This window comes from Epinephelus fuscoguttatus, linkage group LG20 (assembly GCF_011397635.1).
Source record: "Epinephelus fuscoguttatus linkage group LG20, E.fuscoguttatus.final_Chr_v1".
NCBI classification, from domain to species: Eukaryota; Metazoa; Chordata; class Actinopteri; order Perciformes; family Serranidae; genus Epinephelus; species Epinephelus fuscoguttatus.
In genome coordinates, this window is record NC_064771.1 from 28,606,458 (window position 1) to 28,894,815 (window position 288,358).

Consider the following 288,358-nt stretch of genomic DNA (forward strand, 5'->3'; position numbering starts at 1 on the left):
GACGTTAAAGGACACCTTTTTATGGAGGTTTCTGATGCCATAAGTCACTGCCCAAGCGACACCGGGCTCCCTCAAGAACTGGACTCAAGTTTGGTTTTGAAGTACTTGTACTTTACTTGAGTATTTACATTAACCTTTTTTTTTTTCGTCAGTGTCTGATGTCACAAGTCACTGCCCATGACTTTGGAGTGAGACCAGGTTGGCCTATTAAGTACAGAGTATATATACGTTTTTGAAAGTGGGGGGACACAAACAAGATTTTGAGAAGAGGCAGGACTTGGATTACAACACACACATCAAGGTAGCATGACTTCATCCCCTGCTCAGGACACCATTACTCCTCAACTGTATATCTTTACATAACATACAGTTGTTTGCTGCTATGTTTTTTAAGATATTTTTTGGACATTTTTAAGCCTTTAATTAATAGGACAGGTGAGCGTGAAGGAGGGAGAGAGAGAGGGAGTGACATGCAGCAAGGGGCCATAGGCTGGAGTCGAACCCGGGCTGCTGTGGCAACAGCCTTGTACATGGGGCGCCTGCTCTACCACTAAGTCACCGACGCCCCAGCTGCTATGTTAATGTTCTGAATGTTCTATAGAGCTCAAATCCTAAATCTGACGCTGTAAAGTAACTTCAGCTGTCACAAAGTGTGGTGAATTTAAAAAGGTGACCAACAATATTTCTCCTGAGATGTAGTGGAGTAGAGGTAACTTCTGATGGAAATATGAGCACCTCAAAATTGTACCGAAGTACAGCATTTGAGTAAATGTGGAACCAAAGAATGTTTTGCTTGATGAATGACATAAACTACTTATCAATTATTAAAGTTATTGTTGATTTACTTTCTGTTTATTGACTACCGCAGCAACCTGCAACTCCTGAGCCGAATGCAACTTTTTAGAGCCCAGTCTCACACTGAAGTCATCGAAATCCAGCATTTGGGCAGTGACTTGCAGCGTCAGAAACAAATGACAAAAGGCGTCCTTTAACGTCAGCATGATACGCGTCCTGTTGCTGTTATAGTTTAACAGTGCCTGGCCAGCGTCAGAGGGAAACGTGGCGGGACAAGAACGAAGATAGGCAATGAAAATCCAAGTGAGGCTGGCAGGAGGGGTGGTGGTTGGGTCCAACAAACACCGACTTTCACCTGAGAGAGCGGTGTTCGTATCGTTCGTAAGATAATAAAGCCAAACCATGTTGTTTTTTCCTAAAAAGAGAAGGACTTTAATACAATGAAACGACATTAAAGAGACAAAATGATGGTTATCCAACCTGGTAACACTCCGAAGTGGTCAAAATCTGGCGCTTGGGCAGTGACTTGCGGCGTCAGAAACAAACGAAAAAAAGGTGTCCTTTAACGTCGGAGTGATACGTGGGTGGTTGTCGTTATAGTTTAACAGTGCCTGGCCAGTATCAGAGGGAAACATGGTGGGACAAGAACGAAGACAGGCAATGAAAATCCAAGTGAGGCTGGCAGGAGGGGTGGTGGATGGGCCAAACAAACACCGACTTTCACTCGAGAGAGCAGTGTTTGCGTCTCGTAAGATTCTAAAGCCAAACCCTGTTCTTCTTTCCTAAACCTAACCATATGCTTTTGTAACATCAACTAGCTAGCTAATTAGCTAATTAGCCATCATACTGGCATACTGGCAATTTCGTTTGTTAAAGAAAAGGACTTTAATACATTGAAATGACATTAAACTAAGACAAAATGATAGTTATCAAACCCGGTCTCACTCCAAAGTCGTAACTTGTGGCGTCGGACACTGACGAAAAAAGCTGTCTTTTCATGTCTGCATGATTTGTGGCCGTTGGCCATCATAGTTTAAGGTGTGAAGGGGAAACACAGTGGTACAAGTGCAAACGTTAAGGCAATGAAAGTCTGACTGGGGCAGACGGGAGGGGTGGTGGATTGGTCCAACAAACACTGACCTTCACTCAGGTTCACGTCCTGTGAGATTCTAAAGCCAAGCCCTGTTCTTCTTTCCTAAACCTAACCATGTGTGTTTGTTGCTGAAAGAAAAAAAAAGTATATTCTTAGTGTTGTACTGATTTAGTGTGTTTATTTTGAAAGAGACTGTAAACGTTAAAATTCCTGTAAAAACTGAAGTATATTTTGAAAGAAGACAATGCATGTAACAGGCAGAACTTGACACAGCATCCCAGAACGTTAACAACCAATGCACCCAGGGTACCTTGCCTGTCAAATATCGACGTGGAAAGTTCATGACTAACCGCTGATCTGTGTTGAGGTCAGAGTGAGAATGTGTTCATCACCTTTACTTTAGGTTAAAGATGCAGGGCTTGCACCTGTGACAAAGTATTTTTACAGCGTGGTTTTGCTACTTTGACTTAAATAGACGATCTGAGTACTTCCTCCACGGCTGCCTCTCTTTGCCACTCACACAACATGAAGCGTCCCCTCTGCTGTTCACACCCTGCACTTTGAGGATGTTTGTCAGGGATCCTGAAATAATAAGAAGGTGTGATGTGTGTGTTGCTCCTCTCTGGGTGGCTGGAGTAGAAATGTTATTGCTGAAGGAACAGATAGGTGCTAGTGGCTAAACTTAACTCGCTGTAAATCACACACGTGCACACACACAAACACACACACAGACAGGCGAGACAATATGTGTGCCCATGCATGTCTTGACTTAAGCCTTTTGTGAGGCGCTGCTGGCCTCCCACCTGGTTTCTCTCCCCCGACCACTAGTATACACCGAGTGTGTTTCTGCCCTGTAAGACTAAACTTATGATTGGGGCTGGGTGGGATGCAATGTGTGTGTGTGGTTGTGTGTGTGTGTGTGTGGAAAGGGAGCAGCAGGAATTGTAATGGGGCAGCAGCAGTGTTGGTAATGGCTGGTCAGCTGGTATGGCGAGTATTCAGGGCGGGGGCAGTGCATTGTCCTCTCATAGCTCCAACAATGCCCCTCTGAGCAGGCAGGCCACACATCTACCAGTCACGGGCCTCTCTCTCTGCCTCTGCCTCTGCCTCTGCTTTTCTTTCTGTCTGCCATATTTATTCAGCCCATAGTGAAGTGTGGAGTGAGATGTGATACGCAGCACCGTCCCTGACCTTTGGCTGAAACGTCAAGGTCAACCAGTAACCCCGGTTAATATTAGAGCACACGTCCCTGTGAAAACATGACACCTGACGTGTTCGTTAACACTTTAAATGATTTCAAAATGCTTCAGATGTTGCAAATATTCACCACTGCAGCTGTTTTAATAGTTTACATTCATTTATTGGTCACATTATGAATGCACACGATCGCCTACATGATCTAATGGCTGCCATTCATGTATCTGTTGACCATTATATCATTAAATCATTCTAGTTCTGAAACATTTCATCTTTGAATTGATTGTCAGCAGACAATATATATTCACTGACAACTATTCTGACAATTGATTAATTAGTTTGAGTCATTAATCCATGGGTGGACTCTCAGACAATGGGTCCCTGGGCACAGACACGCAAAAGGCCCCACCATCTCTCAATTATGGTCTCACTCTGAAGTCATTGAAATCTGGTGCTTGGGCAGTGACTTGTGGCGTCAGAAACCAACGAAGAAAGGCATCCCTTAATGCTGGCATTATACGGGGCCAGTTGCCATTATAGTTAAACGGCACCCTACGGCGTCAGGGGGAAACAAGGCAGGACAAGGATGAAAGTTAAGGTGGCAAAAGTTCGACTGGGGCGGGCCAGAGCGGCGGTGGATGGGTCCAACAAACATCGACTTTCACCTGTAAGAGTGGTGCTCCCGTCCCGTAAGATTCTAAAGCCAAATCCTGTTCTTATTTTCTAAACCCAACCACGTGCTTTTGTTATTGAAGGGAAAAAAAACAACATAGTGCTCTTATTTTGAAAGAGACTGTATGTAAAGTTAAATTTCCTGTGAAAAGAAAGAAGACAATGCATGTAACAGGCAAAACTTGACACAGTGTCCTAGAACGTCAACAACCAACGCACCCAGGGTACCTTGCACACTGTATGTGGACGTGCAAAGTCCATGACCAAGCGTCAATATGTGACGAGGTCGGAGTGAGAATGTGTTGTCCTCTCCTACAGAAGTAAGACACACAATTTGGCCCACTCCCCAATTGTATTTCAACACCTATCCGTTGTTCTTGAGTGCCACATTGCCCCACAGAACAGCACAAGGGGTAATATGTGATCATATTTCTTCAGGGAGAGCAGTTAGTTACAGTGTGGGCTCCATGTTTACTCTTATGTATTACAAATTCCCCTCAGGCATGAATAAAGATTCCTGATTTTGATTCTGACATTCGCAACGTCCAGCAACACTCATCGAGTCTGTTTACTAAACACCAGTGTACCAGTCTTGGCAGATTGTCCCATTTCTTAGGGGAAGTTTAAACGATCATATTTTTGGGAACAATGAAAGCGTGATTCCAGAGAGAAGCAGACAGAGGGGTCTACAGTCTGTGTTTGAAGGATATATCCAGGATGTCAAACTGACTCAGCAGCAACAACAGGTTAAAAAGACAAAGATAGTTAGAAGCTAAAGCCGAACTATAGGCTACAGATCACAGTGGAAAAGTGAACCACCACATCACTGCTGATTGCCACACAAGACAATGAATATAAAGGGAAACTTTGCTGATATTGAACCAGCTGTGTGGCATCGCAGTGTGTGCAGATGAACAGTGTTTGGCTTCCCCGTGCTGCTGCCAGCACCTGGACGGGCAGGGATCTCCAGTGGAAGTCAAACGACATTCATGTGATGCCACAGAGCTGGTTGAATATCAGCAGAGTTTTCCTGCTTCCCTTCACTGGTTCCTGTACAGCAGGGTCGGTCTTTGTTTCACTGTTATAATCATTAAAAAGCAAAAGCAGCATGTGTATACATTCAGTAGGCTATATCTTCAGTAGCTAGCTAGCTAACCCCAGAACAAAAACTCATGGCGAGGCATCATTTCATAACTATGGTCCACGTCTGTGGAAAAATGCAAACTGAAGACGTACCTGGCTTTTAACTGAACTATCTTTTTATTTTATTCAATTATTATCAATTTAATTTTATTTAATTTTATTTTAGTTATTTAATATTTATGATTATTGTGCATGTGTCACGTTCAAAGCAAAAATGGCGAACACTCACCAGATCCAGCTTCTCAGATGTGATGATTAGCCGCTATTATCTGCTTTAAATCATTTTAAATTAAATACTTTGAGGTTTTGGAGTGCTGACTGGACAAAATAAGACATTTAAAAATGCTACTTTTTCTGGGGAACTGGAATAGACATGTTTCACTGTTGTCCGATATTTTAGGAACCGAACATGAAATAACTGGCAGATAAATGGATCGTAAAGATGATTGTTAGCTCATTTTTCACTACTTTCTGACATCTTTTATAATAAACAGGTATCAAAAAAATAATAAAAACATTGATAAATAAGAAAAAAATAATTGCTTGTCGCAGTCTTAATGTTAATATAATGTTTCAGCCAACCAAATTCAAGCATTTATATTGTTGTACACATGGTTTAAATCACAGTGAATTGAATTTCTTTGGGTTTTGGCTTGCTGGTCACACAAATCTAAAGATGTCTGGAAGTGTGGTGGTCATGTTTTTACTCTTTTCTGACATTTTATACTCAAAACAATTAATTGATTAATCAGAAATGTAATACATCCATTAATCTATGGTGAAAATAATATTTAACTCCAGTCTGAATCCATTTTGTTTTCTCTCAAAATGTGTGGAGACGTGTGAGGTTTTGTACCTCTGTCATCAGTGTCAGTAAAATGGGTCTTATTAAGGTGTTAACAACATTACATATTAAGGGAATGAAATAGATTTTCTTCACCTTTAAGGTTTTCCAGCAGTGGAAATTATCATCCCTGATGGAAAGACGCCCTCTTGTGGACTTTTCCTGTATCTGAAACTTTTCAGAGAGAGAACTCCAAAGCGTTGATGCGTGCCAGCAGATTTGTCAGTGACAGGGAGGAAGTTTGGAGGACATTTTGTGGCAAAAATAAACCACATCTGAACACAAGTTTGGGGTAACTGTTGGCTGCAGGCAATGACCAAAACAGTGGGAGTGTAGGTGAAACCACAGATTAGACTGTGACAGAGAAGAAAGTGAGTCAGCTGGAAACCTGACTACATGTGAGATTACTGTTGGAGATGTTTAACGGATCAGATTCACTGTCAGTCAGGAGGATCTGATCTCAGTTTGTTACCTGCAGTCACCAACAGAGAGCAGCAGAAGACAGGAAGCACACACGATGATTTGCAGCTTGTTCAGAGCTGCAGGAGAAGATTGAGTCAGAGGCAAAGTTTAATTTGGTTAATTATGTTTCTGAAAGTTAATTTCTTCCATAAATGTATTATCATCGAACAGAAGCAGCTCTGATGGCAGTCAAGAAGCTGTTTTTTGTTCTGCAATCACATAAAAACAAGTGTTTGTCACGAAAACTGTGACTCCCAGAAGCAAAACTGACATTGAAACCAGAAGTGGAAAGTGAATACATACTCTCACCGGCCACTTTATTACGTACACCTTGCTAGTACCAGGTTGGACCCCGTTTTTAATCCTTTGTGTCACAGATTCATCAAGGTGCTGGAAACATTCTTCAGAGATGTTGGTCCATATTGACATGATGACATCACACAGTTGCTGCAGATCTGTCGGCTGCACATCCATGATGTGAATCTCCCGTTCCACCACATCCCAAAGGTGCTCTATTGGACTGAGATCTGGTGACTGTGGAGGCCATTGGAGTACAGTGAACTCATTGTCATGTTCAAGAAACCAGTTTGAGATGATGTGAGCTTTGTGACATGGTGCGTTATCCTGCTGGAAGTAGCCATCAGAAGATGGGTACACTGTGGTCATAAAGGGATGGACACGGTCAGCAACAATACTCAGGTAGGCTGTGGTGTTTAAACCATGCTCAGTTGGTGCTAAGAAAATATCCCCCACACCATTACACCACCACCAGCAGCAGCCATCTCAGAAGGAAGAATTGCACTTTAAAATTCACAGCATTTTTTGGACATTCATTCATTTTCTGTAACCACTTATCCTCTTGAGGGTCATGGGGGGCTGGAGCCTATCCCAGCTGACACCGGGTGAGAGGCGGGGTACACCCTGGACAGGTCACCAGACTATCACAGGGCTGACACATAGAGACAGACGACCATTCACACTCACATTCACACCTACGGACAATTTAGAGTCACCAATTAACCTGCATGTCTTTGGACTGTGGGAGGAAGCTGGAGTACCTCGAGAAAACCCACGCTGACATGGGGAGAACATGCAAACTCTGCACAGAAGGGCCCCCCGCCCTGGGTTTTGAACAAGGCCACAGACAACCATTCACACCTATGGACAATTTAGAGTCACCAATTAACCTGCATGTCTTTGGAGGAAACCAGAGTACCTGGAGAGGCTCCCCTTCCCCAGGGTTCAAACCAGGAACCCTCTTGCTGTGAGGCAACAATGCTAACCACTGCACTACCGTGCCGCCCCATTTCACAAATAATGTAGCTATATTATAAGATTGGATTATAATCACTGATGTGCATCACTTTAATGTTGTAACTGGTAAAGGTGGGGAGCGTTTTACTCTGCTGGGTAGCTTGTAAATTTCACTTAAGGATCAATAAAGTCTCATCTTTATCTGTAATAATACAGGATACAATCTGTAATACAGTCTGAATCTGTAAAGTAACTAAAGCTGTCAAATAAATGTAGCACAGATAGTGTAATATTTCCCTCTGTAAAGTGGAGCATATATAAATATTGGTATATAAAATAGACACAATAAGCTCCTTCTCAACCAGTTACTACATTAAAATGCTGTTCACATGTCATATAACACTGTCAGGAACCTTTCTGCTGCATAATGAATACTTTTACTTTTGATACTTTAAATATATTTTCCTGAAAATACTTAACTTTTACTTTTTTAATGCAGAACTTTTACTTAAGTAAAGCATCTGATTACTTCTTCCATCCAGCTTGAGTTTTGTCCCTCAACATTCATTTTCATCCCACTCAGGTCAGCACACTTTCTCCTGTTTGTCTCTCTGTCTCTGTGTGTCTCTGTCTCCGTGACGTGAGTCCTGCAGCAGGACATCACCTGCTCACCTGGCTGAGGGGCTCATGCTAATCTAAAGCCGATTAGGCTTCTTATCTGCTCAGCGCTGGTTATGTGCTTTGGGTCCAACAAAAATACCACGCAGAGTTGGCCTCTTTACCGTTCCTGCTGACTCTTCACAGCCCCCCATCTGCTCTCACTGAGCCACGCTGGCTTTGGTGTCCTCGTTCCTCATGAATAGGTGGATCTCAGTTTTGTGGTGGATTGTGTTTCCAGAGAATGGTTGCTGTTTATTGATACATGAGGCTGAAGGGATGAAAGGATTTGTTTTGTGCATCTTTAGAAGTCAAAGCTCATTCAGAGCTGGTTTAAGGCAAAGAAATACCAATAATTTCACCAATAAGTCACTTGCAAACACATGTGCACGCACTACAGTGTTTGTAAATGCATCTGGTGCAACCCCTCCCCCCCGCCCTTACACTGGACATGTGAAGAGTCATCCGATGTCCATGTGAAAGCAGTAATGCCATAATTGCCCTCATCCTATTGACTTAATCAGGAACCCTGCGGCACTCACAGCATGCCTCGCCTCTTGATCTCAGGTTTGTGTGACTGAAGGTCGAGACGTCCTCATTTCACTGTCGAATCACATCTCTAAAATCCTTTATTTCTTTTTTGTACAGTCGTCATAATCTCCTCTTCTACACAGACTCACAAAGCCAAAAAAGCAAAAAAATTGGAAAAAACTTTACATGTATTTTAAAATAAAAGATTTAGCTTAATTACATTGTTTTTTTTAAAAAAGTTAAATTTTTTTTGTCATCGTTTTCTACACTATGTACAAAGACAGCAACCCAGTTGGTTAGAATATACATACATGTGTGTCAATATACAGGTACTGAATGCTTGAGGGAAACACCACAGAGGACCTGAGATTACAGTACAGGGGTCACGAGCCAAGATTTAGCTGCCAATTTCAGTCGTCCTCCACGGGGTTGGAGTCGGCCCTGCCTCTCTCCAGGGCTCACATCCCAGTTCCCGCGCCTCACTCTCCGACCACGTGCCTCAACGTTCATGCATGATTCAAACCGACTCATTCAATTGATGATTTTACTCCATCTCAGGAGCTTATCCCGTCGTCAGTGGGGACAAAGGTGGACTGGAGTATAAAAACAGCTGAGTGTGGGGGTTAAATTTGTTTGCTTTGTCTATGTAAAGAATCAGCTACGAGCCAAAGTGCTATAGACAGGTTAACAAAAATAAAACACTGCATTTCATGGGCTGTAAATATCTTCCATCTGCACCTCCAACAATACAACGGAAAAATTACATATTTACTTGTGATTGCAAAGCATCCGACATTTATCAATACATATCACATTTACTTAAAATGTTGACAAGATCCAAACCCCACCGAGTGCTGGAAACCAAAATTCTCTTTTGAAGAAAGCTGTGGAGCAAAAGTTTTAGATTTGTTTGGTTGGGGGAGAACCAAAAATGAAAAATGAAAAACATAACTCACCCTACACATTATCTTTCTCTATGTTTGAATACACAGTTTAGAATTATTAATGTAAGAAGTCCATTCGAAAGGAGTCCGTTTAAAAGGCGTTCATAGCCTAATATGTGTGTGTTTGTGTGTGTGTGTGTGTGTGTGTGTGTGTCTACATTATGAATGTTGGTAGAAAAACGTAGTAATCACACAGGTCCCCTTCCTCTCCTCCTCAGGTGTGGGAGTGGTGTCAGTTTTTGCAGAGGGGGACAGCTCAGCTCACCGTGGCGACCGCTGCCTCGCCCCCCTCCTCCACCTTGCTGCCTTTGCCCATGGCCTTCATTTTGTCCATGATGTCGGTGAACGTCTCCTTCACTGTCTTCTCCAGGATCCAGCCCTCGCTCTCGCTCTCCGGGTCGTCGGGGTTAGCCAGGGTGGACAGGGAGCTGTTGACGTACTGCAGGCCGATGGTCACAGCAACCTGTGACAGACAGGAACATGTATCAGTCACTACAGACATGTTTTAAAGGCCTGTTTGTAACACAGAAGATCAGAAGATGAAGAAAACTCAAAAGGACAAATAACTTCATACAATCTGCAAGTCAGAAATGCAGTTTATCGATGTTTCACTAACTAGGATACAATAATGTAATATTGAGGAAAATAAGAGACACAAGTATTTAGATTTGGAGATGGAAAAATGAAATTTCCTAAAAATGCAATTCAAAAGCTCAATTTGAATATATTTTTTTGTCAATGTTCAGATCATTCTAAAAACAAAAGTTAAGGTTGCTCAAATTCAAATTCAGATCCAAAAATCTAATAAAATAAAATAAAACAAAATAAAAATTAAATAAGATAAAATAAAATAAAAATAAGGTTGTTCAAATTTAATCAAATTTAGATCCAAAAATTCAAGACTCAGAATCTCAAAAAATAAAATAAAATAAAAAATATTAAGTTTTCTCAAATTTAATCAAATTCAGATAAAAAAAAATTCAAGTCTTAGAATTTAAAATAGATAAAATAAAACAAAAATAATAAGGTTGCTCAAATCTAATCAAATTTAGATCCAAAAATTCAAGACTCAGAATGTCCAAGAATAAAATAAAATAAAATAAAATAAAAATAAGGTTGCTCAAATTTCATCAAATTTAGATCCAAAAAATTCAACTCTTAGAATCTAAAATAGATAAAATAAAATAAGATAAAATAAAAATAATAAGGTTGCTCAAATTTAATCAAATTTAGATCCAAAAATTCAAGTCTTTAAAATAGCAGTTCCAGCCAACAGCCCCTCCCTGCATACCGTCCCTTCACACTTGAAACCGTCCACCCATCAAAGGCAAAAAGCCCCCCCAAAAAATCTTAAATTAAAAAAAAAAAAAAAAAAAATTATTTTAGAAGCAATCTACAGGCTAAAAATGTTGACTCTATGATTGGAAATGTTAAGAAGTAATTAAGACTGACTGAGAGCTCAGGCTCCAGGAAGTGGGTCTATCCTCATCACCTCCCTGATAGATTAACCCATTACTCCATCTCTGAGCCCACTATCTGTGTCAGCATGAAGACGCTTGCATAACTGCCCTAAAATCAGGGATTCCTCTGACTGTGGGTCAGATCAGCTTCAACGGTGTTGCCAAGTTTTTAGAGCAACTCTTTGTCTGCTGGATTTCTGGGAGAAGTTATCTAAATGACGCCGTCCTCTCGAGGTGACGCAGGGACACACTGACTATGACAGACTTCGAGGAATTATCTGAACGCTGTTCTGTGTAGTGGTGCTCAGATTCTTGGACCTTAACAACAACAACAACAACAACAACAGATGTTGGCAGTGGAAGCTCAGGGGAGAGTTGACGGGAGGCGAGATGCCATTTGGCTGCTATAGGATTAACATTCAGGTAGAAAGTAGCAGGTGAGATGCTGCAGGTAAGCTGCACTGGGGTCCATGCCAAAGGTGCTGCAGGGTAACCCCAAAGTAGACAAAGAGGATCGAGTTGTTTGGGAAGAGGATGCAGCAGTGGAAAGGAGGGCGGCGATGGACGTGCCAACTGGGTCAAGGCTTTGCAAGTTTATACACGAGCTCTTCACCTCACTGCTGCTACCGGGTGGTCAGAGTCCTCACCTGACACAACAGCTTCACTGAGCCCTCTCTGAATTCATCAGAAGATAGCTGAACATATTACGGTATCATCAGACTCCTCCTCGACTCATACATGAGTTTCCTTAATGTGACTTCACTGTGCAGAAGTTTGACACTAGCAGGTTGGTCTTTCTTTCATCAATGAACGTTTCTTTTGAATTCAAGATCACTTTGTCACATCATAGTTTGGTAAGCCAATCATGGTCCAATCAGGCCCCCGGGAAAGCAGCTCAACCTTACGTGGAATTTATATTTCTGCGTTGAATCAACACCGTACACTACACTGTAGCCTGATGTGCACCTCCCCAGAAATGTAACCACAAGTTTCTGTAAGCTGAAAGCATTTCCCTCATTTCCTTTACTTTAATTTCACAGATAAGAAACAATAAATTGTGAAGACAATAAAGCCTCCACAAAAATCTCCGCTTGTCGCTAGGCTAATTTATACAATGTAAAATACCACAGGCTTGTGCTAATAACGTTAGCATGTTATATTTGTTTGGAAAAACGTGTTTAGTATAAGACAGTTGTTTTGTCAGTGAACCTTGTGAGTTGTAATGGAGCCGCATTATGTAACATTACTTTTGTTAAATGTTGCTGTTGTCCCTGGCTTCATATGAGACTAGGAAATGTTTGCTAGCTGCTAGGCTAATTTATACAACGTAAAATGCCATAGGCTTGTGCTAAAAACATTAGCATGTTGTATTTGTGGGGAAAATGTGTCCAGATAAAGACAAGTGTTTGTCTGTGAATGCTGCGAGTTATAGTGAAGCTGATTTGTGTACTTGTGTTTGACATTGTCTCTATTAAGCCATGTTTAATGTGTGTTTAATGTGTGTTTTGAATCAACTAAACTTTACAGCACTTCACAGAAACCTCTGACCGACTAGTGTTTTGGAGGTGTAACTGCAGAGTGACACAGACGCACCACCGCACAAATATAACTGCTCACAATGGTGTAGGCAACGTGCGTAGGCTATGGCGTAGGGTTTGCATACAAGTATAAATCCCACTTTACTGACAATTTTTCCCAGTGGCCACTCATGGTATTGCAGTGAATAAATCCTGTAAAAAATCTGTAAAACTGTTGAGTTACGAAGCTTTTTATCATAAATGTTTGATCCATGAAGGTTTAATATTCCTCAAGCTTTCCTCAAGCTTTCCTCGAGCCGAGAACAGCAACATAAAAACCTGTGACGTCATCGCAATGTCAAGTCCATAAGCTAAATGGGAACTCACAGGTGAGGGCAGCGGGAGACATACTTCTGAGCATATTCAGTGGGCTGAATACCCCAGAAGTAAACCCAGACGCTAGAAACTTCCTCTGGCATATGCACCAGGCTAGCAGCTCCATTGGAATGAACAGGTGCCATCTTGGCGTCCTGTATCTAGATATTATTATAAATCTATCGTTATGACTGAATGACTTTGAAATAACAGAGTAACATTTGTCATAGTACCATTAAGTTCTGTGTGAAACCGCTCAGTGAACTACTACTACTATTACTGTCTCACAAGTTATATGTCACAAACACTAGCTAACTAGCTGGAACATTGCTAAGTTACCTAGCTAGGTCCACGCACAAATGTCATGTTATCTTACCTAGAAACTGTTTTTGGCGTATGCACCAGGTGAGCAATTCTATGGGACTGAATAGGCCCACGTTTGGGTTCGGTATCTAGTTATTGTTATACATCTATGAGTCCAATATGTAACTGACACAAGAGGAAACTTGTGTATGATCCTCGCATAAGGAAGCAAGTGAGCTTCCTTATGCAAAAAGTATTTCTATGTGTATTACATGTCTTAACACAAATTCTGTAAGGGTCACGTTTCATTGTAAAGTGATGGTTAGCCCTGTTTTAGTGGGAGACAGTCCTGGAGGGTTCCACGGAAAAGCTCAAGGAAGCGGCTGTGCACTGTTTTTAGTGAAGGTGGGGAAGTTAACCAAACATGCTTTTTGCCAAACCAACCTGTTAGTCTTCATCCCCAAAGTCTTTTGTCTTGGAAAGTCAAAAATATTGCTTTAAATTGCATCTACAGAAGTGTGATGTATTCACTTGGGAAGAAAAATTCTGCTCTGTATTTCTATATTAACACAGTTATTATCCAGATTATTCAGAACAACAAGAACAGATTTTTGTTTCCCAGACAAATGCATTACACTTCCAAAAATTTTACCTTTGTTTTCAGATGTAATATGGGCCCATTTTTGCCCTTTTTGGACACTGTGAAAAAAACAACTACAACTCAAGCTTAACTTAAGTACCAATGTTTCTGCCTTCAGGCCTCTGAGCATAATGAGCCCATTACAGCTTTGCAAGCCATATGAGGCACAAAAGACTTTGACTAGAAAAGTTACATACTCGAACAAATGACACACATGTGATATTTATACTTCATCTGAAGTGTTTTAAAACACTTCATTTTCACAAGAAAAAATACTTCAACTAACTGGTTGGTTTGGCAAATGTACATCTGGTTCCCCACCCCCATTATAGTGCAGCAGGACCGTGGGCTCAGTTGCCTATTTCGATTGTTATCACTCGATTGAATGGGCATTATCAGTCAGCCTCATAGAAATGGATTAGAAGGGGCCTGCTACACCTACTGGAACATTCCCAAAGCTGTTATCAGCACATTAAACACCCATTGCCATTGGGAGCAGATTATTTAGGTCTCATCGCTGATACTGCGTGATTAGATTTAGAAAAAACATCACGGTGTGGGTTATAATAAGCATGTTTGTTATGTAACGTGAGCAACGTGATGTGACATAATGTGACTTGCTTGCTTACGTCAGTTAAAATAAGTCAGTGCTGATTTTTGGTTTCACAATGGACACAAACCCCGGTCTCCTGGGTGAAAGTCCTGTTTTGTTTATCGCTGTTATAACGAAATCTGACTTCCTCCTTTGCTCCCCTCATAATAACAACGACTGCGACCTTATTGTAGGTGCAGCAGGCCCCTTTAAACCTCTTTAAATCTGTGAGGCCGATAACCGGTGATCATGCCCATTCGATCAAGTCATAACATGGAAACCAGTTAAATGATGGTGTCGGTATTCTACTGAAATTTGACATAATTGAGTTAACATTACTGTTTAACCAAACTCTTCAACATAAGATGGAAAATGATCACATTTGCGTGAATATTTGTGTTGATGTATTGGCGGCCCTGACCTCCAGCATAGTGACCAGCACCACCAGCGCTCCGATGGTGTTCATCATGCCTCCGTAGTAGGACAGCATGGCGTCGCGGCAGCCGCGCTTCCACACGTTGAGCTCCTCCGTGTAGTGGTCGTAGCTGTAGTGGGCAGTGTTGTTGGTCATCTGGTGCTGGATGCAGGGTCTGGGGGAGCTGGGGTTACAGCAGCTGAACGGGACTCCGTCCATCAGATACTGGCCGTCCACGTTGCTCCCGATGCGGCTGAGATAAGAGGATGAGGCAGAGTGACACGTTATGATGGGTGGGAGGTGAAAGTGAGCTAAGCTTAAAGGTCATGGACTATATTTGCAGCCTGTGTGAGCTAAAATTACTTAAAGTATAATTAGTGGTTGTTACAGTTTATTGTTGGATTTTATCTTTTCAGTTAGCGAATACAATCAAATTGAACCACACTCTGCTAATAAGCACAGGACGAGGAAGTTTTAGAGGCTCTACTTAAGGATATTATGCACTCCAATACAACAGGACACATTGTTGCCTCAACACTAAGCAGTAAATCAACATCTCTCCAACAGATATTAAGCATAAATCAAACACTTGATGCTTGACACAGGTCACATTATTGCAGAGCAGATGAAGTGGTTTATATTGCTTCTATCGTCCTACTTGTTTATTACTCTTTTTATACTGCGTAAACCCTGAGCAACACTGACACTGATGTACAACCATCAGTCAAGAACCACCATTAAAACATAACTGACTGTGCTCACTGATACCACCTCTACACGTCAAACAAGTACAATAAAAGTCAGATTTCACTTTAAAGGGCTTGACCCAGATCTCGACCGCTGTGATTGATGGATGGTAGCAGGTCAGTGGAAAGACACGATAGGATCAGTAAGACCTGAGCAGGTCCGATATGGATCAGTGATTTCGGGAAACATCAACATCTCATTAAGCCCAAAATAACCACCCAGTTCAGACTTTGATCAACGCTACAGAACATACTGGAAATATGACACTAAATAGGAAAGTACTTACTGAGACATCAGTTAGAACGATGGTTGTAGGTCTAAACCAAAAGTCGACAGGATATTTCATGTGGACAATGAACTCAAACACTTGATCTAACATCATTAAATCTTGTGGTATCTTAATGTTGTAATTGTATTGTTGTTGCTGTTGTTATTGTTGCGATGACTTGTTGTTGTGTTGTCTTGCTATTGTTGAAAATTGAGATGAAATTATTCTCTGTTTCTTGTCCAGGGACGACAGATGAAAATGAACTTATAGCTAACTCTGGTGCAGCTAAGTGGCTGTGCACTGTCACTGTTAAATAAATAATAAGTAAATATGTTCTGGAGTTGCCTGAGGATATCACATTATTGGAGCAATATTTTTCAGGCCTTATCAAGAATGATAGAAAGACCTTTCATGGCAGTTCCAGAAACTATGGAAATAGTAAAAACACAATATGGTATCGTGTGTCTGCCCACCAGCGGGAGGGAGGGTTGTTTTTACTTAACTGGAAACAAAGAACTGAACAAACACACCAGCTGAATTTTTTGTGTCATTTTTGCCCGGAAATAAAGACAAAACAAGGAAATCAGAGATGGTGATACTGACAATTTAGTCAGGCCAAGTAATTTACTGCCCCCTACAAAACAAGCACTTCCATGATGCTATGGTAAATAAATAAATAAATAAAATACAATAAAACATTCACATCTGATAGTTCAGTTCAGTTCAAATGCATTTATCTCAAATGGGCAATTTGGTTTCACAGCCTCCTCAAGTTAACGCAATAAAATAGAGACAAAGATGTTCAGAATAGCAGCAGCACTCGAACGTCAACGTGTCAGAGACAACAGATGAGCACGAGTCATAAAGGATGTCAAAATTCGGCAACCTTTTATAGACCACCTCAATTATATCATCTATTTTTTTTTCCTTTTTTTAAACTTTATTTTAACCCGTCTTTTTTAAAGTTCATTTTATGCTGTCCACTATCAGTATGTGTGTGCTTGTATATAGATGTGCATATGTGTACGGTTTTATTGTAAGACAATGAACGCAGCTCCAGAGAAAGACAGAAAGATGGCTGTACTGATATTTAAAATTTGGGTTAAAAGAGAAGCCTCTTTGAAACTGAAAATGTGACATCAAAAGATGTCCCACAAGGACACCACATCAGTTTTACTGTCCAGTGTTATTGTAATGGGATAGCTGGTGTTTATACTGAGTTCAAAATCCTGTCTACAAATTGTTCTATTGTGCAGTGCCGTCCTTGAAGTGTTGCCAGCTCCTCAGCTGATTGGACTGGACACTGATTCTTGAAGGATGTGGATGCTGTAATCCTTGAGATTAAACACTAACGACGACGGTTTGCCGACGATCTAAACTGTCCCCTTCACAATTGTCCTCACAAACCTAACTGGAGCCTGTCGCTGAAAAATCAGTGCAGATATGAGCAGGTTGACACAAAGAGGCCACACATCAATGGACATGAACTTCTAATCCCGTACGGGTCTTTTGACCTTTTGTTTCTTTTTCTGTTTCTAATCACCTCCTCAGGTCCCTCCTCCTCAGCGTTATCCATAAAACTGCCTGGTAACCTCCTCCACCCTCACAGCCCCCTGTGCCACATCCCCATTGCTGTCACCATTTCTGTGATGCTAATCCTTAGTGGATGAAAGTGAATAATGCACCTGCTGACCTACCTTCACCTCAAATCCACTTATACTGAACTGTAACTTTGTATGGACGACCCCTAAAGGACCCCACCTTGATACCTTCAGGTTCAATGACAACCTCTTTAAGCCGTCACACATTCATCTCTCTCTTTTTTTTTAAAGATATTTTTTGGGGCTTTTTAGCCTTTAATTGACAGGACAGACAAGTGTGAAAGGGGGAGAGAGAGAGGGAGTGACATGCAGCAAAAGGCCACAGGCTGGAGTCGAACCTGGGCCGCTGTGGCAACAGCCTTGTACATGGGGCGCCTGCTCTACCACTAAGCCACCGACGCCTCACACATTCATCTCTAAGTCTTCTACCTTTTAAGAGATTATCATACTTTTTTTTTTGTCACTTACTCTTTGACTTCCTTTGCGCTGAAGTCCAGGTAGCGGTTGCTAACCCACTGAATCTCAAACCAATCTCTGAAGTTGTCATTTCCGCAGCAACGAAACTCCATCTGCATCAGGTCCAGGGTCCTCTTCATGTAGCAGCGTCCCGGTGTGTCCGTGTCCTTGTAGAACTTCATGCCGTTCCTCAGCCCCTCGGCCAGTGTGAACTGCAGGGGGATCCTCATCAGGAAACACAGCAGGGCCGTGACGAGCAGCAGGGCGTTGAAGCCCACACAGAACATCAGGAAGCCCTTCAACATGGGCTTCCACTTTACGAACTTGGTAGGGTCCAGGGAGTCGTAGCACACTTTGCCTCCGAAGGCATTGATGCCACAGGCTATTAGGCCCATGAATATGAGCAGGTTGGGCAAGAAGTGGCTCTCGTTGTTGTCCATAAGTTCCGAGCGCTTTCGCAGCTCGATCTTAAAGAAAAGGCCCATGCTGAAGACCAGCACGCCAGCCATCACGGCAAACCAGTACATGAACCAGACTGTCTGAGCGAGCTTTACCCGCTTCTTCAGGTCAAACTTGACCAACATTAACACCATGGTTCAACCTGTGATGTGTCCTCGCCTGTGAAGAAGGGAGTCAAATGATGATCGGCAGGAGCTCCAAGGGGTTCTTTGCGATCACGGTCTCCTGTGGCTGGTCCGTCAGCTCAACCTGTAATCCATCCCACAGCGAAACAGCAGAGGTGAAGAACCCAGGAGGACCCGGGAGCAGTGCAGGAGTGTTATTTCTTCAAAGTTAACTCCTCTCCCATTGTGACAGAAACCTTAAATTTCACAAGGCGTTATCTCCCCCAACTTTTTACCGGTTTTTCCCTCGTTAACACACAGGTGAGGCTAATCGTGATGTTCCACTCTCCTGGAGAGGTGGAGGATTGCCGAGGATCCTCATGATTAAACTCAAAGTTGCAGTACGTCATGCTAAGCCCCTGTAAGCAGCCTGATCCAATTTGCCGAAATCCCTCTACACAAGATGAGCCTGATCGTAAGCCGCTGCCAGGGGCCATAATTGGTTTGAGCGTTCACGTGGTCATCATGGTCGCCGTGATCGAACACGCCGGGGGAGCGGTAATGGCATCAGCTGAAGCCTGACAGAGACCATCTATGTGCTCATTCACAGGTGGGGTCCACAAGTTCAACACACACCGGATGTCTTCACAGTGGAGCTAATCAAGCCCCATTAACCCATTCATAGAAACAACAGAGCTCTCAGGCTCACACAACAACCCCTCTAATATCACTGAATACGGGATCGATCATTTATAACACCACTAACTAACTAACAATAAATATAAACATACAACAAACTTCATCTTACAAGCTAATAAGTGCATTTAAGTGCTCTAATTGCAGAGCCAGCTCTACACATAAACAGATATAAGCAGTTGGGATGGGCCCTTGGTCTAGAAAAGATTTTTTTTTAATGAACGAGAGACAAAAAAACAAATTAAAAGTGATTTTTTTGTCATATTTGCCAACAAACAGAGACAAAACAAGGCGCTCAATGATGATATTGACAATTTAGTCAGGCCAAGTAATTTCGTGTCCCCTACAAAATAAGCACTTCCTTGATGCTGTGGTGATAAAATAAAATAAAATAAAACAATTAAAGCTACAGTTCCCTACAAAACAAGCATACTCATGATGCTATGGTGATAAAAAATAAATGAAATAAATTAAAATAAAATATCATAAAAATAATTAAAGCTACAGTCTCCTACAAAACAAGCATTCCCATGATGCTATGGTAATAAAATAAAATAAAACAAATAAATAAATAATGATAATAATTAAAGCTACTGTCCCCTACAAAACAAGCATTCCCATGATGCTATGGTAATAAGAAATAAATTAATTAATTAAAATAAAATAAAATAAAATAAAATAGTATAATATAATATAATATAATATAATACAGTGGTGGAAAAAAGTTTTCGGACACCCTTAAAATTTTACACAATCTCAAATATTATCATGAAATATTTGTGGAAAAATCTTTTTTGTGTTTCAAAAGGTGTGGCTGCATTAGACAGATACAAACAAATACAAATTATATTTTTTTGTTTATTGTTTACAAGAAAAACTAACAAAACTAAATTCTTGACAGTTTCAATATGTCAGTTCTCAACATTGTCGGTATCAAAGTCAACAAATAACAGAGAATGTGTTCAAAACTGAACAAAAAATAAATAAACCATCACATCATCAAATTAATATTTAGTAGTCCTGCCATTGGCACGTAGTAGAGCTCTAATCCTGGCTGGCATGTTCCCACGAGCCTTTCACACTGTTGAGGGGTAATCTTGTCCCATTCTTCTTGAATTACTGCTTTTAATTCTTCTAAATTCTTTGGTTTATGCTTTGAAACAGACCTTTTGATAATCCACCACAGATTTTCAATGGGGCTCACGTCCGGGGATTGAGCTGGCCACTCTAAGACCTGGATACTGTGCTCCTGCAGCCAAGTTCTACTGGCCTTGGATGTGTGGCAAGGGGCATTATCTTGTTGAAACATCCAGTTTTTACCTCGACGGAACAGTGCACGCGCAGAAGGGAGCATGTGGGTTTCGAGAATGGTACAATACTTGGTAGAGTTCAATGTGCCATCACAGACAGTGAGATGACCAACACCAGCAGCACTCATGCATCCCCAAACCATGATACTGCCTCCACCATGCTTGACAGTAGGTACTGTACATGCTGGAGATAATGCTTCGCCTGGCCTTCTGCGGACCCTCACATTAGTAGGAGGAAGATAAAGCTGGAAACTGGACTCATCTGACCACAAAATCTTCTTCCAATTCCTGGCTGTCCAGTTCTTGTGTGCCTGGGCCCAACGACGCCGGGCTAACCTCTGTCTCTCATTGATCAGGGGCTTCTTGATAGCCTTGTCGGACCTTAAGCCATGATCTAAAAGCTCGGCCACGTACTGTGCGGGTGGAACACTGGACACCAGTTTGGTTTGACCACTGCTGCTGAAGCTCCTGTGATGTCATTCGGCGGTTTGCCTGCACATGCGGATCAGGATGCGGTCATTTCTTGCTGAAGAAACCCTTGGACGCCCAGATCTTGGTTTGTCTTCCAAGCTGTTGGTTCGTCTGTATTTCTGCAGAGTGTATCCAACTGCTGAAGGACTGCATCTGCACTTCCTGGCTATCTGGCGGCAGCTGTACCCTTCCTGGCTGAGAATCTTTATCTTCAGGCGTGTTTCCTGCGTTAGGTTCCTTGTTTTAGCCATTTTTGTGTCTGAAGAACTTTCAGATGTGCTGGCTTTATGTAGACACGAAGCTTGGCAACAAAAATTGTGTCTTTTAATAAAAAGAACGATCTTCATCACTGGTACCAAAATGACCCAATACTCAAAATTTCTTATGTATTTTTATGGAACCAATCAATTTTAAGTTTTTAATGGCTTTTTTAGGATTTATTTAGTATTTTGGCTGTGACTGTACTAAAAGAAATTGCACTTGAAGACCTAAGAGTGATTCTTAATGCAATATTTCACAAATGCATGGGGTGTCCAAAAACTTCTTTCCACCACTGTATAATATAATTAAAGCTACAGTACCCTACAAAACAAGCATCCCCATAATGCTATGGTAAATAAAATAAAATAAAATAAAAACGATAATAAAAGCTGCAAGCTGACAGAGCCGTCCTTTTCTATGACAGTCAGACCGTGCACACAGGAGTGAGATGATGTATCCGTCATAGAGTGTGGGTGCTGGAATGACCCATTTCACATTTTGTACCACTTCCTGTGTCCACTATCACTATCACTATATTACATCATGTTGCTGTGAATCGATTGTCGACCCCATCATGCAAATTCAGGTAAATGAAAAGATAATTGTCTGACATGTCTTGTGTTTAGTTGTACTGTTGTGTTGGCTAAATCACTATTTTGGATCTCGAATGTGTAGCTACGAGGTGTCTGTGGATATATTGAGTTGGGTTGAGTTGAGGATAATGTTTGCTTTATTTACAACACACACATTGGTTTAGTGTCATGCGAATAGGTTACAACAACCCCCCCCCCCCAAACCAAATCCTGTTCAGGGCCCCCAGAGGTCTAGGGCCAGCCCTGTATTATTGTCTTGTTGTTGCGTGCTGTGTTGGCAGTGAGAATCAACACTGTGTTCGTCACAATCACGAGCCAGATACTTATGCTGACCACAGCCAGGTCCTTCCCTGACCTGCCTCCTCTGACTCCCTCAGACTTCACTGTGGACGACATGAGAGCTGCAGCATTGTTTACAGCAGCAGCTAAGCTCAGGGCTTGTTGTTTCTGCAAAATGCTATTAGAGCATTAAAGGCACAGTCCCCTCTTTTATTACATCATTCATCCAGCCACTTTTTAAAAACTTTTTTGTTGTTTTAGTTTAGTTTTACTGTTTTCAGTGGGTCTCATTCGTGAAAAGTGAGTAAATCTGTGTGTAGATTTGCACATAAAAGCCTACGCTATTAAAAACCTACTGCGGATTCAGGAACGCCGCGGGAAACTCAGATTTGATCGTAAACACATATGTATGATCATGAATGCCAATCCATCGTAAAGTGACAGCGCACTCTCGGTAATCAGCAATTAGCATAAACCAGAGATGGGGACTCGAGTCATTGTGACTTGTGACTTGACAAAAAATAAAAGACTTGAGACTTGACTCAGACTTGGAAGTTAAAGACTCGGGACTTGACTTGACTTGAGACATGATGACTTGAATGACTTGAGTGTTATTCACATCATGTTTTCGGTTAGAATATAAAATTAATAAATTAATTTAAAAACTAATGTCGATTACCTGGTAGGAGCGCAGGCTGAGAATGGCGTTGTCATGATTGGATCACTACCCTGTCAATCAGTCATGCCCTCTCTACGTACCTTACGTGTTTATTGGAGAAACAGGCCCTCTTATATCAGATAGGCATCAACATGTCAGCGGGAGGGGTACCGAGAGTCATCGTCTTCGGCTTTCAGAATTACCATTATTACGGCAAAAGATGAACAGCACAGTGCAAGACATGTGGCATAAACATCTCGGACAGCCAGGCGACAACTTCAAACTTTGTTCGTCATTTGAAGAGCCATTCTGCCCAGTTAGCGCTTGTTAATTAGCTAATATTATCTGGTTAGTCGGTAGTCAGCTAACGTTAGCTTATACCATACGGGGGTGGGGTGGGGAGGTGGGTCGGTTTGGTGGAACTTGTTTTTTAATTTATTTGCTAACATTAACACAAGAAAACGTGAGCGAACATTCCAACCGGTTCATCACAAGACCGGCTGTACATTTTATGAACGAGCAACACAGAGTTTAATGAGCTAAATGGGTGATTTTGGCCGCTGCCTTGGTTAGTGTATGTGTGTGTGTGTGTGTGTGTGTGTGTGTGTGTGCGCGCGCTCACGCATGGGGGTCGTTCCTGCAAAGTAAACACTGCAGCGAGGAAGTCAATGTTTACTGACAGTTACTTAAATCTTGTCTTTTCACTTTATTAAGATCAGATTCTGCAGGTAAAATTACAATAATAAGGTGACTTGACTTGACTTGACATAACCTGTGACTTTACTTGCCCAAGAAAAAATGACTTGGGACTTACTTGAGACTTGAAGGTTAAGACTTGAGACTTAAGACTTGCACATGTGTGACTTGGTCCCATCTCTGGCATAAACCCCTGCCCATGAATATCCAATGACCACCATATAAGGAGGTGTAGGTGCATCCAGTCGACCTGTCAGTCATGGCGCAAAGAAAGAAAGAGAGAGAAAGAAAAAAGAATTTTTCCGAAGCGGAGATCGAAATAATTTTGAAGTGGACTTAAGAAAAAACATTTTATTTTCTTCAGTTAGTAGTGGAGTGACAGGGACAGGCAAAGCGGAGGCCTGGAGGGAGGTAACAGATGCTGTTAATGTTGTCTCCGTAGTACAAAGAACCATGTCAGAGGTGAAGCGTAAATGGTTTGAATTGAAACTGGAGGCAGAAGTGCATTAGCACACACAAAAAATACAGCGGTCACCAAACAAACAGAAGATTCATTTGTGGGAACAGGAAACCAGAAATGTTCTGTGCGTAACGGATAAACTCGAAATCAGTGATGGCTGTCAGAATGTAGAGCTATTTAACATTTATTTTAACAAATGATATGGATAACATATAGCCTACAGCAGTTTTGTATGCATCGTCTTCAAATTATTTGAATCTTAATAGCCTAAAGCTCTGTTTAATACAACGTAAATTAAACATTTTTCAAATCAGATTTATTCATTCAAATGATCAAAAAGCCACAAAAAAACAAAACAAAACAAAAAACGTGTTGTCTCAAATAATTCTTTCAGCTGGCGCATGCTCCTTCGTAACTCCCCCACCTGCTGCTCCTGCTGCTCCTGCTGAACCCAGGCACCAAGGCCGAAGAGGCTGTGATCCGGCTGTCCTTATGGATATTTTTATTATCATCATTCAACATGTAGAAAGAGCGTGTAATCTATTGAGTCGATTTACATAGATAATTCATAATCATGAATCTAATCTGGATCTTAAACCTGCTAACTGCCAACTAATTTAACTAAATGTGTTATATTTTTAATATTTTTGTCATGTTTAGATGACGTGTTTCAAAGGCATCTGTGTGTTGTGTACATAACAGAGTGCAATATGAATTAAAATTGTAATTTCCAGTAGTGACAAGCAATATTTATGTGCTTTACTAAATTTACACAAGCACTACGAGTGGTCAGGACCAGGAGTAGATTTTGTTAGTAGCTACGAAAAGATCGGAGCTACTAAAATATTGATGAATGCGAACATGCACGTAAATTTCCATCTGCGAACAGTTTACACACAAATTCCTTCTGCTCACGTTTCATGAATGAGACCCAGTATGTTTTGTTTTAAAACTTATTTTTTTTAACTTTTTTTGTTGTTTTAGTTTAGTTTTATTAGCGTTAGTATGTTGTTTTATTTTATTTACTTTTTTTGTTTTAGTTTTGTTCTACTAGTTTGTGTTTTTATTTTTTACTTTGTTTTAGTTTAGTTTTTCTAGTTTTAGTATGTATTTGTTTTGTTTTATTTACTTTTTTGTTTTAGTTTTGTTCTGCTAGTTTTAGTGTTTTTATTTTTTACTTTTTTGTTGTTTTAGTTTCGCTTTTCTAGTTTTACTGTTTTTATTTTTTGTTGTTTTAGTTTAGTTTTACTAGTTTCAGTAATTTTTTTAATTCTATTTTATTTACTTATTTTGTTTTAGCTTTGTTTTTATTAGTTTTAGTGTTTTTTTTTTTACTTTTTTGTTGTTTTAGTTCAGTTTTTCTAGTTTTAGTACGTTTTTATTTTTTGTTTTAGTTTCACTAGTTTCAGTATGTTTTTATTTATTTATTTTATTTTACTAGTTTCAGTATGTTTTTATTTGTTATTTTCAACTTTTTGGTGTCTTACTTTAGTTTTACTGGTTTTAGTATGTTTTGTACTTTTACTGTTTTTGTTGTTTGGATCTGCTTTATATTAATTTGTCTTGTTTTGTAAATGGGCTGGTTATATTTAACAAGAAAATTAAAAACGAATCATGATCATTGATATAAAACACCAGATACAAACATGTTGTTGAGCAGGAAGACTCTTTATTTGCACCTCATTTCAACCGCAGTCACTTTTAAATGTCCCTGTTTACAAAGTACAGACTAGATTTAGTTACATACTGGAGGATCAGAGCACCACTGAAGACTTTGAGTGCTGTTCAGGGTTGGAGGTCTTCAGCTGCATAAAGGCACGTAATTTCAGCACGCGGCTCATCATCTGTCCTTTGTTCAAGTATTCAGATCCAGTATAATGAAGACTGATTGTGTAACTGGTTTAAAGCTGTTGAATGTAATAATGATCTGAACAATGCTTTTAATGATACTAATTATTATACCATGGGTTTCAGGGTTATTATCAATAACAAAAGGAAACAGGAAGCAGAAAAATACCAGCGTTTGTTAGTGAAAAGAACTTTTAAATGTTCTTACAGTGAGTCACATTCTCTTCTTTTAATAGACAGACAGCTCTGAGGTCCAGGTGGTTGAGTTACTGTGTTCAGATGCAGATTAATGATCATGTACTTTTTGTGAATATAACACAATGGCTAAGCCGTTAGCAGAACAGTTTCACCCTCTGACCTTAAAATATTCGATTCCAACCAGAAGTGAATTTGTTTTTGACACTGGAATATGTAAGAATGAATCAGCAGGAGCTTAACAGTATGTAAAACTCTGTATAATCACTACATACTGCAACCTCCAAAATGACCATGTCCTCCTGAGACCCGAACTTTCGTTAGTCCGTATTTTTAATTTCTCCTAGTTATTTGGGATCAGTAGGACCTGATACGTATAAAAAACAAAATATTGTCAATGATAATAAAGTCCCAATGTCCTCAAACGAGACGATAATAAAGTCTCAATGTCCTCCAATGAGACGATAATAAAGTCCCAATGTCCTCCAATGAGACGATAATAAAGTCCCAATGTCCTCAAACGAGACGATAATAAAGTCCCAATGTCCTCAAATGAGACGATAATAAAGTCCCAATGTCCTCAAATGAGACGATAATAAAGTCCCAATGTCCTCAAACGAGGTAACAATAAAGTCCTCAAACGGGACGATAACGAAGTCCCAATGTCCTCAAACGAGACAACAATAAAGTCCCAGTGTCCTCAAACGAGACAATAATAAAGTCCCAATATCCTCAAACAAGACAACAAGAAAGTCCCAATGTCCTCAAACGAGACAATAATAAAGTCCCAATATCCTCAAACGAGACAACAAGAAAGTCCCAATGTCCTCAAACGAGACGATAATAAAGTCCCAATGTCCTCAAACGAGACAACAATAAAGTCCCAATGTCCTCAAACCAGACGATAATAAAGTCCCAATGTCCTCAAACGAGACAACAATAAAGTCCCAATGTCCTCAAACCAGACGATAATAAAGTCCCAATGTCCTCAAACGAGACAATAATAAAGTCCCAATGTCTTCAAACGAGACAACAATAAAGTCCCAATGTCCTCAAACGAGACGATAATAAAGTCCCAATGTCCTCAAACGAGATGACAATAAAGTCCCAATGTCCTCAAATGAGACGACAATAAAGTCCCAATGTCCTCAAACAAGACGATAATAAAGTCCCAATGTCCTCAAACAAGACGACAATAAAGTCCCAATGTCCTCAAACAAGACGATAATAAAGTCTCAATGTCCTCAAACGAGACGACAATAAAGTCCCAACGTCCTCAAACGAGATGACAATAAAGTCCCAATGTCCTCAAATGAGACGATAATAAAGTCCCAATGTCCTCAAACAAGACGACAACAAAGTCCCAGTGTCCTCAAACAAGACAATAATAAAGTCCCAATGTCCTCAAACAAGACGATAATAAAGTCCCAATGTCCTCAAACAAGACAAAAACAAAGTCCCAGTGTCCTCAAACAAGACAATAATAAAGTCCCAATGTCCTCAAACAAGACAACAATAAAGTCCCAATGTCCTCAAACAAGACAATAATAAAGTCCCAATGTCCTCAAACGAGACAACAATAAAGTCCCTATGTCCTCAAACGAGACGACAATAAAGTCCTAATGTCCTCAGATGAATACTTCCTAATTGACAATGTCTTAGCTTGTTACTGTTGCTAAAATTGGTCAAATTTGTTGCCATATCAAACTACAAACATTATGAATCATAAATAAACAATTTTTAACCATAAACTGTGATCAGGTTTTGGACCATGTCCACTTTTGTGTCGGGATCAGCTGCAGACTGACTTGGCAGAGATGGCTGCCATCTTATTTTTACATGGATCAGTGTATTGTGCTCTGACTACCAATAGATGGCACAAAGAAGTGTCCGCAAACAAGGACAACAGGTCTAAGTTAAACAGAATGAAGTATAAGGTGCAGGAAACCCATAATATGATGTCCTTAAGAGGACACAGGGTCTCAGGAGGATAAAGCTGAATCGCCATCAAATTACCATCAAAACCGTCATGACTTCTGGCTAGGTGTACCTAATAAACCGGCAACTGAGTGTATATGTAGGGCAAACACACAGGTTCAACTAAGAGTTTTGATGAGAATGCCTTACATTTGATTTTTAAATAATTGTGAGCAAGATATGTTCCGTACAAGACGTTTCACAGTTTTATTTAACATTTCTGAACTGAAAATACAATACCAATATATCTGTGATAAACTAATACTGGCTGAACATATGTACCAATTTTGAGATACCACAGGAACAAATAGGCATTAGTGTTAATTTGGAGAGTCCAGTTTTCTCTGTGTGCAATCATCACTCAGTTTTGCATTTTGCTTTTTAGTTTCAACTGTTTGCTCAGTGTAAGCAATGACATATGAGCTGCGATAATCAAAACTAGAGTTTAAATTTGGCAAACAGGTGGATACACCGTCTCAGCCGAGTCCCACTGTGATTTTGGCTGATACAACAGGTGGATTTTTAACCTCATCATACAAACTGCTCATTTGCCCTGCTTTGAGTTACATCTGCCAACAACTGCTGCACTAAAAATTAATGTAAGTGCTGTTCATGGACGCAAATGATGATTGTGAACTAACATGAACAAGACTACATGAGTGTATCTGGGCTAACACATGCTCCTTTGGAAAATGAATAAGAAGTTTGATTCTAGGGGTCCCACTTGGTTCTCCTGTCTGCTTCTGGAATAACAGTCCAGTTTGGGGACGGCGTCCCCGCAGCGAGCCAGTTGAAGTCATCCACCTGGCTCCAGTTGTTCCGCTCCTGGTCTAAGCCAGACACGGCGAAGTCCTCCTCCAGGGTGGGATAAGACCAGGAGAAAGGGGCGAAGCTCACCCCGCTACAGTCCTCTATGATGGCCCGGCTGGTGACGTGCAGATACACCTGTGTGTCCGCGGTGTTGTGGGTCCGTAGTTGCTGACAGGGGATGGCCAGGGTGCTGTTCCTACAGTGATCCAGGAACACTGAGCTGGACACAGGTCCGCACAGGATCTCGCAGCTGTCGATGTGTTTCAGGTGCAGCGTGCTGGGGGAGCCGAACAGACGCACCTTGCAGTTGGTCAGGTGAGTCAGCAGCACGTCTCGTTGCTGGATCTCCTCAGCTGTCTTTGTCAGAGACATGTTGTCCATGTTGGAGAAGCCGCACTGCTCTGGGGCTGCGGCTCCGTCCACCTCGGTGCCACCAGCATCTGCAGGTACGCCTGCATCAGGTGTGTCTGACACAGGTGCAGGAGCTTTATCTGCTGCCTTGGTTCGAGCCCGGAAGGTGAACTTCTTCTTGGGCAGAGCCTCCTCTCTGATCTCAGTGAGGGAGGTCTGGAGTTTCTGCAGAGCAGCCTGGGCTTTGCTCAGCTCGTACTGCGTCAGAAACAACAAGCTGTCGTTCAGGAACTTCTGCAGCTGGAGCGTTCTGGCCGTCGCCTCCTCCAGTTTCTGAGTCACCACAGCCCGCTCGGCTCCGGAGCAGCCGGACAGCAGCTCCTCGATGGACGCCCGCTCCGTGTTGAAGGTGCTGGAGAAATACTCGCCCTTCTCCTCCGCCACAGACCGGCTCTCTTTAGCCTCCCTCCTCCGCTCGGCGTCCTCTGCTCTCGCCTGGTGCCGCTTCTGGAGCCGCTCTTGGATCCTGGCTGCACCGCTTTCACCGGCAAAACCGTTCTCCTGACTCACTTCGGCCATAGCATCCATGTTATTGCACTGTCAGATGTTGCGGAAGTGATAACGGAACACTTTCTTCTTCGTGGCTATTGCGAGCCAAAGTTAAAGCTGCTTACCGCCACCTGCTGTATCGGACATGTCAGGGCAGTTAAAAAATGAATTAAAAATCAAATATAATCAATCTATTTAGGTTTTATTAACATTTAACCCACCAAAATGAAAATATTTAATTAAAATTGTTGGTAATAGTTGAAGTGTTTGTCCCAAATATTTGAATACACTGCCTAATTTTAACTCATTTTTATCTTTGCACCTTTTGCTTTTTTTTTTAAAATCAAAACTTGTAAAACAAATTAAAAAATATATATATATTTTTTTATAAAATATTTAAAAAAAAAATTAAATAATGTAGGAATTCATGTTCCTTATTTTCCTTTACTCCTTTCTGTATCCTTTATCATGTTTTATATTTTATTGCTCTGTAAAGCACTTTGAATTATGTATAAAATGTGCTATAAAAATAAAGCTGCCTTGCCTAATACAAACGGGTTTTTTTTTATTGTTAGTAGATATAAATGTACATTAAAGAGTTGGGTTGAGTCTGTCGCATGCATTTTTAGCTCTCCATAAGCATTAAAGCTGTTTACATATTGTACAAAATATATTTTTAAATGTAAAATATTTTCATTTCCTTAATTCCCATTTAAGTGTAGAATATTACTAAGTAATTGTAGGCCTATGTATGTGCATAAATGGCGAGGTACCAGAATATTTACAGGTGTTATAGATAAACTAAGCATAGTCAAAATTTATTGATATTGCTCCTTTGGATCTTATTTTTTTTTAGTGTGTAGAAGCCAAGATGTGGAACAGCTTTTAAGATGTGTACAAAAATAAATAAATGAATAAATAAATAGATAATAATTAAAAATAGTCTATTGGTATTTTAAAAATATTTGGCCTACAATTCGAACTATGATAAGCATGATTTTATGATTTCATGATTTTATGTTAACTTGTTTTTATTTTTATACTCAATTTAATACACAATTTTTGTGTCAGGTACTATTTATATATATATTTTTTTGTTTATTTCTAATTTTCCCTGATGTTACTACGTATTCATGAGAGTGTTATGTAGCCTATATTTTCGTTTATGGCAGAAGCAAAAATAAAATAAAATAAAAATGTACATTGAAATGAAAAATTAAAAAAAAAACAGAATGTGCATTACGCTAATGTATAAATAATAATAATAAGTAGAGAAGAAGAATTAATTTTAAAAAAATCCCCACCCTGAAATTAACATTTCGTGTCATCCTTGACCCTTGACATGCACTCAGTAACCTTTTAAATCTCCAACTCTCTCTTGAATAACACTTAAAACCTGCCATTTTATGTATTATGGTATTACATAATGTCACATTTAATATTTATAATATATTTATATACAGTGTGGGGTGGAATATCACAGGAAAAAATGATATAAAAATATTAATATCATTTTTAAAAACTAAATAAAAAATGCAATGTCAGTGGGATCTCTTCAAAACACAACAACAAATTCATTTCCGTACAATAATAATTATCACCTGAGTGTAAGATCTGTGTATTAGCAGGTAACCAGGCAGCACTTATATCTACAGTAACTATGATCATACCTGAGCAACAGCAAGGTGTGGCACTGTCACCAGAGGCCCGCCCTCTACCGTTGGTAATGATTAAGTCTAATAACATTTATCTGCTATTCATTAGGACAGTGAAACACGTCGTCATAATTCATATTAATATAAAAAAAAAATGTGTATATTAATTACACGCGGTTGTTCTTGCATTTCCTACTCATATTTGGAGAGTCGTATTGTACCGTTGTGGACTGGTGATTTGGGCTGCCTTGTTTCTGTGCACTACCCCAACAACCCGTGCGGTGATGGCGAGGAAACCCCGTTGACAAGGCACTGCTTTTTCATGACGGTGAGTTTCCCTTTGAGTGTATTATAATTTTGTGATAAAAATTTCAAGGAAAAAACACACACAACCTCCTTCCTCCCTTCCTTCAGGGAGGGAAGAGAGTTTGAGCGGAGAGAAAAATCTATCCGAGACAGAACAGGGACAGTGAGAAAAATATATGAGTGGGAGAGGGAGAAGGAGGAGGAGGAGAAGGAGGGGGGAGCAAATTAAAAGTTGCCAAATGGAGATATTGGGTTTCAAGAGGAGTGAGACAGGAGTAAAGGGTTTGCCTCTTTGAGTCGTCTTTATGTTGTGCTAATCGGGATAAATATGTATGGCGCGGCACGGCTTTAGTCCTCCGGCATTTTCGACGAATTCCACCCGACATTTGCAAAACAAGGCGTCGTCGACACCGCGGCTAGCTAACCAGAACAGGCCGGGGTTTATCGTTAAAATGTCGCGGAGCGTCCTGCCCGGAGAGCTACCCGACCAGAACACGGGCTGCCGCAGAATCCCCCCGGTTGAAACGCGTCGGTTCGGGTATATGGAGACAAATGTGACGTTTTTCATGCTGGCAGATGAGCCACATAGAGGACAAATGAAAGCCTCCCCAACAGAGAAAGAAAGATCACGTCAGCGACGACCAGCCACAGGCAGGCTGGAGCTGGACGACGGGCGTTTTGTGCTGCTTGAATGCGATTATCATTCTGTCGATTCAGTCTATTTTTGGAAATAAAACTTGCAAGCTGTACATTAGCTGGCTTACTAAACCAACCGGCGGTAGCACACACGGCACCAGTAGCAGGACGACAGCGGGGACTAGCTTGGTCTGCGTGGAAGCACGTATGCTAGGGCGGACTGCGGAGACTACGAAATAGCTTTAAAATACACAAAAATGGCCAAACTCCTCGGATAAGATGGTTTTAATCCGACGGCCGTGGTTAAAGCTGACAACAGAGCCGCAAACTTAGTTGCTTTGAGCTACTTTAAACGGCCATTTTTAACAGCAAAGGCACTTTAGCTCTGTTGTCTTTTTTTTTTTTTTTTTCAAATGTAGCTAACGTTTTAAATTGACAGTTAAATTTTGAACGTTGGTAACGCGTTCGAACTAACGATTGCTTTCGTTGGTGTCGTTCGACTATTAAATAATTTACTGTTTTGTGTTTTATTCGACACATAAACAGCATTTTAAGCTTTTTATTGTGAAATAAAACGTTCCTAAGTTAATAGTTTGGTTTCCATTTTTTTGTTCGTAATGGCCTACGCTGCTTCCTTACATTTTTTACAGCATTGTGTCCACTTCTAAATGACAAAGGAGCCTCACTGCCTGTGTTAGCATTCCCCCTCATGACGAGAAAATGTCGTCGTTTTTATTATAGATGTTAAATAAAAGACAATACTCTGTAACATGCTTAACTCAATCAGGTTTCTTGGTGTTTAAAAGTCACGTCACAGTCAGTTTACAGAGCCTGTTTTGTACGGCAGCCCTGTCGTTCTTTGTTCTCCCTGCACTAAAGATGGAGGCTGAACGTGGCTCTGTTGTGAAGACAGCCTATGGCATGGTAACAGCCATTTTGTAGCACTGCAGTTGAGACGTTTTGCACTTACCCAGGAACACAGCTTACATTTCTCCAACACTGTACAACACAACCTAACATTTAAATACCAAATACTTAAGTCAAAACTGCTTTAGTCATTAACAGCTCATATATTCCCTCACCATATGCTCCACATAAATTAAATAGACAACTTGATAGATATCCAAACACTCAAAACCCATAACTGCTGGATCAGATTAGTGCTCATGGGCTTGGTTTTGTCACCCTTTTATAATGTATCACAAAGATAGCTGCATACTTAAGCTGGCTGACACAACATAAAGCCAATAGCTCTTTCTGTGTAAAACTCCAACAGCCATTCAAGGTATAAATGGAGCAGGGTGGAGTTATTTCCACTGTAATGGCCATTTTCAGTCTGTGCAGACAACCAGTGTGGGACAGCAGAGGAGGGCAATGGGTGGGAGTTTATGTGTCACAGACAAACATCTGTAGGAGGGGATGAAGGCCATCCGGCCCTATACAGATCTCCCATAGCACTCAATAACATATCTGTCCCCCCCTTTCTTCTTCCTCTCCACCCCTCATTTCACATCCATCTTTTTCTTTTTTATCTCACCATCCTCTGCAACACTCCCACACCTTGTATTTTTCACACGTTTAATTTTGTGTCATTACTGAATGTAGTTTCTCACCCTGCAGCCCACGAAGCCAAGGGTGTTAAATGACTGAATTCATGCTTCCTGCTGGAAAATCTGTGAGTGAGACGTCCTTAATATGATGATACATATGCTAAGCCTTCACAGCTCATACACCACCACCTCAGAGTAACAACAAAATGATCCACTGAGGTTTATTGTCATGATTAATGAAGCTACTAGTCACTGATTCATGCATATTAAAACATGGATTACATAATGTTAAATTCATACTAGCCATCTGATCACCTGCTTCATTCTGTCCCAATATCCTGATATTCTTTCAGGTGTCATGGATGATGAGGACGATCGCCATCTTCTGGATATTTTAGGGTAAAAGCCCCGTTTATAAAGCTGGTATTTACATTATAGACATACCTTCACTTTCAATCACAGTGTGGACACACATTTTTACATTTGTCCTGAAGTTTTGCTTTAGTAATTAGGTAATATTACAAGGGTTCCTCTTAAAAATCAATGCCAAAGCTTCTGCAAACTTTTTATTTATTGTTTTGTTGAATTAGGGAAGTTAATAATCTTATTCACAAGAGATTTATTACAAAGCATATTCTGTTATTCTACTCTGGACCAGTTGAGCCATTTTTAAATGTGAAAAATCTCTTTTTCAGAGATGTGGATGCATTGAATGACTATCTCCATGGTAGCAACAGCAAGTCTGTGAGTGACTCTTTCAGCATGTATCTACAGTCATTCCTTACCAAGTGTGTCCGAATTGTTATTTTCATTTTAATGCATAAAGACTACTGATTATCTGTTAAACTCTGTTTTGTTTCTACAGATTGAGGAGGATGATGTAAACAATGCAGCTTATGGGTCGGATGGATCCTTCTTTTCTAGTGACACCGTGAGTAAAGCTTGATTCACCATAACAGACTTGATAACAAAATTTGACCATCGTACTATTGTTATGATTCACTTTTTATGGAGATAATCTATTCAACACTCGTAAAGAAGTAGTGTGTAGGATTTAGTTGCATCTAGTGTTGAGGATTGCAGATTGCAGCCAGCGTAACTTCTCCTGTGTGCCAAGCATGAACTCCCGGTTAGGATTTCTTCGGTGTTCAGCGTTCAGGAGGTTTTTACTGGAAGCCGAATTATCTGCAGAGATGTCCTTTTCTCTAGAACAAACAGACACAGTGATTTAAACCGGTAAAACCATTGAATAAAGCAGTTTCAAATTAAAAATCAGTGTTTTTACAATGCTGTTCGGCTTGTCACAGACAGCCTGCTAGCCCAGCGCCTGTTAATGTGTGCTCACCTTTTTTCTCTGATAATGCACGATTCTGACGATAAGGAGGTTTTTACTGGGAGCTGAATTATCCGTAGAGTTCTCTTCCTCTTTGAAACAAACACGCCCAGTGATTAAAACTGGTAAAAACACAGAATAAAGCAGTTTCACGGTAAAAATCAGTGTCTTTCCAATGCTGTTTGGCTTGTAACAGACAGCGGCACCTGCTAATGTGTGCTCACCTCCTTTGTCTGATAATGCATGATCCACCACACTCAGGAGGTTTTTACCAGGAGCCGAATTATCCGCAGAGTTCTCTTCCTCTCCAGAACAAACAGAAAGGACAACATAGTTGTTATATTCCATTTCTGCAAGTATATCTCCATAAATCCTACACACTGGACCTTAAACAGCAAAGGAAGTTTGTTAGTGTAGGAATATTTGAATAAGGGGAAGTGTCATTTTGTGAGAAGATAAAAGTTATATTATTAAAGGTTAATGGTGTAATTTCCTTTTTTGCACAGGTTGTAAAAAGCCTCACTGTTGTATAAGACGGACCTACAGGGAAGTCTGTCTAATATGCTGTTCACATGCAAACACTGTTGTTTTCCACGCTCATTTTCTCTAAATGCTTCTTTCAGGCTGGCTCCAACGCTGGCCTCAAGGATGGCTCCTCTACAATGGGTGAATTCGGCGAGGATTCAGCAGGGGCAGGCCTCCAGCTCTCCAGCAGCCTTTCATTTATCGAGGATGAATTGGGGTCTGGGAACTCCCCTGGAGGGGTGGATCTTGGGGGAGAGGACCAGCCCTTTGACATCCTCCAGAAGTCTCTCATGGAGGCTGACATCACGGAACAGACGCTGGCCCAGGAGGCCTTACTAGACTCCCAGCCTGCTCCCACTCTGGTGCAGGCTCCTGTTCCCTTCCCCTCCCAGCTGGTTTCTGGGGGTTATGGCGGAGGAGTGGGTGTGGTGACCACGGCGACAGCTGCTTTCCCCACAGGCCAGTTCCTGCAAGGGGTGTCCCAGCTGCCCAATGGTTCTGCCCAGCACATACAGGTGTTGGGCTCGTTTGGGGCCGGTGGTGGCGTGATGACTCTGAGCAGCTTGGAGAGAACTCCTCAGCTTGTGCTGAGGGCGGGGGCGCCTGTAACTGCAGCGGGGACAGCAGCAGGGGGGCAGGTGTTTGCCCCTACCCAAGGCCAAGTTGGTTTGCCTTTCAAAAACATCCCCCTTCAAAACATCATCATCCAGAGAGGCCCGGGAGGGACCCAGACTCTTGTCAGACCCATTCAGCCTAAACCTCTTCAAGCTGGGGCTCAGACTGTCTACAGCCTTGGTCTTCAGCCCACTCCCACCACCCTTGCAAATGTAGTTAACGCTAACACGGCTTCTCCTGGGGGACAGTACACAGCCAATGGCTCCATTGTAGTGCAGCCGCCCCTGGAGCAGCAACAAGCACAGGCCCAGACAAATATACCACCTGGGCAGTACTTGCTGCCCAGCTCTTTGGCACTCACTCCGGCCAGCTCCATCCACAACGGCCCCGCCGACCCCAACTCAAACACCCTCATTACCAGTCAGAATGCGGTGCAGATTGTTGCAGGGCAGAACTTCACCGCACAACCAGGAGGCCAGCTAATATTGAATCAGGGAGTAGTCAACAGGAGTCAGGTGGGAGGGGGTGTAACTCAAACATGGACCGGAGTTTCATGTGCGAACCCCGCCCCCGTACAGACATCATGCGCTCCGGGGCGGCTGACTCTGGTTGGCCCAGCGACGGCGGGGATCGGTGGTCAAGGCCAAGTGTCGGCTAGCCCTGTTCAGCGCCTTCTAGTGACTCAAACTCAGAATTGCACTTCTCTGTCCCCTTTAGCTGGTACTGTGACGCAGGAACAAGACTACAGACAGGTACCATCGCAAGTTTCACTTTGTTTTCGCCTGTTTTCTCTCTCCTGAAAGCTGCCATCTGACTGATATCACTTTCATTTTAATTTTTCAGAATTCTTCATCACCTGCCCTCAAACAGGTGCAGCTCAGCAGCATCCATGGTAACACAGGCTGATTCATTTTTTTTTCGGTGTATGATGTATTTAAATTTAAAGTCAGCAGCACTTAATGAGGTTGCCTTGTTGTTTGTATGATCTCTTTTTAGCCATGACAACCATGACTCAAGATTCAAAGCTGAACTCACAGGTATATCACTCATCCTGCACCCTATTTGTTTTGCACTCATGTATATGGTGTATATTTAAAGGTATAGTTTGGAATATTTGAATTCAGGTTGTATGATGTACTTATCCATAGATAGGGACGACATTGGTGGTATTATGACAACTGTATTATGCACACTTTCTCTTTATAGGTCAGTGCTCAGAAGAGACCGGCCCTTCCGCCACTTACAAGAGGAGAAATGTGAGAATTTGTGTTTTTGACTCTATTATTTCACCTTTTTTTTCACTTGTTGTCAGCCATTGACGGAGCTTGTCTCTTTTTCCTGTCATCTCTTTAGGATTTTACAACAGCTGAGGAAGGATCACGCTGGAGTTCAGACCCCGGATCAGCGTCGATTCAATTCAATCAATGATGCACTGCAAAGACTCCTCCCTTACCACGTGTTCCAGGGGGCTCCACCCAGCCAGGAGGAGTTCTCACAGGGTACAGCCATGAATTTATTTGCTTTACTCTAAATCTGCAGCAAAGGCAGAAAACTGCAGACCTGAAGTATAGTGTGTTTATGCATATATTTGCCAAAGTAAAATTGTGTTTGCAGGATTTAAGTACCTGAATCCAAATAGAGTTTTGTGTTTTTACAGTGGATGAAGAATTTGAGGTAGTTGCAGCCCAAGTGCTGATGAGGACCCACGCCATGGTCAACAAATACAGACGGCTACTAATGGTGGAAGCTGAGGTAGGCTCGCACACCCACAGATACCTGCATGCAAACATGTTTTCGTGTTATGACAAGCACAGGGCCAACTGGTTGTCTCTCCCTTCCTTGCAGCGTTCCAGTCCGTCGTCAGAAATGGTGATGATCGACAGGACCTTCAACCAAGAGGAGCGCAGCAATCTGACACAAGACAAACGCATGGTACTTGTGGATCCAGGTAAAAAGAAAAAAAGACAGTTAAGGACTTTGCAACCAAGTTGTTGTTTTTTTTTTTTAAAATCCATCATCAGATGACAATTTTTACGCACAGAAACCTTGCATCATTCTTGGTTTATACTTAATGCAAGTGTCTGCACAGCCAAAGTGATGTCACATTATCAGACAGGGCCCTTAGGATGGGTGGGGAACCATGCTTTAGACTTTTGATCTACAGTTTGGGAAAATATCGGTTTGCCGTGAGAAGAGACCACAGCTTATAAAAATTCAAAGGTTTTTTTGAGCTTGTATAATAAAAAAACTCCTGGAGATATTAATCCAAATAAGTGACATATTTATCTAAATCCTGCCAAGCTCACTTCCAGCAAATCGTGCACGAAGAATTGTGGGTACTTTATACCTGCTGAGGATACACAAATGCATCCTTGAAAATTCTCTGAAAGAAGGACTCTGTCATCAGTAGAATGTGAAGGATCCTCGACATTGGAACAGTCTATAAGTGGGATTTGATGATTTAACATCCTTAAAATTCAGCCATTTAAGGATCCTTCCTTGACTCTGAGAAACACCTAGAGACTGGGTCCTTATCCATGGAGTCCGCCATGTTGCACTGCCATGTTTCCACAGTAGCCCAGAATAGACAGACCAAACACTGGCTCCAGATAGGGACATTTGCATTTTCGCTTTGGCGACTGCAGTTACTAGCCCCACTGCAAAGAGCCAGCACCAGTGTTTTTACCGGTTTTTATCACCTGGTTTGTTTCCTGAGAGGGAGAAGCCTCTGCGGATAATTCAGCTCCCAGTAAAAACCTCCTGACCAATTAACACTGAAGGAATTCTAATCGGGAGAAGTTTAAGCTGGTCACAATTTGCAGTCTTCATGTTAGGGGGCGATCACACAGAGATGAAACGCTAGAAGCGCGGCGCCAGTAAAACAGTTGTTTTCCTGTGATGCAGCGCGTCTGACCGGTGTTCAGGTGCTTTCGAACTTCTTTTTAGACGCGCGTTTCTAGATGCGCGGAGACGCTGAAAAGTTAAAATATTTTCAACTTTTCAAGAGCATCAGACACCAGTAGCTAGCGCACATTGAATAAGCGCTTCCAGCGTTTCAAGCGCTTTGAAGCGTCCGCGTCTCTAGCGTCTCATTTCTGTGTGATCACCCCCTTAGATGTTAAGGGGGATAAATCCTACATATAGCCCCTGTAAAGCAAATAATAATCTCACTGAATGATTTGTTTAACTCTTCCTCTCATCTTCTGTCTTACAGACACCTTCATGGAGGACTTCTGTTGTGGGATGAAATCTAAACTTTTCCAAGAACCCCTCCCCTCTCAGTCGTCGTCCAGCTGTAGCTGGAATCATTCATCTGACAGAGGCTCTACAGAGCCGCCATACAGGACAGACTCTCAGCCCGGGTACGGAGACCCGGGAGGAGGTGGAGCTGCAGTACCAGTTGCGGCAGATAGACTCCACCCTCCACTCTTAGAAAACAAGAGTGTCCTGGAACTCAAGAGATCCCAGCAACACTATGGGCCCAGCAGCGCCAGCAACAACAGCCTCACCGCTGCCAACAGTTATCCCCAAGGTAACCCCTCAGCTTTCGCAGCATCGACAAGAGGACAGACGCAGTACCAGGTGTCTCACCACCTGTCCTCCCCCCCGATCCAGCCCCAACAGCCCCCGCAGCTTGCCTCACCCCCTCACCCCGACACAGACTCTGCTCTGGAGGCGGCAGTCAACAGCATCTTGGAATGTTAAGACTGATATCATCCCTAATGTATGGTTTCAACTTCTTTTTTTTTGTTGTAAAACTCTCCTGTTGTAATATTTGTCGCATTCCCCCACAACCCAGTGTGAAGAGAGGCTAACTCTTCTTTCAGGTCTGTTATCTTTGTGAAACCATCTCCGGCCATGTAGCATGTATTTAGTTTGTTTTGTTTTAGTTTTTTTTTTTGGGGGGGGGGGGGTTGAGGCACTTAAACTTACCTATAAAGATCCGGGAATGTGTGCAATGCAGCGGACTCACAGATGGAAAATGTTCTTTTCAATTTAAAGTTATTTTAAGGGGTAGGGTCCGCAATTTCAGTAGCTCGAATATAAGAGTGTCCCTCTCTTCACACACAGGAATTATTAAAGGGATAGTTTGGATCTTTTGAAGTGGGATTGGATGACATCCTTATTCATAGTCAGTGTAGCACAAACAGTAGATGTTGGTGGGCACGCCCCCAGTTTAGAGAAGCAGGCTGGAGTCTGACATGGAAACTAAGCAATGTACTTCTGTGGATGGGAGCAGAAGCAAAACGTACTTTAGTACGTACATTTAAATTCTGGAAGTATTTTTTAGATGGCTAAAATACATTATGCTGCTGCCCTCGTCCAAAGTACTTTGCTTAGCTTCTGTCGATACTCCAGGCTGCTTCTCCAAACTGGGTGCGTGTAATACACTGACTGTGCATTAGTGCCTCATACAACCCGACCTCAGAAAATCCAAACTGTCCTTTAATATTTAGTGCCAGTTAATTTCCCCCACTACCTATGCTGAAGAACAGGGAGGAGAGACAAAACGACGACTCTGTGCCTAATTCTAGGTTTTTATTTTGAAGTGTTTACATGAAGGAGCTCTATTCAAAAATATCCACTGACTTAAATTACAAACATGCACAGTGTGCACACACACACACGCTTTAGTACAACGTGTTAAGTAGATTCCAAGGCGTAGAGACACATTCACATAGACGAATTGCACTAAACGTACTGTCGCTCATTTCAGGAACTATCCGAACACGTGGCTCTTGTTGACATGCAGTGTACGCTAGGCTAAACCGAATGTGAATATTTGGAACAGAACTAAAATCTATTCGCCTGCTTTCAGCTGCCTGCAACAAGGATAACCTCTTACTCACACTAGAAACCAGTCAGACTAGTCACACAGACATACAGTAGTGTTACCGTACTCTGCAATGCTTTTTTTTTCTTGTGCTCAAGTCACATTTCCTTTGGCGTTTTTTCTTTTGTACCTTAAAGGTATGCAAGCCCCGACACACACAGACACAGGACGAATACTCAACCACTTCTATCATTTCACAGTGTGTTTGTGTCAAGGGGAGCTTAGTCCTCAGATTGAGGAAGATATGTTACAGTATGATCCTTTTTTTAATTTAGATTTTTATTTCCTCATTTATTTTTTAGAAATGACATTAAAAAAGACGACTGTTTTTGTTTGTTGTAACGTGTTCCCCAGCTCTGTGAAGATTACAATATCGTCTATAGTTTAAATGATCCTGGAGGGTCGCTGATTGTACGTATGTTGGTCTGCCTTCTGCATATATAATTATATATTGATCATATCAGGCTGTCTATGCTTTACCACCTCGACATTTCGACCAGTGTGTGTGTTAATCTGCATACATGCACACTGCTCTATATTTTATGTAGTTTGGTTGTTTGGTCGCCATACTCTGTGTCCTCAAGTGTTCGCTCACTTCAGTCCCCCGGGATGTTTTTCTCACTTTGCAGTGTTTCTGTTCACACGTTTCCTCTTTTTCCCTCTCAGCAGCGCAACCAAAACTCAAAATAGGAGAGAGTGTGGCTTTGTCCAGAATCAGCGTCAGATCTTTATGTCTTTGTGCTGGTGACAACAGCTCTGCAGTGCTTCCTCTGAAGCTGTTTCCCCTGAAGCTCCCACTGTGTTCTGGTTGTATCGGAGTATTGTTGGGGTTGCTTTTAGTCTTTTAGAGACAAAACTTACTGTGATATTTCACCATGATAAAAAATTAGGGCTGGGCAGTATGGAGAAAATGTAATATCGCGATATTTTGTACAAAATACCCCAATATCGAGATTTTTGATGAACTGTTGATCAGTAATGTGGATTTAATGACTGTTGCTGCAATCACGTGAGACAGCAAATCAAATATCAGTTTAGTGGATAAGAGCAGGACACTAAAAATTAAGTGAGGCAATGTAAAGGTACACAGCTTTGCCTTTAAAAAATAAAATATTTCAACTTTTTGCTGTCCTCCACGACAGAATTACAACTAGCTCCCTCACACACGGCCAAACACGGGCAACCATTATAATTATTGGACTTTACTAGAAAATTGAGATAAATAATAAACCTGAAATGATTTTATTTAATATATTCAAAAACATCCGGAGGGAGCTCGGAGTAGAGCCGCTGCTTCTTCGCGTCGAAAGGGTCCTGTTGAGGTGGTTCGGGCATCTGATCAGGATGCCTCCTGGGCGCCTCCTGTTAGAGGTGTTCTGGGCACGTTCCACTGGTAGGAGGCCCCGGGGCAGACCCAGAACATGCTAGAGGGACTACATATCTCGTCTGGCCTGGGAACACCTTGGGCTCCCCCAGGAGGAGCTGGAAAGCGTTGCTGTGGAGAGGGACGTCTGGAATACTTTGCTCGGCCTGTTAACCCCGCGACCCAGCTTCGGATAAGCGGATGAAAACAGATGAAGGGATGGACTTTTAATTAGATTATTTGAAACAATACGGCATCAGAATCACAAAATATCGTCATGCAACTGTCCTGCTATTTGTCTGGACTGTTGGTTTGTTTTCTTGTGCCATTTCGAAGGTGTTTTCCATCTCCCATTTACAGTCCGTCTGATTACATCGTGAATGCAGCATAGGGGCTCATTTATGCTCAAAAAACCCCCCCAAAAAACGTTAGAGTCTTATATGGAATCCTCTGTTTGTATTCATGCAAGTTTTCTGAAAGCTTCCGAACATGGACAAAACGAAGCAGTACCATCAAAGATTGGGGGGCAGTGTAGCGTAGTTCAAGCAAGATACCATTGTAGAAGATGACAAAGTGGTAGAACCGAATGAATTGGTTATACAGAGAAAAGAATTCTCTGTCCGCATGTTGCGATGTATTTAAAGGCTACGAAGACCACTGCCGTCTACACCTCCATTAAAAGGTACATTATTAAGACCTCTACCACCGTCGCCTTGTTTGTTGTTAGATATTTTTGACCCTACAGCCATCTGTCGTCTGTAGGACGATATCTTGTCTCATATCAACATACCAGTATACTATGAATGTATTGCCCAGCCCTGTAAAGGGTTATCCCGCAACATTGGCCATGTACGTGTTTTAAATCTGCCGATTTCTGCCAAATCCAACACAGGACCAAAGCTTAGATTAAACACTGCTGATTCTAGACAGCGTCACCTTCCTCCTGTACACGTCTGTGAAACATGCTACAGTGGCAGACTGAAGGCCTTTAATGTGGGGGTGATAGAGAACACATCTGTCTTCTTTTGTGTTTGAGTGCCAGTGGCCACTGCAGCCCGCCTGTATCTCTGCCTCGCTACCAGTGCACACTGAGGAAACTCTAATGACATGTAAGGGTCCTTCGAGTGGTCGCTGCAAGACTTTGTGCCTCTATAGCACTTATATCCACGAGAACATTCGCTTCAGACTCGCACAAAGTGGGGACGTGTTCAGTGGTGGCGAAACGTTGTGTTATCTGGATGCATATCAGTGTCTGAGGGCCTGGTAGGAACATACTGTGCTTTTTCTCCCGTTTCCAGTGCAGAGATGTTTTTCTTTTTTCTTTCTGCCTCTATTTTCACTGTTGTTTTGTCTCACTTGATTTGTATAGTTTGTTGTTTTGTACAAAAAATGAAAAGTGAAACACAAAATATTTATAATTTTTGTATGGAGAAAAAAAAAGAATGTTAAAAAAAAAAACGAGAAAATGGAAATTATTTTTTATTGTGTTGGCTACAAGGCGGCATCAGGAAAAAAGTCATTACAAAAATACTGTCATTTCTTCATTTGTAGCTAATGTGTGTTCACTACAGCAGCGAGGAGAAGTCAACAATAAATTCATTTTGAATACAATGACAAACTGGTCCAGTCCGGATGAGAAAGCTCCTTCAGCGTCCCTCCATTGCTATTCTGTGAGTGTTCACATACTGGCACTGACAGACTAGGCATGCATAATAACATCATGTGACAGGGAGAAAGCATTTGCAGAAGAAAAATAGATCTGTAACCCTCTGCTGCACAGATACGATCTTGTCATGGAGACTGGAGTCAGGATATTTTGGATTTCATGTTTCTCTGTGTCTGGGCTGCCAGAGTAATCAAGTATTTTAATCAAGTTAAAAATCTGTTGGTTCCCTTTAATCCCCTCATGGACCCCAGCACCAATGCCTCTGCACAAAGGAGCTCAGAAAACTCTGCATAGCAAACATTTGACTGCCCAGCCCCTCTGGATTTGGTAGCACAACACAACAGTGACACCTAGTGGAGCCCTTTGGAAACACACAGTGGGACTCCACATAGAAACTCATTTTCCCTTCTTAATCTAAAATAAAATACAAAGCAAACTACAAAATATAAACATAGATATGTGAATAAATAATATGCTTCAGTGTACTGCTCACAGGCTTTCACTTCAGATGCTCTACGCAGGAGCAAGTCAGTTGAGAATAAAACTGCTGGTATCAGATCCACAACTTTTCCATTTGTTAAAGGAATAGTTTGACATTTTGAAAAATTCACTTATTCACCTTCAGGCAAAGAGTTAAACACACCACACTACGATAACTGCCCATTTAATATAAGGCCACTGTCAGCAGCTGGTTGGCTGAGCTCAGCATAAAGACTGGAAACAGGAGCAAACCGCAAATCTGGTTTATCCAAAGGTAAGAAAATCCAACTACCAGCAACTTTACAGCTCACTGATTAACATATTATGTCTCTTTTCTTTAATCCAGACTAAAAAGGTGAAAAAAAAGTGACACTTTACCATGTGTTGAGGCCACTTCTTCAGCACAAAAATATTCGTTTTAAAAGGTATTTAAACACATGCCACCTTTTAAAAATATTGTGCCTGCCATTTGAAAATTGCAGTAGGCAATACTGGCAGCACATTTGTGCAGTGGTTAGCATTGTCGCCTCACAGCAAGAGATTTCCTGGGAGTGCCCTTCTGTGTGGAGTTTGCATGTTCTCCCCATGTCAGCGTGGGTTTTCTCCAGGTGCTCCAGCTTCCTCCCACAGTCCAAAGACATGCAGGTTAACTGGTGACTCTAAATTGTCCGTAGGTGTGAATGTGAGTGTGAATGGTTGTCTGTCTCTATGTGTCAGCCCTGTGATAGTCTGGTGACCTGTCCAGGGTGAACCCTGCCTCTCACCCAGTGTCAGCTGGGATAGGCTCCAGCACACCCGTGACCCCAACAGGATAAGCTGTTACGGAAAATGAATGAACCAGTACAACTATTGACACATTTTACTAGGCTGACACTCGTACAAAGTACATCATTTGTTTCAGATACTCTTTTCTCTGGGTACTCGGCTCAACCCTATCAATTATGGCTCTTTCTATTATGAATTTCTGATTCATGGAGGTTTTATTTATTATTTGTTTATAAAACTTTGCTCGAGCTGAAAAAAGCCATTTAAAAATCCTTGACTTCATCACAATGTGAAGCCCATGAGCCAAGCAGGAACTTGTGGGCGGGGCCAGTGGGAGAAACACAACTGCGCATATTCAGCAGGCAGTGTACCGCAAAACTAAACCTGGAATCTAGAAACTTCTTTCTAGTTCTCGCCAGGCGAGTTACTCCATTAGAATGAACAGGCGCCATCTTGGCATCTGGTATCTAGGAATTATTATAAATCTATGGTTATGACGTGATGTCTGTAAAATAATAGAGAAGCAAAGGCCCTCCCCCTCCAGTGTCCCCCATAGGACCAAGAAATTTTGGAAAAAATATGTACTTAATGGCGAGACAAAGAATAGTTTGATCCCATTGTATTATGCTGAATTGCACATCTGAAGTTTGCCAATTTAAAAAGTAATTTTGCAAGTCAGGAAAGTCGCAGTTTGTCGTAGGTGTGTCAGTGAACTACATCCCGCATCTCATAAGTTACATGTCACGAACACTGGCTATCTGGCTGGAATATGGCTAAGTTACCTAGTTAGCTAACTAGCAAGCTAGGTAACTTAGCAATGTTCCAGCTAGCTTACTAACTAGCTAGGTAACTTAACTAACTTAACTTAGTTACCCAAGTTAGCCTAGGTAAAGAAGATAAATTAGCCTAAGTTAGCTAGCTAGGTAACTTAGCAATGTTCCACCTACAAATTTAACATTATCTTACCTGGTGTCTTCTATCCAGTGACTCCTGGTATTTTATCAGCCGGGAAGTGAAGCAAGACCTTTTGCCATGTGAGTACATCCCGGTACGAAACACACATGCATCATAGCTGCAGCGAGAGAGAAAGCCATGACGTCACCTAACCACCTTCTGTACGTGTTTTACAACACGTACAGAAACTGCGATTTTCTTGACTTGCAAAATGATCTTTTAAATTGATGAACACAATAATTCAAATGGGATCAAAAATCTGTCTCTGTGTTGGGTTGACATTTTTAATTTCTCCAAGCTATTTGGGATCAGTAGGAGCTGATAAGTATAAAACACTAAATACTGTCACTGACAATAAGGTCCCAATGTCCTCAAACGAGACAACAATAAAGTCTCAATGTCCTCAAACGAGACGATAATAAAGTCTCAATGTCCTCAAACGAGACAACAATAAAGTCCCAATGTCCTCAAATGAGATGATAATAGAGTCCCAGTGTCCTCAAACCAGACGATTATAAAGTCCCAATGTCCTCAAACGAGACGATAATAAAGTCTCAATGTCCTCAAACGAGACAACAATAAAGTCCCAATGTCCTCAAACGAGACGATAATAAAGTCCCAATGTCCTCAAACGAGACAACAATAAAGTCCCAATATCCTCAAATGAGACGATAATAGAGTCCCAGTGTCCTCAAACCAGACGATTCTAAAGTCCCAATGTCCTCAAACGAGACAACAATAAAGTCCCAATGTACTCAAATGAGACGATAATAGAGTCTCAATGTCCTCAAACGAGACAACAATAAAGTCCCAATGTCCTCAAACGAGACGATAATAAAGTCCCAATGTCCTCAAACGAGACAACAATAAAGTCACAATGTCCTCAAATGAGACGATAATAGAGTCCCAGTGTCCTCAAACCAGACGATTCTAAAGTCCCAATGTCCTCAAACGAGACAACAATAAAGTCCCAATGTCCTCAAATGAGACGATAATAGAGTCCCAGTGTCCTCAAACCAGACGATTATAAAGTCCCAATGTCCTCAAATGGGACAACAATAAAGTCCTAATGTCTTCAAACGAGACAACAATAAAGTCACAATGTCCTCAAACCAGACGATTATAAAGTCCCAATATCTTCAAACGAGACAACAATAAAGTCCCAATGTCCTCAAACGAGACAACAATAAAGTCACAATGTCTTCAAACGAGACAACAATAAAGTCCCAATGTCCTCAAACGAGACAACAATAAAGTCACAATGTCTTCAAACGAGACAACAATAAAGTCCCAATGTCCTCAAACGAGACAACAATAAAGTCCCAATGTCCTCAAATAAACAAGTGTCAAACATAAAAAGTGATCAGGTTATGGACCTTGTCCACTTTTGTGTCAGGATCGGCTGCAGACTGACTTGGCAGAGATGGCTGCCATCTTGTTTTTACATGGATCAGTGTATTGTGTTCTTACTACCACTAGATGGCACAAAGAAGTTTCCACAAATGAGGACAGCAGGTCTAAGTTAAGTAGAATGAAGTATAAGGTGCAGTAAACCCAAAATGTGATGTCCTCATATGAGGACACAGGGTCTCAGGAGGATATATAATTTTTTAAAATGGTAATCTGACACACATGCTGCCTTTAATAAATATGAGGCCTCCTGCTATTTGAAAACAGCAGTGGGCCATATTGTCATTTCAATTTAATTTAAATAAACTGTTTAACCTCAGTTGCTGTATCACCTTAAAAAGACAAACTGTCTTTTTTAACCTTATTTCTATACAAATAAACATGATATAAGGCTTTAAAAGGTGCTGGTTGATGGATTTAGTCTGCATTTAAACAGAGCCAAGCTAGCTGTTTCCCCCTGTTTCCAGTCTTTATGCTAAGCTAAGCTAACCAGCTGCTTGCTGTGGTTTCATTTTTAACGGACAGATATGATCGTCATAGACAGAAACCAAATGGGCTGACAGGAAGCGCCACCATGATGATGAGAAACCAGTACCAACTTGTCAGACACAAATCCTGTGTAAACCTTTGGATCTGGATTAATTATATATTATTAACAAAACAGATGCTTCGAGCTGCTGTTTCCCTCACACACAGTTACGCTTGTCCCAGCGTCTTCACCTTCACATTAGTGGTACTTCCTCCATCGATCATGCTCTGGAAAGAATACAGACATGATCAGTTATCTCTGCAGCCCGTTACACAAAGCAACACTGAGAATAACACACACACTTACTGAGGTGAGGGTATCTCCAGATGTAGCTGAGCACACAGTATCCTGCTAACAACATGCCCACTCCACCAACACCACCTTTCTTCACATCAATGTACCTCCTGTAATACCACTGCCAGCCTGATGGAAAAGGAAAAACATACATGTTAAACTTCAGAAATACTTAAAGGAAGCCAGCAGTCTGATGTGTTTCCTGAGTGATACAGGATATATTTGCATGTGTGAGAGGTGAGTGTGTTACTCACCTCTTTGCACCATTTCCACCACATCTCTTGGATGGCTGGGGGTTTTACAGGCCAGCCACTCCGGCAGCTCCCTCAGTCTCACCTGGCCAAGACTCCGCTGCGTCAGAGCTCCTACAAGTCATGACAACAATAAGGAATCAAAGCACTGACACAGATTAATACGCACATTAAAGACTCAGAAATGTAACTACACATCGTGGCGATGCAGACCTCCTGTCTATTTCTGTTAGCTGAAACCATTTCCCTCAGTGGAAGCAAAGCTTTTATTTACTTTAATTTCACAGATAAGAAACAATAAATTGTGAAAACAGTAAAGCCTCCACAAAAATAGCATTTTAAGTCTTGTGTGTGATTTATCCTGGCTTCATATGAGCAGAGGAAATCTCTGTTAGTTTCTAGGCTAATTTATACAATGTAAAATGCCATAGGCTTGTGCTAATAACATTAGCATGTTAAATTTTTTTATAAAAGTTGTTTCCTTTAAGACAGTTGTTTTTTCAGTGAACCTTGTGAGTTGTTATGGAGCCAAATACTATAACGTTACCTTTGTTAAATGTTGCTGTTGTCCCTGGCTTCATATGAGAAGAGGAAAAGTTCGCTAGCTGCTAGGCTAATTTATACAACGTAAAATGCCATAGGCTTGTGCTAAAAACATTAGCATGTTGTATTTGTGGGGAAAATGTGTCCAGATAAAGACAAGTGTTTGTCTGTGAATGCTGCGAGTTATAGTGAAGCCAATTAGCGTACTTGTGTTTGAAATTGTCTCTATTAAGCCATGTTTAATGTGTGTTTAATGTGTGTTTTGAATCAACTAAACTTTACAGCACTTCACAGAAACCTCCGCCGCCAACTAGTGTTTTGGAGGTGTAACTGCAGAGCGACACAGACACACCACCGCACAGGTATAAATGCTCACAACGGCGTAGGCTACGTGGGTAGACTACAGAGTAGGGTCTGCCACACAAGTATAAATCCCCCTTTAAAAGGGACAGTTCACCCCAAAAGCATCAATCAATCCACAGTAGTTTGTTGTCTCTGTTAAGTATCTGTCTGCTATTCACTCACTCTACAGCAGGAACAAAAGCTCTGTGCCGGATATTCACTACACTTCAAAATAAAGTATGTTTTAACGCTGCTAAGCATTCAGCCCAGCCCTATAGCTCATGTAGAAATGCTGAGCTGCATTTTTCGACTGGGGGGAAAGACAAATAAAGAAGTGTCCAATGAGTAAAATGGCCATCTAAAGCAAAAACGTAAGTCGAAGAATAAGTTAACAAAATTACTTAAGTCACTTGAGAAACATTTCATTCTGTACCAAAATGTTCTTGAGTTTTGACGACCACATTCTACTGTCAGGTACTGACCTTTAGTTCCCTCATCAGCAGTTTTTTGCTTCCTGCCCTTCAGTTGCGACTTCAACCCATCATCGGCTCTCAACATCTCCTCCCTCGCTGCCGGTAGAGGGCTGGAAAACGCAGTGAGTGATGGCGATATAGTGAGAAGTCCTGTCATCTTCAGCCCCTCATTTGCGCTGACTGTACTTTGAGGGAGCGTGGCTTTGCTCACCTGAGATGACAGATGGCCAGAAAGGAGGGGAGCGGCAGGGGAGGTTAGTTCATGCTGCTGCATGGGGACTAAAGACGCTGGTTTAGACTTTCTCTTGACTAACTGTAGCTCAGTGTGTTGTAAACTGGTGCTGGGCAGCTGGTCTGACAGGGTTCTAGATGTTTCCAAGGTCCCTGTCGGGGGAGGAACTGGACTGAGACTAGTACCAAGTCCGATTTTGCTGTTTAAATCATCAGCAGTTTCAATTCGGCTCAGGATGCTTGGTCTGCTGGATTTACGGGTGGCATTACCTCTGCCTAACATGGCTTTAACATCCTGGATGGTAACCCTGGCCTGGTGGCTGCTTCCTGATTTTAAAAGCATCTTATTCACAGATAAATCCTCAACTTCCCCCTTGTTGCTCATCCAGATGTCGTCTCTTACACTGGATCTTGCACTACTTTGATTTACTTCAGAGTCCAGAGAGGTTGAAGTGTGTTTGGTCATTTGTGCAGCCTTCTTCGTCTTTGACGCCTTCGTTTTAGATACAGCTTTGGGTTTAGTGTCCACAGACAGAAACCAAGGATGGGCGTTGTCTTTTATTGTGCCTTGGTTGGGATTAGTTTTGGTCTGAGCTGTGGGTCTAGAGCTTAGAGTTTGGTCCTCTGAGGCCGATGTGCTTCCCTCCTGTGATCCCTTAGAAACCTGTGTGGACTTGGCAGCTTCTATCAGAGAATGGAGACTTTGCTTTTTGGGCTTAGAGACGGTGGAAGACAGAGACGGTGATGAGGAGGAGGTGAGGGAAGTGGTAGAGGAGGGCATGTTGGCTGCCTTGATTTGCTCAGACAGCTTCTGTTTCTTCTTCTTAGTTGTTGATGGAGGTGATGCAGAACTCGGGGGCAATGAAGGTGTTTCTGATGATACAACAGACGCCTTTTTACTCTTCTTTGATTGCGGACTTGCTGTTATCGACAGTGTCTGTGTGGACTTCACTGTTGATTCTGACAAGGCTGCGGCCTGCTGAGAGGACGATGATGTCTGGTTTGTTGTGACATCATGTTTGGTTGGAGGTGTTTTGGAGCTCACTGCTGCCTTACAGTGTGGCAGGTGACTCTTCAACCTTTTGTAGGTTTTCCCACAGAATGGGCACACCTCTGGGGGGGAAAACAGTGACAGAGTGTGTGGTTATACCAACAACAACCTGGCAGGAAAACTTATGTGTTTAGATCTGGTCAATATAAACAAATATCGACGTTATTAATTAATCTGCTTGATATTTTCCTGCTTAATCAACTTAATGTTTCCCTGTACATAGTTAGAAAATAGTTAAAAAAAAAAAAAAAAAAGCCTATTAATATTTCCAAGAGCCTAAAATGGTGTTTTCTAATTGTCTAAAGTGTCTGGCCAACAGTCTAAAGCTCAAAATTATTAATTATTTAATGTATTTTTATTTGCACATTCAAAATGGCTTTAAATCCAGATAATAAAAACAATTAAGTAAGAGTAAGTAAGTAAGTCAGGAGAGGTTAAGAGGCCACAGGCTTATATACCCCCTTAAGAAAGAAACAACAAAACAACAACAAAAAAAGGAGAAAAAGAAACATTTAATGAGAGCTTATTGAGTTAAAACCACTTTCCTCATTTGTTAGAGTTTAATTTATTAGAGTGTGTAAGTCAGGTTGTAATAAAACCATGTTGGCATCATCAGCAAACAAAATGGGCAAAGAAAATTTACTAACAAATACAGAAATCACTAATGTAAATAAGAAATAATAAGGGTCTTGGAATAGATCCCTGTGGCACACCATATGGTATATGAACTGTGTTTGAAGCACAACTACTTAGTGTCTGAACTTACTGTAAAATACTACTAAATATCGACCAATGTGTGCTTAAAAGGAAATGTACACTATGTTTTATTTATTGCATGATGCACATTTTCTCTACTTTAAGGGCTGACCTTGTCATCGAAGGAAAAGTACACTGCTCAAAAAAATTAAGGGAACCCTTAAATCACGCATCAGATCTTTGTGAACAAATAATTCAAGTTGAAAATCTTGAATCCAAAATCATCAACCCACGGAGGGCTGGATTCAAAATCACACCAAAAATGAAAGCAACAAATTGAAATCACAGGCTGATCCAACTCATAATGTGACTCAGTAATGTGTATGGCCCCTACATGCCTATATACACTCCCGACAATGTGTGGGCATGCTCCTGATGAGTCAGCAGATGGTGTCCTGGGGGATCTCCTCCCAGACCTGGATCAGGGCATCTGTGAGCTCCTGGATAGTCTGTGACAGTGCTTGGTAGCGTCAGATGCATTAATACATAACGTCCTATAGGTGCTCAGTTGGATTTAGGTCAGGGGAATGAGAGGGCCAGTCAATGACTTCAATGCCTTCATCACCCAGGAACTGCCTACACAATCTGGCCACATGAGGCTGGGCATTGTCCTGCACCAGGAGGAACCCAGGGCCCACTGCATCAGTGTAAGGTCTGACAGTCGCTCTGAGGATTTCATCCTGGTAGTCAGGGTACTGTTGGCTATGACGGAGGTCTGTGCGACCCTCCAAGGATATGCCTCCCCGGACCATCACTGACCCGCCGCCAAACTGGTCATGCTGGATGATGTTACAGGCAGCATAACGTTAACCACGGCGTCTCCAGACTCTTTCACGCCTGTCACATGTGAAGGTTCACTCAGTGTGAACCTGCTCTCATCTGTGAAGAGAACAGGGCACTGATAGCAAATGTGCCAATGCTGGTGTTCTCTGGTGAATCGAGCTGCACAGTAGCCTGTTGGAGGTCATTCTGTAGGGCTCTGGCAGTGCTCCTCCTGTCCCTCCTCACACAAAGGAGCAGATACCGTTCCTGCTGCTGGGTTGATGCCCTGCTACTGCCCTGTCCAGCTCTCCTCATGTAACAGCCGGTCTCTTGAGACTGTGCTGGGAGACACGGCAAACCTTCTTGCGACGGCACGTATGGATGTGCCATCCTGGAGGAGCTGGACTACCTGTACAACCTGATTGGGCTGCAGATACTGCCTCATGCTGCCAGTAGTGACGAGGACACTTGCAGAACACAAAACTAGAGAAGAATCAGTCAGGAAGGATAAGGAGAGAGCAGCTGTCTGTGGACACCACATGTAAAGCCATTTCCTTTTTGGAGGTTGTCTTGCTTTTGCCTCCTCGTTGCACCTGTTGTCACTTTCATTTGCATCAAGCAGCTGAAACTGATTCACAATCACTTGTGCTTCCTAAATGGACAGATTGATATCCCTGAAGTTTAACTGACTTGGTGTTAGACTGTGACCATACAGTGTTCCTTTAATTTTGAGCAGTGAACTTGGAGTGGAGTCTATTCCACTGCAGACTCTACTGTATTGCATCAGCAGGGCGGTAAGTCCCAATAAAGCCACATATAATAGCAGTGGTGATGAGGTCACGTGGTGGTTCTGCTTTTGTGAATGACAAAACAATACTGTGACACTTACCAGAGCTCATTGTGCACGCGTCTGTCCAAACAGCCAATCAGGTTGAAGCATGTTCCAAAAACGTGCAACAGGGAAGTTACAACAGCGTCAAACTATGAAATAAAGTGACATAAATGATTATATTAAGTCACAGAAGTGTCGACATTTAAACACTTTCAGCTTCGCAAACAAGTTTTTACATTCAGGGTCATGACTGTTGATGTTTCCGGTGAGGACCCTTTAGGTGGCGCGTTAGAAGCCTGAGTGTAAAGTGCTAACACGTCGCTAAATTAGCTTAAAATTACCGCGTTTATTTAGTTTTAAAACTGTACTTATTAGTGATGGATTATAACGGGGCTGTGTGGCGCATAGTAGCAGTTAATTAAATACCTGTATGGTCATGTAGAGATCTGTTCAGTGGGTGTGGTGCGCACACTGGCGTCTCTGCTACGTCGTAAACTGAGATGATTCACTCCTGCCTACTTCCGGTTTCGCGTAAATCCCCGAACAAACCAAAAACACTTCATCAAAATTCCGACTAAAGCCTTTGATATTACGGTCAGACGGTATTTGAGTTGTCCTCAGAGCTGTTGACGGTATTATGTAGCAGAACAAGACGTTTAATTAACCACAAAAACAGTTTCTTGGCAGTTATTTCCCATAACAGAAGCTGAATGGGTTTTTTTTTAATGTTCAATAATGATTAATTTATGGTTATTTGAAGTTTATTTTACTAAATTTATTCTATTTTAATTTAATTCTTTCTATACCTATTCACATGATTAAATAAATAAAAAAGAAAAAAGATTTATTGAAGAAAAAAAATCTCCAAACAACATACTTGACTTTCTTAAAGCTTTCGGCCACACCTCATGGTCATCCTCAGCATGAGTTGCTCTGTTATCCTAAAAAAATTTTTATTATCAAACTGTATTGTGTTATTTGAAAAGAATAAGTTAAGAATGACTATCTTTGTGTGTCAAATAAAGCATTTTTAAATTTTATTTTTATTTTATTTATTTATTTATTTATTTATTTTTTTTGAGGAAACAGATTTTAGGGATGATATGGTTCAAAATATACAAAAACAAGCCTTACATTCATTTGTATAATTTTAATAGGCTTCCCACACATTTTCATGGACAAAATTTCAAAACTTGTTATGGATCCATTATATTAGATTCAATTTAATTCTATTTAATTTTTCTTTTTTTTTAATTTAATTTTATCTGTTTTTGTTTTGTTTAATTTAATTTAATTTAATTTATTTTTGGCCCAGCTTGGCTGAAATTGTAATTGTTCCCAGCTGGCGTACTTTGTGGGAGAGATGGAACGCAGGGGGAAAATGAAGCAACCTACGTGATAGTAAACAAATGTCACACAGACGCACTCTGGAGCTACATTACGTCAGTAGCTTTAGAAAATAAATTTACCATTGTGTTGCAGTACATAAAAGGTCATCCACAGAAGACTACTGTACCAGTTTTATTACACACAACAAAATTCCATGACTTCCCCCTTTCTTCCCCCTTCACACTCATCCTGTCCTATCTAATGTACTTCTAGTGTAGAAATACAAAATGGCCAATGGTATTTCATTCGCTCATTTTCTGTAACACCTTATCCTGTTAGGGGTCGCGGGGGGCTGGAGCCTATCCCAGCTGACACTGGGTGAGAGGCAGGGTACACCCTGGACAGGTCACCAGACTATCACAGGGCTGACACATAGAGACAGACAACCATTCACACTCACATTCACACCTACGGACAATTTAGAGTCACCAGTTAACCTGTATGTCTTTGGACTGTGGGAGGAAGCTGGAGTACCTGGAGAAAACCCACACTGACACGGGGAGAACATGCAAACTCCGCCCAAAAAGGCTTCCCCACCTTGGGTTCAAACCCCCCACCCTGGATTCAAATCAGGAACCCTCTTGCTGTGAGGCGACAAAGCTTACCATTGCAACACCATGCTGCTTATCCAATTTCCATGACTTTTCCTAGACTACCAGTGTTTTTTATGACTTCTATGACTTTTAAAGGCCTGGAAAATGTGCTGGGAAATCCATGACTTGTCCAGGTTTCCCATGACCCCTAATTTAAAGAACATCAATTTAAAACATATTTTGAACTCTGTATATTTGACTTTGAACTTTCATTTCAAATTCTGTCTAAAGAATGTTAACATCCATCCATTTTCATCCTCTTATCCAAGGCCGGGTCCCGGGGGCAGCAGGCCGAGCAAAGCACCCCAGACGTCCCTCTCCCCAGCAACGCTCTCCAGCTCCTCCTGGGGGACCCCAAGGCGTTCCCAGGCCAGATGAGATATGTAATCCCTCCAGTGTGTTCTGGGTCTGCCCCGTGGCCTCCTACCAGTGGGACGTACCCAGAACACTTCTAACAGGAGGCGTCCAGGAGGCATCCTGATCAGATACCTGAGCCACCTCAACTGACCCCTTTGAACACGAAGGAGCAGCAGCTCTACTTGCAGCTCCCTCCGGATGTCTGAGCCCCTTACCCTATCTCTAAGGCTGAGCCCAGACACCCCACGGAGGAAACTCATTTCGGCTGCTTGTATCAGCAATCTCATTCTTTCGGTCACTACCCAGAGCTCATGACCATAGGTGAGGGTTGGGACGTAGATGGACCAGTAAATTGAAAGCTTTGCCTTCTGGCTCAGCTCCTTCTTCACCATGATATTCTGGTGCAGCGCCTGCACCAAACCATAGATCCATCTCACGCTCCATTCTCCCCTCACTCGTGAACAAGACCCCGAGATACTTGAACTCCCTTGCCTAAAGCAGTAACTCCCTCCCAACCCAGAGGGGGAAATCCACCGGTTTCAGGCAGAAAACCATGGTCTCATGGTTCCCAGATTTGAAATACAAAATTTGGTAATTAATTTTGTTCCATATCTCAGCATATCCACATAAATGTGTCTCTTTTGGGCCAGTGTTCATCATGAAGCAGCTAAATATTTGACGATATGTAAAATGAAGAAATAAAAAGGAGCCTTATTTCATTAGAAAAGTGTATTTTATTGATAGGGTTAGAGTGGCATGAGACTTGGCACAGGAATGAATTTCAAAAAGGTGATGAAAAAAAAATTAAACAAAAATACATCTAAATCAAAAAAAATGGTCATCTTCATTGGAAAAGCAGTGATTTTTGGAACACATTCAGAATGGAGGAAAAAAAACAAAACGCCATTTCTACAACCATTTACATATACGGAGATAAACCTGAATATTATTTACATGGCAACAGATTACAGTATGTACAAAGCCAGAACTGGAAGCAAACTGAAGCTCACGGGAGCTTTTTATTTTGGGAGGAAAAAATAACTGGAGACTGGTCGATGTGAAAATTCCCAAGAAAGCACGTGGTGATTTGGCAAAGAAACAGATTTTAACAGTGCCTGGAAGTTGTCCTCAAACAAAGATTGGCCCCCTTCAGAATACAGTCGCTGACACAAGTATTCAACTCCAGCAGCTTTTTTTGTCTACTTTTTTTCAACAAATCCAAAATGTTTTTTAAAGGGAACTCCTAAACAGCACGGGACGGCGTGTAAACCTTCGAGGGGTTTTCAGAGACGCCTAACACAGTAAGTTACAGCTTACAATGTTGGTTACAGTATATTCAGACAATTTAGAGCAAATCTCTGTACATCTATTAACAGACATTCATCATCAGGCACACAGGGGAAACAGTCTGTCCCTTTACAAGGCATCTAATCAGAGATGAAAACAGAGAGAAACAGAGGGGGATTCTGGGTTTAGGGGTCAAAGCCAGGAGGATACAGTACCAACCACCACCCAGCTAACTGTACTGAGGCCTGGCTGAGTCTCACCGCTCTGCCACCCAGAGAAAGATTATTCAGTTAGTTCACCACCACCAACATCAGCATCAACGCTGGTTTGGATTCAACCCTGAGAAAACAGTGGACTGCATGTTCACGTGCTGGCACACCTGCCTCATGTGCCAATTAAGGTCATTTTGTCCTCTAAAACACCCAAAAACAAAAGGACAACTTCTTAATTACGTGTTGAAGGCAGCTAAGATTGGCTTTAATTCTACAAAGGCACAAATGCAGGATTCAAACAGTGATTAGGTCTACAGAAGACATTACATGGAAAGGCAGTGGAGGTTCAGTCTCGCCGTTGTGCCCTTTTCTAGCATTTTTTTCCACAGACAAGGTGCCGGTGCTGGAGCCGTTTTCAACATCACATACTGAACCGTTGGGAGCGCTGTCGCCATCAGTGAACTGGTCCTTGTCCCGGCAGAAATGACTCTCTGCCCTGCTAATGTCGAGGCCAAGAGAAAGTGGCGACTAGGACGGGAAGACGGAGGAGCGGTGCTGCAATATGAGGAAAATAAAGGACAATCGTGCAGTCTCCAGATCATCAGAGAGTTGTCAAACCCTTCCTTTAAACTACATAAACCACGTTCACAGAGCAGCACTGGAGAGTGCAGCGGAAATAATGGACTGATTTTGGACTAGATGAATTCAGTGCTAAATCAACTTTGGCACAGCTGATTTTGTTGCATCTTGACCATCTGTCGTTTGCTTACATGTTGGTAAAACAGCTGTATTTGTTGCTTGGCCAGTTGTGTATCTGCTTTGGAGACCATGAGGCTGGTTTGTGAAAAGTTTAACTGGTTTCCACAGCCAGGCGCGGGCGTTGGCGCCAGCACCGGCACCTTGTGAGTCGAAAAACTGCAGCGAGTGTTTGCGCTCAGGCCAGAGGAGAGAGTCTTGAGACGAAGCAGCAAAGATCAGATGTTGTCCAACATCCAAACCGCCTGCTCATCGCTAACCACGGACAGTCTGTCCTGCTGACTCGTCCCCCTACCAAACCCTGAACTAACAAGAAGGCCAAACTCTTCAAAGAGGAGAGTAAAAACTAACATAAAAACGGCTGAAGAAGAACGCTGACGTCTATCGGATTCTTCTGAGGCTGGTCTCTCCCGAGTCCTTGTCAGGAGCGAGGGGGTGGTTTGTCCCCATTCAGGTCCTCTACTTTCACAGGTCGACAGGGGTCATTGGAGCATGAGCTGTTTGAGGTTGTCGTGGAGGATGGTGTCCTTGACGTCCCGGAACACCAGCCTGATGTTCTCCGTGTTGATGGCTGTGGTGAAGTGGTGGTACAGGGGCTTCTGGGTGGGGTCGCGTCTCTTGGCCCGGAAGCACTCCACCATGAACGCCTGGACGTCCGGCAGGTTGTGCTCTTGCCCAGTGTACTCGGGAAAGTAGTCCTTGAGCGGAACACTCTTCACCTTCTCCTCCAGCAGATCCGTCTTGTTGAGGAAGAGGATGATCGAAACTTTGACGAAGACGCGGTTGTTGACGATGGTCTCGAAGATGTCGAGCGATTCACGCAGCCGGTTGGTCTGCCTGTCCTCCATCAGCACCTGATGGAGACAATGGAGCGATTTAGTACAATTATTACTGCGAGTATTAGTACTGTTCTTCGACCAACAGGGCTCTCATTTTAGTGCAGAGCTTCAGACTGGATTTACGAACACACCATGTCAGGTCACTCACTCTCTGGGACCGCAAGCGTTACTTGAATAAGTAAACACTGACCAAAGGGACCAGACTGACCCAACCGTATGATCTCACTCAGTGGATGGATGATGTCACAGGACGCTTTGTGGTTGATTACTATGCCAATCTTACAAACTTTCCACGTCAAAACAATATGTAACATACTGAATCAGACTGATGACCAAAGAGAACAAAGAACTTATTAATGGTATCACAGAGCACAACCTGCACATGTACAAATTAAGAGACTGGTTTATTAGTCCACACACACTGTGGGATATATCACAACACCTCCACAGTGTGTATAGACACAGCAATGACGACTTATCAAAAGTCACCAAACATTATCTGCTAGAACAAACCTATTAACGAGCCACTTATCAGCCTATCACAAGTGTGTGTACTTGCTTGTGTGTGAGAGGAAATTAGATGCCTTGGCCAGCGTGTTTGGCGGCGTGCTCTCACCTGGTCATATTCAGAGGAGGAGACGAGGAAGAGGATGGAGGTGACGGAGTCGAAACATTCGAACCAGCGCTTCCGCTCCGACCGCTGCCCTCCCACGTCCACCATCTTGAAGGGAACGCTCTTGATCTCAAAGTCATACTCGTGGATGCCCTTGGTGGGTTTACGAGCCAGCAGGATGTCCTGTTGAGTGGGAAGATAGTCCTGGAGGAGAGACGGGAAAACACAGTGAAGGAATATCTACATGTAGAGAGGATGAATCAGAAGATGAAGGCAGGGGTTGAGCTTTTAGACGAAGAGGAAACAAACCAACAAAACATATTTGAGCTGAAAGTATGGAGTTTGTTTGGGACTGAATTATTAGGCCAATAATCAGATCTGTCTTTACCAAAACATTATCTTGGGTCCTTGCGTAGTCTCTTGTGCACACTTTATTGATACTATAAAGGTGGATACTAACATTTTACCCCATTTCCATAACTTGAGTGGTTTGAAATGTGTAGGCCTATGTAGCGATAAAACCATACATTATTCGCGGATTAGCAAACTGCTAGCGCTTGCTAACTTTAATCACTCATTAGACCAGGGGTGTCAAACGTACAGCACCAGGGCCAGAACCGGCCCACCAAAGGGTCCAATCCTGACCACTCGGCGACTTTGCACACCTAATATTAAAGAAGTTGTAGAGGCTAGGGCCATGATCACACAGAGAGCGCTTTAGCAGCTGGAGACGCCTTTTTGTAACTGTTGCTAATGAGAATGAAGCTTTTTGCGCACAGATTTTGCGTTGCGATGTGCTTTGCGTTTCTGCACTCTAGGCCCCTGGCATTTTTGCCGTAGCGCCCTGAACTCCTTCAGTTGAAAAAACTTCAACTCAAAGCGGAAAACGCCCTACGTCATGTCTTTTTTCATCATCTTACATTATAGATAAACAGTGCACTAAAATATGTTTCTGAAAACATTCTAGGTGAGAAACAGACAACGCAGTGACAGATTCTTGGTTTATGTTTGATCAGCACTGCCTTGTTTTACAGTTTGATCAGAGTTTGGTCTCTCTCGATCTCCTTCCATACTTACTAATATAATAAGTATGTTTTCTTTACTGTAAATTCACCTGAAAATGAGAATCATTGTTTTCACTAGCTTAGAATGAGCTGTTCATATCTACACAGGGAGCAGGTCCTTGCCTACGAAGATCGCCATGTTGCACCGCCATGTTTCTATGGTAGTCCAGAACGGACAAGGCCAACACTGGCTCTTTACTTGGACATTTGTGTTAGCAGCCCCTCCATGACAAAAGCAATGGAAAAACACTGAATTTTTAACATCAAACTGCTTTATTCAGTGTTTGACCAGTTTAAATCACCGGGTCAGTTTGTTTTGGAGAGGAACAGACTGCTGCCGACAACTGACCCTTCGCTAAGTCCCGCCCGCAAATGCAGACGGGCCAGTCATAACGTAGCATCAGGCCGGCTCAGACCAGGGTCCGACAACAACACAGCTGTGCTCCATTGACTCTAATGCAGTCATTTCAGATTTCCTTCATTTTCAGGCTGGTTTTGTGGATTTGGAGCTAAATGTTGTGCCTGGGGCACGTCGTGTATTAATGACACTCGTTACCTGGAGAGGTTGGAAAAAGATCTACGTTTCTTCCCTGTTCCAAAACCAAAATCAGACCCTGAAAAGTGTAGGGTTAGCTAGCTAGCTACTGAAGATATAGCCTACTGAATGTATACACATGCTGCTTCTGCTTTTTAATGATTATAACAGTGAAACAAAGACCGACCCTGCTGTACAGGAACCAGTGAAGGGAAACAGGGAAACTTTGCTGATATTCAACCAGCTGTGTGTCATCACACTGAATGTTGTTTGACTTCCCCTGGAGATCCCTGCCCGTCCTGTAGCCTATAGTTCGGCTTTAGTTTCTAACTATCTTTGTCTTTTTAACCTGTTGTTGCTGCTGAGTCAGTTTGACATCCTGGATATATCCTTCAAACACAGACTGTAGACCCCTCTGTCTGCTTCTCTCTGGAATCACTCTTTAATTTCTCCAAAAATACGATAATATTTCTTCAGGGAGTGCAGTTAGTTACAGTGTGTGCTCCATGCTTACTGCAACAGCTTGTCAGACCACCACAAAGGGGCGGGGCTTAGCGAAAGGTCAATTCAGCTCCTGGTAAAAACCTCCTGAACAATGAACACTGAAGGAATTCTAACTGGGAGAAGTTTCAGCTGGTTACAATCTGCACTCCTCACAGCTAGATGCCACTGTATTACCCCAAATCCTACAAACTGGACCTTTATGACTTGAAATTAAACTTGAATTCAGTGTTTTTTAAGACTTTCCCAGACCTACAGGTTAAACATCTACTGAGCTGTTATGTCCTGTCAAATGTCCCAGTTTTCTCATGGCAAAGCGGTCCAGCTAACAGGAGCTTCTTCGCCAAAACGCTTACCCTTAAATTGTCTAGACATGTTGCAATATGAACTATAACATGTAAACGTCTGATTATAACAATCAGTGCAGGCAGAAACAACTTACCGGCTCGCCAAGCTTATCCAGATTATCCAAGAAATACTTCACTGACTCACCCTGCGACAGGACAGAGGAGGGATTTCTGTTAATTCTGCACAATTTATTACATCAATCATAAACAGTACAGTTTGTAATGCACGTTTACCAAACTGCTATTATTGCGTTCAGTACAATACATGTGTTGCTGTTGGGGAGGCAGGACAAAATCTCTCTTTCGCTGCCACACACACACACACACACACACACACACACACGCAGGTAATCTGTTTGTTTTCCATTCCAAAACTGCGTGTCCGCCTGAGAGCTGAGTCTGCTCTGAGTAGCTGAAGCAGGATGCAAAGTATTTGGTACTGCAGTAGACACGTGTTTGTAAGTGTGTCTTTGATGTATACAGAAGTGTGACTCAGTCTGTGTGCGTGTGTGTGTGTGCTGGCGTGTTTTTTCTAGACCGTTCTGACGCTGTTCATGCGCCATTAGTGCAAGCCCAGACATGAGGCTGCCAAGACTGAGATGCATTCCTTTATCTCTCTGCGTGTGTGTGTGTGTGTGTCCTGTGCTCAACATAAACCAAAAAAGCAAAACAGATTTTCTTCTCCTTCCTGTGATCCACAGCGTCTCTACAACACCACGCCACAGCTTTTTAGATGATTGTTTTGCATGTATTTTGCATCCTGAATACAGTAAACCAACACCCGTGCTATCAAAGTCAAATTTCATCAGATGCAGTGCATGTTTGGGTTTGAGTGTAAACACCATCCATTTCCCCCGCTGCAAGCTTCTGTGCTCACCTTTGATCTTTTAAAAACTAACCTGACCTGAAAAACCTGTGTGTGTGTGTGTGTGTGTGTGTGTGTGCACATGGGAAGTGTGTGCAGGGCTAAGATTACAGTAGGGAGGAGCAGAGTGGCGTGGCACTGCGCTAACAGACAAAAGAACTACCTTTCTGTGAAGCTAATTTTAATGCTTCGTCTGGGTGAAAGAGCTCAAATCTGAGGTTTTGAAATCAGAAAAAATCAGTCCAATAAAAAAAAGGAGAAGAGAAACAAGAAGAGGAATCACTCTGAGCTGCCCCAGCTCGTTATGAGGCATGACAAGTTTATATGAGCATGCTGTAAAAGCAAAACTGAAACATAAGATTACATAACAATGTCAGTGTGTCATTTGGATTGTGCACCGGACGCCTCGTACACAGCCCCTGGCTTTTATCCTCTTATCATCAGGATGTGCTGCTGTGTTAATGACGAATACATCTCAGGTGAGAAGACAGACAGAAAATGTTCGTGGGTGACTTTTAGACAGCAGCTCTGTGAACTTTGTTCCACAGAGAGCGAGGGGATCCATGTGTGGTTTCAGCCTGTGCATGTGTTTTTAATGATAATTAACAAGCAGGCCTGAGGGCACGTGTGATTTGTGATGCAAATACTTGCAAAGGGCATGGTCAAAACACAATGGGGTGGTATCTGCTGGCAGGAAAACAAATTAGGCCTCGCAAACAAGAAGAGTGGGGAACGTTTAAGCAGCTCTCGACAGGGCGACTCTTCAGCTGCAGCAGCTGGGTTGCATGTCTGGGCGGGAGAGCTCTTGATTTGGAGTGAAGATGATGATAATGCCCTCTGGTTTTAGATTTAATTCATATTTAGACTTAAAATCATTGTTTTAAACACTACAAAGGGCTGCAGCTGTTATCGCTTTATGTGGTGGTTTTTTTGTTTTTTTTTTCAGTTAATCTTCAATCGTTTGATCTGTAAAAAGTCTGAAAATATATGGAAATGTCCCATCTTCAAATTACATGTTCTGTCCAATAGGGGTGTAACGGTACACAAAAATCTCGGTTCGGTACGTACCTCGGTACACAAGTCAGGGTTCGGTTTTTTTCGGTACAGTAATGAAAAAAATAGACAACTTTTAAATATCTTTTACTTATTGGTAACCTTATTAAAACATACCAACACAGCAGTTAACTCTTTTTACACAATTTTTGAATGAAACAAATATATATAAAATCCTGCTTTTTCACATTGTTTGAATGAAAATAGAAATATAAAAGTGAAAAATAAAATCCTGCTGTTTTTTTAACACATTTTTTGAATGAAAAATATAAATATACATTTCTGCTTTAACAGCTTTACTCAATTAAAATAAAAAGTATAGTGCAGCTGGTCAGCTTTAAAGCCTGCTCAGATTCAGTTTTACTCGGAACTTACTTAGCTTTCCCGCTTTGTTAAAGTGCAGTAAACAAAGCATGCTTATATCTAAAGTGCAGCTTAAACAATTTTACTCAGCTCCAGTGGCGTTGGTTATTTCTTTAGCTCGATGGTCAGGGAAACGCTCTTTCTTTTTAAACGACGACGATATCGTAGTTTGCACCAGATTGCTTTTTCTAGTCGTGCCGGTTAACGTTCAAACTCGGGTGGTGTCGCTTTAGATGCGTTAGCATGTTAGACGTGTTTCCAAGTACATACCTGACTGCTGTTCTGCAGTGTCGGCACACTGCTTTTGTCTTGTCCACTTGTTTATTACCATCTTCGTATTTTACCCTGAAACCAAAGTGTTCCCGAACGGAGGACTTAAGGTTTGTGGGTGGGTCTTCAGGTTCATCAGGCTCACTTGCCATGGGGTCCATGTCATTGGTTCGACATCCCATTAGTCCGACTGTTGGCTCGCGGCGGGCATATGGTGCGCCGCGACCGGCTTGAGGCGGAGCAGGCTCACGGCTTATGTGTCTGTCACTTTCTTTTTCATTTTAACCCACACCGTGCACAAAGTGAAAGCGGAGATTTACGGGACTCGGTGCGTCACTCAATTATGTCCGTCAGGGAACTAGATATTTTAAATGGTTCGGCTCGCAAAAACGGAATTAAAATAAAATAAAATAAAATAATATCCTGCGCCCAATAATTCAGTACAGGGTCGTGCTGAACCGAAAGTCGCGTACTGAACGGTTTGACAAAAATACATGTACCGTTACGGCCCTACTGTCCAAACATAAAATATTTGGCATTTTTGTTCTATAAATAGCAAACGATTACGAAAATAGTCACAGATAATTTTCTGTTATTTCACAAACTAATTAAAGGTCCAGTGTTGAGGAGTTATCGGTAAGGACGCAGAAGTGAAACTCCTCCTGTGTGCCAAGCAAGTAGCAAAACTACGGTGGACAAAGCGAATGGTCCTATCTAGAGCCAGAGTCTGATTTGTCCTTTCTGGGCTACTGTAGAAACAAAATGGATGACTCAGTGGAAGGGGACCTGCTCTGTGTGTAGATATAAACGGCTCATTTTAAAGTACACAAAAACACAACGATTCTTATTTTCAGGTGATTATACACTAAAGAAAACATTAGCGGTGTGAATCACCAGAGGATCCACGATACGATATTATCGCGATACTTCACGCTGAGTATCGTGATAAAATATGTTTTGATTTATTACCTTTTTTCAACTGTAAATTATGTCCCCTAAAGGAAAACTTTGTCAACATCTGTTTTATCTAATAAGATAAAGTCTTCAGTCTGTTCATCTTTATTCAGCCATTTTTTGTAGCAATAAATTGTATCTAGTGGACGATTGATTATATTACTCTGGCAGGTTACCTAAAATTTAATTTGTGTTTGTCATATTAATAATAATACATAATAAAAAAATCTATATTTGGCACTGTGTGATGATACGATATTGCCACACAAAAATATCACGATAGTATGCTGTATCGATTTTTTCCCACCCATAGAAAACTTATTACTGATTTATTATCACTATATTAAATTTCTGTGGATGGACTAGTTGATAAACTATAAATTCTCTAACATTCCTCATGACAGATCTAAAGGGGACAGGACATGTTTACTGACCTAAGACTGTTAAAAAATCCTGTAAGAATTAAAAAAGAATATGATTATCAGGGTGTCTGCAGGTATCAGACACTTAAATTGCTGCTTTTTAAGACCTTTCAAGATGATTTTAAACCAAATTTAAGACGAATTATTGGACCAATCACCTTATTTAAGCATTGCAGAGAAGTATAAAAGTATTTATATGTGGTCCTGTGCAGAGGAATATTTGTATTGCAGTGACTTATGTTAAGCTACATTTTGCCAACAGGTAAGAGTAAGTTTAAAATAAAAAGACAATATTAGGGTCAGTGGGAGGTTTAAAGTTTTATATTTATTGACTTTTAGGGTTTAATATTTATAATATTGAATGTAGGCATTTTAAGACTTCTTAAGGAGCTGCACCCTGTTTATGATTTGCAACTTTTTTGTTCTCTATGAAAGTGATTTAACTATTTTCTTTGTTTTGTGTTGTTGGTCTGACAAGAAGCAATCTTAAGATGTCAGTCTGCGCAGTAGGAAAGTGTACAGGGCAGAGCTGCAATGACTAATAGATTAGTTGTCAAGTATTAAATCAGTCACCGCTAATTTGATAACGGATTCATTGGTTTGAGTAATTTTTAAGGTAAAAAAAGTTGAAACTCTGATCGCACTTCTTACATGTGAATATGTTCTGGTTTTCTTAACTTAAAGTCTTTGGGTTGTGGACAAAACAAGACATTTGATGACGCCATCTTGAGACATTTTTCACCATTTTCTGACATTTATAAACCAAGCAGCTAATCAATTAATCGACAATGACAATAATCGTTATATAATCATTAAACACCAAAATAAAAGAACAACAATTGTTAGTTTAAGCCCCACATGCACACTGTGTGTGTGTGTGTGTGTGTGTGTGTGTGTGTGTGTGTACACACTTGTGTAACTCAAGGTGTGACACTCTTAGTGTTTGTGCACCAATATCGCTGAGTGTGAGAGCCAGAGCTGTTTGTAAGTGTAAAGCTGTTTAACTACAGATCAACATTCCAGCTCTGATCACTCTTATTCCCCTCTCTGTCTGCACAGCCAGCTCAAACCAACAAGCTGTGTGAGGCCGTTAACAAAACGCCATTGAGCACGGTTCGGCCTTATGCAACTGACAGGAAAATGTAAATTTTCTGGTTGTGTCTCATTACTGAAAGCAGCTCGAAGACGTGTGTCCTCTGTGCCCTCCTCAACCGCTGGAATACTGAACAAAGGTCATCACAGGACCCGGCAGCTCACATAAACAAATTTAGTTTTAAAAAGAAAATGGCAGCAGGTTGTGAAAGTAGAACCACGCAAAAAAAAAAAGGGCACAGGCAGGTCTCAGTGGGGACACGTGAGCGCACATGCCGGCACCCACAGCCGTTATTCTGGGGTAAAACGTCAAGTGTTAAAACAGGCATGCTGACAGCCAAGACATAAGGAGCGGGGAGAGGTGTAAACAGGAAGCTGAGTCAATCACATGTCTGACCGCTCAACAGAGCGAGAGAGAACCAGGGTAAGAATCACAGGGAGAGAGGAAAGGGAGGATGAATTCAGAAGAAGTTTCACTTTCTATTTCCACTGCCCTGTCCCCGCCCTTCCACTCTCTCACTCTGACTTCTTGAAAAAACCCAGAAAACTTTTACTGGTGAAACAAAGTCGTGTACTTGAGCCAAAAACTGGGCCACCACTATCTACCAGTATGTGTGTGTATATCCACCTACCAGCTGAAACTCCCTACGACGATCATACGCATTCTGTATACCCGAGTCGGCCCACAGAGCTCTGATGGCAGGTAGGTACTGCAAGAAGACAGACGTCTCCAGCTGCCCACTCGCCATCTTAGCCGACCGGGTGTCGAACGCCATCAGGCTGTCCCCATGTGGCTGGTTGTCCGGGTCACCCCACGGGATGTGCAGCTTCTCCCGGGCATCCACCAACACACGTACACCTGGAGGGGGAAGTGAAGATAATCGCCATAAGAGAGGCCCACAGATTGTGTGTTAAAACCTAGCAGGGCCACGTGTGAATGAAACCTAAAGTGGAAGAGAGACGAGAAGAGCAGCATGCCAACCGAAAAAAACAGGTGGCTTAGAAACCTGTTTTGTCTGACGAGAGGTGTGAAGCACAATTTCAAAAATGCTTATTTTAAAAGGACAGTTTAGATTTTTTGAAATGGGGTTGCACTTACCCACAGACGTTATATTACATACTGTAGGTGTCAGTTGGCACGCCCCCAGTGTGGAGAAGCAGGCTGCAGTCTGAAATGGAAGCTAAGCAATCTACTAAATGTGTTTTAGCTGCCTTAAAAAAACACCCACCTAAAACAGTAAGTGTATGCTTTGTTGAGAGTATTTCCACTGTTTCACCTCAATGTCACACACTGATTTCAAACTATAAAATCAAGCCGTTAAATTACTCTCTTCGAAGCCAAACTCCACTGAGAAAACCAGCGATTTAACATAGCTGAACACAGGAGCTGCTGGTCTACCACTGCCTCGATCAGTTAGTCGATTTGTCTTATAATGTGACTTTGGTGTTTAAAAAGGTTAGTCCCGATTCACTTAAGTCACATAACAACACAACCTAACTAACTGATCAAAGCAGCATTGGACCAGCAGCTCCTGTACTCTGCAACTAAAATTGCCGTTTTTCTCAATGGAGTCTGGTGCCTTTAACAGGAGCACAGACGGGGAACTGAAGCCGTTTGGAACAGGCTGTCGGACAGTGAGGCATAGCTGTGAAAATACTCTCAATATAGCGTACACTTAAACTGATACTGATTTTTATAGGTGGTTAAAAAACATGTTTTGTCGTCCACCCTTCCACAGCAGTACATTCCTTAGCTTCCATGTCAGACTCCGGCCTGCTTCTCCACACAGGGGGCGTGCCGACTGACACCTACTGTAACCAAATGATCCCTTTAAGGCATCATAACCACAAGAGAAATTTAAGGTTACATAAAGGTTACACGATATGCAAATTAAAGTCATATTGCAATTTTTTTGACAGATATTGCGACTGTGATATGAGTCACAATTTTAGCAGGAATGGTAATTTTAGCATTTCATTTTCACACAAAAATTTTTTTTGTCTGGGGTCTGTGCCAAACAAACACGTTCCCCTACATCTGGAATATGATTTGTAGGCTGTGGCGTCTCTAAATTCATCATTTATAATGGTATGTTGTGACACATTTTACCTTTGTCGAAGAACTGTAGGTCCTGCTATTTGAATACTGCACTTAGCCGTATTACAATTTTGATAATATGTCGATTAAATGTGCAGCCCTGAGTCCCATATCACTATCATTTGTGCATTTTCCAATGATTTACAGTAAGTTGAAACTACGTCTGTATAGCAACAGACCTCAGAAACATGTGAAATGAGTGGACTAGTGGTGGAAAGTAACTAAGTACATTTACTTAAGCACTGCTCTTTATACTTTACTTGAGTATTTCTATTTTATGCTACGTTATACTTCTAATCCACAACATTATGGACTTTTTACTCCACTACATTTATCAGATAGCTTTAGTTTTGAGTAACTTTGTAGATTTATATTATTAATACAAAATATAATCAACTGATAAATAATGATATATTATCCATGGTTAAGGTACCCAGCAGTATATGAAGTCATTTAACTTGGCTTGTCTTAACCTGATACAAAATTAGAGTGATAAAAACATTGCTTTAAATAACTCATTCATGCTTTTAGGAACCCTAATCCGACGCTTAAATCTCCTAAATGCCAACTAATTCAGCTAAACATGTTATATTTCTAATATATCATCATGTTTAACTTACATGTTTCAAAGGCCTCTGCATGTTGTGAGCTCAATACGAATAAAAACTGTGATTTCTTATGATGACAAGCAATATTTATGCGCAATATCTCATTTACACAAACACTACGAAAAGATCTATGAAAATATCGGAGCTACTATCATATTGATGAATGCCCAAATACACTTAAATTTCCCTCTGCTAACAGTTTACACATAAATTCGTTCTGGTAACGTTCCATGAATGCGACACATTTATCAGGGATACTCAGCTTGCTTTGCCCAGGGGCCACTTTGGTAAAGTGACATTAGGCCAGGGGTCACTTAATAAATAAACACTGATAATTAATATATAAATAATTGACCCAACCTCTGCCCTGGGGTCCGAGGGATCCACCCCTGGCACTTGTTTAAAACACACACGCTCTGGCACCTTATTAACATTAAATGTGCAAAACAATTTACAGTGTGAATCAATTTATTTTCATTGTGAGTTAGAAAATGGTCAGGGGGCCACCCGGCACACTATCGCAGCCCAGAGGTCTCATTTATAAAACAATGCGTAGGATCTATTCTAAAAATGCACGTACAGACGAAAGCCAAAAATAGTGTGCGCCAAAATATATCTGACTAATTTCTACAATCAGGTTTCCACCTCTGGGTCGCCAATTTCCTGTCTCCAAATTGTTTGTAAGCATAGGTCAAAGTTTCTCCAATCAAGTCTGTTTTTAGAGATCACAGCTGATGCGTGGGAAGTGGTGTCGTTTTGTGCATATGCAGTGTTCATAAATTAGACCCCAGATTTGGCACGCTGGCCACAAGTTGAGTATCACTGTATTAATGCATTAATAATTAAAATTCAGCAGTATAATATACATTCAACATACAATGCATTTAACTGCATATATTTCTGATGGTTACTCTAATTAATTGTTGTTTATTCTACTGAATTATTATTTATTCTATTTTTTTTATTTTTAAAATAGTTTTTATTTATATTTTATTTATAATTTTTACATTTATATTTTCTGTTATTTATTATTTATTCCACTAAGTAAATTTTCACACTTACAGCCTCAGCACAGTGACGATATATATTTTAATATTTATATTTTAAATACTGGTGTTAACCAAGGAAGCATAATGCATGTTTAATTTTTATTTTAATGCACATTTTATTTCTACTTTATTTTATTTATTGATCTATATTTACACACTTTATTTATAGTTAAATATTTTTAGTTGTATTTTATTTGTATATTTTTTTGTATTTTTATTTAGATAAAGTTTAAATACAGGACTTTTTCTTGTGATATATTCCACTACTTACATTTTCACACGTACAGCCTCAACACAGTGACCATATATTTTAATATTTTACTTTTATATTTTATTTCTATTTTTATTCGTATTTTAGTTACATTTTTTAATTTATATTTTTCTATTATTTATTCTACCGCTTAAATGTTTACTTTTTAGAACTTTAAGTGTATTGTGATGCTAACAGTTTTTAACTTTTACCTAAGTAAAGTTTTGAATGCAGGACTTTTACTTGTAACAGAGTATTTCTAAACATTAGTATAACTATTTTTACTTAAATATAGGGTCTCAGTACTTCTTCTGGAAACAGAAATCAACACTTGATGTTGCACATATTTAAGATAATAGCATTTATATTACATTTGATAAAGTTAGAGAGTTATTAACTTATGTGACTTTACTTTGGGTGGTTATCATACACTACTTTATACAGGATAATAAGTTGCCCATGATATATAGAGTACTCCCTGTACATACATACAAAGAGTGGACAAACAGGAACACCTTACAACACAGTGGTGGTGGTGGGGTTGCCCTCCATTAGCTACATCCCTGTGTTAGTTATTGAGCAACTAAACTAGCCGATGGCTACTCGAAGCTGCCAACTTGAGTGTGGCTGTGAAATAAATTTAATATGTTGGATGTTTTATGGCTTCGCGGGTATGAACTCTTAAATACAGCAGATTTCGGTAGGACCCTGGTTGATATGGGTGTGCCGACAGCAGATGTAGACTGTTTATGTATGTCCTCTCACTCAGCCCAGCGCTGCTACACAGATGTGGAAACTTTCCCATCCATTTTAAGCGCCTTTCTGTCGCAGCTACGCGGCTTATCTGCCCCGGTACAGCACCTGCCGTCCGCGGCGGAGCTCACCTTTGATAACGTTGCTGTAAATCGTGGCTCTGAAGTCCTCTCGGGCTTGCTGGTCGAAGTCCTGTCCGTGGATGATCCGCATTTGTTTGAGGAAAGTCGACTTGCCGCTCTCGCCAGCGCCGAGCAGCAGGATCTTCACCAGCCGTTTCACGTACGTTTTCTCCCGGGAAATACATCTGTCGATCTCCTTGGACTTTCGGAGCTGTTCCACCTCGCCGCTGTTGAGCAGGCAGACGGGTAGACAAACTTTTAACACGGACCTGGTCGGCAGGAAATCCGCCATGTTCGCACAAACTTCATCGATGCTAATTTGATGCGCGTTCGCGGGGCGCAGGCACGGGACCAAGCCCCTTCCCTAAACTCAGGAAGTAGTGCCGCAGACTGTTTACCATCAATCTGCAGTCATTTTCAGCTTCGCTATTTACGTCGTGTTAACTCGCACAAACAAACATTTTAACTTCAGCTGCGTACGTCTCGACACACATATTATTATTGTACGTTAAATGAGGTTTCAGTTGACTGTAAATATCTGTCTCAACCGCCTTAACGACGCAGTTCCACCATTTACAACTAAAGTACAGCTTCGTGGACACATTCAACTGAATTCAAACACTGTACTGTGTTTAACTGTCAAGTTAATGTAATATTTCTGAGTTCACTTTGTCAAATAAATCGCAAGCGTGGACTGGCGTTAGTCCCCCCTACTTTCTTTAGGGACTGTTCGTTACTTGTAATGGCAGAGGAAGTGGTGCTAAAAGTATTGATGTAGTAAAAAACCTGGACACAGTGCTGGCAATAAACCACGTTAATTCCTATAACAGCTGCTCATGAAGCCAAAAAAGAGCTTTATTTCCACTGTATAAAATTTAGATAGAATTTAGATAAAATCCAGATGCACAAGAGACTTATGCGGGATTTATACTTCTGCGAATCAACATCGCACCCTACGCCGCAGTCTGGCGTGCACCTCCCCAGAAAAGTCACGATGCAGTGACGCATTTCCCTCAGTAGAAATGAAACTTTTATTTACTTTAATTTCACAGATAGAAACAATAAATAAAGCCCCCACAAAATAGCATTTTAAGTCCTGTGTGTGATTTATCCTGGCTTCATATGAGAAGAGGAAATCTCCGCTTGTCGCTAGGCTAATTTATACAATGTAAAATGCCATAGGCTTGTGCTAATAAAGGTAGCATGTGTTATTTGTTTGGAAAACGTGTTTAGTATAAGACAGTTGTTTTGTCAGTGAACCTTGTGAGTTGTAATGGAGCTGAATTTTGTAACATTACCTTTGTTAAGTGTTGCTGTTGTCCCTGGCTTCATATGAGTAGAGGAAAAGTCTGCTAGCTGCTAGGCTAATATATACAATGTAAAATACCATAGGCTTGTGCTAACAACATTAGCATGTTGTATTTGTGGGGAAAATGTGTCCAGATAAAGACAAGTGTTTGTCTGTGAATGCTGCGAGTTATAGTGAAGCTGATTTGTGTACTTGTGTTTGAAATTGTCTCTATTAAGCCATGTTTAATGTGTGTTTTGAGTCAACTAAACTTTACAGCACTTCACAGAAACCTCCGCCGCCAACTAGTGTTTCGGAGGTTTAACTGCAGAGTGACATAGAACACTGCACAAGTATAAATGCTCACAACGGCGTAGATCATGTGTAAATGCCACAAGTATAAACCTTGCTTTAGTACGGCCAAGCCATAGACTGTATAAAAAGATGGACGACATGACAGCTTCCCAAAAGTGAAGCTAAAATTTCTCGACTGCCCCCTGGTGGCTGGCTGCAGTACAGTTCATAAGGCCCGCCCTATGTTAGTTGATGGAACACAGGTCGAACTAAAAACCCAAAGTACATATCAAATCAAGTTTTTCCCAAAGATGGTGTCTGTCATTTTTATTCAAACTGCTGTTTGTTCAAGAGTTTGTTTTTCTTTTAAATTTGGTTTTAATTAGCTATTTAATGCTATAAAATGATTGACAACTGTGTGAGCCAATCTGTGGGGTGACATTCAGTGGTGCTGTTCACAATTGGTCAGATGGGTGTATGGGCAGGAAACTTGATACCACCGAAATCAGACTCTTGCTCAGAATGAACAAGATGGCAGGGGCTGTATCTGAGATATTTTAGCTTCACTTCTGTACAGTAGGGGTAATTGCAGATGCGTCGTCCATCTTTATATACAGTCTGTGGGCTGAGTGGCCAACTTTCAATTTGGCTCTTCGCTAACTTGAATGGGGATAAAGTAATTTAATGTTGTGACTCTTTCAGACTTCCCAAATGATATTGGATTGAATGGATTAACTGTTGATTGTGGTGCGAGCAAATAAGTACAACAGATGATGAACAATTTCAACAATATGTCTCAGTCTTTCCACATTCAGTCAGTCAACTACTCACTGTCATTACATTTTTCCATGCACTTCCACTGTTTTGCAGCAAACTAAAGTGGAGGCTATTGAAGAAGCAGTTTAAGTTATCCACACCTCACAGTTTGCATATCTTAAGTTTCGGCCGTACTGTATCTGCAGGGTTCCACCTAACGTGTTTTAAAATATAAGTCTAACACAGATTATTTTGTACTGAAGCTGGCAATATCTTACAAGGCAATATGTTACAATTAACATCCCACCCATTGTAACTTTTGACTTCCACCACTTCTCAGTGCAATTGTAGAAGAAAGATAAGTTCTATAAAACAACAATAACTGATTATTTGAAGCAGGGATGTTCAAGTTGTTAGAATAAAACACACAAATAATTCATCTCAAGCAGTTTTAATAACATTCAGCCCAAACTCTCCTTGCACTGAAAACAACAGCATACTCCTTTGGTTTGAAATGTATTTTGAATTCATTTTGTAGGTCAATAATTAACTATTTTATTACGCAGTTGGCCAACTTTCAGTGTCCTGTTATTAAAGCATGCGCGATAGAAGCATCTAGTATCCTAATAAACTCATAAACTGTCAGTCAGCCAGTTTAATAGGGACGTTATCGACAGATCAGTCCGCACTGGTGGTACCATGTCGCCCTCTGCTGATTTACTTCCGTATTGGCGAAACTGATAGAAAAAAGCGCGCTGATTGGTTGATTCGCCTTTCTCTTTAGGTATGCTGCGTTCTAATGCTGTTGGAAATATGAAAACTTCTACATGAACGCACTTCAAACAGTCAAAAAAACGGGAAGTGCAGACCGGAAGTCCGTGATTTAATATTAGTGGTGAGTTAGCAGAGTCTTGAAGTGAATATCTTAAAACATTTCTCAATATTTGACAGATTAAGATTTACTTTTATTATTTTTGCGCTTTTCTTTGTATTTTTTTTATGTCATTAATTGATATCGTGCATGCTCATGGATGTTTTTTGTTACATACTTCACTTCGCTGAAATCTAATCTAACTATGGCGTCCACGTCAGCGCGAGAAATGAGAGTGTACAATCATATTCGCAATTTCCCACCACCCAAGCCGGAGCTTATTGGGGACACCTGAAGGCAGCATCGGTATCTATCAGTCCACTTCCCCTCCAGCATCCCCACACGACACAGGGCTCACAGGCGACAGCAGTATTGTGTATGTTTGTGTGTGAGTGGGGGGATCACCAGACACCATGACCATCAGGAACACCCTGCGGGATCATGGGCAGAGGTACCGACCTCGGATGGCTTGTCTCAAGAAGGTAGGTTATCCTTGTGCATCAGGGATGATGATGGTGATCACAGCCCTGCTCAGGCTTGTAGACTACACCTGCAGACGCACCTATAGATAGGTCACTTATGTGGCTGCTCCAACGCAATACCTGGGCTGTAGTGGTCTGCTTTATCCTCACAAACCCTGGATGTACAGGCATTTGCTCTTATAAACTGCATCAGCCAGTGTATGTAAGAGATCCTCAGTGGTGGGTTTCCTGATGCTTTTAGTGTGTACATTTATCTAGATTAGATAATTTTGAAAAGCAGCAAAGCTCACAGGTGCTATTTGGATTGCAGAATACTTTGAGGAGATGCAAAAAAAAAAAGAAGAAAAGAAATGTGAAATGTTTAAATTATGCATGCAAATCTGGATTTCTGATCAGAATTAGTGCTGAAAAATAACATTTCATAAGAGCCAAGTGTTCAGAAATACAGAAGGATGACAAGACGTCAAAACAAACACGCTATCTTGGGTTCAGTGTCTGTCACACTAAATGTGAGACTGTGTTTTATTGCAACCTTTTCACAGTGATAAGGTCATTCAGTTTAATAAGCATTAAGCCTGGATCAGTATCTTCCATCTACAACAACCAGACGCTGCAGAGAAGTTAATCCAGGCGCTGTGTGCTGGTCAACAACAGCCTGGTGCTGTGGACAGAGTCAGGCTCCATTCTTTTCTCCACTGCTGGATATTTATCACTGTGAAGTAAATAAAAATGTGCAGGAAATAATTAAGGTAGAGCTCTTTAATTAGCAAAATGTTCCTATTGTACCCTAATGCAGCACTCACAGTGCCCTGCTCCCCGGGGGGAACCCTCACAGATAAGTCATTTTCCAGGACAACTTTGTGTTTTGGTCCATGAAAGCCCACTTTGGTCGGGCTCAGCCTGGAGGCTTATAGCCTCTCCAGGATGACTTCAAAGCACAAAGCCACTTCAAACAGGCCCGCGAGTCATCGCACACACTCTCAAACTCTCCCCCTCTCACACACACTTTCACACAGACTGAATTAACGTACTGCATGATTTCTTGCTTTCAGTTCACACCTGAGCTGCGGGATCAGTGAGAGCCGCAGCATTAGATGATATGATAAGTAAAAAAAGAAACCTGTTTAGAGGGCAGTGACTCACCGCAAAACCTCCCACACAAGCCAAATAAAAGCCATGACATCAGGGCATGAAATAAACCTCTTAGCTCACCTCTCCCCTCTGTAAATGCAGCATTTAAGGTCCAGTGTGAATGATTCAGGAGGATATATTGGCAGCAATGGAATATGATATAATAATATAATGTGTTTTCTTTAGTGTATAATCACCTGAAAATAAGAATCATTTTGTTTTCGTTACCTTGGAATGAGCCATTTACTCTCACCGGCCACTTTATTAGGTACAGCTTGCTAGTACCAGGTTGGAACCCTTTTTTTAAAATTCTTGGTGGCACAGATTCAACAAGGTGCTGGAAACATTCCTCAGAGATGTTGGTCCATATTGACATGATGACATCACACAGTTGCTGCAGATTTGTCGGCTGCACATCCATGATGAGAATCTCCCGTTCCACCACATCCCAAAGGTGCTCTATTGGACTGAGATCTGGTGACTGTGGAGGCCACTGGAGTACAGTGAACTCATTGTCATGTTTGAACTTTAGCAGGTCGTCTTGACCATGTCTACATGTCTAAATACACTGAGTTGCTGCCATGTGATTGACTGATTAGCTATTTGCTTTAACGACCAGTTGAACAGTTGTGCCTAATAAAGTGGCCATTGAGTGTCTATCTACATAGGGAGAGGGTCCTTGTTGAAGGAGAATTTAATGTTGTGCTGCCATGGTTCTACAGAAGTCCAGAAGCGACCAACCAAATGGTTGGTATTTCTCAAAGAATGTGAAGTATCCTTGACATTGGAACAGTCCTTAGGCAGGATTCAGTGACGTAGCATCCTCAATTCAGCCATTTAAGGATCCTTCCTTGATTTTGAGAAACACCCACTGGCTCTAGATAGGGCCAGTCCATGTTTGCAGCCTCTTCATGATGAGCGATGACAAGCAGCGTCACGTAAACGCAAACTGTTTTTTTTTAGGGTGGAACTGCTTTCTTCAGTGTTTTTACTGGTGTAAATCACTGGATCCGTTTGTTACAGAGAAGTAGCGACAGCATCTGTCAATGTTGCTCACCTTTTTTCTCTGGTAACTTAAGATCCAGACGTTTAGGAGTTTTCCACCAGGAGCCAAATTATCTGCAGCAGTCTCTTCCACTCCAGAAACAACCGAACTAGATGATTTAAACTGGTAAAAACACTGAATAAAGCAGTTTCACATTACAAAATCTATGTCAGTGTTTTGTTTGTCCATTCTGGGCTACTGTAGAAACAGGGCTGTGGACATGGTGGTCTCCATAAACAAGGACCCACTCTCTATGTAGATATTAACTGCTGATTCTAAAGGGGGTTGTGCTAATAACATTAGCATGTTCTCCTTGTTTGGAAAACGTGTTTAGTATAAGACAGTTGTTTTGTCAGTGAAGCTTGTGAGTTGTAATGGAGCCAAATTATGTAGCGTTACCTTTGTTAAATGTTGCTGTTGTCCCTGGTTTTATATGAGAAGAGGAAAAAGTCCACTAGCTGTTAGGTTAATTTTTACAATGTAAAATGCCATAGACTTGTGCTAATAACGTTAGCATGTTGTATTTGTGGGGAAAATGTGTCCAGATAAAGACAAGTGTTTGTCTGTGAATGCTGCGAGTTATAGTGAAGCTGAATTGTCGACTTGTGTTTGAAATTGTCTCTATTAAGCCATGTTTAATGTGTGTTTAATGTGTGTTTTGAATCAACTAAACTTTACAGCACTTCACAGAAACCTCGCCACCGACTGCTGTTTTGTGTAACTGGACTTTAACCACAGATGACATAATGTGCTGCCCTGATTTTCCCTCCATAACAGCTGCCCCCAAGCGACTGGTTGGCATGGTGACCTGCTGCCTCTGACCCCCTCACAATCAGTTGTCGTGGTAACCTCTTCTCACCCCCTCATAATATTCCTCTGCAGGCGGAGAAGGTGCTGCTGGAGATGCAGGACCCCAAAACAGGAGTGAAGTCACAGCCTCAGAGACTGGTTATCACAACAATACCACACGCTATCACAGGTAGAGAGAGCACACACACACACACACACACTGCACATATACAGTACAGTACACACTTGATGTTATTCAGCAGCTGTTTGACTGATTGCTCCTGCATAGTCTCACTGGAGGATACCAGAGCTGCGGGCGCAAACTGGAGAGCTACAGATTTAATCTCCATGACAACCCCCGCGGTCTCCGAGTCAGGGAGAGGGAAAAAAGTAGGAGGTGAAGGAGGAGGAGGATGATGATTGAGTGTGCGAGAGGAAAAGAGCAAGTAACAGAGACAGGAACAAGAGAAAAACAGAGCGGTAGTGAGGAGGTGGAGGAGAAAGGAAACCTCGGCTGTTACGTCACTGTTGAGCTTTTGAATCCAGGCAGGTTAAATCAGCTGAATGAAGGAAACCAAGCAAACATGGAGACTGCTGCTGCTCTCCTTTTTAATCTCTCTTTAATTTCTGTATCTCCTCTCCTCTTTCTCCCCTCCTTTCTTTTCCTCCTCTCTTTCCCTCTTCTCTCATTTCCTTTCCTGTTCACTCTTTTCCTCCCCTTTCTTCCCTGTCTCCTGTCTTCTATTTTCTCCTTTCCTTTCCTTTCCTTTCCTTTCCTTTAATTTTCAGTCCTTTTCTGTCCTGTCTCTCCTCTTACCTCTCCTCATTCCTTTCCTCCTCTCCTTTTCCTTTCTTTCCTGTCCCTCTCTTCTTTTCTCCCTCCACCTCCTTCACTTTCATCCTCCCTTCTTTCCTTTCCACCATTAATTTCTTGTCTTTCCTCTCCCTTTATCTCGTCTTCTTTCCTTTCCTTTCCTTTCCTTTCCTTTCCTTTCCTTTCCTTTCCTTTCCTTTCCTTCTTGTCTCTGCTCTCCTCTCTCCCCTCCTTTCCTTTCCTCCTCTCTTCTGTCCTTTCTTTTCCATTCCTCTCCCCTCCTTTCCTGTCTCTCCACTACTCATTTCTCTCCTCCTTACTGTTCCTCCTCTTCTTCCTCTCCCTCTCCTTTATCTCTTCTTCTTTCCTTTCCTTTCCTGTCTCTCTCCTCCTCTTATCTCTTCCCATTTTCTTCCTCTCCTCTCCTCTTCTCTCCTCTCCCTTTGCTCTCTTGTCCTTCCCATCCCTCTCCTTTCCTTTCCTTTCCTTTCCATCCTTCCTTTCCTGTCTCTCCCCTCCTCTTATCTCTTCCCATTTTCTTCCTCTCCTCTCCTCTCCTCTCCTCTCCTCTCCTCTCTCTTTGCTCTCTTGTCCTTCCCATTCTCTCCTTCCCTTTCCTCTCCTTTCCCTACTCATCCTGTTTCCTTTCCATACCTTTCTTTTCCTCTCTCCTTCATCTCTTTCTTCCATTTTTATCTCTCCTCTCTTCCTATCTTCCCTACTTTCCTTTCCCTCTCACCTCAACTCATCTCTCCTATTCCTTCCTTCTCTTCTCGTTTTCTTTTCTATGTTATGTTTTCCCCATCTTTCCTTTCCTTTCCTTTCCTTTCCTTTCCTTTCCTTTCCTCATCTCTTCTCATTTGTAAAACTGATGGTTAGCGTTTAAAATATTTTGTCATCATTTCCATCTTCCCTCCTCAGGTGAAGACATCATCGCGTGGTTAGTGGACAGATTTAAAATAGACACACAAGGTGAGCGATGAGCTGAAGCTGTTATATATACATATATGTGTACATGAAACACAGCGTCAGTCAGCTTTTCCTTTAACTCCTGCTCGTCTCTGTCGTCCTCAGAGGCGAGGAGTCTGGGCTCTATGCTGGTGGCGTTAGGATACGTCTACCCTCTACAAGACCACAAACGCTTACTGCTCAAACCAGATGCGTCTCTCTACCGCTTCCAGGTGAACACACCACATTTTAAGATGTCTAATGAGTCTGTTGTTCTGTTCCTTGACAATAAAACTTCTGCCTTTTGTCCTCTCCAGACACCGTACTTCTGGCCCACACAGCAGTGGCCTGTTGAGGATACAGATTACGGTGAGTGTAACTAAAGTCGTGCATGTTATCACAGGTGCTGTTACCAACACTCACACTTTCTGTTTGGTCACTGAAGCAATCTACCTGGCGAAAAGAAACATCCGTAAGAAAGGTGTCCTGGAGCTGCACGAGCAGGTGAGACCAAGAGTGAGTGGAGAGTCAGTCACTTTGTCTGCTGGCATTTACTGAGGTGTTATTTAACGTCCTCAGGAGCAGTATAACCGTCTTCACAAGTGGATGAATCATAAATGGGACTTCATAGTGATGCAAGCTAAAGAGCAGTACAGGTAGGAGTGTGAGACACTCAGAGGCATCACTCAGGTTTACGATCAGGGCGGCGTTATGATGCTCCGGGGTGTGTGTGTGATTCTCAGGGCTGCGAAGGAGAGGAAGAAACCGGACCGTGTGGTGTTTGACTGCCAGGAGAGAGCGTACTGGGTGGTTCACAGACCTCCGGTGAGAGCACACACACACACACACACACACACACACACACAGGATACAGCTTCATGTAGATACCAGTGGATTGCCAGCAGACAGAGACGTCTGAAAATAAATTGCACTCCACCTAATTACTTCCCAGGATATCTCATTAGCTCTACCCATGATGCCTCATTACCATTACATGTCCAGTCAGAGGGAAAGGGCACTGCTGATTAATATTTCACACTGCGTAGGAGAAGGTGGTGCAGAGGTTTGCAACTTGTTCTTGCGACATTGTGAGTTTCACTCTGTTTCATGAGGCCGTGTCACTGACCAGACTTGCTGCTCCCCAGACCTCCAGAGTCCCCGACAGACCCAGGGTCACTGTGTGTTGTTTTGCTTTGCGGTAATTTAATTGCCCTCTGAGGCAAATATCAACAGACAAGCTCAGGGCCGTCTTGGAGGTCCTGCTTTGTTACATCATCTGGAGGACCAGATGTTTATTGTTTCAGGTCAAACTGTGTTAATATGTTGCTAGTCTGAGTGGGCGGAAGTTTAATGCATAGATCAGCCTCTCATTGGGCGGAACGAGCCACCCGCTGAAGTCCTGCCCTAACACCTCCGGTTGTGTAGCAGTTTTCAACACGTCCTTTACTAACTTTTGCGGTGTTTGATCTTGCGGGGATGTAGCCATTTTTCTGCCATGGTTCACGTCCTGTAGGCGATATTTTTGTGGGCGTGTTACACCAAAACCTGTTTCCCCCCCGGCAATATTTTTGCAAACGCACCGTTGCTGTGGCACCCCCCAGAACAATTGTGATTGGTTGAAAGAAATACAAGCAGCCGGGGCGTTTTTTTCTCCAATCTCAAAGTGAGAGTCGGCCCAGCCAGACCTTTCTTTTCTTGATAAAGGTCTGGTGAGCGAGACTAATATGTCGCATATTCCTTAATTATCTCAAACTGATTGACCCACAGGAAACTCGCAGCCTGTCGTTTAGCCAGTTCTTGTTGGTTTCTACTTCTGTAGGCAATTAATTAATCCATTCATTTTCTGTAACCGCTTATCCTGTAAGGGGTTGCGGGGGGTGCTGGAAGCCCAGCTGTGATTGGGTGAAAGGCGGAGTACACCCTGGACAGGTCACCAGACTATCACATACAGACAAACAATCATTCATGCTCACATTCACACCTACAGACAATTTAGAGTCTTTGGACTGTGGGAGGAAGCCGGAGTACCCAGAGAAAACCCACATTCAGTACGTTAACATGCACGCAGTAGTCGAGCTAAGCTCATAGCTCAGGTGATCAGTCAAATCGGACTTCTTGTCTTGTCTGAATATACATGCAGAAGAGAAAATTGAATTTCTGACCAAGTACGTCTGACTCCGCCTTGATAGGCGGTGCTGTGTCCTTTTTAATATAGTGCGTATTGAACTACTTCCGGTTGACCCAAAGAGGAAGCTAACGACGAATGAAGATGGCGGAGATGGATGTATTTGCCTCGTCTGTCCAGAAGTGCGTCTTGTTCTTCTTGGTCGCCATGGTGTTTGTTTGTTTGTTTTTACGGGAGTTACTGCGCTGCTGTATGCTGAACTGCTGCTACGTCATCTTCTTCTTCTTCTGGGTGAAAGCCCGCGAAAGAAAAAGTGGTGCATGTACAGAACGCCGTGTCCGACTCCAGTTGGACTAAGTGGATACATGCAGCAATAGTTTGATTTTCAATTGAATTATCTAAGTGTGTTAGTCGAGTATTTCAGTCGGACTAAGCTGTTTACATGCATTTAAAAGTCTGGTTTCAGTCAGACTAAGCCAATAATTTGATTTTCTCAGGCTGCATGTAAACGTACTGACTGACACAGGGAGGACATGCAAATTCTGCACAGAAGAGCTCCCCAACCAAACCAGGAACCCTCTTGCTGTGAGGCGACAATGCTAACCACTGCACCACTGTGCCGACCAAATTGATTAGTTGTCAACTGCTGGGTTCCAAAAGTTGAACCCGGCCTATCTCAAGGCGCAGCCATCAAGCCCTGAAAAATAGGCACTCGGGAACGCGTGCACACTGCAACAGCGTTGCTTCGGCGTTTGAGAACGCCTGCCACATGTCCGCATTGAAAACAATGAATTTGAGCAAGCAAAAACATGGCATGTGTACGACCCTAACTTTTGTTGAACGCCGACCAGCAAAAGTTCAAGACAACAAGTGACAGTTACTAAAAACATAGTGTAACAATTGTGTAAGTAGAGAACAGTCATATTATCAGTGAGCCGACTCAGATATGTTTATACAGCAACATCTTTATTAAGTGTGCTAACTTCAAGCAAACTGGTCAAACCAGACCAATAAAACTCTATATGTGTGAGACAGTCTGCATAAAGGTCAGGTGGTGAGGGTGGTGAATGGGTCAAACACAGGACTTTCACTCAGGAGACGATGTAAAACCAATGCTTCTGTCCAACCTTGATCTTTCCTAATCACATCGTTTTGGCACCTAAACCTAAGGAAAGTGAAACCTGACAAACTGGTAGCAACTAGGGGTGGGTGATATGGCCCTAGAATAATATCACGATATTATGCATATGTCTCACTTGTTTTCCCAGCTGACAGTTACAAACTGCAACACACTCATCCTTTTGTAGTCACAGTCAGCTTTGTATCTCAGATAATATTATAATCCAGGGACAGAATCATCCTGATGGTAAATGTGGTTCAAGTCAAAACGTGTCAGCTGGAGACAAACGAATTACCTTAAGTTGTATCTGTAAAGTCAAACAGTAGATTCACAAAATCACATTTTACGTGTGTCTGTGCTCTTGATGTCTCAGATGGTTGGGATTCAGGAGCAGTGTGACACATTAGCAGCCTGTGATTAGCATCATCAAACAGCCATCTGCTTTAATTAATGAGTCCTCTGGTAAACACATTGTGAAAGTGTTTTTTGTTGTCATCGTGTGTGTGTGTGTGTGTGTGTGTAGCCAGGGACAGTGAGCGCTATGGACTACGGACTGGATCGACTAACAGATCCCAACGCAGACGAGGTAACAGGTGAGTCTGTGTGTGACCTGTATGAAGATAATTCCTGCCGATCAGCTTATATTCAGTAAGAGGCTTTAATGCATGGAGCCAGGTGCTGTATAAAGGATACCTGATGCTTGTCTGTCTTTTCCTCTCCCTCTCTGCTGATTTAATCATTAATCTTGTACTAAAATTAACTTGTCTGTCTCTCTTTCTTTTCCTCTCTTCTGCAGATATTTCCCATGGCTGTCCTTTTGTATTTGGACCTTTAAACTGGTTACAAACACCTACATGCACACAACCCCCATATTTGTACTTGACAAACAGTAAAGCATTTCCTAAGTTCTGTCATAACCTTGGCCATCACAACTACATGCTTAATCCTTAATATAGCCTGGACCTAATCTGAATTCTGACCGTAAAGGGAAACTCCACTGATTTTACACATCAAAGTTTACAGGTCTTAGGAAGTACTACAGCATCCCTGGGCATCTTAATATTTCTTTAGGCCCCAGGGGCTAGGGATGAACAACAGTAACTCAGAGTGAGCTTCAGATTCTGTATACAATATTAATAGCTCAACAAAATAAAATCTAAGACAAATTACACATTTAAACAGCTCCTAAATACAAAAAAATGTCCCCTGGGATCTGTAAATATAAATCAATAGGTGATTTCCTACTTTTAGTAAAATCCTAAATGATTGTTTTTTTTCCACGTGGACCGTCGACTAATGGATGACTAATCAACTATTAAAATAATCAGCGACTATTTTAGTAGTCGACTAATCAGTTTTAGCCATTTTTCATAGAAAAGTACTGTAAAAGTACCCCAAATACTCTTACTATGTACAAATATTGGCAGCTTTACACACTCTCCCATGACGGTGAACTAAAACCCTTTGGCGTGAGTACAAAACAAGAAACTAGATGACATAATTTGGGGGTTTGGGAGAGACAGACCGACATTTTTCAACATTTTAACACATTTTTCAATACAACAATTCGTCGACTAATCGAAGAAATAAATAAGAAATAATTATTAGTTGCAGCCCTACTCAACAGAATCACATGAGCACTCACAGGTGTACTAAATATACATGGGTCATGTGACTAACATCAGTCTACGGTGGTTAGTGTTTATGATTTTACCTGAGATGTTCCTGCGGCCGACCAGCACCTGCTCCTTGAGACTGACTGTGCAGTCGGAGTTCTGTTTACTTATGTGTAACTTTGGGCCTTAATAAAATGTGAAAGAATGAGTTATATAAAAAAATCACCCCCCCATACAGCTGTCATAAATGTGTAAATTAGCTATAAAGATCAAAACCTTTTTAGTACCACGCTGTAAACATGAGTCTGTGGGGATTGACTCGCTTCTGGAGCCAGCCTCAAGTGGCCATTAGAGGAACTGCAGTTCTTGGGTTTGATTTTCAGCCCCGGAGGTTGCTGACTGGTCCGACCTCAATGCTTCATCATGACAATTGCTGGCCAACCACAGCACAGTAGGGCGAGGTGAAACACTCTTGGGGTCAAAAAATAGGCACACAAATCTCTGACTGAACCATCAGTGGTTGAGTTGCACTGTGGGTTGTGTAAGCGTGAAGTTCAACAAGGAAAAAAGAAAATATCTGTAGTTCTGCAGTGTCAGTTTTGATCCTTTGTTTCAACTTCCCATCATGAATCCGATAATATCGAGTACTCGTTTAAGCCTCAAACAGTTAGGATTGACCAAAATGTCCTTGCTTGTTGGGTCCAAACCTCACAGTGGTCCTTAAAAAAAGAACAAGAGCATGAACACAGAAACACCAAGAGCACAACATCCCTCTGTGTCTGCGTCAGAACCAGAAATACTTTATTGATCCCTGGGGAAATTAGGTCACATTACAGCTGCTCTTATAAGCACAGAGAAACTATTAGAGAAAATAAGAAGTATATAAAAAATATTTGCATTATGTTACCATATATAATATGTGATAAAAATATAGAAGATATAAATATAAGAAATATATAAAAATATGTGCAATTTAACAGCAGTGTAGATAAAAAATAACAATGCTGTGTTAAATATAAATGTGAGAACAGTATACATAAGAATGTAGGTCAGAGTATATAGATTTTTTTTGTGATATGACATAAAATCTGTAATTTTTTTCCCGCAGGCCAAAACACCCGACTTCTACGACAGAATCGTGAGTGAGATATATATTTTTTTTCCAGCATTTTTCCCCTCGTCCTGTTTGATCTAAACCAACAGCTGTGTTAACCATTAGTGATCCACAGAGACAGATCTGTTTCCCTGACATCTTCATAGCTGTCATGTCTCTTCCGCCTCCCTGCAGATGATCTTCACGCAGCAGTCCATCATGAGGCCCCGAGTGAAGTCGTCTGTGTCCATTGGCGCGTAAGATTGTCCATCATATTCCCAGTCTGCTTCTATCGGTGGCAAACCAGTCACTGTCATGCACAGGAGATATAGATAGGGTAACTGAAGGTGCAGTGACTTGTGAAGAGAATGCATACCTACTCCAATTTACGACATGCAGCAGGGGACTGTAGGTTGGAATTGAACCCACAGCCACTTTGGCAAGGTCAAAGCCTTTGAACATGGGATGCCTCCTCTACCAGGTGAGCTAATGGGCGCTCCCATGTTTTAGTGTTTAACTGAATATTGGAGACAACCATTTCTTTAATTGGTCCAGTATTGAAAGAGAGCGCTGCAGCGGTGGAATAGGCTGCAATGTGATCCATCCATCCATTTTCAACTGCTTTGCTGTGACCGGGTCGTGGGGGCAGCAGGCTAAGGAAAGCACCCCAGACGTCCCTCTCCCCAGCAATGCTTTCCAGCTCCTCCTGGGGGACCCCAAGGCATTCCCAGACCAGATATATAATTCCTCCAGCGTGTTCTGAGTCTGCCCCGGGGCCTCCTACCAGTGGGACGTGCCCAGAACACTTCAAACAGGAGGTGCCCAGGAGGCATCCTGATCAGGTCCCGAACCACCTCAACTGACCCCTTTAGACGCGAAGGAGCAGCGACTCTACTCCGAGCTCCCTCCGGATGTCCGAGCCCCTTACCCTATCTCTAAGGCTGAGCCCAGACACCCCACGGAGGAAACTCATTTTGGCCGCTTGTATCTGGGATCTCATTCTTTTGGTGACTAACCAGAGCTCATGACCATAGGTGAGGGTTGGGATGTAGATGGACCAGTAAATTGAAAGCTTTGCTTTCTGGCTCAGCTCTGTCTTTAGCACGACAGTCCAGCGCAGCGCCCACATCACTGCACAAGCCACACCAAACCGCCGATCCATGTCACGCTCCATTCTACCCTCACTCGTGAACAAGACCCCCAGATACTTGAATTCCCTCTCTTGAGGCCGTAACTCTCCCAACCCAAAATATAATCCCAACCGGCAATTGTTCAGCATCAGTTTAGTATGTTCACTAAAAGTGCTTGTTTTCAGAATGTTATTTTATATGCTGACAACATTGTTTGTTTGTAACTGGCCCAGTTGTTTTGGTGCGCACACAAGTGTGATTGCTGTGTTCATACCTGGCTAAACGAACTGCACTTGAAAAACAACCAAAAACAACAGTGCAGGTGTGAAACCACTCTTAGACACAAAAATATGGTAAAATGGGGTCCAGGTTGAAAAACATCAAATTTACTCTGTAAGCCATGGGTCAGAAAATACGTGATACTTTTTGTGGTGTCAGTCCAGGAGTTATTGACGGGATTTCTTTGCTTTCGCCAAGTCAAAGAGATTGTCGATCTCTTTGTATTTTGATGCAGAAAGTTCCCTTTAATTTTCTGCTAAATTTGAATAGAATATGCCAAGAACATTTTAAGATATCCTATATCTTATACCTATAACATTTAGTGATGTAATAAACACAACTGCTAACTCCTTTTGTAAGGGAAAAAATATTGATTATTAATTATTAAATTATTTCTCCTTGTTCTATAGATTGGTGAAGTACTGCTCCACCTATCACAGTCACGACCCTTTCCTCTCCAAGTGTCTTCCCAGCAACCCCTGGCTCACTGATGATGTCACGTACTGGACCTTGAACATGCCCAGGTGAGTCAGCAGTGGACGACACAAAATCTGTACTGTATTCAGAGAGTAATTTAAAATAAATCGTTCCTCATGTTCATTTTATTTGTGTGTGCGTGACAGTGTGGAAATACCAACGAAGATGCGTGTGGAGAGGTGGACGTTTAGCTTCTCAGAGCTGCTCTCTGATCCTCGAGGACGAGACGATTTCAGACTCTTCCTGAAGAAAGAATTCAGCGGTATGATGGTCGTTATTTTAATCGGCTTAAAAATAAGTGCAACACCACTGATTACAGAAGTATTGTTGTTGCAGAATTGTTGTTCTGCAGATTTATTTTTGGTCATACATGTTAATTTTTTTCAGCCATTAGAAGAGGCTAAGAATAGTTTTCTAATATTTTCTATTCTGATCCATCTTAGGTGAGAACCTGGCGTTCTGGGAGGGTTGTGAAGATCTGAAGTGGGGCGAAGCTGCGACGATGAGAGAGAAAGCAGAGCATATATACAAGTAATGTCCTCATTTATTCTCTATGTGAAGGCAATGTTGTTTTATATTACTGTAAACTGAATATCTTTGTGTTTTGGACTGCTACTCAGACAAAACAAGACATTTTGGAAGTTGAGATGCTCATTTCTTAATGTTTTTTTCAATATTTTATTGACAATGAACTGGTATTATAGCTATGAGATATTTGTAGTGTAGTTAAAAGTACAGAATTTTCCTCTGAAATGTGTTTTAGTGGCAGGAAAAGATCATTAATGAGTAAAGTACAAGTACCTCAGTTTGTTCATCCCAAAAATCAAAAATACTGTACATATTCTTCCTCTTACCTGTAGTGCTGTTTATCAGTCTAATTTGTTTTGGTGTGAGTTGCCGAATGTTGGAGATATCGGCCGTAGAGATGTCTGCCTTCGCTCCAATATAATGGAACTAGATGGCACACGACTTGTGGTGCTCAAAGCGCCAAAATAATACATTTGAAAAACAGCAATGTCTCTTTACAGAAATCAGGACCCAGTTACTCAAGATAATCCACAGACCCTATTGTGAGCAGTTTCATGTTGGAACTATTTTCTTTCTATTGAACTACACCCACCAACCTTATTATTGCGCAGAAGGAAGCGTGCATCTACTGCTAGCTCACCTAGCACCACTGAACTAGCTAACATTACAGCTCAACCAAGGTGGACGCCATTAATATTTACATCTGGTGCTGTCAGACAGACCTTGGGGCGGCTAAGGCTCAGAGGTAGAGTGGGTCGTCCACCAATTAGATGATCGGCAGTTCAATCCCCGGCTCCTCCAGTCTGCATGTCGAAGCATCAGTGTGTGAATGCTTACTGAATAGAACGTGGCACCATTCATGGTAGCCTCAGCTAGCAGTATGTGAATGGGCGAATATGACGTAGTGTAAAAGCAGTGTGGTAGTTGGAAGACCAAAAAAGCGCTGTACAAGTGCAGCCCATTTACCTTGTTGTGAGCAGTTTCATGCAGGAACAACACCCACCAACTGCACCACCAGGAGGAAGTGTGCATCTACTGACAGCTCACCTAGCACCACTGAGCTAGCTAACGTTATAGCTCAGCTAAAGGCGCCTTACAGCTCACATCTTGCACTGTCACGAGCCTCTCACTTCCCTCTGGGCGTTGGTGCAGTTGGCGGGTGTAGTTCGGAAGAACGAAAATAGTTCCTACATGAAACTGCTCACGACAGTCACATTCACCCATTCACACAATGGTGGCTGAGGCTACCATGAACAGTGTCATCTGCTGCCCAGCAAGCGTGCATCTACTCATTGACAAGAGGTTCGTACTAGTGACAGCGTGAGATGTAAACATCATTGGCGTCCGCCTTGGTTGAGCGGTAATGTCAGCTAGCTTAGTGGTGCTGGGTGAGCTAGTAGTAGATGCACGCTTCCTTCTGCGCAATAATAAGGTTGGTGGGTGTAGTTTGGTAGAAAGAAAATAGATCCTACATGAAACTGCTCACAACAAGGTCTGTGGATTATCTTGAGTAACTGGGTCATGATTCCTGGAAAGAGACATTGATGTTGAGTTTTTCAAAGGTACGTTTTTTGGCACTTTGAGCACCACAAGCTGAGTGCCATCTAGTTCCATTGTACTGGAGAGAAGGCAGACATCTCTACGGCCGATATCTCCAACACTCGGTGACTCACACCAAAACAAATTAGACTGATAAACAGCACTACAGGTAAGAGGAAAAATTTCTATTCTTGTTTTTTTGGGGTGAACTTTGCCTTTAAATGCAGGAGATGTACTTAGTTGTATTCCACCACTGGTGCTAGTCTTACAGCATTTTGTCTGTCTTTCAGGACATTCCTGGCACGTGGTGCACCGCGGTGGATCAACATCGATGGAAAGACGATGGAAATCACAGTGAAAGGCCTGAAACACCCACACAGATACGTCCTGGACGCTGCCCAAACTCACATCTACATGCTCATGAAGAAGGTCAGTAAACACACCAGTGTGTGGGTTTTCAAGACAAGCTAACGGATGTGTTGTAGTTCCCTCAACCTTGTGCTCACCATCACCAAACACTGATTCATGAGGAGTTTGTGTGTTTGCAGGACTCGTACGGCCGGTACCAGAAATCTCCCGTGTTTAAGGAGACGATGAAGAAGGCCATCTGTCCTGAGGAGCACAATTTCACGTATGTGGCAGCTTTTGTTTCACACATTTTTGTATTTAATTAAAGGAACTTTTTTACATTTGAACTTTAATCTGCTGCTTTAATTAGGGGATAAACTTTATTCCTCAACCAGCCTGATAAAGAACAAATGTATCAAATGAGGAAAAGAAAGCATCGACTCATCGCTGCAGAGGATGACTTAGGGGTGACATTGGCCTGAAAAACCAAAGTTTATATCTCTCATCTCTCTGGCTGATATTAGCGGCCCTGCAGCTCCCTTAAACGACCACATCCATCACTCTCCAAAACTTAATTTTCACCTTGTCTTTCCCTCCGTCCTCTTCTCTTTTCTCATTTTCATCTCTCTCCCTCCTTTCCTCACCGTCTCTCTTTTCTCTCTGTCCCAGTGATGCCCAGTTGGAGCAGAATGCAAAGAAGAGACGGCCCAGTCTCAGTCCCATCATCCTCCGGCAGATGGAGCAGGAGCAGAAGGCCAAGATGGCCGCCAACGTTGACATCACACAGGTCATGAGCAAACTCAGCAAGCAGGGCAAGGAGGCGCCCCCTCCTCCTCCTCCTAAGAAATAAACGCAAACACATAATGTTCAATTATTTTATTGAATAATTTATTGGAATCATTTAAGTAGACACTGCAGGTTATTTCTTAATGATAATGTTTACATTTTAATGCCATTTTACGTTAAGTTTAAAGCTGCTTTAATTAATATTTCTATGATAACAATGGATCAAATGACTTTGTCATCTTGTTGTGATGAACTTAGAAATTATCACCCTGCTGAAGTTCTCCTAAACTTTAGGGAGCTTTGAAGCATCTATTGGCTCATTTTGGTTTTACTTTCACTGCATGTTTATACTTGTGCGTCAGCTCAATGCAGAGCCTACGCTGTTGTGAGCATTTATACTTGTGCAGTGTTCTATGTCACTCTGCAGTTACACCTCCAGAACACTAGTTGGCGGCGGAGGTTTCTGTGAAGTGCTGTAAAATTTAGTTGATTCAAAACACACATTAAACACACATTAAACATGGCTTAAAAGAGACAGTTTCAAACACAAGTACACAAACAGCTTCACTATAACTTGCAGCATTCACAGACAAACCACTTGTCTTTATCTGGACGCATTTTCCCCACAAATACAACATGCTAACGTTATTAGCACAAGCCTATGGCATTTTACATTGTATAAATTAGCCTAGCAGCTAGCAGATGTCTCTCTTGAAACCAGGGGCAACAGGAACATTTAACCAGAGGTGGGTAGAGTAGCCAAATATTGTACTCAAGTAAGAGTACTGATACTTTAGAACAATATTACTCAAGTAAAAGTAAAAAGTAGTCATCCAAATAATTACCTGAGTAAGAGTAAAAGAGTATTTGGTGAAAGAACTACTCAAGTACTGAGTAACTGTTGAATAACGTCTGATTTATTTGTAAAATAAGAACATGAACGTAATCAATCAATCAAAAATAATAATCTGCAAATTCATGTATTTTAAATGATACCCCTTTAACTAAAACTATGTAATTATGTATATATGTATAGTAAATAAAAGTTTGTTTCCACTGAGGGAAATGGTTTCAGCTTACAGAAATAGACAGGACGTCTGAGTCGCTGCGACGTGTGGTTACATTTCTGGAGCTGCACGTCACATCATGGTGTAGGCTTTACCTAAATTGTTGTTGACATCAGTATCTTTGATCAATTTATACTGAGAAATAGAGTCCAGATTGAAAAATGCTTAAGTTATCCTTTAAAGCCAGTGCTCAGTATGCACATTAGACAGCACAGGTATAAATAGTTAATTAATATGAGGCTATTTTAAAAGGTAAACTCACCTAAAATCAATCTAGTCCTGCACATTTGAGACTTTTTGAGTTTTTTCCACCACAAATAAAATATATTTACTGAGCAAATGCCTCACTTTAAGAGGTTAGGTGCTATGATTGGGTGAACTGAGCCTTTGAACACAAACTAAATTACTCACATGTCTGTACATGAGTCGTGTGCAGAAGAGACGACAGGCAAAAGACAAATGGGCATGTTGAGACATCTGTTACCATCTGTTACATTTCTGTCCATACAAGCTGTAACTGTTGTCCGTCAAGTTGTTTCTCATGATGTATGTGTTGTTCTGTTCGTCTTTGCTCATATAGTGTTCTGCATTGTACTGTTTTTCTTTGTCATCACTCATAAACGAATAAAACACCCACAATTAAACCATCTCATGTTTGTCTGTCTCTCCTGAGTTCTCATTCATTCACTGTTTTCATGTAGTCTGACTGTCATGTAGCTCATTCCTTAGAGAAATATAGTTCAACTATAGATATGATGTTTATGGAAGCTGAAAGAGGCCATACTTGTAGTTTTTTTATTGCCATTATCTCAAGATCACAGGTTAATTATTTGGTTCTGTCAAGATAACAGAGCTCATTTTATCATGATAACAGGTTAATCTAAAACAAAAGGCAGATCACTTGAGACTGCGAGAACACAACATTTTTGCTTTCTCGACATCACATCATTTTCAAAAACGATGGCTCACTTGACTGCAGTGTAATTATCCTGTGATCTTGAGGGCACAATCTTATTTTACTATATAATGACGAAAACTCTGGGTGCGAATGAAGCAATATTACATCAATTGGCCAAAGGGGGCGCTATAGCAACTGATTGAAATTGCAAACTTTGAATGGGCATATCTCATGTCCCGTATGTCGTAGAGACATGAAACTTTGCACAGAGATGCCTCTCCTAATGAGGAACAAATTTGCCTCAAGAACCCATAACTTCCGGTTATATGGATTTTCCGCCATTTTGAATTTTTTGAAAAACACTTAAAATTGATCTCTTCCTAGGAAGTTTGAGTGATCTGCATGAAACTGGGTGAACATAATCTAGGGACCAATATCTAAAGTTCCCTCTTGGCAAAAGTTGGAAAACTTACTAAAACTGAGCTTCTATAAGGCAATGAATATTGCGGAGGGCGTGGCTCATCACATAAAGGTGTAGAACATCTCAAGGGTTTCACCGATCACCATGCAACTTTGTAGGCATATGACCACACATAATCTGAGGGGACCCCTCCATTATTGACCCCATCAAACAAAATGGGGGCGCTAGAGAGCTCATTTCTTATCTAGGCCTAACCGCCATATGGATTTTTACTAAACTTGGTAGATATGTAAAACAGGACGCCTCAAGGTGACTGGAGAAATTGAACTCTAATTGGCAACTGGGTGGCGCTATAACAATAGAAAAATGCTTAAAAATGGCTAAAATGCGACTGATCACTGTGGCTCCCCCTGTGGACCAATGTTGTTGTTGTTTCTAATTTTTGGTATGACTAAGTCATGGTATGGTATGCTGTACATAATCACGGAAACTGTCAGTGTGTCATTCTGTCAGTGTGTCATTCTGTCTGTCCCACGTTTTTCTACTCACTGACGTGGTCAATCTATGTGAAACTGCACATAGGCATTGAGGATTGGCATAGGTAGAAGGTGACAAAGCTACCAATGGGTATGGACTAGTATATATTAACAATATTTTCAACTTATAATTTCTCTCATTATCTCAAGATATCAGCTTTCTGTTTTCTGGAGGTCCTGGAATAATCGACATGAAAAGGTTAATTTAAATAACATAGGAGGTTAATTTAATAATTTTTCGAGAAAACAAACAGCAGATTACTTGAGATTACGAGATAATATTTTATGAGAAAACAACCTTTTTGCTTTTTTATTATCATCAGATTTTTGCAAATGTGTGATCTCAAGAAAACAGAAGTTGTTTTCAGGTGATAAATGATCTTGTTTTGTTGAGAAATCGTCCTTCTGTCCTCTTGAAATCACAGAATAATCATTCCGCAGTCAAGTGAGCTGTCATGTACGTAAATCCGATGATCTCAAGAAAACAAAAAGTTGTGTTCTGGTGATACATTTTTTGGTTATCTTGAGAAACTGGCCTTTTGTTTTATTGAGAAACCACATAAATTAACCCTCAAAATAAGTAAAATTTGAATAAAAACAATGCAGACATGGCCGTTCTTGGCTTCCATACACTGTAATATCAGGTTACCTCTTGCTTATAATTGCTGTCTTGTTTGTATGGACGTGTTCTGAGCCTCGTGGAGTTATAGTAAGTAAAACATCATGAATGAACTGTCTGCACATGTATTTTCTCTCTCCATGCCCTCTGACTTTCTGTGTCTGTTGCCCTTTGACCTCACAGCTGTGCCGCTTCACCACCCCTGTCCCCCACCTCGCCGTCTACTCTGGCATCTCTGACTTCCCCACTGCCAACGCCTCGCCCTCTCTCCCCTTCCCGGCCCACACTCCTGCCTGCCCGTCCCCCATCAGCGTGGCCTTGGACAGCACCTCGGTGTCTGAACGGCGAGTGGAGGCCAGTGACGGAGAAGGCGAGGGGAACCCTGCTGCTCGGGCCCCCGTAGGTGGGAATGTGTCCAAATCTCGCATGGCTCTGTCGCTGCGTCGTCTGCTGAGGCGTGGCTGCACACCTGCCACCATGTTCGCCAGCTTGTCGCCCAAATGCCACTCAGCTGCCGGGACAAGTAGCCGCATTCAGCCCATCAGCCCGGATCAGCCCAGTCAGGCTCCACCAAGACGGATTGGCAAGTGAGTGGGAGACGATAACACACACAGAAACAATCCATGCAAAACCCTACAACATGATCCTCTCACTTACTGTGCAGATACTCTAATCTGTTTACTGTACTCTGAGGGAAACACAATATTGGATGTTTAGTCGATATCCAATATGCCGATATGTAACATCGTGCATCCTTAGCGCTCTTTGAATGTGATCACTTTATCAGCGCAGTCGTGTTGGCGCTGTACATGTCTGCAAACCACAGATACGCTACATTTGTACATCATTACGTAGCTGATACCTGGATCAAAATACCCAGCTTTTGTGGCTAAAAAGCCGCTGGAAACACAGCCATGTTTCACCAAAAAACATTCACTTTTGGTGTCACTGTCCCGGCTAAAATGCAGCTATGTCCTGATAAAAGACAACTGTTTCTCGTGGCACAGTCCCGGTAGGAAACACACCCATTTCTCTGTAAATAACAATCGTTTTGTGTTGCATTATCATGGCAGAAACACAGGGATGCTCCAGAAAAAGACAACTGGTTTTCGTGGTACTAACCCAGCTGGAAACACAGTGATGTCTTAGTAAAAACAACTGCTTTTCATGGCTCTATCCCAGCAGGAAATGCAGCAATTTCTCTGTAAAAAAACAACCGCTTTTTGTGACATTATCCTAGTAGTAAGGCAATGATGTCCCAGTAAAAGACAACTGGTTTTTGTGGCTCTAATCCGGCAGGAAACACTGTGATGTCTTGGTAAAAACAACTGCTTTTCATGGACATTTTTCTGGTGGAAAAGCAGTGATGTCTCAGTAAAAAAAAAACAAACAGTTTTTCATGGCACTATCTTGGCAGGAAACACAATCACTTCTCTGTAAAAAAAACCAATCACTTTATGTGCCACTATCCTAGCAGGAAATGCCATGATGTCTTGGTAAAAACAGCTGATTTTCATGGCACTATCCCAGCAGGAAACACAGCCACTTCTTTGTAAAAAACCAACTGCTTTTAGTGGCATTATCCTGGCAGAAAAGCAGCGATGTCCTGATAAAAGACAACTGGTTTACATGGCACTAACCCAGCTAGAAAAGCCATTAAGTACTGGTAAAAAACAACCACTCTTGCTGACACTATCCCGGCAGAATGTAGTGATGTCTCGGTAAAAAACGCCCACTTTTTGTGGCACTATCTGGGATGGAAACACAGTGACGGGTTGCTTAAGAACACCCACATTTGATGGGTAAAATGCTGCTGAAAGATACAGCACCATCCACCCTCCCTCCTGATAATGAAGTCAGCTCATATACTACGTCACTTTAGAAATGCTGATATGATACATATGAAACACATACATGTAATTTATCCGTGGTTTGCAGAAACATACAATGCCAACATTTTCTTTTGACGACTGGTGTTTTATTTAAGTTTATATGTTAACTTGTTCAGTGACTTTTGAGTTTCATTAAAATGGGGGAGTATGTATAATAGTTATTTAATGTGAATGGAAACACCCTCAAACTAAATCTTAAAGTTGGCACTTCAAGGTCATCCTCATTTTTACAATTCAAATCCAGTGTTCTGGACTTTGAGTTAATTCTCTCTGCCTGCGCTGTATTTGAACAGAACATGAATATCAGACGTGTCTTACTAAATCCTCTCTGCAACACTCCACAGTTTCTTCCAGATTAAAGTGGATATCCCTCCAGAGTGTCGTATCTACCCCATAGAGTCTGAGGACGAGGAGGAGGAGAGCAGGGCTGCCTCTCGGGGAGGAGTGGGAGCCAAAGAGATCATCTGCCCCTGGGAGAGCCTCACTCCACACAACGGGACCGGCTAATCGGCTGCCTTCACACAGGTATAAAAAAAATGGGGTTTTTAAATCTGCGTCTGTCTGAACAGGCAGATTTTCCCATGTTCTGGCAGAGATAAAAGATCCCATACGGAGCATAAAGGGGTAAAATCTCTGTGTAAGTGTGGCCACATTCTCACCACCAGGCCGCAAACCACGACATAAATACCAAACACGACACAAACAGTCACTCTGGGACACTCTGGAGACTCTGTTTACACTGAGCATCAACTTACTGTGTCCAAGTTTAAACTCCTTAAAGGAAAACTACTGTATGTTAAGAGTGTCAAACACACGCTGCCTGTGGGCCTGAAAGGACCCAGTTTCATGTCTAATCCTCTTCTCCACTGTCCACACTCAGTGTTTTATAAAACAGTCAGTTTCTCCAAAATATGGCTGAATACACAGTTTATTCCTGCTGTTTATCACTGAGTCCCAGTTCCTCCAGTGCAGCTCATCCCTTTTAAGAAATATTTGACCAGCCACCAAAAAAGACTGTAAAAGGTTTTTTTTGTATTTTATTCTTTTTTTGTTTAACTGTTCAGTGATAATTTCTTTAAAGGGAGACTTTGATATTTTTCAGCCTGGACCATATTTTCCCATATTTTTGTGTCTAACGCCACCCTTCTGGGACAGCGCCCAGAGATTTAAAGAAGGCCGGATACTTTGCGGTGCTGTTCGTGCGTACATACAAACAACAGTCAGAGAACTCCTCTTAGCGACCCGCAGTCGCGACCCTCTCGTTTTCCACAGAGAACTCCAACACAAGCCACGAGTTTGTTTCCACACCCAGTGCTGCATGTGGAGGTGAGCCCAGCTACATCTAGTTGGTACCACTCCACCTCCCGCACCAGCTCCAGTTCCTTCCCCACCAGAGTGGTGACATTCCATGTCCCTGGAGCCAGTCTGCGCCGCCGGGGATCAGCACGCCTCGGTGCCCTACCCCTGTCTGCCACCCAGCACACAATGCACCAAACCCTTATCCCTGTCCCTGTAGGTAGTGAGCCCACAGGGCGATGGCTCCTTATTTATTTGGACTGAGCCCACTCGGGCTCCGTGGCCACCAGACGCTCACTGGTGAGCGGCTTATGTGTTTGCCACTTTCTTTTTTCATTTTAACCCACACCATGATCTTTTCCTGACCCTAACCAAATGGTTTTTGTGTGTAAACCTAACCAGACCTTAACCACAGGGCATCATGATGATTTTGGAACAACGGGACTTCGGAGCAATGGGTTTAATATGGTCGGAACAATGGGATGTCGGACCAATGGGCAGTTCCCGAAAGTGCGCTCTGCCAGTCCAAGAGCGCGGTGCTCTGGATAAACGAACAGTACATTCAGACAGCGCAAATTTATGAATGGTCCAGTTTGTGCCAGAGTCGCTCCGAAACTCAGAATGAGTCTTTCTGAATGCACCACTCACATCATCTTCCTCCATTGTCTAAAACAAGCCAACAGAACTTGCTGGCTAGCACTAGCTAATGTCTGTGGAGAATTGTTTTGCCTCCAGCTAAGCCCCGCCCACTGAAAAACATCATACCGTTTTCTCACAGTAAAAGGGTCTATACACCTCCTTTTGGACGCTGAAATCTTGACCTGTATTACAACAATGTCTGCCAACAATCAAACTACAGCTGAGATATGGAGGTTTTTATCCAGTGTTCATCCATTCTACTTTAACGACTCCCTGGGGATCAACCACATCACTACAATGTACACTGACAACACGTGTTGCCCAGAGTGGTGACATTGCAGCCTGTTTTGCAGCTGTTGCCAGCAGCGCTGTTGCTCAGTACTGAGTTGCTTTCATAAATTGTTTCTATTCATCAATTTGACACAAAAGCATGGAACAATAGGGCCCAGGTTGATAAAAACTATGGTTTCCTTTAAAGTTGTGTTTGTGTCTGGATGTTTGGGGGTGGCAGAGCTTTCATCACACAGCCAGAAATATAAATCTGTTAGAATAAAAACACCATGAGTAATCTTCTGTACATAGTTTTATAGTGCAAACTCCTCCTCAGGTTGTTAAAACCCTAAACAAAACACTGTTGGTGTCCTGTGATACTGCACCAGAAGCCGTTTTCAACCACATTTTGGCACAAACACATCTAACAGGCACTTAAATGTTTGATTCTCTGTGTCTTTGGTGGAGCGTTCCTTTAACTCACAGCCTTATTGACACTAACCCTTACTGATGTGAGCACCACCTGAGCCAGCTGTTTAGGTTGGATGTTTAGTTTTGTGAGGCGCAGCTCCGCCAGAGGACGACAGGGTGTACGAACATCCACAAGCTTTGGGAACTTGAGCTGCAGCTTTCAAACCTCATTCTGTATTCATTAACAAACAGTAGCCTGACAGCAGCCTTATCCAACGTCACACACCTGAAATGTTTTGTTTATTTGGCCTCAGATGTTTCTACGGAGCAGGCGTGTGCGCAGACGTTCAGGGCCACGAGATCAGAAAAAAACAAATGAAGAAATTGTCTAAATTATTTTTGTGATCGCTAACAAGCGAGATATATAAAAACACATTAATGTTTACATCCTAAAAAGTGAAGCCAAAGCAGATGACATATTTGGACTCTGCCTGTGCACACGCCTGCTGAAACTAAAATGTATTTATATATTTATTGAATAAAGATTTCTGAAGTAGAGAAGTGTTCTTGTGCTGCTAAATAGATTTAGATGCCTCATCCGCAGTGTACTTACCTCTCACACACGTTATGTGAAATGACCGAATAGATGCAGTTCAGGTAAAACGAGAGCACATGAGCAGCTTGTCTACGTGTCACTTTTTTTGCTCATCCTCTGCCGACAGACTTCATGAATGAGGAGTTGCTGTACCGGGGGGTCAGGTGATAGTTTTGTAATTGACTCCACTGCTGTTTTTGTAGCTGTCGTGTACTGTGCACTACTCTCAGCGAGGTGTTGATATCTTTCTCACGCGTCTCTCCGTCTGGGGAACAGTACAATGTGAATTAACTGTCTGAATGTATTATCTTTACCATGTTTACAGATGCAAGAATGTGAAAAATACCTTAAACTTGTTGTATTTGATTTGTACATTCCATGGCTTGTGTCAAGTGCCTCAATAAATGACTGTCTTAACAAAAAAAGGTTCACCTTCTTGATGACATGTTCCCAGAACATGTTAAGGGTCAGCTCATCCAAATTATAATGCAAATAGCTAATCAGCCAATCACGTGGCAGCAACTCATTGCATTTAGGCATGTAGACATGCTGAAGACGACCTGCTGAAGTTCAAACTGAGCATCAGAATGGATAAGAAAGGTGATTTAAGTGACTTTGAACGTGGCATGGTTGTTGGTGCCAGATGGGCTGGTCTGAGTATTTACTGGGATTTTCACACACAACCATCTCTAGGGTTTACAGAGGATGGTCCCAAAAAGAGAAAATATCCAGTGAGCCAAAATGCCTTGTTGATGCCAGAGGTCAGAGGAGAATGGCCAGACTGGTTCAAGATGATAGAAAGGCAACAGGAACTCAAATAACCACTGGTTCTAACCAAGGTCTGCAGAAGACCATCTCTGAAGCAACAACACGTCCAACCTTGAAGCAGATGGGCTACAGCAGCAGAAGACCACACCAGGTGCCACTCCTGTCAGCTAACAACAGGAAACTGAGGCTACAGTTCACACAGGCTCACCAAAACTGGACAATAGAAGATTGGAAAAACGTTGCCTGGTCTGATGAGTCTGGATTTCTGCTGCCACATTCAGATGGTAGGGTCAGAATTTGGTGTAAACAACATGAAAGCATGGATCCATCCTGCCTTGTATCAACGGTTCAGGCTGCTGCTGGTGGTGTAATGGTGTGGGGGAGATTTTCTAGCCACACTTTGGGCCCCTTAGTACCAACTGAGCATGGTTTAAACCCCACAGCCTACCTGAGTATTGATCCTGACCATGTCCATCCCAAGAGGCTTCTTCAGTTCACACCAGTCCTTTACGACTGACGAAGCTTCTTGGATGAGAGGTGAAACGTCTTCAAGAAACTCAAGCAAGTCTAGCTGCTTTCACTATAGCATTTAGGATCACCCTGACCTGGATGACTGAGAATCCTCACCAACATGTGGCCATGCCAGTTGTTCCCTCTTCAAATTTCAGCCTAAATTTGGAGCTTTATTTTGTCCCCTTCCCAGCAAGCTATAACAATATGGTTGGTATCAGCGGATGCCTTAGGTTGTCTGGTTTCACAAGGTATCACTACCTTTGCACTCACTTATAAAACCAGTGCACCACAGCATTGTAAATATAGTAATATAGCCCCCCTTGGGAATGGCACTGTGTGTGACCCACAAAAACACTCATGTGTCCACGAGTAGGTATGCATGATATTGGATTTTTTTGCCAGTAACCGATATGCCTATGCGTAACTACTCATTTGACTGATAACCAATATCGATATAGATAAGTCCACTTTTTTCCAAACCTAATGTTAGTGATCATCAAGTCTCTTCTGTAGTGGAGTTAACATCATATTATGCATGCATACTCTTATCTTGATGGCCCACCAGCAGATGGAGACATTTAGAACAATACTTTCTAAGGTACGTTCATTGTGCAAATTACGAAAAAAAGCATGTTGGCCGGTTCTGATAGTTCATTTTAAAGCTGATACTAGCCGATACTGCTGATGTGCTGATATTATCGTGCATCTCTATTCACAAGTAATATATATATATGTACAGTACTCAAAGCAGGCCATACATAAAGACAATACAGCCGTTTTTCTCCCACAATACGATGCACAAAGAAATGGAGAAGCTGCTTCAAGCTTAAATAAATTAAAATAAATTGTGGTTTGTGGTGAAATGGCTCCTAAAAAACCTTAGAAAAGAAACACAAAAGTAATAAAATTAACAAAAAATAACCAGCATCACATATACTGTATCATTTCCTGTTGGTTTGTTGATTTCTTTTATATACTTTCAGCTAAAACAGTACACTATGATGATTAGTTTGTTGTAATACTGTATAGAATTAGTATGTAGTCCGTCTTTGGGATGCCACGGACAGTTTAACCTCCACAAAGAGAAGATTTTCTGAAGATTCAGTATTCCATATTCCATATTTTGCATCAACAGCACAGTAAAATCAAGCTTTTGTTAGTGTGACATTCATGAGTGTCACTCCTTGCATACTCAACATACTCAAACCAGAATCAGTGTGTGGTACAGAAGTGGCACGCAGATATTTGCCTTTTAATTCGCCTGCTGAACTGATCAATGAATAACCATCTCATTCAAACTGGAAGGACTGACCCTTTAAATTATTTCCCATTCAACTGAACTAGCTTCTCCAATGTGCAGAAACATTCCTCTTACCTCAGTAAGTGGTGATGACAGTGTGTGGCCACTAGGTGGAGATACAGCAATGACAATGAGATCAAGGCTGCATTTACGTAGTGTAGCACAAGCTGGTGGACGAGAGTCAAAGACCCAGGTGCATTAGATCACTGAAACCTGAAATATTAAAAGAAACAATCCACATTTAACATTTATCAAAATATTTTTATCAAGCTTCTCCTCATTTTTATTTATAATATGTGTAATATTGATAAGCAGAGGCTCTGATGCTAGAGAGAAAACTGTTTGCTCAGCTCCCCTGATATCTTATTTCCACATACATAAAGGTATGAGCAGGATCATACTACAGTCCTACGTTCACTCAGATATTACACCAGGGTACATAAAAACAAGTAGCTCATAGTCAACATCATTTGTGCCATCGCTGAGGTTACTGAGCTGAGGCCGGAGCACAGCTTTGATCTGTGTGTGTGTTTTTAGTGTCTCTGTGCAGAGCCGTCCAATCGCTATCTCACAACACTCACACAGGGACGTCCACACTCAGTCCATTCATACATTAGCTTAGCGAGGCAGAGGGAATTTATGCAACACATTTAACATTCATCTGAGGTGTGCATATATTAAAATACATTTGTGTGGAAGCTTCTTTTAATGAAGCCCTTGGTGTTTGGTGTTACACCTAAGTGAGTTTTTCAAAAGCCGTATACACACATATCCTGGTTTTAATGCAGGTTTTACCTTAGAATTAAATGTGTTTCTGTCACACTGCCTCAGTTTGATTTGTACATGTTGTCCATTATCTGTTTTCTGCCTTCGACTCTTGAAATAGAAAAGAAATTAGCATTTTAAGCAGGAAAATGAAGCCAAAACATTTTGAAAAAAAAAAAAAATCATTCTTTGACCTAAATTGCTGCTTAAACACTAAAAAAACCAAAAGTAGCATCATATTGGTCAAGTTCAAGTGATTGTTTTGATTCTGATTACACTTAGGCTCTGATCACACCGAGATGAGCCTGTGGAGCGGGGCTGCGTGCACAAGCGTGCAATCACATGTGCTTAACGGAAAAACATACACATAGCCCCCCACCACCCCCAGACAGTAGCTTACATAAGATATAAATTCCCCTAACCTCTCACTTCAAAGTAGCTCTTTCACTTTCCAACGCTAACTTGCTAGCCGTTTATCAATATAGTAAACGGCTTACCGGAGAGATTCACCTGGAAACATAGGACCCTTTTTCCAAAAAACGATGCTATGTTTCCCGTTCCCTATATTTTGGGGGGGGGGGGGTACGGTATATGCTGCTGTATAGGTACGGTCCCTGACAAGCGATGCGACTCTGTGCTGAAAAGTTGAGAGTACGTTAACTTTTATGTGCATCATCAAACCATCCATCCACCAGAGTTCATTCACTTGTATGTATGTTTGGAAGAGGTGACGACCTCTAGTGGCTGTTGCAATTATTACAGGAGCACAGGAGGAAGTCAGGTGACGTAGTTTAAAGAGCAACAAAGTTTGCATAGGGAGGAGGTCTGGACGGACTTAAGTCATGTATGTAATGTAGGTTAACTTATATATGTAACTTGACTCTCGTAACAACTTCATATAGATTGTATAAAATACTGGATGAAGCCGCTGTGACATCACCCACTGGTTTGTGGACTCCTGTTTTAAAGCCTTGAGTTTATATACTTTGAGATTTATCCTGGATTGATATGAGAAGAGGAAAATTTTGCTGGCCGCTAGGCTAATTTATACAATGTAAAATGCCACAGGCTTGTGCTAATAATGTTAGCATGTTACATTTGTTTGGAAAATGTGTTTAGTATAAGACAGTTGTTTTGTCAGTGAACCCTGTGAGTTATAATGGAGCCAACTTATGTACCGTTACCTTTGTTAAATGTTGCTGTTGTCCCTGGCTTCATATGAGAAGAGGAAAAAGTCCGCTAGCTGCTTGGCTAATTTATACAATGTAAAATGCCACAGGCTTGTGCTAATAACGTTAGCATGTTGTATTTGTGAGGAAAATGTGTCCAGATAAAGACAAGTGTTTGTCTGTGAATGCTGCGAGTTATAGTGAAGCTGATTTGTGTACTTGTGTTTGAAGTTGTCTCTATTAAGCCATGTTTAATGTGTGTTTAATGTGTGTTTTGAATCAACTAAACTTTACAGCACTTCACAGAAACCTCCACCGCTGACTAGTGTTTTGGAGGTGTCACTGCAGAGTGACACAGACACACCACCGCACAAGTATAAATGCTCACAACAGCGTAGGCTACGGTGTAAATGTAAATCCCTCTTAATTGTAGAGGTGTAATTTGTGTTAATAAAGCAACTAAGCTTCACATTTACCAAACTGTAGAATAAACATCCTAAACCCCCCCACCTGCTCCTCTTTGATTTGAGTCGGACAATTGTCAAGCCACTTCCTCTTTGTCTGGCTACAATGAGTAACCGGAGCAGGATAAACAGGAAAACAAAGCTCCCTTTCATACCAACACAAACACATGCACACACAAAGACATCTACAGACACACACACACCTGCAGGCACACACATAGTCTCCGCAGACATAAACATGTGTCGGCCGCTGCGTGTGACCTCGCTGTGACATGATGAATGACCAAATCAGAAGCGTAATGAAACGCCTCACATTTGCCTGCTGCTGCTTCCCTATGTATGCATCTGCGTGTGTGTGTGTGTGAGTGCCCAGGACCTCAATCAGAATCACAGGTGACCGAGTGTCTCGCTGAGCCTCCCAGGTTTGACAAGAGCAGATAATTACCAGTGACCCCCCACCTCGTAAAATCACCCAAGGAGAGAAAGCGAGTGGCGATGAAGAGGAAGAGGAGGAATTACCTTCAAACTTCAACGATATTTAGGTCACCTTTTATGGCCTCCTCTTCACACCTCCCTCTGTGTTAGCCTTTAACCTCCTTCACACCTTCTTGACCTCCTTTAATTCTGCGTCCCTTCCTTCATACCTGCAGGACTCTGATCGTTATCTGAGCCACATTCTGCTCATTGGACTCAACCATAAACCTGCCAGCATACTGAGCCAACACACATGACGGTATTACTCTTAAAGTAATATGATATTATCAGTCTTCATGTACAGTATTTAGAAAGTATTCTCCCCTTAAAAAAACCCTCATATGTCATTTGTACAAGCAGCTTTTTGCAACATTTACATTTATTGAAAACAAGCGAATGTGCCAAAATCTGATTGTTTCCTGTTTTTTTTCCAATGAAGGTGTCCTAATCTGCTCCGTGCGTCAGCGAGCAAGAGAATCGTTGCTTGTTTGAAGAACTGTTCACCATGGCTATGTTTTGGCGAAGTATGGAACACCTTCCGCTTAATTTTAGAGCAACAGCAAACTGTTGCTGAAGCTCGATTAGGGCTCGATAGGCTCCATGAATGTCTTTGTCCCTTGTAGTATGGACAATCCGTTGAGTTCGTTCACTCCCAGTGTATTTGGAAGACGTGTCAGGTGACGACCTCTAGTGGCTGTGGCAGTTGTGACAGGAGCAAAGAAGGAAGTCAGGTGGTTTAAAGAGCGACAAAGTTTGCGTAGGGAGGAGGTCGGAGAGAATGGATGGATTGGTCAAACAAACACAGGATGTAACATACTTAACTTAAGTCATGTACGTAATGTAAGTTAACTTACGTTCGTGACTTAGCCTACACAACAAATTTATTCATATAGACTGTATAAAATAATGGACATAGCCGCCAGGACCCCCATTGGTTTGTGAACTCCTGTTTTGAAGCCTCGAGTTCAGCATCTCGGCCGTTGCCATCTTGGATTTTGGAGCCAGAAGTGACCATATTTGGACAAGTGGGTGGAGCTGTGAAGGAGCGATGGGTGGATCTGACTTAGAGACTGTAGCGACGCCTCACAGACAGCCTGTCACTGTGTTCATGCCCTTAATTTTGCGCAACTTTAAACCTTAATCAATGTAAATGTGTGAGTTATGTAAAAAAATTCAACCCCCGTACAGTTGTCATGAATGTTAAAATTAGCTATAGAGACCAAAAATGTTTTTGTACCAGGCTATAAACATGTTTATTTCTGATGTAAAGCTCAGCATTTTAACATGGGGGTCTATGGGGATTGATTTGCTTCTGAAATCAGCCTCAAGTGGCACTCTATTTTGGCTTCATTTTATTTTTATTATAATATTTTTTAATTTTTAATTTCAATTTTAATTTTAATTTTGATTTTTGTATTACCCCTTCTATTCTCTCTGACCTCCTTACTCACACATAACCTTTTGCACTGTGCACCACGGGTCAATTCAGAGTGAAACCTTGTTTCATTTCTCTGTACGTCTGTTACGTAACTGTAGAATTGACAATAAAGCCCTTTTAATCTTAAAATCTCCAGTCCCATGAGGTTGCTGCTTGATTTTAGCCCAAAACATGATCTTTTCCTAAACCTAACCATGTAGTTTTGTTGTCTGAACATAACAAAACCAAGATAATTTCACAGCACTAACCACATGTTTAAAACTGCGACCGTTAACGTCATGTATGAGTCATTGGCAAAAGACCTATTCTGGCATTTAGGAATGAGGACGTGTGAATGATCTCCTGCCACCGCTAAGGGACGCTAATTTAGGAAAAGCTCCTGTGGGTTGAGGGTAGGAACAATTGACATATGGGGTCATATGAGTTGTAGGACTTGTTGTTAATAAGGTTTAATTTGGTAGTGAGAGTAAAATCTAATTTTCCAGGGAATCCTGAGGCCATAAATATATAGATTTTATGTATTTTAAAGGGACAGTTCACCCCAATATCAATAAAACATATTTTTCCACTTGTCTGTAGCACTATTTATCAATCTAGATTGTGCTGTCTAGCCATCCATTATACTAGAGAGAAGGCAGACATCTCTACAGCTGATATCTCCAACATTCAGCAACTCACACCAAAACAATCTAGATAATTAAATAATACTAAAGAAAAGAGGAGAAGTATGTATTTTTGATTTGGGGCGAACTGTCCCTTTAATGCCTTTTTCATGGGGATATGTACATATCGAGCAATGTTTCATGACACAGTCAACGCACACTGTTACAGCTGTGTATGTTTCTTGGTGTGTTGTCCCTTCTCCCTTTGCTGTAGCTCTTCCCAGGTGTGCTGCGTTACCTAACGAGGTGCACTGCTCAGCGAGGTGCACCTGGCCTCAGAGCAGAGGAGAGAGGCCTCTGGTGTGGGGACGGCTGGTCTCAGGCTTGGATTTTATGGGCCTCTTACACAGCAGACATTTTGACGTGTCACAGTAGGAGAAGCACAGGTGAAACTGGTCACATTAACAACGGCACAGTGGGCCAGCATGGGCAGGGCCTTCCCTCTCACATTAATGATATTGGATACACCTGCGCTTCTCCTACTACGACATGTCTGCTGTGAAAGAGGTCTACTGCCTTGTTTGCATGTCTTATAATAATAAACCCCATTGATTTGACTGTGTTAAAGGTGTTGATGTCGAAGGCCGATGTCACAGTGACATCATTTTATTAGATGGAAGCAAAACAGGACTCTCCACCACAGGGCTGTAGGCTACATAGTCTCAGTCTTAAAATATTGTCTTGTTGTGTTATTGGGAGCCAGAGTAGAAGGAGTCATGGCTCAAAACTTAAATTTTATCACATACCAACAAAAGCAAAGACAACGATGGTTAAATGTGATAAGACGAAAGAACTGGACGGAGATGATCATCTAAAATGCTCATGTATGCAGCGCACACTTCATTAGGGAAAAAGTATTTCCTGTTGTAGGGATGAATAACGTTATGTGTATTAAGGGTTATCGTGTCCACCTCATCAGAAACTGGGGAGGTACTAAGAGGAATGTTGGATTTCTCTGTAACTTTTTAGCGCTTTAGCTAACGTTAGCTTCGTTAGCAAAACAAACTGGAGGAAACTGTTCAAGTGTCGTCCTCCTTTGTAAGATTGGCATAGTAACCAACAATTTACAAACAGTCCAGTTTGTGCCAGAGTGTGCTCCGACACTCGGAATGAGTATTTCCGAACACACCACTAATATAAACTTCCTCCATTGTCTAAAATAAACCAACAGAACTTGCTAGCTAGTGCTGGCTAATGTCTGTGGAGAATTGTTTTGCCTCCAGCTAAGCCCCGCCCACCAAAAAACATCATACTGTTTACAGTAAAAGGGTCTATACACCTGTGCTTCTCCTTTTGTACCGAGTCAAAATGTCTTCCATTATCTGGTCATGAGCATTTCAGGATATCAGGTGAATTTCAGCCGGTATAAAACAATAAAATTTCTGTCAGGTGTGCTGCAGGGTGAAATTCACAAGAACAACAAAGCAACCAAACATTGTCTCTCTCTCCGTCACACACACATAACCGTGCCCACCAAAATATGCACAGACATGCACATGCATTGTACACACATGCACACACACACACACACACACACACACACACACTTATGCACGCTCACGCATACAATCTTTGTCTCATGAGAAATGGTATTAATACCTGGCAGCCTTTAAAATGTCAGCCACTCTGAAACAAGGTGCACAAAGAAGCAATTTATTTATGGATCTGACACTTCTCATGTCTCTCTGTTCTCGAGCTATTTTTGTTTTCAAAGTGTGTCTTTAGAAGGAAGAGGAGGAGGAGGAGGAGGAGGGATGGAGATGAAGATGCAGACAGACAAACTGACCTAGGGCTGGGGAAGGTGTGCGGGCCGGCGGCCAACAAGATCAGCCAGTGAAGCCCTGAGGAGTTGGTATTTTAACCCACACTTGGGGTAAAATGTCCCTCAGGATGATTCCTCCGGTTCTGACACGAGGCTGTGATCAAAGAGTTGCATCGGGTGATAAAAATACCACAAATGTGGGCTAATCACAAATCTGCATTCAGCCCTGATGGCTGCTTTCTAACACGAGCTGATGGAGTTTATTTACTCTCCCTTCTGTCTACTTCCTTTGTCTTTTCATCCTCTCGCTCTCTGTCCTCCTCTCTCTTAGTATTCACCTCCACAGTCACACACATATTACTCCAATCTCCAGACCTGTTTACTCACTGAGTGATGATTGCCTGTTTAAACATCTATCCACACCAGTGTACATAGCTACACACACACAAACACTCACACAGTGTGATGTCTGATTGTATCCCAGGGAGCCACTAACATCCATGTCTACCTGACTTTAAGATTTAAAGATCTACTCATGCAGCAGTTTACCAGAAGGCCAAACTGCAGACCATTGTTCAAGACCAACAATTAACAAGAGACATCTTGAGACATCAGCGTAAGTTCAAGTCATGATTGTGGCACCAAAAGCAGCTGATTTTGACAAAACATTGACAGTGTTTCCAGCAGCTGTTATGCCTCAGACGTAGAGCACCGGGTCGTCTACGTATTGGAAGATCAGCGGTTTGAACCGTGGCTCCTCCTCCGCAAGTATCCTTGAGCAAGATACTGATGCATGTGAAAGCATGTGAATGGTCTTAGTAGCAAGTGGCACCTTGTTTAGTAGCCTCGGCCACCAGTGTGTGATGTGTGTGTATCAGCAGGATTTCAAGCCATGATTTTGCCACCAAAAGTAAATGTTTATTAGTAGGACATTGGCGCGAATTTTGGTTGCAAATTTGTGAAAATCTGTGTTGGTGAGCACTTTTCCACTTTTTCAAGATAATCCATCCACCTGACAGGTGTGGTGTATGAAGATGCTGATTAAACAGCATGATTACTACACAGGTGTGCCTTGGGATTGTCACAATAAAAGGTTCCAAGGTTCTTTGCTCTAAAATGTGCAGTTTCACCTTGAAAAAAAGACATTTGGGATTTAACATTTAGGATTTCACGTGACCATCCCGACAGAAATGCATTTTTTTGGTCACAGACTCCTCACAGAATCAGTCCATGTCACCATTTGCCCACGCAGTGTGACATCACCTTCACACTGGGTGAGTAATTAATATACAAGTATTCTTTTTAATTCCATATGGAATACTTCGCTTGCAAATCATTTTGTGGGTGAAATGTTTCTTTCAAAGGAGTAAAAAAACTGAAGAAACCTCAGGAAGAGCAACAGAGGGGAGATGCCTCCTACTGAACAGACATGCAACAGATGTTGTGTTACAGAACAGACCAAAATAGTAAAATTGCAGTCAGGAAAGTCAGGATGGCAAAAATTGTCTAAATGACTGTGTAATTTAAAAGGGGTTGCTCATAGTGACTAACCAACAGAGATTTATCCCCCTGACTCTGTAGTTCCCCTCAGCTCTACAGAGCTTTTTAGTGTCTGTCTGCATATTGTTCACACATTTCAACGCTACAAGACCAAAGCTCTGCCTTCAACACAGCTGACCTTACACTCCTAATCAACTGTCTGATAAAAGGGTTGGCAACACGGACTGTGACTTGTAGTGAATATATTCCTGTAAGGAAGAGTCAGAGTTTGGGAAACGCTGGTTCATCTCTGCATGGCTCACTTTGCTTGACTCTGTTGCCCAGGGCTGAATTTTGGGATGAATTGTTTTAAATTTGCATTCGTCCTTTCGGGCACATCATTTGTAAGCATGATCATTTGTAAGGTAATTGTTATGCAGATGACACAACTTTGTGTCTCGCTGAAACACAGTGATACTGGCTTGTTATTTGTCAGATATTACTGGGTGTCTCAGAACTTCCCCCAGCTCAGTGACATTAAAGGCTATTATGCTTTTCTGGATTTTGTGTTGTTACAGTGAAGGATGTTTATGTTAAACGTGGCCAAAGTTTAAAATGATGAGGTGAATAAAAAACTTTTTTCTTCAAAAACAGTTTTTTTCTACCCTGGTTACTGCATGGTCTCATAGTGTGCCAGATTTCTTTATGGGGTCATCTGCTCCAGGCATGCCACTGCAAGTATTCACACTATGTAGCTTATAATGCTAAATGAAGCTACATGCTAACATCAGGGAAACATGTAAACTTGGTTGCGCGTATAATGAATTTCTCTCCAATTTTAGATCATATTCCTGCTGAAACATGTCCAGTTGCGTTCAGTAGCTTTTATTGGTGATTTGTCATGGTAGAAGGTGCTGCTATTCTCTTTATACATCAGGGAAACATAAACTTGTTCGCTGATGTTGTGAATTTCTCCCAAATTTTGTATAATATTTCTGCTGGAACATGTCCAGTTGTGTTTACAAGCTTTTATTGGTTATTTATCGTGGTAGAAAGTGCTGCTAGTCTCTCTTATGAGCATTCGCCAGCTGCAAATACACTGCTAATGTACATGTAGCTACATGCTAATGTCAGGGAAGCATGTAAAATTGGTTGCTCATGTAATTAATCTCCCCCTAATTTCGGATCATATTCCTCCTGTAACATGTCCGATTGTGTTTAGATGGTTTTATTGGTGATTTTCACAGTCGAAACTGCTGCTTTTTTCCGTTACAGTCGTTTCCTGGCTGCAAGTACACTGCTAACATACATGTAGCTACATGCTAACATCAGGGAAACATGTAAACTTAGTTGCCAATGTTGGGGCGTTGGTAGTGTAGTGGATAGTGCTGGCGCTCCATGTACAGAGGCATTGCCTCGCTGCAGCAGTCGCGGGTTCAAATCCGGCCTGCGACCCTTTGCTGCATGTCAGTCCCCGCTCTCTCTCTGCCTCCCCATTCCACACACTGTCCTATCCATTACAGGCAAAAGCCCACAAAAATAATCTTTAACAAAAAAAAAAAAGCCCACAAAAATAATCTTTAACAAAAAAAAAAAAAAAAATGCCAATGTTGTGAATTTCTCCCCAGTTTCAGATCATATTCCTGCTGAAAAAAATCAGGTTGTGTTTACAAGCTTTTATTGGTGATTTTTCACATAAGAAAGTGCTGCTATTCTATTTTATTATCATTCCCCAATGCAAGTACACTGCTAAAGTGCATGTAGCTACATGCTGATGTCAAGGAAACATGTGATCTTGGTCGCTAATGTTGTGAATTTCTCTCCAGTTTTGGATAATATTCCTGCTGGAACATGTCTGGTTGTGTTTACACTTTAATTTAATTTTCATGTTAGAAAGCAAAGCTTTTCTCTTTTACTACCATTCCTCGGCTATAAGCACACACCTAACGTACATAGCTACATGCTAACATGAGGAAAACATAAACTTGATCGCTGATGTTGTGAATTTCTCCCCAGTTTTGGATTATATTCCCACTGTAACATGTCCAGCTGTGTTTAGGAGCTTTTATTGGTGATTTTTCCACAGTAGAAAGTGCTGCCATTTTCCATTACAGTCATTCCCCAGCTTCAATCACACTGCTAATGCACATGTAGCAACATGCTAACATCAGGCAAACATTTTTTCTCATGTAATCAATTTCTTTCTATTTTGGATAAGATTCCTACTGAAACATGTCTGGTTGTGTTAAGAAGTTTTTATTGGTGATTTTTGCACAGTAGAAAGTGCTGTCATTTTCCGTTACAGCCATTACCAGGCTACATATAGCTGCATGCTAACATCAGGGAAACATGTAAACTTGGTTGCTGATGTTGGGAAAATAAAAGTATTTTTTTCAGCATTAAAGCATAAACATGTTCTAGTAGAAACCTTAAGTATAAATGGAAAAATGAGCAGCGTATGTCCTCCTTAAAATTTTGCCACTATTTTTTGACCACCATTATGACTAAAAACGTCTGCTATGGCCTCAATGGTTAAGAGTGTTGTTGTTCTCAGCTCGGAGCTGTGTTTTATTTGTCAGATGGAGATGGTTGTTTAGTCTTCTTTTAGCTGTAGAACATCTCTAAAATTAGGGGTTTCATTCTTAGGCTGCACTTCAGAAGCTTTTTCTCCTCTTTTATCTTTTAGGCTTTTAATCATAGACGATTCTAACTCCCTGCACTCCATACTATCAAGGACATTTCATCCCTGCGAGGCTTTTATCTAACTCATAGATGGATCACATTATCTGTATCATTGCCTGTCTTTACTGGTTGTCTGTCAGTTTTAGAGCCTCTGCGGCTTAAAGCCCAAGAGGAACCAGGCTTTAGCAGTCAGGGTATTATAGTATTTCCCTTTCAGTCTTGCCAAGTCAGTGTTTTCTTTAAAATTCTTTAAAAAGCATATTTTTCTATTTAACCTGAAGTACAATTTATCCCTCATCTTCTAGTTCTCTTGTTGTATTCCGTTTCATCACTTCTGTTTTACACGATTCTTCATTTATTTTTGTTTTAGTCCTTTATATCAGTGATGTTGTGTGATCATCCACTTTGCACCACTTCACTGGGTTTACAGTTACAGTCTTTCATTGTGAAAAATTGTGGTTCTTTGGCTCCCACGCTTGAGGCTGAACTCAATTAGTAAGGTTATTTCTGTCCGTCTGTTTATTCACTGTTCAGTCAGAAAAGTTTATTGATGTGAGAACACAGCACAGCAGTACTGTTAATGTTGGTCTTCTTGGTTCTGACCTCATCGCTCCCTGCAGCCTACAGAGAGAGATTGGGGAGTGATGATAGCAGACATCTCACCCCCCAGAAGACGAGAGTCAGAGCATACAGGTGGATGCTGGGTGGAGGTGGGGCTGATTAAAAGCTAAGCGGTAGAGATACTTGCAGAGAGCAATGAAGAAGTGGCAGCACTATAGAGCAGAATGAGATTGGAACATTTTGGAGACTGCCGTCCAAAGAAAAACAGCTGCATCAGTTGTTTGTTCAAATGACCTGTGTTTTGGGAAAAAAGCCCTGTTTCCACAGAGCAGTATGTAGCTATGGTTCAGTTCAGTTCAGTTTTTTTCTGTTTCCACTGTGAAAAGTTGTGGATGGTACCAATAGAACCGTTCTGTACCGTCCCCATTTTTGGTCCCCCCTCTGTTGGGGTACTGAGCACACAGATCTGGTACTAAAAGGTGGAGCTGTGAACACTGCAGTCTGTTGACTGGTCAATAAAGGACGGTCACTCTGCTCAGGGCTCATGAGTTGACGACATGAATCCATCAACACACCTTAAGGGGAAATTTCGGTTTATTTCAACCCATCTCCTATCGTGCTAAATTTGTTTCAAGTGACTAGTGACATAAAAATAACAGTTAGCATGTTAGCCGTTAGCCTAGATACAGCCGGGGCGCATAGTAGCGTCAGACCTGTTAAAACGTAAGTGAACAGGCATCCCTTCAAGTGCAAAGTTAGTCCACTAAACAAGCTTTTTTTCCACAAAGACCGCCTCATATCGTTAGGATAAATGTCAGAGAACATATAGAAAACGACCTGTAAACGTGTTGTCTTGCCTTACCAGTGTGCTGCCATGTTTGTTTACCATCTAGCTCTGCTTTCCAAAGCGCGGCCGAAATATCGCAAGAACAAGCAGCGATCTCATACCGTGCCTGAAATGTCGCGAGAACAAGCAGCAACAGCTGGAAGGCAGAACCGGACAGTAGCCTGAAAAGTTCATTCATTTATTTTATGAAAGATTTATAGAATAATGGCTGACTTTTGCCAGATTTTGACTTTGTGGAGGAGGAATTTGATTTTGCAGAGTTTGATGGCCCTAGTCACTTGAAACAAATTTAGGACGATAGGAGACAGGTTGAAATAAACCGAAATTTCCCTTTAAATTTCACTGTGACAAATTTGACCATCACTTTAGTTTTTATATGACATATATTTTAAGTAATGAGTCTTCAAGCGTCTGAAGGGTTACTGTTGGTTCCAAAGGTACCATACTGAAAGTGTTTGGTGGAAACTGGGCTATAGAAAAACACCTGTATCAGTCGATTGTTCAAATGCATAAAATGACCTGTGTTCTGGGAAAAAAGTTTTTTTGGGTCCCATGGCATCAGGTGATGGACCCAGTTGTGGTTTGGCCACAATGTGAAAGTGGTGTCAAGGTCCTGTGTTGTTCCTAAGGGTTTGGCTGTAGCTTTATATTTACACGTGTTGCTTTAAATGGACCACCAGATGGTGAAGTGTGTGTTGTTTATGTCTCAGTATGAACGTAGCAGCTCAGCTTGAGTATCCTGATCTGGCTGGCTCGCAGGCTTGGCTCTATTAACTAAATGTGCCTTCTGAAAAATGAGTTGCACAACTAACCCTAAAGACATCCTGACCTCTGGCTCAATAACAGAATTGTCAGTCAAGAGGATGATTCACCAAACATGCCAAGACCTCGAGGAATGTTGTTTTGTCTGAAGTTTGATTGGCCACAATGTGAAGCTCTGTCCATGGTGCTGAACCCATGCCAGGTTGTTCTACACACATTTAGGCCTGCAGCTTAACATTAACTTCATGATGGAATAATCTGTTGATGCTTTTTCTGATTAACTAAATGTTTAGACAATGAAATGTCCAACAAGTCCTCTAAATTAAGCAACAAACTGTAATGTTTATAAACATACATGTGTTTTTTTGAGTGACAGCCCTGTCAGCAGGACCCACGGCATGTGTGCGGCCCCTAATTTCCAGGGCTGGTACCTGTGGTTATTCTATAGGCTAGTTAATAACATGTCGGGCAGGAAATCCAAAGTGTGGGATCATTTTGAGAAGGTGAAGGACGAACCCAAGGTGATATGTAAACTCATCTTCATTGGTCGACTACAAACATGAGCTGCACATACAGCGGATTTGTTGACAATCTCAGAAGAACTAATGTTGTATCATCAGCATGCACTATTGGTTCTCAACAGATCCACATCTCACAAGACATATATGACATAAATCCTCCTTCACTACACTCAAAATTGTAGGATTAATTATTTGCCAGCGAGCTTTTCCCAGCAAACATAATGTTGTTTCTCGCTGAATCAATCTGAGTTAATCTGTGGATGTGATCGGGGCCGCTGTCCGGAGAACATATGTTCCCCGCTGGCTGGTTTACACACTGTCCAGCTGCTGCGAGAGAGCGGGAGACTATCCTTTGAAACATCTGTCCTCTATTGTCTGTTCCCATTCATCAGAGGTATCACTGTATCTACTACACACATCCCTTACAGATATAGACGCCTCAGTCACACGTCTCACATCTCAAACACTCTATTTTAACACTCGTCTGTATTTATAGCGCTGTGTTAAAAGGCCTGTCACCTGACCGAGCTGCCTGCTGAGCAAAAAGAAGAAAACAGCTTTTATTAGGAGTGATGTTAACCTGCAAAAGACAGCGCTCTTTAAAACTATGAAACGCCTGTCCGACAGTGTGAGTGAAAGAGGGGAGGAGAGCAAAGAGAAATTGTTTGTCTCTCCTTCGCGAAATTACTGTCACAAGTAAGCCATGAAGAGAGGGGAGAAAAAGTGAGAGGCAGTCAGACAGTTTCTCTCTGGCTCTCTCACACTCAGCATTACTTCCTCCTCTCAACACGCAGACACACACTTATGCATGTCAACACGATTCCAGTCAACATTACTTAAAAATGTGTTTTCTCTCTGCAGAACGAAAGGGGTGAGAATTACGTTGGAGGTTTTTTTTTTTTAATGTCCCCCTCCTGCTTTTCAGTTTCCTCTCAGGCGGATGATTGCCTTCACAATGAGCACTTTGATCCGTGAATGAGACGGACAGCATACAATACTGAGAGACACATTTGTATGGGTGCAGCACTTCCAGGTTCATTGTCATATTTGCTTTGTCCCTTTGGTTTATCTGGCTTGTGTGTTTGCAACGTTGATAATATATCTAAAATGATCGGAGTCTCTGTCTGTATGTTTGTTTGACTTTCTCAACAACTCTTTATCCAATCGTCTTCACACTTGGCGGTTGTATTGCTGAGGACCCAAGGAAGTGCAGTGTCATCTGCAAGCTCTTGAGATCTCGTCCTTCATTCATTTTCCGTAACCGCTTATCCTGTTGGGGGTCGCATAGGGGCTAGAGCCTATCCCAGCTGACACTGGGCGAGAGGCAGGGTACACCCTGGACAGGTCACCAGACTATCACAGGGTTGACACATAAACCCCTTTTACACTGTCAGATTTTCCTGCAAATGTTGGGCCGTTTTGCCGGCAAGCTGCAAGTGTTTAGACACACAGAGCCGGATTGGCGAGTTGATCCGAGGTGCCCAATTTTCCGCCTCGTAGGGTAGACATATTGGCAGAACCCTTTTAGATTAAAAAGACTGAGGCGGCCTTCCGCCACAGGAGGGGCTGTTGATGACTTGTGGGAGGAGCTGTTGATGACGCTGCACGTGTGAGCCACTGACGGTGGATAAACAGGAAACAGCTGATAGCAGGAATTAGCGAGCAGCTAGTAGCAAGAGGGAAACGCAAACCTGACAGACACTGTGAAGATGAGCAGCTAGGTAGACAAGGAATTGCGTATCCTCCTTGTCCTCGTAAATGAAGAGGCCATTAACTGTCAGATGACGGGAACGGTGAAGAACGGGCCTACTTACGAGAGAATTGCTGAAGGACTGACCAGCTGTGGCTTCACTCCTACGTCACTGTTTACGTCACACACTGAGCTACACGTTTTGTTACTTGCTCACGCCCCCCATTGCCCTGAAAAAGGCGCATTCTGTATAAACAAAAGTAGTTAAGCGGCATTTTGCCGCACTCCCCAATTTTGTTTTTATACTGCCAATGCTGAAAGAAGACTGATTGGGCTTTCCTGCAAATTTGCACAATTCCTATCTAAAAAGGGCTATAGAGACAGACAACCATTCACACTCACATTCACACCTACGGGCAATTTAGAGTCACCAAGAGTACCATGGGCATCTGTGGTTTGCTTTCACGTTTGCTTAACAACCCAGTCTCAGGGCCCAACAATCATCGACTTTCACCCGTAAGGCCCGTGTTCGCTTCCTGTATGATTGTAAAGCCCAACCCTGCAATTTTTTTTTCCAAACCCAACCATATGCCTTTGTTGTTAAAGGGAAAAAAATGTTAGTTGGTGGTGTTGTACAATGCAGTGCATTTATTTTGAAAGAGACTATCCAAATTGTGCATTTCCTGTGAAAACACAAGTGCACTTTGAAAAGACGCGATGAATGTAACAGGCTGAAGCTGACCATGTCTCCCAGAACGCCAACAACAGATGCACCCACCTTGCACGTAATACGCAGACGTGAAAAGTCCACAACCAAGTGGCGATACATGGCAAGGTTGCAAATGTGTTGGAAATAAACATGATACAAAATAATCATAAATCAAAGGTCCACTCACCAGCTTATTGAGCTTTCAGCCGCCTTTCACGATGCACTAAAAATTGTACTGTAAAACTGCATGTTCCAGAAACAGTTGTGTAGTTTCTGTATTTGCAGTGCATTTTTCTGCCAGGTGTGTGTTGTCAGATCAGTGAATGTGTTTGTTAGTTTGATTGTGTTTTATTTATCTGCTGCGCAAAAAAAAAAAAAAAACGTATGTTGATAAACCCAAAGATAGTCGTTTTACAATGATATCAAACAGAGAAAAACAGCAAATTCAAACATTTGTTATGTTGGAACCAGTGGATTTTTTGATTTGTGGCTTAAAAATAACTTGAAACATTGTTGTTGATTCATTTTTTATTTACTTATTTATTTTTTACTTTAAACTTTCTTCATGGAGTTATTATTACAGCTTTACAAAGTTGGCATCCACATTTTTTAAAACAGAAGTATTTCACTGCAGATGGTCTATTCATAAAACTGTGCTGTCTACGTAGTAAAAAGACATAAGTACTTTTGACATTGATACTACATGAAAACAGAAGACAAGGGCTGAGACGTTTGCTTTTGCACGAGAAGTTAAAAAAAAAACTACAACTACCAGAATGCTCTGCCGCAACGGACCAATAAACGCTACTGCTGGGCAGCGACATATAGCGAACTTGGCCGTTTCAGCACAGGAAACAAAATGGCAGCCGGTGGGAAACAAACGATATCGAATTTCAGTTAAACTGTAAGCTGAAATATGTTAATGAAAATATTTTAGTGCAGAAATGGGCATCACAGTAACAGAATATTGGTTCATATTCGATCAACACCGCTTAGTTTTACCGTTTGATTCTGCTTTCAGCCTCCGTTTTTGCAATACAGGAAGCAGTCCAGCGCTCACTTCCGGTTTATAAATTCTCGTATTACAGCCAAATATTCGATTAAAATTTATCTCTGACGGCATTTTCGGTAAAAAAAAAAAAACAAAACAAAAAACAAAAAACAAAAACAAAACGCAAAATACCAAAAGAATATTGGTTTATATTTGATCAGCACAGCCTAGTTTTACAGTTTAACCGGGTCTGAGTTTAAGAAAGACAGAGCGGCGGGTTTCTCTCTTGATTTGCTTCTATACTCTTTGTGTCCGCGGTGGCGGGCGACTAGACAACGTGTCTATGTAACCTTAAGCAAATTTATAACATGACTGTGGAGAGAAATCAATGGAAGACACGAAGGAGCAGCGTTTACTGAATTGCAGAAAAATATTTCAGCTTGTTTTCAACTTCCTGGTGAGTTCTGATATCTGTCAGAGGCTGAGCTAACACACACACACACACTTACGTTGTTAGCTAGCCATGACAAATGTCTGCACAGTTGGTACATTGGTTCATCAAACACAGACTGTACAAATAGCCCCAACAATCTCAACATGCAAATCACACAAGGAAAAAAAATGTTTTGTGTTCTGTCTTCTGAACACTCCTTGTTATGAGTGAGCTGAAGTACATGTCTAATTTTGCTTTAAGTTTCCCTTCAATGGACTAAATGCACCACCAAGGGACTGTTCTTTATTTATCAGAGGTGATTGAGGTGTGTCTTAAGTTTCTTGTTAATTTACTTTGACCCTCCATGAAGCTAGATATTTTTCCTTGAGCCTCCCTGAGTGTCTGTCAAAACCCCCACCATCTTTCTACCATAAATTCGTTTTTTTCGATTTTTTTTTTATGATTCACAATTTATTGGTTTTTCACACAAAACAGGTATACATGTATACATGTTGTAAATGCTGACTATGCAGCAATGTTGAGAATTGGATATAGAAAGTAAGCAAATACTGTACAGTGTTTGTGCTCTAATATACGTTTTTTTCGATTTTTAAAACTTACCATTTGATGTTTGCGCATGATGTGTTCAAGGACTGTTGTAAATTTGAAAATACACTGATAATATCTGTTTTTACAGTTTCTGGCTATGATAAATAGTGTAATATTATCAATTAGGGGTGTTCATGATAATACTGATATAATTTTTAATATCATATGAAAAATTCATATCCTGATACTGGCGATATTTCGGCTTGTTAACATATTTACATCATACTGTTACCCACGCAGTAACAAGCAATTATTACAGACTCTGCAGTGGTTCCAAAAAGAGGAGCAGCTTCAGTAGTGTGGAATAAACTGTGGCGTCCTAAATGCTTTATGACTTACCGCTCAGAGGGAACTCATTCAGTGGCTCCTCTGGCAGCAGCACAGTGTCTCTCCCTCTCCTCCTGTCATCAAGTGATTTTGTCATAACCCTTTGGTAATGTAAACCTATGTGACACTCACAGCTCGACAAAAACTCCATGTATGTGAGTGTGTGATAGTTGTGGTATCATAACAGCCTGTCACAGGTTACGGTGTGATGATTAGCGGAGAAATGGCAGAGCATAAAGATCCAGGTGGAAGAAAACAATCATTTAGGATTTTACTAAAAGAAGGAAATCACCTGTTGATTTATATATATATAGATCCCAGGGGACATTTTTTGTATTTGGGAGCTGTTTAAATATGTAATTTGTGGTAGATTTTATTTAGTTGAACTATTAATACTGTAACAGAATCTGAATCTCACTCTGAGTCACTGTTGTTGTTCACAAACTAAAGAAATTAGATGTTTTTTGTTTAGTTTTTACTGAATATTTGAAGGTAAACTGTGAAACTATATCACTTATTTTGCTGCATTTATATTTTCTAAAATTAAAACTTGCTTGTCATATCATCAGGAATATCTTTATCGCAAAAATACCCTGAAATATCATGGTATTATTTTAGGACTGTATCGCCCATCCCCATCTCCTCTTTCATAAATTACAAACAGCCTTGAAGATCATTGCAATATTTGCTTTGTCTCTTTGTTAGACTGCTGGATTGTGAGTTCTCTGTCAATACTCCGAGGTAAATGAGATGCTTGTTGGTCTATTTACTTTATAAAAATGCATTCACAGTGATAAACAATGGACGGAGCCCGAGGGGTCCAGTCTGGAAAAATGCTATTAATGGGATTCATTTTGGACCTGTTGATAGTGAAGGGGAGATAGGGGATGAAACAGCAGAGCAATACAGTGAGGTGATTTAAGGAAAAGAAGGCAGGATACGTGACAGGATGAAGGTGAATAATACCGAGAAAACGGGAGCAAAAGTGGGCTGGGAGAGGAGGAGGGGTTGCGCTGAAGTGAGCGAGAGGGAGGAGAGGAAGGGATGCAGGCTAAATCCTCACACCATTATTATCAGGATTCACATGCAGCCCCTCCTGTGATGGAGTGAGAGGAGATAGAAAGAGATAAAGAAAAGATGGAGTTAAAGAGGAAATGGAAAGCAGGATTACTGGTGTGACAGCACCGGCAGATGAGCGGCGGCGCAACGGTGAGGGAGAGAGAGAAACTCTGGTGGAAAGAGAGGAGAAAAAAAAACCAAATCAGTGCAACAGGATGAGGACCTGCTAGTGCACAGCCGGCCCCAACCCCGCAGACCTGCCATCTGTCCCGCTGTTCTCTCCGTGTCCCTGACGCTCCCACCATCAACCAACATCTGGATCACCTCGCATCCATATGGGAAGGAGGGCGAGGGGGGCCAAATCTTATCCTCCTCTCAACCTTTGTGATCACCCAGGACCTGAGGAGGCTCGTCATCACCGGGGGGATCCCTTGCTGCGGAGTACCATCACCTCAGGGGCTGATAACAGGACCAGAGGAGGGTGAAAACTTTTGCTCCAAAGATGCAGAGGCGTGCGCAGGACCCTTCCTCGTCTGTGTGTGAGATTTTCTAACTTCCCATGGATCTGTCGTGTCTCTTACCCCCGAGCAGGGAGAGGGAAAAGGAGACAGAGGAGGTGGAGAGGGGGAGAAAGGAGGAGACGGCGGGGAAGCGTCACCGCCGCCGCTGCTGCTGAAGTGTTACCGGCGTTAGTGCTCCTCCGCTGAAGAGGCATTTTATCACTCTTCCTCCCCCCCTTTCGCTCCTCTCCTCATCCGACCAGCGGGGAGCCTGAGGGATACAGACAGAGAGCTAAACACAGAGGGTTTATGCACACAAACACACACGCTGGCTGGCTGGCTGCTCTTCTGACGGGCTCCCGCACACCTCTCGTCTTCCCTCACTTTCCTCTCCCGTCTTGATGTCCTGTCCTCACCTCCATGACCACTTGTAAATCTGTGACACACAGAAAGGGAGAAAAGTGAGAGAAGGGGGTGAAGAAAGTGAAGGAAAAGAGAGATTTTTCTTTGCCACATACGCTCGCTGTCACGTTGTGAAGTCCTCCAGGGGAGTGTGCAGACATCCAAAGCTGCCAAACACACACAAACACACGCTTGCTCTCACACAGAGACTCGGTCTAAATGCGTACTCCTACAGGTGCTGAGGGAGGCAGGTGAAAACCAGGTGGAAAGGAAACCTAAACCGAGACAGACATTTGGAGGAAAAGCAGCCGGGGTGCGATGGAGCAGCAGGAGTTCAAGTTGGATGACGGCAGAAAGCACAGGTAAGTCTGTCACACACACACACACACACACACACACACACACACACACTGTCACCTTGTCTGATTGCCGTTCAGGAATTGGTGTGATATGGAGCGGTAGATACGAGAACAAGAGGCTCAGGGGGAATGTGACACGCAGCACGAGCGCAGTCATACTTTCAGTTTTCATAAGTGAAGAGTTTCCTCGAGAGAAAGCTCCCATCTGCCGCTGACAGAAACAGAACAGCCAGTTGTTACTATAACAGGAACGACTAAGAAGACACATTAGCATTTTTTACACTGAGGTTTAGCCGCCTGTACAAAGTGTGTGTGTGTGTGTGTGTGTGTGTGTGTGTGTGCGCACAATCCCTCCACACCTGCGTGCGCTCTCACTCAATATGACTTATGGATTATAGATGTTATAGTTGCAGTGTTTTACTGTTGCATCAGTTATCTGGTAATGCTCATTGATTTGTCCCGTGAGCTGCACGCAGACGCTCTCATTTCTCTCCGTTAGTGACAGAAGCTTTCTGCTCCAGTTTACATACATCATGTTGCAGCATCATGTTTCTTTCATTCACAGTAGCGTAGACTGGCGGTTTCTAACATGGGGTTCGAGGGCCCACAAAGGCTCACAAGGGAAATGCGTTGGCCAGTGAAAGTAAAAGTAAAAGCCGACCTCTGATTCTTTTTCGTTTGGTGTTTCGCTTCGTTGTATTTGCGTTATCTTTCTTTCTGTGTCTCTTGGATGCGCGCTGCTTACCGTCTGGCACCTGGTCGCGACATTTTGTAAATGATTACCGACTCCACGGTGGTTCCAAAAAGAGGAGCAGCTTCAGTAGTGTGGAATAAACTGTGGCGTCCTGAATGTTTTATGAACAGACTCTTTTAGTGACTTAAAGAGGGAACTCATTCAGCGGCTCCTCTGGCAGCAGCACAGCGTTTCCCTCTCCTCTCTCGCCGTGCGCACACAGGAGACATTATCGTGATATCGCCCACCCCTAGTTCACAGTAAGATATAAGTGGACCAGCGGTTCCCAACACATGCTCCCAAGATAAAACTAAAGGGTCTCAAGATGATTCAAGATAATAGAAGACAAAAAAACACATGTATTTTGCACAACATAATATTTTTTATGTCTAACTTTTGTCTAGTATTTGCGTTTTTGTGAGGTACTGGCCACTTTTGCCTCTTCTGGCTTCTGAAATCCGTTCACAGGCTGCAAACTGCTCCAGATCAAATATAATATTCACATCCTCCTTGGATGGTCCCATTTCCTGAGTTGGGAAGTCGTTCTTCCGACTTTATGTCATACAAAGACGATCACTCTCCATAGACAGTTGCAACCTGATACCATATTCAAAATTACACGCAATATGTGAAGTATTAAAAACTGTGTTACCATCAACCGAGCATTCACTTTCATCCGACATGTTTCTGCGTTTATTACGTCAACTCATGTACCAACATTTTTGCAGGCTGTCTGAGTTGTTGCTCCGACTTCAGGGGGTGTTCACATAAATTGTCCGAGTTGGGAAATCACCACATGAATGTAGGAACAGTCACACAAACCATTAGACCAGTGGTTCCCAACATGGGGCTCACTTTTCCCCCCTCAAGTGTCAGAAAATGCTTCAGATGAAACTAATTGAAAAACACGGAGCTGTTCACAACTCATATACACACTAATTAGAGGTTGAATGAGGCTGTGATTTGTGTTCAAGGCTCACAATCTAAAAAAAGGTGAGAACTCTCAACACAGACAATTTGTGTGTAAACGTGTGAACGACTGCACACTTGCATCACTTCATGTATGTTTCAGTCAGCCTGCAGGATTGGGATTGGGTGTCACCGACAGTTCGATTGCTTTACGTTTGATTGGCAGCGGGCCAAGCCGATGTAGCAGCGCCCTGTCCCGTCAACGTCACTCATCTCGACTGATACGTCCGGCCTGCAACGATTTCCTGTAAAGCTGTCAGGTCTTTATGTGCGGGAGAAGGACCCCACAGAGAGACGGGGTTGTGACGTTAGCAGTTAAAACCCCCTAATTATGATGAATGTATGTGGCAGACGTTATGTGGTACGTTTCATAATAAGCTCTGGGTTTATTCATATTGAGGGTTTAATTTGTATGTGGAAGCTTTATTAGCTGCGTGTGTGTGTTGGGGCATGTGTGCATACATGGACCTGTGAGAGCTGCACTCACCATTTAACTTGTCCTCCACAATCCATCAGTGTGGAGCAGAGGCGGAGGGATGAAATGAGGGAACGAAGGGAGGAGCGTTTGAGCTGGTTGACGTTGACAGAGTGTCTCTGTGGTGTGTTTACTGTCACATATACATAACTGTTAATGTAAGTGTCTTTATGATGACTTCAGGGAAAGAGTGATGGAAGTGCTTTATTAAGTGGAGTCACATTAATCCAAAGTGTGCTGGCATGTATTGACGTTCCAACCAATTAATTACATTTTTGTATCCGCATGTCGACCAGCACGAGACAATGTAGTGTTGTCTGAGGGAACGTACCCATTTCACACATCCATTACTCATCCGTGTGTTAATGGAAGAATGTTGAAAAAGCAAACTCACCATTAGGAAGTTGTAGCCTGATAATGAGACTGGAAAGGCATTTAATTTTCCCTTCATTTTTAGGCAGTGATTCAGAGGAAGTGCTGCAGGAATGAGTCCTAGAACCCAGAAATGAGTTAGCATTTTTGCACTTCCGGTTCCCTCGTCTCTAACTCAGTGGGTTTTTTCAAATGTATTTTTAGTTCGATGCCTGAAACACAAGGTTAAGAGACTTACACATTTTGTTCTATGACATAAAATATCTCAGTAAATACCCCACTTGTAAATTTTGAAGCAGAACATGTCTTAAAAAGATGGTTGCTAGCAAGTGGCTAACTATGGGTGCTCTCAGACCTAGAGTTGTCTTGCTTTGGTCTGAATCAGGGACTAATTTTGTTACACAGTTGTATAATTGCCTAGAGTTGGTTCGTGTTCTCACAGCAGCATTTACAAGCGGACCAGATCAAATGCCTTGTGTGAGAAAGCTGCTCTTGATTGGTCAGAATTTCCATGTGGGAAAAATCCAGGAAGTAAAGCAAACGTTGAAGAAGAGTACACTTGCAAGATAAATGTGACACTCTCTAATGTCACAATGGAGGGACAACTACGCAGGTTGATTTTAGCGCTGCTCATCGTGCTGAATGTGCATATTAAGGCAGTACAGGAGGAGGTGCACATTAATAATCCTCCAGGACTGTAACATGCTCATGTTTAACCCAAACAATGTGTCATGTGACTCCAGTTGGTTCAGATCCAGGTCGGAACACGAACCGCATCAGAGTTCGTTCGTAACTTTACCAAGACCACCTCTTCAAGAAGGTCTCGGTCCGGTTGTTTTAGTGCGCACCTGAGTGTGATTGTTGTGTTCACACCTGCCCAAACAAACCGCATTTAGGCAAATGAACTTCAGTTTGATTGAACCGAACCAAACAGGGCAGGTATGAAAGCACCTTAAGACTACAGAACGCCAACACGCTGAACACAACTTTACAGCCTAGTTGTGGTGGCCATGTTAAGTCATGCGACCGTGGTGTGGTTTATGTATAGTGTTTATTAACAACTTCTGGCGATTGCATTGAGGCTTCAAAAATAAAGCGGTGTTCACTTGTTAAGATTGTCGTGCTGAAAATAAATGAAACTCTTATTTGCTACAGAGCTATTTTCTGCAATAATCGAAAATCCTAAAATTTTGTTGAGGGAACCAGGGTGATGCTAACTTCAGTGCTGGGCTACAAAGAAACATCATCCCTGTAGTACTGTGTTAGCTATGTATCAGGAGAGGGGTGTCCAAACTTTTTTTCCGCATTATATGGGTTAATAAAAAAGGATCACACACAAATGAGAATGCAAAAATAGTCAACTTATCACTGCTTCTGAAAGCAGCCACCCTTGCTGTCGTACCTATAGGTAACTGTTCATTGGCTTTTCATAAAAGCACATTAATTCTGCCTGCGCAGTTCCTACATGGTACATGCCTACAGACTGCACGATTGTCCTACCATTATGTGTTCAACGAAAAAAAAAAGCAGAAAGAACTTGCTTGCTTCCTTGTGTGGCAGGCCACCTATAGTATATTTTGAAAGACAAACCATGGGCTGTTAAAAAATGGTCCGAGGGCTACGATTGGCCCCTGGCTGGACTTTGGACATTATGAGAAAAAAAAGACAATATCAGGCTAGTTTATCACTGTTGCCAGATCCAATCCAAAAAACGCTTCGTTCTACCCTCACTTGTGAGCAAGACCTCGAGATACTTGAACACCCTCTCTTGAGGCAGTAACTCTCCCCCAGCTCCATCGATGCCAGGCTGAATTAAAAGTAACAATATTTCTGACCAAGTACCCTCTCTGATGCGACAAAGTTTTGGCCACTACTTTTTTTTGGGGCGGCAGTAGCTCAGTCCGTAGGGACTTGGGTTGGGAACCGCAAGGTCGACTGTTCAAGTCCCCGTCTGGACCAAAATATGTATTGTGAACAGGTAGCTGGAGAGGTGCCAGTTCACCTCCTGGGCACTGCCGAGGCGCCCCTGAGCAAGGCACCAAACCCCCCAACCGCTCTGAGCGCCTGTCATGGGCAGCCCACTCTGACATCTCTGCACTTAGTGCATGTATAGGTCCAGTTTGTGCCTGTGTGTGTTCAAACCTGTGTATAATTGACAAACAGAGTGAAAAATTGAATTTCCCCTCGGGGATTAATAAAGTATATAAAATTAAATTAAATTAAATTTTTAATCATCAGTAATGTGGACATGAAGACTAACTGGGTTCAAATAGAAAAGTCTGGCAAGTTGATTCATTTCCATCACTTTGCTGTAATGCAGCCTTTAAAACAGGTGGGAAAAATACACCATTTATGCCATATCACAATACAGGGATATCCAAAATCTATGACGATATCTCACTCACCTTTTTGCTCTCATTTTGGTCTCAACCACCTCCCGAGGGACGTGTCTGGCTCTTTAGCTGCTTGATACTTTAGTGTAATTTGTAATGCACAACATGTTCAGAGTATTTCTACACTGTGGTACTGCTGCTTTTACTTAATTAAAAGATCTGATTCCTTCTTGCACCAGCAAGTATAGTCTCCAGTTATGGGAGCTGACCACGGTGAACTCTTACAGTCAAGCATTAATTATGAATTTTTCAGTCTCAGGTAGAACGGCAACACGAGGAAATGAAATTGTTGCTGCAGAATAAGTTTTCACACTGGGATGTCTTGGACTGATCTCAAGTCTGCATAAATGAGGCTCTGGAGAATCCTGATGTTTCACGCAGCTGTCAGAGCGCCGCGCCTGCAGTAGGTTGATGAGAGTAAGGCCGTCTACTACATTAATACGAGCCCACCAATTCAAGCTCCCTAATTAATGCAATCAAATCAGCTTCCAAGGTGCTGTGTAAAAAAACACGGTTCAAGGCGTGTTGATAATTCTCTGGTGGTAATGCTCATCCCATCAACTAGATCCTTTCTGCTCATTTCCTCCTCGCCCCCCGGGGACTCAGTACAGGGACTCCATCATATCCCAGCTAAGTAGTTAAATGACTGAATTTTCCCTGCTGTATAGTGTGTGTCCCAGGAACTCGCATCAGCTGAACATGTGCTCCAACAATCTTTTCACGCACACTGGTCATTACAGTGGACAGCTGTTTTCTTGAGTATGCATGGACTTTGAAGCTGTAGTTGTACATCAGTCCCCACAGTGGACACTAGTGCCTCATCCCTTATGCTGCCACCCACTGGCCAGCTGCTGTAAGTACAACACAAACTTCTTAAAGCCAAGATGGCCAAAGAACAGCTGGGAATGCTGAGCAGATCAAAATTATCTTTCATAGTGGGAGACCCTTGATGGAAATATGGTAATGTCAAGTGACAACTGAGTAACAGAAGTGTTGAAATTTACAAATACAGATTTTTATATTGGGAGAAAATTACAAGTAACTGTGCATTGCTGGCTATATTTGAATTATTACAATTAAAACTATTACTGTGACTTTGTTATTAAAAGAACCTCAATGTTTTTGGCTGTCAGTCAGTTTTTTTTATTAGAGTGTAACTGGCAGTTTTTGTAAAGAAAAAAAAACACCTGTTATTTTTGTTGAAAATGTTCGATGAAAAAAATAAAGAGTTCAGCAGACAGAGACAAAGGAGAGGCTTCAGGAGGAGTCAGGAGCGATGTTCAACATTTTTGGTTTGCATTAAACAGTATTAGAATAAGTAAAAAATCTGAATGTGTAAGTTAAAGAGCACTAAAAACATTACTTTATACAGGGTGTCTACCTGGAAATATCATGGAATTATTAAAAATCATTAAAAGTTTCAGAAAAGTCACAGAATTTTGTAGGATAAGAATTTTTCTAGTTGACCTCATTTAGGGCCATTAGTCGTCTAGTCACCCGCATGTTTATGATATTAATTTAATTATTAAATGATGTATTTTGGTGGTTTGAGTTGAAGATGTGAGAAAGAATAGTATCAGTAACACTGTTAACACTGTGCTACATTATAGAGAAATACAAACCGTACTAATGAACCTTCATTAATATAGGCCTATATTTTATCTACAAGTGCACGTCACACACTGAGCGAGCCGCCTGTTAATGACGCTGTGGGCTAATGGGCATGTAGCTACTTCCATGTTTCAGATGATACGTCATGTTTGTAGTCGACCAATGAAGATGAGTTTACATATCACCTTGGGTTTGTCCTTCACCTTCTCAAAATGATCCCACACTTTGGATTTCCTGCCCGACATGTTATTAACTAGCCTGTGGAATAACCGCAGGTACCAGCCCTGGAAATTAGGGGCCGTGCACATGCTGCATCTCTAACCGCTTGGAAGATGCGAAGTCGGGCGCTGTTTATGATATAAGTGTGTAGACCTATCGTCTGTGGGACAGATGCAAAGCTCTGGGTAGCCCTGCACTAACATGATCAACTTTTCCGTATTTATCAGACTGAATATTTACAGAAGAAGGGAAAGATATCTGTTGGCTGTGATTTGTAACCTGACTCCTGTCTGACTGCTGAGCGTGGCCTCTTCCTGTGTCTGTCCTTTCAAATTAAATTCCCACATGGTCCAGTCAGGATTTCATTTATTTTGACGAGGTGCAGCTTGTAATAGAGTTTTCCGTTTTTTTTTTCCTTTCTCCCGAGTAACATGCAACACCTTTAAAGGAACACTTCACTTACAAAATGATTACTTGTATATGAATCACTCACCCCCTTTTACGCTGAATTTGTGAGGAAAACTTCATTTTTCTTGCATGCCTCCACGGTGAACGAAGAATCCAAAAACTGACATAATTCTCGATGAATTGGAGTGAATGGGGGCCGTGTTTAACAACAGTAAAACTGAATAAAAATGTCTGTTTACAAACTCTTACACAACTTGTGTAGTATAATCTAAGTCTCATTTATCCAGTTGTATGCTCAGTACTTGGGCAAGCATGTGCGTCAAAAGCATGTGCATGTAGATGTATTTTTAATGGTAAGGTTTGAGTGAAAATGCATGTGTTTCGGAAGTACTGAACATACGACTTGATAAATGAGACTTGGATCATACTGTATGAGTTGTGCCAGAGTTTATTAACAGATGCTTTGTTGTAGTTTTCTGTTGTTAAACGTGGACCCCATTTACTTCAATTCATCAATAATTTTCTCACTTTTGGGATTTTTCGATAACAGTGGAGCCATGTGAGAAAATTGCTGTCTTCTTAATTATTTCAACATAACACAGGGTGAGTAACTGATATACAGATGATCATTTTTGGGTGTAGTATTCCTTTAAAAGCTGTTAAAATCAGCCTGTAACCACAGTTAGGGCTCTGAGAGGGCCCAGTGATGGAGGATCAGAGCTGCAGGTGGATGATGAAAGTTGACTGTAGCTGTACACGCCTGATGTTACAGGTTTTGTTTTGTTTGTCATGCCTGCCTCTCACTTATTTGCAAGTACTGTCACAAGGCAATCCTGTTGTTCTTTTCTCCCATCTTGTCTTCCAAAATTCATCACAGCAGCTGGATAGTTAGTTTTCATTAACAGCACGTTGGAGGATGAATTTGGGTGTGTGCAGTCATATCGATGCTGACGCAGGTAGAGTCTTACGTGGGTCCCAGTGAGACAGAGTTTACCCCACATGGCAGAGCTGCACTCCATCTGGAAATCTCTATAATAATAGAAAACCTGTGCATGCACCACCACGCGCTCTCACTCAGTGTGCACACGTGAATATAATTTTGGAAAGTAAGTGCACAAACAGGATTTAAGGATTACGCATTTTTTGATAATAGTGAGTCTGACGTTTGGCTGTGTGTCTCTCTCTGGCTGCCAGTCGGTCGTCTTTTTCCAAATATTTAATTTTTTTAAATTCAGTTAAACAGATAAGGAGATAATCATTCCATAATTGTTGTGTGTAATTGAAATTCCGATGCAGCACATAGTAGTCCGTCCCTTGTGATCCCATCCTCTCTGTGTAGCAATCAGGCTTTGTTATATTGCTGCTAATCTGGAGCAGACACACCCACTCTGTCAACATCCCAACCACCACCCCCACCACACACACACACACACACACACACACACACACACTGCTAATCTGAGGCCCCATTATGGTGCCTTTTTCCAGAGATTACAACGTTAAATGAACACTTTGACCTTCTCTGCAGTCATGTGATCTGCCCAGTCAGGACTCGTCTGTCCTCTCTATCACTGTTACTATCTGTTGCAATCATTCTCCTGTGACAATTACCTTTTCCGGCCACCACGCTAGGGGTGTGCCCTATCATCCTGCTCATGATAATACCGGTATATTACTTTATATCATAAGAAAAAATCAATATCGTGATACTCGTGATAATTTGACTTGTTGACATATTGACGTCATACTGTTACCCACGGCAACAGATTCTGCGATGGTTCCAGAAAGAGGAGCAGCTTCAGTAGTGTGGAATAAACTGTGGCATCCTGAATGTTTCATGAACAGCCCTGGACTTCTCAGACTCTTTTAGTGACTTACCGCTCAGAGGGAACTCATTCAGCAGCTCCTCTGGCAGCAGCACAGCGTCTCTCCCTCCCCTCTCTCGCTGTGCGCACACAGTAGTCGTTACGCTTGTGGCTTGACAAAAACTCCATATATGTGAGTGTGTGATAGTTGTGGTATCATAACAGCCTGTCACAGGTTTCAGTGTGATGATTAGAAGAGAAATGGCAGAGCATAAAGGTCCAGGTGGAAAAAACAACTCAGTCATTTAGGATTTTACCAAAAGAAAGAAATCACCTGTTGATTTATATATATAGATCCCAGGGGACATTTTTTTGTATTTGGGAGCTGTTTAAATGTGTAATTTGTGGTAGATTTTATTTTCTTGAGCTATTAATACTGTAACAGAATCTGAATCTCACTCTGAGTCACTGTTGTTGTTCACAAACTAAAGAAATGAGAGATCATTTTAGTTTAGTTTTTACTGAATATTTGAAGGTAAACTAAAACTGTATCAATTATTTTGTTGCAATTCTGCTTTCTTAAAGCTTTCTTTCAAGAAAATCGTTATCACAAAAATACCCTGAAATATCGTGATATCGGGCGTTGATGGCTTGGTGGTTATGGTGGGTGCCCCATATGCAGGGCTGTTGCCGCGGCGGCCTGGGTTCGACTCCGGCCTGTGGCCCTTTGCTGCATGTCTTTCCCTCTCCCTCTCTCCCCCTTTCACACTCACCTGTCCTATCGATTAAAGGCAAAAACGGCCCAAAAAAATCTTTAAAAAAAAAAAAGAAGAAATATCGTGATATTATTTTAGGGCCGTACCGTCCACCCCTAATGGATGCGCTTCATAAAGTAACCCAGTGTTTCCCGTACGTTGATTTATTTTATCTATCTCTCTATATCAGACTACAATGAAGACATGAATTAGTTAGCTAGCACCCTGACGTCTCCCCACCTCGCTTCCCACCTCTGGGCACTTCCTTAGAGGAGAGTGCAGTTCTGTAGTGAAATTCAGCCAGCGCAAACCTCCCCAGTGCCTGGTGTCACAGTGTCTAGCCTGTGTAACGGCAGCAACAGAAAGTTTGCTGATCCGGTGAGGAGTTTGGGCTCTCCGGTTCTCTGGAGCTGGAGTTTGCGCTGACTGGATTATTAGACCGATGTGGTCTGTAGTGACGGGGAGTGAGGCGTAGGACACACACATTCGAGGCTCTAGTTAACGTTAGCTACATAAACATGAATTTGAAGCTGCAGCTATGACCCTTTGGCTTAGGTTAGCAGAAGGAAAAACTATTAGCAACATTTTCTCTCCATCTCTGAGATGCTTCGTTGATATTCACATTTTATTGCGTTTATTGTCAGATTCATTTTTAGACCATCTTTTTGAAAAGTATGCTTCCTTTTCTGAGTTGCTTCGCCAATGCTGGAATATCAGCGTTCTCTGCAGGACTCTCCACCACTGAATCAGGCTTTAACTGAAGGAACATGCACGCGCATCTGTAGAAAAAACAATATTATTAACACCCTCCCTCTGAAATGACCTGTGATTGGCCAATGTCTCCCATCATGGATTTCCTGAAGCCTGAAAACAGAGCCAAGAGGAGGTGCAGAAGTCTAGTGCTTCCCATTTCACTTGAATTACAATATGCTCAGAGTTTATTATGATCTTTTTTCTCCCAGTGACACCAAATTGAAACTGTCTTCTTTATATTTTGAGTTATATAATCACTTCTTAAATGCTACTTTTGCTTTGTAATTTTTTTTTTTTACAAATCAACCATACTTGAAACTCATTCCTTTTCCCACAGTAGTCCTTTGCTTAGTACTGTGTACAAATGCAGGGAGCTTGAATTCTTAAGAAGCAGAACTCAATAAAGATATTGCAAACTGTTCCCTGCTTCCTCTGCTTGTTGAAAAACAAGCAGTAATTTACAAAATGATTCGAATCAACAAATTAAACTTCATCAAGGGTTTGTGGTGGTGCAGCAGTGAAGAGTGTGATTTTTACACCCACACACTTTCCTGCATAAACCACTGAATTATTCAAGAAACCTAGACGTAAATTTTTATTTACCAATATCCAAGAATCTTCACATAACCTTTATTTTTAGATACTTTTCCTGCAGATAGCAGAGACACTGTGTAATTACTTTTTGTATTTGCAGCTCTCTTCTAAATCTACCTCAGAATATAAATATATTCTGAATCCACAGACTTTAATATTGTTAAATAAAGACATCTCGCAACCCTCAGGATATCAAGATGTCTTTGTCTACAATATTAATCTCTGTCTGTTTCTCCCAGGTTGTAAAATTAGCTATATGCACAGCGGTTGGTAAATAAAAGAATGGGTTGAGGTTTTATTTAACTTGTTTTTCCACTCTATCTGTACATAAAGGTTGATATCTACAGTACTGTTTGTCTTTGATTTCACAGATTATTCAAAATACAGTCGGATGCTGTCTGTCTGATGTCTGCCACTAAGAATCTGATCCTTTTTGAGTTTTGCTGCGTGGGGGGGGTTGTTTGTTTTTAATCTCCACCTAGCACAAGTGGGTGGCGGGTTAACAGCTGCTCTGTGCTCACATCAAGACATAATGATTCATTGGAGACCAATAAAGTGATCTCACTGAGTTAAAACGAGCAAAGGGAAAAAGAGGAAAACTGCCTTCTGCAGTGTGTAAAATCTGCATAAACTCCCAGGGGGAATCTACATAAATTATATTTCAGATTTTGAGCTGAGGTTTTATGGGTGCCCTCCAATAAAACCATGTATTTGTGGACTTGATTCGACAGGCCAAATGTGATAAATGTTACTATATGCAGATGACACTGCTCGATATGTTTCTATTACATTATGCAGCAAAACAAATGGACAAGTGCAATATTATTTACCTTTTGCAAGCCCAAATTTCTTTTAAAAAACCTTCCACATAACTTACATGCTTAACAAAAACACAGATCTGTGAGGTAGTCCATAATAAAGGCAGCTCCATGTCCATCTTTCCAGCCATAACCCTTTATTGACTAAAGGTTAATCTATCAGCAGCATCTAATAACGGGAATAGATTGTGTTTCAAAGGTTCAAACTAGATATTTATTTCTGAGGGCACCTAAAGCCCAGGAGCTTGAAACCTTATTAAGATGAATGATTGATATGCCCGGAGCATGAACAGTGAGGTGAGGTGGGACGCATTTAACCCAGTGGTGCTTTGAAAGGAGCTTTGAATCAAAGCTTGGAGGTGTTGTTAATTATGAGGATGTCTCTGATGGCCACAAATGAGACCGACACTTTATATAAAAACTCAATTTAATATGCCGGTGTATGTGGAGATCTTTATTTGCTATAAGAAAGCCCAGCTGCCTTCATCAAAGCTTCAAAGGTATTGATTCAGTAAGGTAAGATCTTCAAACAGCGATCATTTCATTGAAGTAATTTGCTCAATTTGCAAATTTTGATGGTATATGTGTTGCTGGGAGTTGTCTTTAATTAACAGCTAAAATTAGGTGTTGATAATGGCAGTGACCCATTTCAAAACAGTTACTGAGACATTTAAACATTTTTGGATACTGAGAGCATCTTTAGCTTCTATACTATGACGTATGCCTGAATCATTACATGCATGTGGGGTATTCCACAACATTTATTTTATGTTTTGTTATGAACTTGCATATTTAGATTAATAATACAAAAACTAATTTACACCCCAAAATGATAATTTGTGTATCAGTTACTCACTCTGTATTACGTAATTAAACCGCTTCGTCTCGATCACTGGCCATGAAGGGACAGCTGTGGGTAATGCCGGGTTCACACTACACGATATCGGCCCAATTATAGCCCAACACGCATCGTACGGTGAGAGTCCCTTTCCATGGGGTATTTTAAAATAGAGGGTTTGCGCATTTAGTCCTTCTCAGGCAAGCTCAGGGGTTTAGTGTTGCCTGAGCCCGCAGGAGTGAGGATTAATATATATGCCGTTCACATAACCCAGTCAAAATGAATATATATAAACGCTTAAAGATTCACTCATTAATAAAAATTGTATGTCATATAAAAACTAAAGTGATGGTTGAGCAGATTGATTCACGTCGTCACCTCATGCATTGAGTAACATTACACAAGTTAATGTTCCACCAGCAGTCGGCCCAGTGAATTAAGTTATTTTTTTCTCAGACTCCAGTTGCTGCCCATTTTATAGTTACAGTTTACTAATAAAACTCTCCACAGTATGAACAGTGGTTACATGAGCCTCAAAACCAGCCACAACTCAGCCCTGAGCAGAGTGACTGTCCTCTATTGACCAATCAGACTACAGTGTTCACAGCTCCACCTTTTAGCACCAGATCTGTGTGCTAGGTACCCCAACAGAGGGGGGGCCAAACATGGGGACGGTACAGAACGGTTCCATTGGTACCATCCACAACTTTTCACTGTGGAAACAGAAAAAAAGCGTACTGAACTGAACTGAACTGTACTGCTGGGTGGAAACAGGCCTTATTTCACTCTGTGTGTAGCCCAATGACATCACCCCACGTGGAGAGGGGCTGGCTGAAGTAATGTAATGTAATCCCAGTGATGAGGGCCGAGGTCCTGTGTGACATTTTTGGCATCCTGCTTGCTATCTGTGTGTGTGTGTGTGTGCTGAATCAGAATGTGTAGAGATGGAGAGAGGTGATTACAGTCATGACACTGGGGGTTGGATTATGGAGGATTACATGCACGCATACTTGCATATACTGTCTCACACACACACACACACACACACACACACAGACAGAGTTTTCGTTGTGACACAAGAGTCTAAATGCAGGGCTAATACTGTCATACAAAAGGGTCAGAGAGAGAGAGAAGGACGAGCTGAGGGAAATAAGGGCTGAATGTGTACAGACGGATTATGATGAATTATGTCAAAAACATCATAAAAGTAAAGCAGCTTGTATGTTTGACTGTTGCTCTCTTTCCTTTCGTTCCCCCGTCTCCTCTCGCCCTCTTCCCACCCCTCCTTTCCAGGCAGTAGGCTGCCAACATGGCCATTCCCAGGGGACATCTTCCTCCCTCTCCTTGGCCTCCTCTCTTCCTCCTCCTCCTCTTCCTCCTCCTCCTCATCTCCTCCCCGCTCCCCCTGCAGGCCCGGCCGCTCCTCCTCCACCCGTCCATCAACGTGGCGGTGGTGTTCAGTGGCTCCAGCTACCAGAATGAGGTCAGAGGTCGTCTCAGCGGGGAAAACTTTGTCGACCTGCCCGTGGTGGTCAGCCCGGTGACCGTGCTGGTCAACGACACCAACCCGCGCGACCTGCTGACACGCCTCTGCGACACCATGGCAACGGAGAAGCTTCACGGCGTGGTGTTCGAGGATGATGTGGGCTCTGGTGCCGACGCTCAGGTAAAAAAAAAAAATGATTTATGCATTTTTGGGTTTTCTGATAAAACATCCTCTCCAGAGTCACGGTGTTCAGTCACCCACATCCGTGTTTCTGAAAGCTGCACAAGGCAACATTTTTATGTAAAAAAGCACCTGTCCTGTCGGCTTAAATCACAAGGTGGGCTGCAAAATAGAAGAGCTAATTGAGATGCCAAGCATGTACATCTATTCTCAAATTGAATTATGCTGTTGGTGTTTGTGATAGTAAAGGGAGAAGAAGTGACATCAAATCATAAAAGCAAAATGTAAATAGTCCTGTAAAGAGTACTCACACTAGGAGAACGTAAGATAAATTTTACTTAACTGGAAAATGACTTGTGTAAAAACGTTAAACTCACTCTTCAAGTGCACTTAATTCATTTTATTTTTAGCACACAAGACTGCAGAGTTACAATAACGAGAGAAGATGTAAATTATCTCCTGAATTACCTTAGCTTTAAGGAAATCTTTTCTGTGATACCTTAAAAGTTGAGAGTGAAAATTTGAAATTTAAAGTGACATCAAATGAGATTTTGTGAAATGATTGAAAGTTCCAGAAAACTTGTAAGTGGAATGAGCTTTCAGGCTTGAGTGGCATTTTGGCACCACTCCGGTTGTTTCACCATGGCGATCAGTCAAGTTTCAGTATTTAATGGGACTAACCTGATCAGAGGTAGCGCTCTACTATCACTGGTGCAAGCATTTGAACTAAACACTGAATCTGTCTGTTCTGTCTTCAGGTGGCAGAAGTAGCACAGATCCTGGACTTCCTCTCCACTCAGACAGCTCTACCAATTGTGGGCATCAGCGGCGGCTCTGCAGTTGTCATACCGTACAAGGTACAGTCAAAATAATTATCCGATCACTTCAGCGTAGGCCCATCAACACCCCGGAGCTTGAACTGAGTATTCTGCCTTCCTGCTGCGCCACAGTGATGACGCACTAGGAAAATAAACTTTTTGTCCCAGAGGTGTTGACATAACACTTGACACAACAGTGTGATTAGCAATTTAGGAAGCAAGAGAAACACATTCTAGTAATAAGATGAACAACAACCTGTGATGTAAACCCTGTCAGCAGCAGCAGCACCCGCTCACAGCCTCCTGTCTTAGTCAGAGCTCTTCTACACCGTCACTCAGCTTAAAACAACTTAAGTAGGTCAGAGCGGTGAAACCTACTTTGGCAAGCAACTCGCTGCATGCAAATATTTGGATATGAGCAATACAGATGGGTGAATTATCAGCGATGACTGCAGCCATCGACCCTCATCAGATCCTCTAATCCCTGCCTGGGAAAAGTCTGAGTTGTGGGAAAGGAAACTTTACGAGGGGAGACAAGTGCTACGGGCGATCTGCGCCTCAATCAATCACACTAGCGCACTTGAAGAGCAGCAGGTTTTTCCTGCTATGATTTAGCATGTATCTCGTTGATGAATGGAGATGGAGGGCGGTGAGCTGCGTACTTAGATTGTACAGAGGAGATTGATGACACCAGACGGATTCTTAATCTATACTTGCTCTCTACTTTTGAGTTGCAAAATGCCTTCATCCCTTCTTCCTCTTACGCTCCGTGCTTTCCGCCCCGTCTTCCCTTCCTCCCTTTAATTGCTTAACTGCCATCATCAACACCTTGTATTTATAGAGCCAACTCTCACACATAGAAACACACATGCAAATGAACATCCTCACATATTAGAGCACGACACACACGCAGCCAAACAGATGCATTCCTACATCCATCCACCGCAGGAAGCAACCAGAATCAATTGAACAGTGTAGCTTATGTGACTGTGCATGTTGGATTCCACCTCCAGGCAACATTTTGTAAACCATAGCATGTTGTATTTATCAGCTTCCTGTTAATCAAAAGGTATCTGCAGATGTCACGTCATAGATGGGTATTAAACAGGAGGAGTTGTAGCTGCAGGAGGGTGATTGATTTGCTGTATTTTGATGGCAGAGCGGGAAAGGCAGAGTGAGACAGAGAGAGGAGAAAGATGCTTCGATGAAGCTTGGCTGACAGCTGCCTGAAGGCAGTGTTTTACTGCCTCACAGATAAGTCTCACTTTCATGAATAAAAAAGGCATTCGTCTTTTCCCGTTTCCTTTCCTTTTTCCATTTTTGTTTTCCTACTCTCTGTCCACTTCTCACCTTGTCTTATATTTCCCTTTGGTCTCTCCATCCCTCCAGTTTCACCATCGTTCCCTCCATCACCTTTACTCCTTGACACATTTCAATCCCGTTTTTTTTCTTGGCTCTGTTGTGTGCCAGCTGAATCCATTAAGGCTGTGGCTAGAAGCAAGAGGCCTGTTCTCCTCTCTACTCTCTCTGAGCTCCAGGACCCCATTAAACTGTTAATTAGACCCTTCAGGAGGCAGAGGCCCCCCACAGCTCTCATCATTCACCCCCCCAAAAAATCCAAACCATTCAGTCGTCTTTTCTGTCTATTTTTCTGTTTTGCTGCCTCACATAACCTCCCTCTTCCCCCTACCTGTCGCTGCTTCACCTCAAATTGGCGAGGAGGTGTTCGTATTTACCCAAGATGCGCTTTTGATCGGCGCTGTGTAAAGTGTCTCTGAGCCTCCAGAATATTTAGGGCAGAGTTTGTCACCTATCAACAACGTCTGGTTGGTAATTTGCGGAGCCGATCGCGGCGGGTTCAGTCTGGGTTATTTAACCTCCCTGCTCGACGGAGGCAAAAGACAAACTCACAGATGGGACGTTATCTCTCATACTGAGCGACCGTTTGTCTGACGAGCCCAAAGTGTTGAGTGACAGTTCTCTATATAGCACAAAGAGTAAAGCACTCTCCTCTGAGGCCCGCCTGTCGAAGGCCTCATTCAGCCCTCCTCCTCACACTCCCCCTCGGTCTCTTTCTCCCTCTTATATACTCCTTTGTTGTCAGTAAGGAGGGGGGGGGGGAAAGCTTGTCAGAGGTGTCTGGCACAATGGGACAGGTGGATTGGACGGAGAAAGACATATGTGTGAGTGCGTGATTCTCTTAGGGGATAAAAGGGCTCAATAGTGCTTGATTATCAATAGCCTGATGATCATGAATATCTTTGATGGCGGGTTTAAAAAGAAGCAGCACCCGCCCGAGCCGCCTATTTATGGTTCCTGTCTCAGTGATCTCTCTATGGCAAACAACAAGGAAGGAGGGAATGAGACAAAGATGAAAAGATTGAAGGGAGGAGAGGAAGTGTGTCTTTTGTCAGATGGCACACACACACATCAAGCGAAGGCGAGGAGGAGGAAATGAGAGAGCGCGAGGAACGGCTGAGAAAAGGCATAAAGACTGTTCAATAGGGCCTGCGAGGGAAAAGAGAAAAAATACTGCAACGGTTCTCTCTGAGGAGTTTGAAATCAGAGGTTGAGAGTGTTTTTTCTTTGTGTGTGTGCGTGTGTGTGTGTTCTTGGCTGGCTGCCTGGCCGAAAAGCTAAGTGACCAATAGTACATAGACAACCAAACATTACACCTGTAAGTGATAGTTAAACATGTCATTCCAAAACCAAAGGCATTTATCCACTGCTGTGACAGCCCCCTCTCTTCTGGGAGGCCTTTTAGCAAGATGCTGGAACCTGCTGCGGGAATTTGCTCCTGCTCAAACACAAGAGCATCAGAGAGGTCGGGCGCTGATGTTGGGTGATGAGACCTGGCTCCAGTTCATGTGAAACGTGTTGCGATGTTAAGGTCAGGACTCTGTTCTCCTGACTGTTGCCACAGAGTTGGAAGTACACTCCTGTCTGATCTTTGTGTTCTGTTGCAAGAAAACATTCCTTGATGTGAGTCTAAAGGGCAAAGGTAAAAGTGCAGTAAAGTATGTGGACAGAGGTGTCTACTTAGGCAGTAAGACGGACAATGGCTCGTTACATTTGTACGCCATTATGTAGCCGAAACGTTGAAAACTTTGTTTCAACAACACTGTGGTTAAAGGGGAACACCACCTAAATTAAGAATTCCAAAATGTTATTTCCATGGTTTAGGAAAGTTCAATCAGTATTTGTGAAGGTGACCTACTGTCTCTCAAAGCTGGAAACCAAAAAATAAGTCTCAAACTTGTGATGTCGTATGGTTTAAAGACTGAGCTGCCTCATAGACAGTGAATGGGATCCTGATTTTGTGAACCCACAGAATTGTTTTTCTTTTTTTATACCCAAATGAGCTTTAATCTATTGTAGTGTTCTTAGGTCTGAAATGGAAGTGTACCCATATACGCAGAACATTTCCCTGGGTGCTCTTAGCGTCATCTAGAACATCTTTCACCATTTGCTGGTGGTGTCCAAAATCCCTCACAAGTCACTACATAGTCCACTCTATTGTGAGTTTGCCATTTTGTAGGGCTGTCCGAATGTACACCAATCAGCCAAAACATTAAAACCACTGCCAGGTGAAGTAAATAACATTGATCATTTCATTACAATGCAATGTTCTGCTGGGACACCTTTGGTCCGAGCATTCATGTAGATGCCCCTTAACGCACTCCACCCGCCTAAACATTGTTATAGACCAAGTACCCCCACTCATTGCAACAGTACCCCTGATGGAAGTAGCCCTCCAGTGAGGCAATGCACCATGCCACACCACAAAAACTGCTCAGGAATGGTCCAAGGAACGTGACAAAAAGCTCAAAACATCGACCTAGCTTTTAAATTCCCCAGATCCCAATCTGATCGAGCTTCTGTGGGACAAACCGGTGCCTCGGAGGTCCTTTCTCCGGCCCTCGACAAGTCAGAGCAAAGTCTGATCTATGATTGGGCCTCTGACCTGTCGAGGCATGGAGACAGGACCTCTGGGGGTGTCCTGCGTTGTCTGGCACCAAGGCGTTGTTGACGGATCCTTTGGGTCCTGTGGGTTGTGAAGTAAGGTGCCGGTATGCCCAATCGATGTTCAATCAGATTAGGATCTGGGGATTTTGGAGGCCAGGTTGACACCTTGAGTTTAGTCACGTCTGCCGAGCCATTCCTGAGCAGCAGCACTGTCCTGCCTGGGAGGGCACTTCCATCAGGGAGTGCAGTTGCCAATAGGGGAGTGTAGCGTGTCAAGTGGCATCTACATGAATGTCAGGACCTACGGTTCCTGAGAAGAACATTGCACTGATTAATGTTACTCACTTCACCCGTCAGTGGTTTTAATGTTTTGGCTGATCGGTGTATAGTGGGAATTCTTAGACCCTACATAGTGGACTGAAAGTGTCCCAGAATGCACCGTGTAAAGTAGTGTACAACTGATGGTCACTTGCCAAGCAATATATCTCATAATGCGTTGCGCCAAAGGAACGCAAGGACTTTATGGGACGGATAATTACTGATCAGACCCAAACTTTTAATGAAGACTCAGAGAGCATTTTTGAGAGAGCCATTCAGCGCCTGTTTTTAATCAGGAAGCTGAAGAGCTTCGGTGTTAGTCAGCACATACTTGAGATAGCATACAGAGGCCTGGTTGAAAGCATTTATCTTTTAAAATCACAGCATGATACAGCAGCTTGAGTGCAAAGAGCAAAAACAAGCTCTCTAAGATTGTCAACATTGCAGGGAAGATGATTGGCAAGACACAGAAACAACTCAGCAGTATATTTGACAGTGTTGTACACAGGAAGGCCAAACATATAATTTCAGATGCCTCACATCCATTACACTCAGAGTTTGAGCTGCTCCCATCTGGGTGTCGATTTAGGGTCCCAAGAACCAGTCAGAATATATATAAGAAGTCCTTTATTCCTTATGCCATACAGGCAGTAAACACAGAATGACTGCATCAGGGATCATGGCTGTTTTATAAGATGCGTTCTCTTTTACTATTTATATAATATATTGGGGGTTGAGGGAGAACAGGCTCTGATTGGAGGGAGAGCTAACCACGCCCACTAAGGAGACAGGAAGAGTAACCGTTTTCTTAACATTGGATAAGCCTACAGTTGGGTATCTCGCTTCATCCAATATCTCTGATAAAACAGTTTTCCACAGACATTAGGAGGATGACCCTTGAACGGTTTTCTCCAGTTTGTTTTGCTAACGAAGCTAACGTTAGCTAATGCGCTAAAAAGTTAGCGTTCCAGAGAAATCCAATATTCCTCTTAATACCTCCCCAGTTTCTGATGGGGTGGACATGATAACCCTTAACAAAGATACTGTATTATAACAAGATGGCCCACCTACAATATACCCCCATTGTATGAAATGGTATACATTTCCGGTCTCCTAAGTAGGCGTTGTCCCCCGTAGCCCAATCAAAGACGATAGAGAACCGCCAATCAAAGACGAGTATCCCCAACCTCGCTTGGTTATCGTAGATTAGCTGGGCTAACCGTTAGCGGTGTCTGTAATAGGTAATAACTCATTAAACGGTCCGTGAAAAAAATATTTTTTCCAGCGGATATCTTAGTTACAACATGATTGAGCTAGCAAAGCAGTTTTGTGTTGCTATGTGTGGTATTTATTCAGTTTTGGGAAATCACGATGTCTAGAAAGCATCAGTGGCTGCAGCTGACAGGGACAGCTAACACTAGCAGCTAAGCTAACATCAGGACGTCATCTGTTAAAAGCCTCCCGTTGTCGGATACGACATGAAACTACTCCAGTTAGCTCAATCATGTTGTAACTAAGATATCCGCTGGAAGAAAAATATTTTTTTAATCCAGTATCTTTGGTGAAACTGCACTGATTTCAGCACCAGACAGGAGCTATCTGTTGCCAGATCTCGCGAGAGTGTGTTGTTGAGACAGAGACAGGTCTTGAACAAAGTAAATTTTCTCCTGATTTGTCCGTGTGAAATTTGCCATTTTGGTGTCGGAATGTTCTGAAGATATGTGGCTTGCGATAAATGGGTCCAATATCTGCTTCCGTGACTATGGGGCGAAAGAATCGGCCATAATCTGTAATCACGTTCATTTCTCCCACTGAAGTCAATGGACTCAGTACCTGCTGTTAGTCTCCTAAAGGGGCATGGTGGTCGCGAACCCCACGTGACACTGATACAGGAAACTGACTCGCAGTGGACCGTCTTGGTTTATCCACCGTCTTTGCCCTTAATACACAAAATGTTATTCATCCCTACAACAGGAAATACTTTTTCCCTAACCTGATATGAAGTGTGCGCTGCACATGTTAGCATTTTTGATGATCGCCTCCCTCTTATAGCATTTATCCATAGCTGTCTTTGTTTTTGTTGACGGGCAGTGGCGGCTGGTATGTGATAAAATTTAAGTTTTGAGCCATGACTCCTATTCTGGTTCTCAATAACACAACAAGACCACATTTTAAGACTCCTATGTAGCCTACAGCCCTGTGGTGGAAAGGCGTGTTTTACCTCCAGCTAACAAACTCATGTCATTGTGATGTCGGCCCTAATAGAGTCTACATAGTATCTATATAGTATTTAACGATGGCTTTGAACGCGCGTATTGTCTGTGTAGACTGATACGTCCTTTTCCGTAGTTTCATCAGCCCCATTGTTGTTAACTAAAACTATTAAAAACACATCACTGAGCCACACTGTTGCAGTTAGCGAGAGGTTTCTTCATTACAATGAAAATGGGCACTGCAGATTATTCAGTCAATCCCACCAACACCGTCCTGCAGCTGTAAATACTCACTAGAGCACTAAGTATGTATTTAATCCACTGCTAAAAATAGTCCCCAACAAATGCACTACTTACTCCTGTTTGAGTAACATTTTCTAAAAACTACAGCGCCCATCTGTTTGGGGGAATTATTTTGTCTTAAAAAAGAAAACAACAAAACAAAAGCATTTATTTGTGACCCATTTCAAAGAGTTACGTCTTCAGTGTGTAGAGCGCAGCTGCAAACAAGCTCTGAAAGTGGGAGAGCATTGGCCATGAATATCTGGACCAAATTTCATTGCAACAGTTGTTGAGATATTTCAGTCTGGACTAGGGATGTCAGTTTCAATTAATTTAATTTTGCTTTTGATAACCTGTCCCCCATTAATCGGTGATTAATGGGGGACAGGGAGAGGCCTTTTGTTTTGTTCCAGCACTCCACTGACTCAGTGAGCTTTAGTGCTGCACTTCTATGCTCCGTCCATTTAGAGGTGGTGAAATTTTAATATTTTTGTGATGTAAACGTCTTGCCTTTTATTTTCTGTTGGCTTTGTTGACCGTTAGCTGTGTTAAGAAGCAGAAACATAGCGCCCACTCCGCACCCTCAGGTTAGCTAACATTAGCCTTGGCAGCTCTGCACTGCACACTACGGAGGTTGGGTGGGAGCTAGCTAGCGATGTTGCTCATCCAGAAATTTCAACTGGTAATGCCGTCCCAGTGACAGGACAAGTTTGCTGCAGAAACATGTTGGTCACCCTCCAGCCTACTATCAGATAGCCCTGGTGAGTAATTAGCTTCATTTTGAGCCATAAAATGCCTTTATTGTTGTTGTTGTTGTTGTTGTGTACTTTTAATTGTCTAACACACTGGGTTGACCTGGGGGTGACTTGAGGATGGACACAATGTTTCTACAGCAACACAGTTTGGCTAACTAGTGGTAATCGCCACATAAGCAGTGCCGTTAGCTAATGTTAGCTCCCGACACATCTAGATTGTGCGCAGAGCTGTGAAGTGAAGAGCAGCACAATTAACCTAATGGCATTCCTTGTCTAGACCAAATTTGAGGACCAACCATCTATAGAAAATATTCATTTATTCATTCATTCATTTTCCGTAACTACTTACCCTGTTGGGGGTCGCAAGGGGGGCTGGAGCCTATCCTAGCTGACATTGGGTGAGAGGCAGGGTACACCCTGGACAGGTCACCAGACTATCACAGGGCTGACACATAGAGACAGACAACCATTCACACTCACATTCACACCTACGGACAATTTAGAGTCACCAGTTAACCTGCATGTCTTTGGACTGTGGGAGGAAGCTGGAGTACCTGGAGAAAACACAGCGACACAGGGAGAACATGCAAACTCTACACAGAAGGGCTTCTTCTTGTTGTGAGGTGACAGTGCTAACCACTGCATCACTGTGCCGCCATCATTCATGCAGCCATCACATGCAGGTAGCAGCCCAAATTGTACTTGGAATTAAATACCTCACACCTGTTAGTGCCAGTGCTATGGAGCTAAAACCTTCACTCTGATGGAAGCCAGTTTAACTCATTGTCTTAAGGCAGCTAGGAGTCCATTAAAATAATCTGTGCAGCTCTGACTGGATACAAGTGGCGAAGATCATTCAGACAGGCACCGGTGACTTTGTGATGTAACATAAAACCCTTTAAAATCACACTGGACTTTCTCAAAAAGAGTTAACACCAACCTTTAAATATGGAGTTTATAAAAAGGTGTTGTTTTGTGGGTAAAATGATTTTCTCAGGACAAATAAAAGAACATAATTGCCTTTGTAAAACCACTTTACTCTTTAGTACCTGTTATATAATGAGGGTGTAGTAAAGCGGTTTTGTTACGGCTGCTGTGAAACATTTTTGGGAGTGAACCAATTAAGCAATGCAGATGACAACTCGTATCTCTTATTGTGAGGCGCTATTACGTTAAATCTCTGTTTTTGAGGAAATACATGGTAAATGTTTGATCATTCACAAACCAGTTTTTTGTTCATTACAGTAACAACATCAAATACTGAGTGATGGCGGTTGTAGACAGCGATAAAGTCTGGAGTAAACAAAGCCGACAGCTTTATGTGTTTGCCAGTGAACAGGAACAAAAGTGGCTTTTAAGTGTGCACATAATGGATTTTTGAAGCAAAGAAACTGTTGAGGTTGAGTATTCGAGCGTATAACATCATTTATTACAATTTGAAGCTGTCAGTGGAGGATTATATTTCAAGAGTTACAGTCTCGGTCCTGGCTGCAGTCTAAGGTCACACTCTGTTTGTGATGTTGGACCCAAGTTTTGCAACAAGCCAGATGCGTCTCATTGGATCACAGTTTCTTTTTCTGTGGTGTGTTTCTGTGACCAGACTGACCTGCTTTCTCCGTTTGTCCTTCTGTACTTCTGTCTCTTCCCCCCTGCCCCCCTCACTCCTGTCTCTCTTGGCCTCATGGTCCAGAAACTCCATAAACAGGTCACGAGAAGCCCAGATTCGCTGCACAGTATTCCCACTGGAAAGTGGTTTTTATTGCTAGGAATGAAAGCACGTTAATGGCCAAGCCACCTCCAAGCTTCACAGTCTGGCCTAATAATTTTAATAAGGTATTGAGTCAAACCACTGATGCTGTAGAGTGTCAAAACACAAGTAAATTGTTTGTGGGAGTGTTTGATTATATATCCAGCGGGGAGGTTTCCCTCCACGGTTGAAAATTAATCTGTTTAGCACTTCTGCCAACGTATCGAGGACACAAAATGTTCACTTTACCACAATATAGCAAAATTATCTGTTAAAAAACATTTGTAACAAATGCATTTACCCACATTACAAATAAGATTGTGTTTATTTAAGGGGTCAGTTCACTTTAATTGTTAAAAACAACAACAAAATCTTTCTTCTTCGCACTACTCAGGAGATAGTTTCAGTCTTATGTGCCGAGGGTTTGAGATACACTGTAAAACTCACACACAAAGACTCGCTGTAACCAGAGTTCTGTCTGCGATCACGTGATACAGATTAAACTCTCTTTTTGTCGTTACATTTTAAACTCTTTACAGTGGGTTTAAAGCTTAAACATCTGGATTATGTGTTTTCTTCTGCATGCATGCTTTCTGTTTGTGTCTGTCCATTTCACTATTGCAGCATTTCGGCTGCATGGTTCAGCTCATCTCCACTTGACACACTCCTGGTACCAGGTCCTTTTCTCAATTTCTTTCACCACTGCAGATAGTAACCCCTCAGCTGATCGCCATGGTGACACTGCATGAAACTGCTGTGACATCATCTTCAACGTGACGCTTGCTGAATCCTGTCAGTGGCACCCAAACAGAGGAATGTCAGCACCTCTTGGATTGTACGGCACAGTTTTGTGGGCTCAATCTAGGTCAAGTGAATTAAAGAAAATGGCGGGTGCTAGTGACTATTTTGGTTATTTAAAAATGGCAGGTTTGAGGTGCCCACTAGCTCACCTGTTAGAGGAGGTGCCCCATGTACAAAGGCTGTGTCCTTGCTGCAGCGGCCACGGGTTTGATTCCAAACCACAGCCCTTTACTGCATGTCATCCCTCTTCTCTCTCACCATTTCACACTGTTTCTTTCCTATCAAGTAAAGGCAAAAGACCAAGGATACTCAACTTGCTTTGCCTGTAGGAAACTTTTGCAAAGCCCAGGGGCCAGGGGCCAGGTGATGAACAAACATTACTCATATATATCGCATAAAACGAATGAATGATGCAAATCCCATTGTGAGCATTCCTGGATAGATCAGGTGTGCGCATGGGGCGTGTCTAGGTTTTAAGGACATCAGAGGCTTAGAAGGACCTCTGTTGCAAGGTCCACTTATGTATTGATAAACAAGCTCTATTTTGACACTTTGTAAATTCACTGCGGCACATTATTTACATTCAGAGTATGAAAAAATTCCCAATATGAATCAATTTATTTTGGGTGCGGTTACATGATGGCTTCTCATTCGGAATTAAATAAATCTGAATGAAATCATTTGGAATTAAAGTCTTTCCAGGTAGTTTACATGGGAAATATTCATTCCGAATGAGGGTTTACATGGCAGATCAGTTTAATCGCCTTTTAATCGCCTGTATTCGGGTCCGCGCAAGGTTTGGGGCAGGGAAGGTTTCTGATTGGATAGGGGGCGGGGAGGATGTTACGTGTTTACGTTTACTGGAAGAAAACGCTGCAGTCCTCGTTCCAGATAACAAGAGGCATGACGCCGCCGTTCTTAGTGCCTTTTTTGGGCGTGTTTTGCTTGTATTCTTGAAGCAGCAGTACGACAACAACCTTGTTCTGCTAATGCTTCGTCTGTTGAGGAGGAGAAGGGAGGTAGAAGGTCGAAGAAGGGAGATAGAAGACCGTGCTTTGGCGAATGGAAACTGGTGAGTGCAACGAGTCCGACTGCTCTACTCAGCCCGTTGCTATGCGCGCTATATACGTCATCACGCCAGAAGGGCAAAGAAACGAGCATGCGCAGAAAGACCGGAATGAACTTAAAGAGGAATGAGTGTATACAAGTGCAAGAAATTCTTTCATTCAGAATTAGAAACAGAATATTCCAGCCCCTTACATCGGATTGAATATTCAATCGCATTGGCCATTTTCGTTCCGAATTAGGTGTTTACAAGATCACTTTTAGTAGGAATGAACTTTCATTCCGAATGAAAAGGAAATTAAACTCAATGTAAACCCACTCATTGTGAAGGAGAAAATGGTCGCTGTTGAGGTAGCTTTTGAGTATCATTGGTTTAAGATGTCCTGTGTCGTGTTGATGGTTCTCTCTGTCCAATTAGTCGTCTGCTGTATTTTAACTTTGCCTTTCAGTATTGGCTCAGATCGCTTGGAACATTGACCGGGCTGGTACCAAAGAAGTTACCAGATACTGTCCACAACTTTTGACAATGGAAAACCACAAACAAAGCTGAGAGTTGAGTCGTGCCATGCAGTGGAAATGCGGGATATATACACTGTATGCTAAGAAAGTAGTCATTAATGTGGGATCAGTATTTTTGAACTAGCGACTTAAAGTCGGGATTTCTGAACCTCTGCTGCCCCACTGCTGTGGTCCAGACTGAAATACACACAAATATTTAGTTGACTGCCATGAAATTTTGTACAAGCATTCATGATTCCCAGAGGATGAACCCTAAAGACGTGGGTGATCTCCTGACTTTCCCTCTAGCGCCAACGTGAGGTTCTCATTTGTGGTTTTGTGTGAAGTTTCTCAACAACTACTGGATGGATTTTCATGAAACATTCACCTCTCATGGTGAATTTTAAAAACCTTTGTGATCCCTTGACTTTCTCCCTTGTGCCTTTATGGGTCTGCGGGGAACGGAGCTGACAGGCATGAGGAGTCACAGGTGGATATTGTTTACCCAAAAATGAAGCAAAAATGCAACAAAATTCTGGGCTCATCAAGGAGATCAACTAAACAGAGCTTAAATCAGACTACAATAACACATACTGAATAGAAATAGCTGAGGTAACATTGACGGAAAAAATATTAGTGTGTCAGCTTAGATATTTGAACTGCAACAATCGCACGAACATACTAATATACTCTGAAGAAATACACAAAATCTCCAAAGCAGAAACCCCTGTGCCCCCTGTCAGGTAGGGGCACTTGGTACATTCTGATTTGTCACTTCCTATGTGAAAGAGCTTTGCCTTAGGTGGTGCACATTTTGCCCCAGCCTGCTGAGATACCCCTCCAGCAGCAAGCAGCAGCGACACCCTCAGCATTGGCAACTCAAACAAATAGAAACTAGAATGACTTTAGACAACTTTTAAACTTGAGTGTGAGTGTAAAGAGTAAACTAAATGTTTGTTCTTTAAATAAAATTGCCAGTGATACTAAATAAATTGAGAATCCTGTAAAAAACAAAAGCCATGTGGCATCACTGATCTGCTTGCTGATGTTTGTCAATCTGCGAAAGGGCAACAAACTCAGTGAGAAAATGAACTATCAGCTGTAAACTATAGAAAACTAAGGTGTGTGCAGAAGAATTACCAACATTTGAGCTCAGCTGTGGCCGCAGGTCGGCCCATCACAGACCCAATACATCGGTTAATGGCTTAATTCTTGCTAAACTAATGACATCCCATCAACCTCAGCTGTACCATGTGTTTACTGCTAATAAGCAAATGTCTAATTAGCATGCTAACAAACTAGATTAAGAGGGTGAACATGGTAAACATTGTACCTGCTGAACATCAGCATGTTAGCATTTGGCTCAGAGCTGCGCTGTGCCTCAGAGCTGTAAAGCTTCACAGAGCCAGTGAAGTGTGGCTGCTGCCAACTCTTGCATATCCCTCATAACTTTACAGAAGTGGAGCACACATTTGTTGAAGTGCCCCTCAGAGTTAAAGTGGAAATACAGTAGTTTAAAAATACAATTACAGTCAATTTTTTTTAAGTAAATTAAAGGCACCAACATGTAATCAAAAGTAAAAGTGATCAAGTATGCAGAATATGGATTATTATCTCCGCCGGTCGAAAGGCTGGAGGGGATCATGCATTTGGTTGTGTGTGTGAATGTGTGTATCTGTCTGTCCACCGCTTATCTCAAATACTACTGGACTGATCAACCTAATATTGTGTGCAGATTTATGTCTGTATGCTTGAGGACCTTTTCTGGTTCCTATGATTGGTAATCTGACATCCATCAAAAAGTTTGGTCACATTTTTGAATCCGGGCGCCTGCAGATTAATTCTGTACTCAATATGTTATGGATAAATCAATTGTTTTTACCCCCGCAAAAGAGATTTATGATTCTTTTGAAAGGTGCTGTGGCACATCTGTTGGCATTACAATAACTGTCCAAAGTGGCCGCGATCAACCCGACTGGCCGCTTGGCTGCCTGGTGGAGATCTGCACTCTATTGAGTGCACATTTTAAGACCCTGTTTAGACAACAACGGTTTCTCTAAAAATGGAAGAGTCTGTCCTTTGCGTTTTAAAAAACTTCCGCATTTATATGACGACGTTATTGAAACGATCCCCGTTCACACGGAGCCGCAAAATCTACTGGAAATGCTGTAGTATGCATGCCAGGCCAATGGGTGGCAGTGTAAATTTGCAAAGCAACACCACGGCATGACGCCATGCGCCTGCGCTGAAGCGCCTTCCTCTACAACGCGGTGATTACAAACCAAAACAAAGAAGACACAATGGCGAAAGCACGCACAGATAACTTTGTCTGAACAGACTATGAGGTGGAGTTGCTACAGTAAATCTACACTTTGCTGGAGAAGTGTTGATAAATTCAACAGGGTGAGCAGCACAAACAGAGCTCGGCATTGTTGTTGTGATAGTCGACTTTCTCGCGCATGCCTAGTGACTGGAACCGTGATGTGCATGTGCGAAAAGTCTCCGTTTTCAGAGGAAATTCATATTGCAAGTTTACATGACAATGGAGATGGTGTCGTTTCCAAAAAATTGCACTCTGGAACCCCTTTTCAAAACGTTGCATTTCCAGGTACCCAAAACGCCGCTGTTGTGTAAACAATCAGCCAAAATGCAACTAAAATTTACCGTTTTCAGTTGAAATCGTTGTCGTATTGTCATATAAACGGCACCTAAGCTACTGTTGTAGCTAGTTAAGCTGATGATTAAGTACTTTATACACTGCTTGGTAGTGGCTTTGTATGCAAAACCCAAAATGCAAAGACTGTTTAAAATACCTATAAATGTAGTGGAATAAAAAGTACAATATTTACCACTGTAGCTAGAAACTGTGATAATTAAAGAGGATCTCTAAAAAAATTAAGAGTGTACGAGTTATCTGGACATGGCTCTCAACATGGAGGCGCTCAGGCTGTTCTCACAAATTTTTCATGTTTTCCTACAAAAAGCAATGCAACCAAATTCGTACATATCCCACGTACTTTGAAGGGCTGCAATCACGTGACCAGTGCACTGATTGGAGGTTGGAGTGGTGGATGGGTCACAAAAAAACTGACTGTCGCCTGGGACTTTCTCCCACAGTGTTCAGATCCGTGTAAACTTTGTGTGAACCTTGAGTCATTCTAAGCTACGTCCTCACCATGCGTCTTTTTCTAAACCCAACCTCAGTAACTTTTATTGCCTAAACCTAACCTACGTAACTTTACGTTAATTACGTAACTGTTGCGCATGCGTTTTTTTATAGAATATTATATGAACCGTTATATAAGAATACATTGCGGTGCTGAGCTGGTGGCTAGCACCTAATGGTGTTAACTCCATAAACAGCGTTGAACAACAGCAACATTGCTGTCAGAGCTAACAGCATTAATCAAGTGAGAAGTGGTGGGCGGGTGCTACACTTCAGTCACACAGCTGTCCAGATATCAGCTATCAGCTCAGATTACAACACACATACAGAGGTAGCGTGACTTCATTCAGTTCAGGATGCCATTACTCCACTGTATCTTTACATAGTCAATAGAAGTTTGTTGCTATAATTCCATCACTGGAGATGGAGTCTTGTACAAACTTTACAGAAGTGTAGAATGACATACTGTACATGAGTAGATGTATGTGAGTCCACATGATGTGAGTGAGCATCTGTGTGTGTGCGACCTGCTTCCTGTTTGACCCACACCAGTCTCTCCTCCGATGGGGGAGGTACGGCACAGAGCTCTCCCCGTGGGAGGAGACGAGTGTGTGAGCAGCCACCATGTCCACCGTCTCCTTGTCACATTACCATACGCTCCTGCAGTAGGACTGCTAATTACGTCCGTGTGTGACAGCCGCGCTGCCAAGGTGGTGAGAACAAGACGGCTGGGAAGTGGAAGACGAGAGGCGGGGGGAGGGTGAACTCTGTCTTTTCATGTGAGCGTATGTGTGAGAGTTAGACGCGGAAAAAGAAGGTAATTTTGTTGTAATTCTTGCCTGATTTCACTGTGACGGGGGGGAAGAGGATGTCTTTCATCACATTAGCTTCTGAGTTTGTTTGATTTTTCACAATTTAAGATGCCGCTAATTGGACGATGAAACACTTATCGGCCCGAGGGAGGTCACCACATTATTTGCTTGTTTAATAGCTCAGACAAAACTAATTGGATTTTAATTACACTTCTTCAAATGATGCACCTCGGCACTCCGTCATACCACATGAAGTGGGACACTATAGCTAACCAGGGCTGCCAATCCAGAACCAGTTTTTATTTATTCAGTGACAGCTTGGCATGGTTGTGTACTGCTATTTTTATAGCTATTCTGGTGCGCAGCCCAGTCAGTGGTCTACTGGAGTTTGAGCCTCCAGAGGTGAGACTCAAACAAGCTCAGACAGAGATAAAACTGGTAAAATTGAGCAAAGGAGAGTCTACTTGTGATATTCCTGTGGTATTCCTTGGGCTGCTCGGCTCTCTGGGGCTTTGCAGAGCCTCTGAGCTGTGGGAGAGGGAAGAGCAACAGGAAGGAGATATGACAGTTAGTCACCTCTGAGACGAGAACAGACTGAGAAGATCTAAGACCTGGTCCCAGACGGCACTTGACAGTTTAACACAATCGACTCTCTCCCTCCTGTCTCATGCATGACTTCTCTATCTTCATGCATGTGTGTCGCTGTGTTTTAGCATTTCCCAGACTTCCTGTTTCCACTTAGCGTAGGATGCTGCTGTACAGATGTTAAAAAAAACGAGGCCATGTTACCCCGATCTTCGCCGTCTTGCACCAGCTCCCAGTCTGTTATTAAATCAAACTCAGAATATTACTACTTGTATTAAAGCCCAACTTGGTCTTGCACCTGCTTACATCACAGGTCCACTTATGCCCCGCAGCACTGTCCGGCCCCTTAGATCTTCCATCCAAGCTTCGTTATTACACAGTCCCATCTGAAAACAGGCAGGGACATGGCCTCCAGACTGGGGGACAGTTGCAGTCGAATCTGTTAAAATGTTTGTCTAGTTTTGCTGTTAGTTTCCACCTGAATGCAGTTTTATCGTGTGTTGGTGCATGTGCATGTATGTGCACAGAAAGAGAACGTGTTGATCTGCCCATTTGGCATGGTTTTGGTAGTTTGGAGGCCAAACACTGTGTTGTATGGAAGCACAATGCGTTCACTTGAATAAAGAAATGATCCGTATTTATGTATTAACGAGATTATTTATCAGAATTGACCTTTTGCTAAGCCCCGCCCCTTTGTGATGATCCAACAAGCTGTCGCAGTAAGCATGGAGCCCACACTGTAACTAACTGCACTCCCTGAAGGAATATGATCATATTTTTGGGAACAATGAAAGAGTGATTCCAGAGAGAAGCAGACAGAGGGGTCTACAGTCTGTGTTTGAAGGATATATCCAGGATGTCAAACTGACTCAGCAGCAACAACAGGTTAAAAAGACAAAGATAGTTAGAAGCTAAAGCCGAACTATAGGCTACAGATCACAGTGTAAAAATGAACCACCACATCACTGCTGATTGCCACACAAGACAATGAATATAAAGGGAAACTTTGCTGATATTGAACCAGCTGTGTGGCATCGCAGTGTGTGCCGCTGCCAGCACCCAGACCTCCAGACAGGGATCTCCAGGGGAAGTCAAACAGTGTTCTTCTGCGCACCTCACTTTTCTGAGGTGGTAATTTTGTTCATTCAGATAAATAGGGCAGTTATTTTTTTCTCAAGTGAATGCATTATGCTTCTGTACTTCCATAGTCATCTCTCTGTGTAAACTAGGCTAAATTTGCTTGTCAAATGAAAGCCTTTATTGGCATATAACCATTCTTTCAACAGATTTTAAATGACTAAATATGGTTATTTAAAGGTTTTTAAAACAGTTACATGTAACCTATAAAATGTTTAATTTCAACCGAATTTCATCCAGTTTTGTCATAGATGTCTACACATCTTTTGACCTGCAAATCACCAAATGATTTCTGGGAATGCACTTGTTGCTCTTGATAGAAATTTGTTTTGTTTGTGCTTTTAGCTGACTTACAAAATTAACCCTATGGGCCCTAGGCCTTTTTTGGGGTATTTTTCCTGCCTTTACTTTTAAGCCCATATCACAGTCATTATAAAGGCTACATACACATGCTATATCTTGTTTCTTTCAGGACAAGCTGGGCTAACCAGATTTGCCATCATTACATTTCCTTCTATGTGCCTGTATTTTATATTAATTTCTATATCAATGAAAAATAAAATCTTTGTAAATAAATTCTTACATTTTTACATGTATCTCAGCATAGCAAGTTGAAAAATGACATATTCTGCCATATATGAAGAGGGGAGACTCTCTGGAATCTGGCAATATAAGAACCATGATGGTGGGACATTCTGTCACTGTACAGTTGTCCAAAACATGTGGTTTGTGCCAGGCAGACATGATTGCCAGTATTTTTTCATTATTGCAAAAAAAATTCCATTGACTCATTCACAAGTCAAAAACTGGTTTCATTTGAAAGAAACATGCAGTATTTACATCTGAGATAATAGAAAAATAGTAATAATATTATTCCTCACTGTATGAAGTGACTGATAACAAGATCTGAATCATGGATTGTAAAGAAATTCGTCAGGTTTTTATTTTGGAGACAATTGATCTGTATTTACAGCATGATGGGATGACAATGATGTGTGTGGTATCACTGGAAAGCTCTGGTCCTGGTTCTGCATTCGCAAGTAATCCATCCAAGAGTAATGTGTGTGCAAAGCTGTATGAAAGCTTTGTTATACATAATTTTAGTGTAACTTTCACATTTTTTTTCGCTGTGAAAACATTGGACTACCGACAAGTTTCACGTGATATGCGTGGCTTCTCTATGACGCACGGTTGTGGAGAAAATCCATAGAGAAGAACAGGTGTGAATTCAGACGCAGTTTGCGTCGTTCGGGCCCATAGGGTTAAGGAATAATTCATCCCGAAAATCCCCATTTATATATCAAGTACTCACCTGTGTTACGTTGAATTTGTGAAGAAAACTGTATTTTTCTTGCAGTCCTCCACGGTGAACGAAGAATCCAAAAACAGCAAACATTGTTGATGAATTTCAGTAGAGGGGGACCACATTTATCAACAGCAAAACTACATCAAGAAATCTGTGTAAAAACAATCACACAACTCATGCAGTATAATGAAAGTCTCATTTATCCAGTCGTATGCTCAGTAATTCTCAAACACATGCATTTATGCTGAAACCTTAGTAATTAATACACCTGCATGAGCAAGCATGTGTTTGGACTCTTCTCATGCATTCCATTAAGTTGCTCAAGCGTGCTCCTCGTATGCTGAAGTGTTTAATGAAAATGCACGTGTTTAGGAAGTACTGAGCATATGTCTCAACAAATGAGACATTGATTATACTGTACGAGTTGTGTGAGAGTTTGGAAACAGATGTTTTGAACCCCTTTATTCCAATTTATCGAGTTTCCTTTCTCTGTTTTTGGATTCTTCATCCACAAACAACACCATTATCTTCATGAGTTCAACGTCACACAAGGGTCGTAATTGATATACAGATGCTCATTTTGTGGGTGACGAACTCCTTTGAAGTAAAAGGTTTTAATTAATTCACAAGAAATGATCTTTAACTTCTTTATCAGTCAATGATTTGGCTCTTTGCGTCTGTATCCAGTCCCTCTCCGTGCTCCAGTAGTCCTCCTCCTTCTCATCCATATACCCTACTTTATCTGAATGCTATTTGAAGGACATGGGTTCAATGAGCTCTATAACGTCCATCTTATCTGTCAACACACAGCGAGTCGCTATGCAAATATATGCTAACAGACACACACATGCAACGTTGGACCACCCCTTCTTGACAGAAAGAGAGCAGCAGGACTGATACCTGCAGATCGGAGACACTTGTTCCAGACTGAGGCTAAATATGGACGATCATGCTCCGTAGTTGAATGTGAGCGACAACAGAGGGGGAAACTGTAACATAAATATTCAGTAGTAACTCTGCATCTGTGTCTTTATTACTGTACGGTGCAAGTGTGTGTTTGACAGCTGCATGTTGTACCCATCACTCCCACTTTTTAATGCTTTCTTCTTTGTATAAATTTTCCACTGACACTTTTTTAGGACATTGCAGAGAACATTTCGTAAAGCCAACTTACGTGCCTTTGTCCGAGCGTTGCTCACTTAAAATTTAGTCCTTTCTTTTTCCCCCATTTGTCACTTCTCATCAAATTAATTGGTTTTGGGAGGCTGTTCCACTGTGTCGTGGACTGTGATGGTTTTTTTTGTACAAGTGATTGTATGGTTTTTGAACAAGAGGACAAATTATTAAAATGCACAGTCCTCGTAGTGGTAAAGTTTCATCCAAATTTAAATGTTCCACAGCAGTAACGATGTTAAAGGTGCTGCTGAAATGAGGAGCAGCAGACGAGTTAATTTAAAAAACCTTTCGTCAAGTTTGCTTCCATTGTGGCAGAAAGTTCAACGGCGTACTCGGTTGTTGGTTCGCTGATTTATGCAAGATATTGATCCATAAAGCCCAGTCAGAACTAATGATGCGTTTTCAGAAGTGCATGTCTGACAGTCTTAAAATGAAACGAGATGTTTTTCTGTGATTTTAAAGAAACACACAGACAAGAAGGCAGCAAAGCAAGGAGAAAAAGCTGTACTTCAGTGTCAAGAAACTGCTTCAAACCCCTTTGACAGCAAACATCCAACCTGCTGATGCGTCTTTGAGCAAAACCAGCTCCCGAGATGCTGTTGCGTCATTCACTTTTCACCCCATGAAAGATTTCCCCCACCTGAATCCTTAAATGAGACTCTGTGTTTCCTTACAGGCTGAGGGGTCCTCCTTCCTGCAGATGGGAGCGTCTCTGGAGCAGCAGATTGTCTGCATGTTCAAGGTACAGAAAAGCATTGCAGGGTTACAGTAAGTGACAATCAAGCTTCATTTAAAGCTCATTGTTGGGATTGATATCTAGGTTGTCCCGCCAAATGGTTATTGGGTCAAGCCTGGCAACTGGGAGCTCTCAGGCTGATTAACACCATGTAGGGACAACAATCAGCGGGGAATCCTTGATCTGAAGTTCTGGCCTGATTTTCACAAACCAATACAATCTGTATTTATGACAGACTGTACAAACTCTCATGAGATCAGGGGACTTATTGCCACTGATGTTTTGTGAGTCAGTGGGGTAATCTCAGTTCAGTCTGTGACACAATAACTTTCACAGTATGTCAACATCTGATGGGAGCATTTCCACAACTGAGAAACATCCGGTGCTGCACTGACGGCCTGTGAATTTGTGATGAAGTGTTGTTTTTTAATCAGTTAGGATTTTAAAAGCCTTCTGGTTCGCTCTTGCCAACAGTAAAATGAGAACTTTTTTATCACTGTCATGTCTGTATGATAAATATAGGTGGAGCCGGTTAGCTTAGCCTATCTTAGCACAAAGACTGGAAACAGAAGTAAACAGTGAGCCTGGCTCTGTCCACACACGAGTGAGCACTTCTCTGTTGTTAAGAGTCAGACAAGCGTGTTTGTTAGTTTTTGAGAAAAATGGCCCCTTACAGAGTACATATAACATGCTTTCAATGGCGAAAATCTCACAAAACACATGATTATTTACCGATTGAAATTGCAAACTTTGAATGGGCATATCTCATGTCCCGTATGTCGTAGAGACATGAAACTTTGCACAGAGATGCCTCTCCTCATGAGGAACAAATTTGCCTCAAGAACCCATAACTCCCGGTTATATAGATTTTCCGCCATTTTGATTTTTTTTGAAAAACACTTCAAATCGATCTCTTCCTAGGAAGTTTGACCGATCTGCATGAAACTGGGTGAACATAATCTAGGGACCAATATCTAAAGTTCCCTCTTGGCAAAAGTTGGAAAACTTACTAAAACTGAGCTTCTATAAGGCAATGAATATTGTGGAGGGCGTGGCTCATCACATAAAGGTGTATAACATCTCAAGGGTTTCACCCATCACCATGCAACTTTGTAGGCATATGACCACACATAATCTGAGGGGACTCCTCCATTATTGACCCCATCAAACAAAATGGGGGCGCTAGAGAGCTCATTTCTTATCTAGGCCTAAAAAAATGCTTAAAAATGGCTAAAATGCGACCGATCGCTGTGGCTCCCCCTGTGGACCAATGTTTTGTTTTTTCTCTAATTTTTGGTATGACGAAGTCATGGTATGGTATGCTGTACATAATCACGGAAACTGTCAGTGTGTTGTTCTGTCAGTCAGTCATTCTGTCTGTCCCACGTTTTTCTACTCACTGACGTGGTCAATCTATGTGAAACTGCACATAGGCATTGAGGATTGGCATAGGTAGAAGGTGACAAAGCTACCAATGGGTATGGACTGGTATTATATACAGGCTATAGTGTGAACAGAAAGAGGACTGAGGCCCCATCAGGGCTGAAGTTGAACACATAAAGAACGGAGTCCCTTTTCTGTTGGTCCACTTTCTGGTACACTTTAAGAGGACTGAGTTTGGTTCATTTAAAAAGGACTAAATGTGAAAATACCCTGAGAGTGCTGCCAAGCAGTCATTGCCAAGCATTGATGTTAAAAAGGCCAATTTTAGAGCATTTATTCAACAAAACGTAATACATTTACCAACTCTTGATAACATAATAATCATTTCCTGTAGACGACAGTACTGTGAGAAGCCTAAATTAAATCGAAACGTATGCTTTCGCTGCTTTAATCATCTCTCCTCTCAAGCGAGCAAACTTACTGAAATTTCACAGGAGCAAATGGCGTGGAGATCTCATGCTTTCTTGGGGAAAAGGGAGGGGGAACTAAAGATGAAACACACATAAATCTTATCCATGGCCTGTGAGTATATATTCGGCTATCAGCAAAAAACGGTCATGTGTATGGGACATTGTTAGTGTGTGGGACACCATTAGTCTACATTAAAATCTGCCCACCAGCAACAATAATTAACATGTTGTAGTTCTTTTTTCCATACAAAAACAGATGTGAGAAAACAACAACTTCCTGTTTCTGGTCTTTATGCTAAGCTAAACTTAGCTAACGACCTACTGACTCAAGCTAACGTACAGACATGACAGTGCTGATGTTCTCATCATCAGTCGGTCACAATTTGGTCAATCATTTGCAATGATTCTTAATCCCACATTTTATTTTAGCTATTATGATTTCACTTATTTCACTTAATTTCTTTCCGTCCCTGTTTACAGCTCATGGAGGAGTATGACTGGGGCGAGTTTGCGGTGATCACCAGCCTGCTGCCGGGCTACGACACCTTTGTGGATATAGTTCAGTCCTACACAGATACCTCCTATTTCCTGTGGAATCTACAGGATATCCTGTCTCTGGAAATGTCTGTTGGGGCCAATGATGTGAAAACCAAACGCATGCTGCAGCAGGTAGGATGAGAGTTGAGAATCCAGACTGATGTGTGGCGGTGTATTTATCTGCAGAGTCTCTGCCCTCTGCCTGTATTTCAGTTTTAGGGTGCTAAACAATATATTAAACTTTACTGTCAATACTTTTTATATGTAGGTAAGACTTTCTTATATGTATACCTTTATGGAGCAGTGGTTCTCAAATGGTGTGCTATGATGCCAAACCAGGTGTGAAATGGGATTCTGTGATAACCACACATTATTATTATTGCAGTATTTAACTGGGCCTATACAAAAGTTATAAATACATTTTTAATTGACTATCAGTATATTGTGTGCACCCATTTCCTAATAAAGAGGCAAACTGTACCTAAAAAATGTAATTTAATTCAATTCAATTTAAAAAAAACCTTCACAGGGAACCAATTTGTCGCCGTTCAATTTTAATGTGACACATCAAAAGCCCTGATTGGCAGCCAGTGTGAGGGATGATAACAATTAAAAGGAGAAAGCTGTGAATGCGAAAATGGATCGCTTTATTGTATGGAGCAAATTTCAACGAAGCAGCAGCAAAGACGACCGATTATCAAAAAAAAAAGAGAAAAGTAGACAGTATCAGGAAAGCTACCTGTCTTTTTTTTCTTATTTTATTGTCTTATGTCACTATAAGAGTGATAACACACGTTATAGAAGCTGTTGTGGCACAGATTCAACAAGGTGCTGGAAACATTCCTCAGAGATTTTGGTCCATATTGACATGATGACATCACACAGTTGCTGCAGATTTGTCGGCTGCACATCCATGATGTGAATCTCCCGTTCCACCACATCCCAAAGGTGCTCTATTGGACTGAGATCTGGTGACTGTGGAGGCCATTGGAGTACAGTGAACTCATTGTCATGTTCAAGAAACCAGTTTGAGATGATTTGAGCTTTGTGACACGGTGCGTTAACCTGCTGGAAGTAGCCATCAGAAGATGGGTACACTGTGGTCATAAAGGGATGGACACGGTCAGCAACAATACTCAGGTAGGCTGTGGTGTTTAAACCATGCTCAGTTGGTACTAAGAAAATCTCCCCCACACCATTACACCACCAGCAGCAGCCTGAACCGTTGATACAAGGCAGGATGGATCCATGCTTCCAAATTCTGACCCTACCATCTGAATGTGGCAGCAGAAATCCAGACTCATCAGACCAGGCAACGTTTTTCCAATCTTCTATTGTCCAGTTTTGGTGAGCCTGTGTGAACTGTAGCCTCAGTTTCCTGTTGTTAGCTGACAGGAGTGGCACCTGGTGTGGTCTTCTGCTGCTGTAGCCCATCTGCTTCAAGGTTGGACAAGGTGTTGTTGCTTCAGAGATGGTCTTCTGCAGACCTTGGTTGGAACCAGTGGTTATTTGACTTCCTGTTGCCTTTCTATCATCTTGAACCAGTCTGGCCATTCTCCTCTGACCTCTGGCATCAACAAGGCATTTTGGCTCACTGGATATTTTCTCTTTTTGGGACCATCCTGTGTAAACTCTATAGATGGTTTTGGTGAAAATCCCAGTAAATACTCAGACCAGCCCGTCTGGCACCAACAACCATTCCTCGTTCAAAGTCACTTAAATCACCTTTCTTCCCCATTCTGATGCTCAGTTTGAACTTCAGCAGGTCGTCTTCAGCATGTCTACATGAGTTGCTGACAAGTGATTGGCTGATTAGCTATTTGCGTTAAAGAGCAGTTGAACTGGTGTACCTAATAAAGTGGCCGGTGAGTGTATATTCCATTTCTGTCAGTTGGTCCCTCTAAATCCTACTCACTTGTCTTTTAAGTAAAAACTGATGTCTGTGTAAGAACTTTGTGCAGTGTGTAATGAAATGTTTTAATTTTTTCTTGCTTTCATTTAGTGAATCTAAAATCTCTACTTTATTTCTAACCAGGCTGAAGTTTGAGGAACAGCTGGTGCTACAGGCTCTTGATGACCTACAGCAGTGCTACATGTTGAGGCTGTTTTCTCTCTAACAGACTTCTTTCCTATCTGCAGGTGGACTCCCGAGTCCTGCTGGCGTATTGCTCCTACGAGGAGGCGCAGTACCTGTTTAGTCAGGCAGCTGAGGTGGGTCTGCTGGGGCCAGGCTACATCTGGATCCTCCCCAGTCAGGCCGTGGGCAACCCCGACAGCCCTCCACCTGTCAGCTTCCCCGTCGGTGTTATTGGTGTGATCACGGAGCAGTGGAGGAAGAGCTTGCGGCAGAGGGTGAGGGAGGGCGTCGCCATCGTAGCTAAAGGGGCCGAGAGCTTCAAGAAGCAGTACGGGTTTATTCCTGAGGGACATGGTGACTGCACCAAACTGGCTAAACACTCAGACAACAACACTCTGTTCAGGTGAGTCACACTTCTGTCAGTAAACACAACTTGAATCAGTTCCAGATAAAAAGTTCCTGATGCATGGACAGAAGAACTTCAGCTTCAGATACACAGCGTGAAGTGAAAGCATGTTGCGCCTCTTTCTCACCTGTTCTGAATTTCAAAGCGACCTGGATTCATTATTCACAGCCCCAGTCTGTCAAAGATGTATACCTTAACAGACAGACAGCGATGTCACTCCGCAGGAACACTCTGCCCTCCACCAATCAGCTCCTTCTCTCACCCCCTAATGAGCTACTTCCAGAATCCCACGTTAGATTAAACCCTCCAGGGGAGCTTTAGGTTTAAGTAGGAGGTTATCATTGTGTGTGTTTATCTGTAAATGAATATGCAAATACTCAAGTGATGTAGAATCAAAGCCCTTGATTGCACGCTACATACTTTGCATGACTTCCTGTGGGTTGCAGGCACATGCTGAATGTGACGTGGGAAAGGAGAGATCTGTCATTCAACAGCCAAGGCTTCCTCTCCAACCCTGCCTTGGTCATCATTGCTCTGGACCGAGAGAGACTCTGGGACAAGGTACGGGACAACATCACTAAACATGCTGGCACTGAGGCGTAGGAACAATTGATGTCAGCCCTGTTACGTTCCCATAAAGGAACTTTTATTTGTAGGGTTCAGGTTAGTTTTAGGGCAACAGGTTAAAGAGAAACCACCCAACGTTTTTGGGATATAGTCTTGGTTTTTCACTCTCCAGCTTTATATGTGTTGTTGTTGTTCTTGTATATAAAAGGTAAGATATTGAGGTCATTACATCAGATGTCTGTCTCATTTAAAGTCCATAAATTCATTTAGAGATCACTAAAAAAGACGCTCATTAAAACGTGCCTGAGAATACTGTATCAGAGTAATCCAGCGACAGTTGTTTGTGCATTGTAAACAGGAACTGCTCATAATTAATTTGGCGTACATTTAAAGGAATACTACACCCCCTAAATGACCATTTGTGTATCAGTTACTTAGCCTGTGTTATGTTTAATTCACGTAGAAAACTTTGTTTTTCTCACAATACCTCTGGTGAACGAAGAATCCAAAAATATGGGAAGAAATTTGATGAATTGAAGTCATAGGGGTCCAACGTTTAACACAGCAAAACTACATGAAAATATCCCTTTACAAACTCTTACAACAGTTGATGTCTTGTCTTGCTTCTGTTTTTTATGTGGACCCCAGGAAGGCTAGCCGTTACTGCGGTAACAATAACTGGGGATCCTGAATAAAGAAATAAATAAAGTAACCCCTGCAGTATAATCTACAGTAAGTCTCATTTTTCCAGTCTTATGCTCGGTACTTCACAAACAGACAGCCCTTTCTGACGGGGACCTGAACCAAAAGTGAAACTTATCTATGCTCTCTTAAAAGCCAGATTCCTTTGACAGAAACAGTAATTTTACCTCACTGAACACTGGAGTTGCTGGTCTACTGCTGCCTCAATCTGTTACTAAGTTTGTGTTACTGTGTGACTTTAATTTAAAAAGTTAATTTCGGGGGCGTCGGTGGCTTGAGCAGGTAGAGCAGGCGCCCCATATACAAGGCTGTTGCCGCAGCGGCCGGGTTCGACTCCAGCCTGTGGCCCTTTGCTGCTGTAAGGCAGGGTAAGGAATTGATAAACAAATGACGGCGGCATAGTGAAGTATTCCTTTAAATGTTCTGCTGAATTAGCCATTAGCAGTTCCGTTCCTGTGTACAGTGATGTACAAACACCTGTCACCGGATTACTCTGATACTGAAATAATCTTAAAAACGTGATGATTCTCAAGCGAGTTCTGCAGCTTTAATGAGCATCTTTTTTTCGGATTCATGGACTTCAATTGTGAGAGACATCAGAGATAATGATAATCTTAAAATGTAAGTCACACTGAATCTAAAAAATATGTGTGTATCACTGAGTTATGACTCAGACAAGGAGAATTTTTTATGCAAATCATGACTTTTGGCACTGAGGGTTTTTATGTGTCTTAATTGCCTCTGTAAGCTGCGTGTCACACCCACTGCTGCAGCTCCAACTGTGCCAAACGTGTCGGCCAACGGGCCAAATCAGCAGGGCCCGCTACAAAACAATATCTTCCTGTTGTTTCTAGAACACCAGCATGCACCTTTGCCTCACTTCTCTGGCTCTGCGTCCCACGGTTAGAAAACCCTCTGACCTGCATTTATATTCTGTCTGGATGCAACAAGTTCACGCCTGTTGCATCGGAGACGTCAAGATGCATGTTTTAGAAAAGGGGGAAACTAGACGGCTGGTTGAGGAAAAGTGGATAAAAATCTAATCCTAAACAATTGATCACGAAATAACTCCTGGAATGCTCTGAACAGCGCAGACAGATGGTATTTGAAGGTACAAGTGTAGGCGTGTTTTCAGATCAATAATGCTGTGCGTCTGTTTGTTTCCTGCTGAAGCCATTTCCTTCTCTCAACTCTGGTTTCAGCGTCACCGTGCCTTGCAATTTTCTTGAGTATTTTCTCTCCCTTTTACACACACACACACACACACACACACACACTTTTCAAAGCCTGCGGGTGTATTGAAAAAGTGCGACTAAACAGAGAGACCCGAACGTAATCTCACAGCTACAGTTGAACTCATTTATTTCTGGCCTGGAAAAGACCAACCTACTTTATCAATGTCACCTCCTGGCTGGTGTGTATGTATGCGTGTGTGTGTGTATGAACATAGACATGTAATTGTGCTGAAGTGGGGTCTTGGTTTGTGTATGTGTGTGTAGATCTTAATGCCGCACTTGAGCAGGCAACACTTCATCTGTCTGTCCTCATGTTCAGGTGTGTTCAGTACGACAAGACATGGTGCGTGAACTCTGTGAGTCCCTTTCACTCTGTCCTCGGTACAACCTGATCTCTCGCTTCTTGTTCTTCCCCTCCTCTTCTTGTCACGCATCTCATCCATAATGACGACGGGTTCTGGTGCACTTGCTCATATCAAGTCTTCCACTGTGACACCCTGACAGTTCAACATGATGTTATTCATTATCATTGTTTGAAGGATGCTGCTGGGTGACATTCTGGGCAGGGAACACCCCTTTTCTCTGCTCGGCTTCTCCTCTCTTTACTCTTTTCTGTTCTTCTCATCACCACTTTTCCACCTGAACGGTTCCGTACTGTCCCCATGTTTGGTCCCCCCTCTGTTGGGGTACCTAGCACACAGATCTGGTACTAAAAGGTGGAGCTGTGAACACTACATTCTGATTGGTTTAGAGTGAGAGTTTTATTAGTAAACTGTATTAAATGAAAGGATGTTTGGCTGCCTCTCACAGCAGCTGGAGTCTGAGAAAAAATAACTTAATTCACTGGGCCGACTGCCGGCGACTTTTAAGGTGAAACGTTTACTTGTAATGTTACTGAATGAGTTTCCTGCCAGGATAGTGGCATGAAAAGGTTGTCCTTGACTGAGACACAGCTTCTCTCCCTGCAGTGATTGTGCAGGCAAAACCAGGTATTTTAAGCCAAAACACGATCTTTTCTGAACCATAACCAAATGGCTGTAGTGCCTAAACTAACCAGACATTAACCAGAGCGTTGTAATAATATGCAAATGTAACACATCTGTGTACAAAGCGACTCACAGTTGCTGTGTGCAAATCAGTTTGGAAACAGATATCATCCAAAATTGTGAATGCATCCCTTTTAAACACGTAACTAAAAGCAGGTTTTATGCTAGGGTTAAAGTGCATAGAGATGTTGTTTTTTGTAAGCAAAGGTTGTTGAGATGTAGTCTGAAAAGATGGGGTTTTCAGCTCTGGGGGGAGACAGACTGTGACTCTGCTGTTCTGACTTCAGCGGGGAGCTCATTCCACCACTGAAAAGAGCCTTGACTGAGATGTGCAAACACATGCTCCTCTGATTAATGGGTCACTTCACTGCCCTGTAGGCCAACACCAGAGTTTTGAGCTGGATGTGAGCAGCAACAGGGAGCCAGTGTAGTGGACAGAGAAGAAGAGTGGTTCATGCTGTTCGCTGCAGAGGTCTGACGTGACCATGACTGGATGACTCTGTCAGGAGCGATGAGAAAAATTTATATAAAAAACATGAATTTCAGTAAATCAAGCGAAGGTCTATAAATGTTATATAACGTTTGTGTGACGTCCGTTAAAAGAACAGAAGAAGCTGTATACTTAATATAGAGTGCTGTGTTATTTTAAAATGGGCTGCCCTGGGAAGAAGTTTAAAAAATATACGTTTAATAATGCATTTAATTTGATTTCTAACATGAAGTATTGGACACATTCCAAGACCCTCATACTGTGTTTAAACCCAGCGTCCAATAATCAATAAGAGTTTGGCACCTTCCCAACTGTGTGAGAATGACAGAGCTTCAGCATAAGATGCCCCATGAGTGGATGAGACATCCCATAAAAGACAGATTGAAATGACTGATCATCACAACTGGCATCTCTGCGATTCTGTCATTCACAGATGGTGCGGAGAAACAAATCACCGTCTCGCACATCACACTGTACCTTCATGCGGATTTGTAAATCACCCATGTATGACGAAGGAAGAGCGCTAGTATGAGCGAGAAGGAGAACAAATCAAGGGCTGGTATGAAAAAGAGGTCTCATTAAAGCTGTGAGCGAGCGAGTTTCACATGCAGTGAGTCGGCGCTGGCTGAGCTCAGTACGGCTCATTAGGTTGGGTTGATATGACAAACAGTCCTGGCTCTCACACAGAGGGTTGCACTGAGTTTAGCGCCAACATCGATGGGATTATTCATTGTCTGATGTGACATTATACAGCAGTTCTGGTCCAAAGTGGCTCCCAGTGACAGTGAAAAACTCAGTCTGTTGCTTTTTTTTTTTTTTCAATCGTTAACTCACTACATTATCTCTTTGTCTGTCAGCGTATCTGTTTGTCAGCTCTAGTCAGTTCAGCGAGCTTTATTAGCATCAATACTCTTTCCATTATTAAAGAAGCAGCAAATATTTTAAAGAGATTATTCTGAACTTTTGAAGTGGGGCTTTATGAGATGCTTACCCATAGTCGGTGTATCATATACAGTAGTATATCGTCGGCATACATCCTGTTTGGAGAGGCAGACAGGACTAGCACCCCAGAAGCTCAGAAATGTATCGCTCTGAATGGGGCTTAGCAGCAAAATGTCCAAGTGGATGCTATACTTAAACATTTTCACTGCAATACCTTGCCGTGAGACAGCCCTTTCTTTTGTGAGTACATCTTCTCAACCTTATAACTTCCATATTCCTGTGCAAAAGCCTAACTGTGCCATGTACTGTATCACACTGCAGATCAGCTGTTCAGGTCAGAAAGTCGCAATCTGAGTGAAATGAAACTTCACTTTTCAAAAGATTTCAGAGTCATGAGCGTCACATAGGTCTACATTACCAAAGGTTTATGACAAAATCACTTGACGACACCGACTCGTTGAGAGAGGAGAGGGAGAGACGCTGTGCTGCTGCCAGAGGAGCCGCTGAATGAGTTCACTCTGAGCAGTAAGTCACTAAAAGAGTCTGAGAAGTCCAGGGCTGTTCATAAAACATTCAGGATGTTGAAGCCGCTCCTCTTTCTGGAACTTTCAGAGTCTGTGTACTTTGTGGCCATTTGTTTTTCGTTTCAAAATAACAAATTGAAACACGGAAAACCAACCATTTCCCGTTTTTTGTTTTGAAATGACCAAACGAAAAAGGAAAAAACGATCCGTCTTCTGTTTTTTATTTCATAATAAAGAAAAAAAAACGAAAAACGAATCATTATCCATTATCCGTTATCTGATTTAATTTGGGAATTTAAAAAAACCCTGTGGGAAACTCCTTTCTCTATTTTTTGTTCGTTTCTTCTCTGTGACCAGTAAGTTGCATTCATGTGGTGTCGGAATAATTGGGAAAATAAAGTACGGCTCATAAAGCCCCCCATTCAAAAAATCCCAACTATTTATTTATACACAAAAAGACATAAAGAGACAGATAATAAAAACCACTGATCATTTGAACGGTTCCCATTTATGAACAGTGACATTTCAATTTGTTTACTCAGTTGAAAATAGAAAATTAATAATTGAATAATCAGTCAAGAAAATGAACACAGATTGAAGGCAACACATGCTGGGATGTATTATTTATGTGATGCAGTTGGTTTGCTCTTTGTTTTATATTCTGCTTTTTTTCCCCCAAAAATGTCTTACTCAAACACTTTAAAGTCTCCTCGTTCATACATTAATGAACTCTTCTTTCATCTTCTAATCCTCTTCCTCCAGGTCAGCACATGCAAATTTCCCTTTTTAAAATTAAAAAAGAGCATTCGTCCTGTGAAGCAGGGAGACGCAAGACAGGTGAAGAGAGAAGGGGTTGATCGAAGCTGAGAGTCAAACTCATGTGCATGCTAACGATGAGTTTTCTGTCTCTCACCCTGCCTCTCCAGGTGGGTACGTACGCTCGAGGGATCATTCAGGTTCGCTACCCGGTCTGGCCTCGATACGGCAGCTTCCTGGAGCAGGTTTCCGATGACCGTCACCTGACCGTGGCCACGCTGGAGGAGCATCCCTTCGTCATGGTGGAGAACGTGGACCCGGGCACCGGCACATGTGTCCGCAACACGGTTCCCTGCAGGCGCCAGTCCAATCTCACAGATAGGTACATGCAGCCACGCTAACACATACGCAAACATGTAGATGTGAGCATACTTAGGACTGGCACATTAACACAGACATGCAGACACAGATGTTGAACCTCTCCTCCCAATACTTTTGGGGGTATGGAAAACTTTCAAGGACCCAGAACTGGTTTTGAATGTTGGTCAGATTTGTTATCTTGTTTAATTATTGGCTAATTAACCGATTTAAACTCGAGGTCTACTTGAGCAAATTAGTTGCCAAATAAATACTGGCTTTGTACATTTCTGCAAATCATGGATACGTTACGGTATGTTTCATATGGAGCAGATATGATAAAGATAATCTTTACATTTCGGTTTTCTAGTTTATGTTGTGACAACTCTGTGGTTAACGTGTGGTTAGGTTTAGGCACAAAAACCACTTAGGTAGGGTTAGGAGAACATCATGTTTTGGCTTAAAATACTCAGTTTGGTTGCTACAAACACAGCTGGAAATGTCCCGGCCTCTCGTTGAAAAATACTTGATTTTGTTGTTTGTCGATCTCGGACAGTGGTCTGCAGCTGTCTTGCCTAGTTGTCATGCCATTCACCATCCCCTTCTCCTGCTAATGAGAAACTCAGCTCACGTACACATAACCTGAACTCTGTCTCTCTTAGAAATGCTTAGGATTGGTCACATGCATGCATTTTTTATTTTTTTTTTACTTTTTCAATTTCAAATGAACCTATTTAAATGACGTATTCAATATGTTTCTTGATTACCCTGATGAAGGCCACAAGCCGAAACGCGTCGGTCAATAAAGTTTCTTTCCATACCACAAGTGTTGCTGGAGCTCTTTTGACGTCTCTCTTAGAAATGCTGACATGATCATGCTGTTCCCATGCACTGTTTGTACGTTTGTCTCTGAAAAGCAATGCACAAATTGTATATATCCCATGTTTGTATACAACCCATGTAATCAGGGAAGGCTGCAATCACATGAACAATGAGCTGAAGGCAGTAAAGAAGTTGTATACAGATCGAAAGTCCAAGTACATAGGCAGGTTGATGGTGGATGTGTCTAACAAACACAGGACTTTCCCTCAGGAGACTAGTGTTTGTGTCTCGTGTGACTTTGAGTTATTTTAAAGTATGGCTTCACCATGTTTCTTTTCCTAAACCTAACCTATGTAACTTTACTTTAAGTAGGATATGCCATTCTTGGGGCACTAATTTGTTAGATGTCATACAACATGATGTTGCTGCATGCTTAAATTTTTCTTGTGCCACAAATGTTTTGAGTTTTGAACTCATCAGACAAAGATGATATTCCAAAGCTGGTCTTGGCTGTTGGAAAAGAGGGCAACATGGCCTCTTGAGTTTTGTAAAGTGAGTTTTAGGTGAATGTGTTTGTTGCAGCAGCATTACGCTCGATTTCCAGTGTACTGTGTGTCATGTTGTGCTCTGATTGATTGGTTTGTAGACATGGATCACAGCGGTAGTAACATTGTCAGAGTTTTATGTGGATGTGTCTCAAAGTACAGTCTCAAATGACCAAAGATTTCACCATGTTTTTCTCACAATTCTGAACTTCTGGCTTGACTATTGACTAAAAAATTGAGTTTACTGGTTTATCCTTGACTTTGGAAACAGCAGATGAAAAAACAACAACAAAGCTCAAGGTCCATTTAGTCCAAAAGCTCCAAAACAGGTGCGCAATTGGACCTTGACTTCAGATTGTTTTGCTCACTGTTGATTTTAAAAATAACCTTTAGACACTTACACAACCCGAGCCTGTCTGTGGCAAAAAGAACCAGTTTTTAATGGACGTACAGTGGCGTTGCATGATTGCCCCATCTTGTTACATTGTGGTCGTTGAACAGCTGCCAGATGCGGCCCTTTCTCTCGATACTAGGTTGAATAATGCAGAAGATAGACTTTAAGTTGTTCACTTTGGAGGGATTCCAGAGTTTGAGCAAAGACTCACAAGTTTGGAAACAGGCCTATACTTGTTGAAAAGTGTGGAGTCTCCTTCTTTTTACATGGGAAGAATAAAGACAGAATTTCGTGTAAGTAGGGCTGCCTCCAACTAGAATTTTCCTAGTCAATCAACAGTCATCATTTAGGGCCATTAGTCAACTAGTCGCCCGCATGTTTCTGATATAAATTTAATAATTAAATTATATATTTTGGTGGTTTGAGTTGAAGGTGTGAGAAAGAATAGTGTCAGTAACATTGTTAACACTGTGCTACATTACAGAGAAATACAAAACCGTACTAATGAACCTTCATTAATATAGGCCTATATTTTATCTACAAGTGCACGTCACACACTGAGCGAGCCGCCTGTTAATGACGCTGTGGGCTAATGGGCATGTAGCTACTTCCATGTTTCAGATGATACGTCATGTTTGTAGTCGACCAATGAAGATGAGTTTACATATCACCTTGGGTTCGTCCTTCACCTTCTCAAAATGATCCCACACTTTGGATTTCCTGCCCGACATGTTATTAACTAGCCTGTGGAATAACTGCAGGTACCAGCCCTGGAAATTAGGGGCTGTACACATGCTGCGTCTTAACAACTAACATTTGATCGACTGATGTTTGGTTGACTATTAGGGGGCAGCCCTATATGTAAGAGAAATATATATATATATATATATATATATATTAGAATTCTGAAAGTAAAGTAACATTTCAGTATGGGTACCAGAACTTAGGGAACATGTCAACACAGACATTTAAACATTTCAAATGATACCCAGTCCTACATGCAGACATCTGCACCCTCCCTCTCTGTTGCTCTGCCCCAGTTTAGTCTGAGTAGACACTGTGAACCTCCACACTTCATTAAACACAGAGTAATTGTGTGTGCTGAGTGTCTAAGCACTTCAAAAACACACCTCTGGTGTCAAACACAGATTGCAGCACGGCAGAAAACAGCCATTAAACAGCTATTACCTCTGACTACCTGCAACTGGTGCTCGTCAGGAATACGCAATGTCTTCATTATGTTCAAACCGCCACACAATACAGGTACAAGTGTGTCATAAATTTAATTGCACTCTGTTGTTAAAGTAGTGTCAACCACTTTAGCTTTATTGTTTCCACAATGACAACAGGAGCTGTCTCACAAATCACATAATATATTTTACAGCAGCTATTGGTAAACGTGATTCTCATTGCAAATCTGTGACAGTCTTTCTGAAATCCGGCTAAAATCAATAGTGAATGTTCTTTGAGATGAAAAATGGGAGCTCAAAGTGTGACTAAAACACTCAAAGCCAAGCTTGTCTCTTATTTATATGCCGTAGCAAACTGTTTCAGATTTGACAAGGAAACTAAAACATCCACTTACTGGCTTTTTCTGGAAATTTCAACTCAGTTGTCATAAAGATCTCTGGCCTTTTGGGGTCTGATGTCTCAGTCTCCTTGTTTCAGATTGATGGATGTTATAAAGGGACAATTCACCCCAAAATCAAACATGCATATTTTTCTTCTTACCTTTGGAGCACAAAGCACCAAAAAAATACTTTTTAAAACTCAACAGCAATGTCTCTTTCCAACAATAATGAACCAATTACTCAAGATAATCCACAGACGTTGTTGTGAGCCATTTCCTAAAGGAACTATTTTCTCTTTCTCAAACTACACCCGCTAACTGCCATCACCACGCAGAAGCAAGAGTGCATCTACTGCTAGCTCTCCTAGCATTACTGAGATAGCTAACGTTAGCTCAGTCAAGGGGACGCCATTGATGTTTACCTTTTGTGCTGTAAGGAGCACAAGTCTCTTGTCCATGAGTAGATGTACTCCTCCTTCAGCACGGTGATACTGTTGGCCAACATGTTCTAACTCCAAACTAATTAAATACGACAGCTTGAGCAATGGCCATATGCTTCAAAGTATAATGCTCTAGGTGCTCCTCCAGCGTCGATTTTGGACACTCAGAATGTCATGAATTTCCGCTTGTGCCATACATAGTGTCTTGTAAAATCAATGCCTGTGTTCACGGGAAGGATTTTAGGTTTAGGCACCAAAACTACTTGGTTAGGTTTAGACAAAAGATAATTAACTACGTTTGTTATGTAGCTTAAGTAAATTAATGAGCATGTCACGTGATGTGGCGTTACCTACGTGACAAAACTCAACGTCTAACACGGAACACAAACACCAGTCTCCTGAGTGAAAGTCCAGTGTTTGTTTGATCCATTCACTACCCCTACCTCCCACCCTACTTGGATTTCTTTGCTTTTTATACTACGTCATTGACTCATATGGGTTTACAATGAATGCCCGATACGTCTCATAAAACCGCTACAGGCTCCCTTGTGTGTCAGAATCAGACACTGACAGCCATTGCTCAAGCTGCCATATTTGATGTGTTGGGCGTGAAAATCTGTTGGCCGGCTGTTTCCTGCACAGAAGCCTATCGTCTACCCACGGATGATAGGCTTCTGCTCATGACATGCGCTAGATGTAAACAATAATGGCGTCCTCCTCGCTGAGCTGTAATGTCAGCTATAGCTCAGTGATGCATAGTGAGCTGGCAGTAGATGCACTTCTGCCCAGTGATTTGGTCGGCGGGTGTCGTTCAGCAGAAAGAAAATAGTTCTTGCAGAAAATTGCTCGCAACAATGTTTGTGGAATTTTTTGGGCGCTTTGAGCACCACAAGCCCAGTGCCGTCAAGTTCCATTATATTGGAGAGAAGGCAGACATCTCTACAGCTGATATCGCCAACACTCGGCAACTCACATCAAAACAATCTAGACTGATAAATAGCACTACAGATAAGAAGAAAAATATGTATTTTGGGTGTGAACCTAGGGTGTGCGTGTGATATTAGCTCCTGACTTTATGTATTCAGATGGGTTTCTCTCTTTATTGAATTTCATAACTGATTCTTTTTCATCGATAACTTTTACTTGGACTCCTGAGAAGTGCACACCCAATAACACCTCGGGATCTCTCTGTCTGCAGTCTCTCATTTGCATTTAAAAGTAATTTATTTGCAAATGACATTTGAGACAAAGTGTGATGCATAAAACCTGCTGTTTGTCAATAATGTTGGAATAATCAGTCAGAGGTGGCACGCGTTTCTGATCACAGACATGTCACTGTCATTCCTCCTTCAGTCTGCCAGGATAGTGTTAATGAATAATTTCAAGTGGTTTTCTTTGTTCGTCATCATCAGGAAATGAAATGCTAATTCTTGATTACAAAGTCTTTTTATGGGTTTCTTTAGAATGTGTGTGCATATTTTAAGGTTCTTTGAGACATCCATTGAGACCAGACTATGGTTTCTAAAAGCTTTCATGTTGCATTTTCTGTGGACAATCACTTACTACAAGTGAGAAACTGAGATTTGTTTCCTCAACCAACAGTTTGAAATATGGGCTGTAAAAAAAAACAGGTTCAGAATAAAGTCAATTCATGCAATTACTTCTCCAGCTGCTTTCTGGTATGTGAACATACAGCACACCAGAGGAAAAGTGCTCCTTCCAGGGATCTACTAAACATGTGTAACTGTGAGCAGAGGACATATCAAGAGATGTAGGAATCCAACCCGTTCTTATTCCCAGGTCCTCAAATAGTGGTGCTGTTACACAACCCTCTGCGTCTTATAGAGAAGCACAGGGCTCTCTTTAGCATCGCTATGTGACACACAGCTGAAATACACTGTAATGTGGTAGGTTTAAGCAACAAAATCAAGTGGTTAGGTTTAAGAAAAAGATCATATTTTATGTTCAAATAAGTACATTTGTAATGTAAGATGACGTAAATATGTCGTGAGTGATGCAGTGCGCCGTTATGTTAAAACGTTGACTTTTGTTTCGCACGACACATCTGCGATCTCTTGGTGAAAGTCTGGTTTTGTTTGATCCCTCCCTTCCGACCTGAAGCTGATTTTCTTGCTTTTTATTCCATATTTGTGATCTCAGCGTCAAGTATTGCTGTGATTGGATTTACACTGGAGTTAGTTGAAAACCCAGTGCATCTCATAAAGACGCTAAAGGGTGTCTTTGGCATCAATGTCACACGCAGAGGGGTGTGACAGAGCGTTGGTATGTGACAGCCTGGGGATGAGAACAGACAAAACTTGAAATGTGCCTTGAATTTTTAATGCTGCACCAACCCAGTGTTGTGCATGAACACGATAAAAGAGCATGTGTGCTCATGTTTTTGGTTGGTGGTGTACTGAGCTTATCCGTTTGCAACTAACGAACACGAAAGTTACATACGTTGTTGACAGCACCTGAGGATTTACGGCATGCCAGCATTCTCAAAAACTGTTTCCCCGTTGGTTTGTATTCCCCCTACCTAAATCCTAGCCAAACGGTCGGAGGACGATGCTACTCATTTTCACAGGAGGCAAACACTCTGGCACCTGCAGGGCTGGTGCCAGTGGTAATTAAGACAATAGCTATCGGTACAGTGAAGCCAGATCATATGAATATTTGAAGGAGTTATATAAACAAATCAGTGCAGAATCCAGTGGAAAGAAATCTCACATTTTTAGGCAAATTGTATCTGCTGGCCAGATCAGAACATTTGCAACAAATTGTAGGGATAAAAACAGAACAAATGAATGTGAACTAGTTCAAAATTAGAAGTTGTGAACTATGAATATGACGTGGTTTATTTAAATATCTGTGAACTGAACGTTGAGCCTTTGTGAAGTGTGAACTTTCACAATCCTGCACCCACCACATCTCACTGCACTGATCCGGTAATTTATTTAAGAGCTCACCTGCACATGCTGCAGCTCCTCTCCGCACCCTGGAGTTTTGTTATTTCTAACTGAATTCTCGATGGAGGAATTCCTCTCTGCTTGGTATCGATCATGTTGCTATGTATTTATGCTGCTGTGTCGTTTAATGGCAGCAGGAAGCTTACACAAGAGTGGAGCCATAACAGTTTTACAGCCAGAATCCTGAAGACAACGTGTGGCCACTGCCTCACTCGGTCAAACAAAACACACAGTAAATACACTGAACAAATATAAAATGCAACACTTTTAGTTTTGCTCCCATTCTTCATGTGAAAAAAAGATCTAAAAGTGCACATTTCAGAGTGGCTTTTTATTGTGACCATCCCAAGGCTCAACCTGTGTAACAGTCACGCTGTTTAATCAATATCTGTGAACGAGGACCTGCTCCCTATGTAGATATAAATGACTCATTCTAAGGTAACAAAATCAAAACGATTCTTATTTTCACGTGATTATACACTAAAGAAAACATTATATTCCATTTCTTTCTTTTTTTTTTAAATATTATTTTTGTGTGCTTTTGCCTTTAATGACAGGGCAGAGAGTGAAATGGGGAGACAGAGAGAGTGGTGACTGACATGCAGCAAAGGGCTGCGAGTCGGATTCGAACCCGCAGCCGCTGCAGTGAGGCAAAAACCTCTGTACATGGGGCGCCAGCACTATCCACTACACTACCGACGGCCCATTATATTCCATTTCTGCTGATACATCCCCCTAAATCCTACACACTGGACCTGTAAGCTGGGCATACACCGAACGATTTGAGCCCAAAATGTTGTCTAACTTCAACTCCCATTGAGTGGCTTTCCCTATACATCTTCGGCGATGTATGTGCTCAGACTATACGGTCAGATTGTCAGTCCAAAACCTGAGTGCTCACACTCAGTGGCGCAGTCGTTGTAAATGAGGTGAATGTACTACTAGGTAGATGGGAGGCTATACTCCAATAACATTTCAGCTGGCAGGTGGGTAGAAGAGGGAAAAGAGGTGGGTATACCCTCCACTACACCACACTGTACATGTAAAATAGACAATGAAAGGTCCGTCAGGCCCTGTGGATCATTCTGGCTATTGATAGTTGCCAATAAATATTCGTTTAAAAGCTCCAGGGCTGCGGGCAGGTAGAAGTTTATTTACTAGTATGGGTACAGTTCACATAACGTAGAGACAGAGGTCCCAAAAAAGTCCAAACAAGTTAGCATCACCAACAAACAAGCTGGTTATACACTGTTGTACACCTTGAGTAATCGACTTCAAGGCTCTCCTTTAACTGTACGAGACCCTGACTTGTGGGTGGCTGTGGCTCAAAGGTAGAGCGGGTCGTCCACTGATTGGAGGATGAAGGGTCGATCCCCAGATCCTCCAGTCTGCATTCTTGGGTATCCTTGACCAAGATACTGAACCCCAAATTGCTGGCGATGGCTGTTCCAGCGGTGTGTCAGTGTGTTAAAAACTGAGTAGCAGGTGGCACCTTGTATGGTAGCCTTGGCCACCAGTGTGTTAATGGGTGAATGTGACTTGTAGTGTAAAAAACGCTTTGACTAGAAAGGCCCTCTACAAATGCAGGTCCATTTACCATTTACCGTTAACAATTTACGACATCTGACCAAAGTTTGTCACATGAGAAATTCATAATAACGTCCGACGGCCAGTGGGGAGTAATTGATCGGACTTCGATTGATCTTCGTTCTTCCTTACACACTGCACGGCAAACATGCCTGATGAAGCTGAAATTTGGTCCAACTCTAAAATGAGTCTTGCAGCCCAAAAATCAGGTCAGAATCAGGCTCAGATCATTTTAGTGTTGATGCAGGATGTAATGTTATTGATTGTGTGTTACCCTCTACACAGCAAGCCTCACATGTACCGGCATAACATATGTCACATTAATAGACATTTATTATATGATTAATGTGCACAGATTGATCAATTTTAATCACCCGAACAACTGAAAACAAACTATCAGGCTTGTAAATGCCATGTTCATGTTCACTTCAGTGACTCCACGTGTGTGTGTGTGTGTGTGTGTGTGTGTGTGTGTGTGTGTGTGTGTGCGTGTGTGCGTTGGTATGTATCGGTTATGCAGATTGCAGATCTGACCATGGCTGGCACATTAATTATAGAGAGAGATATGTAGCGGCTGTTGTTGGGCACGATGGCACATTGATTGCCAGTAAAGAAGATTTATCTGTCCAACATGAGGACATCTGTCATAGCATGGGACAATGTTATCCCATCCTACCCTCTTTCTGTTTCTCTTTCACCATTCCTCTCAGGCTGGCATGTCCCATTTGGACGTTGACCAACAAACAGGGAGAAGGAAAGAGAGAGGGGGAGAGCGAGCGCTGCTGCTATATAAATCAGTTAATCTCGCTGTGTGGTCTGTTTCCCCGCAGAGCAGATGTTTGGCGTGATTAGAACTTTTTGTCTTGCTCATTAAAAATCCTTTCTTTGGACAGATGACGGCCTCCTTTGCCAGAAAGCTGAGCCTACCTCTCTGCACCGATTAAGAACAGGAATCCCGCTCTAAAAATCCTGATTTAAATACCCTGGCTATGGGATGTTGTATGTTTTTATTGTGGCACAATATGCAGTGACCAGATGCTAAATTAGTTGATGATCTGATTTGTGACAGTAAAGTGCCAAGAATTTTGTTAATCGACTAATTGTTTATGTAATTTATCCAGCAGAAATTACCCATATTTGCTGGTTCTCAGATTTTTTTTCTCGGTTTCACATCATTGTAAATTAAACTTATTATACTGCCAAAAGTATTTGGACACATGTCTTGTTCCAAACCTGTTGTCAAAGTGAATGATTTGGAGGATGTGGAAAAATGGTTAGGGTTTGGCTAGAGAACTAACACACTTGGTTAGTTAGGAAGATCATGGTTAACATTTTAAAAAAAATGGCAGGTATTAAATGTTACAGCTGAAATACGGCGGCTGCCAGCTATACCGTGTGATTTTTGATTTGACTGATTTATTTTACTGTGAAATGTAAAAACACCCACAGGGTTGGCTACACACATTTAAATACAGATATGTTTGAAAAAAGTACCAGACTATGACTAACGGTGCTTTCAGACCTAGAGTTGTCTTGCTTTGGTCTGAATCAGGGACTAATTTTGTTCTAAAGTTGTATAATTGCCTAGAGTTGGTTCGTGTTCTCACAGCAGCATTTACAAGCGGACCAGATCAAATGCCTTGTGTGAGAAAGCTGGGGTTAGGGTTAGCTGTTCTTGATTGGTCAGAATTTCCATGTGGGAAAAATCCAGGAAGTAAAGCAAACGTTGAAAAAGAGAACACTTGCAAGATAAATGTGACACTTTCTAATGTCACAATGGAGGGACAACTACGCAGGTTGATTTTAGCGCTGCTCATCGTGGACTATATTGCTGTCATTGTTCATTTTAGTCAAACCATACAGTTTGAAAACGAGGCGCGGCTCCAACTAGAAAACAATGTTTTGATGCATTGGATGTGCTGAATGTGCATATTAAGGCAGTACAGGAGGAGGTGCACATTAATAATCCTCCAGGACTGTAACATGCTCATGTTTAACCCAAACAATGTGTCATGTGACTGCAGTTGGTTCAGATCCAGGTCGGAGCACGTTCTCACCACAAACGAACCACACCAGAGTTTGTTTGTAACCGAACTGAGACCACCTCTTCAAGAAGTAGAGGTGGTCTTGGTCTTGGAGTTTTTTTTAAGTAAACAAAATGATGTCCAGAAATGTTTGTAATAAGCACGAGACTATGACTAAATTAATTCAGTATTACATTGGAAGACCTTTTGTTGTCTTTACATATTGTCCGTGACGGACAATATGTAAAGACAACACAGCTGCACAGCTGCACAGCTTTTATTGCCTGATGTCAGACAGAACTGTCAACTAGTTACACTGCGTTTGAATCTTTAGTCTGACATTGCGTCCACAGTTACTGATATCCTTGGTGGAGTGGGAGTCGATTGTCTCTAACCTATTACTAGAGACCCACGTATCCACCTGAATCTAATGTCATTTTAAGTCTACATTGATTTTTACTCCTCACCAGTTTTAGCGCACTGCTTGACAAGAGCTTGACAGCTGCTTTAGTCCTGCCCGTGGTGCTGATTGTCTAATCGAGTCGTCGTCCCCCCACCCACCCCCCTCCCCACAGGTCTTTTTATTTTAGCCTGGAAACTGCTGTGTCATGCCACAATGCTAGACAAACCAGTCAACTTCAACTCGGTGTCATCTACAGGTCATCGGCCTATAGGGAAGGCTGCAATGCATTTTGAACATCTATAGCCTGTGCTTCTACATATTTCTGTATCATGATACATGATAGTTGAATAATATTTCTGGCCTACATGTTTCAAGTTACATTTTTACATTTTTTTTTTAGTTGCCACTTGGTAAAACTACACTTTCAGGTTTGTATTGCTATGAATTGTGGGTAATTAAATCAATAATGTCTGGTGAAGCCTGCACCCCCAGCAGACTCTCTGGAAGTCTGCAGATAGTCCGCTTCAGGCCCCCACGTGGACTGGATAAATAGTGGATTTGGACGGCCCTCAGTGCTCACAGACAGAGTCTGCGAGTCTGCAAGTCCGGAACATTTGGATTCAGCTGTTGTGTCCTTCTGGTCTGACTCTGGGGCTCTTTTTAATGGCGTGCTCCCTTTGGTGTGATTAAGATAAATTGTCATGCTACGAGCATAAAATAATTTTTTTGGACAATAGTTTGCTGGCATCTTTGCGGCAACAGGAATTCAACATGACAGTGTCCCCGTTTACATTGACTGTAGGACATCAACTTTCCCTCGTCATTCTTACGTGATCACAGTGGTGGTTATTTCAATTATCCCCCTCCTCTTCTTCCTCCTCCTCCATCTGTCCTCCTTTCCTCTTGCCCTCCTTTCCCTCCAAACTGAAGCTGCCGCCCTGTCAGGCCACGTCTGGTTGTTGGCCGTGTGTTTCCTGTCTGCTGTTCACCTGAGAATCCTCCGCTCTCTCAGGTCTAACTCCCTCATGGTGCTCCCCTCCACGCTGCACCAGTTTCTGGGCATTTTATGAGGAACACACACAATACAACACAACTGCTGCTAATCCTCCAAGGATACTGTACTACATGTGTTTGTGTGTGACAGAGAGACGGCCCAATTTAGGTGTGTTTACGTGTGTGTGTGTGTGTGTGTGTTGTTAGTGGAGTGTGTATAATGACGACAGGTGGCCAGCTCCTGCAGCAATTAATTAACGCAGCGTTTATCAGAGCTATTGACTCCTGTGAAAGAAGCGAGCCTTTCAAAAACACTTAAAATTTGTCTGAAATGAACTCATACGCTGTTGAAAATAATCAACTTGAATGTTAATTACTCGCTTGACTCTTTTTCATTCAGCGCCTCACTCATTTATTCACTCACATGCTCTTTTTTCATCGCTCTCCGGCTCTCGTGCTGACTCATTGAGATGCTGAGGTTATCTTAATCACGCATACACTTTCTTCTACCTTTTTTTCTGGAAGTTCGTCAGTCTATCTGCTTTTAACTTTCATTGTTGCTTTTAATGCCTTTCTGTTATTTTTTCACCATTTCCTGTCCTTCTGTTCTCTTCTTCTACGCCCCATTAAGTAGCGAGGCCACAGACAGGAAGTGAGTGTCTCTCACATGCTACACACCTTAATGGCCTTTGATTAGAGGCCATCACAGTCACTCAACCACCCACTGCTGGCTCTGTCATACTGCCTCTGTGTGTGTGTTTGCAATTTTTCGGCATCTCCTTCATCTCCATTGACACCTTAACAGACATTGATTTTAGCTAATGAACCGACCATCGCCTGCCCTTCACTTTGCCGCCGTAGACGATGGTCACTGTCAGCATGAGAGCCCACGACTATTTAGCACTCACTCTCTGAGACAAAGCAAAAACAACAGCTTTGGTCAGCGGAGCTAAAGATAGTCCCAGCTGCCAGATAGGGTGCTTTTGATCACAAGATGTTAAAAGCAAATCTGTATTTGACTGTATGTGTGACTCTGCTTTTTCTCATCCCTCTTTCAGTATTATCGGCCACTCTGAGTCCTACACCAAACTGTGCTGCAAGGGCTTCTGTATAGACATCCTGAAGAAACTGTCCCGCACTATCAAGTTCTCCTACGACCTCTACCTGGTCACCAACGGGAAACATGGCAAGCTGGTCCGTGGGACTTGGAACGGCATGATTGGGGAGGTGAGACTGAGGGCTGAGTTATTTAAAGAAGGATAAATCCCTGAGTGCAGCAGCTGGCGTAGCTGGGCTGAGTCGCCTGGTGGCTTCGACAGACAATTAATTAGATCAAGGTGTTTTAAAATGTTCATCCACAGATCTAACGAAAATAAATGCAGCTCTGGGCTATGACTTGCCCTAATTGCATTAGAGGTAAATGTAGCGTGCTAGATCTCACTAAAAACAGCAGTAAATGTTGACCTTAGTTTAAGGTACACTGCAGTTTATTTAAACAAAATAAACATTTTGAGGTCAAGAATAAGTAAGAATAAAAAAAAGATATATGATTTGGGAAATAAAAGAATACAATTTTTAAAAGATACTGACTGTAGCCACAAATAGAGCATCATGAAGTCAAAGGTCACACATCAAAAGTAAGACATTATTTTGAAGGGGACCTATTACGCATGTTCATTTTTAGGTTCATACCTGTATATAAGGTCTCTACTAGAACACGTTTACATGCTTTAATGGTCAAAAAACACATTATTTTCCCTATACAGTCTGTGCTGGAACATCTGTATTCAGCCTCTCTTTAAAACCCTCTGTTTTACCCCTGTCTCTCAAGGCCCCCCTCCTGAAAAAAGCCCAGTCTACTCCTGATTTGTTTGCATTTCTGGGACTTCTGCATCTGCACTCTCTGTGCAGAGGGGCCAACGACTGTGACGACTCTTTCTCCTGTTAAAAATGACCATTAAATGCCTCTAAACCAAAATCCTCACAACTTTACATGTTCAAGCAAGAATATGATCCAAAATGAAGGAGAAATTAACAACATCGGCAACCAAGATTACATGTTTCCCTGATTTTAGCATGTAGCTACATGTAGCAGTGTACTTACAGCCGGGGAATCACTGTGATGGAGAATAGCACTTTCCCCTGTTGAAAATCACCAATAAAAGCTTCTAAACACAACGGACATGTTCCAGCAGTAATATAATCTGAAATCATTGAGAAATTGACAACATACGCGACCAAGATTATATGTTTTCTTGATTATAGCACGTAGCTACATGTAGCAGTGTAGGCTATGTAGTGTAAACACTTGCAGTAATATGCCTGGAGCAGATGACCATATAAAGAAATCTATCATGAGCCAACACTCTCTCATAACTAAATGACAGAATAAGTAGATTTCCACCAACTTCCTTAAAACAACGTATATATTTCCGTCCTAAGGGTCGCAGTTTTAAACAAAGTCCTTAACATTATAAAATGGTCGCATTAGTCTATAAACCTTCACGGCTATGTTAAAGCAGCAAAACTAGGTAAATAAGTACTTTTGTTACTAATGTAGCATGACGTCAGTCACATGACAGACATCACTAGTTTGCTACACATACTAGCATACTATGTTATGTTGTAATAAGGGCTGTCAAAGTAATGAATAATAACGAATAATTTCAATTAGTTAATCACAGAAAAAATAATGCGTTAAGGAAGTTGGCCCTATGAATGGAACATTTCTATTTAAAAAACACCCAAATGGACCTGTTGATAGGAGCACTGTTCTCTGCAATTTCTGAAATGAGGAATTTTCGTACCTTGGGAGTACTTCAAGCCAACGCAAAGCATTTAGCAGAGATTTCGGAGGTCTGACCTACCACAGCCTCTGATGCTAGCGCTAGCAGCCAGCCTCGTCAAGCCACACTTGGCTAGGAGTTCAGATGCTAACTCAGTAAGTCTACCTGTGACTGACTGGCTAACTCCCTCGCAAAATGGATTGCATTGGACTGCACGCCAATTCTGGTGGTAAAAGACAGGGGTACAATATAATGCAAAATCCAGCAGCTTTACTTCGACACATTTGCCAGAATTTATTTGAATTAAAGTTTAAAATACAGCAAAAATTGAAGTATATGATTAATTTAGATTCATTATTCTCAGAGCATGTAATTAATTAGATTATTTTTTTAATTGCTCGTCAGCCCTAGTTGTATTTAAAAGGAGTCAACCTGGACTTCGGGGCACAAACACATGAACAGGCTCCTGGATAAAAGTCCTGTGTTTGTTTGTCCCATCTGCAACCCTATAGGGGCCTCTTTCATCTTTACACAACATTATGGTGACTTTGTCGCTATTTATATGATGTCACCAGACTTCTTCCTCTCTTGCAGTCACTACTATGGCCATTAGAGGGCACTGCCTTAAGATAACTAAGTATTGTTTGTAATAAGCTGCTTGCACAGTCGACCCATGTGGCTGTTTTTTTCAGTGAGAGCAGGCTATGTGACCTGATGTCAGTTTGTCTTCACAGTTGAAAAACAACACTGGAAACAGATTGAGATTTGGAAAGCCAGAGGTTTTTGCTCTCAGGGATTATTTTACATACATTATTTGAATTTTGGCCACATTTGATATCAACATCAAACACTGTAACATATGTATATATGGCAGAAAATGAGAATGAGCATATAGGTCCCCTTTAAAACTGAATTAATTGACGGCCTCTTGGGGGCAGCACAGCAAACTGTAAACACAACACTGACATAATATCACTTCATAAAGTTTTTTGGCAAACGTGTGAGCAAACAGTTGCTTATTTACTAATCCAGGAGGCACGGAGCAATGTTATCAGTCATCATCTGAGGCTGTGGGTCTGGCCACCTGACAAAGTCCAACATTCACTCCCTTTTGGCTCTGCTTTGGTCTCCACCAACTCCTGAGGGAAATATGTGGCTCTTTCACAGCTTGATGCTTCAGTGTAACCTAAAACGCTCCATAGGGCTGGAAGGAAGTACAGAGTTGGGTGGTAATTATCCACCTCAAAAAAAGAATAAATTAAAGTTTTAATGTAAGTGCTCCTTCACTGTAGAGTCTAATATGATATTAACAACAACACAGCTGCCACCAGATCCTTCAGTTTGAGTTTAATTTCACAGAGAGATAGACCAGCTTTCAAATCTTTAAAGTAGCTTTAAATCACCGGCCCCATCAAGAGGGAGAAGGATGAGATTTAAAAACCAGTTTTTGTGTTCAGTTTTACATGCTCCTCCAACAAATGGAGATGAAGTTCTCTTTAGATAATGGAGAAAATAAACATCGTTATGAAGATTAAACATGGCAGTTTTTCGACTGGCCAGCTCACTCAGTGTAAACGTCCATAGTACAAACAGGCACTCTGACTGTAGTTAAAAATCCTTTATTAACACATGGATAACCAACATGTTTCGACTAGAGAGTCTTCATCAGGGTGTAAAATGCATTGGAAACAGGTCACATAATATTCAGGTATAGCCTTACTAGACAAGTAAACCACATTAACAGAAATTGCAACTAAACCTGACATAAATGTATACTATAAATAATGAACATATTTAGTAACAAGAAAAAATGTTCAATGCCGAATAAATAAAAAGGAAACAACCATGAAATAAAATAATAATTGTTATATATATTGTGATAAACCTGCACATAGAGTGGCAGGAGCTGAAAATTATAAGATATGTATGATAAGGACAAAAAAAATGTGTGAACGAACAATGCATCATGTGTATAAAACTGAAATATTTGTGAAGTGTATAACCCATGATAACTAACAAAAGGATTTGACAGTGGGGATAAAGTTAAACCTAAATATTCAAAGGCAGGAGAACTTCATAGGGCTCACAAAGGATCACCCTCCAGTAATATATGTATAAACAGGTCATAAGTGATATTGAACACGTAACAGAGAGTGTATAAAAACACTCATGGTTTCAATCTCACTAATACTAGTTCAAACACATGACAAAAATACTGAAAGGAGGCTTTAGTGTAATAAAAACCATAATAAATCATCTCCAATGATACATGTCCAGAAAACATGACAAACAGACAATAATATAAGAAACCAGAAGTAAATGTCTGAAATAATCTACACAAAAAAAAAAAAAATATGTATAAATATATATATATATATATATATATATATATATATATATATATATATATATATGTTAATTATTCATAATTTTCCTGTAATTTCTTGTCACTTTTGAAATTTAGAAGTGGAGTTCAGTGTCAGCAGGTGGTGATTACATACAACACAACCAATGTGCAAACAAACAGCATCACTCCATCATATTATGTTAATTATTCATAATTTTCCTGTAATTTCTTGTCACTTTTGACATTTAGAAGTGGAGTTCAATGTCAGCAGGTGGTGATTACATACAACACAACCAATGTGCAAACAAACAGCATCACTCCATCATAACTAACAAAAAACAGCAGACAAAAACTAAACAATGTACCTCACACGACACATGAACAAATGGTCGTACAGTAGACATTTCGGTAACACTTTACTTGAAGGAATCTACATAAGAGTGACATGACACTGTCATAAATATGACATAACACAGTCATGAACCTGTCATGAAAATTATGTACATGTCATAAACGTTTATGACTGCTGTCATTAAGTGTCATTTGGTTTTTATAATGACAAGTTGACATTGTTTGGGTTGTCTTGATTATTACAACTTGACATTAATCAAAGTGACATTACCAGAAGTTACATTAACAAGAAATGCACCTCTTTTTGTGTTTATGACAAGTTGACATAATGATTGATACAAAGACATCTTCTGGTAATGTCATCCTGGTTAATGTCAAGTTGTCATAATAAGGACATCCCAAACAAATTTAATGTCAAGTTGTCATGACAAAGACATCTCCTGGTAATGTCACTTTGATTAATGTCATGACAAAGACATCTTCTGGTAATGTCACTTTGATTAATGTCAAGTTGTCATAATAAGGACATCCCAAACAAATTTAATGTCAACTTGTCATGACAAAGACATCTTCTGGTAATGTCACTTTGATTAATGTCAAGTTGTCATAATAAGGACATCCCAAACAAATTTAATGTCAAGTTGTCATGACAAAGACATCTTCTGGTAATGTCACTTTGATTAATGTCAAGTTGTCATGATAAGGACATCCCAAACAAATTTAATGTCAAGTTGTCATGACAAAGACATCTCCTGGTAATGTCACTTTGATTAATGTCAAGTTGTCATGATAAGGACATCCCAAACAAATTTAATGTCAAGTTGTCATGACAAAGACATCTTCTGGTAATGTCACTTTGATTAATGTCAAGTTGTCATTATAAAGACATCTCCTGGTAATGTCACTTTGATTAATGTCAAGTTGTCATGATAAGGGCAAAGACATCTTCTGGTAATGCCATCCTGGTTAATGTCAAGTTGTCATAATAAGGACATCCCAAACAAATTTAATGTCAAGTTGCCATGACAAAGACATCTCCTGGTAATGTCACTTTGATTAATATCAAGTTGTCATTACAAAATGACAGTGTCATGTCAGCCTTATGTAGATACCTTCAAGTGTTACCAAAATTTCATATTGGCATAACAGAATTCCAAAACTATCTCAGCTGACTTATAAATGAGCCTGCACAGTTTCAGAAATGTGTCACAGTGATCAAATTCAAGTCAGCTCTGTGTGTTTTATCTGTTCTCAGTCAAGATCCTCTGAGAAGCCTACGAGCACAGCAAAAGAACTCATTTATTCTTTTGCTCCTTAATTATCCCAAGGCAGGGTTAGGAGAGACAGGTTCAAATTTAAAAATCTCCAAATAAGAAGCTGTTTTGTTTTTGATGAGACAAAGTAAAAATTTTCCCCTTTTTCATTTTACAATGCCTAGTTGTACTTCTGAGGTTATGTCTGTGACAACAAAACAAAAGTAGTGTAATCAGTAAGCATAACTCTACACAGACAGGAATATTGTAAAGCAACATGTTATCTTCAATTATTACACGGCTCTATTAAATGCTGTATTCTGATTGGTCAGTAGCGGCATTCTGTGGTCTGATATTACTGTGTAATGACCGCTGCTAGTAGCAACGGTCATTATACACAGTTGCTATGTAGCCCAGCGTTGCTAGGGATGCTGCCCTGCAACACTGCAGCTGTCAAACAACTTCCAAGGGAAAAAACAAACAGAAGTGGCTGATTTTAACGGATGCCGCTGAAGAAAAAGAATACCTACGGACTTTCTCTGCCAAAACAAAAGAAGACGGATTTGAATACACACTCGGCAGTCATGCTTAATGACATTTTATGCGAGTTTTATGCCTCGGTTCAGTCCACTAAGCCTGGGTGAGTACAAAACTTTCACCAAAAGTTGTCGAATCCGGTCGGTTTTAATGCACTTCGCAGAGGCAGACAACATTATTTATTTAACTGATAATTAGCTGTGTAATAAGCGGGATAATGTATAATGAGCCGGTGAATACTGGGAAAATAACTCCCTTCAGGGTTCTATTCCCCTGTCGGGAGTTATTTTCCCAGTATTCACCGGCTCATTATACATTATCCCTTACATAAAGGTAACTAGTTATATGTAATGTATTATATTTTAAAAGTAGCTTGCCCATTACTGGTTACGATATGATCGACAGGAAGGCAATCCAGGCACTGGACCTGTGTATCTTATCTCATGTCACTCAGAGGTTTTTATTAACATATTTTTTCCATTATTGTCTATTAATGTCACCTGTCATGCCGTTATATGGGTCATGTGATGGCCTCTGATTGGTTCTTGCTACTATATAGGTGGGGTCATACCTATGTTGTATGTTTTGAACGTTCCAACGAAGACTTGTAGTGGTTGAAACATGTTGGCTCTTTGAAAGCCACTATAATTAAGGCTTTTAAATATTTCCTTCCTCATCTTTTTATATGTTTTCGGAGTGCCTGGGTTGCCTTACTGTCGATGCTGTTGTTTCCCGGTCTCCACAAGCACCTGACACAAGATTTTGATCCATGCTTGTATAAACAGAGCAACCAGTCCTTTTTTTTTGCTGTTTACGACATGTCTTGCTGTTGTTTCTTTTCTGTGTCCACCAAAGTGGCGGCTCGTCTGATTTCACATGCTGCTGCCAACAGTTTACCTGCATTTCAGACCCTGGTTTCTATCGAACATATTTCATCAAGTTGTTTTAGTTGTAAAATTTGAAATTAGTTGTACAGCTGTGACACAGATGGAGTGGTTTAAGTACCTTAAAGTGTACAGACGGTACAGTATTCACTCCACCTCTGTGCTTCAGTGCAGTTGGTGGATGGTAGTAATGATGAACGGTGTCTTAAGTGACACTAGCGTTGCATGGCCGAGAGAGTTTCTTTGATGGGTTTTATCTAGGTCAGTGGTGTGAGGCCATGCATATACATACGGAGCCTAATACACACTTTTCTCCCACACACCGAGCCACATCAAACGCAGCAGCATCTGAAAGTGAAACACCCCGAACAGGTGTTCCTCAGGAGAGCCGTCTTGCTTGTGTTTCTGTGCCTGCAGGCGCTTTGCTCTGGGTCTGTATCTGCAGTGTGTGTGTGTGTGTGTGTGTGTGTGTGAGAGAGCATGTGTGTGTGCTACATTTATAAAAACATATTTCTCCCCTGCAAAAATTTCTGCTTTTCAGAAAAGCAAGCTTTGGATGTGAGCACTCCCGAGATGCAGCATGCTCTCTCTCTCCGGATGCTCGGATGATGAGACAAATATTTTTCGTATCTCTGCAGACAGTCGTCATTAGAGTCACGCCTCACTGTGGAGCTCAAAGTGTTTGCTGCATTGTGACTTCCATGTTTCGAAAAGGATTGCTCATGAAATTCAGAATTTGCTCTCTTTTCAGCAAAGAAGAGCTCGGCAGCCCGTCCTCTGGGACGCTGTGAAGTTGTTGTGATGAAATAAACTCACTCAGGTCTATTTTACAGAATTATACAGTAACCAAAAATAGTTTGGTTCAAATGCAGAATAAATACAGGAAGGCATGTTTTTACACTGCAGTGTTTCTCTACAGTGTTAACGTTTATACTCTGTTGTTCAGGTCGTGTACAGACGAGCTGACATGGCCATTGGCTCTCTCACTATCAACGAGGAACGCTCGGAAATCATCGACTTCTCCGTGCCGTTTGTTGAGACAGGCATCAGCGTCATGGTAGCCCGCAGCAACGGGACGGTTTCCCCATCTGCCTTTCTTGGTAAGAATAAAACAACTGCTTCTCCTACAAACATGAGTTAGTTCAAAGCAAGGGCATAGGTTCTGTTTCAACAACACATAAAGCAAGTAGCCTGAAGATTATGAAATGTTGAGCGTCAAACACTTCGTTTCCTGCATTCTGAGGTAGCGGAGAGCGGAGGTAGAAAACCGAAACTAACTGAAAACACCTCTGATCATGCATAAACCTCATGATTGTGTGACTTATTGTCCACGCAAATGTTAACTTTTCCACCTCAAATAAAGTGCAGTTACTGTCCTCAGCTTTTCAGTGTGAGTCTGAAGACAGTGCCAAACAGAGCAAAGGTGTCTTTAAGTGAGGCAGACACAGACACAGAGCACAGTGCATGTTCCTACCTTCACTACCAAACTTTGTTCAAACCTGTCATAACATCCATTATCCTGGAGTCTGATGTACAGTACATGTCAGCCGATGTTGCTGCCATCTTCCTCCTCACCACTTTCTCCCAGGATGGCCTACTTAAACGAGTTCTGTCTCTGCAGACGCTTCAGGAAACTTCCCATTAAGCTTTTATCCCGCCGATAACTGTAGCCTACAACTAAATCCCCTTACGTGCCGCACACACACCTAAATCCCTTTTCCAAAACCCCAAACAACAAAATTCAGCACAAAATCCCGAACAGTGTATTTCTGTCTTCTGGTTTCCTCATCCTGCTATCCTCCTACCACATATGGTGACCCCCGTGACAGGCTGAGGTTTAGAAGCGGGAAGTACAAAAGAGACTTACTTTAATCCTTTGTGTTTGTTCCTTCACTTCTCCTCCTCCTCCAGAGCCCTACAGCCCAGCAGTTTGGGTCATGATGTTTGTGATGTGCCTCACTGTGGTGGCGGTGACAGTTTTTGTGTTTGAATACTTCAGTCCAGTCGGCTACAACCGCAGTCTAGTCAGCGCCAAAGGTGAGTTTCAAACCTCTTTGTTTCACTGCTGCTGGCAGAGTTTATCCCTCCTGAGTACAGTGGATGATAGAGGAGAGAACGATCACTGCAGCATCATCACGACAAGCTCAAGTGATGTCCATATTTATCCCACAGATTCCCGTGTGTATCATATTCTGTTAGTGTCTGCTGTTTTCAGGCACAAATAATTTTACGTATTTGTATTTATGTTATTAAAAAAACAAGCCAGAAGCTGTAAAATTCAAACAAAGATCCATGAAATGTTCTTAATTCAAGACCTGCAACGTTAAGACTTCCTCAACGGGGTTTTTGGGGAGAGGGCTAATCAATCCCAGAATGCAGCGCTGACAGAGCGTGCCTCGTCTCCGGGTCCGAAAGGTCATTTTCCTGTTTTAATTAGCATTCGTCGTCGCACTAATCGAAGCGTGATTGATGGCGGTGGCACCCTCCGTTGCTGCACATGAGCTACGGTGGCAGAGAGCGATGGAAAACCAGCTGAGGCTGTGAAATTGTTCTGTTGTTTGGAAGTTTGCAGAGGGGTGTGAGATGGATCATGAATACTGACACGGTGAACAGTGGACATGTTTTGCTTCATGAGAGAGCGTGTAGAAACAAATATGTGACTTCTAGTCATCACAGTGACAGTCAATACATCTGTGGCAAAAGCTCTAGACTTAAAGGGTGTTTCACCCAACAGATTTTCTCAGTTACCTCTAGAGTCATCTAGCCATGAACCGAGTTTTGCTTTTTCTGCTACAATTTTCTACTTTCTATGGAATAAACAGTTCCAGCTGAAACAAAGCTGTCACCCTAAGCAGCTGATGACTTAATAACAACATGTGTTTGTATTTACGAGGAATTACGAGGGCCAAAGCAGGAAGTAGTATGATGCTGTTACAGTGCAACAAAATCCACAAAACAGGGTCAGGATAATCTCTGTAAACAGATAGCCGCACTTGATCTGTGGGCAACAGTACAAGATTTTGGTGTCAAAAGTGTTCTGGCTTCCGTTTGTTGTCCAAGTAGTATTGACCAGTGTTTGAGTGGCAGGTAAACAATCCCTTTGGAGAGGTGAATCACAATGGCCAAAATGCAGTTTTTAACCCATCAGGTTTGACGACGATTTAGCATTTTATTAGCTGTTGTTTTTATTTATCTGCATTCATATGAAGGTGTCTCTTTATAGAGATTAGCAGAAATGAACAGTGCGCAGAAGAGGAAGTCTTGGCTCAGATGTCCTCTGCCCCCAGAGGAGTATTGTTGTCAAATCAATAGCCGATTGGTTCCAAGATTAGGGTCGGGGTGGTTGGATGGTTCGATGGTTCGACAAAATGTCCAACCATGACACTGGAAACCACTGTTTGCTACTAAATAATCAACAGTGGTTTCTTTTCACAATGACGGTGATCGTTCCCTGACCTTAAGCAAACTCATTTTGTGCCTAAACCAAACCGAACCTTAACCAAAGCTTTTACAAGAGAAAACACTTTAATTTTTAGTATTTATACTGATTTTGTATTCTATTTATTGTTCTGTCAATATATAGCCTATGGGGGCTGAGAGCGGCAGACGTGCTACAACGGCCCAAAACAAAAACAAACAAATACAATAACGGCAACATGTTGCAAATGAAAAAAAAAAACGTTCTGCAGAAAGCCAAAGCAAACAGGCTGCAAATACAGAAACAATGCAAAGTTGAAACACACAAACCCCGAAAACAAATGTGAAAGAACAACGCTGCATATCCAGTCAACACAACGGAAATTCTCCAGGCCTCTGGAGGGAGCGTGAGGTGGAACAGCTTGATTTTTAACATGAGAAAGAAAGATCAGACAAGAGAGTGTGTTTGTTTTTGAAGCGGGTAGAAAAAGACATAAAAAGGTACATTTTCTTTTTTACATTTGGCCTTCATCTTTTACAGTATTATAACAGAGCAACATATTTACGCAGCTCCCCCTAGAGGCCTGGAGAACTTCTGTTGTGTTAACTGGATCTACAGAATTTGTTGTCAAAGTTTGTGTGTTTCTGACTAGGGATGGGCAAAAGATCAAAATTCATTATTCGATCATCAAAAAAATTAACGATCAATTATCAATTAATTGATAAACGAGTATTTCAAAGGAGTGAAAACAAAAGAGTGCAGTGCAGACTGTCGCCGCAAGAGAGCGCAGCTGCCCCAGTTTTGAGCTTCAACCCCCCAGGCCAAAGAGGAAGAATGGCGCGTATGTGCAGTTCACCCCTGGGTGTTTACAACCGTTGCCAGCCAGGGGTTACAGGCCTCTGTTTTCAGCGAAACTTCCGTCTTTCAATGGCGTAGTGTTTTCAGAGGCCTCAAGAGAAGCCACCGAGGACAGCGATGAGAGCCTCCGTCTGTTTATGATTTTTTGCCTGACATAGGTCCAGCGGGGGGGTCTCATAGGTATGGCGGCTCAGCCGGGCCTGTAGCATTGTAGGTGAAACACTGCGACTATCGAGCAAAATTATTTGTGATCGATCAAAATCCTTAACAATCAATCATCGATAATTGAAAATTGATGCCCATCCCTATTTCTGACATTGCAATGCGTCTGCTGTTAATATGTGCTTTCACTTTCTGCAGCACATTTTTTCATTTGCGGCACATTTCCTTTGTTTTGTATTGTCATGTTTTTGAATTGGCTTTCTTTCAGCAGCACGTTTCTCCTAATGGTAATGCTTTGGGCCATTACAGTGCTTTTGTTCTTTCCGGCCACTGTAATTGGCACTTATTTGCATCGTTATGGAAGGAAATTACAAACAAAAACTGTAGAGTCTTGATGTAGCCTTAGAGTTTTTTTTTTTGTTTTTTTTTTAAACATGATTTTTCAAAGCTTGAACACCAAAAACAAAGATCCATTCACCTCTTGTATTCAAGCAGAGGCTCTTAGTGATCCCAAAATCCAGGTGAAGAAAACCAAAACTATTTGCATGTCTAGAGAAGAAAGAGGAGAGGAAATTATGTTTTTTAACATTTATGAAAAAGTCAAGAGTACTTGTGTTTGTTTCTTGAGTTTATCTTGAAACTCCGTAAGCACTCAACCGTCCTTTTGGACATGATTCGCAAAAGAAATCTCCCTACAGAGCCCTTTCTTTTCTCACTCTGGGCTAGAGACGTCTCCAGTTAACCAGAAACAGCCCGTCTGATTCCCTGCACCCTCTGTTTCCTCAGCTCCTGGTGGTCCAACGTTCACCATCGGGAAGTCGGTGTGGCTGCTGTGGGGCATTGTCTTCAACAACTCGGTCCCCATTGAAAACCCCAAAGGAACGACCAGTAAGATCATGGTTCTGGTCTGGGCCTTCTTTGCTGTCATCTTCCTGGCCTCGTACACTGCCAACCTGGCTGCCTTCATGATTCAGGAGCAATATATCGACACCGTGTCTGGGCTCTCTGACAAGAAGGTAAGAGACTGAATAAACAACACTCGGAATAATAACCTCAGAGTGATTATGATGCGGGACAGCTACTGAAAGTCCACGCGGACATACAGAAAGCAGGCTGTTTTTGTGGAGCTCTGAGATACGGAGCGGACCCCGTCTTTGTGTTCAAATCCAGCTACATCATCTCGTCTTTCCTCTGTTCATCACTCTGCATCAACTAACAAACCATGAACGGAAGAGAGACAAAAGACTCGCCCAAAGCCTTCAAGATGAAGTCAAATAAAAGGACTTTGTTGTGAATGTCTCTGTCCCCTTCCTATCAGTGGGGAGCCCAGTGGCATGAATGACTAATCAATTACCGCCTTCTGTCAATACAGATGGTGTCTGAGTCTCCACTCGTCCTGTCAGTATTTCGGTCTGTCTATCAATATTCCCCCTGTGCCGTCTCCATCTCTCGACTCGCTCACACTGTTAAAACAAGATCGCGAAATGTCAGGCGATTAAAAACAGTCAAGCCACAGAGGAAAAACAACACCCACAGACTCTCTCTACCACTTAAATATGTCTCACACACACACACACACACACACACACACTAAAGCTGGAAATGGGGCCTCAGAGGAGCTTTGCAGGAAGCATTTTATTCTTCATAGATAGTGAAAACAACTCCCCGACAGGGATCAGCAGCGCCACCTCAGTGATCTATGGTGATATTAGCTGACTGTATTAACTTTATGCAGATGCATTATGTCCCACAGCACGAGGGACTAATATAAATTACTCTGCACAACACAACCTCAGCTGCCCCTTAATTCTGAGAACCTACACGACAGGGGATTAAGGCGGGTTTAGGTTGTAGGCTGGCTGGGTTCACATCTGGCAGGTTTAACAGATAAGGTAACCTCTATATTTTTCTCATTGTCGATAAATGCCATTAAAAAGACAAAAATCAATGTGTTAGTCCATTTCTCAATATTCAAAGTCTTGATCTGAAATAGAACTGTGGAAAACCATCACAAACCTGATGAGTGTATCCATGAGGGACCCGAGGATAATCAGACCTAATTCAAAATGTGGTCAAACCAAACAGACCCAAATAAAGAAAGAATGAAAACACCGGCAGCATAAAACACCACCAATTAATGAGCAGCTCCTGTCTGAACATGTCATTTTGGCAGTGCTTCATTTTACCAGACTGGAGGGGTGGGAATCACAAGAGGATCCACGATATGATACTATCACGATACTTAAGTCACGATACAATATGATTGCGATTTTAAATATGTTGCGATATGTGTTAAAATATATTGTGATATATTGTGATTTATTAACTTTTTTAAGGTGTAAATTATGTCCCCAAAGGAAAAGTTTGTCCACATCTGTTTTATGCAATACAATAAAGTTTTCAGTCTGTCCATCTCACCTCAGCCATTTTCTTTGTAGCAGCAAAATGTATCTAGTGGACTGAAAAAGCAACTGATTATATTATTCTCGTAGGCTGTCCTATGGTTTCACTTGTATTTGTCGTATTTGTAATTAATCTAATTAAAAAAACGACACTTAGCACTGTGTGACGATACGATATTGCAACACAAAAAATATCGCAATACTATGCTGTATCGATTTTTGTATCGGTTCCAACTGTTCAGAAAATAGGACTTTTAACCACATAGTTGTATTTAATCCCAAGTAAATATTCAATTATTATTAACAACGTGGCTAAATGTCACACTTGGTTTTAGCAAGCCCCGAAGAACAGTGCTGGGCTTTGAGGCCAATTTTCGTAGTGGCCAAACTGTGGAAATAAAACTCCGGGGTCCATCACATGATGCTGCTGGGCTCAAAAACACTTTTTCCCGTAGACTTGCATTGTGAAGTAGATGTCTGTAAATCAGTGGATACATTTTTTTGAGAGTCACAACCCCAAGAAAATAACTCATTTCACTATCGGGATTTGATCGATTCAGTTCAGTAACATTTCAGAAGTCTCTTAGAGTCCATGGCTGCACCCGACTCAGAATAATGTCAGACAAATCAGATTTACTAATAAACCACGAACGGACGAGAGACAAAAGACTCGCCCAGAGCCTTCAAGATGAAGTCAAATGAAAGGACTTTTTCAAACACTGTCCATCTGCACACACTGTGATGCCACACAGCTGGTTCAATATCAGCAAAGTTTCCCTTTATATTCATTGTCTTGTGTGGCGATCAGCAGTAATGTGGTGGTTCACTTTTACTCTGTGATCTGTAGCCTATAGTTCGGCTTTAGCTTCTAACTATCTTTGTCTTTTTAACCTGTTGTTGCTGCTGAGTCAGTTTGACATCCTGGATATATCCTTCAAACACAGACTGTAGACCCCTCTGTCTGCTTCTCTCTGGAATCACTGTTTCTAATAATATGATAATCTTTCCTCAGGGAGTGCAGTTAGTGACAGTATGTGTGTGTTTCCATTAACCCTAGAAATGCGTAAAACCTAAATATTGCAATAAAAAACTGGTAATGGAAACACCTACATTTCGAAAAACTCTCAAATATCGATCAAAAGTTTTTACACTCTCATGGTGGTTTTTCAGACGTGTCGATATAGAAGGATATCGCAAAAGTGTAATGAAAACACTTTTTTCGCAACTATAACATTACGTCACCGGACATTCAAGTTCTCTGTGAATTCCTCGTTCCTCTCCCAGAAATCCTCTGTCCGTGGTCGCTGCCACACATAAGGACTTTGCCTTTGGAATACCACTCGCTGTCTTTGTCTTCAGCTGTAGACTACTGCAACAGCAGCAGTGGCAACCGAAATGATTGTTCCAGCTCGCAAGAGATTTGGAATGTCCATCTTACTTCCGCAAACAAAGTGGAGACTCGCTGGACGAGATTTTACGAGAATTACGACTCATACACAAAACACCTTTTAATGGAAACACCTGCAAGTCGCAATTGTACTTTGTCGAAACTTTAGAAATATTGCATTTATTTTGCGTAAAACTGTAATGGAAGCACGACTAGTATGGGCTCCATGCTTACTCTGACAGCATGTCAGACCATCATGAAGGGGCGGGGCTTAGCAAAAGGTCAGTTAGCATCAGAATAGTGTGAACTGACCTCTCTGTATTTTTCTGGTTGCCTCGAATTACATATTACTTTACACATTATTAGGAAATTATCCATAAATTATGGACCTGTAAAATATTATAATGCAATATGTAAAAATATATATAATGTTTTCCTGAACCTCACAGTTCCTCTAACAGGCATCAAATCTGTATTTGTTGGGGCACTATTTTCAGTGGACTGATACACATATAATGCATTTTCACATGTATGCATGTTAAAGATCGCTCCCTGCTCCAACACAGCTGATTCAAATGATCAGCTCGTTATGAACTCCTGAAGCTGCCTGATAATGAGCTGATCATTCAAATCAGCTGTGTTGGAGCAGGGAGAGATCTTTAACATGCGGGACAAACGGTTTGGGAGACGCTCTGCTGTGTTTCAGGTTTAGAGGACCCTGTTCATCACAAGTCAAATGGGGATATGCTTTGTGATGTGGCTCACAAGTAAAAACATCAATATAGGTCAAAATAGGCAGATTGTGTTTACTAGAAGTGTCTAACTCAGAGTGCTGAAGAACTTTCAGAGCTGATGATTTGATAGCTGAAGAAGACCTCAGGAGACTTGGATGGATCACACAGTATTTAATGAAGACTCAACTGATGAGAATCACAGCTCAACGAGAGATTCTGAGGGTGTCCTTGCGCAATTTAGTTGGCTCTGGCTAAGGTAGGGTGGCCCTGTGGTGAACTACTGATCATCCCCGGCTGGGTTGCCTGGGTGAGGGCGTCTGATGTTTGAAAAGACACAAAACGCTCTATAGCCCCTTTTACTGCCAGATTTTCCACGAATGTTGGGCCGTTTTGCCGGCAAGCTGCGAGCGTTTAGACACACAGAGCCAGATTGGTGAGTTGATCCGAGGTGCCCAATTTTCCGCCTCGTAGGGTAGTCGGCCCTCCACCACGGGAGGGGCTGTTGACAACACCACACGTGAGACCCACTGGCGGTGGACTAACAGGAAACAGCTGATAGCAGGAATTAGCAAGCAGCTAGTAGCAAGAGGGAAACGCAAACCTGAAAGACACAGTAAAGATGAGCAACTGGGGAGACAAGAATTGCGTACCCTCCTTGCCTTCGCAAACGAGGAGGCCATTAACCATCAAATCATGGGGATGGTGAAGGACGGGCCAACTTACGAGAGAATTGCCGAAGGACTGACCAGTCGCGGCTTCCCTCGGAGCACGTCACATGCTGGGCTACACGTTTTGTTACATGCTCACGCCCCCCATTGCCCCGAAAAAGGCACATTCTGTATAAACAAAAGTAGGTAGGCGGCATTTTGCCACACTCCCCTATTTTTTTATATTGCAAATGCTGAAAAAAAGACTGATTGAGCTTTCCTGCAAATTTGTCGTAGAACATTTACTCAGAATTAAGCCTCGTTTCCACCAAACACTTTCAGTATGGTACCTTTGGAACCAACAGTAACCCTTCAGACATGGTACCTAGACCCTAGTGTTTCCACTTCAAACAGTACTCTTAACCCTATGGGCCCGAATGACGCATAGTGCGTCCAATTCACACTTGTTCTTCTCTATAGTTTTTCTCCGCGACTGTGCCATGCATATCACGTGAAACAGTGGAATTGTAGCTTTCCGACAAGGCCAAGCACTTGTCGGTAGCCCAATGTTTTCACAGCGAAAAACAGTTATAAAGTTACACTAAAACAGAGCTTCCATACAGCTTTGCACACACATTGCTCTTGGATGGATTACTCGCGAATGCAGGCTCGCACAGGAATGCCATGCATATTACATGAAAGCGAAGGAGCAGAGCTTTCCACTGATACCACACACATCATTGTGCTGTCATCCCATCATGCTATAAATCCAGATCAATTGTTTACAAAATAAAAATCTGATGAATTTCTTTACAATCCATTATACAGATCTTGTTATCAGTCACTTCATATAGTGAGGAATACCATATCTTACCACGTCTTAGGCTTGTGTGTGTTTCTCCCTGTCTATCCACATTTGTAGTCCGGCTTTCAAGATGCAAATATCTCCATATTGTCCAGTTGACACTCCATCAAACTTTGTATGACAAGACCAGCCACTTCACCTTTGCTCACCCAGACAATTGCAGCCTAATGCATGCTGACAGGGCCGTAGTCACCATATACATTGAGGGGGACATGTGTGTGTGTGTCCACCAATGCCCAAAATGTCCCCCCAATATATAACTGAAACTGAAAAACAACAACAAACTTTGTTTACTGCAAACAAAGTCGCAAATATTATCTCGGAGGACATCATTGCACTTGGTTGACTATATTCTTCTATTATCTTAGATGTAAATATTGCATGTTTCTTTCAGATAAAACACATTTTTGACTTGTGAATGAGTCAATGGAATTTCTTGCAATAATGAAAAAATACTGGCAATCATGTCCGCCTGGCACAAACCACATGTTCTGGACAACTGTGAAGTGACAGAATGTCCCACCATCATGGTTCTTATATTGCCAGATTCCAGAGAGTCTCCCCTCTTCATATATGGCAGAATATGTCATTTTCCAACTTGCTATGCTGAGATACATGTAAAAATGTAAGAATTTAGTAACACAGATTTGTTTTTTTCATTGATATAAAAATAATATAAAATACAGGCACATAGAAGGACATGAAATGATGGCAAATCTGGTTAGCCCAGGTTGTCCTGAAAAAAACAAGATATAGCATGTGTATGTAACTTTTATAATGACTGTGATATGGGCTTAAAAGTAAAGGCAGTAAAAATACCCCAAAAACGCCTAGGGCCCATAGGATTAAATGTGGGCGGGGTTGTTGTTGTCTCACTGTATTTCCTCATTACCGGTGACACAGATGGAAGTCTGCACCTCGTTTATCGTCCACAGAACGAGGCTGCACGCCAACATTTTCAGAACAAAATAAAACAGGCTGCAGTGAGAGTCTCTCTCCATGGGATATTTAAAAACAGTGGGTTTGTGCATTTAGTCCTTCTCAGGCAAGCTCAGGGGTTTAGTGTTGCTGGAGCCCACAGGAACAACACTCTGCCACACTTTCAATTCTCAGAGTGAAGATTGGGATTTATGCTGTCTGGGTCGAAATTAATATATATAAACACTTGAAGATCCACTCATTACTAAAAGTGTATGTCATATAAAAACTAAAGTGACGGTCAAAGTTGTCACAGTGAAATTTAAGGTGTGCTGATGGATTCACGTCGTCACCTCCTGCATTGAGTAACATTACAAGTTAACGTTCCACCTTAAAAGTCGCCGGCAGTCGGCCCAGTGAATTAAGTTATTTTTTTTTCTCAGAGGCTAAACAATTACAACTAATAATACTTTGAACGTACATGTGAGCACTGTGTTGGGAGAGATTTTAAAAAATAAGACCCTATTCTTTAATGTCTTATCTCCCCTCTGGGCTTTTGTTCGAATAGCTGATTCTAAAAAAAAATGCAGCTGAACCCACTGCAGTGGCAGCTGAGGAGCGATCGTATTAACACACATACACTCACCCACTCACTCTGTCACATTCTGATTGGCCCATTCATTTGCGCTCGGCTCAAAAGGTCAGTGGTGTAACGTAAGATGAATAGATGATTCCTGTTTACAGTGGTTTCTGCCTCAGCCTGCATTAATGCGTCAGCTGGTGAGATGTAAACATCGATCGGGTCCAGATTGAGCTGGATTAGGATCATGTGTGGGCAGCAGGCTGATTCAAACTGTGCTGACTGATATCATATTGAATCTAATTGAGGTGAGCTGAATGGTATCTTGCCCCGTTCAAACAGCATGGAGTCTGACTGCTGATTAAATCACTCTGACTCTGAAATGGATTTCATTTAACTGAGTAGTCCCTCGTCCTCTCTACTCCTCTCCTCCTCATCTCTTCATTCTGGACCCCCTTTTGGCTCCTCTGTCTTTTCCTTTTCTTTTACTTCCTCTCCCCCTCCTCATTTCCTTTCCTCTCCTCTTTTCTCCTTTTTTATTTCCTTTCTTCTCTTTTCCCCTATGGTTACCTTTCCCCTTTCTTCCTCTTTTCTCATCCCATCCTCTCCCCTCTCCTCCAACCGTTGCATTAATTTCTCCTACTTTCCTTTCCTCTTCCCTTATGTACTTTCCTCCCCTCTTTTCTCACCTCCTTTTGTCTCCTTTTTCTCTTTCATTTATTTTCTTTTCTTCTCTTCTCCTCTTGTTTCCCCTCTTTTTACCTCTTTTCTTCCCCTCTTTCCCCTTCATCTCCTCCTTTCTCCTCTCGTCTTTCCTTTCCTTCCCTCTTTTTTCACCTCCCTATTTCTTCTTTTATTTCTCCTCTTTCCTCTCCTTTCCTTTTCTCTTTTCTTCTTTCCTCTCTCCTTTCCTTTCCTTTCTGTTCTTTTCCTTTTTTTCTCATCTCTTTCTTTGTCCTCTCTTTTTTACTTTCATCATTCCACCTATTTTCCTGTCCTCCAATTTCCTTCCCTCCTCTCTTTTCTCATCTCATCTTTACGTATTTCCTTTCCTTTGTTGTCATCTTTACTATTTTTATTTCCTTTCCTCCCCTCTTTTCTCATCTATTTCTTTTTTTGCCCCTCCTTTTCTTTTCTCTTTTCTTCTGTCCTCCACTTTCCTTTCCTTTCTTCCCCATTTTTCATCTCTTTTGTCCTCTCCTCTTTCCTCCTTTCGTTTCTCCTACTTTCTTGTCTTCTTTACTCTTCTCATTTCATTTCTTCTTCTTTTCTCTTTCCCCTTTTCCTCCTCATTCTCCTCCTTACTCCTATTGTTTCCTCTTTTCTTCCCCTCCTTTTTAATTTAATTCCTTTTTCTCCTCTTTTTTTCCTCTGTTATCCCATTTCTTTTCGTTTCTCCTCTTTTCCTACCCTCCTCTCCTTTCTCATCCCCTTTTCTCCCTTTTTTCTTCTCCTCTTCTGCTTTCTCCTCTCCTCTCCTGTTTCCTTTTATTCCCTCTCTTTTATCTCCTCTCCTCTTTTCTCATTGTCTCTTTCCTTTTATTGTCTCCTCCTTTCCTTTTATTTCCTCCTCTCTTTTCTCCTCTTTTCTCCTTTCATCCCTCCATTTTTGCTTTCCTGTCCCATTTTTCCTTTTCGCTCTCCTTTCCTTTCATTTCCTTTTACTATCTCCTCTCCTCTTTCTTTTGTTCCTTCTATCTCATTTACTTCCCTCCCCCCTCCTACCTTCTCCCCTTTCTTCCTGCCTTCCTTCTCCTTACTCCTTTCATTCCTGCCTCCTTTTGTCTTCTTTCCCTCCTTACTTCCTCCTCATATCCTTACTTTGTTCCATTGTTTTCCTTGCTTCTTTTGAAAATCTCTTTCCTCCCTCTTTTCTTTTTTGTCTTTCATTTACTCCCCTCTTCTCCCCCTCCTCTTCTCTCACTCCTCACCACCTCCCATCTCCCTCATCCCTCTTTCTCTTTGTCGTCTCCTCCTCTCTCCCACCTTCCCCTATTCTGCTCTCGCTCCCTTCAGTCTCTTTCCTCTCCTTCCATTTTATCCTTACTCCCTTCTCTCCCCCTCCCTCCTCCTCCACACCGAACCTCTCTTTCTCTTACTTCCCTCTATTCCCTCGCCTCCCTCTCCTCATCTCTCATATCTTCTCCTCGTCTTCCCTTCCCTCTCATCCTCTGTCTCCCCACAGTTCCAGAAACCACAGGAGCATTACCCTCCTTTCCGCTTCGGGACGGTCCCAAACGGGAGCACGGAGAGGAACATCCGCAGCAACTACCCCGACATGCACACACACATGATGAAGTACAACCAGAAGGGGGTGGAAGAAGCTCTAGAAAGCCTCAAAACCGGGTAAAGTTTCTCTGACACCTTAACGACGTTACACAATGAGATAAGATGTTATATTTAACTGATGTTGCTGCCAGTGAAGACATGAGACGCCACAGTAGTGATGATTTGCTGCCAGTAGTTCAGACTGAAACATCTCAGCTATTAGATGTATGTCATAAAATCTGGTGAAGACACTCAAGAGTCACCAGAGGATGAATCCTAAGGACTTTGGTGACCACCTGACTTTTAATCTAACACCACCAGCAGGTCAAAGTTTTAACTTTTAACTTGTGTCCTTTGAAATATATCTACTTCAGTCGAAGAAAACTTTATTTCCATTTGCAGTATTATATTTGGCGGTATGCTCTGGGGCCTCTCTGCCTTTCCTCGGGCCTATGCAGAAAGGCAGAGAGAGCAAACCTCTCCGCCCTTCCATGTGCAAACGAGGAGAGCCTGAGGCAGAGAGCAAACCTCCCTGCCCTTCCATGTGCCTACATGGAAAGCGTAAGGCAGGGAGAGCAGCAGCAAAGACAAACAGAAAAGACACTGACAAGTCAGACAGCGTGAAAAGGAGGAGCTGGGGTGGAGGCAGGTTGCAAAGTGGCTTGCAGAGGAAGCAGCAACAGTAGGCAGGCCAGAGCAGTTTAAATAGGGCGCCCTGAATGAGAATCACCAATTGGTTGCATAGAAAGGAATCATTTAATCTATCAGCTGACTCCCTTCCATCAGTCAGCTGCTCCATCAGTTGATTGGGCTGTTTGAGATCAGCTGATGTAGCTGGGATGTGAATTGAGCTTGACATCATGTCCTGACTGAACTCACGCTACGCTCAGTATCTATGAGATGGTTTGTTGTAAAATTTGGTCAAGATATTCACAATCACCAGAAGATGAATCCTATCGACTGTTTGTGATACCAGAGGTTGTGTTAGTCTGTCTCATTATCCGTCATTTTGACAGACAGGGTTGTAAAAATTCATAAATATCATAATTGCCAGTAATTTTAATTATATTTTTAATAATAATAATGATAATAATACTTATTTAACAGCATTTGATTTTCAGTCATTCATTTTCTATAGATTATACATGTACAAAGGCATGAAGGGAAAAGATGACTAGAGACACTGACCATGTGTTCTCTATTCAGTAATACTTGCTTGTCCTTCATGCTCCACCGCATCAGTCTCCCTTTTTCCACTCTATTTATCAGCACCAATACAATTATTGGGCTCAAAGAAACTTAGGACACTCAGCTGCCGTGATGTTTTGCAATGGTATGTAGCGATATAGCCTACCAATGCAATAGCCAAAGCCAACCAGACAACGAATTCACACATGTGAGATCAAAGACAAGACTAGACTATAGCTAATTAATATGTACACACCACCAACTGGACAGGGGTGTGAAATACTTAAAGTAACAGTAGATCATCCTCAGTGTTTTGATTTGTCAAAATGACGGAAGGCCTTGTTCCGTCATTGTTTAAAAATGATGTCAGTGACGGAAAATATTCATTCTACACGACCTCTGGGTGATCCTCTGAGTTAACCTTAATGCCAACAGCAGGTCAAAGTTTCAACTTTTCACATATCCTTTGATCTATCTCAACATCTACAAGTTGGATGGGCAGAAAGTTTGGTGCAGACATTCATGGTCCCAGAGCAGGTCAAAATTTAAAATTTAAATTTGACTAAGGACATTCCCATCAGACTCAGCTGTACTTTGTGTTTAGTGCTAATTAGCAAATGTTAGCATGCTAGCATTCTAAACCGAAATGATGAACTGGCGTCACAGAGTTGTCGTTTGTCTAAGTTACATTATCTTTGAATTGAAATAATGTTGCAGGGACTTTTGCCAAAACTTTCCCTGGTTAGAGTAAAGAGTCTCTGCTCACAACTGCCACCATCACATGCAACTTTAACAAAGAAGCTGACTAAATGTTCACTGTGATGGATTACCAATCTCAAGCAAGTTTCAAGTGTCTGTAAGATGCTAAAAAACTGTGCTGCAGCCTGGTCAGGGTGCCTTTGGCGTCGATGTCACACGCTTGAGGGGCAGGACAAACAGGGTTGGAAATTAGCACCAGCCACCAGCCAAATGCTGGCTGTGGCTTCTCGATTTGCTTCACTCAGTTGAGTAGCTGGTTAATTTTGAAATCAGTCAGCCACAGTAGCAGGTTGACCAAAACGTTAATTTCCAACAGTGGTGATAAAGTGTTGGTAGTTGAAGACCTGGTAATGAGAACAGGGTGAACTATGGTATGCTTTTAAAAGTGGGCAGCATCAGTATTAAGCGTACATTATTTCTGTTTATCCTTTCAGACATAGAGACATAACTAAGTTTCTATCATATGTAAGAGGTTATTAAACTTCATAGGAGCCAAACATTCCCAGACAAAGATCTGTTTGCGTGCAGAAAGCTGGATGCCTTCATCTACGATGCTGCTGTTTTGAACTACATGGCGGGGAAGGATGAGGGCTGCAAGCTGGTGACCATCGGCAGCGGGAAAGTGTTTGCCACCACGGGATACGGCATCGCTCTGCAGAAGGACTCCCGCTGGAAACGGCCTATTGACCTGGCGCTGCTGCAGTTCTTAGGAGACGGTGATACGAACCTTACATGATTCAATACACAACCTGTGCCTGCACACACACACACACACACACACACACACTCTTACTGTACGCCTTTGTGCGTTTTATCTGTTTGAGTTTATTTCTGTCTGACTGGCACGCCGTATGTGAACGATGGAATTGGCGTCAGTCCAGTTCAGTGTGTGCTGTATCAGCAGGGAAGTGGGCTTACAGGGAAGAGTTAATATCCTGCAGAACCGCAGGGAGTGTTAGGGATATGATTATCTCCATTACACACTCACTCTCTCACACACACACACACACACACACACACACACACACACACACACACACATATCCTTCCCACCTATATACACACAAACACACTCACCATGACGGCCGCCGGTGTGGAATTAATATCCTCCCTCCTCTGAGAGCTTAAGAGCACCCCACACATACACACACTTGCACTCTCTCTGAGCTTTCCATGATGATATAAGAAGTGGTGTGTTTATGGTCAACATAAGCTAACTGAGAGATAAAACGGGCCGTGCTCCCTGGAGGCTTCTGGGGAGGCCGCAGCTCAAGAGGTGGCCACCTGTTCACAGGCCTGGAGGAGTAGTTTATGTGGTAGTAATAGCTCATGGAGATGTGCTACTGTAAATACATCTCATTCAGAAGGTGCTTTGTTGGCATGTTGAGATGCTTTTACACCACTAAAGGAGACAGGGAGACAAAAGTGTTGTGTGCGGCCAGGAAGTATGTGGAGGGTGATATGATATGACAGCCTGAAAACACCATGTTTTTGATGCTGTGCTGTTCGATTACATGGGAGTGTTGTGTATGCTGTCATCATCATTTTTACACATTTCCCCAAGTGTCAGCATATTGGGTGTATTTGGAAACTCTGGAATCATTTGAATGGGTCAGTTGGGTAGAGGAGATTTAAAGGAATACTGCAGGAAAACTAACGCACATATGTAGATAAAAAAACATCAGTAAGCATCGCTTAATGTGTGTTTTGTGATCTGGTGGAAAGATTTTTCAGTCAAAGTTGAAAAAATAAAGATATGATGGATTATAATGTGATTTCCTGTGTAAGCCCCATTGACTCCAATGGAACTGACAAAGTCATGACCGTTCCTTCTTTTATATTTTCCTTGGTGACGTCATGTCCATGGCCAAAAGTGGTTCCGGTCTGATGCCAAAAACTGCAACATGGTTATGAGGCAGAAGGCCTGATGGTGACGTTGTTTCCATGTCTAATAATGGTCCCATTCAGACACTCTCTTAGGGTGCTTTCACACCTGCCCTGTTTGGTTCGGTTCAATCGAACTCAAGTTCGTTTGTCCCCTCAGTGTGGTTTGTTTGGGCAGGTGTGAACACAGCAATCACACTCTGGTGCGCACCAAAACAGCCGGACCGAGACCTTCTTGAAGAGGTGGTCTCGGTCCGGTTACAAATGAACTCTGGTGCGGTTCGTTTGTGGCGAGAACGTGTTCTGACCTCGATCTGAACCAACTGCAGTCACATTACACATTGTTTGGCACAGGGCTAGGGGGTTTGAGTCCTGTGTCAGTATTCCAAAGTCGTATTTCAACATTGCTAGGATGCTCAGAAAGTACATCTAGATGATGGCAAGGTAACATAAGGATGTCGCCACAACTATTTTGGAACCCTATCTGGACGTCTTGATTTAGTGTTCAAACCACGGTCATTCATCATCTCAGTGAGTGCTCATTGTCATATCTCTTCCTCTTCCTCTCTCTGTCGAGTCATCTCACACTCTCTCTTTCCTCCTCCTCTCCTCCCACAAACCTCCGTCCCACCAGGTGACACCCAGCGCTTGGAGACGGTGTGGCTGTCGGGCATCTGCCAGAACGAGAAGAACGAAGTGATGAGCAGCAAGCTGGACATCGACAACATGGCGGGCGTCTTCTACATGCTGCTGGTGGCCATGGGCCTCAGCTTGCTGGTCTTTGCCTGGGAACACCTGCTTTACTGGAAACTACGACACTCCCTCCGCAAGTCTCACAAACTTGACTTCCTGCTGGCCATCAGTAGGGTGAGATTTGCAAATTAGTCATTTGATTGATTTGTTGTTGTTGTTGTTGTTATTTTTAAAGCCGGGTAGCTCATGTTTATGGATCCTGAGCTGGTTTGATTGCTGACTGCTTGGTTTATGGAAGTGCGGCTGAGAAACTGCTTCACTGATTTTTACATTGATTATTTAGTTAAGAGGCTGATTGGCTGGCTGTAATTGGATGAGTTGAGTAACAGCTCGGCTGAGTGATTGAAAGATTGGCTGGTTGATTATTTTGACTCTGTTTGCTTTTTCAGTGCAATGTGCTGTTTTACATGAAGCGGCTTTTATGTGATAATAAATGAGCCCAAATGGTGTTTGCGTGTAATTAAACGGCATCATTAGAGGGCCTTGGTAAAATATTAGCACAAATGTCACCACATTGTTATTAAGAATGAGAGGGGAGGGGAGAGATAAAAGGACAGAAAAGCAGCACTAATTCTGCTGTTTACTCTGCATTTAACTTTGATTGCTTAATGTTCACTCGCAATTAGCCTGAATCAGTACCCAGTTTTTCGACGCTGTTGTTTGGGAGTGTGGTTACTGAGGCAAAAAGCTCTGGCTGAAGTTGCAGCCGGGGAAATGTCTACGGACTCCAGCCTCTGCGCCCCTCCGCCGTGTAATTACACCATTGTGCCTGGATTGGGGTTTTATCAGATTAACGGCTAAATGACTATCTGATCATTAATCCGTACGGGGCGGCCCCAAGGGCCAAATTAAATTTGGCTCTTTCAGGATCTCCCAGCCAACTGTAAGCAGAGAGCAGTCATGGGATTTGGCTCCGTGTTTGTCCATGCAGTTAGAGACGGGACTTTAGGCGTGTGTGTGTGTGCGTGTGTGTGTGTGTGTGTGTGTCCTTGTACGTTTACTGGGGCAATCCTCTCAGCTTAAACTGTTTTTCTTTGAGTCCCGGGAGAATGCATAATGAATTTGTGACAAAGTCTTGCCTCGGTGATAAAATGAGATATTAATGAAATCATTTTTTTTATTTAACTGCCAGTGGTGTTTTTATTAGTTAGGAGGTGGAACATCACTTTGAGATGCACAAATTGGTTGAAATTTCGTCTGTGAAATTGTCCCCCTAGGAGCGGTAGGTTGATTCAAGGTTAAACAGTTTGTGGCTAACTATTGATTTAATTACAAATGATTCAGTGATTTATGCTCTGCCTTTCTTTTCTGATGTCTCTTTTATATGAAGTTCGAACAGTGGCAGTGAGTTTTGGGATTAATGATAAAATTTGGCTTTGAAAAAGGAAACACTGGCACTGACAAATGTTCCACTGGAAAATAAAATGCAGGCATTAACGAATTAAAATTTACGGGGCGTCGGTGGCTTAGTGGTAGAGCAGGCGCCCCATGTACAAGGCTGTTGCCGCAGCGGCCCGGGTTCGACTCCAGCCTGTGGCCCTTTGCTGCATGTCATCCCCTCTCTCTCGCCCCCCTTTCACACTTAACTGTCCTGTCCATTAAAGGCAAAAAATGCCCCCCCCCCAAAAAATCTTTAAAGTAAAAAAAAAAACCCAAAAAACAACAAATTAAAATTTATTTTATTCTAATTAAGTTAAGTAAGCATTCTGATGTATTTTCTCAATGATAATCTTCAGATTTTTTTCTTCATGTCACTCTCAAAGAACTGTAGGTACCAAAGAGGCAGTGGCCTCTTCATGAAACATTCTTATCTCGTTGATCACAGTGTAGAAATGATCATGGTGAATGTGGCAACTGAATACCATGCCCGAAAAATATTCTTGGTTTAGAGTTCTCAATGTTTACAATGTGGAAAGCTGTAATACAGCTAGGAAGAGAAACTTCTCTGAGCTGGAAATGGAAACGCTATCGTCCCAGGTCCAGTATAACCAACTGGTTTTATTTGGCAACCTGTAAAGTGGCATCAAAGGAAGTCAGAGAAAGGCATTACAGAAAGAAATGACTGCTGTGATCTCCACAGATCAGGCAAAACATTAAAACCAGTGGTGGCTGAAGTGAGTAGCATTGATCATTTTGTTACAATGCAATGTTGTGCTGGGAGACCTTTGGTCATGGCATTCATGTTGACGCCACTTGACGCCCTCCACCCACCCAAACACCGCTGTGGGCTAAGAATTCCCCCCTCACGACAACCATACTCCCTGATGGCAGTAGCCCCCTTAGCAGAAAAATGTGCCATGCCACACTGCAGAAACTGCTCAGGAATGGCCTGAGGAATGTGACAAAAAGGTAAAGGCACGACCTGGCCTCCAAATTTCCCAGATACCAACCTGATCGAGCATCCATGGGACATGCTGGTACCTCAGAGGTACCCCCGATCCATGGTGGGGCCTCCCTGGAGTGGACTTGTCTCTCACATGTCAAGGTATGGACACATGACCACTGGAAGGTGTCCTGTGGTGTCTGGCAACGGGGTGTTGGCTTCGGATCATTTGAGACCTGTCAGTTGTGACGATGGGTACCAGCCCGTTCCAGGATGCTCAATCAGATTGAGTTTTGGAGATTTGGAGGCCAGGTCAATGCCTTGAGGTTTTTGGCATGGCTCATTTTTCTGCTGTGAGGGGGGTTACTTAGGCCACAGCAGTGTTCGGGTGGGTGGAGGGCGTCAAATGGCACATGAATGCCATGACCAAAGGTCTCCCAGCAGAACTTGTGTTGGCCTAAGGTGAGATTTGATCGTAGCCTCCACTCACGTCCATATTGATAAATGCAGAGGTTTGCAGGGAAATGACCGTGCACCCAGTTTTCTGTTGTAAGTTTGTCATAAATGAGGGTCATTCTCTCCTGAGTATGCAGTGACAGATAAACAAAAAATGGAAAAAAAAAAAACGCAAGTAAAAGAATTTTTAATGCCTGTGTTTTGTTTGAGTGGAACTTTTTCAATGCCAATGTTTCCTTTTTCAACACCAGATTTTATTTTCGATACCAAAACTTATTGTCACTGTTCTAGCTCCATACTTTCACCACATCTTATCCTTTCCTCAGTGTATGTTTCTCCTCTTAATTCCTCGTCACTCTGTTTGATCTCTCAGGGTATTTACAGTTGTTTCAACGGCGTGGAGGATCCTGGGCGTTCCTCTGGTTTGGCCAAACCCGACCTGACCTCCAACTACGCTCAAGCTAACATGCTGAAGATGCTTCGCACTGCCAAGGACCTGGTCTCCACTGCCAATGTTGAGACCTCTCTGGACAACGCCACCAAGACCATAGAGCATTTGAGTCGTCATGGCGGCAGTTTGCCTGTTCGTATCCCGCAAGTCGCCACGGAGGCCGTACCGGGAGGATTTGCTTACATTACGGAGAATCACTGCTCGCTGACCCCACCTCTGACTGCTGTTACTTCTCTGAAACAGCAGAGGGGTGTAACCAGGCCCACGCCACTGCGCTACACGCTCCCGACACGCTCCACTTCATGTCTGTATGACAGGCCACTTCCTGTGTCCAGCCTCAGCAGCCCCCACCTGGCCGTGGGCGAACCGCTCCCTCATCAGCACCCACACCACTACCAGACGACTGGGAGACTTTACGTAGACACCCATCCTCACTCACCCTTCATCCCCTACACTGACCTCCAACTACCTGACATCTACGCCTCTCACCCGCTCTCCTCGCCTCAAAACCAGCACCTCCAAGCGGGCTTCTCCCGACGGAAAAGGAGGTCCAAGAGCTTCCAGTGTGAGGATGGGGACGTAGGGAGAACACAGAGGGAGCAGGAAAAGAATGACACAAGTCCCGTCTATATGAGCGAGCTCAAAGCCAACCACCTCCAAGACAACCACATCTCCGCCCCAAGCGTTGACAACATCTACACAGGGGAGGGGATGTGTCCTCGGGTGGAGAACTACAGCTCCTGGCCCCCAGAGGATCTGGTGCTGAGAGGGAGACGCAGGCACCGCCGCCCCTCTTTCCTTAAAGCGACATGGGGCAGTGAGCAGATGCGCCAGCTCGACGAATCCCAGTCATCCCTGTCCAGCCAATCACCTTCCACCCTGCCGGACTTGTTCCCATGCATTCTTACACCGACCACACCCGCAAAGCCCCACAACCCCGCCCACCTTCGAAACAACCTGTGCCTCCCGCGGAACCAGGCCTACCTCCACATACGGGAGGACCAGAGGAGGCCCAATGGGCGTAAGGGCCAGAGGCTGCGCTACTCCCACTCCACCCACCTCCCCACGTACGGAGAAGCAGTGCGACACGGAGCTGGGTTAGGGCGGGGGATGGTACGCAGAGCCACCAGCTTGCTCAGCAGACAGTACGCCCACTACCTGAACTCATACCCTGGACTACCCCTCTACCACGGCCCCCTGGACCTGCAGCACCACAGCCAGGCCTCCAGCGGCCACCCGAGCCCAGTGTGCCAGCTGCTGGCTTGTGGTGGCGGGAGATGTGGAGGCCAGCGGGCTCTGCTGTACCAGGACAGTGTGTATGGGGCCTATGGGGTCTATCAGGGATCCCAGACTGGTTCAGAGGCCCTGGGAGGTCAGGGAGCAGGGGGCCAGCCTGTGGGGAGCCCCTGCGTACTCCGTCCCTGGCGACGGGTGTCCAGTCTGGAGTCTGAGGTGTGATGGGAGAAGGACCTCCTAAGATGGACGCTGTGGAGTAACAGAGACTCTTTCACATGACCACTGTGGAGAGGAGGGAGTGGTTAGATTAACGTACGAGGGAGAAACCATGACTTGAAGTAATCGTTTATTTTCTATGTGACTGTGGTAAAAGATAGAAGTTTGGGTCTGCAAAACGTACAGATGTTTAGGACTTTTTTGATGTATACTACAGTAAGATAAGAAGACTGCACTGTTACCAAGTTATCCTCGAGACACGTGCGGAAGGCTGGGGTGGGCAGGTTTTACTCACTTGCTACTTTCCTACGACAACGCTTGTGTGTTTTCTGTGCTTTAATGTGCACTAAGATTTACAACAGTCCACGGTGTTGGCGCATGGTTAAACTATAACCAGAGTTTTCATGCTGTGTGTGTGTGTTGTGTATATTTTATCGTGGATGGTTGGGATTCAGTCTTGGGTGTAGTCGAGTTGATGAACTGTTTACAGCTGAGGAGAAGTAGCGGAGGGATAAGGTATTGTCTCTTTAAATACAGCCACCAAAAAAACAAGCAGCCACTGTAGCAAGACTGGTGAAGACAGCTGCGGCGACGTCATAAAGAGTTTAATTCCAAAATTCAGTATTAAAGCATTTTGAATCCAGACTATGAAGAATATTTTTCACCGGTTACTTATGTCGGTCAATGGGTAAATTTTGCTTCTCTTCAGTTTACTGCACTACGCACCACCCTGGAGAGAGAACACCGGCTCAAAGTGCCGTCAGGTCTCCACTGTGATGCAGTTTGGATTGGAACTGGAATGGGTAAGAGCTAGCAGTACCGCTCATTCTGCGCTTACCGCTAGTAACGCCGTTCTGACCCAGCAGTGTTGCCCTGGAAACATTTTGCCCACCATCCAGTCTCCCCCAGGGTAATCCCAGTAAGTAAGTAGCTAAGTTAACCCTTTGCTAAGACCCGCCCCTTTGTGATGATCCGTTAAGTTGCCAGAGCGAGCAAAGAGCCCACACTGTAACTAACTGCACTCCCTGAAGAAATATTATCATATTTTTGGAAAAATGAAACAATGATTCCAGAGAGAAGCAGACAGAGGGGTCTACAGTCTGTGTTTGAAGGATATATCCAGGATGTCAAACTGACTCAGCAGCAACAACAGGTTAAAAACTGTTACTAAAGTCTAACCTTCAGATCACAGTGTAAAAATGAACCACCACAGCACTGGTGATAGAGACAGGAAACAGTGAAATTAAAGGGAAACTTTGCTGATTTTCAACCAGCTATGTGTCATTGCAGTGTGTGCAGATGAACGGTGTTTGACTTCCCTTGCGGGCACACACTGCAATGACACAAAGTTTCCCTGCTTCCCTTCACTGGTTCCTGTGCAGCAGGGTCGGTCTTTGTTTCACTGTTAGAATCATTAAAAAGCAAAAGCAGCATGTGTATACATTCAGTAGGCTATATCTTCAGAGCTAGCTAGCTAACCCTACACTTTTCAGGGTTTGATTTTGGTTTTGGAACAGGGAAGAAACGTAGATCTTTTTCCAACCTCTCCAGGTAACAAGTATCATTAATACACGACGTGCCCCAGGCACAACATTTAGCTCCAATATCCACAAAACCAGCCTGAAAATGAAGGAAATCTGAAACTACTGCATTAGAGTCAATGGAGCACAGCTGTGTTGTTGTCGGACCCTGGTCTGAGCCGGCCTGATGATACGTTACGACTGGCCGGTCTGCTTATGAGGGGCGGAAGTTAACAAAGGGTCAATTGTGAGCTGCAAAACCCCTTTAGCATTGTTTGCTTCTGTTAGCTCTGTTAGCAGTGTCAGTATGGCTAGTGGTGTTAACATAGTTAATGATGCTAAGAGGGTTTTGCAGCTCAAAATGTAGCCGCTTAATTACCAGGGCTACCAGGTTTGAGATGGGGGTGGCCAGTGTTTCCGTAGCATGTCTTCCCGCCACCAGGACAGTGTTACCAGTTGTAATCGCACTGCTAGCTAGCTCCCAAGCCAAGGCTAACATTAGCCTTGTTAGCTAACCAATGGAAGCTCATGCTAATGTTAGCTAACCAACAGAGACCAGAGGGTGGGCAGTGGGCACTATGTTTCCACTTTAAGCCGGGCTAGCTGTGTGGCTAGCCAGTTGTCTGTCAGCAAAACCAACAGAAAATAAAATTAAATAAAAGGCAAGAAATTTAGATCACGAATCATTCAAATTTCACCACTGCTAAATGGATAGCACTTTGAAATGTGGCGCTAAAGCTCACTGAGTCAGTGGAGCACCAAATTAAAAGGAAAGGCCTCTTGTCTCACGGTATTTTGCGTGACCAGTTAACGGGTGTCGGGCTGTCAGGAGCAAATTAGCTGAAATTGACAAACTTCCTGACACTGAGGCTCAGCAGTGTTCTAGAATAAAAATTAGAATTTTGGGACATCTGTGAATTAATTTCAGGTAGCTCCTTCACAGATTCATAATGTTTCGGAGTTAAACCCTTCATGTCGTCATTTGGTGATGAGTCGGAGGAAGCAGACACTTCGTGAAAGCAGTCCATATGAACACAATCTGCAAAATGACGAAAGTATTGGGACAGCACTGACCAGCACTAGGTGTCTTAAACCATGGATTCTTGTTCCTCACTGGGCCTCAGTACGAGGCTGCAGTACAGCACAACATCACACAGGGCCTCACAATAAATAAATTCTGCATCTAAATAACTATATCGATATAGATATAGATATATATTTCAGGCTGGTTATTGTCATATTCATGTATTCTACATATGATAGGAATTTATAGTCACTCTTAAAGTTTTCTAATCACACTTGTAGCACATTTTTCTTTTTGTAAAGCTGTCGCCGATTTACTTAAATATTTGTTATTACTGTATTAACTCTATCGGTTGGCCTATATTAAGATTTTCATCACTTTCTCATTTCCACTCTTTTATATTCCCTCATCATCCCCGTTTTCCCCGTCCCCTCTAACTGTTAAATGATCAAATTTAAATGAGGTAATTGAAAGCTATTCTAGTATCTATATTACCTGGCTCCCTCACCCTGTAATTAATCACTTAGACCAATTAAAGAGCCTTTTTGGATGAACATGCATGTGTGACTCTTCTTTGTAGAGCCTTCATCTTTTTAGTCCATGCCTATTTTGTAGTGGGAAATTGTATTTTAATGTAAAAATGCAGGTGTTAACCCTTTGAAACCTGGAGCGACATCACTTTTCTTGTGCTGCTTTCAGACACCTTGAGTATTTGGTGCTAATTCTTTCAAAAACCTGGGAAAAAAGACAATGAGCAAGTTAGTGCAAAAAATACAGGGAAACAAAACGCTGGAACGCGACACACACAAGGAGCTAAGATGAAGTGACACTGAGAAAACAAGACACTGGTGAGGGGAAGGATAACGACACACAGGTGAGGCTGATCAGGGTCGGACAGACAATCAGACACAGGTGAAGCCATCGAAAGGGAGGGAAAACACACATGGGCAAGGAGTGAAGTGATCTGAAACGAGAGGAGATGCGGACAGCGGTACATGTACCTTTAATCTTGGTTTGAGAGCCACAAATAAACAAAGAACAAAAACAGCAACAACTGCCAAAGGTCTGATCTCCAACCGCCCGACACCTCACCAGATCAACAAACTTCCTGCAGCTGTTAAATAGGTTAGACGCAGCCCCAAAGGACCATCTCCAGAGTGTTAGCATGAGCTAATTAGCAGCAGCAGCTTACGTCTAACACCAAGCTTTAAAAGCCTCGACTCTCTTGTTAAACCTTTTAATAACCACTAGCCATGTAATGCTACAGTTAGCGTTTATTTGAATAGTCACCTGGCGGCCCAGTCCAGTATCATCTCCCTGCAGAGCCACCGTTTTAGACGTGCACGTGTGAGTACCAGATTCTCACTTGTATGTTGTACGGACAAAGATTGCAGAATACATATTTTAGATCATTGTTGTAAAAATAACGTTAGCCTTGTGTTCACAAATGCTTGTTTAAGAAGAAATAGAACACTTTTATAATTTTTAGCGCACTAGCTCGCTAGCTAACGCTGTCTCCTTATCAGGTCCTTAATCATGTATCAGTAAAGAATATAACAACTTTCACCACAGTCTATTTTAGGAGGACCAGTCCAAGGAAACATGTACTTTGTTTAGATTAACATTTTGAAGTCCAAATAGACAACATTTCAGCTAACTTAGCTAGCGTGCTAGCTAATGCTGGCAGCCATAACAACTAGCCTACGACTCATTGACTGTGTTTACAAGGTCTTTAGTATCCCGGTTTTGAGGCTTATCCCGGTTTTGAGCATATCCGGGATATGATGTTTACATGCAACACAGAGAAACCCAGTTATTCATATCCCTGTATACATGATAAATACCAGTAACCCGTTTTCTGATCACTGCATCCTATCTGCGCAGGCGTGTGTTACATCTTTTACGTCTTTTGTTTACAACAGATTGAGCGGGAAATGTGATATATTTATTATGTTTAGAAGTAAGACAAAAATGACACCTCTGTGGCTTCTAGCGGGCTTAGCGTTAGTAAATACTCACGTCGCATTACAGCTATGGCTCATCCACTTCATCTTCAGCAATGGTAGGAGAGAGCGACAACAAATATTGAATACGTCACCAACTTTGATAGGTATTTGGTAGAGCTTAGATCGGGCCCAAAAAATCCAGCCCGTTATGTACGTTGTGCACGTTATGTCCGGGACCGGCCCGGCCCGTCCAATTAACTGTAATTATGGACCCGAGCCCGATTTAAACCCGACATTTTTCAATAAGTTGGCTGTTATAATTAAGAGTATTAAACCACAAGTCTTGTTATTTGAATGACAGAAACATAGGATCTTAATGAATGGCGCAACACGGAAGCATGATTAGGTAATAAAACAGGTGTTTATTTTAGGATCCAGGTGGTGAAGGGCTGTGAATAAATATTGTAAAAAAAAATTGGACATTTCTATGCAAATGATTCTCACTGATAAACAAGGTCTAATTCACTAACACCAGCGCTAATAGCCACACGCAGTTTGAGTGAAGTAAATAACGTGTTTAAAGCTGGTGCAAACTGGGCGCTCCTCTGTGGAAGCCTCTCGCCCAGACTTTCCAGTGATCGTGGCAGCAGTGATCGTCTGTTAAATCAGTCTGTAAATAATATTTTGACATTATTAGGCTGGGTGCGCAGAGAATCTCAAGCTCTAGTATTCGGCTGTCACTGCCACCACGCAGTACAAGGCAACAGTGGATGAAAATACGTAGCCGTGACTGGTGGGATAGGATCGTTCTCATGGAATTTACAGATTCAGAGTAGAGAGAAAACTTCAGAATGAGTAGGGCATCCTTCAGCCGGCTGTGTGACATAGTTGAACCATTCATGAAACCGGGATAAGGCGTATACATGCTCCAGTATCCCGGCTTCTATCGGAGTACTCCAGGTGGCAAAACCGGGTTTCTTGAAACCGGGAAAAGGGCATAACCCGGTTTCTGAATTCGGGATATGGTGTTTACATGCACAAACACAAAAACGGGATACTTAAAAAACCCAATCAAAACCGGGATACTAAAGACCTTGTAAACACAGTCACTGTTAGTTAATTTCACTCTAATTTAAACAAGGGCCACATTTTCTCGTGGTGGTACTTCTAAAAGGTGCAGTCGTTGAAGTTACTATATTCCGTTAGTTAGTTTGGCAGGTGTCTCTCCTAGGTGACCTGCTATCCACCATCCCCTCCACCTCCAGGTGACAGCTCATATAATTTGTCACTTTAGAAACATATGAGATAGACAAATGTAACTTGTAGTTTACAAAAATGTATTATGCCAACATTTTCTTGTGACAACTGGGCTGTAATCAAAGCCTCGTCCTCTGATCTTGTCACATGGAGGTCAGTCATCTGCTGCAGCATCCTGGAGGAATATCCCTCTGGTGTTTGGGTCACATGTCAGCTGCTGACTGACACAAATACACAGCAGAGGAGAGACTCAACCAAAGATGTTATTCTGTTACTTTAATTCCTCTGTCACAACTCTGAACTTTAAACAAGGCTTTCTGTCAGGTGTGTTGAACCTGATGGCGTGGCAGTCATGACACATCTTAAATCTTCCATCAGCACTCGCCTGAAGCAAGTTCACGTAAAGATAAGCCCAAGGTGACCTGTTGCCATGGCAATTACTCTCTCTCTCTCTATGCTGTTGTCATGACGAGATAAGACTCCATTCAGGAGGCCAGATGAGTAATGCTGGAGAGTCCAAACATTGAGCGCTTTGATTTTTCCATTACTCTCTGCTTTGTTACTGGAGCATTGCCTCAGATTGGACCATAATATTGATTTAATCCTCTGCTCTGCGACTGATCCCATATTTTTTGAGTTCAAGGTAATTGGACTTCTTTTCATCGCTGAAGAGCAGAGAGGGGCTCAGCGTGCCTCTGTAATTAAGACATGTTGTTGGCCCAACATGAAGCCGGGATTTACACAGGTACAGATGGATTTGTGATATTTTTTTTGTACAAATAGTGTGTGAGTGTGTCTGGAAGGAAGGAAAGTATAGTGAGAAGAAGCTGTCTCAGTCTACATTGCAAAGCGGTTTCTTTAAACGGGTCATCATTATTGACATTTTCTGCTTAAAGTGTTGAGAAACAAAGACTGAACAGATTTTCTTGTGAATGTTTTTACACCTAGAGAGTTACAGCTAACTATGTCAAACCCTCCTGAGAGGTTAGGAGTAAATGAAAGTGATGTTAAACTCAACTCTGTATTTTTACACATTCATTTCCAGAGAGTTAGTGAATCAAGCAAGGGAGATCAAGTATCTCAGGGTCTTGTTCATGAGTGAGGGTAGAATGGAGCATGAGATCGATCGGTGGTTTGGTGCGGCTTCTGCAGTGATGCAGGCGCTGCCCTGGACCGTCGTGGTGAAGAGGGAGCTGAGCCAGAAGGCAAAGCTTTCCACTTACTGGTCCATCTCTGTCCCAACCCTCACCTGTGGTCATGAGCCCTCGTGATTGAAATAATGAGATCACAGATACTAGTGGCCAAAATGAGTTTCCTCCGTGGGGTGTCTGGGCTCAGCCTTAGAGATAGGGTAAGGAGCTCGGACATCCAGAGGGAGCTCGGAGTAGAGCCGCTGCTCCTTCGCATCAAAAGGGGTTAGTTGAAGTGGTTTGGGCATCCGATCAGGATGCCTCGTGGGCGCCTCCTGCTTGAGGTGTTTCAGGCACGTCCCACTGGTAGGAGGCCCTGGGGCAGACGCAGAACACACTGGAGGGATTACATATCTCATCTGGTCTAGGAACACCTTGGGGTCCCCTAACTATCCAACATTTTATAGTCTTACATTACAGTGGCATGCAAAAATCTGGGCACCCCTGGTCAAAATTTAGTTTACTGTGGATAGTTGAGTAAGGAGAAGATGAACTGATTTCCAAAAGGCAAAAAGTTAAAGATGAGACATTTCTTCAATATTTTGAGCAAGATTTCCTTTTTTATTTCTGGCACATTGGGCACTTATCATCTGTCATACATGCCACCTCCACAGCCTATTCAGTAATTTTCCACTCACCCCGCCTTGTCACCCCACCTACCTGCCAGCCTATCGCCTGTCCACTCATTTTCTGCTCCTGCTGGTCCACCACGCCCACCTCATTGGGCTAACGCCTCTCACCTGCAGATCATTATCCCCTGTCACTATAAAGACAGCCGCTTCACAGACACTCCTTGCCAGATTGTTCTTCACCTACATGCAAGACTTTCCAGCATTTGTTTCCAGACTGCTTCCTCGGTATGGGCCCTGACTGTCCCTGACCTTCCTGCTTCGTCTGCTCCCCAGTAAACCACTCTGCCTTCTGTTTTCAATCACAAGCTCTGCCTCTACCCTCCTGGTTCCCGTTCGCCTGATTCCTTAAGCTGTCTGGAAAGACCATCACCCAGCTTTCCAAAGTGAGTTTACCAGTTCAGTCACCTGTGATCTTCTGAGTTGTGGATTGCTTCGCTGTGTAGCGACAAGAATTGCTTTTGTGTGTGCGCCGCAGATTCCACGTTTCAACGCTGCTGTCATGCTCTCCCCTGTCCATGGCCAGCTTCACATCGGACATATTATTTTCTCAGTGAGTACTCCTGGTTTTGGAACATCAGCTCTGACATCGCTCTCAGATGAATGTCTAGTCACCGAAACGTTGCAGCATTAAAATCATTATTTTTGCAAGTTAGACAAGTTTTATTCTTCTCGTCCCTCTCCTACGTACCTGTTTGGAAATAGATGTGCGTAGTATCCCTTTGTTTTGTGTTGCTGTGGAACAAAACATTTGCCCAGGATGACGGGGTGCTTTTATAGCATCACTGTAAAATAGTTTATTGTTCTTCAGGTTGTGTTTTTCATTTCGGCTGCTTGTATCTGCAACCTCATTCTTTCGGTCATTACCCATAGCTCATGACCATAGGTGAGGGTCAGGACACAAATGGATCAGAACATTTGTGCTCGGACATCCGGAGGGAGCTCGGGATAGAGCCGCTGCTCCTTCGCATTAAAAGCGGTCAGTTGAGGTGGTTCGGGCATCTGATCAGGATGCCTCCTGGGCGCCTCCCATTGGAGGTGTTCTGGGCACGCCCCACTGGTAGGAGGCCCAGGGCAGACCCAGAACACGCTGGAGGGAATATATATCTCATCTGGCCTTGGAACTCCTCGGGGTCCCTCAGGAGGAACTGGAAAGCATTGCTGGGGAGAGGGACATCTGGAATGCTAAGCTCAGCCTGCTGTCCCCGCAAGCCGAAATGGAAGATTGAGGTTGTGTTTTCAAAATAATGATTTCACAGCAGGCTGCAAAATAAAGCAGTCCTTTGTTCATATATATCCTTTTCACTTTAATTAGTTGTTAGGTTATTATGAAGTTTTTCTAAAACTAAATTTAAGTGACACACTTACTTTAATTTCTCTTCATTTCAAAGCTCTTGTGAAAGGACATATAAGCTGAGTCTGCTGATACCTTTTCGTAACCTTTCAGTAACTTAGTTCCAGGTCCCCCCTAAACATCTGTACTTATTCACTTGTACCTATACATACCTGTAAGTGTTTCCTTCCTTCTCCAAAATATTTACACAGACTGTAATCTGAAGCTTTACAAAGTGTTGACAGTGGAGGTTGGAGGCATATTTCAGGTTCAGTATAAATGTTTCATTGTGATACTGATAACAGTGACATGGAACAGGATGTATTCATGAACTGAACATTTGAACGTTTCACCTCTCCATTACACACTAATCATACCAAAGAGCTTATTCATGTTGTTCCAGGGGAGAACAGGAAGTCATTCATTGCAACAGCCATCAGACTGTAAACACCTACGATACAAAGCCAGCTGGGGCTCTCTGTCCATGTGTCACATTTAACTGTTTTATGTCAGTGCAACTGCCAGTTTTTAATCCATCCACATTTCTTATGTTTAGGGTGCTTTTCACACCTGCACTGTTTTGTGTGGTTCAGTCAAACTCAAGTTCATTTGCCCCCCTAAGTGCAGTTCGTTTGGGCAGGTGTAAACACAGCAATCCTACTCAGGTGTGCACCAAAGCAACCGGACCGAAACCTTCTTGAAGAGGTGGACATGTTCCGACCTGGATGTGAACCAACTGCAGTCATATGACACATTGTTTGGGTTAAACATGAGCATGTTACAGTCCTGGAGGATTATTAATGTGCACCTCCTCCTGTACTGACTTAATATGCACATTCAGCACATCCAATGCATCAAAACATTGTTTTCTAGTTGGAGCCACGCCACACTGGTGGCCGAGGCTACCTTACAAGGTGCCACCTGCTACTAATTAACCATTCACTCAGACTCACACACCAATAGAACAGCCATCAGTTTTGGGTAGGGTCGTTTGCTTGATTGAGCTCACCTGGGCCTTCCCAGCTATAAAAGCTGCCCCATGAGTTCACTTGCTTTCTCCTTTAACACAGCAGACATCCACCCTGCATTGCTGCCTTTTGATTTTTGCACCTTTAACACCTCCACAGCACACCTGACACACATCCATGTATGGTTTTCATTACTGACATTGCTGATCTACACATTCCACTGTTTATCTTACTATCTTACTCTATAATGACGAAAACTCTTTCTGTGTGTCTGTTCCACGTTTTTCTCCTCACTGGCTTGGTCAATCCATGTGAAATTTGGCACAGTGGTAGAGGGTCATGGGAGGATGCGAATGAAGCAATATTACATCAATTGGCCAAAGGGGGGCGCTATAGCAACCGATTGAAATTGCAAACTTTGAATGGGCATATCTCATGTCCCGTATGTCGTAGAGACATGAAACTTTGCACAGAGATGCCTCTCCTCATGAGGAACAAATTTGCCTCAAGAACCCATAACTTCCGCTTATATAGATTTTCCGCCATTTTGAATTTTTTTAAAAACACTTAAAATCGATCTCTTCCTAGGAAGTTTGAGTGATCTGCATGAAACTCGGTGAACATAATCTAGGGACCAATATCTAAAGTTCCCTCTTGGCAAAAGCTGGAAGACTTACTCAAACTGAGCTTCTATAAGGCAATGAATATTGCGGAGGGCGTGGCTCATCACATAAAGGTGTATAACATCTCAAGGGTTTCACCTATCACCATGCAACTTTGTAGGCATATGACCACACATAATCTGAGGGGACCCCTCCATTATTGACCCCATCAAACAAAATGGGGGCGCTAGAGAGCTCATTTCTTATCTAGGCCTAACCGCCATATGGATTTTTACTAAACTTGGTAGATATGTAGAACAGGACGCCTCAAGGTGACTGGAGAAATTGAACTCTAATTGGCAATTGGGTGGCGCTATAACAACAGAAAAATGCTTAAAAATGGCTAAAATGTGACAGATTGCTGTGGCTCCCCCTGTGGACCAATGTTGTTGGTTTATTTCTAATTTTTGGTATGACGAAGTCATGGTATGGTATGCTGTACATAATCATGGAAACTGTCAGTGTGTCATTCTGTCAGTCAGTCATTCTGTCTGTCCCACGTTTTTCTACTTACTGACGTGGTCAATCTATGTGAAACTGCACATAGGCATTGAGGACTGGCATAGGTAGAAGGTGACAAAGCTACCAATGGGTATGGACTAGTTTGAGTTAATCTATGTTTGTACTAGGTAAATCTTTGCTGTGAACTCCCTACTTGTTACATTCACTGAGCAGTTTCAGAAAATGGCTCCTAGAGGACAAATCATTCTTACTTAGAGCCCCTGATTTCCCTCTAGCACCACCGTGAGGCTGGTATTTTTGGTTTTGAGTGGATGTCCCAACAACTACTGGACAACGTTTAGACATTCACGTCCTCCTTGGGATGACCTGTGATCACTCCAATGATCCCAGAAATTTCCACATGGCATCATTAATGCCACATCTTTATTTATCTAATACTTTATGAGCAAAGAGCTGCAAAACTAGTAACATTCCTGTAGCTGTATTTTGTGTTTGGTGCCAATAAGCAAATGTTAGCATGCTGAAACATGATGCTGAACATCTTAAACATTATGAGCTCTATTTAAACAATCTGTAGCGCATGGTCTAAAGTGCCTTTAAGATGTGTCCAGCTCCACTTTTGCCAGTTTAATGGTGCATAATCTGGGTGCAAAGCGAGGCGCAAGGGGCGAAAGGGTTGTATTAAGTTCCTTAATTAATCATAGATGTGTTTTGTGCATAATATTTATTCACCCAATCATAGTTTCATCTCCCTACATGGTGATTCAGCAAATTGGAGAAACAAGCGTTTGTTTTTTTGCTGAGAGTAATGCGGTAAAAAACAGTAATGTGACTGAGAATAAATTTTCTTAATAAATAAATCTTCGAGAATAAATTCATAAGGATGGAAAAATACGCGTAAAGTCTAGGAGCACGCATCTGGCCAAAAATACGAGGGGCATTCTGGTGTGTTTTGGCCTTAAGCGCTCCATATATAATGCTATGTCCTTAACTTAAACGTACGCAATTCACGTAAAGATGCTGTGGTTAGGTTTAGGAAAAGAAACACAGTGAGGGCGTAGCTTAAAACTTTCCTGAACATGTGTCTACTAGGAAAAGTCCTGAGTTTTGTGACCAATCCACCGCACCAACCTTTCTCCTTACAGACTGCTTGAAACCACTTCCTTGTTTACTCCCATCAGCACACTGGTCACATGATCACAACTTTCCAAACTATGTGGATTATGCGCTAATTACTGGTTCATGATTATGTGGGATATGCATGAATTTGGGTGCATCACTTTTTATAAGAAAATGCACACAAACAGTTTATGAGAACAGCCTGGGTCATGTGACCAGTGTGCTGATGGGAGTATAGAATGAGGCGGTGCGATACAGAGGCAGGTTGGGGTTGTGGATGGGTCACAAAACACACGACTCTCCCCAGGAGACCGACGTTCAGAGCCGTGTGAACTCTGAGTGAACTCTGAGATATTTCAAGGTGCGTCGTCACCATGTTTCTTCTCCTAAACTTAACCACAGTAACTTTACTTTCTCAAACCTGACCTCCCTAACTTTTCGTGGAGTTCGTGACATCATTTGCGGGGCGCTAATTTGCAGGTTATCATATGAACTGCTGCGTGAGGACACACTGATTATTTCAGTGTTTTTCTTGAGCGCCTTGATAACAAACGCAGTGATTAGAATTCACGGCAGTCGCTCCAGTTACAAAATGTCTGCATGCCTGGACAGATCACTGTGTGTGTGTGTGTGTGTGTGTGTGTGTGTGTGTGTGTGTCTAGAGTACATGTGTGTAGTGGTTGCATCAGGATTGATGAAGAGCCTGTCTTGCCAAATGATGAAAGATGTGAGTCGTGCATATGAAAACATCAGTGGAGCACCTGGGACGGGCTACAGACATAACACACACACACACACACACACTGATACATTAACAGCAGGACTCACACTAATATGCACATATAAACATCTACACATTCAAATAGTCTTTCCCTCACGTACATCCACACTCACAGACACACACTCGGTTAAAGTAGGGATCTCAAACTCAGGCAGAGATGAAGCAAAGCAAGGGCAGCAGAGATGAAGAACAATTAGTCGCCCTCGCCAGCGTGGGGATTTAATATTCATGTCAGGGGGACACAGGAGTCTATAAGGACCTCCCTCCAAGCTAAAACATTATTCATTTATTCATTTACGTGCACACACAGACACACGTCACTTCATAATTTGCCACCCGGGATATTTAACTCTCCTATAAGACGCCTGCTCTTTTAAAACAAGATTAATGGTGAAAACTCAAACTGGTGGCGCGACTGATTCTAAGCACACAGATGCTGCTCGTATGTATCTAAAACAACAACCTTGACGGGGTTGTCGGCCACAACCGGAGTCACCAGAGGGCCGGAGTCCAGTTTCCTCACACCTCCCGCCTGCGAATAAATTGCTTCACGTATCGCGGCAACAGCTCCAGATGCTCTGAGTCACCTTGAGACAAAAGGCTGGCCCGCCCTTCCCTCGTTGGTGAGAGGGAGGACGGTGAAAGGGAGAAGGGGAGATAAGGAGGAGGAAAAATGTGGGGAGGAATCAAGAGGAGCAGGGAAATATTTGGGACAATGGTAGAGGAGGAGGAGGAGGAGGAAAGTAGAGATGGTGAGGGAGATGTCCGAGAATTGTCAGAGCAGGAGGGAGGGAGATGAGGTGGTTTTGGGAGGAGATAGAGAGAATAAGGGAAGGGGAGGTGGGAGAGATTGGACAGTGAAAGGGAAACAGAGCAGCATAAAGGAATGATATTAGGTCAGCTGATATGAGAACAGGTAGGAAGTGAGCAAAGAGGGATGGGGAGATCTGAATTTCAGGATGATGATGATGAGGAGGAAAACCAGGAAAAAACTCCCATGAGCACCTGAGAGGATCCAACACGTCTTCCTGCCTGAAAATGTGCAGTTTATTTACAATGATAGCCTTATTAAAAGGAGCTACACAAAGCAAACAAACAACATCATTACTATTTCACTGACATACATGCAGAAACGTGACGTAAATGACAGCCGCTCTGGTTGTTTTGCCTTCCACGATCACATTAACTAAATCATCAAAGCAGTACAGCAGTCTGAGTGTGACAGCTGTCTGTGCATATGAGGACACATTTTATTGTGCTACAGTACGCAATTAAACTTTGCATTTGAGAAGCTGTTGTGTGTGTTTCAGAGCGTGTAAGTGTGTGTGTGCGTGTGTGTGTGTGTGCGTGTGCAGAGACTCCTATCCGAGACGAGACGATTGGATCTGCCAGCCAGCAGGAACGTTAATTACTTCGGCAATCTTCAGGCTCACTTCCCACAATCACTCCCATCTCTGGGAAGGGAATGAGCTCGGCCGTTCAGGAAGCCCAGATCCAGACCGAGCCTCCGATTCAAATCTGTTTCGAGGACGGAGGGAATCAAACAGGCAGAACAATGCAGATGGAGTCCGGAGCGTGTTCGGTGTGGAAACGTTCTTCGTACTCTTTAAAAAATTCCATACAACTTTCCGAAACAGCTGGAACACCGATGGATAATAAGTGTTTTGATGTTAATCATTATTTCTGGGTGTAAAGTCGACAGTTTTGGTTGTCAGAGAATTTTAAACAGGAGCTAGGTGACTTGATGAGACAGACTTGACCTTAATTAACAAATCAAGGACACATCATTCTGGATCCTACTGCATTTGTTGGCAAATCCTGCCCAGCTGTGCTGTGATTGGATTGGATAGCCCTAACCTAGGGAGGTGAAGTCGCAACGTCATATTGCATCATATCATGGGTTACAGCACATGCCAAAAAGCTCAATAGCTGGCACACTATCAGAGAACCAGAGGACAGTGTTAATTTTCTTGACGAAAACTATGACGGAAATTGTTTGTCTATGACCTTTATCCATTATGAAAACGGAACGATGACAAGCTAAAAATGAAACAATAGTAGCTCAGTCCATAGGGACTTGGGTTGGGAACCAGAGGGTCGCCAGTTCGAGTCTCCGTCCGGACCAAAATATGGAGCGTGGACTGGTGGCTGGAGAGGTGCCAGTTCACCTCCTGGGCACTGCTGACGTGCCCTTGAGCAAGGCACCGAACCCACCAACCGCTCGGGGCGCCTCACCAAGGGCAGCCCACTCACTCTGACATCTCTCCACTATGTGCATGTGTAGGTCCTGTTTGTGCATGTGTGTGTCTTTCGGACCTGTGTGTAATTGACAAGCAAGAGTGAAAACATTGAATTTCCCCTCAAGGGGATTACTAAAGTAAATAAACTTTTAAAAACTAAGACAAAATCTATGCTTCATTTTCGTTGACAAGATGTTAACATAACGAAAATGTTAGACATTGAAAGCTGAGAACGGCTGGGTTTGGAATTATCTTCAAATGCCACACGAGGGACAGGCTGGTAAACTCCCTAGCCAGTATGATGTTTTGTTAGTGGGCGGGGCTTAGCTGGAGGCAAAATAATTCTCCACAGACATTAGCTAGTGCTAGCTAGCAAGTTCTGTTGGCTTGTTTTAGACAACGGAGGAAGATGATGTGAGTGGTGCATTCAGAAATACTCACTGAGAGTGCCGGAGTGCACTCTGGCACAAACTGGACGGTTCTTAAATTCGGAGCACTGTCTGGATGTACTGTTCAATTTTATCCACAGCACTGCATTTTTGGAGCAGCAGAGCAGAGTGAATGTGTGATTAACTTTACTATTCCTTAATTTATATAGAAAAACAACGCTCCTTTTCTTCGACCAGCAGGGCTCTCATTTTAGTGCAGAGCGTCAGACTGAATTTATGAACGCACCATGTCAGGTCACTCACTCTTTGGGACCGTGAGTGTTACTTGAATAAGTAAACACTGACCAACAGGACCAGACTGGCCGACCCGTATGCTCTCACTCAGTGGATGGATGATGTCACAGGAAGCTTTGTGGTTGATTACTATGCCAATCTTACAAAGGAGGACGACACTTGACCGGTTTCCTCCAGTTTGTTTCGCTATCAAAGCTAACGTTAGCTAATGTGCTAAAAAGTTAGCATTACAGAGAAATCCAGTACTCCTCTTAGTACCTCCCCAGTTTCTGATGAGGTGGACATGATAACCCTTAATACACATAACGTTATTCATCCCTACAATAGGAAATACTTTTTCCCTAACCTGATATGAAGTGTGCGCTACACATGTGAGCATTTTTGATGATCGCCTCTGTCCAGTCCTTTCGTCTTATCGCATTTAACCAAAGTTGTCTTTGTTTTTGTTGATGGGCAGTGGCGGCTGGTATGTGATAAAAAAAATTTGAGCCATGATGTAGCCTACAGCTACAGCTAAACTTTAGCAACCTTACAAACCCAGTCATTAAATCATTGCTACTAACAATGCCGTTCCACTGCTAAAGATGTTGGTCATGATGGATACAACATAGCCTACTGTTCTTATCCATATTACTGTATATAATGTTTAATGATTAATAATGTTGCCCCAGTACTGATTGATCATAATAAAATGTGGACCTGATCATACAGGTCCTGGGTCAAGTCTTGGTAGGCCCATGAAGACTGCTACTTGGAAGCACATGGCATGCAGTATTTATAACCTATAGCTGAAACATCAACCTTTCCCTAACCCCAATAATCTGGCACATAACCCCACAATCAATGGTGAATTGACCTATGGCTAAGTCCCGCCCTCAAATGCGATGAGCCAATCACAGCGCATATAGCCATTCCCATACACTCAGACATTCTCTGCCTAGACGTCCATTGAAAAGCATTACAGAAAGTCAGTTTTATAGGGTTTTATGAGCTTTTTCTGAGATCTGAAGTTTTTAAAATGGTCAAACGGTGTGCATGGGGTACATGCAACTCTGACACAAGCTATCCTGAGAGGCTGGGCGACGGGGTATATTTTTTACACTTTAAACCACATCTCAACCGAGAAAAGTGTCTCCTTTGGATAAAGTTGTGTGGTAACTAGGGATGGGTACATGGGTGCAGATCCCGGGGGGGACGGGGGGGACATGTCCCCCCCAAATTCTGAAAAACACAAATTGTCCCCCCCAATTCTAAATAGCTTAAATGATTGGAATTGAACAAATGTATACAGTAGTCCTATATACTGGGAGAAAGGGAAGATGATGAGGAGAAATGGGAATCCGTGAGAGGCGAGAGATGAGAACGTGAGTGGACATAACATGCCTGAGACCCTGAAACTAGAAGTAGCATTAACTAACAGCGAAGCAGTGAAAAGGAGGATGATGGCTGGTTCCATGTACTACTGGCTGTTTAAGAGAAATAAACTGTAAAGGTAAGCATATGATTCTCTTTGTAGTGCTTTTTGAATGACTTGGTGATGGTGATGAGCCTCTATGAAATCGTGAAATATGCTGGCAATCTCAAGCGCTCTGTGGGCATGATTTGCACGCGTGCAATTAAAAAAAAAAAAAAATCACAACTGATTGTGTCCCCCCCAAACTTGTCATCAGATCTGCACCCATGGATGGGTATCGTTAAGATTTTAATGGTACTACTACTCTTATTGATACTGCTTATCGATCCGGTATTTTAACGGTACTCTTATTGATACTTTTTGAGGAAGAAAAAACAAATTAAGAACATAAATTGCTTTGTTTTCTCAATGCTCATTATGCAACAAAATAGTTTTTTAACAAAACATTTTACTTTTTACAACTTGAAATGTAAAATACATAAAATAATAGTGTTGTCACGGTACCAAAATTGGGACCCACGGTACAATACCAGTGAAAGTATCAGGGTAAGCCGTTATCTTGTGCCGGAAACCCTATTTAGTAAATAGGGTCGCAAAATAGCTAATGGTTATTAACTCCACGTGTTGGCTGCTAGCATAATGTTACAAACCTGGACTGGACGTAAATGAACTAGCTGTGCTTGGGCAGTCAAACCCTGTACGTCTGAATATGATGCACTTTCGCAAGGTGTTTTGACAAATTACTAGTGTTGCTGCCCTTACACGCAAAACATTTGTCACACTTGTGACAACGCGCTGTGTCTGCATCAACTCTTGTAAAGCCACACTTTTGACCATTTGGCTCTCTCCGCCATCATTATCTATCTAAAGGTAGGCTATGAGCTTGAGTTGGTGTATGCGCTGTCGTGTGTGTGTGTGTGTGTGTGTCACCGGAACAACAGCCACGCGCCCCTGCTCTCCACTGACAACCAGCAGGCAGCCGGGGTGAGCGAGACAGATCTCTCGTCTTCAGGGAGAATAGCGAAAATTATGATACAATTACGGATAAGTGACAAAGTTGGTGAGATAAATGTGCAAGATAACGTTTATCTTGTATTAAAAAATAAAATAAAATAAAGAAACGCAACTGCTCCAGTACCAATAGCAGAACCGTTTAGGTCAGAGCTTATCAATACTGCGGTCTTGAAGAATGTAGCCCCGGGGCTCGTTCAATACCGGAGTTCGGTACCCGTCCCTAGTGGTAACGTTAGACCATGACATCAACTCAACGTGAATAAGATTAATAATGATGTCTACATCTGTTCTAAGGTAAGTCAACATTGTGTTTGAGGCAACATATTGTCACTTTGCTGGAAAGAAATATAAAGTTATCTTTAACATCTCTAGCTAACGTTAGCTAAAGTTAGCCTAACATTAGCTGTTAATCATGTCACCTTGTTTGCTGGGAGTTCATTAGCCTCTTTTGTTCTAGTTTTGTACTTTGGTGATCGAACATCATTGTTAGCTGTTGTCCAAAGGGCTCTAGTTAAGCTAACGTTAACTTCTGGAGTTTAGCTTCATTAACTTATCTGTAATCACAGAGATGACAAAGGTTGGCAAACGTTATGCTGAATGATTCAGTGTAAATACTGTAGCACCAAACTAACGGAGAGACACTCTTGGTAAAGATGGTAAAAAGGCCATTATCCTTTTCTCATATTCTGAGCCAAAAACCTTAACTTCAGTGGCACTTTAACTTGTTGTCTTTGATGGTGACGGCAACGAGATGCGGTTCACAAGCGTACACTGTGACCTGTAAATTTTGGCTTGTAATTTAAGCTTTTCATCGACCTTCTCAACAATAAAATGATGAATATATCCCTCCAATGCGTAGTTTAGGCCCTTTTGGTTACTTCTGAATGACATCTGATCGTTATGTCCCCAAAAATCATCAATTGCCTCCTGCGAAATGCCGTGTGCTGTGACACCTGCCATAGCGCCTGGTCACTGAATGTTGATAGTTTGTCCAAGTGAGTGGAGGGGGGCGTGGCTTAGCCATAGGTCAATTATTGTTTATCAATGTTAGGTTTTGTATATATTAAAGGGAAAAGATATAATGTGTGAAACTGTGATATTTGGTTTGGTTGGTCTGTGGTAGGAGGTATTCTATGACTCTGCTGTTCGAAAATGTATCACTCCCTTCAAAACAAATTAGTGGTATATTAACATAATTTCTAGGAGTCCGGTTTGAGGATTGATGTGATTCTATGTCCTGCACCTCATGTGGCCTTTCCCTCAGCTTCATATTGATCAGCCTGATTTTTCATCACCTCCAAACTGTCACCAATCTCTATTAGACCGGAGGCTCCAATCCTGAGGTGCACCAGTCTCTCGATGAGTTTTTCGGGGAGCAATTTCAGTGTGGCACATCCAGGTCTGGGTTGTGTGTGCGCAGCCTATATATCATCGGCCCGAGGATGCAACCACAAACACAGAGCAACAACAAGTCCTCCGCGCTCACCCGCCGCCGCCTCATCCGAAAAAATAAATCAGCTCTTTGGAGGATCTTGATTTCTGCCTGAGAAGAAACTGTAGGTCATCAGATGAAAGCCGCAGCTGTGATTAGTGGGTGTCGAGCTGCTGACGTCCCGTGAACGACACTATAAAGCACACACTGTCGCCTCTCCTCTTGTCCTTCCAAGGTGACAGCTCCTGGGGTGTTTTGGCAAAGATTACTTCAGCAAATTAACAAAAACCACACGATGAGCCGCCGCCGACACAGCCAAGCAACCAGGCTACACACACACACACACACACACACACATACGCCATATCATCACAGAGTGTGAACAGACATCCTCCAATCTGCCAACAAGACACGCACACACTGCAGGCTACAGAAGCCAAAACCATAGCCCTCTAATTAACCAGTCCCACCCTCCTGACCCAGTAGCCAAGAGCAGCCTTATTATCAGCCAGATCTTTACCCCTCTCTGAGTCTTTCAGCTTGGCCAAAATGAGCTTCAGTCCTCTGCTGTCCTGGAGGAAGACTGCCAAATGAGAAGAGAAAGGGAGAAATACATTAGTTAGGATGTTATTAATGGAGACTTGTGGATATCAAAGTTGTTGACCCATTTTAACATATCAGTGTGCAGCAGGCTCTCAGTGTGAAATGGGACAGTTTTAACAGCAGAGTTTGCAGACTGTCTTTCTTCTGCCTTAAACTTCTGTTTTGATTATGTCCTCTTTTGAAGCTCATTAAACTCTGAAGAATTAAGCATCTCCATACATTATGACTGTTAAGATTTTTGTCTTGACAGTCATAGTATTGAATGAATTAGTAAATACAGAGGACATCGTACTGTACAACAGGTAGACTGTGATTATATTGATTATGATTCTGGGACTGTGATTGTTGTTTCAAAGGGTGAAAAATTCTCACACGTACCAAAACAGAAGCATCCACAAAATAATGGCATTCCTATAATCGGTTGGTACAATTTGGATTTTTCGCCCACATCTCTCCATCCACCATTTAACAGTTTTTCTTTATTGTTGTTGCTATAGAAGCCCAGTGTCATGAAAACAAAAAGATCCTGCTAGGCCCTGATCACCTTTTCTTTTTTTCTTTTTTTTAACCAAATGCCACTCATAAAAAACAAAATATGCCTGCTGCGCCTTTTTTAATGTACTAAAAATGTACTGTTTATTTATTTTAGTTATTTGACAGTAATCAGTATCTAGCTCCTAAAATGTTGAGGCAGAGGGTACTTGCTGTAGCTCTGGTTGAGGGTGAGAGGCTGTCAGTAAATAGTTAGTTGTGCACAGGGAAACAGAGATCTGTGTGGGTACATGAGACCCTAAAAAAGAGGGTGGATCTTGGGGAGTACCACCAGTTGGTCCAGGAGCTTCTCCTCCATGATGGCTGTTTCCAGGCATATTTTAGGATGACTCAGGGGCAGTTTGACAACCTGCTGTCTATCGTCAGGCCGTATAGCTCTGGGTATCCAGCAACCACTACCACCAGTTTCTCCTCCATTGTTTACCAACTGTAAACTTGTTGTTGTGACCACCACGGAAGGCTCAAAGGCTCTCAAATCATCCGACTGAACAATGGGGAAAAGGTCGAGATGACGTGGGGCGTTTTTCTGTTCTGAGTTTAATTTTTTTCAGCTCCAGGAGTTCAGAGTACTGAATACAAATGCAAAATGCCAGGTACTTAGAGCGCAGAAACATGAGGCGCGTCGATTACAAAAAAGCACCTCCAGCTAAAACGCATCCTGTGTGATCAGAGCCTTAGATTACTATGAGGCACCTATTTTATGGCATGTGGGCTAAAGCAGTAGTGCCAAACTGATGAGTCATGGTCCAAAAGTGGGTTGCGGGTCCATTCTGAAAGTACAGTGAATTTATTTATTTTTTTCAAGATATATTTTTTGGGGCATTTTGCCTTTAATGGATAGGACAGGTAAGTGTGAAAGGGGGGTGGGGGGGCGGGTGACATGCAGCAAAGGGCCATAGGCTGGATTCGAACCCGGGCCACTGCGGCAACAGCCTTGTACATGGGGCACCTGCTTTTCCCACTAAGCCACCGACACCCCGGTACAGTGAATTTCTTGCACATAGTTTTTATTTTGAAGTGCTGTTTCCTGTAATAGAGTGAGGGAAAAACAGACAGCTACTTGACAGAGACAGCAAAGTAGCTTGACGCAAGTATGATGCTGAATATATTAAACTGTGTGGACCTTGAACTAATGACTAAGGAGAAATCTGGACCCGTGGCTGGACCAGTTGGGAACCACTGGTCTAAAGTGCATAGCACAGGTGCATTTAGGGCCTTCCAACTCCACTTTTGCTTGTTAAACAGTGCATGATCTGGGTGTAAAGTAAGGGGCTAGGAAACAGAACTTTATTCGTAGTTGCTTTTCAGCACAAACTGCAGCAAAAATGTGACACTTTCTAATGTCACAATGGAGGGACAACTACGCAGGTTGATTTTAGCGCTGCTCATCGTGGACTATATTGCTGTCATTGTTCATTTTAGTCAAACCATACAGTTTGAAAACGAGGCGCGGCTCCAACTAGAAAACAATGTTTTGATGCATTGGATGTGCTGAATGTGCATATTAAGGCAGTACAGGAGGAGGTGCACATTAATAATCCTCCAGGACTGTAACATGCTCATGTTTAACCCAAACAATGTGTCATGTGACTGCAGTTGGTTCAGATCCAAGTCAGAACACATTCTCACCACAAACGAAACGCACCAGAATTTGTTTGTAACCGGACTGAGACCACCTCTTCAAGGAGGTCTCAGTCTGGATGTTTTGGTGCGCACCTGAGTGTGATTGCTGTGTTCACACCTGCCCAAACGAGGGGGCAAACGAGCTTGAGCTCAACTGAACCGAACCAAACAGGACAGGTGTGAAAGCACCCTTAACTGGAGCATCTCAGAAGGAGGGTGAATACAGGTGTTCCAATAGACAGCATGAGAAGAATAAAGTGTTTTTTGGCCATTAAAGCATGTAAACATGTTCCAATAGAAACCTTAAGCACAAGTTTGAACCTGAAAATGAGCAGAATAGGTCATCTTTAATGAGACTGTAACAAAATACTGACTCTGTTTAAGAAGCAAACGATAAACTGAAAAATATATATGACTTTTGTGTTTTGGGGTCTAAAAGAGCACCTTTAAACCAGCAAGGGTAGAGAAGAAGTAAAAAAAAATAAATAAATAAACAGACATATGATGTATCCTGAGTTGAGCAAAGTCCATTTCAGTTTGTACCCCTGAGGAAATCAGGGAGGAAGCAGCAACTATTAGAAATTTGGAACGATGATTCCAACCCAGTGGGTACAGAGACACAGCGACCTTCATCAGGACCGCAGTCATTGTCTGTCAGCTCACACACACACACACACACACACACCCTGAGACACACTCTCTTACTCATCCTTATTCTTGTTAGGAATTGTTTTTGAGGCAACAGTCGATAAATGGCAGGGGAAATTTGTGCGATTGTTTTGTAGGTGAAAGTGAACACAGCCGCTCAGGATCCAGACTCTTCCGTCTCACGGGGCCGACACACAGGTCTGATATCAACACAAACATTTGAGAAACTACTTCTTGCCTCCAGGTTTGACATTGATTTCCTGTTAGACAATGCATTTGACATGCTTCCTCAGGACAGCTGGATACTTACTCTGTCAAAACCTTCAAATATGACACAACCAGTGGTTTAAGAAATTCTTTCCTTATGTATCACTGTAAAGTGCACGCCGTTCACCAGGGGTCGAACTCTGGAGCAAGACAGGAGGGACGTAGCCACTGCTGCAGAAACTGTACATGTGACCTTCCACTTACATTCTCACCCTGCAGCTGCTCTGATGTGGTGAATTTGTTATATAAACCCTGAAAGTGTTACATTTCTCTGTGGAAAAAAAGATGGACCTCACATTTACAGATGCTTTAATGCAGCAGTTACAGTACATGACTTTCATTTTAATCTAAAGTGGACACAATTTCTAAGAAAGGCCATAATTTGTATCTATGGGCAACCTATTTTGCTTTTTTTTGTATATTGTGTCATATAATGTTCCAGTGAAGGGTGTTCATGTTAAACATGCCCAAAGTTTCAACTTATGATCTAAACATATGTAGTCCCTAACAAGGTTTCCAACCAGTCTGAATACTCTAACTACAGTCTGATGTCATCATGTGCTGGCTTTCTTTATATAGTCATATGATCCAGGCACACTACTGCAAGTTTTACATTACAATGCTATATGTAGCTACATGCTAACATCAGGTAAGCATGTAATCTCGGTTGCTGATGTTGTAAATTTCTTATCATATTCCTGCTGGAACATGTCCGGTAGAAAGTGCCGCTATCCTCTGTTTAAGTCATTCTGCAGCTGCAAGTACATTGCTAACCTACATGTTAGCTGCATGCTGACATCAGGGAAACATGTAATCTTGGTCACTGAAGTTTTTAATATCTCCTGGATTTCGTATCATATTCCTGCTGGAACATGTTACGTTGCATTTAAAAGCATTTATCGATGATTTTTTATGGGAGAAAGTAAACTATTCTCTGTTACAGGCATTTCCTGGCTGCAAGTACACTGCTGATGTACATGTAGCTACATGCTAACATCAGGGAAACATGTACACTTGTTCATTTTTCCATGATTTTTTTTTTCATATATTTGCTAAAACATGTCCTGTTGTGTTTAGAAGCTTTTTCTTGGTGGTTTGTCAGAGTAAAAGGTGCTGTTACCCCTTCTTAAAGTCATTCTCCAGCTGCAAGTACACTGCTAACCTACATGTCGCTACATGCTAACATCAGGCAAACATGTAATCTTGGTTGCTGTTGTTGTAAATTTCTCCTTAATTTTGTATCATAATCCTGCTGGAACAGGTTGCGTTTAGAAGCATTTATCGGTGATTTTTTTTTACGGGCGAAAGTGTCACTTTTCTCTGTTACAGGCATTTCCTGGCTGCAAGTACATCGCCAATGTACATGTAGCTACATGCTAACATCAGGGAAACATGTAATCTTGGTCGCTGTTGTTGTAAATTTCTCCCCGATTTCGTGTCATATTCCTCCTGGAACATGTTAGGTTGTGTTTGGAAGCATTTATTGGTGATTTTTTTTACGGGCGAAAGTGTCACAATTATCTGTTACAGGCATTTCCTGACTGCAAGTACACTGCTAATGTACATGTAGCTACATGCTAATATTAGGGAAACATGTAAAATTGTTGCAGATGTTGTTAATTTTTCCCCGATTTGGATCATATTTTTGCTAAAACATGTCCTGTTGTGTTTAGAAGCCTCCATTTTCAGTGTGCAGGAAACAGTATGGCACCCACTTCCTGTTCACATACTCTGGTTATAACAGCTGAACAGGCAACTACAATATGTTTGCAGTAACAAGATTATGATTTATATTTGATCAGTCCTGCCTAGTTTCACTCTTTCATCAGATTGCAGTCTGAGTGTGAAATAAAGAAAGAAAAGGGGCGGGTCTGTCTCTTGATGTGCTGATCGCATTGGGTGGAGGACAATATGAAAATGAGGAAGTACAGCCTGTAGTTTGAGTAACAGCCCAGGAGAGCCAGTGAAGCTACAGATTCAGTGTGAAGCTGAGCTCCATTTTCTATTTTGTCCCTTTTATAGATCACAGACTCAGCTGATAATGTAAACTATCAGAGGTGAGAGCTATCACTACATGAGAGGTGATAAGTACAGCTTTCGGAAGGTCATGGCGTACACACCAGAGTGTGTTTGTGTGTGTGTGTGTGTGTGTGAGAGAGAGAGAGAGAGAGCGAGAGAGAGATCAGAGCAGAACAGATGAATGTGGACAAGTTTGTGCTTTAAGGGAGACGATAAGATGGGTGTACCTTATCTGAGTCAGCACAAACCACCTCTGACACCACTGATAGAGTTTTCTACCCGTGTGTGTGTGTGTGTGTGTGTGTGTGTGTGTAACACAGGGAAGATAGTATCCCTGCTTTTAGAGACAAGACCAATTTCTCCAGAGTGAGTTTCAGGCATGAGATACAGACTCATTAAACATCTCTCCCAACAACATGCACACACACCTGCTCACTGAATTAGGTCAGTTTGAAACTACGTCCACACAAGCCAAGTAAATAATAATAATAATAATAATAATAAACTAAAAACAAGGATTCACTGTTTGTACATAAGTGAAGAGAAAAAGTATGCATTTTGAAACACAGGGTGAGTTTATTTCTTCATGTGTTGTGTTTTCATGTCACATTTCTAACTCTCCTATTCACTCCCTCCCGCCCTGCGATCATCTCACTCCCTTCACCTGAGCTTCTCCGCCTATCTCCCCACCTGAGCCTCATTACCTCATCAGCCACTCTATGCCACCTCAGATCCATTGTTCCTCTGTCAGACTGTCTAGTGTGCATTGCTTTGATCTCTAGTGTTTTTGTATCCTGTTTTCCTAATTCTTGGATTTTGGATTCCACTGCCTGCATCACATCCGATTTGTTTGCCCGATCTCTCAGTTTTGACCCTTCCCAGCTCTGAATTAAGTAAAGCTGAACCTTCCTGTGACATTAAATGCTTCTTTGTTGTGCATTTGGGTTGAGTCTGCCAGTCACCCAGAGTCACTGCACAATCATTTGTCAAAAAATGCCACAGTTTGCGATGTGCATGTAAAGCAATGCTGGCAAATATGAAACCAGCACCAGGTGAACAGCAACTCCTCTTACGCTGCACTGAGATTCAAAACAATCTGTATTTTATGACTGCAAAGAAGTCTGACAAAACTAACAAAAACACCTGTACAGAGGCACCCTTTAGTGGCAGTATGAGACGCACCTGGTGGCAGGGAGGTGGTTTGGTCAAACAAACCCCGGACTCTCACCTGGGAGACTGCTGCTCATGTCCCATCTGAAACCAGAAGTCATTTTAGTTATTTTAACAACAACATAGTATGCTAGTATGTTGAGCATACTACGCTTGTGACATCTGTTGCGTGAAAATTATATTTATTTTTATCCTGAACCATGTTTTTTTTTCCCGAAACTGTCCGTCCGATGTTTGATTCCAAACCCTGAAAAAGACCTAAGAACAAAGCCTTCTACCTGTGTTCTAAGTTTATTAAAAAAAACATTTAACAAGCAGGAACTGTACATTTCCTGTGAAAACAGAAGTTTATTTTGAAAAGAGATAATCTATGTAACAAGTGTAAATTGACACTCTTTCCCTGAATGACACAGCATGATATTTTGACGTGATGGGCCACTGACCAGGCATCAGTATTTGACAAGTTGGGAGTGAGAATGATGTTTTGTGATCATGATTGAGCAAAATAAACAAAAATGAGGACTAATTTATCTGGTAACATGCAGAGGGTGTAGAAAATCCTCCTTCCTGCTCCGGCCTAGGGGGGCGGAACTTAGGGTCCATCCCAATACTCACACTTCCCCTCAAAATTGTCGCTAGCCTTTGTTTTTGCACGTTCCCGTGAAGGGCTACGGTGTCTCAGACTTTAGGGAAGTGCTTTTTAGCCCTTAAATCCCCACTGAGGAACCCATCTCAACTGAGGGGAAGATTAAATTTCCCAGGATGCATTGCGAAACTATCCAGCCAAGCGAGTTTTTATTTTAAATCGATATACCTGAAACAAATCGACCAGGAGAAGATGGCAGCGAAGGCGTCTTCTATTTGCTGTGTTTCTTCTCTGTTGATTTGTTAAACGAAGAAGGATGAAGACAGCCAACAAAATAGGCAATACAATTACTGGAGCCGGCATTTTGGAAATGAGTGCAAGAAGCCTACGTCGACAATACGTGTGACGTAGGTGAACACGTCTATTATGCTAATTTGCATGAAGTGGCATCCCGATTCGTAGGTAACATTCCCTGCCCCTCAACACTACCTCTTCGTCGTTGAGGTTAATCTATCTTGCGAGTGCACTTGAAACCAAAGGGTAAGGTGAAGGGAAGAGAATTGAGATTGGCCTTTAGCCTCAACCTGTCGGGCTACACCTGAACTGATAATGGGCCTGGATCAGGGCCTGCTCAGTCTCTTCCTTTGTTTCAGCATTGCCGATCAACTATTTAAATCCTGTGCAAGAAAAATAATTAGTTGAACGGCTCTCATCTCTGGTCCTTACACTTTGACTGGCGTGCCAATAATGCAGAAGCTTTTCAAATAACCCAGCTACCACAAAGTCAAGTTTCTGTACATGGTGAAGGCCAAAATGTGGCTTAAGTTTGTTTTTAGCAGAGCCAATTTCAAGAAAACTTACAGCCCCTACCAGGTGGTAAAGAGGGGCGATGACTCAGTGGCCAATAAAACAGGTTGTTCAACACATACGATTCATTGCAACCACAAGAGTTTCTTGAGCATACAGTCATAAATGTGCATGAAAAATACGAGGCTGATTGGTCCAGTAGTTTACGAGATTAGCTGCTGACATACAGATACACACTCACTCACAACCAAACACGTGATCATCTCTTGGCTTACACTCGATAGAGATAGTAATCTATCCAGTATAATAACCAGAGTGTGTTGTTGCACGAATGTGTTTGGGAAACGCAGCACCTTGCTGGAACATGTTGCGTTGCTTTGCAGACAATGAGTCAGGTTACTTTTTTTGCCAAACAAGCCTCAGTTTGTTTGCTGGAGCCCTCGTCTGTACTGGCACCCCTGCTGTGGCAACACTGTGGCCTCATAGAAACGAATAAGAGAGCTGCGTATTGTCTGCCTGCTGACAGGAGGCCAAGACACAGACAGCAAGATGTATTTTCAGATTTAGCCTGCGTCGTGTGGACAGACTGAAAAGGTCCTTTATTGCATTTATGTAAAATCATATGTACCGCACCAAAAACAAGACGGATACTGATGTGTGAAAACGAATCTACACCGCCTTGGTTACCGCTGAGTCACTGAAAGAGACACCGGCTGAAGTAATTCTGTGTCTTTGTCTCTTCTGGTTAGGCTTTAATCTCTCTCTCGAACACACACATGTACGCATGCATACACTCCTATTCACTTCCCTTTCGCTCGCATGCACTCGCTTGCTTGTTTTGTTTCCGCTCTCCATATATCTGAGCCCGCTCATTTACTGGGGAGAGAACATCGCACTTTCTGATCACACTCCCTGAGTCATCGGGCAGCGAGCTGAGGACGTGAGGCCCATCGTACCTGTCAGCGCTCGGGGAGAGAGATCACCATCAGGCAGAGATCAAACCGGACTCACTGGGCTGGATGTAATGAGAGGAGAGGAGAGGAGAAGAGAGGAGAGGGAGAAGGAGAAAGGATGAGGGTAGATGACAGACTTAAGGGGAGGAGAGGTTGAGAGGAAAAGAGGAGTGAGAAAAGGAGATAAAAGTGTAGGGGCAGGGGGAAGACAAGATGAAAAGAGAAAAGAAGAGTTAGTAAAGGAAACAAAAAAGAAATAAGGTAAAGTGAAGAGGACTGTAAGGAAAGGAAAGGAGTAAAGTGTAGAGGACTGGAAGGAAAGGAGAGTAAAATGAAATTGAAAGGAAAGGAAAGGAAAGGAAAGGAGTAAAGTTTATAGGACTGGAAGGAAAGGAAATGAGTAAAGTTTATAGGACTGGAAGGAAAGGAAAGAAAAGGAAAGGAAAGGAAAGGAAAGGAAAATAAAGGAGAGGAGTAAAGTATAGAGGATTGGAAGGAAAGGACAGGAAAGGAAAGGAGTAAAGTGAAGAGGACAGGAAGGAAAGGAGAGTAAAATGAAATTGAAAGGAAAGGAAAGGAAAGGAAATGAAATGAGTAAAGTTTATAGGAATGGAAGGAAAGGAAAGGAAAGGAAAGGAAAATAAAGGAGAGGAGTAAAGTATAGAGGATTGGAAGGAAAGGACAGGAAATGACAGGAAAGGAAAGGAAAGGAAAGGAAAGGGGAAACAAGGATGAGACGAGAAGGGAAAAAGAGAGATGGGAAGATAGCGAATGATGGCGGAAAAAGGGAGAGGAAAGCAAAAGAAAAGATGCAAGAAGGACAAAATGGAGGGAACAAAAAAAGGAAAGGAAAGTGAGCAGAGAGGACCGAAGAGGAAAGGCTACATGAGACTACAAAATAGAGGGAATGAGAAACCAAGGAAGGAAAAGAAAGCTGAAGACAGGATGAAGAAAGGAGAGGCGGAGGCTGAGACAGATGTACACACTTGGTCAACTCTCCCTGAAGCTCTGACAGGTGAACACGCACACGCCCCACTGGAGAGCCGCTGCACACTCGCCCACACAACATGTGTGTCTGATATCACTGGTGTGTGTGTGTGTGTGTGTGTGTGTGTGTGTGTGTGTGTGTAGGGGGACTGTCTGCACTGTCCAATCAGCCACGCTTCATTACTTCCTTTGTGTGCTTTTGAATGTGTTTATGCCTGAATTAGCACCGCCAGTGATCCGTGTGGGAAGCACCGCCTCGGCCCGCACGGCCACGCCAGGACTCCATTCATCTTTACCTGTCTGCTGTCACCTCACGCCATCGACTGCTAACCTGATACAACAACATGGCGATAAGAAGGACGGAACGGCCACAACAGCAGAGAGAAAGAAAGAGTGAGAAGAAGGAGCAGACAGAGGAGGCCATCGTCGTCAAACAAGGCGAAGACAGAAAACAAGCAGAGTAAAAAAAGACAGACAGTGAATAAAAGAAGTGGAGGAGCGGTTGAGAGCGAACAGTGCTTAAAACCCAACCAGACAGAGCAGACAGATGTACAAAGCGAGCTCGAGCAGGAATCATCTGAAATCACTAATCGTCTGCTGCTGTTCTCCTCTTGTTAAACAACACCGGGTCGAAGACAGAAACCGCTGCTATCGATTAATATCCAGCGAGCAGGCGCTTGTCATCATCACACGGCCCGGCTGGTGTCGTTTGTTTACTTGTTTATTCATGCTGATTTTGTTTCTGATGAGAGAGCCATTCGCCTGGCTGTGTTTAAATAAAGCCTGATGTATTCATCCACTACAAACGCTCACACAGTAAGGGAGTAATTGCAGCGCGGCATTTAATACTCTTTAATTCACTGTAATCACATTATGCACTGCTGGTATGTCTGGGTCTGTTTCAGGAGGCTTCTTCTCTCTTTATCTCTTATAACTTTCTTCATTTCTTTGCAAGAAAATGACTCAAATTTGGGGCGTTGGTGGCTTAGTGGCAGAGCAGGCGCCCCATGTACGAGGCTAATGCTGCAGCGGCCCAGGTTCAACTCCAGCCTGTGGCCCTTTGCTGCATGTCACTCCCTCTCTCTCTCCCCCTTTCACACTTGTCTGTCCTATCCATTAAAGGCTAAAAATGCCCCCCCAAAAAATCTTAAACAAAAGAAAATGACTCAAATTTAATGCAGAAAGTCTTTAATCTAAAAGTGGCTGCATTTTAAACATCAATACTTTTTTGTATCGACCATAGACTGAGTAAAAATAATGTAGCCTACATAGCCACTGTGATATCATCCGGTTTTGTAGCCTCAAGTTTGACTCACCCATATGCCGAGGGAGGCTCAAGTGAAGTTTCAGAGTCCTCACAACACTTGCGGAGATCCAAGGGGAGAGGGGGTAGCAGCACAACTCCACCTAATGGAGGCTGACGGCGCCCCAGATTCAAACGTCCAAAAACACATAATTGAAACCACAAAATATCTCCATACTGCTCGTCCGTAGTGATCCAAGTGTCGTGAGACTCCGACATAAAAAGTTGTTTGGAAAAACGTCATTTGAACTCTGTTGTTAGCCTCATTGTAGCCTGTAGCTCTAACTGTGCACCACGCTCACGTGACACTTGGATCACTACGGACGAGCAGTATGGAGATATTTTGTGGTTACAATTATGTGTTTTTGGATGTTTGAATCTGGGGCGCCGTATGCCTCCATTAGGTGGAGTTGTGTTGCTACCCCCTCTCCCCTTGGATCTCCGCAAGTGTTGTGAGGACTCTAAAACTTCACCTGAGCCTCCATCAGCATATGGGTGAGTAGATAATGGCTGAATTTTCATTTTTGGGTGCGCTATCCCTTTAAGGTAAAAGCCAACCACAGTTTCTCTCTCTTTTGCTGTTTCATCTCACTGTTGTTATTTTTTTTTCAGCGTTGTGTCTCTTTGATGCCTGCTGGTTACAGTCTGGCACCTGGTCGCTAACGTTCCTTAAAACCCCGACCTTACCTGAGCACTATGGGAGTACATGTTCACTAACGTCCAGTACACAGAAAATAAGAAAATACAGGCAGAGGAAATATACAATACCACGCACTTCTAGTAGGTCACAAGTGATGTTTGAGAGGGATTACTTTTGTATGAGTATGTATATTTTTAGGGAATACCTGCATGGTATATCTTTAATGCTGCTTTAAATGAGAAAAAAGTTGTACAGAAAAACATCTTTCTCCAAAAAAGTATCTTTAAATTCTAGTCTCAACACTAGTAAAATCTAATCATACCCAACCCTAGAGCAAGAAAAACTCTGTCTATGACTAAAAAGAGCCCAATTCCATCCACATAAAAGGTTTTAAAAGGCACTCCCCCCACAAAAATACATTGATCCACCCGACTAATAACCCAGGTGTTAAAGGATTAAATGGCAAGCATAATGAGTACAAAAGGTAAAAGACTGAAGCACAGTTCAAAGCAAGCCTCATTGCTGAAAAAAAAAAAGTTAGAAAGGTCACGAAAACCTCTCCTCCTAATGACTGTGGGCAGTTTGAGCTGAATTACATTGCAAGAAAAAGTGTCTGCTTATAATTCAAGTCAAATAATCAAACTCAGAGGAGAAATGTGTTATGACTGAGTGCGTCAAAGCATGGCTCCGTACATACAGCAGGGACAGAGTGTGTTTCTATCAGTGTAGGTGGGAGAAGGAGAGGTAATGAATATCTCTGTGAGGTTTGTAGACTGTCAGTGTGACTCCCAAACCCACTTAAATGGCGTCACGCTCTACAACCCTCCCCATCTCTTGTGCCCTGCAACCTCAGGAACAAAAAATGGGGCTATGCAATAGCTGGAAAATGAAAGTCAAACTAAACCCTGCCCGTGGGAGGTTTCCCATGATATACCTGGACATTACTGTTGCTGTGTGTGTGAGTGTGTGTGTGTGTGTGTGGTTTCTGGGGTAATTCTGATCAGCTGACTGGGGACAGAATGTCTAATTGGGGACAAGATTGGTGTCCCCATTTGATTTTTACTGCAGCTGCATTCAGCATGATGTAAAGTGGTTTCAATCTTAATTGTTGGGTTAAGGTTAGTAATTGGGGTGAGGTTTAGGTTAACCCTCCAGGGAGAATATTAAAGTCAATGCCTTAAAAGTACGCTAAACCAAAGTGTATGGGTCTAACGCACACACAAGTGTTCGTGATAAATCCTCTGCAGCTGATGTATCTCTGTTCCCATTTTGTTTCTAATGATGGCCAAAGAGGGTTGTTTGAGGTAAATCTGTTTTTTATTATTCTGTTTCAGTAGCTTCTGAGATGTGGTGATGCTCGAATGACATCCAGTATCGCAGGAACACGAGTGATCAGGAAATTTTTAACTGAATAAGAAAACTTACTCTCTGCTTGAAGCCGCTTGCGTCAAAGTGTCATGTGCAACAAAAGCCCCGTTTCCACCGAGCAGTACGGTTCAGTTCAGTACGCCTTTTTTCTGTTTCCACTGTGATGGACTCACAAGTCAGTCTTTAGACGCTTGGCTTAACTAAAGACTGATGACTTTCTCCCTGATTTTGTTGAGATGGGCGGATACAATTTCAGAGTTTAAAAAAACTCCCTACGTTGCAGAACCAATAGTAAATCTGCAGGGCGGTCCTTCGGTGGCTCGCTGAACTCTTGTGCTTGTAAACATAGTCCCACTAGAAACACGTGTAGCCGTGCTCGCAGAAAACGCCGTCAAAGTTCAGTGGATGTTTGTCGCGTTTGCGGCGACACATTCTCGTCAACTAAAAGAAACAAACAATCTTTTACAAGGCCATGACTCATCCGTCCGGCCGGACTATAGAGGGAATCGCCTTGTTGTTTACAAATACTTCTGGGTAGAAAACCAGCAGAGCTTTTAGCTATATATAGCCTATATATCACATTTTTCACATCATTGTATCACCGTTTAGACTAATCCAATGTTTGTAAAGTCTATAAACACAATGATTGAACAAACATTACTATCTCTGTGTGCACGTTTAGCTGGGGCTGTATTTAGCTGTTAGCCCTGTTTAATTTAGCAGTTGTCTGTAATAGTAATAACTCATTAACGTCCGTGAAAAAAACATGTGTTGCTGTGTGTGGTATTTATTCAGTTTTAGGAAATCACAATGTCTAGAAAGCATCAGTGGCTGCAGCTGACAGGGACAGTTAACAGCAGCAGCAAAGCTAATATCAGGACGTCATCTGTTAAAAGCCTCCCGTTGTCGGATACGACATGAAACTACTCCAGTTAGCTCAATCATGTTGTAACTAACACATCCGCTGGAAAAAATATTTTTGTCACGGATGAGCACACGTTTGATAAAACGGAGTTTAATCTCTCGGCATCCATTTTCAAGCTCTCTGTGTGTTTGTTTCCTTGCGGACGAGAAAAGGAGGAGTGCACATTTCCGAGAAGGCGTGTCCTTTTCAAAAATGCAAGAGGCGTTGCTTTGTTGCCGGCCGTTTTCGCCGGTGTGTTAAACACACTTTAGAAAGGAGTGTCCCCAGACTATCAGAAGGTGGAGATCTCTGATTGTCTGGTGGCGAGACTACCACTGTGAAAAGTTGTGAATGGTACCAATAGAACCGTTCCCTACCATCTCCATGTTTGGTTGCTCATGTAACCACTGTTCATACTGTGGAGAGTTTTATTAGTAAACTGTAACTATAGAATGAAAGAAAAAAGTAACCTAATTCACTGGGCCGACTGCTGGTGACTTTTAAGGTGGAACGTTAACTTGTAATGTTACTCAATGCATGAGGTGATGACGTGAACCTATCAACACACCTTAAATTTCACTGTGACAACTTTGACCATCACTTAAGTTTTTATATGAGATACACTTTTAGTAATGAGTGGATCTTCAAGTGTTTATATATATTAATTTTGACCAGGTTATGTGAACTGCATATATTCTAATCCTCACTTGAAAAAAAAAAGCGTTGTGGAGCGTACTTCCTGTGGGCTCCAGCAACACTAAACCCCTGAGCTTGCCTGAGAAGGACTAAATGCACAAACCTGCTATTTTTAAATATCCCATGGAGAGAGACTCTCACTGCAGCCTGTTTTATTTTGTTCTGAAAATCTCATTTATCGTTCTGTGGACGATAAACGAGGTGCAGACTTCCATCCGTGTCACCGGTAAGGAGGAAATACAGTGAGTGACAACAACCCCGCCCACATTTAAGAGCACTGTTTGCAGTGGAAACACTAGGGTCTAGGTACCATGTCTGAAGGGTTACTGTTGGTTCCAAAGGTACCATACTGAAAGTGTTTGGTGGAAACGGGGCAAAATAGATATGAAATGCCCCAGGAAGACAGACAGTGGAGCCAATACCTTGAATTAAACCAGTGAGCTAGTGGTCAGTAATTGATCAAAACAAAAACTTGCAAACAGGGAGCCTACTAAAATCCCAAATGACTTGGTAAAGGCCATTGTAAATTTACAGCTTATCAAATAGAAGTCATATATTTTTGTGCTGGCAGGCTGCTGACAAAGCATTTCCAAAGCAAGCAATTTTCTCTTTGAAAAGAAATAATAAATATATAGCCTCAGGTCTTGGGTCAAGTCTGAAAGGTGGGGGTGTCTGTTTCTGTGCAGAACTCCAGCCTCAGTGACTAGACAGCTTTTCAGGAGTCCCGACCTCAACAAACACACAACATGTAAATGAAACAAATCTAGAATTAAAGCCATAGTAAATTACCCTATAAACACACAGCTGTGATCTCATTGCAACAGTATTACTGCGCTACTTAACCGTTGTTTCAAAATGTCAGACTTTTGTCATTGCTAACCATTTTGTCCAAGTCTCCTTCTGGGTTCTCAAAATAAAAGTCATTCTCTCCATCACATAAATAATATAAACCAAGTCAATCCATTTATCAAAACAAGGTTTTTCTTTTTTCATCCTTTTCTCGGTTAGGGATTTTTTCCGTTGCCATTGTGAAAAGTTGTGGATGGTACCAATGGAACCGTTCCGTACCGTCCCCATGTTTGGTCCCCCCTCTGTTGGTGTACCTAGCACACAGATCTGGTGCTAAAAGGTGGAGCTGTGAACACTGCAGTCTGTTGATTGGTCAGTAGAGGACGGTCACTCTGCTCAGGGCTGAGTTGTGGCTGGTTTTGAGGCTCATGTAACCACTGTTCATACTGTGGAGAGTTTTATTAGTAAACTGTAACTATAAAATGAAAGGATGTTTTGCTGCCTCTCACAGCAGCATTGCATTCACTGGGTCAACTGCTGGTGACTTTTAAGGTGGAACATTAACTTGTAATGTTAGTGCAGGAGGTGACAGCGTGAATCCATCAGCACACCTTAAATTTCACTGTGACAACTTTGACCATCACTTTAGTTTTTATATGACATACATTTCGACTGGGTTATGTGAACTGCATATATTCAAATCCTCATTTAAAGAAAGCATCACAGAGCGTAGTTCCTGTGGGCTCCAGCAACACTAAACCCCTGAGCTTGCCTGAGAAGGACTAAATGCACAAACCTGCTATTTTTAAATATCCCATGGAGAGAGACTCTCACTGCAGTCTGTTTTTATTTTGTTCTGAAAATGTTGGCGTGCAGCCTCGTTCTGTGGACGATAAACGAGGTGCAGACTGATAAAGGAAAGTACTGTTTGCAGTGGAAACACTAGGGTCTAGGTACCATGTCTGATGGGTTGCTGTTGGTTCCAAAGGTACCATACCGAAAGTGTTTGGTGGAAACGGGGCGTATGGTTACTACATAGTGTGTATGTGTGTGTGTGTGTGTGTGTGTGTGTGTGAGGTTGAGACAGGCAGTGAAAGAGGTACGAATGCGCTCAGAGCAGACAGCTGATGGAGCAAATAAAAAATTAGCAGTTAAATTGTACGGTGGTAGTACATGTGCAGCCTGGTGTTTAATATTTCCTGCCATTATCGGTTTGTTTTTGTAAACAGGGTTACTAGCATTCTTCATGTATACAGGGTGCTCATGTAAACACCATATCCCAAATATGATCATAAATTGACCTCATAAAGAGGCCATTCATGTCCATGTAAACACATTCATTGTGAGTCACTTGCAATAAGCTTATGAGGCTACTTGTGTTGAAAGTAACTGATAATATCAGGGTTGTTGTGACTAAATACATATTACAGTTTATCTTTTTTTAACCTTCTCAGATTGGTCATAGGATAATAATAACACACATTTTCTATGTCCCACACTGTATCCACATTAACTTTATTTTATGATAGCTAATCATACATTTTGAACTATTTCTGATGATAACCATTTGGTCTCTTTTTAACACGCCTTTATGTCTACATGCTTTTTAATTTATGCTTTGACAGGGCCATGAAAGTCAACCATTCAACAGATCTTCTCACTATAAACGGAGACAAACATATCTGCATAATTGCCTCTAAAAATAATAAACCCTTTGAAGCCGTTTGACCCCCGACACCTCCTGCTTTAAAAGCGCTGTCTTCTCTGCTGACTGACTGACATAAAATATCTCCAATACTCTTTTTTCATTAGAAGCGATCCACGCTCGACTACCACTGAGGTGTACGTGGCCTCTGATGAGCCACTTGTCAAGCCAATCAGAAGGTTTGACAGCGTCTCTTGAATCCTTCAAGTAGCCTTTCATCTCGCTTCCACTCGAGTCGCGTCTTCGAGTGCAAAATCCGAGATGTGAGGAAAAGGCAATTAATTTTTCACCTGCAGGAGATTCAGATCACACTGATGCTAACAGATTAATAATATAAGAAAACTATAAATTCAAGCGCCTCCTTGAATACATGTACTGTACATGAGGTGTGTGAACTGTAATGTTCCTCTTGCTTTGTAATGTTCCTTCCCTCCAGGCAGACCCACACTAATAGTACTCAGACTCCTCTCATCTGTCCAGAAATGTATAGCGGTCTATTACAGCTCTCCCTCTCTCGTTTCCCCTCCAGGGCTCAAATGAACAGAGCAGTAATGGGAACATCACTCCCATCTCTCTCTTCCTATTCTGTTCGTCATCTTTTTCTCGCCTTGCTGGAAGGAGACCTAAAAGCAAGAGGTTAACGAGGAGGAGTTGGAGGAGGTGGCTGGCTGTATCGTTGAGTCGACCTTATGTGGACAAACACGTAAACAGTGGTTAAGGAAGCTTCTAGATTATCTTAAAGGTACAGTGTGAGGGATCCAGGGGGGCATATTGGCAGAAATTGAATACAATAAGTATGTTTTCCTGAGCCCAGTCTCACTTCGAAGTTGTTGAAATCTGGTGCTTAGGCAGTGACTTGCTGCATCAGAAACAGACGAAAAAAGGCGTCCTTTAACGTCGGCATGATACATGGACAGTTGCCGTTATAGTTTAACAGTGCCCGGTGGTGTCGGGGGAAACGTGGCGAAAAAGGACGAAAGTTATGGCAACAAAAGTCTGACTGGGGTGGGCGGGAGGTGTGGTGGATGGGTCCAACAAATACCAGCTATCACCCGAGAGAGCGGTGTTCGCGTCCCCTAAAATTCTTAAAGCCAAAGTGAACATTTCACAATAAAGGCTTCACTTCCTGTTCATTTGTCACACATGTACGGCAGCCACACAGGACCACAATAAAGATTCGCAGAAGTCAAAATATCCAGAAAAAGCAACCTCACATATGTACCAATGTGTGAAAGAGAAATTGACTGTTGTCATGTTTAGACAACCGATACTGTAATGAAAAATACAAACTGCCCAACATGAGAGATGCTGCCTGCCTGGCAGTGAGTCAGGAGGCATGGGATGTAAGAAAATGGAAAATGTACCAATAACATCATATTTGGCAGTATTTAATAGCAAGCTAGCCAACATTAGCTCACAAGCTAGCTTGCTAGCACACACCTGACCACAATATCACCTCACAGGTGATGGTCACTACTGGTTTAAGTCATCATGTCTGTTTGTTTTGGAAGGAAAAGACCTCTGGGAATAATTTGAACATCTGAACATCTGGATCTTATGTTGTGAGAGAAAAAAGGTCGTCACAGATTAGCAGGTGCTAAGCTAGCAGCCCATCTCATACATGCCAACGTGAAACTGCTTTTTTCAGTGTTTTTATTGGTTTAAATCATCAGCTCTGCAGATAATTCAGCTCCTGATTAAAACCTGAATATCTGGACAGAAAAAGGTGAGCACACATCAGCAGGTGCTGGGTGAGTGGTGCGTCTGCAATGTGCCAAATAGCATAGGAGAAACACTGATTTGGGACATGAAGCTGTTTCATTTAACCTTTTTTTTTTAACCGTTTTAAAGCACTGGGTCTGTTTGTTGTGGAGAGGAAGAAACAGCTGCGGATAATTTATCTCATGGTAAAAACCTCCTGAACAATGAACACTGAAGGAAGTTTCAACTAGTTGCAATCGGTAATCCTCAGCCTTAAATCTTACACACTGTTGCTTTAAATTAAGATAATATTTCTATTATTTCAAATATCTTGGTTCCTTTAGAAAGCCTGCAAAGAATATTCAAAGCATACTAAGTGGTGAAAATAATGAAAAAGTGATCAGCATCAAAAGTCTTCAGATAACCTGTTTCTAAGCAAACCCAGTCCAAAGTTATGATCTAATATGGTTAAAAAAGTGGGAAAAAAAATCAAAGTAACTTTGTTGTCATTTGTCCAGAGTGGTTATTGACCCGGGATTTGCACTTGTAGAAGTGCCTGCTGTTGTGGTAACAGATTTAATACCAGTGGCAGCCAAGGTTTACCAGCATTTGGCTGTTAGGTGGTGTTGATTCTCTCCCCTGATTGTTAACACAGTCATGCTTTCTGTTGCTAAATTTGCATTGCTGTTTTGTTTTTGGCAGTAATTTTGTTAATGATAATAAGTAACAGAGCTCCAGGAAGTAAATAATTTCTCAATAAGAGAGAATAAACCTTTGTGACAAAGTTTTATAATTCTGACATTAATTTGAATTAAATAAACTTTGTTTGCCTTATCTGATTAATAGGCAGTTTGAGGATGAGATGGAGGGTGCAAAGCTGGAAAAGACACACTGCATGTAGGGATGGGAATGTCTGTTGGTCAGTCACTTGGTTGGTCCACTACTTTGGTTCAGACTGAAATAATACAAGAACTATTGGATGGATTACCATGCCACTTTGTACTGATATTGTTGGTCCAACCATTTCCTAATTTGAAAATGGATACACAACAAGGTGCCGACGAGTGTAAGTTCCAGTTCAAGTCCATTAAATTCAAACATGTCACACAACTCTTACGAAGTTCACCATGCTTTATTCACCACCATTATTGGTCATCTTGCCTTCATCCAGGTGATGAACATTTGAGCATTTGTGGGGGTTTTTTTGTTTGTTTGTTTGTTTTGTTTTGTTTTTAGATTTTTTGGGGGGCTTTGTTGCGATTAATGGCAGGACAGGTTTGAAGTGTGAAAGGGGGAGACAGAGGGGATGACCTGCAGCAAAGGACCACAGGCTGGAACCAAGCTCACAGCCCTTGCAGCACGGACACTGCCTTTGTAGATGGGGCGCCTGTCCTACCTAATGAGCTACTGGGCACCCCATGTTCCCCAGAAAATTAGCATGACTCTAGAGTCTTAGGGCCTAGACACACTAAACCGACATCAACGAACTGGTAGAAATGAAGGCCAACTGTTGCATCGCCTAACATCGCCTTAGTCTCGGCCAAAAAGTTGCACTTGAATACATCGTAAAGGCTGCAGCTAATTGCCAACAACTGCTCTGTGCCTGCGTGAGAGGAAATAATTCTCCATAGCAGCAGGCAGTGGTAGTCTGTATTCATCATTAAAAAAGGGAGACTGGAGGACCGACAGGATGGATTCAAGATGCTAGTTAGCCAGTTAACAACACAACCTGATGTTGAAAGAACGACCGATATTTACAGTGCGCTAGCGAACAATAACACAAACAGTTATGAACTGTTCCTGCTATAGACCGTACTAATGGCTAAAAAAATAATTTTACCTACGTTTTTTTTCTCACTTCCGTTTCTCTTCTCGTGCACAGTCCTAAACTGCCAAACAGACGGACTTCATTCCACGACGGACTCCACCAGCTCCAACGCCGTTTTGACATAGTGAATCGACTGAAAAATATCCAACAAGGGCTGACAAGTGCAAATGGTGTGGGACGCACCGCAAAAATTAGGATGACAAACGATCTCCAAAGGTATGCCATTGGCTCGCCGCTGGCTTGGTGTATCTGGGCCCTTAGGCTTATTTAAAAGGTAGCCAATACAGAAATGGGCTATGGTGGTATTACTTGAGGGTTAAGTGGTTACAGAAAATGAATGAATGGAGGACAGTAGAGAGGGAAAGAATAAGCGAGCAAGAGAGTGGATGTGTACGTCCTGGCAGTGCTGATCAGCAGAAGGACAATTTAACCTTGCAACCGATGCTACGTAGTCATCATACAGTTATGTTGTCTGTGGAGCGTGTGGAGAATGTGAGAGGTTAGGAGGGACCAGTTCATGTGTGTGTGTGCTGCTATATGTGCAGTGTTCTGAGAGGATATGACAGGTCAGCGCTGTGCAGAGAGGGGAGAGTCGACCTTGGCCGTTTTATTGAATTAAAGTTTTCATTACAGAGTGAGACACGAGGGAGAGGAAAAGGTCAGGAACATTTTCACCAACTTAATGTGGCACTAAGAGCTGCACTTTATACAGTTGGTGCTGTGAGATAATGTTTCCACTGAGTGCCGAATTGTTGTGTTAAAGCTTGTATCAACACTGCAGTCTTAGATGTAATCATGGTGTTAGTCATATTAGTGGTGAAGAAATTGTTGTCCAAAAATGTATTTCTAGAGAAACGAGGAGTAATGTTTTCACATCTCTAACGCCTTGTTTATTTTCAGTAGTAGTGTAATTTGCCAACATCCACACTCCAGTTAAATACGACCAATTTTCTGCCTTTCACGACTCACTTCGTTTCCACAAAAACAGTTCACTTTTAATACTCAAAATCTATTTATAATCAAGTGTAAAACATCTACAGTGTGTTCCTCAACTCCCTGTTTCTGTATTGCAGTTTCATCATTTACACTGGATAAAAAACATAAAAGGAAACTGAGTAATCACGCTCTTAATGTAAATTTTCGGAAGAATTATCGATGGATATTTGAATATAAAATACCTGACAGTTCAACCAAAGTAAAGTTTTGTATTTCTATCTTTTTAAATATCTAATTCCCTTAAAACCAACACCACAGACACAAAACACGCAGTCAAGCTTCAAGGCTTTGAGAGTTACCCACAATCGATAAAAGAAATTCAGAACCTTGTACCTTTACAAAGTAACAGGCAGTTCAAAAGGCGCTTGAGCCGGGAGCAAAGCGAGGCTAAAGCTTTGAGAAAACAGCAACAGGAATACAAAAAAAAGGGTGTTGTCTGAAGCTCCATAGAGGGTCAAACACATTTGTAACGTGTGGATGAGCTGCACAGAGAAGCACTACAGGGACAGTGGATATGTTTGCAGGAACAAGAGTTAAGTGAGATCACAAGGCGATCACAGGCTGGCGAGAGGATGTGAGGGTGATTGAGGAGCAGAGATGAAAAGATGTGGAGAGAAGGACTGAGAGAGATGAGGTGTTATATTTCACACTTATTATTACATTAACTACAGTAAAATAAATTCACAAAAATATATTTGAAGGGAGCCTTTGTAATTTTAACCCCAGTCAAGTCAAGGAAAGAACACATACACCATACAACACAGTCACAAACAAAGTTGATCCAAAGTGCTCACACAGCACACACAGAAAAAGAACAGAGGCAAACGAGAAGAGAGAAACACAAAAATCTGGGTGATAATAACAGTAATGATAACATATCACTTCTGCTACTATCGAACCGATAGTATACTGTTTTTCATACTGTCACCACAGTGCGACAGTAACACCAACATTGACAGTTACACTATGCGCAATTAAAGGCTGTAGAGTTAGAGAATGTTTTAAGACAATTCTTGAAAATCTCAATGGTAGGGGGAGAGTCTGATGGCGGGAGAGGCTGGGGGTTGTGATTGAGAAAGCCCTGTCCCTGTAACCCTTAGTCCTGGATCTCGAGACAGACAGAGGTCTGTCAGCTCTCTCACAGTGAGATACAGGGAGAGGAGCTCTGTAATCTAAGAGAGGGCAAGGCCGTTTAACACTTTGTAAACAAACATCAGAATCTTAAAATGTTATCCTGTAGCTAACGGGACAGTGTAGGGAGGCAAGAATGGGCATAATGTGCTCGTCTCTTTTTTGACCTTGTTAAAACTCTTGCTGCTGCATTTTGGACTAGCTAAAGATGGGATAAACAAGGTGATTGATTCGTCTGTCAAACTTCAAGCTTTAACACAGAGGACCAATGGGCCAAGATGAGGAGATATAATTCTGGTCAAATGCTGTGGTCCACATAAAATAACTTCAGTTTTACTCTCATTGAGCTGGAGAAAGTTTGCAGCCATCCAGGATCTGATGTCATGAAGAAAGTTATTAAGGTCCGTTAGTTTGCTGGTGATGTTTTGCTCGAAGGGGAGGTAGAACTGTGTGTCATCGGCATAACAGTGAAAAGATATATCATGTTTCTGTGAGCACACACCGCTCTAGGTCCAGGGTTCAAATCCTGCTGCCGTCGATAGGTCCAGGGTTCAAATCCTGCTGCCGTCGATCCCAGCAGGATTCGAACCATAGACCTTCCGCATTGAAGACGAGTGCTCTAACCACTACACGAGATGCCTCATGCCATCTAAAATTACACACCGCGGGAAGGTCCAGGGTTCGAATCCTGCTAAGGTCGACATCAGCAAAGGCATGCCTTCGCAAGAGGTTCCCACTGCTGAATCAAATGGGATTAGATTCCTTAAGGAGCCTTCAGGGTAAGAGAGTAACTCCAGAATCTGAGCCCTCAGATAGTGCGTCTCAAGACCGTTGTAGACGGGAGGTTCCAAATGTAAAAGTGGATTCATGAGGCATCCCAGAAGCAGAAGAAGCGTGACAGGCGTGACGTGTAACACAACAGTGTAGGTCTCTACAGTGACATATAACATACACATCGGGCAGTGCTTTATAAACAGTAACAGTGGCATAACAGGCAATAACAAACATTCACAATCTTTGTTATGTGGTGACTGATCTCGTCCTCTGCTCAGAGGTCAGAGGCTCCCAGACCTCATTGCCGCACCAGTTTGCGGACATTTCCAGCCACTGTTCTTCTTTGAGTTAGCTGCTAACTGCTTCTAGCTGATTTTTAAATTTCCCAGCAGTGGATCCATGGTCTCATCCTGCTGGTTGTCTCTTGTATACAGACATCAATTCGGCACTGTTACTACCTGCGCTGCCAGCTTTAACAACTCTGTCCTCCATTCCATAATTGTACCTTTATAAAGAATGATGAGGCAAAATAACGGCACAAAACTTCTGTGTAAAAAGAGCTGATAAGTCCCAGCTTACTGTTCAGCTGTCCAGCCCACAACTTCATTATACAGTTACATTTTTGATTCACTCTCACTGCTCTCATAGTGTTGTTTTTACCCACAACACGCAGCTGCTTTCAGTGAAAGAGCTTAAAAAACTACTGCACACGTCCTGCTCAACATCAGAGAGCAGACAGACACAGTTAGAGACTAGCTGCTGAATATAGAGGAGAACCTCGCAGCTACAGAGTCAGATATTTCCCTCAGTTTACAGAGACCAAAAACAGACTTGATTTGTCACGCCACACTCACAAACCAACACACACACTTCTGACACACTGTATAAATCACCAACTCAGGTGATATCGGGAGTTCAGAGTTCTTCCACAGCACTTTGCATACATGAACACATGGGGAACAAATAACACCATCTTCACCAGGCAGCCAGAGACAGCTGAGATGTGGCGGTGTATCACCAGCTGCCTGGCTTTCATCTCTGGCAGGTTTTCTTTTCTTCAGGCTGCTCACGGCCAAAACATCTCCGGTGCTGCCAAATACTAGAACTCTGAGCCCGCACACACACACACACACACACACACACATGCAAACAAAAACAATGATTCTACACACAAACATGAAACGTGTGTGAAACAGTGTCGCTGTTGCCTAGAGGTGAGAGAAGTGGGCTCAGCACCAGTTGTAACGCCCCCTCCAGCTGGGATGTAGGAGGCGATGTCACCAGTCGCCCTCGCCACTGAGATACTTGCTGGGCTGCTGGGGAACAGAGGATATACAGGGCAGCTCCCAGGTGGCTTTAGATCACTGTATGAATGTGAAAAAGGGCAGAGCTGGAGAGCAGTAAGCATGTGAATTTTTCTCTGCATAAAAACACGTCCAAAAGTCTAAGTCAGACCCTTGGGGTTGTCTTGTCTGTAGTGGGGCTAAAAGTAAGCTGTGAGTGTCACAACAGGTGAGGTCATGAGATAGGGTTTAGCCTCTTGGGAGCATGATTCAGCTCAGCAAATGTAATCTGCCTTTTAGGCTCATATATTGTGTCCATCCATCCATCCATCCATCCATTTTCATCCACTTATCCAGTACCAGGTGACAGGGACAGCAGGCTGAGCAAGGTATTGAAGACGTCCCTCTCCCCAGTGTTCCCAGGCCAGATGAGATATATAATCCCTCCTGCATGTTCCCACCAGTTGGACTTACCCAAATAACCTCTAATGGGAGGCCCCCAGGAGGTATCCTGATCAGATGCCCAAACCAGTGGCAGCAGCTCTATTCCAAGCTTGTTCCAGATGTCTGAGCTCTTCATCCTCACTCTGAGGCTAAGCCCGGCCACCCTACTGAAAAAACTCATTTCAGCCACTTGTATCAGTGATCTCATTCTTTTGGTCATAACCCAGAGCTCATGACCACAGGTGAGGGTTGGGACGTGGATGGACCAGTAAATCGAAAGCTTCACCTTGTGGCTCAGCTCCCTCTTCATCACAGCAGTCCAAAGCCTAAAGCTTACCACATATTTTTGTTGCCTAAAGCTAACCACCTATTTTCCGCTGCCAAAAGCTTACCGCATGTTTTTGTTGCCTAAAGCTAACCACGTATTTTTGTTGCCTAAAGCTAACCACGTGTTTTTGTTGCCTAAAGCCAACCTCGTGTTTTTGTTGCCTGAAGCCAACCACCTATTTTTGTTGCCAAAAGCTAACCACGTGTTTTTGTTGCCTAAAGCCAACCACCTATTTTCATTGCCAAAAGCTAACCACATGTTTTTGTTGCCTAAAACTAACCACGTATTTTTGTTGCCTAAAGCCAACCACCTATTTTCATTGCCAAAAGCTAACCATGTGTTTTTGTTGCCTAAAGCTAACCACCTATTTTCATTGCCAAAAGCTAACCACGTGTTTTTGTTGCCTAAAGCCAACCACCTATTTTCATTGCCAAAAGCTAACCATGTGTTTTTGTTGCCTAAAGCTAACCACCTATTTTCATTGCCAAAAGCTAACCACATATTTTTGTTGCCTAAAGCTAACCACATGTTTTTGTTGCCTAAAACTAACCACCTATTTTCATTGCCTAAAGCTAACCATGTGTTTTTGTTGCCTAAAGCTAACCACCTATTTTCATTGCCAAAAGCTAACCACATATTTTTGTTGCCTAAAGCCAACCACATATTTTTGTTGCCTAAAGCTAACCACGTGTTTTGTTGCCTAAAGTTAACCACCTATTTTCGTTGCCAAAAGCTTACCGCGTGTTTTTGTTGCCTAAAACTAACCACATATTTTTGTTGCCTAAAGTTAACCACCTATTTTCGTTGCCAAAAGCTTACCGCGTGTTTTTGTTGCCTAAAACTAACCACATGTTTTCGTTGCCTAAAGCTAACCACGTGATTTTGTTGCCTAAAGCTGCGGCGGCGGAAACCAACAAGAAAAAGACGTCCTTTAACGTCGGCATGATTGCTGTTATTGTTTAATGGCATCGGGGGAAACGTGACAGGACAAGGATGAAAGTTAAGGCAGCGAAAGTCGAAGTGGGTTTGGCGGGAGGGGTGGTAGCCTAAAGCTAACCACATATTTTTGTTGCCTAAAGCTAACCACGTGTTTTTGTTGCCTAAAGCTAACCACCTATTTTCGTTACCAAAAGCTTACTGCGTGTTTTTGTTGCCTAAAGCAAACCACATATTTTTGTTGCCTAAAGCTAACCACCTATTTTCGTTGCCAAAAGCATACCGCATGTTTTTGTTGCCTAAAGCTATCCACGTGTTTTTGTTGCCTAAACCCAACCATGTGTGTTTGTTGATGAAGGAAAAAAAACATCAATTCACGGCGTTGTACTGACATAGTGCTTTTATTTTGAAAGAGACTGTATGCAAACATTAAATTTCCTGTGAAAACAGAAGTGTATCTTGAAAGAAGACAATGCATGTAACAGGCAGAACTTGACACGGTGTCCAAGAACATCAACAACCAAGGCACCCAGGGTACCTTTCATGTCGTATGTGGATGGGGAAAGTCCGCGGCTAAACGTTAATATGTGATGAAGTCGGAGTGAGAATGTGTTTGAATATTACTATTATGTTATTTTCATCAGAGAAAAACATTAGGAGTTTTTTATAGGGGACCACAAGTAACCATACAAAATTTTATCTTTCAGTCTAATTTAAAAGACTGTATTTCCCTGCAGCTGTTTTGACAGACGGATTGACATGAACCAAACCAAAAAGAACATCAAATCAAAAGTACAGTAACTCATGTTAGCGTTATCCAATAATAGCTCCTCTCCTAACCAATGTGACCTTTGGATGTAGAGCGATAGTCCATAAATTCTGTCCTAACATAACCTGCTGCGTTATCCCTGTCTGTAAAACACAAACTGACTGAGCCCAAAGTAACACTACAGTCCTGAGGCAGAACCGGAGGACACACACACACACACACACACACACACACACACAGACACACACAAAGTCACACACAGTATGTTCTCTTCAGTCCTTCCCCACAGTGGCTTCATGCAGGGCGATGGAGTGTCAGTCCTGTTTGGTTGCTGAGAACAGGTGCAACAGTCGACAGATGAGGAGGACTCTCTCCCCTGCCTTCTAAATAAAACACCAATCTCCATCTCAAACTTTCTCTGCACTCACTGCCCTCCCCCTCCCGCTATAGTCTTTAAACAACCATCATGTTAAAGTCAGCAACTTTACAACAGGGTACACAAAATTACCTCTGATAAATCACAGATTGACTGATTTGTGCCATTTGTGAACTAATAAACTGAAAAATGAAATGCAAAAAGAGAAATGCTGCTTAATAATGAGGGGAATTTAACTCCCTGGATTAAATCTGAAGTGATCGGTCTTGGTGTGATCCTTGATTCAGGTCTAAGCTGCAAGTCCCACGTTACAAGGTGACGAACACATCATTTTTCCACCTCAGAATCATAGCTAAGGTACGACCATTTCTAAATGAAAAAGATGCCGAGAAACTAATGTCTTCATTTCAAGCCGACTCAACTACTGTAACACACTTTTACTAAAACACCACTGAGAGACTTCAGCTCATTCAAAACTAAGCAGGACTTATACTTGTGCAGCAGACGTTACATAGACACACACTGGTTAAAGTTAGTTTCAAAGACTCTGTACAGTTAATAACACAATCTCGGTAAAATAACGTTAAGTGAGAAAAGGGATTCATTATAGGAATGATTTTGACAACCAACCCAACCTTACCCAAACATTGGAGTCTCTGCTGCCAAATAACGCAGCGCATCTATGCCGGTGAATCGACCATGGTGGATGAGTGATTCAGTTGAATTCGACTCCCAAGACAATCCTCACCTAGCTGTCAATTCGACTGAGACTGGCCAATAGGAACATGGCCCCGCCCATGACATTATTTTCACAGCGAACGCAAAATCCTGACACGAGAGCAAAGACTTAGGTTTTGAGAGAGAGAAGAAAAATGTTTTGAGAGAAACAATTTTTTTTTTGAGAGAAAATGTTTTCACCCTGATAACAAAAAAATAATATTTGAGAGTTAAAAAAAGTTTTTTGAGAGAGGTTTTTTTTCTTATAAATCATTTTTTAAATCTCAAATAATTTTTTATATTCTATGACAAAATACTTTCTCTCAAATATTTTATTTCTCTCAAACTTTTTTTCTCTCATATCATTTATTTTCTCACATATAATAAAGACACAAATCTAACTCCATATTTATGTTGCTTTTATTGTATGAAAGGTGCTATAAGAATAAAGTCTATCAGTTGAAACCCTGCATGTCATTTGTTAGGATGATGTTTCACTTTACTAAAGGCGATACAAAAAAGTAAAGCAGTTATGAAGTGTAGTAAGATCATGTACTGTTTTACTCCAGAGGGGACAAAGACAGCAAATATTGATTAATTACCAATTATGTGACATTAAGCACCTGATGCACTGTTAATCAGAAATAATCCATTAAAAGTGTTCAATATGCAAATTCACAGGTACTAATTATCATCTCTCAGCCTGTTCTCATGTAATTTACCATTGTGCATTACAGTCTTTGATGCAGTCCTTTATTCAGAGCTACTTAAAATAATGTATTCATCCTGATTTTTGACATGGGTCTGGGAAAGCCCAGTAGGATTTTAAGGTTTCCGACATCGGCGCCTCATCATGGTAACGTTCATTTGTCTACAAACAAAACATGTGCCTTTAGAACATTTGGTATTCCTCCCATTCAAGTACTGACCCAGCCCGACCTTGCGTACCTTTACACAAGGTAGACTCAAGTTAAAGGTAGGATCTGGAGGATTTTCAAACAAAACAAAATATAGACATATAACAAATGAAATCCTGCTTAATCATCACCTACTGGCTTCTACTCATGTGTGGTGGTGACTCTGTTTGCAGAGCTCCTGCCCTTTAACTGTATCTGTGAGCTCGGACTGCTTCTGGGCGGAGATTTCCCCAGCCAATGAGAGAGTGTAGGTGCCGTGCCCGAGCGTGTCCGAGCGTGCACCAGCGCGAGCCTTGTCTGAACCTCTTCTGTGAAGCCTTCTTCCATACCTCCGGGCTCCGTACACCGTACACAGTACAATGTGTGTTTACAAACAGCAACTGGAAAATCCTCCAGACCCTACCATTAACAGGGAACATTTATCAATCCGGAAGAAATGTCAAGTTTCAGTAACAGCTCAGTGTGTTACACGGGTTGTTAATCAACAGATCTATTTCTGTTCAGTTTGCCACCTCTGTCATCTCTACACCTCAGTCTCTCTCTGTTCAAGGTCCCATGTTGTAGAAGGTTGCTACTGTGAAGTATCCAAACACTAAACCCAAAGACACCTGCACACAGTCTATATTTAGAAACCTTTCTAAATATACTACTATACAGAGAGAGGTGCTAAAATGTGCTTCAGACAGAGGGTGAACACAGGTATATTCAGGCAGATAGTATGAGCATTAAAGCATGGAAACATATTCTTGTAGAAACCCAAAATACAAGTATGACTGCTTCCTGTTTTATTTTGTAGCTTCTCTCCTCATGTGTCGTGTCTGCTTTTACTTCCTGTTTTCTGTCACACCTCTGTCATTAGTCCTTCCCTGTTCCCTGAGTCTTCCCTTCACACCTGTTCTGTATCAGTCTTGTTTGCTCCACCCTTGTTGTTAGCCAGTACCCATTTCCCTCCTGTTGCCTGTGTCGGTTTGCCCTGCGTTCATCCCCATGTTCTTGTGTCAGTCCCTGCTCAGTTTCCTGTCTGATATCTCATGATTGATTATTTTTCCCGGTTGGTTTTCAGTTTAGTTTGGTTCTGCTTTCATTTGGACTTTCTGTTACCTGCCTGTTCCAGATGTTTTTTAATCAGCTGCATTAAAGCTTGCCTTATGTTAAACCTTTCCTGTTACTCTGCACTTAAGTCCTCTCTGAACTGAGTTATGACAGCATGGGGCCTTTAAGATAATTTTGGTTATTTCTGGCCTTGCTTTATTTTTTATTCAGGTTCTGTTTTTACTTTAATGCTGATAAATCTTACATTTTATCAGTAAAGTCACTGCAGCATTGCTACAATCTGATAGATCAAACTGGGACTGAGTGAGACCTCCCTAGAATTGTCATCTGTATAAAATCTGAGAACTCTGACTCAGCTTTCAGAGAGATGTGACATTTATTCCATGTCCCATTTTCTGTGACAAAAAAGTGTTTTTTTTTTCTTGTAGATCATGGAACAAATCATGGCACTGTTTGTTTTGGGTTTTTTTTGTAGGCTACAGTCTAGATCAGATTCCATTGTCAGACAGATGGGAGCCCATAAGGGGGTCTTCCAGAAACAGCACCCCCCCACCTGTCTTGATACATGACCTCCAACCTGGAGCCCACCACAGGGGCAGATGGGGGAGTTCTGAACAAACATACTGGTGATTTTGCACATTTTAGCCCCATAATCACAAATGCCATAATGAGCTCTTCATTCATTTTTCTAACGTCATTTCTGAATCCCAGTAGCCATAAAAGATGTTGGCATTGTACATTTCTGCATGATTAAGTTACACGTTACATCCTCCTGAGACCCTGTGTCCTCATGAAGACATCACATTTTGGGTTTAACTTAGACCTGTTGTCCTCGTTCATGGACACTTCATGTGCCATCTAGTGGTAGTAAGAGCACAATACACTAATCCGTGTAAAAACAAGATGGCAGCCATCTCTGCCAAGTCAGTCTGCAGCTGATCCCGACACCAAAGTAGACAAGGTCCAAACCCTGATCACAGTTTATGGTTGGAACTTGTTTATTTATGATTAATATTGTTTGTAGTTTGATATGGCAACAAATTTGACCAATTTTAGCAACAGTAACAACACGCTGTTAATTAGGAAGCACTTGTTTGAGGACATTGGGACTTCATGATCATTGCCAATGTTTAGGTTTTTTTATACTTATCAGGTCCTACTGATCCCAGATAGCTAGGAGAAATTAAAAATGCACACCAAACAAAAGTTCATGTCTCAGGAGGATATGTAGTGGATACATTGAAATTTTGTATCAGCAACACTGTGGCTAATGTGTGGTTAGGTTTAGGCTCAAAAGCCACTTTGTTATTATCAGAAAAAGATCATGCTGTGGCTTAAAATACCTGTTTTATTTTGAAATGCGTTCTCATTGTGTCTCTTTTACTTCCTGAGTTTTCCCACCTTTGTTAACTACCCCATGTGTTTCACCTGTGTCTTGTTTCACTCACCTGTAGTTAGTAATCAGCACCTGTGTATTTTTAGTCCAGTGTTTCCCCCATTCAGTTGCCAGAGTGTCATTGTCACCCTAGTGTGGTTATGCCCTCCAGCCTTTTCCTCGTGTTTGATTCCTTGATTTTTGACTCCGCTTGGATTGAATGCAACTGAGCATCGCTAAAAATGATGTGGTTTCTTTGCATCTTTCCGTCTCTCTTGCCCATCAGTGCCCCCCTCCAGTTTTGTCCTCCAATCAGACGTTCTCCGACTTTGTAATCTCATCTTGTGTCATCATCATACAAGGCATCGTACAGTGGCTACCGAGTGTGACCTAAAAGCAGCCAGGTCAAAATGGACGTCTGTTATACACTGACCCCCATATTGAATATGTAGACAGATGTCATTGCAGATACAGTAAATCTCCGTGTCTCCTCTTTGTCCTTTAAAACATGACAACATAAGGCAATAAATGTCAACTTCAATATCAGACGCCACATCCACCACTCCCCAATGACAGACCAATACACTTAAATGCACACATACACACACACACACACACACACACACACACACACACACACACACACACACACACACACACACAGGTAAGTTAGACATATAACACACACCCTTGAGTAAGGTAAAGATGATCATAAGGTTGTTTAATGTTGTTTAAGACTCCTGTGTAGCCAGCAGCCCTGTGGTGGAGAGTCCTGTTTTGCCTCCAGCTAACAAACTGATGTCATTGTGATGTCAGCCCTAAAAGGATCTATAATATCAAACTACTTCCTACTTTGGAAGCAAACATAACCACAGTGTTAAACATTGCAAATTAGTTCCATATGAATGTAATTCAGAAAGACAGGGTGTCATGTCTCCTCATTTGGAGACTGAAAAGCTCAAAGCAAGAGACGCTCTAAAGCATCTCAGCTAAACATCATATTCGAAATTGTGCATTCAAGTCCAGCAAGGCTCTGCGGTGCACTGAATTCAGCACTTATGTGAAGGATTTTGGGTTTGATCCCTGGTCCAACTCTTAAACTCTGAGGTATGATTCAAAGCTGATGCCTGGAGTGAAGCTAAAAAGCTCTCAGAGAGTGTGTGAAGGGGTCTTGGCAGCTTTGTTTGCAACCTGTAATTTTGGCAGTGACATTGTTGTCTATTTTGATCCCTGTCCCTTGTCAGTACTCGCAGTCAAAGACAGTTCCCGCAGCAGTGAAAGAGGGGGAAAATAAAAAATTGGCACTTGCCCTGAGGCTGTGAGATGGCACTTCATGAACGTACAGAGATAAGAGGAAAACAAGAGGGTCTGGAGGAAATCAAGAAAAACAACTGGAGGTCCTGGAAAGTTTTGAGAGCAGTAATTTTCTTTGTGTAATCTGAAGGCACTTTCAAACTTTTTGTCATTGAGTAGTATCTTGTTACCTCCACCTTTGCTACCAAATGTCAACCTAAATCATCAGAATAAATCTTGGCAGTGTACATGTTTGCAAACCAGTGAACCAGTCAATAACACAGTGATTAACATGTGGTTAGATTTAGGCACAAATACCACTTGGTTATGTTCTCTCTCAGTAAAAAATAAATGCTTTTTGTGACACTATGAAGGCATGGAAACACATTCTCACCCCGACCCATCAAATATCGATGTTTGGTAATGGACTTTCCACGTCAAGATCTGATGTGCAAGGTACCCTGGGTGCGTTGGTTGTTGAAGTTCTGGGGCACTATGCACTATTTTGCCGCAACACCGCAAACTGACATTATTTGGTTGGGTTTCGGCAACAGAAGCACTTGGTTAGGTTTAGGCAACAGAAGTCAAGGTTGGGTTTAGGAAAAAATAACAGGGTTTGGGATGCAAACACCGCTCTTCAGGTAAAAATCACATGTGGGGTTCCTCAAGGGTCCATTCTCGGACCACTTCTATTCAACATCTATATGCTACCCCTAGCCCAGATTATGGAACATCACAACATCTCCTATCATACGTATGCCGACGACACACAACTCTATATCTCAGTGTCATCACACGACTACAGTCCCTTACTCTCACTGAGTACCTGTATTCATCAAATCAATGACTGGATGTGCCAGAATTTTCTCCAGCTAAATCCAGAAAAGACAGAGGTATTCATTTTTGGCCCTAGAAATGAAAGGGCAAAGATCAGTGCCCACCTTGGCTGTATGTCATTGACAGCTACAAATCAAGCCAGAAATCTTGGTGTTATTATTGACTCAGACCTGAACTTCAACAGCCATTTAAAGTTTATTACTAAATCTGCCACTAAATTACCACCTGAAAAATATAGCCAGAATTAAGGGGTCTTTCTGTCTAAACAAGACATGGAAAAACTTATTCATGCATTCATTTTTAGTAGGTTGGATTATTCCAATGGCTTATTTACAGGCCTTAACAAAAAATCAATCAGACAGCTGCAGCTGATTCAGAACGCTGCCGCCAGAGTCCTTACAAACACCAGGAAACTGGACCATATTACACCGGTCATTAAATCGCTACACTGGCTTCTTGTGAGTCAAAGAATAGATTTTAAAATCTTACTGCTGGTCTACAAAGCCCTAAATGGTCTCGGACCAAAATAGATACTTGATCTACTGGTTCCCTACGAAGCATCCAGACCTCTTAGGTCATCTGGAACAGGTTTGTTGTGTGTTCCAAGAACAAGAACCAAGCAAGGTGAGGCAGCATTCAGTTATTATGCTCCTCACCTGTGGAACAAACTTCCTGTAGATCTGAGGTCTGCTCAAACTGTCAGCTCCTTTAAATCAGGGCTAAAAACATTATTGTTTACTGAAGCGTACTCTTAGATTAAATACTTACCTGCTGTATTCTACTGCCCGTACTTTTTAACTACACACTGCTGATTTATGCCTTTTATTATTCTACTTCTTTTCTTATCCTGACTGTTCAATGTATTGAGCCTGTTTTTATTTTATGTTACTGTATTTTATTATTATCATTCTCAATTTCTATTTCCCTTTTTAATCGACTGTTTTTATTGTTTTAAACTGTGTCTTGTTGCTTTTAATGTCTCTGTAAAGCACTTTGAATTACCTTGTGTTGAATTGTGCTGTACAAATAAACTTGCCTTGCCTTGCCTTGCCTAAAAGTCGGTGTTTGTTGGACCCATCCACTACCCCTCCAACCTGCCCCACTTGGACTTTCTGCGCCTTAACTTGTGTTCTTGTCCCGCTATGTGTCCCCTTGAAGCTCACACGTACCGTTAAACTATAACAGCGACTGGCCACATATCATGCCAACGTTAAAGGACGGCTTTTTTCGTCAGTGTCTGATGCCTCAAGTCACTGCCCAAGCCCTGAATTTCGACGACTTCAGAGTAAGACCAGGTTTTTTATGGCACTATCTCAGCCAGAAACATAGCAATGTCTCGGTGAAAGAAACAACCACTTTTCGTGGAACCATTCTGGCAGGAAATGCAGCGATGTCTTGGTAAAGACAACCACTTTTTGAGCCACAATCACAGATGAAAACACAGCGAGGAGTCCCTAAAAGACAACCATGTTTGGTGGCTAGAAAGCTGTCGGAAACACAGTGATGACTCACTAAAAAACAACTGGTTTTTGTTGTCGGGCTCAAACAGTGGTCTGCAGCTTGAGAGGCATCTCTTCTAGGTGTCCTGCCACCCAAAAACCCCTCTAGCTCCCAATGACAAAGTCAGCTTGTATGTCACTTGAGAAATGTTGATTTGATATGTATGGATGAACCAACAAAAGCCCAATCTTATGGTAAAGGACAGGATTTCTTCTTACGACAGCACATGGCGGTTTTAAGCATTTGAACACAAGACCAACGCTGTCAATTTTCAAGTGAGGACTCTACACACAAGTGCCCATAAGCATCCACATGGGTGATCTTAATCAGTGCTGCTCCCTGCTCTGCATTCTGCACAGATCAGTTTGACCCCGCTGTCAGACAGATGGGAACCCGAAGGGGGGGTCTTCCAGACACAGCACCCCCAGCCGCTCCTCCCTGCTTGTTCTGATACATGACCTCCAACCTGGAGCTCACTGCAGGGCGGATGACTGACCGTAGGAGAGCTCTGAGAGAGATGGTGTGTAAGGCAGTGGCACAGTTTGGACATCATGTTGCAAGGATCATGTCAACCTTCACGGAGAGTTATTATGTTGTTTTTCTGTCCACTTGCAAGCAGAGGCTATTTGAAAAACTCCAAGCTCCAACATTAAAATTTTAAAGCTACTTTATTCAATTAATGGCCACTAGGGGTCAAAATGTGGGGAAAAAAATCACAACAAGCTTACAGATACACGACCGCGATCATATCACGACTTACAAGTGTGAATGTTGTTGTGTTTCATAGTCACATCCAGCAGACATGGAGCAACATTAGTATTCATTCACAGTTGTATTTCTCACCACCTGGGAATCGTAGTCCGTTACTCACTGACCCTTTTAGCTTTGTTTATTCTCCACCAGCTCCTGAGAAAAATGCCTCACTACATTCACCCAATAACTTTGTCTGTCTTACATTTGGGTGTTGTGCAGGTAGTGCACTTATCAGAGCTTGTTTGCCTTCTGCGGCTCGAAACAAGAGCTGACGACAGTTTGACGTCATTTTGATGCTGCAGAGCATTCATAAGCTATAGAATGCCAAACCTGGAAGAAAATAAAAAACAGGCATTATTAAAGGCTGAATTTGTTTGCTTCTCGCATTTAAAGGTCCAGTGTGTACGATTTAGGGGGATGCATTGGCAAAAATGGGTTAGAATATGATTGTGTAATCACCTGAAAATAAGAATCCATGTCATTTCTTTACCTCAGAATGAGACGTTTATATCTACATCAGGAGTGGGTCCTCATCTACCATCCAGATTACATTTCAGACCTGTTACCCCCTTATGATCCTCTGTGTAGTAGTATTAGTCCCCGTGCAGAGGTCTTCTGCTTGTCCCAGAGTCCAGACTGAAGACCAGAGGGGACAGAGCTTTTGCCACCAGGGCCCTGAGGCTCTGGAACAAGCTGCCCGAGGTTATAAGGCTGTCTGAGTCACTGGCTTCGTTTAAGTCTCTTCTATAAACATACTGCTCTCGGAAAGCATATTGTGACTCTGTCTGACCTGTCTGTCTATTTTATTGCATCATATTAACTTTATTTCCCATTTATTATCTTGATTTTAGTTTTGGCCTTCTTTGTTTTATCTTTTACTAAAGTGACAATTTATGACATGTTATTTGTGTTATTCTCCTTGTGTTTTAAATATGTTTAGTTCTATTATACAGCACTTTGTGACTGTGTTTTGAAAGGCACTATCTAAATAGTGTATTACTATTATTAGTAGTATAATTATTTGTGGTTTTGCATCAGCCAGCATAGTTAGCAACGACAAGCACAGTTGGAATAATTAACACATTCTCACTCTGACCTCATCACATATTGGCGTTTGGTCATGGACTTCCCACGTCCACATACTACATCCAAGGTACCCCGAGTGTGTTGGTTGTTGATGTTCTGGGACACAGTGTCAAGTTCTGCCTGTTACATACATTGTCTTCTTTCAAAATACACTTCTGTTTTCACAGGAAATTTAACGTTTACATACAGTCTCTTTTAAAATAAATGCACTATGACTAACTCACTAAAACATGTGGTTAGGTTTAGGAAAAAAGAACAGGCTTTGGCTCTCTTGAGTGAAAGGCGGTGTTTGCCACCTTAACTTTTGTCCTTGTCCCGCTGCGTTTCCCCCTGATGCCTGCCAGGTGCCATTAAACAGTCCCTCCAGGATCTTGTGACAAAAAAACCTTGAATTTGCAGCCAATTTTATCAAAAATCACATAAAAAATGCAGCACTTTTACATGATTTTTTGCGGGAAATTGCGGCAAATAACAGAAATTTCGGCTAATGACAAAGGGAGAAAAAAACTGTGTTTTTTCTTTAAATGACTACCTCCAAAAAAATAAGTCATGTCATCACTTGCTATAATAATCATACTGAATTTTACAAAAATCGCTGCAAATAGTTTTTATAGTTCTCTTCTTTAGTTTTATTCAATTAGTTTCGAAACATGGACTCCAATAATGTTGTCAGTAATATTGTAGCTCTCCACACAATGTGACTGTAAAACAACATGTAAGCTACATCTTCTGTAAACATAACATTTTGATATATTCAATATTGTAACAGTGCAAATTCTTATGTCAACACAGAGCGTTTCTCCATACTGCAATGCCATTAGCACAGTTGATAACGCACCTGATGACGTTTCAAATGACGCTGCATGCGCGATGACTTCCGGTTGGCCGGGAAAATGCGGCAAAATCGTGGGACTTTTGAAAAATTGCAAGTCCCCGCAAATATTGCTGACTTTCGTTGAATTTGCGTTAATTATTGCGATTGCAAGATCGCGTTTTTCTGGAGGGACTGATTAAACTATAAGTGCAACCGGCCAAATATCATGCCGACGTTAAAGGACTCCTTTTTTTGTTGGTATCTGGCACCGCAAGTCGCTGCCCAAACACCGAACGTGACAACTTTAGAGTGAGACCAGGCTCTAAAAACACTGATTTGTAATATAAAACTTCTTTATTCAGTGTTTTTACTGGTTTAAATCGCCAGGTCAGTCAGAAGAAAAAGGTGAGCACACATTAGCAGGTGCTGTGCTGACAGCCTGTCTTCTATGAGCCGAACTGCGTCAGAAAAGAACAGATTTGTAACATCAAACTGCTTTGTTCAGTGTTTTCACTGGTTTCAATCACTGGGTCTGTTTGATTTGGAGAGGAAGAGACCTCTGTGGATAATTTGGCTCCCAGTCAAAACGACTTTAACAACAAACACTGAAGGAATCCGGACTGGGAGTTCACACTTGGCACACAGAAGAAGCTTCAGCTGGTCAACCGCTAGATGACCCTAAATCCTCACACTGTTCCTTTAACATGATGATGTTGAGCAGATAAATGTCATATTTCATATATTCACCAGTTTTCTAAACATAAAACTTGTTGCATGCCTTTTTTTAGTTAATTGGCTGAAACATGTTAAACGACTGGGATGATGGGAACCAGAGCAGGAGAGTGGTGGGTGAGGGGGAAAGTCATTATAGCAAAGTAACAATAAAAGGGGGCCTTGACAGTCATAGTTGTCATGGCGCTGCGCTTTGTTGTCATATTGATCATCCAGGAGAATAATGACTGACTCCAACCATTCAGAGCATCTTTATACGTGTGCACACCTTTAGTCACACAGATGAGGAAATAAGCCTCTGCCCCGTTAACTACAACCCCTCTGCTGCCTCCATTACACAGCCCTCCATCCAAACCGGCGTCTCCTGAACATCCATCAGACAAACAGCCTCATCGGACGCACGCTGAAGGTCAGAGTTTGACAGCGTAAGACGAGGTGTTTATCAGAGTGACAGCGCTAAGTAGAGTAAGGTAATAGGGTAGTAGGTCACAAGTGAGGAGGTTTTTACACAGCGACGTACCACAAATAAACCTCAGGCTGATGCTTTTAATTGTCCTGTTTTTGTTATGATGGTAATTTACTGCTGCGAAAGTCACAAATGAAGTTTATTTTTATGGTTACACAGCTTTTATTGTCCAATTATAGTCACAATGTGTTCATCACGACCAGTTTACAAGATCAGTATTGACAGATTTGCTTGAGGCTGACACTGGATAATAAAAATAAAAAGTCTCTCACACACTGCAGTTGATGCTTCTGTCCCATAATGTGACACTTTCTATTATTTAACAATGATGTAACAAAGTGCATTCACTCTAATGCTGTGCTTGAGTAGTACAGTTACATACAGTTTGTATATTGCATATGTAGTCCCATTTTTTGCTACTTAAAGGGACAGTTCACCCCAAAATCAAATCAGTCTACATTGTTTTGGTGTGAGTTGCCAAGTGTTGGAGACATCGGCCGTAGAGATGTCTGCCTTCTCTCCAATATAATGGAACTAGATGGCACTCAGCCTGTGGTGCTCACAGCTCCAAAAAAGTAGATCTGAAAAGCTCAACAGCAATGTCTCTTTCCAGGAGTCATGATCTGGTTACTCAAAATAATCCACAGATTCATGTAGGAACTATTTTCTTCCACCAAACTATACCCATCGACCGTATCACTGCACAGATGGAGGCGTACATCTACTGCTAATCTATCGCTAATCTATAAACAGATGTCTGCATATGTCTGTAGAATCAGTGGGCAGCAGGACAACATTTTGGTATCACAAGAGTTCTAGTTTCTGTTAAGTGTGAATAGTTTTGAGCAATCACATTTAAACTGCAGGTAAACAGTCCATGTGGAGAGGTGAAACACACTGGACGAAATGCAGTGTCGGAACGCATTGGCTATCGTCTCATGATGAGTTCGCTTTCATTTGTTTTTTAAAATTAAATGGAAGAGGAAGTCTTGGCTTGGATATCACCGGCTACATCAGATCAACACCTAATACTGGCCCTCACACCCAGAAGCTTTATCGTCCTCAGACTGAGAGCCAATGGGTTCCAAGATTGTCTACTGCGAGCTCATCTAGCACCACTGAGCTAGCTAACGTTACGTAACATCCTGAAGAGGATCCCATTTTGCACTGTCATGAGTCTCTCATCGATGAGTAGATGCACTCTTCCTTCTGTGCAGTGATACAGTTGTAGTATCTAGTTCCTAGAGATAATCCACAGGCCTTGTTGTGAGCAGTGTCATGTAGGAACTATTTTCTTTCTGCCACTCTACACTGGTCAACCACACCACTGTGCAGAAGGAAACGTGCATCTACTCATGAATGAGAGGCTCGTGCTTGTGACAGCGCGAGATGTGAACATTAATGGCGCCCTCCTCAGCTGAGCTGTAATGTTAGCTAGCTCAGTGATGCTAGGTGAGCTAGCAGTAGATGCTGGATCATGATTTCTGGAAAGAGACATCGTTGCTGAGTTTTTCAAATGCATTTCTTTTAGCACTTTGAGCACCACAAGCTGAGTGCCATCTAGTTCGATTATATTGGACAGAAGGCAGACATCTCCACAGCCAATATCTCAACCTTGTTTCGCGCGAGAGTCGTTGAAATCTGGTGCTTGGGCAGTGACTTCCAGTGTCACACACTGACAAAAAAAGCTGTCCTGTCATGTCGGCATGACACACGGCTGGTTGCTGTTACTGTTAAATGCCGCCTGCCAGCGTTAGGGGGAAAGGCGGTGGGACTCCAGTGAAAGTTGAGGCACGGAAAGTCCAAGTGAGGCAGGCAGGAGCGGTGGTAGATGGGTCCAACGACCACCGACTCAAGGCTGAGTGTCAATTCATGGTGTTGTACTAAGGTATTGGGTTTATTTTGAAAGAGACTGTATGGAAACACCTTTGCCATCTATAGCACTTTATAAATTGTAGTTTCCAAGTCAAAACATCGGTAATAATATTCCAATAATATATAATGGATCCAATGACAAACTAGTGTGACAGACGTTGCCCGTAGTGACAAACCCATCGAAAAAATCCCCCAGCTTGACAGTTCCCCTCAAGTTTTTAAGCACTTCTTCTCCAAACCCTCAAACATCAAACAATCACATCAGAACTGTTACTGTAAACTGGATCTCAGCCTAAAAGTGAATCCTCACAAGCTGCCGCTGTGTCGACAGCAGATACCCACCAGTGTTCTGCATATGGCTCCTGCACCACCTAAGGGCACCATAATCTTGCATAATACTGTTTGTACATGAATATTCTACACCCGACATATGCTTAATACCGCACACAGGAAGACGGTCTCACTTTGCCATTAATAATGTGCTGTTTTTGGAGATTTGGATGAGCTCTGTGGTTTCATTGAGAAACTTAAAAAACATTTTTTTTCCCCCAGTTGTTTTCTTTAAGATTTGATTACAGACACGTTAACTGACTGTGCACTGGAGGAAACGATGAATTATCTGTAAACTTTAAGTTCTGCTACTCTGAATGTGATTCTTTCTAAATAAACCTCAGAAAAACTTGAGCATTAATATTTGAAAAATGAGTTTACACACAGCCTTTGAAATGAAGAACACCTCAGACAGAAGATAATATTCAGAATAATGTGTATTATCAAACCACTGTGACTTGTCGCAGTTTATTCCCCGCCACAGACTCCAGACTTTTAGATAAATAAAGAGAAATAGCTTAAATCAAAAAATCCCGACTTTGAGTGAGGGAATAAATGTTTGAGCCAGTGCAGTGCGTCTGTGTTGATATAATGAGCAAGCTGTGGATATGAATCATTTCCGTCAGTGCAGGTATTACAGTTTTGCGCCTTGGGCAATGCGCCATGATTGATAACTCAGTTGATTACACTTTGCCAATGGGAGAAGGAGGAAGAGCAGGAGCGTTAAAGGGAGGAAGAGAGGAAAGGAAGGGACATAATGACACTAATGATAATTACAGAATTGTTAATACCTGAATCTTCAATGAAGTAGCTGTGCCCTTAGTCCTTTAATCCCCCTATATCATTAAAGGCATTTAGCCAGTGTATGATTTCAATCCAAAGGTAATGGGATGACTATGGATCTCACACAGGATGAGTTGTGATTTATATGAGTTCATGTAGTTACATAAAAACATGAAGATATCACACATCTGAATGCATAATTAATTTGAAATCTATAGGCTTTCCCAACATGAATAACTGGCCTTTACCTGCAGTCGGCTCAGAGTGTTTGTTCTCGCAGTATGTGTGTGGCCTGTGTCTGTTTCATGTTAGCCTTCATTAGACGGACACGTTACCCGCGCACATACAGTATGTGCATTCTGTGTCACAGAAACATATGGCTGTTCATTTATAGATGGTGTCAATTTAATGATGATGGCTCATTCATCACCTGGGGCAGGACATATATATACACTCATTGGCTACTTTATTAGGTACACCTGTTCAGCTACTCCCTAACGCAAATATCTAATCAGCTGATCAAGTGGCAGCAACTCAATACATTTAGGCATGTAGACGTGGTCAAGACAACCTGCTGAAGTGCAAACCGAGCATCAGAATGGGGAAGAAAGGGGATTTAAGTGACTTTGAACGTGGCATGGTTGTTGGTGCCAGACGGGCTGGTCTGAGTATTTACTGGGACCAACAACCACACACCATAAAAATACCTGTTTTTTGCTGAATCAATCATCTCCTCCTCCTGATGAGAAACTCAGCTCATACACATGTAATCAGAACTACGTTTATAAACGCTGATATGTACAAAATGTACTGTATCTGTGATTTGCAGAAACGTACAATGCAACATTTTCTGTCATGTGAGCCATTGTTGATATGAAAATATGACTCACAGCAGCTTTAGCAGGATCAGGTAGAAGTTGGACTTTTGTAGAGTTGTTAAGCTGACTGCTACAGATTCTGACTAAAACTTTTGCAATGTGTAGACAAACCCCGACATCATTTAATCTACCAACAACATTAACAAAAAAAAAGAGTTCTCTCTGAATTTTGCTGCGTCATGCTGGCAGCCCTGTCCCAACAGTTTGCTCCTATAGCAGCTTGCTAATTACTGGACAGGGGCCTCGCTCTCCCAAACCAGACCTGACAGGGTTCAGTGGCACACTCACAACTTCACAGCAGCGAGATGGAGAAAGTGAAAGTCAGTGAAAACTCCCAGTGGTGGACGGTCCTCCTGAAAGCATCATGGTTTGTCTACCATGTGTAAACCTGCTCTCTCTCAATAAACTAAGCTCATAGAAAAACATTTACTGTCTGCACGGCTGAACATGGACAGACTAGGTAAGCACAATAAGCCTCTGCAAATGTGTGTATGTCCTCGTATTTTTATGTACATGTCTTTATAGTATGTGTTTGTTTTAACTGCGAATCAGCTCTGTGAGTATTTATGAACAAGCACCTGTGAGAGTTTGCTGTTACTACCTGTTTGTGTGTGTGTCGCTGTGTGAATGACTCATTGCTACCTGATGAGAAAGTCTGTCAGTCACACTCCAACAGTGACAGGATGATAATCACCTTCCAATTAGCCAGTCTGGGGCCAGATAAGCCAACAGACACACACACACACACATACCAATTTTATGGACTTTGGCTACAACCCGCTCATCAGAAGGCTTATCCCCAACCCGACCCGTACAACCCTCGACCCTTGACTCTCCTTAATTTGTACTCCAGGGGTCAAACCAGCAGAGGTAGAGGATACAGTGCCAACAGCTTAAATCTGCAAGTGTAATATAACACTAATGGGTTTGCAAAACACCCACTGCAACCTGCCTTTTCAGTGAGATAAATCAATAGGAATACTGTGTTAATCCACCCACCTGTTTCAGAGAGGGAGTGGGAGGGATAAAGGGAGTAACTGATGGATATAAGAAGGGATTTAATGCAAAAATAAAATATAACTTGGACCATTTTATGAGTCAAAAATAGATTTCAGTTAAGAGTACGCTTTATATTTTTCTTATTTTTAAACAGGGAGCAGACAGGCTCATCTGTTTGCAGTGAGAGGAGGAGAGACTTCACAGGAGAGCCGGATAAGTCACCACTCTCAAAGCTGGAGGGTGGAAATGAGATTCGAGGGTGAAGATGAACAGCAGAGGGTGGATAAGGTTAGCAGAGGAGAGTGATAACTGGATGAATGCAGAGGAGGATGACTGAGAGAGGAAAAGGCTTATTAAAAGGGAGGTGGAGAGGTGAGCTGTGTTTGTGCCAGTCTGTGCCAGAGTTGCTCCGACCAGTCCCTCTGTTTTGGCTGGCAGATGGGTCCTGTCGTGGTGCCGCCTGAAGGATGGCGTGCCATGCAGACACCTTCGCTAGGAACACACGCACACACAATGTTCTCAATTCCACTTCCTTTCTTGCCAGCATAGCCGCAGCACTGACAGATTGAGAGCAAACAGGCAGGCAGGCAATCAGCTCAGACACCTGAGAGCGCCCTAAGGACCCCCGCTCTCGCTGGCAGGCAGAAGGGACTGCTGGCTATGCTGCAGAGCACAAATTAGGCCTTCAAAAAAAGGCTCCATTAAAAGACCAATTAAAGAGCCATTACAGAATAATGAGACGAGTGGTACCTGTTAGGTCTGAACCAACCTGTGCAAACAGCAGACTCAACACCTGAGCAGTGTAGCTTTATTGGACAGCCACATGGTCAGACGTCACATTTAGCCACTGAGGCTGTGCTGACGCTGCATGCTGACATGACAGAGGGTCACGGCTTATTGTGGGATTAACCCATAACATCATATTTCCTCTTGTCAGTGGATGGCAGGTGAAGATGACAAACACATTAGAACTGTCAGAAAAACAATCTTTTAACAGGAGCCACTGTGCTCGTTTTCAGGTTCATACTTGTATTTTGGGTCATAGAACATATCTATATGCTTTATGGTTAAAAACACTTTAGTTTCCTCATACTGCCTGTGCTGGACCCCTGTATTCACCCTCTGTCTAAACACTCTGTTTTAGCACCTGTCTCTTTGGGCCCCTCAAAAAGCCCAGACTGCTCCTGGCTGGTTAGCATTTCTGGGCCCTCCTTATCTTGGTGTCTTTGCACCATCATTGCAGCCAGAGGATGACTGTAACTGAGAATAGCTGCATTTTCTGCACTGTAAAATGACCAATAAAAGCTTCTAAACACAACTGGGCATGTCCCAGCAGGAATATGTTCTGAAATTAGGGGGAAAATTCGGCAACCAGAATTACATTTTTTCTTGATGTTAGCATGTAGCTACATGAACATTAGCAGTGTTTGCAGCTGCGGAATGACTGTAACTGAGAATGGAGGCACTTTCTACCATAAAATATACCAAATAAAAGCTTCTAAACACAACCGGCCATGTTTCAGCAGGAATATGATCTGAAATCGGGAGGAAATCAACACCATTAAGTGCAACACACACTGCAACCGGCGCGGCGCTGTGGCTGTCAAGTGCCACCCCCAAACACACATTAGCAGCGGTGCGCAGCGGCGTGCAGCGGCACCATCGACACTAAAGTGTATTTCCCACCCCAGCCCGCTAGGTGGCTGCACCTACACTAGTTGCCAAAGATTGGCAACTGCTAGTAACGGAAGAAAAAGAGGAAAAACTTTGAGGTAACAACAACTTGGATTTCACGGGTGAGTTTCTTATCAATCGTTGATACTATGGTGGCCGAGACATACATAAAAGGCTTTTCTCGCAGCGCCGGCCACGCTGGAAATAGAGCAGTGGGCTGAAGCAGCGCGGCGTGTCGGCCGGCGCCGGTGTGGGTTTGTTCATAGAATGTAATGGAGGCGGGCGTTTTGACATGCGGCGTATGGCGGCGGTGTGTGTTACACTTTAGGAATCAAGTTAACATGTTTCCCTGACGTTAGCATGTAGCTAGATGTAGGTTAGCACTATACTTAACAACACCCCAGATGATGTTAGACAAGCCCCAATTCTGACCACTTTTGACCACTTTTAAGTCAAAGCTAAAGGCATTATTATTTTACACTGTCTTCTCCACCCTGTAATGACTGCAACCTTATTCTTAAACTCCATTTTAAATCATTTTAATTTCATCTTTGCACCACTTTTGCTATTTTAATGGTGATTTAAATTGTAAATCATTTAGTAATTAGTTTGACCTTTTATATCTTTTGTTTGTTTTTTTTTGTTTAATCTCTTCGGCATCCTTTATTATGTTTTATACTTACTGGCTCTGTAAAGCACTTTTAATTTCCCTTGTGTATGAAATGTGCAATACAAATAAAGCTGCCTTGCCTTGCCTACTTGCAGCCGGGGAATGACGACAACAAAGAATAGCAGCTCTTTCCACCATGAAAAATCACCAATAGAAGCTTATAAAAACACAGCCAGCATGTTGTAGCAGGAATATGATCTGAACTCGGGGAATAATTAACAATTTTGGCAATCAAGTTTACATGTTTCCCTGACCTTAGCATTTAGCTCCATGTACGTTAGCGATGTACTTGCAGCCGGGAGATGAATTAGACAGAGAACAGCAGCACTGTCTACCATGAGAAATCACCAATAAAAGCTTATAAACACAACCGGACATGTCACAGCAGGATAATGATCCGAAAATCAGAGAAATGAGCTACATCAAGTTTACACGTTAGCCTGATGTTAGCACGTAGCTACATGTAGCATTGTGGGCTATGTAATGTAAACATTTACAGCAGTGTGCCTGGAGCAGATGACCATATATAGAAATTCGGAACATTATGACATCATACTGTAGCCAGAGTAGAAAAACTATTGCAAACGGAGTGTTCACAAATGAAGGACACTTGAGGTTTTTGCCATGGATGCATTAAGAGACCTGGATACAGCATTGAAGGTGAGGCTCTGTTCAGTTCTATGAAACTTGCTCAGTGGTGCATGAAGTCCAAATCGCTCTATTTCTGTGGCGTGAAATTAGCCAGATGATTGGCGCTACCTCCACATCACTGGGCCCATGGAGCAAGCGCAGCAGAGACTTCCGGTTTAAGGTCTTTTTGGGCCCAATGGCATCCCATGATGGTCTTTGGAAATTGCAGCACCACTTTTTGGCCACTACAAAAATTGGTTTCAAACTCTGGTGCACTTTTCTTGGGGCCTGATTTTTGCTCACATCCACTTCAACATATATTTACCTCATTTAAAACTGGCCACGTTAAATATCAACATTCTTTATTGTAACACCAAGAGACAAAATATCGAAAAGCATAATAGGTCCCCTTTAAAGACGGCCATTTTGATGCAGAACAAAGGAACATTTACAGTTGATCACGCCCAAGGAATGAAGAGGGACTGTTCCCTGCAGGCCAGTGATGAAGTGAGCTTAAAACACGGAGGACAAAGAACAATTCAAGGACTGACATTATCATCTAATCACTTAACTATGTGATTACTTACTATGTCTGTCCACTGATGTGGTAACTCTAAACACATTTCTGAATGTGTGTGCATGTGTGTGCGTGTGTGTGTGTGTCAGTGAGAGTGTGAGAGAGCCAAAGACGGACAGAGACAAGTGTCCTTCTGCTTGATATCTCAGCCTCCATCAGGACCAATCAATACAATCCCTCAGAATTACTGTCACAACAGAATGAATTGCCCTGTCATGCACAGAAAACACACACACACACACACACACACACACAACCTCTGTATGCTGCTCATTCCCCCACACACACATTGACATTTATTATGTTTATTAAAGCGAGCACCATGCACTAACATTCTGTAGTATTGTATGTTCATTCGATTGCATGACAAAATAAATCACACACGGAGACAAACAGCCTCATTAAAGGATCATTCTGCTCTGGGTCTTTTTTGTGTCCATTGTCCCTGTCAGTAATAATAACACTGTACGAGTCAGAGTAAATGCTGAGATCTGGATAAACATCCATTAATAGTTTACAGACTGACTTCGTATCCTATCGTACTTGTCAGCCCTGTCTCCTACAAAGCACATTTATATACTACTAATTTGCAAAAGTAAATATGCTCTGAAGGAAAGCTGCTCTGATTATATTTTATACCAATATAATAAGAAAATGATGTTAATTAAGAATCTGGCAAGTTGCAAAATATAGATACAGGAGGCATCAGGGAAATGCTCACTGACAGTGTATTTAATTTGTTTTCCCTTGATATCTGCTCAAAGAAACTGCAGCATTATTACACGTTTTAGGCACTAACAGTGCTTAGTTAAAGGGATTTTTTTTTTTGTATTTTTTAAGTGGGGCTGTGTGATGTACTTATCTATAATCAGTGTATCAGTGTATTAACTACAGTCGGAGGCAGTCAGCTCGGCTCCAGCTGTGGGTTTTCTCCATGTACTCCAGCTTCCTCCCACAGTCCAAAGACATGCAGGTTAATTGGTGACTCTAAATTGTCCGTAGGTGTGAATGTGAGTGTGAATGGTTGTCTGTCTCTATGTGTCAGCCCTGTGATAGTCTGGTGACCTGTCCAGGGTGAACCCTGCCTCTCACCCAGTGTCAGTTGGGATAGGCTCCAGCCCGGCTCCTGCTTCTCCAGACTGGGAGCATGCTGACCACCATCTACTGTAGGTAATACACTGACTGTGGATAAGTGTATGGAGCCCAGTCTCACTCCAGAGTCATCAAAATCCGGTGCTTAGGCAGTGACTTGCAGTGTCAGAAACCAATGAAAAAAGGCATCCTTTAATGTCGGCATGATACACAGCCGGTTGCCGTCATAGTGCCGGTGGCATCAGGGGGAAATGTGGCAGGGCAAGGACAAAACTTAAGGTGGCGAAAGTCTGACTGGGGTGTGTGGGAGGGGTGGTAGACAGGTCCAACAAACACTGACTTTCACCAGAGAGAGCGGTGTTCGCATCTTGTAAGATTCTAAGGCCAAACCCTGTTCTTTTTTTTCTGAAACTTAACCATGTGCATTTGTTGCGTTTCGCAGTGACGTAGTGCTTTTATTTTGAAAGAGACTGTATGTAAACATTAAATTTCCTGTGAAATCAGAAGTGTATTTTGAAAGAAGACAATGCATATAAGAGGCAGAACTTGACACGGTGTCCCAGAACTTCAACAACCAACACACCCGGGGGACCTTGCACGTCGTATGTGGACGTGGAAAGTCCATGACGTGACAAGGTCGGAGTGAGAATGTGTTGGTGCCTCATACCTCAAAAAAATCCAAACAACCCCTTTAAGGTTAGGGAAAGGACTTCCTGGTTTAATACAGAAAATAAGGTGTGGTTCACTGTTGTGACATTTGACCTAACTGTTAAATTTCCATGCTTAAAAACTCTTATGGTGTTCTCACTTCAAATTTTACCTCCAGGGTAAAGTGGTTGAGATAATTGTTGGCTTGTTTACAACCTGTCTGACTGTCTGACTGCTCGTTTCTCACCCTGTCCGACTTCCTTGTAGCCGCCATGTTTCCAGATCTCACCAATTACTCTTGTGAGTTTTATCACAACTGATGGAAACCATGTCCACAACTAAGAAAATAAGACCCAGGTTGTAATAATAAACCAGATTTATCCTTTCCCCAGGAGACGGGATGAATGGATAACTCTCTCCTGCCAACAAGGAGCTGGTCGTTTCCGTATCTGATTGAGCCAAAGCATGTGTAGAGAATTAGTATAATATTTAATATTTTGTTTTGTTGAGATACAGACCATCTCTCTGTCTCCTCCCCTCCCACCTCTCTGTCCTTCTGAGTGAGGATCTATCCTTGTTACATGGTGGCAGATTGACTTTGGCTGGAAAATAGGCATCATGTATCCTTGGGGTGACATTTGTCTTCATAGATACCATGTTGAGACACAGAGAAGGAGGGCGAGAGAAACAGAGAGTGACAGAGAGAGGTGGTCAATAAGTAATAAATAGCGAGGACAACAAGATGGAGACAGAGTTAAGGACATGGGAAGAAAGAAACAGATGGAGAAATGGGACACAGACGGGCGGGAGAAAATGGAGGGAATGTGAAAAGCGGAGATAAAAAATTATCTTCAGATTTTGGCTGGCTGCTGTGGGCATCTGGGATGGGAGGATGAAATAGAGGATAGGTGTGAGGTGATTAAAGTATTGTGTTGGCCCCGCGAGGACAGACAGCCATCTTTTCTCCTCTCATATTTTCTTCGACCACGAAGCGCCGTCCCACGCATCCTCTGGTCTTAATCACATGAGACCGCGGTGAAACAGCTGGCCTCAATGTCAGTGCAGGGCTGCTGGTCTGGGATCTGTGGAGGGATACAGCAAGGAGACAGATGCTGATAACTAATGGCTGTCGTTATGGACATGCCACATGCAATATGTGTGTGTGTGTGTGTGTGTGTGTGTGTGCAAGAACTGAAATGAAAACCTTCCACGTTTGTTTTGACTTGTGTATTCATTTGGATCAGAATCAGGTGTTTTACTAAGGAGGTTTTTACAAGGACTTCACCTTGGTATTTGGTGGACAACAGTAAACACAGAAAGTGAAAAGAAGAAACAAGTTCTGCAAATGTCAACAATCATAAATAGAAAATGGAAAAATGCCCCCAAAAATATCACATGTATATATATATATATATATATATATATATATATATATATATATATACATACACTAGCAACAAGGTGCTGGAAACATTCCTCAGAGATGTTGGTCCATATTAACATGATGACATCACACAGTCGCTGCAGATTTGTCGGCTGCACATCCATGACGTGAATCTCCAGTTCCAGCACATCCCAAAGGTGCTCTATTGGACTGAGATCTGGTGACTGAAGAGGCCATTGGAGTACAGTGAACTCACTGTCATGTTGAAAAAACCATGCCACGTTCAAAGTCTCTTAAATCACCTTTCTTCCACATTCTGATGCTCTTCAGCAGGTCTTCTTCACAATGTCTACATGCCTAAATGCACTGAGTTGCTGCCACGTGATTAGCTGATTAGCTATTTGCATTAATGAGCAATTGAACAGGTGTACCTAATAAAGTGGCAGGTGAGTGTATTTGCCCTGTTTTACTGAAAACAAGACAATAATCATGTAAATTCTTGTTTGTTTGGGGTGTTGGTAGCGTAGTGGATAATGCCGGTGCCCCATGTACAGAGGCATCGCCTCACTGCAGCGGCTGCGGGTTCGAATCCGGCTCGCGGCCCTTTGCTGCATGTCAGTCCCCACTCTCTCCCTTTCTCCCCATTTCACTCTCTGTCCTGTCAGTAAAGGCAAAAAGCCCATAAAAATAATCTTTAAAAAAATTCTTGTTTGTTTGTTTTTCCTGAATTAACAAAATTAGTATCTCATTATTTCAGAAAAACAGGAGCAACTAGCTACCACTAATTATTAAAAATCTATTAATTTAAAATCCAACCTTAAAACAGCTTTGACATCATGCAGGTTGCATACTGTGTAGATTTTTTTTTTTTTTTTGACATCAACAATATTGTTGTTTATTTAATATTTCTGTTTTTTAGTGCCATTTAATCAATCAAACAAATTACATTTACTATTTTTACTTTAATAAAGTGTTTTATTAACAGTTTGGTAACAGTACAAAAATATAATACAATAAAATAAAAAATTTAATTAGCGTTATGTTACCTATGTGTAGTAAAAAAAAAAAAAAAAAGTAAATAAATAAAGTTAAAAAAAAACGTAAAATGTAAAAAAAAGTAAAATAAAACAAAAAAGGTTCATAATAATTCCTCACTGCTTTAAATGCACCACCCACCCGCCGAGCACACCCAGTGACACAAATCAAACCGACAGGTGGGTGCTGAGCGTGGCTAACATGCTAAACGCTAATTACGCATGGTTACTCCAACTTCTGCGTTCACTGAGGAACTTTCACTTCGAGGTGTGTGTGAGGACTTCCTGCTGTTTCTGCTTGACATGTTTGAAAACTCTGAGGAGCACAGGGAGGATAAATGGACTGGTTATACTGGGACACAGGCTGACACAGGGGACTGGTGAACCTTTGGGAATGAAGGAGCAGAGGAGGTGAACCTGGAGCAGAGTGAGGAGGATATGGACGTGCACGAGGCTCACAGAGTGACGTTTATACAGGTGAGTGCAACAAAACAACACACTGCTTGTGATGTAGAACGTGAATGCAACAGAAAGCTGTGTAGCTGAAGTTGTGTGAAAACTTTGGCTCTCTTTTTGCTTCAGTGTGTGTTTGTTTGTGTGTTCTGCTTTAGTGATGTTTTATTCTGCTGATTCTGTGAACTATTGGGCTGTTTAATTTATGTGGCTTAAAGGTCCAGTTTGTAGGAATTAGGGGCACCTATGGGCAGAAATAGGAACGTAAACAGTCACCTGAAGAAGAATTTTGTGGAGTTTTCATTACCTTTAGAAGAAGCTGGCTGCGTCTACATACTGAGCAGGTCCTCTCCAGCCCCCAGGAAGTGCCACAGGCTTTGAAGCCAATTTTTGTGACGGCCAAACAGTGGAATTAAAAAGACAAAGTCTGTCACATGATGCCACTGGGCCCAAAAGACTTTTTCCCCATAGACTCACATTGTGAAAGAGACATCTGTAAATCAGTGAATACATTTATTTGAGCGTCACAACCTCTGCAAAATGTCTCCTTTCACTATCAGGTTTTGATCCATTTGGTCTGATAACATTTGGAAAGTCTAGAGGAGCTAAACAGTTAAGTAATTTTATCCCTATTCAAGTTAGTGGAGCACTGAACAGGAAGTAGCCGGCTTCACTGGTGGAAGTCTCTCCGGCGCTTGCTTTGCGGGCCTAATGATGTGGAAGCAGCACCCATCCTCCGTAATTTTATCCCATAGATTTTTAATAATAACTAGAAACTAGATTTACAGCTAGATGCCACTAAATCCAACACCCTGGACCTTTAATATTGCTAACTGCACCTGCCGTGGTGTCCAAAGTGTCTGAGTTTTGTCTCTTCTTTAGTTAATTCTGGTCACAGAGAAAGGCAGTTGAATGATGATGAGGTGTTTGCACAGGCTGCAAAGTACCTTAGAAACCTATTGTTGGTTTGGACATGTAGTGTCCGTGGAGTGATGTGCTGTCACGGTAATGCACTTTATTTTGAAGCCTAAGGGCCCATCCCAATACCCCCCCTTAGCACTACCCCTTGGCCCTACTCCTACATTTGCGTGTTCCCGCGAGCGGTAGGGGTGTCCCAATTCTTTTTTGCGTGTAGGGGTAGTGGGTATGAAACTAGCCCTTCAGAGCGCGGGATTTCAGATGCTGAATTGCCAGCGAGGGGTAGACGTCGCCATGGCTACCACCAGACCGGAGCAGGAGACGGGGAAAAAATTCATACATAGCTAACGTTACTGTCGTCAGGTTGCTTGTTAGCTAGCTAGCTAGCTTGCACTATCTGGCGTTTGTCATCTGTCCTGTTCTGCAAAATTGTCGGACTTTTCACATTACGATAACACGCCAGCTCGTATAACTATGCTGCCTCGTAATGTTAGCTGGTTAGCTAGCTAGCAGAAGTCCCCTGTCATCTGTCGTTCATCAAGTGAAGCATGATGAATGCGGCAAACGCGATCAGTAGGATGAATGAGACGCCATTGTAGATGCCGGTTGGAAATGTAGATGACTCGCAGCTTACGGTGACGTCACCGTAAGCTGTGGTGACGGTGACGGTGACATAGTGAGTGGTGTCCCAATTCCTAGGGAAAGATTATTGGGATTGGGCCCAAATGTCATAATTGG

At 42.2% G+C, this 288,358-nt stretch overlaps 7 protein-coding genes and 1 long non-coding RNA gene across 14 annotated transcripts; 3 read left to right on the top strand and 5 right to left on the bottom strand.

Annotated features, from left to right (window-relative positions):
* Positions 1 to 8,904: 8,904 nt before the first annotated feature.
* On the bottom strand, positions 8,905 to 18,723 carry prph2a (peripherin 2a (retinal degeneration, slow)). The gene is made up of 3 exons (XM_049563109.1): positions 17,979 to 18,723; positions 14,901 to 15,147; positions 8,905 to 10,055 (listed from the first exon to the last, which is right to left on the bottom strand). The coding sequence occupies exons 1-3, from the start codon at positions 18,557 to 18,559 to the stop codon at positions 9,849 to 9,851; spliced, it is 1,035 nt and encodes a 344-aa protein (XP_049419066.1). The 5' UTR covers positions 18,560 to 18,723; the 3' UTR covers positions 8,905 to 9,848.
* Positions 18,724 to 25,439: 6,716 nt separating this feature from the next.
* On the bottom strand, positions 25,440 to 29,756 carry tbcc (tubulin folding cofactor C). The gene has a single exon (XM_049563108.1). The coding sequence runs from the start codon at positions 29,720 to 29,722 to the stop codon at positions 28,685 to 28,687; it is 1,038 nt and encodes a 345-aa protein (XP_049419065.1). The 5' UTR covers positions 29,723 to 29,756; the 3' UTR covers positions 25,440 to 28,684.
* A 1,841-nt stretch (positions 29,757 to 31,597) lies between these two features.
* bicral (BICRA like chromatin remodeling complex associated protein) lies at positions 31,598 to 41,503 on the top strand. Of its 3 annotated transcripts, none has more exons than XM_049563092.1 (13): positions 31,598 to 31,666; positions 33,901 to 33,955; positions 34,184 to 34,229; positions 34,526 to 34,574; positions 34,696 to 34,761; positions 35,787 to 37,055; positions 37,147 to 37,195; positions 37,300 to 37,340; positions 37,510 to 37,559; positions 37,657 to 37,802; positions 37,961 to 38,055; positions 38,149 to 38,251; positions 39,518 to 41,503. In XM_049563092.1, the coding sequence occupies exons 3-13, from the start codon at positions 34,189 to 34,191 to the stop codon at positions 40,006 to 40,008; spliced, it is 2,400 nt and encodes a 799-aa protein (XP_049419049.1). In that variant the 5' UTR covers positions 31,598 to 31,666; positions 33,901 to 33,955; positions 34,184 to 34,188; the 3' UTR covers positions 40,009 to 41,503. The 3 variants fall into 3 exon arrangements, with proteins under 3 accessions (XP_049419049.1, XP_049419050.1, XP_049419051.1); XM_049563093.1 differs by lacking the exon at positions 31,598 to 31,666 and adding an exon at positions 31,709 to 33,204; XM_049563094.1 differs by lacking the exons at positions 31,598 to 31,666; positions 33,901 to 33,955; positions 34,184 to 34,229 and having other exon boundaries at positions 34,525 to 34,574; positions 35,670 to 37,055.
* Positions 41,504 to 45,490: 3,987 nt separating this feature from the next.
* si:dkey-21c1.4 (serine-rich adhesin for platelets) lies at positions 45,491 to 54,339 on the bottom strand. Of its 3 annotated transcripts, none has more exons than XM_049563099.1 (6): positions 54,266 to 54,339; positions 53,897 to 53,988; positions 50,217 to 51,551; positions 48,853 to 48,963; positions 48,611 to 48,727; positions 45,491 to 48,531 (listed from the first exon to the last, which is right to left on the bottom strand). In XM_049563099.1, exons 2-6 carry the CDS (start codon positions 53,904 to 53,906, stop codon positions 48,503 to 48,505), a joined length of 1,602 nt encoding a protein of 533 aa, XP_049419056.1. In that variant the 5' UTR covers positions 53,907 to 53,988; positions 54,266 to 54,339; the 3' UTR covers positions 45,491 to 48,502. The 3 variants fall into 3 exon arrangements, with proteins under 3 accessions (XP_049419056.1, XP_049419057.1, XP_049419054.1); XM_049563100.1 differs by lacking the exon at positions 54,266 to 54,339 and adding an exon at positions 54,076 to 54,091; XM_049563097.1 differs by lacking the exon at positions 54,266 to 54,339 and having other exon boundaries at positions 53,897 to 54,203.
* Positions 54,340 to 56,907: 2,568 nt separating this feature from the next.
* Positions 56,908 to 72,550, bottom strand: LOC125880536 (guanine nucleotide-binding protein subunit alpha-13-like). Its single transcript, XM_049563102.1, has 5 exons — positions 72,241 to 72,550; positions 67,984 to 68,210; positions 62,428 to 62,478; positions 59,889 to 60,089; positions 56,908 to 59,287 (listed from the first exon to the last, which is right to left on the bottom strand). Exons 1-5 carry the CDS (start codon positions 72,521 to 72,523, stop codon positions 58,916 to 58,918), a joined length of 1,134 nt encoding a protein of 377 aa, XP_049419059.1. The 5' UTR covers positions 72,524 to 72,550; the 3' UTR covers positions 56,908 to 58,915.
* Positions 72,551 to 75,223: 2,673 nt separating this feature from the next.
* Positions 75,224 to 100,722, top strand: LOC125880533 (regulator of G-protein signaling 9-like). Of its 2 annotated transcripts, XM_049563095.1 has the most exons (19): positions 75,224 to 75,922; positions 78,981 to 79,077; positions 80,623 to 80,673; positions 80,776 to 80,882; positions 80,967 to 81,018; positions 81,095 to 81,153; positions 81,229 to 81,305; positions 81,393 to 81,474; positions 84,418 to 84,480; positions 86,619 to 86,648; positions 86,799 to 86,860; positions 88,423 to 88,536; positions 88,636 to 88,751; positions 88,933 to 89,020; positions 90,847 to 90,985; positions 91,105 to 91,187; positions 91,574 to 91,691; positions 95,415 to 95,818; positions 97,468 to 100,722. In XM_049563095.1, exons 1-19 carry the CDS (start codon positions 75,854 to 75,856, stop codon positions 97,628 to 97,630), a joined length of 1,974 nt encoding a protein of 657 aa, XP_049419052.1. In that variant the 5' UTR covers positions 75,224 to 75,853; the 3' UTR covers positions 97,631 to 100,722. The 2 variants fall into 2 exon arrangements, with proteins under 2 accessions (XP_049419052.1, XP_049419053.1); XM_049563096.1 differs by lacking the exons at positions 95,415 to 95,818; positions 97,468 to 100,722 and having other exon boundaries at positions 91,574 to 94,074.
* Positions 100,478 to 104,937, bottom strand: LOC125880547 (uncharacterized). The gene is made up of 3 exons (XR_007448086.1): positions 104,865 to 104,937; positions 102,991 to 103,128; positions 100,478 to 100,599 (listed from the first exon to the last, which is right to left on the bottom strand). It is a non-coding gene; the product is annotated as an uncharacterized LOC125880547 (long non-coding RNA).
* Positions 104,938 to 120,135: 15,198 nt separating this feature from the next.
* On the top strand, positions 120,136 to 217,343 carry LOC125880530 (glutamate receptor ionotropic, NMDA 2C-like). 2 transcript variants are annotated; one of them, XM_049563090.1, is made up of 17 exons: positions 120,136 to 120,348; positions 123,457 to 123,583; positions 137,617 to 137,989; positions 138,748 to 138,846; positions 159,311 to 159,376; positions 161,704 to 161,892; positions 163,900 to 164,240; positions 164,690 to 164,804; positions 170,676 to 170,887; positions 183,668 to 183,836; positions 191,714 to 191,867; positions 192,679 to 192,804; positions 195,992 to 196,221; positions 204,924 to 205,084; positions 207,482 to 207,669; positions 209,472 to 209,704; positions 212,743 to 217,343. In XM_049563090.1, exons 3-17 carry the CDS (start codon positions 137,633 to 137,635, stop codon positions 214,276 to 214,278), a joined length of 4,176 nt encoding a protein of 1,391 aa, XP_049419047.1. In that variant the 5' UTR covers positions 120,136 to 120,348; positions 123,457 to 123,583; positions 137,617 to 137,632; the 3' UTR covers positions 214,279 to 217,343. The 2 variants fall into 2 exon arrangements, with proteins under 2 accessions (XP_049419047.1, XP_049419048.1); XM_049563091.1 differs by lacking the exons at positions 137,617 to 137,989; positions 138,748 to 138,846.
* The last annotated feature ends 71,015 nt before the right edge of the window (positions 217,344 to 288,358 follow it).

Coding starts and splice junctions, on each gene's coding strand:
- LOC125880533 (XM_049563095.1), top strand. CDS start 75,854: ATGACCATCAGGAACACCCTGCGGGATCATGGGCAGAGGTACCGACCT. Junction 81,475..84,417: donor GGGTGGTTCACAGACCTCCG/GTGAGAGCACAC, acceptor GTGTGTGTGTAG/CCAGGGACAGTGAGCGCTAT. Junction 91,692..95,414: donor CCAACGTTGACATCACACAG/GTCATGAGCAAA, acceptor TTGACCTCACAG/CTGTGCCGCTTCACCACCCC.
- si:dkey-21c1.4 (XM_049563099.1), bottom strand. Junction 48,964..50,216: donor TGCTGATGAGGGAACTAAAG/GTCAGTACCTGA, acceptor CATGACTTGTAG/GAGCTCTGACGCAGCGGAGT. Junction 48,728..48,852: donor GGTGGAAATGGTGCAAAGAG/GTGAGTAACACA, acceptor CTTTTCCATCAG/GCTGGCAGTGGTATTACAGG.
- bicral (XM_049563092.1), top strand. CDS start 34,189: ATGGATGATGAGGACGATCGCCATCTTCTGGATATTTTAGG. Junction 37,803..37,960: donor CCAGGAGGAGTTCTCACAGG/GTACAGCCATGA, acceptor GTGTTTTTACAG/TGGATGAAGAATTTGAGGTA. Junction 38,056..38,148: donor TACTAATGGTGGAAGCTGAG/GTAGGCTCGCAC, acceptor CCTTCCTTGCAG/CGTTCCAGTCCGTCGTCAGA.
- prph2a (XM_049563109.1), bottom strand. CDS start 18,559: ATGGTGTTAATGTTGGTCAAGTTTGACCTGAAGAAGCGGGTAAAGCTC. Junction 15,148..17,978: donor AGCGCAAAGGAAGTCAAAGA/GTAAGTGACAAA, acceptor CTCTTATCTCAG/CCGCATCGGGAGCAACGTGG. Junction 10,056..14,900: donor TGCTGGTCACTATGCTGGAG/GTCAGGGCCGCC, acceptor TGTCTGTCACAG/GTTGCTGTGACCATCGGCCT.
- LOC125880530 (XM_049563090.1), top strand. CDS start 137,633: ATGGCCATTCCCAGGGGACATCTTCCTCCCTCTCCTTGGCCTCCTCTC. Junction 170,888..183,667: donor CAGTCCAATCTCACAGATAG/GTACATGCAGCC, acceptor TCCCTCTTTCAG/TATTATCGGCCACTCTGAGT. Junction 196,222..204,923: donor CTGGGCTCTCTGACAAGAAG/GTAAGAGACTGA, acceptor GTCTCCCCACAG/TTCCAGAAACCACAGGAGCA.
- LOC125880536 (XM_049563102.1), bottom strand. CDS start 72,523: ATGGCGGATTTCCTGCCGACCAGGTCCGTGTTAAAAGTTTGTCTACCC. Junction 60,090..62,427: donor TGGATAAGCTTGGCGAGCCG/GTAAGTTGTTTC, acceptor TCTCTCCTCCAG/GACTATCTTCCCACTCAACA. Junction 59,288..59,888: donor CCTCCTCTGAATATGACCAG/GTGAGAGCACGC, acceptor TGTCTCCATCAG/GTGCTGATGGAGGACAGGCA.
- tbcc (XM_049563108.1), bottom strand. CDS start 29,722: ATGGATGCTATGGCCGAAGTGAGTCAGGAGAACGGTTTTGCCGGTGAA.